Source organism: Rhinolophus sinicus, chromosome 18 (assembly GCF_057876585.1).
Source record: "Rhinolophus sinicus isolate RSI-liver-muscle chromosome 18, RSI-T2T, whole genome shotgun sequence".
NCBI lineage: Eukaryota > Metazoa > Chordata > Mammalia > Chiroptera > Rhinolophidae > Rhinolophus > Rhinolophus sinicus.
The window spans coordinates 80,679,926-80,946,528 of NC_142518.1; the positions used below are offsets into that span (position 1 = coordinate 80,679,926).

Here is a 266,603-nt window from a genome sequence, read left to right on the forward strand (position 1 = left end):
GCACGTCTCAATTCAGACGAGCCCCATTTCAAATGTTCCATAGACACATGTGGCTAGTGGCTACTGTATTAGACAGCACAGATCTATATACTAACAACTTGCAAATTTACTTCTCCAGATCAGATCTCTTCCCTGAACTTCAGACTTACAGGTCTGACAATTAAGTTCTTGAACTTGTTGCAACAATGTTGCTAACCTTTTTTTGATATCACAGGGATTATTCATTATGAATTTGCACCAACTAGACAAACAGTTAACCAAGTTTACTATTTGGAAGTGCTGAAAAGGCTGCGTGAAAAAGTTAAGACGACCTGAACTTTTCACCAACAATTCATGGCTCTTGCATCACAACAATGCGTCAGCTCACACGGCGCTGTCTGTGAGGGAGTTTTTAGCCAGTAAACAAATTGCTGTGTTGGAACACCCTCCCTACTCACCTGATCTGGCCCCCAAGGACTTCTTTCTTTACCTAAAGGTAAAGGCAATATTGAAAGGAAGACATTTTGATGACATCCAGAACATCAAGGGTAATATGACGACAGCTCTGATGACCATTCCAGAAAGAGTTCCAAAATTGCTTTGAAGGGTGGACTAGGTGCTGGTGTTTGTGCATGGCTTCCCAAGGGGAGTAGTTGGAAGGTGACTGTAGTGATATTCAGTAATGAGGTATGTAGCACTTTCTCTAGGATAAATTTGCAAACTTAATTGTCTGACCTCATAGTGTCTGTAGTTGTAAGTATGCTTTAGGCTTAAAGTAACAGAATATTCAAGTAAAAGTCGCATAAACCAAAAGGGTTTACTTGTATCACACAAAAAGGAACTCAGAGGCAGGTAGTGCTAGGGTAGGTTCAATAGTTCAATACCGTCCAGATTCTGGATTGGCTTCTCTGAGATGATCTTGGCCTTCCCTCGTGTTTGCAAAATTGCTGCCAAGGGCAGATGCCTCACAAAAAAACATCCCTCTCAGGAAGACAGGGGGAGCTGAGGTCTCCTGCCTATCCATTTTTATCATGGTGGAAACTCTCTCAGGAACCGTCCTCCCACACTTCCTTTTTATATTCCATTGGCCCACACTGAGTGGGAGTGAGAGTATCATGATTTTTTTTAACCAATCATCATTCATCACGTTGAGCTGGGCCTGCCTTCCCTAAGCCCTATGGCTCTGTGCTATACCTGAAGCATATTTGGGCTCTTATCAAGGAAAAAGTGTTATGGCTGCTGTGGAGGTTAACCAACAGCGTAAGCCACACAAGCATTCATGAAATGGAAGGCATGAATTCATGGTGATCCACACATCCAACAATTAACAAATTTTACACACACACACACACACACACACACACACACACACACACAGTAAAGCAAAGACTGGTGATACAAGGCCTCTGCCTTTAGAAGACTTCCAGTCCCAGGCCCTCTAAGATCCTCCATCTGTGCTGTATCAGGACTAATGTGATGGCTGCTGAAATAGACCTGCTTCCTGCTAAGATACTTGGCCTTTGCTGGGTTTTCATAACAAAGTGCCACATGTAGGTGCGACTGTTTGGCTTTTGAAATTAGGAAAAGTGAAGTGCCCTCTGGCTGTGGTAGGAATTCTCTTATAAAGGCTGCATGGTTCCCCAGAAATTATTTTCAAACTCTCAAAAAATGTAGTAACCAGACAGAAATTGCCACCACCAGTGAAGCCTCTCCCACTTTGCACTTAGGAGGTTTTACAGAGTCACTAGTACTTCAAGATTCTCATCCTTATTTGTGCCTTAAGAATGTTTATTTTACATGTAGTCAGAAGTTCTTTGATTCTTGGAAAACAATTTCTTGGAAGGTGATGAGGATCAAGAAAGGAGTAGGAAATGGAGAAGTGATAGCAGGGCACATGTAAAAGCTTCTAGAACACTGGTTAAGTCCTCCAGAACCCAGACAATGGCCTTCCTAATGCCACTCCTAACTCATCCTCTGGCGCGCAGTCCCTGTTAACTAGACAACCTGCCACAGGCTCAGGCCCCGCCATCAGCTCTCCCGCCCGTGGTGGTGGCGGTGGGGTTCTGCCACAGCAAGTTCCACTTCTTACAGCCTGCTGCCTCCCGGGGTGGCCTCCGTGAGGAGGACCAACTGAGTAAGAAAACGCTACGGGTGAGGACAGGACTCAGACGAGCCGCTCCCGCCAGAAACGCGCTCTTCATCCTTCGACAAGGGCGCGACCCCTCCTCCGCGGAGCACACAATAGGCGTAGCTGCACGTTGTTTCCCAGCCCCTGGAAGCCTGGGTCCTGGGGGCTTGCGGGGTGCTGACACGCGAGTCTCCAGCCCTCCTGAGGGCACCACAGACTGGCGGCAAAGGAGTACTGGGGTGGAACGCACTCCACACTTGGAGACTTTTCTTTATCCCGCCCCTCTCCCCGACGAGAAATATGCTGCAGCCAGCTCTCCCCTCCCGGATGCGGCTGCACCAGCACCATCAGCTGCGGGCGGAGCCCGAGCAGTTGCCACTTCCCCCCTGTTCCCTCGTGACCTCGCCCTCCCACCCACTTCTCCCTCCTGGTTCACACACCCTTCCTCCCAGACACGCCCTCCTCCTTGGGCTGGTATCGCGCAAGGCTCGGGCTCTGTAGTGGAGGGAGCGGCCGCCGCCGCCGCGGTGGGGCAGGACAGCGGGCGAGAGCAGGAGGGAAGGAGGGGACGAGGGAGGAGCCGCGGGAGGGAGGGAGGGGCAGCGGGCGCCGCGCAGCTTTGTGGCTGGCAGGCCGGCGGGTAAACAGGGAGTAGCAGCGGCCGCTGCCGGCTCGGCCCGGGGCACTGAGCACGCCCGCCGAGACCTGCGCCCGCGGCCATGGCCGAAGTGCGCAAGTTCACCAAGCGGCTCAGCAAGCCTGGCACGGCGGCTGAGCTCCGGCAGAGCGTGTCCGAGGCCGTGCGGGGCTCCGTGGTGCTGGTGAGTGGCCGGGGCACGGGACATCTCGGGGGACGCGTTCGGGGCGAGAGAGACGGGGTGGCTTCCCGTGCAAGGGGGCCGGGACAGGGACGGCGCTCGAGGCGGCTGCCCGTGCGCTCTCGGGTTCAGTTAAGTTTGCGCGCTGACCGCCGCGGGCCGGGGTCGGAGTGCCAGCTGACAGCGCTGCGGCTGCGGGGCGCGGCGGGGCGTGCGCTTGGCTGGACGACGGCAGGCCCTTGGGGACTCGGACCCCCAGCACGAGCCAGGGGTGTGAACTGGGGAGCGGACTCTGAGGTGTCCGAGACCCAGCACAAAGCCAGGGGACCAGGCACAACGAGATCCTTATTCCCTCCTGCCGGCACCTGAGGCAGCCTGGGCGGAAGGATGAGATGAGCGTTTTGCACATACATACTCATGCGCGCACACACACACCGTGTACACAAAAAAGAACCCCACCCAAAAACCCCGGGCGCCCAAGCTCTGGCGGGCGGTGAGAACAGAGGAAGTAGAGCGACTTCCTCCTGCTACTGGGGAGAGAGAGGGTGGTGATGGGTGTTGAAGGGGTGCTGCTGCTGCTGCTGCTGCCGCGGAGGAAAGGGATTGGAAACAACGAGGTTCCGGGGAGAGTGGGCGCGGGGTTGGCCGCGGCAGGGCGAGGGTGTCCCCTGGGACCCGGGAGCTCTCCAGAGGCAAGGAATGGGGAGCCCTGTAGGTTTTTCGGGGAAGGTGGGGGTGTACCAGTCCAGGTATGGAGGACCTGTAGTGAGTGCCCCACCATTCGGGGCTAGGGAACGAGCATTTGAAAGCGCGCTGACCCCTTGGGAACCCTCCCATCATTCCCTTAGCCTCATCCGAATTGTCTGACTGCGGACCGGTGCTGACTGGCACTTGCCCCTTCTATTTTCATGACACTCGTTGCCAATTTCCTGGCAATAGACTGGTTGACGAGTGTTTGTTGTTACTTTTGTTTTTTGTTTGTTCGTGTTTTGTCTCTCTCCACTCCCTTTACCTTACCTTGTCGCCTGCTGTGTTTAAATTTCACCACTTAAGAGCGGGCAATCTTTTTGTTAAAACAACTTATCATCAGAAGGGAATTTTACAGCTTTTCCTTGTAATTTTTCTGTTGGTCTTGTAGAATCTATGATAAAAGCAACATTAAAGGGAGGCCAGAGGCCTGATCCCAACAGTGGAGAAAGTTGACATTAGTGTGAGTTCTGGAGGCGGATCAAAGGTAATATATGTACCTTTGCGATAAAGATCTGATCCCTGAAAGCTACAACTATGCTAAGCCAAGTGACAAAAAAAAAAATCTCTCTATGTTGGCCAGACCCTTGGAAGTTTAATTCTGCTCTTCAGCAGAGCAAAACCCAGACCTTCAGTGTTCTTTTAGTGGACTTGGTTTATTGTCTGTCTCTCCAATTTTAGAATGAAGTCCTGTTAGGTCAGATTGGAACCTCCATTGTCATCACAGCCAGTTACGACAGGAAGACAAGCTGTGTGTAGGGTATATATACCAGGGCTCTCTCTTGGGTGTTTGTTAGCAAGTGATTCCATCTGCCTAGCCCAAGAAACACTTTCCTAAATTCAGGAAGGAAGAAAGAAAACCTTGCTTCAGCAGGGGTGGCTGGTTTACCACATCGTGTGTAGGGAACCTATAAAGTGGATAGACGGTTTCAAGAGAATAAAGGGGACTCAGCAAACCTCCACTGGGATTTCACCAGCGTTTGACCCGCCACCCTCAGCAGCAAAAAGTTAACATTAGCATTCTTGCCCAGGTCTTTAGGTTTTAAAAAGAATTTTGTGTAGCACAGGTGCATCTGCCCCTTCCTAACCATTGAGTCTGGCAAAGCTGGAAAAACTGTTAGTGGGAGGAGAGTCTTCTGGGAGATGCTACCAGCCTAGCTTACTTGGGACCAAGGCCACAGATTTTCACTAGGCAAGGCACAGGCATGATACTTATTACTACTCTGGTATGTGATCCACACTGAAATTTTGGGGGTGGAGAACTGATTCTAGGAATCTCAAATCAACCAGTATCTGTTGAGCCCCTACTGCATGCAAGACACAATGCTAGACAGCCTGTAATTGTAAGTGAATGCGGATGACTTTTCCTCCATTTGTTTTCATTAGTTGCAACCTGGGTTGGGTCTGTGTGTATGTGTTTGTCAATAAAACACCCAGATTATATACACAAGTCAATTTTAGATTGTTCTTAGCACCTTGGTGAATGCTATTTTTAAGCAGTTCCGTCAATTAAGAAATAAGGAAACAGTCTTAAATTGAGTGGATTCTCCTCTTAAATGGCTCTTAGTCCTGCTTTTCTGACACAAATTGCTGTTAATCAATAGCAAAGCGATGGGTTGCTGGAGAACCAGTGGACCACATTGCAGCTGCCTCTGTAACTTCTGATTCTTTTCGGATTTAAGCCCTAAACTATTTCTAAGGGACATCTGAAGTAGGATTTACACTTGCTGCTGTAAACCTGTGACACTCGCACTAGGGCTTCAAGATGGAGTCATTACCACAGTAGGTCAAGCTTTCCTCTGCTGTACGAGTATCTCTCACTAGAACTTGGAAAACCCACCAAGCTGGGCAAATATTCAATATTTCCTTTTTAGGTTTAAAAAAAAACAAACCATATATATATATATATATATATATATATATATATATATATAATTATACCTTTGTTAGCATGTTGCTAATGTGGGGGCTAAAAAAAAATTTTTTTCTCCTACCTTCTAAGTTCTTTTGGCTGTTCATCAAATTAACAGAGACAGATTAACAGGAGATAATCACATTTTAGTACATGCTCATAGGGAATTCACATACCCATGAAAATTCCAAAGATAGTGAGGCAACAGTAGGTATATATGACATTTTGGGCAAAGGATAAAAGGGTGGGGTAGGGTGTTAGATTTCAGGAGTGAGAATGGGTGATTTACAGGTACTTGAGGAAGAGCAGAACATACATGGCAGGAAAATTATTGCTAACAGGCGCCTGCCTGGAACCCTGATATTTGCCATACTTAATTCAAATCAGGCTAAGGTGAACATTCTAAGATTTCCTTCCAGAAGCAGATTTTTCTGTCTGCATCTCTTGGGCAGGAAAGGGGGGACAGTCAAAGTTTCTTTCTGAGTCTTGTTTCTTAAAATCAATATACCCAAAAGGCAGCTTCAGGGTGGCAAAACTTTAATTCCCTTCACTAACATTATTTCGTTTTGCTTGCTGTTTGAAAAATTCAGAAGGCGTGAGCTATATACCGGGGGTGCCAGAAAAATGTATAACATTTTAAGAGATGTTAATACTTTGGTCAACGTTGCTCAAGCAGTAGTTCACCATAATCTGAAGTGTCTGCCACTTTGAGCACCTCTTGTAATTACAGAAGTCAAAAGTGACTTGTAGTCATCTTTTGTTATTGGTATATATTAATGCAGTTTTTTCCTTTCTTAAAATGTGTATACATTTTTTTTTTGGTATCCTCTGTGTAGCATAGAGTTGTGTACTCAGACCTTCATTCAGTTGTTAGTACTTCTACAAATCTATTAGCCTGTATAATGAAGCAGATATAGACTGTTTTCGTTGCTTCATTTTCCTGGAAGTTTGGCATTTTTATGAAGGTCAGTTTTAACCCAGGGAAAGGGATAATTACTAGAGAATTAACCGTTGGCAGAGATTTCTCAAGAGAGGCTGCTTGGGGAGGAATATTATAACCTGAGTATATGTGATTAACTGAGAAATGTTTACATACATGCATGTTTTAAATGCAGAGTTTTAATGCTGTTTTAATTATAATTCAGGATATATCGTGTTTTTCCCAAAAATAAGACCTAGCCAGACAATCAGCTCTAATGCGTCTTTTGGAGCAAAAATTAATATAAGACTCAGTCTTATTTTACTATAAGACTGGGTCTTTATAATTAATATAATATAATATACTATAATATAATATAATATAACATAATACAATATAATATAATATAATACCGGGTCTTATATTAATTTTTGTGCCAAAAGACGCATTAGAGCTGATCGTCTGGCTAGGTCTTATTTTCGGGGAAACACAGTAGGTATTTGTGTCTCAGGGAGAACAAAGGCATTTGATAAACCTGTTGTATTCTGGCTCTCCTTAAGAGGAGTCACTGTGCCTGGGCAAAGTGTTTAAATACTGTTTGCTTGCTGCTGCTGAATTTACCCTCAACTCCGTGTGCACCAAAGGATCAGGAAAGACTTGATAGATGTTACAGGTTGTAGCCCTTTGAGGCAGGGTAATGAGTGCAGTGTCCCCTGACTGGCAGCAGCCAGATTTCATCTAACTCCAAGTAGAGGAAAAACTCCCCCAAAGCTGAAAAGGCTGCAAAGCTTCTGCAACTGTTGACTCCTCCCACCCAGCACACACAACTACCTTTGCATAGAATGTTTGTTAGGCTGGAATTTAGGAAAGGCTTGGAAATCAATCAGCGCCCCTGATCCCTCTTCCCTGGGGAATTTGTGGAAAGTACTTAATACAGAACAAAACAACGGACACAGCGGAATAAAGCCAGTTTCAATGGGCCAAGCGTTTCCAGTTCAGAGACTTAGCTTGGATCTGAATGAACTGAGTCAGGCGATTTGCCCTGAGTTTTAGTGCCTAAACATGGAGTAGTCTCACTATTCCTGTCGGCTTTTCCAGGTTGGGAGGGCCTGCCGCAAGCCACTCCTGGAGGATCTGTCCAAAAGTTCAGTGGAGAGTGCTGTGAAACCACAGGTCTCACTGGACCCTTTTTGAAGCACCAAATAGAATTTTTTTCATGTTGTATTCTCTGAATTGTTTCTTTTCCTAGTCTAAATATCAGTAAGCCTTCTTTTGGAAACGTTTATTGCTTTGTTATGTAATACACACGTTTATTGTAGAAGAGTTAGAAAAACAAAAGAATAATCACCTATCACTCAGGGAACTTTTAATATTCTAATGTGTGTATATATATATATATATATATATATATATATATATATTAAAACTGTCTCTTTTGTGTGTGCTTATATATGAAAATATGGATTGAATAAATATATGAACTTAATTTTTTCACTTACCAATATCTTATGAACATTTCTTCACATCAATAAATATAAATCTACACAATCATGTTTCATGACTGCCAAAATTCCACTATGGGTGTACCATAGGTAATCATTCTTTATTTGATATTTTGGTCATTTTTAATTTTGTAGTGTTATAAACATGAGCTGTCCAATACATTAGCTACTAGCCACCTGTGGCTGTTTACATTTAAATTTGAATGAATTAAAAAATTTAAAAAATCAACTCCTAAATTAACTAGCCACAGTTCAAGTGCTTGATGGCCTCATGTGGCTGCTGGCTACCATATGGGACACCACGGACAGAACATTTCTATCATTGCAGAAAGTTCTTTTGGATAGTGCGGCTAGAAACATTAAGTGAATGACATCTCTAGGCAGGCATTTTCAAACTTGCTAGATTGTCCCTTTCAGATAAGTTTCCGGCATTGGAATTGCTTGCTTAGACATTACATACATTTTTAGTGTGAAAAATTCTTCTTAAGCATACTGTTAAATTGCTCTGCAGAAAGTTGTTGCCATTTACTCTTTCACCAGCAGAATATACAAGTGTTCGTTTTTCCTCTCCCATGCTAACACTGGATAGTAATATTTTTTTAATCTGTGCAATCTGATACAAGATAAATAGTGCATCGTGGTTCTAACTTGCATTTCTGTGAGAACTCTTGAAGTTGAAAACATACAGGTTTTTTGTATGTTGATTAGCCATTCTTATTTCTTCTTTTGAGGATTTGAGTGAACCGTCTTACGGACTTGCCTTGTTTGTAATTCTTGCAATAACGGTCTCCACCCCCAAGATTCTGTTTCGATAAGTCTGGGGTTGGGCCAGGCATCTGTATTTTTTAAAAATACCCAAAGTGATTCTGATGTGCACAGAAATGCTGATTAGACCCCTTGCCCACTCGAGACAGGAATGTCCCCTACACGTACTCCCTGCTTTTTAGAGGGCTACGCTAGAAAGGCATCTTGAGCTGAAATTTACTCTTAAGTTCCACAAATGGCTAGCCTACCTCTGCTGTTTGCAGCCACACACAATATGTGTGCTTCCTCTTTCACATGACAACCCTTCAAATATTTGGAGACAGCCACCATGTATGTCATTTTTAAATTCACCCTTCACAAAGCCAAAGAGCCTTCATTTCTTTCCTTTATTCCTAATGTGACTTGGTTCCAAGATTCTTCACCATTCTGGTCACCCTGTTTGGGCTCTTTTCCAAGGTCTCAATGTCCTATTTAAAAGGTGGGAGTCCGAGCACAGGCTCAAGAGTCAGACCTGGGCTTGAATCTGATCTCTGTCGCATGCTTGCATTGTGAAATGAGGCAAGTAACCAGATCTCATTTTCCTCATCTCTGCAATGGGGATAAATAGTTGTACCTACCTCTGGAGTTCTTGTGAGGATTAAAGAAGGTAATGATGGAAAGTGTCTGATGTATAAGTGAAGCATAAAGGTTAAAAAAAGAGATCTGCTGGGGAGAGGAAGTATTCTGGAAGGGACTATCAGAATACAATGGGGGATGGGACAATATTTCTTACTCATTTTGTATATGAGTTGAGAAGTCAGGAGCTGTGTATTCATCTCTATTCCCAGTGCCTCACCCAGTACCTGGGATGCACGAGGTACTCAGCGGGAAGTGCACTGGCAACAATATATAGCATGGATGGGATGTTGGGTGACTGGAGGCCAGGTACATAACTAGTTAAAATATATAGTTCCAGACAGAGAGAGAACAAAGGCTTTAACTGAGGCAGTGAGAATGGTGATAAGGGGTAAGATGTAAGAGATGTTTCAGTGATCAAAGCAGCAGGATTTGGTGACTCTTGAAGAGGGAGGAGAAGGGGGAAGGAAGAAGTGGGAGGAAGAGAAGAAGAGAGGAGGTGGGGTCAAGATGACAGGTTTCTCAGCTTGGGTGAACTGGAGGAAGAGCATGTTTGGTGCTAGAGGAAGGGAAAAGAAAATGAGCATCCTCAACTTGTGAGGGTTGTCAGTGCAAAACCAGGTTTCAGTTAGGCAAGGCAGTGGAGAGAACATTTCAGGGGAAGGCTGAGCATGTAGGGTTGTGTTTTGGCAAAAGACTAAGGTTCTTGAGGGGAGAGAAGAAAGTGTTCCAAGTGGGATCAGGAAGGGGAGGAACAGCCAGGGCTGAGTCGACAAAGGTGAAAATTGTAGGTGAAATTAGCTGATTGAAGGAGTTTGTACCTTTGCGGGTAATTAGGGAAGTGGGAGGCAGGGCATGGAGCAATGGTGTGGAGGCCAGCCCCAGACTTCCACTTAGAGAGCTGATGGTAAATTAGGTCACCCCTGGGCAGCTCCCCTGCCAGGGTTTGAGCAGTGGAGATGAGTAGTGCCCCGCACTCCCCCGCTGTGCCGAAATAAGCTGAATAGGATGTTTATGCATTTGAACTCACAAGCCAGGAAAGGAAATTAGATGTGTGCAAAGAACAAACAGAAGATAGAAGCACAGGAGGAGGCTGGTGCTTCTGCCTTCTAGGCTTAGTTAGTTACAACATCTCTGTCGCCCAATATCAAGCTCTTTTGTGATCCTTAATGTTTTTCAAGAGTTAGGTCCTTTCTGGGTTCAACAGTGTTCAGTAGGCCTTTGCTAACTGTTGCTAACGAACAGTGTTAATCTGTGGCATTTTCCCCACATTTATTTGACTACAGTGCCCCCCCCCTTTTAAATGGGAAACTAAATGGTAGGTATAACACTGAGAAATTCATATATAGTGTACACATGAGTCACCTTGGCATTCCTTTACTTGATCTCTGTGGACTACAAAGTGCTTATTACCATCCCAAATCCCCAGATCTCCACTTCAGGACCCCTTCTGTACCTTGCTTGTTGGAATTCAGAGGAGTCATTTATTTACCTACCTGGTTTTGCTTTCTTCTGAGATACAGAATTGTCAGTAAGGCATGTTGAAAAAGTATTTATTTGTTTGTTTGTTTATTTATTTTAAACACAGAAAGGAAGGCCAGAAACCACAGGAGGGAAAAGTAACGAGAGCTGTTTCCCCTTTTCTGTGAATCCTAATGGTAATTTTATGATACATATCTCTTTGGGATTTAGATCTTGGTTTCCTTTAGCTTTTGTCAGGAGTGCATAAGGATTCATGGCTAACATTGGCCTGCTGCTTATACTATCAACTTAGAGCCAGACGCCTTGTTGATTCTTGCAGGGCCCCACCCTGGAGACTCCCAGAGCTGTCTCATTTGGAAAGGGACAGTCTTATTTGGCTGGAATTTGCTTGGAAGCTCCTGCTTTTTAGAGCAGAGTGCTTAGGAGTAGGCTCTGGAAGCACACTGCCCAGGTTCAAAGTTCAGCTTAGCTACTTACTAGCTGGGTGAACTTGGGCCAGTTATTTAACCTTCCTGTGCCTTGATAAACCCTCTTGTGGGCTTGTTGAAAAAGGCTTAAAGGAATTGTTGCATGCGAAGCACTTAGAGCAAGGGTTGGCACATGGGAAGCACTCGGTGACTATTAGCTCTCATTATTATTCCCAGGCTTTATGGTGGGCAGGAGACGTCTTTTGTGTACCTTACAAGTCAACAGATGAAAGTAAACTTGTGGAAGGGAAGCAGATACCCTTGCTTTTTAATTTTATTTCCTTGCTCCAAATCCTGCGCCAAAGGATTAGCTACATGGCTGAGCCAAGAGTCATACCCTTCCTGGAAAAAGAAGCTGGCAGACCCCTCTCCATTAGGTTCTTGGTAGTATCCATTTTCAGTTGGGCTTGGTCATATTGAAGAGCCCAGGGGATGTGAGCTAGGGCTCTGGGTCTTTGGCAATTCTCGTCTTCAGATTAATCTGAGGAATACTCAAGTGGGAAGTCTAATCCTCAAGTGGGGAGGAACACCCAGTCCTATGACTGCGAAGCAGGTCCTCCGGTCTGGGGAACTTGCATGTGTGGCCTCTGGCAGAAGCAGTCACCTTTCTGACAGTCTATTCAGTGTGGTTTATGCAAAAGGGTGGATAAAGGAGAATTGGGTTCTGTGTGGAAAAATAGAATTGTTATGCGGGATCTCTGGTCCCGCTCCCCACACAAGAACACAGGATATGATGAGGCTGTAAAGGAACACCCACGGAGCCATAGATAGGGGAGTCATACCACTATATTCTCGCTGGCAGCTGGGTTGGAGACACAAGAAGCAGGAGATACCTGATGCGCAATCCGCCGTCCTCTTCTCTGCCAACCAACCTACCCCCTAGTGTAGCCACAGCAGTTATATTAGTGGCTAATGGCTAACCCATAACAGCTGATGGCCACCCTGCCACAGCAGATGGCCATCTGATTACCGCTGATGGCCATCTAATAACCGAGCCAGCACCTTTCCATGTGAGGCCGAGAGCCTGGAAACTGCTCTCTGGGACTCTGTCCCCACACTCCACCCCTCCAGGGTCTTGCCTCACAATCTATGCAACAAGTGTCTTCCACAAGAGGCCCTATGCGAGGAACCTAGAGATGGATGAAATATCCTGGGTACAGCCAGGCTTTCTGGGCACAGCTAGGGTTTCTCAGTGCTGGAACAATAGTGGCTCACAGCCAAGGTGTGCACACACTCTTGATGGCAGCCGGGCAAGACACAGGTAGCAAACATCTGCCTGCACCCCAACAAGGGGTCTTCCTGCACCACAGTCTCGCTGGCGGCTGGGCGAGACACAGGAAGTAAACATCCACCAGTTCCACTACATGGTGGTACGTTCCCAAGCAAACAGTCAAGCGGTCCATCAAATTAGGGATGGAGCCCATTCCCCATAGTTCACAGTCATTCACCAGGGCTGTGCATTGGCCTCACAATGTGTGTCCTCTCCACAGGGCGAGGGCTCCAAGTCCTCCCCAACCTGGGGGTGAGGGACGACTTTGACCTCACCCGCATCCTCCACTGAGGACTCAGCAAGTGTTTCCTCCTGGGACTACAAGTCCCACACCTGAGCTGCCTCAGCAAGCACTTCCCAGCCCACACAGCTGCAACGACCTTTGCTTTCTCCTGTCTATGCTGGTCGGAAAGCCATCCACGTCCTCCCACCCCTCCACGGGGGTCGAACTCCTGAGAACAGTGGCCACTGAGCACCACACACTGTGTGGGGGCCACATGTCCTCTTGCCCAGAGTCAGACATCATTCTTACCTAGCTGGAATCTTGCTAGCCGTGCCAAGTGTCTGAGTGGGTGATGGCCCCCGTGTAAGATGTCCACAACTCGAGGAGCCCATGGCAGCAGCAGACCACCAAAAGGCAGGCGATGCCCACCATGGTCAAGAGGATGGTATGCCATCCGGAGGCTCGAGAGAATGACCAATTTACTGAGGGGTCATGTTTCTCCAGGCAGATTGCGTTTCCTGTTCCCCATGCTGGTTGAGACCCTGCTTGCTGCGCCATGTGTCATGCAGGGACTCTGGTCCCTCTTCCTGCACAAGAACGCAGGACATGGCTAGGCCAAAAAGGAACAGCCTCGGAGCCATAGATAGGGGAGTCATACCACTGTTCTCGCAGGCGGCTGGGTTGGTTGGCAGAGAAGCGGATGGCAGATTGCGGATCATGTGGAGCCTGCCTGTGTCTCCAACCCAGCCACCAGCGAGACTATAGTGGTATGACTCCCCTATCTATGGCTCCGTGGGTGTTCCTTTTTGGCCTCACCGTATCCTGCGTTCTTGTGTGGGGAGCAGGAGCTAAGTCTCTGCATGACTAGAACTTCAGCACTCTTTCCTTTCCTTCTCAAAACTTTATTGACATCCCTTCCACTCATTAATCCTCACTTCAAAAAATCAAGTGACTATTGAAATTCGAATGACTTTTTAAAGTTCTATTTTGGAAACATGTATTTTAGTGGGAAAATTTTCAAGCCTAAAGGTCTCCTAAGAAATTAATGTACTTTTTATATTTGGTTATTCTGGTTTTGTGGCAGCAGGACAAGTTATGTTAGGAATGGTGTGTACGGCTAAGTCGATACTGCAGAAAATATGCCAACTGTTCCAGCGACGTGGTTTACCTGTTGTCTGTGCGGAATTCACACGATCACACCTAAATTTGCTATTAATGATTTCCTGCAATTCTTCTCCACTTTTTTTATTGCCCATTGAGTTTATCATTCACAGGAAGCTGTATTTTTGCCTTTCCTGACAGCTTATGTCAGATTGTATATGTTTCAAGCTGCTGAGAAATGTTTGAAGATATTCTGGTACTTTAGCTTTTCCATCATGTTGCTTTCCCTAATGATTGAAATATTCTACTGGCTGAGACTTGACTAAGAAGTCAAGTGTTCTTCCAAGCCTCTGAGACAGAAACATCTTTATTTGAAGTGTTTCAGTGAAGTGTGTCAGGAAGCTGGGGAATGCCTTTGTAGGAAATGTTTTTTAGATGATGACAAGAACTTGTATTTTTATAGCCCCAGTCTTATGAACAGTTAAAAAAATGCTGTTATGCCTGTGGCCTTGAATGTTCTTACAAGTCACTATTAAACACATACTGCATTGCTGTCACCTCTCTTCTATAACTGGGGAAACAGGCATGGTTTCAAGTAAGGCAAGCTGTAGGTTATCCATATTTTCTAAATGACAAAACAGGTAATGAACTCCAGGTGTCTCAATTCCTTTGGAGTAATTAGGTAAAGAAGCACTGGCTCCTGGGCCAGATTCCACAGTAAATCAGGTGGAGGAAGCTCTTTTTGTGTGGTTTTGGTGATGACGTCTTTCTATTGGGAAATAGTGTTTATTTCTGAACAAACTTAGGTCTTTTAGTGGGAAATTAGGAAGTGAGAGGAAAAAAAAGAGGGATGAGATTGTTATTGAGAAATGTGGGCAATATCAGTATAGATTTTTCCTTGCCAAAGTAAACCTAAGGATTTTGAGAACTGTTTGCAATTGGCCATTCTTCCTTTCTTTGTTATTTGAATATCTATATGGAAAAAAAATTCTCCAGAATACTGACTCTGCAGAGGTACCTGGGATCATGTTCATGGAATTGTTTTTATCATTTTTTTTCAAGTGGGTTAATACTGTCCAAACATAACAACATACATATTTCTCTCCATGCCTTTTATATTAGTAGTTCAGTTTCCCACTTGAGAAACTGACAGCTTTATGCCTTGCAGAACCTGTTGTCAGTGTTCATGGTGTGAGTGGAAGAGTGCTGTTGGAACAACCAGTTTATTTTCATAGGTGAAAAAGTTCCTAATGGTTTGGTGTATCAAATGGTTTCCTAGAGACCTGAAGGAGGGAATACCACCTTCTAAGATACCTAATTTACCTCAGAGAAATAACAAGTTCAGTAGGGCTCGGAATCAACTGTTACAAAAATTGAACTAAATCGTTATTTAAAAGCTCACAGGGGCCAGTAGCGTTCCTTTTGTCCTACAGAGTGTTATTTACATCATGCTCTATTGCTTGTAGAGCAGTGAGGCTCTCTCTGCTAACCTGCTTCCCAGGGGAGAACTGCTCCTCCACTACCAGTGACCGACATGACTGCTTGCTGAGGAACTTGGCCTCTGTCGGCCCCTTCCAAACAAAATGGTCTGGCAGAATTCTCATCAGAAGAGAATTGTATAAGGCTCAGGTCTTTAATTGAAACCCCATTCCCTCTCCCTGCCTATCTCCCTCTCTCTTCATGTAGCTGGAACTACTCTGATGTCCAGAGCCAGCTCTGTATCGCCCCAGGTCCACCCCGGGTCAAGAGACCAGCCCAGGTCTATGCAGGTGACATCAGAGCACTCTCACATTCAGAGCTCAGGTTCTGGGCCCCAAGTCCTAGAGGCTGCTGGTTCTGCCCTGTCTTTAAAACCCATTTCTGGTCACTGGGTTTTATCTTCTCTTTTGTCCCTTTGTGTCGCTGTCCCAGTCACTGTATCCTAGTTTTGACCCCTTACCCTGTATCTAACGCTATGCCTCGGTTTTCTGGCCAGTGGCCCAGTTCCTCTAAGAGTGAGGTCTGGCCTTGTTGCTGGTCCTGAGGATGGCTGTCGTACCCTCACCTGATCTTATAACAGCTTGAGCTCAGCATGGGTGGGATTGTGGACTGAAGGAGTTGAGTGTCTGCTTAGAGAACTCAGAGGAGGCAGAATGCCTGGGATGACGAGTTCAGCCAGTGGCCTAGTTGAGGATTAGACTAGATGCATGGCCTATTAGCTTCCTGTGGCCGCTGAAACAAATTGCTACAAACTTAGTATTTCAGAACACACAGATTTGTTATCTCATAGTTCTGGAGGTGACAAGTCTGACATGGGTTTCACTGGGCCAACACCAAGGTGTCTGCAAGGCCTCACTCCCTGCAGAAGCTCTAGGGGAGAATCTGTTTCCTGGCCTTTTCCAGCTTCTAGAGGCTGCCTTCATTCCTTGGCTCATGGCCCCTTCCTCCATCTTCAAGGCAGAAATGGCTGGTCAAGTTTTTCTCGTTTTCAAGTTTATCATGCTGGTCAAGTGTCATCGTATCATACTGACACTGCTGCTGTCATCATATCTCCTCTGTTTCTGACTCTTCTGCCTCTCTCTCATGTACAAGGACCCTTATGATTACATTAGCCCTACTTGGATAATGTAGGATAATCTCACCTCAGAATACTTAACTCAGTGACGTCTACGAAGTCGCCTTTGCCGTTTAATGTAGCATAGTCAAAGATGTGGACATCTTTGGGAAACCATTATTCTGCCTACTTGCTCAGGCATTGCTGGAGATTGAAGAATGGTAAAATCCTAGAGTCAGATGGGTTCCCAACATGGATGCTGACCTGGTGGAGGAGGGACAGGGATCTGGTAGACTGGCAAACTGTTAGCCAGGTGCAGAAGTCTTCACAGAATTATGAGTAAGCACAATCCCTTTTGAGAATTTTGGCTGAAAGAAAGCAGTACAGGTTTGTAGTCTGCAATTTCAATTTGGATGTTTTCTTAAATTCTTCATAATTAATTTTTTTCCCCCACACAAAACTCCCTCGGCCTAGAGTTCTTGTAAGTAGGCACTGCTTTCAGACTTGAGGTGTTTCAGGATACAAGCTGGCCAGACATTTAGCAGGCACTTAGCCAGCTCAGGCCTATGGAATTTTCCAGCCTCAGTTAAAGAAAAAAGAGGTAGGGGTGTGTGTGTATGTGTATTTAAAAGAGAAAGGGATGGTTTCACATCACAGAGAATAACTCTTTGGCTGACAAGCCCCAAGACACCTCTCATGTATCCTGTGTGAAAGATACTTCACCCATTCTGAATGTCAAGCTATACCGGGCATGGCCCCCCTGCATTTCCAAGGTAATTGTAGGATCCTTTCCCAGAAATGGGTTTCTAAAACACATGATTGGTGAAGCAGAGAGAAGGAATGGAAAATCTCTCTGATTACTTCTGGCTTCATGGTGATTTCAACTGAGAGATAAATTGAAACTTCCTCTCTTCACCAAATCCAGCCACTGCCATCTTAGAGACACCACAAAAGCTTCCTGGCTGATCACATTTGCACCAGCCCTCCTCACACTGGCCAGTAAAATACGCAGGATGAGCTGATGGCAGAGAACTTTACTGCCCCGAAGAAGTACTCTATCACAGATGTGGATTGCATTTTCTATTTTTACATCAATTCTAATTGGTCATGGCTATATTTCTCTGAGGCCTGGCCTATCTTTTTTTTCAGGCCCTTAGATGACTGACCCAGTTTTGATGCACTGAAAATCATGTAAAAAGTTAGGAAGCCCCCAGATTTTGTTTCAAACTCTGTACAGACAAAATATACATTACTCATCTTCAGTTTCTACTGTTCCATTTTTCATTTTTTCACCTCAATAGGAAAACAATTTCAATTCTGCTTATAAGCCATCTCAGTTTAACAAATTCAGATGTTTTAAGTGGGATTATGCTAAAATTTTTTCTAATGGATTTATATACTGCTAATTTCTAAAATGTGGAAGTATTTATTAACTGTAATCCCATTATATTTAAGTCTGTTTTAGAAACTGGTGTTCATTTTCTTCAAATGATAGGTAGGCTCTTTCCCTTCAACCTGGTTTATTTTATTATATTTTATTTCATATTATTTTACTGATTTACTGTTGCGACCTGCACAACACAAACCGTGGGAAGGCGAGGGAGGCGGCGAGGGTTAAACTATCATAAAGAGACAGAGACTCAAATACAGTTAAATCACAGAGGACCGAGGGACTCGCAGCCTCAAGGGACTGGAGCCCCGAATCTGGTCGTCGTGGGTATTTATTGATTTCTTACAATAAGCATCACAAGATTAAAGGCAGGGTCCGTGAAATTCTCATACCACACCTTAAAATTCTTCCAATTCCCAGATATCTGTCCCAAAGCAACCGATGTTTATTGTCCCCAGGCGACTAGGTGGGTGTGTTCACCCCCCTGGGGGAGCAAGTCTCACAAGGTAAAACCATCCCATGAGCTAAGCAGGAAGAGCGATATCTTAACACTCTAAGAAGTCCTTTGCATAGCAGAGTGCAGGACAATTGGGGCATGCATTAGCAGCTTCCCATAATGGTGAGGAGGAGGGGTATGGCTACCTCCTGACTTTTATTATGTTAACTCATGGGGGTCCCAATGGGGTCCCGTCTGGCTTAAGTCGTTCCTCCCATGAGGAATCATTACTCGTCTTTGACTGCAGACCCAGCTTACAAGGACCAAATAGAGAGACTTAGGATAAATGAACTCAACCCCAAAGAGGGACAGTCCCACAAAGTTTTCTTTCCCTAAGGAAAGATTGGAGGGGACAAACGGCTAGGCTGCTGTGTGACCACAATTTACTACTTTTCTGTTTGGGTTTTTTACTTTTTTACTGGCCCTCATCTGCACTTCGTGGCTTCTGGGTGGTATGCATTTGATTGATGAGCTTTATGACAGAGTTGATGACTTTCAACTCGAACATCTGGGGCTGTGGTGTATACCAGCAGGAACTAGAAAGCAAGTGTTGTTGGAGAGTGAGCTAGAGACAGAAAGGTGTGCTGAGCGGTGGACGAGAGCTGCCTTGGCTGGAGGAAGAAATAGATACTTTATTCAGTTCGTGCTCAAATCCTAATGGAAATACTTTTAGAACTTGCTTGAATTGAAAAGCAGAGAATCTATTTCCACTGATTTCTTTTTAATGGATTAAATCTATTTAGAGAAAGGTTGCGCGTGGGGGAGGAGGGATAGGGGAAGGCAAGACAAGGACTTAAACTGAGGAAACTAAAGGATAAAAAAGGTAAGATGGAAGGAAGTATTTTTTTTTTCATTGTAACATACTAAGAAACCAGAGATTAAAATATTAACAATATTTAATGAAGGTAGCAGTATATTTTTAGATTCAGACAGGAAGAAATCAAACTCTTTAAAAATTATACTAGGTAAATGGAACAGTTTTGTCTGGGACCGAAGGGGTGACTAGACATTTATTTAGTGGAAGGAGGCAGTGCACTGTCAACTTGAGTAATTTTAAGATCCCAAATGAATTAGGTAGGGAACGTAGAGAGTACTAGCATGCAGTTCTCCACTGTATATGATAGTTGGACCTCAATTCTCCTATTTAGACGGAGAACGGAGACTTGCGACCACCCCAAAACTGTAAAGGCCAGATTTCTTTTGGGGAGAATAGGGTGGAGGGACTCATGTGTCACATCAGCCTGCCCTCGCTTCCTCCATCCTCAAGTGGAAGGGGGCAACAGCTCACACCTAATCCAGACCCACATTTCTCAAGGCAACAAACCCTGCTGGACAGGAATGATAGCAATAGAGGCTTCCCCTCTGAGCCCTTGAGACTCCCTCTGCGAGTGGCCCCCACTAGTGCTGGCTTCTTAGTGTGTCCTCTCCCTATTAAGTTGCTTTCTTCCCTTTTCCACTTTCTACTATCCCTTACTGTTTCCCCCTGATTCTCCTCAATGGCTGATCTTGGTGTTTACCTCTCTGCACTGTCACCTTTCAGGAAAATCTGTATATCTGTCTACCTGGTCCAATCTCACCTCCATAGCTTTCCTATAGCCAGCCCCTTTGCTTGCTCATTCCACTGTGGGCACATTCTCACTATCCCCTTCTCCTTTTCTCAACTCTTCCTTCCCTCTCATTTCAGTGTGTGGCCAAAAAGTGTTCTCCATGGGACAGGGCCATCACTGTGTTTATTTTTTTTAACCTTTTCTTTAGCCAAGGATGGAAAATTCCAAAGGCCTGAGCTAGTGATGGTTGGGTGTCTTTTCTGAAAGTCCAATGGCCTAGATGCTAAGGGCATGTTGTGGAGCTACACATCTGGCAAGGCTGTTCCCTATGTCGTGGCTTTGGATTTAGTTCCAACTCAAAGATGTGGAGGTTCTATCTGTGGAGTCATAGCCTAAGAATGAAGAGTTTAAGAAGTGATATAATTACAACTACAGAGCCCAGTTTTTGTCACTTTGTTTTTTCTGCTGGAATTAGGTGGGAAAGAGTGGCCTTTGGCTTAGTAGACCTTTCAAAAGTTAAACCTTCCGCGTGAGAGACAAATGAAGTTTCCGCGGCTCAATTCAATGGAGGATTTTGCTTTGTTGAGGTAATTATTTGGCAGAGGCCATGCCCAGTTCAGAGCAGCCAGGTACATTTCAGAATTGGTCTTCCGAGGAGGAGGGAGAGGGGGTGGACAGGAGCATCCTCCCAGTTAACACCAGGTGGAATTGGGCAGGTCTATTCCACTGCCTTTTTTTTTTTTTTTTTTTGCCCCTTCCCTGGATAAATCATTCAGGTACGATTTTGTCCACATGTCCCTAGGAGTTTGACAAATCAGAGTGGATCATTTTGACAGCAAGCAAAAATGTTACTGTCATTATAGCTAGAGACTGACCATCATTCTGCTGTCTCTTAGGAGAGGATGAGGGAAAATACCCAAATCTCCAAACCCATAAGGATGCCAACTCTATCTGCATTGACTCTACAGTACCATGAATAAGCACCTGGATTTCTTAGCAGGCCTTCCTGTTCCTTCCTTCCACCAGGAAGGCGTGTCCCATCTTTTAATTCTCTTCTCCCACTACATGTCTTCCTGTGGCCTGTACTCTAGTCAACACCAGCCCTTTGCTGCTCCCCAAACACACTGTACACTTTCTAACCTCCATGCCTTTGCTTATGCTGACCTCTCTTTCCTGAATGCCCCTCCAACCCTTTCCCTGCTAAAGGGAATCCTATCTGTCTTTCAGGGCTTAGGTTAAATGCCCCCTCCACCTCAGTTGGGAGCAAATTACTCCTTTTGCAGGATTATAGCCTCCTCCTAGTTGTGTTGGTTTCCTGTGGCTCCTGTAACAAATGACCACAAACTGGGTGGTTTAAAACAACAAATTTAATTCTCTTACAGATTTGGAGGCCAGAAATCTGAAATTGGTATCACTGGGCTACACTTCCTCTGGAGAATTTAGGGAAAGATCCGTTCCTTGCCTCTCCCAGCTCTGGTAGCTGCCAGCATTCCTTGGCTTGTAGCTGCATCACTCCAGTCTCTGCCTCTGTGGTCACATTGTCTTGTCCCCTTCAGTTGTAACAAATTTCCTGCCTCTTTCTTACAAGGACATTTGTGATGCCATTTAGGGCCCACCCTGATCATCCAGGATGACCTTTTTATCTCAGGACCTATGACTGAATCACCTGTGTAAAGACCCTTTTGCCATAAGGGAACATTTCTGGGTTCCAGGGATTAGGATGGGGACATATCTTTGTGGGGGTGTTTTTCAGCCTATCATGCTAGTTCTTCAGTGTTAGAGAGGATTGATTTCACTAGTCTCATAACTGTAGTTGTTGACAACTTCTCTTGGCCATTAGTGAGTGAATGCCTTAAGAAGCTGGCAGGAGAGTGGAAGGAGCTAATGCATAGTAGTCAGCATATCAGGGGTCCCAGCATTTCCCCTGCCAACCTTGAGCAGGCTATTTAACTTTGTGGAACCTCCTTGTGCTCATTTGTAAAATGGAAATAATAATACTGACTTCAGTCAACCTTGCAGATTTGTTTATAATAGTAAAACAACAACAAAACTCCCAAACTTAAGCTAAATGTTCAAAAGTAAGGGACTGGGCAAATCTAAATCCATACACCAGAAAACTATGCAGTCATTAAAATGGCATCTATATTTATTATTAACATAGAGAAAAGCTTAGGTTATGAAACAGCATGCTGAGTATGATCATATTTTAGTAAAATAATGCACATGTGATATATGCTAATTTAGTTACTTAACCACTCTGTGCCTCAGTTTCCTCATCTGTAAAATATAGATAATGATAGTACTGACCTCACAGGGTTGTTGTAAGGATTGAATAAAATAATACAGTAAGGCACTTAGAACAATGCCTGGAACATAGGAAGCACTGAATAAATATTAGCTATTGGTATTTTTGTTACATTCAAAGAAAACATTCTCAAAGAGTGTGTGTGCGTGTGTGTACACATTGTATGTGTGTATATACAGTGTGTATCTGGATGGTGGGATTATGAGTAAATTTTATAATTTATATTTTCTATTTTAAAATGTTCATTTATTTTACATTGAGCATGCATTATTTTTATAATTGGAAAAAGTAGCATTCAAGGCATGTTCCATACTTTTTAGGTTGGCTATATTTATGTGAGATATATACCATGTTTTGCCATGTATAAGGTATACTCTTTTTGCCCAAATTTGTGAGGGAAAGATAAGGATGCACATTATAGTTGGGTACTACTAATTCCATATCTATATAAATATTTTTAATTCTTTCATTTATGCTTATGAGTTAAAAGTGTAACTCTAGAAATGAATAACAATATCTGTATGCAAAATAATATGCTGGAAAACGATAATTGGTTTTGTTGAACTTAAGATGAACTTGTAGCAACGAAGAGTTCTTGGCCTTCTGTGATGCTTAAATAACGTAAATTTGTTAACCAGAACATAAAATTTCTTGTACCTTGTATCTGTTCTAACATTTTGTAATTATTTGTTACATAAAATTTCTTGTATGATAATATGTTAAAAAATAAATGCTAAAATTCCTTTCTAACACAAAAAACACGTACCTAAATGTAAACAAATACAAATTTGAATTTAAAAAATTACAATGAAAGATTCTTTCCCCTGAAAGTTTGGGCCAAAAACATGGGTGCACATTATACATGGCAAAATACAGTGTGTGTACATACACACACGTATATGACATACAGTATCTATATGGTAATTAGCATGGTGCTATTAAGATAATTTACCCTGTAGTCCTGTAGCTTCTTGCCCATTGCTTTGCACATCTCACATTTTGTCTGCTTAATCAGTAAAATTAGGATAGTCTAGAAATTAGAGATTTCAATTGCCATTTGCTCTTCATTCCTATCTGCTTAAGTATTCCCCAAATTTTGATCACAATGCGTTCTCTATAAAATGAAGTTTCAAAGGGTACATGTATATGTATATACACTCACTGTCATGCAGGGTGTCATGCGGGGTCTCAGCTCCCGCTCCCCACACGAGAACACAGGATATGGCGAGGCCAACAAGGAACACCCACGGAGCCATAGACAGGGGAGTCACACCACTATAGTCTCGCTGGCTGGGTTGGAGACACAGGAAGCAGGAGCCACATGATCCACAACCTGCCGTCCACTTCTCTCTGCCAACCAACCTCGCATGCTAGCTGCAATCCGTCGTGCTAACTGCAATCCGCTCTTGCTATCTCAGCCACCATCTTCTTGCTAGCCCCCATTTGCTGCTAGCATAGCCACGACAGTTATATTAGTGGCCAATGGCTCACTGGTTACAGTTGACAGCCAACTAGCCACAGCTGATGGCCATCCAATCACATTTACTACTTGAACCAGCACATTTCCACATGAGGGCAAGAGCCTGGAAACTGCACTCCTGGCTCTGTCCCCATACTCACATACACACTGTATATGCCTGTATGTCTACATTTATCTACTGTGTTTCCCTGAAAATAAGACCAGGTCTTATGTTAAGTTTTGCTCCCAAAGATGCACTAGGGCTTATGTTCAGGGGATGTCATCCTGAAAAATCATGCTAGGGCTTATTTTCTGGTTAGGTCATATTTTTCAGGGAAACATGGTATGTAATTAGTGTTTCATATTATGTTTACAATTTTTGAGAGTTAGAAATGCCTATCTTGAATTTTCTGAAATGTAAATTAGAATTGCTCTCATCTTTCTTGCATGTGAAATGTGTCTCATGTTGTTGCTACTGTAGTCATCCTTTGCTGCCATTACTGTGTTTACCCAAAAATAAAACCTAACCAGAAAATTAGCCCAACATGATTTTTCAGGATGACATCCCCTGAACATAAGCCCTAATAAATCTTTTGGAGCAAAAATTAGTATACGACCCGGTCTTATTTTTGGGGAAACACGGTAATAATATAAATCACTAGAGGGACTTAAATTTCAAGTAAAGTTAATTAATAGATGACATGGGTTGATATTGTAAGGATTTCTGGTCACAATTTTCCTGAATTTGCTGTAGTTTTTCTTTTATTTAAAAATAATCTTAGACTTCTTGTGGATTTAAAAACAAATGCATGGGAGAATTATTGATGAATTAGGAGCTTTGAAATGGAAATTCTTGCCTCTGACATTTAAGATAATTAGATTCTGGTGCAGTTCTTGGTAAGCAGGGTCTCATTTATTCCCTTTCTGCTGTGTGCCTTTATTTTTGTGTCAGCATGCACATCCTTGAGTTTGTTTCTTTTTTGTTGCTTCTGTTCTTGTTTGTCTTCTCCCCACTACATTTCTCCATCCTTTTCTTTCCAAACCCCACTCTGATTATAGTATAAAACTGATATATAAAAATAGATTTATTGTGTTTAAACTGATTTTTGGGTATTTTCTCTTGATAACTTAAAAAATAGGGGCCAGGGAGGTACAAATAGGCAGTGTACAGGGGCTTTTTACGTAAGTGAAACTACTCTGTATGAGACTAATGGTAGGTACACGTCCTTATACATTTATCCAAACCTGTAGAATGTACAACACCAAGAGTGAACCCTAGTTTGAACTATGGACTTGGGTGATGATAATGTGTCATTGCAGGTTCATCGATGGTAACAAACACCAAAAAATCTTAAATGTAGTTCTTTTGTGCTTACACAGACCTTTAATTTTTCAGCCTGTCCGTGGTCCTAATTTTTGTCCCCATACCTGGTAGTTTGGAAGGTTACATTCCTGCTCTCTGGCCAACTTGTTTGGCATAATTATGAAGACTAGCAAATGTGCATTGAACACTTTGAAGGCTTTGATGAAAAGTGCTAGGTAAAAGCAAAGCAATTTTATTGTTAGAGGGGGGGAGTGAGTCAGAAATTTTTTTTTAATTTTAATTTATTTTTCAAATTTAAATGATACGATTTGCACATGGGTGTCATAGAGCAAGCACAACTGTACTAAAGCCTGAATGTGATCAGCAGGTACCTCTACACCTTGTTTTCAGTGGTTCACATACCCATTTCATCAGTGGGGTGTATTGCCTCCAGAGCCATACAGTGAGGAGCCTATCTTGTGAGTCAGAAATTTTAAGATAGGCTCCTCACTGTATGGCTCTGGAGGCAATGCACCCCACTGATGAAATGGGTATGTGAACCACTGAAAACAAGGTGTAGAGGTACCTGCTGATCACATTCAGGCTTTAGTACAGTTGTGCTTGCTCTATGACACCCATGTGCAAATCGTATCATTTATTGTAATTAGGGGAATCTGATTTTTTAATAAATTTGGTTGGAATCCTTTGGCAAGGCAAATAATCCTTTGTAATGTAAATGACCACCCACTAATTTGTATCTTTTATAAAGTAGGATTTAATATTAGTTTTTTTATAACTCCTGTGCCATTTTAAATCCATTGTTTTAGGGCCAGCAGAGAAGAATCTCTGGGGAAGTTGCATTAACTCCTTGAACCCCGAGGAACCCATTTAGTCAATTATTGTTTCTGGGAACTAAATAACACCCTTGTCACCTGAAAGATTTAAAATATCTCTGTAAGTGGCTCCTCAGCCTCTGAAAGAACATGACTCATTCTTTCATTGTAATCTGAAAGAAATCCAAGTGTCAGAAGACACTGGGAAATGGCCTTAACTTATACTTCTAGACATCAATACTAGAGGTTTGAAGTATTCAGAAACCAATATGATATTGGTTAAAAGTTGATAGATGGAGTCACTATATTAGGATGTGGCTGAAAGGGCAAGGGATGCATTGGCAATCCTTTCTAGAATATTCCTTGGGGAAATTTTTGCTGCCAGCTTTAAGGGTCTTGAACTCTGGCCATACTCTGTGTACCATAGGTTGCCTTACTCTTTTGTTCAGGAAGGCCCTCTGCCCGCCCCCCAGCCCCTGCATTTCTGACTGCCCCATGTTTACATATGGCCCCGTAATGTTTCTTCTGCCAGATTTACTTAGGGTTGCTGACCCCTCAAGCACCTTTAAATCCATCTTATGCACATGGCCAGTGAAAGGAAACTGAGTGTATTAGAACAACTCTTGCATTAGTGATGGATAGATTGCATTCCTGTACCTCTTAAAAGTCATATTCTTCACAGTATAAAATGGGGCCATCGACGGTGAGGTTCTCCATGTCTGGGTCGGCTTTTGCCTTTCCTTGACCTCAGTGGTTGCCACTTAATGGAAAAATATGATCAGGGTTCACCCTATGGAATCATTGCTTAATATTGTAGATGACTCATTGGAACTGGTGTGTTAGAAAATCACTTCCAGATGTGTAGCAGTAACTTTTCCAAAAGGAAGAAATAAACTCTGGAAAACTGGATTCGTTTTCTTTTTTTCTTTTTATGATATTAGGGCCAGAATCAAATATTCCTGTATATGGTTAGTCAACATATATTTGGAGTTCTCAGTAGTATGATACTATTGACTTACTTTTAGATTGGCACCCACATAAGTGGGAGGGACACTACCTTCAGCCTGCTCCTTATCCCATAATAACTTCTGCCCTCTCCATGCCTTCTCTCTTCTCACAATGATAAATGGCCTGGAAGCCTTACCTACGCTCAGGCCCAGGCCTCATTCTTTATCCTTATCAGCAGACATTCTTTGAGCATTCCTATGTGAAGGCACGTTGCTAGGTACTGTGAAAAATGGCAGAACTATCTAGTTGGAGAGCAGCAGAAGTAGGGCTGATACAACAAAGTGACTGAGAATGTGAATTCTGATGTCAGCATCTGGGTTGAAATGCCACTTTCTGGTTGTGGAATATTGGGAAAGTTACTTAACCTTTTTAAGTCCCAGTTTCTTTGCCTATAAAATGGGAGTATGGTGCTAATAATAGGTACTTCGTAAGGTAAATGTGAGGTCTAAATGAGTAATCTGTGGTAAACACCTGGCATCAGCTCAGTAAGTGTTAGCTATTATTAGTCATCCAATTTGCTGCCATGTCTAGTTTGTGTGTGTGTTTGTATGTGAAAGGAGAATGTGAAACATGAGTTGACTGCCGCCCTCCAAGAAGCAACTGCATGGTTTGATTTTGGCAGATTCTCTTTTAAGTTGATTTCACTTAAGCAGAGAATTCATTGGTTTCTATTCAGTGAGTTTTCACTCAGGCCCTGTTAAAAGAGGTGATGAGTTGTCATCTCCGTGGAGGCACCAGATGATGGATCGTGTAGGTCCCGCAATAGTCCAGGAGTATTCTTAAGTAGCACAGCCTGAGCCTGGAGCCCGTCCCAAAGTCATGCCTGCTTTAACAAGGTGTTTTTGGTAAATAAAATCTTATGTTTTCCATCTTACTGATTTTTTTCCACTACTTACCCCTTATCACATTGTATTTGAGCAGTTTTCTTTTGAATCAATAAATATGTTTCTATACTGGAATGTGATGAAAACATTTCTGAAACTTGAAAACTGCATCAGAAAAGGAAAAGACCATAACCATCACTGTTCAATAGAAATTCATTTCTATTCTTTTTGAAGAGTTAAAAATGGTTAGGAATTTGTGAAACTGCTACACAAACTAGTGAAGTGGTTGAGATGCACACCAGAGTTAAACAGCCCTGGTCTGAATCCTGACTATTAGTTTTCTGTTGCTGTGTAGCAAATCACAAACTTGGCAGCCTTTTATTTCACAGTTTCTCTGGGTCCAAAGTATGGGCAGGGCTCAGCGGGAGTCTCTACTTAGGGTTTCACAGGTGTTGGCAGGACTGTGTTCTCATCTGGAGATTCAGGGGCCTTTTCCAAACTTCTTCAAGTTGACACAGTTCAGTTCCTTGTGGTTATAAGATTGTCTGGTCAGCTTTCTTTTTCTTCCTTCCTTCCTTCCTTCCTTCCTTCCTTCCTTCCTTCCTTCCTTCCTTCCTTCCTTCCTTCCTTCCTTTTAATTGGGGATATTGGAGAACAGTGTGTTTCTCCAGGGCCCATCAGCTCCAAGTCAAGTCGTTGTCCTTCAATCTAGTTGTGGAGGGTGCAGCTCAGCTCCAAGTCCAGTTGTCATTTTTAATCTTTAGTTGTAGGGAGTGCAGCCCACCATCCCATGCGGGAATTGAACCAGCAACCTTGTTGTTAAGAGCTCGCGCTCTAACCAGTTGAGCCATCCGGTCGCCCCAACTGGTCGGTGTTCTTGCTGGCTCTCAGCTGGGGGTGGCTGTCAACTCCTAGTGGACACCCTCAGGTCCTAGCCCTGTGGGCCTCCCATAACATGGCAGTCAGCTACTGCAAAGCCAGCAAGTGAATCTCTCCAGGAAGGGCCCAGTTCTTCTTCTAGGGATCACCTGATTAGGCCAGGATAATCTCCCTTTTGATGAACTCAGAGGCGATTTATTAGTAATGTAATGAGAATGACATCTCATAATATTCAGAGGTCCTACTTACAGTCACAGGGAGGGGATTATACAGGGTGAGTAGACTGGGGGTAGGAATTTTAGGATTCTGCCTACCACACTGACTATATCACTCACTTAGGCAAGTTGCCTACCCTCTTTTAGTCTTTGTTTTCTTATTGATAAAATCTGAGTAATGATAGTATTTTCTATCTCGTAGGATTATTGTGAAATTAAATGAGATAACACATGTAATGTATTTACCACAGCACCTAGTGCTTAGCAATAAATGTTTTCAATAAATGTTCACTTTCAATAAAGGCTTTTACTAAATGTTAGACCTGTGGTAGAGAAGAGCTACTTTTCTTTTTTTCTTTCTCTCCTCTTTCCTTTCACTGGCTCTCACTCCAATAATGAAATGGCTTTGAAGGTGGAGCACGTGAGCATATGTTAAAGGAGTTGAGGTTTTTTTTTCTTAATCATTGAAGTACAAAGAAAGGATTTCCTAAGAATAAAGGCTATTTAACACTAACAGTTTTAAGCCAGTTGCTTTGGAATATGTAGATGAAGCCTTCCTACAGATATCCTTCTAACTTGACTCTTTGTAAATGAATGTATGTGCAGGATTCAGTTCATGCCCCTCCCTGCCCTGGGTTTGAGGTATGTTTCCCAGTTAAGGGAAAAATTGCAGTTATTAGTCTACTTATGAAGGAAAAAAAGCAGTCTGGTAGATCAGTGATCTGTAATTGAGAATACCTTTGATGACAAATGCTTACTTTTGTAGAGGAGGAAATATCAATTTATAGGACCTGCAGTGGGTTTCTAACGTTCAGTCTAAAAGATATTTGACAGTTCAGCCTCACAATAGTCCTGAAATTTAGATTCCTTGTTCGCATAGGCTAAGGCACAGCCATTTCAAGGGATTTGATGTCTAGCCCCTGATACTTCCAGGGCCATCCCTAGAAGAAAATGAGTATATGTTGCTTCTTCCCATTGCCTGTAGAAATTGATCATACTTCAAAAATACTTGGAAAATAAATTCCCACATGACAAGTGGTTGTTTAGAAGCCCCATTTTGCTGGTGGGAGGGGGGAGGGGTGATGGGAGGGGGAAAGCAAAGAAACAAAGGGCAGAGACACAAAAAAGGCAATGCCTCCAGTTTTCAAACAAAGGGAATCACTTCTGGAGAGTTTGATTATTCAGGGTGGAACTGAACTTGGGGGTCACTTTTCACAATAATAACATAACGGTCTGTTCCATTCAGTAATAACAAGTTTATCTTCCCTGTGAGAAGTTTGGAAGTTTTAATGTGTGTAGTCAAGACCCAGCCAGAGAAAGGGTAGCTTATGAAATGTCTGTCTGATGAAACTGGGGCACCTTAAAAGACTACAGGATCCCATGTCCCCACCATCTTGCCTACTCCCACTGGGCTAACCTACCACACCCAGCATGAGTTCCCTTTTTGTGACTCTCACCAGCACACAAGCGTCCTATAGCAGTAGCTGCCTAGGGAGGAGCCAAGTGGGGGGTAGGAGTTATGGGTTGTTACCTCATTGAGAAGACCTCAGTTCTTCTTCCTTTATCCATGGAAGGGAAGCTTAAAAAGAGGTATAAGGATTCCCTTCTTTATTTATACTTTAGGCTGTTTGCCTGCTCCCTGAAAATATTACCTGTATCTTCTTTTAAAAAATAAGAGTTGCTTAAAAACTTTTGTGTAGCAGAGGTCACTGTCAAGAGAGTGAAAAGGCAACCCACAGAATGGGAGAAATATTTGCAAAACATATATCTGATAAAGGATTAATATCCAGAATATATAAAGAACTCCTGCAACTCAACAAACAACCTCATTTAAAAATGGGCAAAGAACTTGAAGAAAAGAAGATATGTAAATGACCAATAAGATACTCAACATCACTAGTCATTAGGTAAATGGAAATCGAAACCACAGTGAGATACATCTTCACACCAATTAGGATGACTGTTACAAAAAAAAAAAGGAAATAAGAATTAGAAAATATGTAAAGAAATTGGAACCCTTGTGCATTGCTGGGGGGAATGTAAAATAGTGCAGCCCTGGGGGAAAAGAGCTTGGCAAGTTCCTCAAAAAATAAATACAGAATTACCATATGATCCAGCAACTCCAATTGTAGGTATGCAGTGTGATCAAAAACTACAGTGAATGCTGCTGCCGAGTGCCATACAATGGAAAGGCAGGGATCTTCGATATGGAAAGTGGCATGGAAAGTGGCGTGTCAAACCTTATAACAGTGTGACAAATTTCAGCTTGTTCAGTGCAGTGATTCGGGTGTGAGCTACGGTTGAGAGAAGGTGTGTTTTAGAGTGTGCCGTAATCATCCTCCATCATGACAATGCACTGTGTCACACATTGCTTCTGGTATGACAATTTCTGACAAATAAAAACATTAGAATGTGTCCTCATCCACCTTATTCACTGGATCTGGCACCGTGCGACTTCTGGCTCTTCCCTAACGTCAAGATGACCATGAAAGGTAAACGTTTTGAATTGATTCAGGACATTGAGGCAGCCACGACAGTGCAACTAAAGTGGACTTCCAGAACTGCTTCAGAAAGAATGATGGGATAAGTGTGTTTGAAAGTGAGGGAGATTTTGAGGGAGATTAATGGCAATGTGTCTTTTACTGTAATAATTTTTTTAAAATTTTGATCACACCTCATATATACCCAAAAGAACAGAGAGCAGGGACTCATACAGATACTTGCTCACAGGAGTTCATCTCAGCATTATTCATAATAGTTAAAAGGTTGAAACAAATGAAATATCCATCAGCAGATAAAGAAAACATGTTATATACTACAATGGAATATTATTCAGCCTTTGAAAGGAATGAAATTCTGACACATGCTACAACATGGATGAACCTTAAAAACATCATGCAAGTGAAAGAAGCCAGACACAAAAGGGCAAATATTGTATGATTCGTATGAGAATCATACAATACCTAGAATAGGCAAATTCACAGAGACAAAGTAGATTAGAGATTATCAGGGTTGTGGGGAGGTGGGATGGGGGAATTAGTGTTTAATGGGTACAGAGTTTCTGTCTGTGATGATGAAAGGGTTTGGAAATGAGTAATGGTGATGGTTGCAGAACAGTGTAAGTATACTTAATGCCACTGAAGTATACACTTAAAAATGGTTACAATGGTAGGTTTTATGTACATTACCATAATAAAAAAGTGATTATGTTTTTTTTGCATTATAACAACAATACTTGTGCTAGAAAAACAGAAAAGGAAAAAGAAAGAAAAAGTCACCCATAATTCCACCACTCAGAATACATAATGTTTTCACTTGACCACATTTACTTCCAACTACTCTCCCCTTGTCAATAAAAATGACAGTCTCTTTCTACCACTTCCTGTATAGCTGGTACAGTAGCACCCACACATTCCTCGGTGAAATTTGGTGCCTTAAACAATCCATAAACAAGTAAAGGCCTCAGAGTAGTGAAAACCATAGCTGCCATGGCAGGCCTTCTGTTGCAAAGTCTTTCCTCAGCCATGCAGTGGTTCTCAGGCCATGACCACATCGTGGAAACAGCTGCTGGCAAGAGCACAGGGGCCTAGGGTCAGCAGGTCTGGCTTCTAGTTACAGTTTTATGAAAAGTATATAAAGGGGCTTGAAAGTCTTTGGTCATTCTCTTGTTACGCGTTGACCACTGGAGCAGCATCCCATTTAGCCATCATTTAAGTCCCTCTTACACCGAGTGTGGCTCTTATCTCTTGTGTCCACTCTCAGCCCTTCTGTCTACTTCCAAAAGGAGCTCTGGCCACGGGTCCCTGAGGGAGAGAAAGATGCTCAGGCATCACAAGGGGGCTGCCTCTGCCTATTTACCTAATGACCATCTTGCTTACAGTCTGAATGCAGTTGCTCTTAGGTTGTGGTGTTTATGGGAAAGCAGAGCATGCCTTTAATGTGGCCAGAGACTGTGGCTTCCACAGAACATGCTGGTACATTCCCAAATTCCAGGAAACTCTTACTGGGCTAGGCCTGGATTGCTCTGTCCGAGAAACCTCCAGTGATCAGAAGAAAGAAGAAAAGGCTCAATGGTTTAGCAAGGAATACATAAAGCTCTTAAGCATTTCACTGCACTCTGCCTTGAATTCTAGAAAGAGATTCATTTGCTTTCCTGCTTGAAAATGGGATATTATTTAACGGTTGGATGAAAATTGCATTGGAGAGAGTGGATTTATATGGCAAGAAATCCTTTAGTTGGCCCATCCTCTGCTATAAGTATTGTTTATTTAAAGCAGAGAAGCAATAATCCTGTTTTGCCAGAATTATCTTGAAATATGTAAGCAGTGGCAGTGCAGTAATTACACCGATCTTCCTCAAACACAGTGGAATTCCACATTCAAACAAGTGCTGTCCTTTGAACAGTCACCACCATAGGAGGCCACAACTCCTCCCTAATGTCATTGCTCAAAATATAGGGAATTCACCCTAGAGTAAGTTTATGGGGTCATGTGAGATGACCAGAGCCTTTACTATATAGTCCTATCTCATGTATTTATTTTTATCATGTATGTTTTTTTATCATTAGATGAGAGTCTGCATTTTGGTAATAAAGGGAAACTATCATTTTTTTAAACCTGACTTCTGGTGGTTTAATTGCATTTCTCCAAGTCTACAGTGACATCATTGCCATCTGCCTTCCCCCCCCCCCCTTCAGTTGATAGGGGTCCAGCCATTTTAAGCTAAAAGATTCTCTTTCTTAGGCTGTAGCTTCACATAACCTATTGAAATCCCTAGAATTTTTAAACACCTTGTGTGAGATCTTGGATAAGGATTTCTCTCTTTTATTTTTGGAGTAGTACATCTTTTTTTTTTTAATTTTTATTGGGGAATATTGGGGAACAGTGTGTTTTTTCCAGGACCCATCAGTTCCAAGTCAAGTCGTTGTCCTTCAATCTAGTTGTGGAGGTGGGGATGGGGAGGGGGGCGCAGCCCACCATCCCATGTGGGAATTGAATCGGCAACCCTGTTAAGAGCTTGTGCTCTAACCAACTGAGCCATCCAGCTACCCCTGGAGTAGTACATCTTGCACATAGCACGTGTTCAATAAATACTTGTTGGTGAATGTGTTTTGGAAATTAAGGGGATTTTTGAACACTAATCCCAAATTCTTTGTACCATGAAGTTTCTCTTATATTATTTGGAACACTAACTACCAGAAATTGACAATATGAATCCAATGTGGAAGGAGAAAAAAAAATAGAAGAGATGTAGGAACATCAAAATGGTAACAGTGGTCATCTGTGGATGGTGGGATTCTAAATGACTTCTCTTTTTGGATTCTAAGTGACTTTTATTTTCTTCTTTCAATTTTGGATTAAAATTTTTTCCCCCCACATTGGAGTAGAAGTGTTATTTTTTCCAGTTCTTCCAGTTTTTCTTTTTTTTAATCAAATAAATTTGATGTTTAACATTGTGTAAGTTTAAGGTATACAATGCCTTACTTTGATACTTTTTTTATTTATTTATTTTATTTATTTATTTTTTTATTTTATTAAATTTATTGGGGTGACAATTGTTAGATACATTTATATGTTGAAATATGATTGCTGATATAGTGGTATTTATCATATTAATTATATAATTATAGCACAATATTGTTGTCTGTATTCATTATACTATATATTAGATCTCTGTGGCTTATTTACTGTTCACTATATGTTTCTACCCTTAAACACCATCACTCTTATCCCCCCAGATTAAAATTTTTTCAGTGAACATATATTGCTTTTATAGTTATACAAACCAATAAATGTTATATAAAAATAATACAACCTGTTTATATGAAGTTAGTAAGGCAGTAGATCTTAAACTTGCATCACAGAGTCCTTTGAGATTCTGGAAAGCTCTGGAGCATTTTCCTACAAAGATGTACACAGAACACTTTCCATATAATTTTAGAGTTTCATGTCCCATGTAGGCCATCCAAGGATCACTTAAGACCCCAGATTAGGAACCACTTTAGGAATGGAGAAGGTGACACCCAAAAAGGGGTTGGCCGCCAAATAAATGTGGAAGGATGAAGAGTTATATGTATGTTGTTAACATCAATGTGGGGACATCTGATTCAGTAGCACAGCCCTTACGTAAGACTATGCAAATCAATCAGTGCCATTGTAAGAGATTTTCCATTTGTGAAACCTCAAGTGTCCTGTTTTTCTGTAGGCCACAGGGAGCTAATCAAGAGTAAGTAAAGCTTTGGGACTGAGAACCTAGCTCAGCATAGGATTTGTGTCTGTGTAAATGAAGCCCCTGAACACCCAGTCAGGATTTTCTCCAGAAACAGCAAAGGAAAACAAGCAGGGGGTTTGATCCAGGGCTGGGGAGTGGCGTGGATGTGGTTCAGAATAACGGAGTTAGTTGAGAGGGTTATCTGCTATGGAATCCAGGTTAAATTGAGAATGAAAGCAAGACAGGAATACACTGTCATATTGAGAGAATGGCTTATGTTAGTATAGTTGGAGAATGTACTGGGGAGAAAGTGTAGAGATTCTTTTCTGGGAAAGGAATACTTTTGTTATTGTTTCAGTGGTTCAGCCACATGCTCTAGGAAGAGACCTGTACAGACCTGTAAGTCTAAGGTCTCTTGGTGGCATTTGCAAGGGATGAGGGTTAGCATTGCAAAATGCTTAGATTAGGGTGTGGGGAGCGTGCTTCTTGCTAGTGCTTCTGGGCATGTGTAACAGGGAGACACTTTGGATTACTTTTAGGGGAAGAAGCAAGAAAATGTACCTGTGGCCACATTCAGCACAGAGAGTAAATGTGAGCTGGAAGGAGTGAGGGATCGAGACAGAGTGCCTATTTAGGAGGAAGTTTGGCAATGGGTAAACTATTACCAGCACAAATGGAGTTTTGCTTGAGTCATCAACTTTCTCTCTGCTTTAATTTGAATGCCTAACGAACACGATTTTCTACCTCCTGATACTTGACATTTCTTGGTGTGGGTGTGCCTGGTTCTATAAAAGTTTCATATATAACATTGTGAATTTACCAAAAGAGAAACTAATGGATGATGATTCATGTCATTAAAGTGTTCAATAGCAGGGCTCCTTTGGACAGCTACCCAGATGTGTGCATTTCAGGATTTTGTAGATTGTGGTTATCTTGAAAAATTGGGAGAGGCAGAAAGTCTTAATGCTGAGGGCTAGAAAGATATTGACAGTGGGTTTGTAGTTTGTTTATTCAGTCATTCAAGATAGAATTTTGGGGAGCTGGGCACACAGCAATGAATAAGACAAAGACTGTGTAATCATAGATCTTTCATTCTAGTTGAGGGGGAAACAGAAAAGGAAATGGACAGGCACTCCACCTCAGCAACTCATGACAGGTCTAGAATGGGGAAGCAAGTACAGGTACTAGTTCTGGGTCTGAGGAAGTGGGGAGCACTGGGAAGGCAGGAGTGGCCATTTGTATCTAGATGAAGTGTTAGCTTCATGGAATCTTGCGGTGGAGTTGGGGGGAGAACTGGGTGAAGCGGTCAGAATCAGCAAAGGTGGGATAACAGGGCCCTATTAGGAGATCTGCCCACTGTGCTTGGAGGGCACAGGCTGGAGGCTAGGAGTGGCGGCCAGATCAAAAAAGCCTTGAACAGTTTGAGCTTTTTTTCTTCAGGCTATGGGGAGCCATTGGAGAGGTTTAAATAAAGGAATACTGTGGTCCAACGTATGTTTCATCAAAAGTTTAACCGTGTTGGGTCAAATTAGCCATTGAAAAGGTGTTGGAAACAAGTGCAGATTGGCAGCTGATCTTTTCACAATGAAATGTTCAGGCCAATTTAATCTTTGTCACACAAAGAAGATGCAAACATTCTGCTCTCAATGAAAGGCCCTTCACAGACACTTTATTTTCCTCAATAGTTTTGTATGCAACTCTAATGAGTAGTTTTCCATAATTCAGTGTATTGCTCCTGGAAAATATAGACAGTGGGGCAAATTTTCAGCCTATGCTGTCATTTTATGGATTAATTTCCATTAATGCTGACCTTTTGGCTTTCAGTGCATAATAAATATGAGTAAAACATCTGTTCATGTCGTTTCCCTGCTTTAAAACCTCTGCCGGCTCCCCATCGCTTACACTAGGAAACAGTCCAAACTCATTGCCTTGGCATACGGGACCCTCCATAAACATGCCTTTCCAGCTCATCTTGGTCATTTCTCCCTATTCTGTTCATTTTCAGACTCCCTGAGCACATGCTGTTATTCCTCCACGCTGATACTTATGTTCTCTTTGCCTGGATGCCTTTATTCACCTTGCCTGCCATGGGTATTTTTATTCAGTCCTTCAAGGCTCAGCACACTTGCCACCTTCTCTCTGACCCTCCTTCATGAGTGGCATTAATCTCTCCCTTACCTGCATCCCCATAGCACTCTCTGTGTCCCCTGTGCTAGCCCTAACTTCATCATATTTTAACTCTTAGGGGTCTTTCTTCCCCTCAAGCCCATGAGTTAGTGAAGGGCAGGGCCCACATCTTGTCCATCTTTGTTTTCCTGGCTTTGTAGCCCACTGCCTGGCACATGGCTGATGCTCTGTGACTGTGTGGAACTAAGTCGTATGTTTTGGATTTCTGTTTATAAGAGCTCCATCAACAAACAACAAGTATTGGCAAGGATGTGGCGAAAAGGGAACCCTCATGCACTGTTGGTGGGATTGCAAATTGGTGCAGCCACTGTGGAAAACACTATGCAGTTTCCTTAAAAAATAAAACATAGACGTACCTTATGACCCACCAATTCCACTTCTGGGTATTTATCCAAAACATCAATTCAAAAAAATATATGCACCCCTATGTTTACTGCAGCACTATTCACAATAGCCAAGATGTGGAATCTACCAAAATGCCCATCAGTAGACAATTGGATAAAAACAATTGTGGTACATTTATACAATGGAGTATTACTCTGCCATAAAAATGTGTGAAATCTTACCATTTGCAGCAACATGGATGGACCTAGAGTATACAATGCTAAATGAAATAAGTCAGACAGAGAAAGACAAATACCATATGATCTCACTTATATGTGGAATCTAAAGAACAGAACAAGCGAACAAACAAAACAGGAGACTCATAGTTACAGAGAACCAACTGGTGGTTGCTAGATGGGAGGGAGGGTTGGGGGATGGGAGAGAAAGGTGAAGGGATTAGGAAGCACAAATTGGTGGTCACAAAATAGTCATGGGGATGTAAAGCATAGGGAATATAGTCAATAATATTGTAACAGCTGTGTATAGTACCGGGTGGGTACTAGACTAGTCAGGGGGATCAGTTCATAAATTATATAAATGCCTAACTACTGCACTGTACACCTGAAACAAGTATAAAATAATATTGAATGTCAACTATAACGAAAAAAAAAATATAGTCACGGGATGTAAACTACAGCACAGGAAATATAGTCAGTGGTATTTTAATAGCTATGTATGGTACCAGATGGGTAGTAGACTTGTTGGGTTATCACTTTGTGAGGTGTGTAAATGTCTAATCATCTTGTTTTGAAACTTAAAAAAGAAAAAAACAAAAACAACACTCCAGAAGAGCACTCAGGGAATGATGGCAGAGCAAGTGTCACTTTTGTAACCAGCCAGTCAGTGGGATCTAATGCTAGAGTGTAGGATTCTTAGACATTGACACCTAAGGATTCTAGTGAGGAGCCCTTTTGGTGTTTTTTGTTTGTTTGTTTTTTACTGGGAACTCATCTCTTACTAAATATTGGAGGGATTTTTTTTTAGCCATAAGGAAGTGAAACTGGGTAGGTTATTTTTTTCTCTTTTAGTTTCCTTAGTAGCTTTGTTGAGATACAATTCACATACCATACAACTCACTTATTTAAAGTGTATATTTCAATGGTTTTTAGTATATTCACAGATATGAGCAATTATCACCACAGTCAATTTTGGAACATTTTCATCACGGTTATTTACTTGAGACTTTCAAAAAACTTTCATAAGGGTCAACACCTGTGACTCTCCTTTCAAATGGTATCTCTGGTGACAGGAGGTTTGTCATAGGGAGGAAACTGGCTTTAAAAAGAAAACGAAAGAGTATAGATAGGGTAGGCATTTTTTTTTTTTTTTTTTAGAGACAAATGTGTAAAAAAGCTGAATAGCCAAGGGATGGTTACCCAGCGATGCTGGTCTAACACCCTTTCCTAAGAGTTGAGAAAGGCCAAACTACAGGAGCTGTACCACAGAGAAACCCCATAATGCTGGATAATGTGGGAAGGAAAGCGAGATGAGTTTCTGGATGAACAAGAGCTGGGGAAATGATTGAAACTCATTAATAGGAGAATAAGTTCTGAACTTGATTATACTCAGCTAAAGGGAACATAAGAGTGATCGTAGACTGGACACTGAGGGCAGTCTGCACAGGATGTATTAGGGCCAACAGGACAGTAAAATGGGGTTGCCAATAGGACTTTGGCAACCATCTATAGACTCCTGTCTCACCTCACCAAAAGACAGAACCTAGCCAAAGAGGGTATGTATACTTGTTTAATCCTGAGTGGGTAGATGGGATGTACATGAATCAGGTCCCCATATACTGGAATATTTTACCAAAAACTGCGGCATCTCCTGACATTTTAAAGAGGCAATCTTAAGAAAAATCAAAGGAGCTATCACTTATTTGCTTTAAATAGCTTTTAGAATACTCATATATTATCTCATGAAACGGTGTAGACTGAAAGTATTGGTAGGTTCAAAAAAGGCAGAGAGAATTTAGATGAATGGAAAGATGCAATACGACCAATTATGGAAAATGAAAATATTTTTAAAAGATGCATTTTTGCCCTTGTAAAGGTTGATTTTCAAAATGGGGCCCATCAATTTTCATTGCTCCATTATCAGGAGCAGATTAATGGGATGGGTACACCAATGGTTGGATCCAGTGTAGGAAATGATGTGTGGCTGCTTTATAGATTACTGAGATTTTGTAACTAAATAGGCTTGTATTGCTTTGTATTCAAATGGACACACACAGGACCTTTAGGTTTTTATATTTTCATTGAGTGCAAGTAAACCAGCTTGGTAAATCCACATACCTATAGAACACCAGTGCACTTTATGTTTTGCTTTGCTTAAGAATGCAAGGTATGTTATGGTTCTGTTGATAAAATTCAGGAAAAAATCAATGAGGTTCAGGTTATAAATCAGTTGGTGGGCACATAATGAATACCGTCTAATTTCTCCTTGTATGAACGAATTATCTGCAGTAATCTTGTACGAGCATACATCTACGTGAACTTGTTCTTTGGTTTGTTAGAAAGCCATTGTGTATAACCAAGGCACATTTTTTTCATTTTGTTAATAAGGGTTTGCTAAAGACTAGAAACAATGTTCTTCTAGTTTTAAAAAGGTACTTTGCCATTCTCTCAATTTATTCAAGCCTTTCTTTTCATTTTTATTTCTTTTTGTCTTATCTTTGAGTCATATAAATGCTTATTAGCACAAAGGGAACATAAAAGGTCAGGAGTGATTGAATTCAAATCAGAGTTCCTACCTGTCAGAAAGCATATTGAATACAATTGTAATTATTGGTTAAAATGAAATTTTGGGGTATAGCATTCATTGAAATTTATTCATTTGTAGATAACCTAGATTATTTGCATAATATTTGAGTTGGCTGTAATGAAAAGCGCTTGTTAACCCAGTTGGAACTAATCATATAATGTGCATGTAGACTTATTTCATGACTTTAAAAAAATAATATAAATTCGCTGTAGGTTTTTAAAAATAGTTCTTCAGTTTATATAAGTTGCTAAATAGACTTGGGATAGGGAAGTAATATGGCATTTAAAAAGATTCCCTTCCTGTGCGAAAACTCTAGAAGACAAAAATGCATTTTATTTTCCTCAATGTTTCTATGTTAGATTGAAATACCTTTCAAATCTCATTTTGTTGATTCTTAGAACAGTAAGTTCTTCCTAAATTAAAGCTGGGATCTGAAAATTAATTCTGAAAGCCTTAGCAATGACTTATACCTCTCTCTTTGTGTGCTGCCATTTGGGCTTGGCAGGCATACATGTCAGATCAGTCTCCATGTATTATTCAGATAGTTATCCCTCATGAATCACAAGAGCTTCTGGCTTTGTAGTTCTCATGGCTGTCTTCTAGGTTCTGTGGAGGATACTGAGATGAATTAGACAGGGTCACTTGACAATATCTTACTGTTGTTTTTTTTTCGTGTGTGTGTGTGTAATTTGATTTTTTACCCACTTGAAATTGAATCTGCCAACTCCTTGTGTGTGTGTGTGTGTGTGTGTGTAATTTGATTTTTTACCCACTTGAAATTGAATCTGCCAACTCCTTTTCCCAAAGTAAAAGACCTAATGTGCTAATTCCTACTCATTGATGACAAATGCTAAGGTGGAAGCAACAGCTTAGAAATGCAAAACTCCTTGTGCAATTACAACAGGGTGATGAGAAGGCAAGATCTCACTTTGGTTGAAATGATAGCATAGTTTGAGGAAGCTTTAACAAATACCAAAATGCAAAATCCATCCAAGGAAATGAAATATGGTAGGAGCAAGGGTGGGGAAATGTTTTGTTTTTGTTAAGTTCACTGTACATAGGTTTATATATACCATGGTTAAGAGCACTGGCTCTGGAGTCCATCAAATACACTGTGTGACACTGGACCTGCCTAATTCTCAATTTCCTCATCTGTAAAATGGGCATAATAAAAGCTCCCTTGCAGGGTTTTGAAAGAATTAAATGAAATAATAGATATAAAAATGCTTAACTTGTTATATAGTAATGTTCAGTGTAAGTGGCAGAGAAAGTATGAGTGTAGTCCTCCTAAGGAGACTAATAAGCAAGCTACCCACAAAGCAGTTCCGTGCTATATATGAGTAAATGCCACAGTGGTCGGTGAAGACAGTGAGGGCCGTAGGTGAGAGAGGTTGGAGGTCGGGCTGTCAGAGGAATAGCAGAAGCCAAGGTATGGATTGGGGATAAGCATAACCCAACAGTATCATGAAAAGTGTGATTTTTCCCTTAGTTAGATTTAAGAAAGGTTAGTGTCTTGAATGAAGTTTGTAGGTGGGTTTTTGTGCCAAGATTTGGCCCAAAAAACAATCTTTATTGAAATATGTTCACGTCTATTTTGCCAAGTTGGATTGTGCTAATTAAAAAGATGGCCTTCTCTCCCCTAGCATCATCACCAGATTATATCAATTCAGAGGTGCTTCAGTACTTGGAGTTCCTAACTGGGAAAGAAGGAAAGAAATTAGTTGGTGAAGGTAATCACATGATTTAGAAAAGAAAGGGTCAGAACCAAGTGAAATACTGTTCATTTGAACCTTATGAAAAAGGTCCTTAGTTATGGTTTGTTGCCAAGCTGTGTAGGGTCTTCCTCTAGAAATCTCCAGTCTGCAGTAGTGACATTTCTCACTTCTGTTAGTTACAGCACAACTTTTGCTGCTCCTCATCCTCACACACCACTCTTCAACAGTTACCTGGTCTCTGATCTTAAAGGAGTTTTTCAACAAAAGTAGAAGACAAGATGAAATGATTGGGGACCACACATACCCATACAGGGAAATCCTTCTAATAAATGTGAATAGATGGGCTCACACACTTTAGCATGCAAAAACACTTGTTCACTTGCTTTGTTGGAACAAGATGTGGCTATCAGAGGTTGTGTCAGATGCAGGGAAGCCAAATGGGGTTTAATTTACAACAGCTTCAGTGGTCAACTTAATGGCTTGGTGTGGGTTTATCTGCCCCCCCCCCCCATTAGACTGAGCTTCTCAAGGGCAGGGTCTGGTTCTTTTTCATCTCGATATTACCATGCACTAGCAGAGAGCCTGGACCTTCGCAGGGACTTGATAAATGTGCCTTATAACAAACTCACTTTCTTGTCTGCCTTCCCAGAAATTGCATGTCCCCAGTGGCCATTTTGAATGCAAAGTGTTAATTTTAAGATATTCTGTGGCGAAAGCACTTCAAACTCTGCTACAAATGCCTGAAACAAAAGGGGAGCTGAATGCCCAGGGTGTCTGAAGAAATACCCAAGGGAGGGAGGTGGAGGAATGATGGGAAGGAGAGACTCATCGAGTAACCCTCTCTTTTTGGGTATGTTACTTCTCTCCTAAGAGTGTTTTATCTTCAGTAAGAATATGTTCAGATGCCATTGAAACAGTAGTGTGACAGCAATATTGTGAAAATGCGCTTCTCATTTTTGGGTTAAATCATTCTCTTTCTTAAACCAGTTGTTGCCATGCTTTTTTTTGCACTGAAAATTAATTTGGAGAATGAGGTGGTGGTGGTGGTGGTGTAGGGAGAGTTTTGGGATGGCCCTGTGCCCCACTGCCAAGCTTTCTGTCTGCCTCTGGTCTCCCTCCGATTGTGCTTCAGGAGGGATTGTGTGAAGTCAGTGTTCACTTTAGTCTTACAGAAGAGACATTCTTAGAATTCTTAAGGAGAACTCGTTTCTAAAGGAAAAGATTCACCGGTAAACTCATGACCTTTGGTCTGATATGTAAGCAGAAGTGACCCAGGCTGATTTCTTGTTGACAAAGAAATATTTTGTGATTGTTATTGTGTTTTAAATGAAATTGAAATTATATGGTTAAGTTTCTAATGATAGCATAAATAGGCTTGCTAGTCATGTGTGCTTTTAAATACATAAGTGGTTGATGGGTGAATGTCTACATATTTCTTCTAGGATTGCCAGCTTGGTTTTATATTTATACAGATACAGTTATGATTAAGGATCAGTCATCCTGTACAGGATGCACAGGAACCCCCACAAAATCCTAAATCTAAGGATTTGATGCTGTTAGTGACTACTTAGGATTCTTGTTTCCTTCTCCTTGGACCAAGAAGCAGACTGTAACGAAATCTGTACTGATAAGTTTCCTGTTTCATTCTCTGTCCTTTCACTCTATGTTAAAAATCAGACAGTTATCTCAGTCTGTGGAATTGAGCATTTCTTCACAGTTTTAGGGTTTACACATGGAAGCTCATTTAGATTTGGTCCTTAGCGACCGGAGTAAGCCTAGAAGAGTGCACTGTGCCCCGAACCATGGCATAAAGATGATGTTTTCTATTTTATTTTATTAGAGATAAGGAAAATACTGATTTATTTTATGGGGATGATGTAAGCTTACTGTTTCAGTAAATGTATTTCAATAAAGAGATTTGATTTGAAGAAAAAAATGAAGTGTATGATAATACAGAAGTTGTGCCAAAAATCTTGAATATTGCATGTGAATAAGTCAAGTCTTGGGAACACTGATAAGAAAAGAAAAAGGATCAGCACTGGAAGACCTAGATTTGAATTCTGGTTCTGCTACTAAATATAGACAGTTGATCTTAAGCCTTGAGCCAGTTTCTTCATGTATAAAGTTGAAATGACAGTATTTTCCTTGTCTACTGGAAAGGTTTTAGTGTGAAATAGGTAGAATGTATATTGAAAGTTCAACAACAGAAAATGAATAATATGACTAGCAAGTATGTCAAGAGACATTAGGAATCAATGAATGAGAACTTTTAAAGGTAAACCTTTTTTAAAAAATTTTCCTTCATGGTGAAAACTAAGTAGGTTCCAAATTTCAGTTGACAGTTTTCCTGTCACTACTTAGGAAGGGAAGTCTGAAACATATGCTTCCTTCAGTCCAGATTGTATAAATGTTTTTGCCTTTTACTTAACACTGCTACAGAACTGTATAGCAGTGCACAGTGGGACTTTGCTATTATTTGAGTGTTTATAAAGTACCATTTATTACAAGACAGTTTTCTTGATTATGAAAAAGCACCTTTCAGGCTAGTCAGTGCACAAACTAGCAGGAAGAGAAAATTACAGACCTGAGATATGACCCTTTTTGTGTGTGATAGAAGCTTTATTTAAAGTATAAGTCTAATAATAAAAGATAGATAGGAAGGTTCGATAAGGGATATGTTCTAGACTGCAGGGCAGAACCACCATTAAATCATGATAATTCAAGAAGTCAAAGGTTTCCTTGTCTCTAATGCCAACAGAATTACAAGATTCCTACTGGAAGGGAAATGTAGGGTGCAGTTTTTTGGGACTGACTCCTCTCCCACTTCTAGTTTAAATTGTGCTTATTTATTTATTTATTTATTTATTTATTTTTAATTAAAGTTTATTGGGGTGGCAATTGTTAGTAAAGTTACATAGGTTTCAGGTGTACAATTCTGTAATACATCATCTACATATCACATTGTGTGTTCACCCAGAGTCAGTTCTCCTTCCATCACCATATATTTGAATTGTACTTTTATTCCCTGGGATGGGGTGGAGAAATAAATGGGGATTGGAATCAGGGGTGCGATAGGCTAGTGGCTCAGGCCTAGATCTTCTATTAGGGGAAGCTTTGTGAGACCCAGAGAGCCACCCCAACCTTTCCTGTAATTGAGTTACCCCTGACAAAGGAAGTAGGAATGAAGACCCAGAATGCTTAGTTTTTTCAGTTTAAAATGAAAAGTGAAACGTTGTTTTATATAACATGAATATATGGCCTTCAAAAGACAAGGGGAGCTGTGAGTTTCATTTTTAGAGGGTATATACTGTGCATTTAAATAAGTGATTCATTTTGATATATGCTTTTCCATATTAATTTGTCAACTACATTACAAAGCTGAAGGAGCATTTTTTTTTTTCTTTCTCAAAGTTACTTGGAGCAGGTGCTTGTGAAATTATTGTACAGAGAGGTTAATAGATGCTAATTTAACAGGTTAAACATTGAAATTTGAGGACTGTTTTGCAATCTGTATTGCGGGGATAGTTGGCAACAACGGCAAGACTTTGGAATTATTTTCAGTGCCTAAAGCTTGCCTTCTTAGATGGGGCTTAAATAATTTAACTGCTCTGAGAAATTGATCACAGACTTTGAGTGTTAGAGCTGGAAGCTGCAGTCACAGTTTCTTTTTACTTGGGTCCACGAGAACATGTTACATATGGGACAAGGGGGTCCAATTTTCTTATCAGAAACTCTCTGAGTTCCCCACATAGGATTTCATTTTCCTATTTTGACTCATTTTGCACAAGTATTCACAAACATGATGGGGATGATCTGCTTGATTTGATCTCATGGTTCTACAAATCCAAATTTAGGACTTGAAATGAAGTATATCTTTGTTAGGATATTTCCCCCAGCTTTATTGAGGTATAATTGAAAAATAAAAGTGTATATATTTAAAGTGTACAGTGTGATGATTTAATATATGTATGGATTGCAAAGTGATTACCACAATCAAGTTGCTTAACACATCTATCACTTCACATAGTTACCTTTTTTGTGTGTGCAGTGACAGTTTTTAAGGTCTACTCTTTCAGCAGCTTTCAAGTACACAAAACAGTGTTGTTAATTCTAGTCACGATGCTGTACGTTGGATCCTCAGAATTTACTCATAACCGAAAGTCTTTGATCAACATCTCCCCATTTTCCTTCATTCTTCTGCCCTTGGCAGCCATCATTCTACTTTTCTGTAGATTTTATGTATCAGTGAGCTCATACAGTATTTGTCTTTGTCTGGCTTATTTCACTTAGCATGATGCCCTCCTGATTTACCCAGGTTGTCACAAATGACAAAATTTTCTTCTTTCTCATGGCTGAATAATATTTCATTATATATAGAAAACACATTTTTCTTTATCCATTCATCTGTAGATGGTCACTTAAGTTGTTTCTATATCATGATTGTTTCTGTATCTTAGGTTGTTTCTATATCTTGGGTTGTTTCTATATTTTGAATAATGCTGCAGTGAACATGTGAGTGCACATATCTCTTCGAGAAAGTGATTTTGTTTCCTTTAAATATATGCCCAGAAGTGGGATTGCTACATGATATAGTAGTTCTATTTTTAATTTTTAGAGAAACCTCCATACCATTTTTGTTTCGATCTTTTAGACCTGTTGACCATTGATTCTTATTGGTCATGTGGTTTACTCTAATTTTTTTAAGTAATCTTATGGAGGAAGATCTGAGATGCCCTTCAGATATGGACCTGCACTATCACTGTAACCTATTGGGCACTGTGTATTGTAAAAACCATCCTCAAAGGATTGTGTGGATACAGTGTACTGGAGACTGCCTCAAGTACTGTGTACAGGAATATTAATATAACCCCTATTCCATTATGATACTAAGTTTTAATGTATCTTAAATTCATCCATTGTGATAAGTTTTAATATATCTAAAATTCAAGTTATCTTTCTACAGTTTTTATTATAAATTTTTTAAGAAAAAATAGTTTAGTTTGATTTAAGTAAAATGTTATTATTAGAAATCATATATATATATATATATATATACACACACACACACATACACACACCTTGATTTAGAATAGTGTGTTGAGACATGGCTCTGGTTCAATTTGAATATCTCAAAGTTCATTCAACAATTAATGAATGTTTTAGGTACTGGGGTTAGAGCAGTGAACTAATTAATAAAGGAAAATCCCTGCCCTTAGATAGACAGAGAGGTGAAATAGATGGCGTATCAGATCGTGGTTAAGTTCAGTGAGGGAAAAGACGATAGGAAGGTAGGTGATGGTACCTTATTCCAAGTTCTGTATCTTGAACATTAGTATCTTCTTGTATTTCTGAGGGGAGGAAAGGCTGCATGAGCTAGAAAGAACAGAACTTTTGTAGTCATAGACCCAGGTTTGAATTCCAGCTCTGAAGGTGGCCAAGTTACTTAACCTGAATTGAGTCCAGGATTTCCTCATCTGTAAAATGAGGACAAAAATTAAACTCATTTCATAGAGTTGCTATGAGTATTACATGAACAAATGTAGAGAAAGCACTTGGCATGGTGCCTGGCATATAGAAAGTGCTCAGTAAACACTATTACTCTTATTAATAAATCATATCCTAGATTTTTCAGAGTCACTGACTGAGCTCTTTATAACTTTAGCCTGTCAGTGGTCAGGTCTTCTGGAAGTCCAACAGAGATCCGCTGACTTTGCCACCTGGAACCTCACCCTTTTATGTCCTGACCACTGGATCAAACATCTCCAGTATGCCATACGGGTGCTTGCCTCCACTGTGCTGGAACTTGATACATCCTTTGGACAGCATGCCTGGTACAGAGTAGGCATATGAATGTTGATACTTTCTCCCCTTCAGTTACCCAGTGAATAGCACATGTACAGTCAGTATCAACTGACAGGCTTCCAATATACCACTTTTCGCTTTACTTTAAATTCAGTATATTTTTGGAAGGCACATGGATAAGCAGAATTCAGTGCTCTTTCATCAGAACTCTTGTCTTTAGCAGAGAAGTCTGTGCATGTATGTATGTGTTTGGTGTGTGCATCTAGTTATGGGGACTATTTCTTTTGTAAAAAGTGTCTCCATTAAGTGCTTATTATCATCTGTAATCCCTTCTTTTGTGAAATAATGTATCTTTAGCACGTGGAGAGACTCATGGGCATTAGCCCACATTAACTTTTCTTTTTGTCTCTTATTAAGGAGAAGACCAAAGTGGTCGAGCCCTTGGATTATGAGAATGTCATCAACCAAAGAAAAACCCAGATTTTCAGTGACCCCCTGAGAGACCTGCTTATGTTTCCAATGGAAGATATATCCGTGAGTTCACAAGAACTTTTTAAAAGAAAAAAACCCTGCATTTGCCAAGCCAATTCTTACAGCAAGAATGCTCCTTGTCTTGTAGATCTCGGTGATAAGTCGTCAGCGCAGAACGGTACAGTCCACTGTACCAGAAGACGCTGAGAAAAGGGCCCAGAGTTTGTTTGTCAAAGAGGTAAGAGGCTCAAAGTCCACAGAGGAATATTCATCATATATCTAAACTATTCTTCCTTTACTGTAAATGAAAAATAAAAATTGCTGTATCTTAACTGACCTACATAACAAGTCTCTATGATGTGATACAGAGGATACAGCTTGAACACTTTCACAGGTATAGCATGTGTTCTTAGTCTTTTTCTTTTGGATTTGAATACGGTCTGCACTTGGAGTCAGTACTTCAGTGCTGCCATTTGGTTTAGGGAGACACAGTTAATCCCCAGAGGAAGATCCCAGTACCAACATTTCCCAAATGATTAAAAAGTGGATATATGTGTACTTTTCTACGTATCAAATTACGATTCCTCTTTTCTTTCAGTGTATTAAAACCTACAGCACAGATTGGCATGTGATAAACTACAAGTATGAAGATTTCTCTGGGGACTTTCGAATGTTGCCATGGTAAGTTCAGAATTCAAGGGAAACCTTCAAAAGGAGAATTATGAAACATTTTAGTTTTTTTTTAACCACTTGTGAAACTTGTTAGTTATAATTTATGGTAAAGCAAAACGTAAACCAACCAGCATATTTCATAAATGCAGTATTTTGGGTAATTGAATATGTTTTAACTCTGCTCGCTGAAACTTTTTCCAAAATGCGTGAGTTCACTTTTTGGCTTTGGTGTATCTATATTGATATATAAAATCATCTTTATTTGATTCTGGGTAACTTAGTGAGCATTTCCGTGGTGTCAATGAGAAAGCTATTTGGCTCGATTTGATGACTCCAGACAGCTCTTGACAAAAGGGCATCTCTTTCAGTTGAGTTGAAGAACTGCTGTGAGCACACTAGCCCAGGAGCCAGACTGTCAGGGTTCAGATCTTATTTCTACCACATACTACCTAGATGACATTGGGCCAGTCACTCAAATTGTTTGAGCCCTCACTTTTCTCCCTTTTCTTGTCCATAATGCTACCAGCCTCAAAGGATATGCTTTGGAGAAATAAGACTTTGTGTAGGCTTTTGTGGTTTTCAAAGCACTTTCACAGAGGAGAAACCTGAGTCTTAAAGATGTCCTTTAAAACTGAATCCTAAGATGATCAGCCCAAGGTCATACAGCAAACAGATGGAAGAGCCAGAATTACATACACTATGTTGCTTTTCGACCTGGTGAAAGTTAAGGTTCTGCCACCACTAACAGCTCTGGCACACATCCTTTGGCAATTTCTGCCCTCCCCTGACAAAGTATCTGGGCTTAGTTATGTCTTTGCTGCTGGCTGCACATGTGGGAGTTTTTATATAAAAAGTAATATAAGTTTAGTCAGAGGGGAGAATCTGAGTTTGGAAGGGAGCAAAGAATTTTTCCTCCTCATGTCTTGGCATTTTCTTGGTTGTGAAAGAAAGAAGTCTGCTCATCTTGTTTTGTTTGTTCTGTTCAGTGTCTAAGACAATTCTCTTGCATTTTCAGCAAGTCTCTGAGACCAGAAAAGATTCCCAATCATGTATTTGAAATTGATGAGGACTGTGAGAAAGATGAGGTAAAGATGGGGGCGACTATACTGGTTTTTTCAAAATCATTTCTGCTATGAGAGATTTCCTTGAGAAAAGATGAGGGAAAGACATGTTTTTGAATGATCTGTGGCCAGCTTTCAAACTAATGAGTGTTTCTCAAAATTAAAAAAAAAATTATATATATATATATATATATATATATATATATATATATATATATATATATATATATATTTGTGTTTCCAAATGGAATTGAGAAAAAAATCAAGTGAAATGGGCTGTGATTTTTATATAAACATGTTTTCCCACCTGTGGGACATGGTTGTGGAGTTGCTTTTCCCGCAGTAGGCATGTGGTGTGGTGATTCATCTGGACTCTCCTGCCTGATAGATCCCTCATAGGACAGATGGCCTGGATGTGACATTTTTGAGATGCAGTTTGCCTGTTTACATAATGCAGAAGACTTTCCCAGAAAATGGGTCATACATTTTAGTAAATATCGAGTGCCTACTGTTTGTGCAGCAAAAAGCCTGTCATTCTATAGTCAAAAATTTCAAGTTTAATCAGACATCTTCACGGAGGAAAAGGGAACTTTATGCTTTAATTAGAAAATGGGGTGGGGCCTAGTTCGTGTCCCACCAAATATTTAATTAGATGGCTGGCTGCTGTTTCACTGATGGTTTTTGCTTTATTTCAGGATTCATCTTCCTTATGTTCTCAGAAGGGTGGTGTGATAAAACAGGGCTGGTTGCATAAAGCAAATGTAAATAGCACCATCACAGTTACCATGAAGGTAAGAAGTAGTTATGTTGTTTTATCATTTTAAGGATAGTCTCATGAGTAGCCTGTCTAGAAACATGTCTTCTAAAAAATCGTAGATGAGCGCTAGCAAAAAAAAAACACACAAAAAAAACCCCACACACAAAAAAACAAAAAACAAAACTTTAATGAGAGGATTCTCACAGATGCGTGGAACTGTAAAAATCTGAAACCTCAGGATGAATTTAGAAGTGCAACTTTTTAAAGAAATGTAATTATTATCTTCTGAATCAATGAGTTTAAAAAGGAGGCTGTCAGTTGAATGAATAAAAGAGCTTTGAAAGAAAACGGCATCAAAGGTTCCTATGTGGAAATGAATGCAATTACTAGAAGGATAGCATAATCCATTTGTCTAGCAAAAATTAATTAGAGCTTCTTACATGCTGGTCACTGTGGGGAAAAAAATGGTTATGTAAGATGGGGTCCCGGTCCTTCCATAGCCTCTAGACTGGATAAGAAACATGGCAGATTAACTGCTATATAAAGCAGTACGTTAATACTATCAGAGCTAGAGAGCTTTGTAGTTTGGCCAGAATAGTGAGTTTGTGTAAGGGGTTTGTGTCAGACAAAGGTAGAAACAGAGAGATAAAGTTGTACAGAGCTTTGAATACCTCAGACATGAGGTTGGCTTTGTTTGGAAAGCTGTGAAGAGCTATTAAAATTGGAAGTAAGACTAACAAGCTACTTGAAGATTCTGAGCAGAGAAACAAATTATTCCCTGATACCAAATATAACCGTTCTTTCAGATATTCAATGTAAGATCATGTGGTTTGCTGAGGGTGATTCATACTTCCATTACATTTTGAAGGTCATTCTATCTTTCCCATTGCCTGCAAGCAGAAACCATGGGTGTCTACCAAGGGAAGACTCAAATTTTATCTTAATTTAATATTTTGCCTGCTGCTTTCCGTTTAGTGGTTATGTCCTGTTCTCACTTTCATTTTCAAGCTCTGAAAATAACGAATCAAAGTTGTAGGATGATTCTTGTGTGTCTCCTGTACCTAATCAAGGACCTCCACACATGGTGATGATAAGAGAATCAATTTGTTGAGGACTTAATAAGTGCCAGGCATCATACTGTATGTTTTATATTCTATGTCTCATTTGATCCTCATGGCAGCCCCATGTTACAGGTACTGTATTATTCTTAGTTTATAGATGTGGAAAGTGAGGGACAAAGAAATTCAGTGATTAATCCCAGGTCCGACAGCTCCAAGTTTTCAGAGGTGGGATTTGAACCTAGGCAGGCTGATGCCTGACCCTATGCTCTTAACCAGCACACCATTGGTGCTCACTAGCTGAGGGAGTGAGACTCAAATCTTTATTATATCTCCTATATCAGAGTTGTCAGGTTCAGAAATGCGTGTGTGAGGGTGGTAATTCTGTGCAGGTTGTCATAAAATGGTTCTGTAGTTTTTGACTGCACTCCCTTCCCCTAACGTTCTCAAAATATTTAGGTGTTTTATCCATACCTGAACTTTAGCCCAACATTAAGTAAATATAATGTATGGAAATCTGGATTCATAAAATAAGACGTTATGGAATTAATATCTGTACAAAACAATTCACCACAGGATTCCTTTCAATGGTGAGTTATTCTAATGCCTGTAAATTATAATTTGCTATACATATCTTTTGTGGGAGCTCATATATTGAAAATAAAAATACAGTTGCCTATAAAAAGTGCATGCTTTAAATTTTCTTTCATAATTTGTTAAATACAGATTGGTTGATATGGTAGGCGCAGAATACTGTGTTTCCCTGAAAGTAAGACCTTGCTGGATCATCAGCTCAAATGCATCTTTTGGAGCAAAAATTAATATAAGACCTGGTCTTATTTTAATATAAGACCGGGTATAATATAATATAATATAATATAATATAATATAATATCATACCGGATCTTACATTAACTTTTGCTCCAAAAGACACATTAGAGCTGATGGTCTGGCTAGGAATTATTTTTGGGGAAACACAGGAATAACCTCTCCCCCAAAGATGTCCATGTCCTAATCCCTGGAATCTATAAATGTTCCCTTACATGACAAAGGGGAGTTAAAATTGCTAATCAGCGGATAGGGAGATTATCCAGGTGTGCCCAGTATAGTCACAAAGGTCCTTACAATGGAAGAGGGAGGCTGAAGAGAGTTAGGGAAAGAGAGGGGAGGACAGAAGCAGGGTCAAAGAGAGGTGCTATGTTGCTGGTGTTGACAGTGGAGGAAGAAGCCATGGGCTGAGAAATGTGGACAACCTCTGGAAGCTGAAAAAGGCCAGGAAATGGATTCTCCCCTAGAGCCACCAAAAGGGAACACAGCTGTGGGGACAGAGCCAGGAGTGCAGTTTCCAGGCTCTCGTCCTCACGCTAAAAGGTGCTGGCTCAGGTAGTAAATGGCCATCAACTGTGGTTGGATGGCCATCAGCTGTGGCTCCTTGGCCGTCAGCTGTAACCAGTGAGCCATTGGCCACTAATGTAACTGCTGTGGCTATGCTAGCAGCAAATGGGGGCTAGCAAGAAGATGGTGGCTGGCAAGCGCGGACTGCAGTTAGCACGGCAGAGTGCAGTTAGCAAGGGATTGGTTGGTTGGCAGAGAAGTAGATAGCAGGTTGCAGAACGTGTGGCTCCTGCTTCCTGTTTCTCCAGCCCAGCCACCAGTGAGACTATAGTGGTATGACTCCCCTATCTATGGCTCCGTGGATGTTCCTTTTTGGCCTCACCATGTCCTGCGTTCTTATGTGGGGAGCGGGACCAGAGACCCCGCATGACACCCTGCATGACAAATGGCGCAGCGAGCAGGGTATGGTGCTGGCCAAAGCTCTCCAAAGGGCAGTGGAGCAGTTTGTGCGTATGAACACTCAGTCTCAGGAAGACCAGGAGGAGCAGCTACTGGAGAGCTGGACCCCCGTGGAGGAGTGGAAAAACGTGGACGGTTATCTGACCAGCATAGGTCGAAGAAAGCGAAGGTTATTGCTGCTCTGTGAGCTGGGAAGTGCTTGCTGAGGCCCTCACCCCCAGGTTGGGGAGGACTTGGAGCCCTCGCCCTGCGGAGGGGGCACAGATTGTGAGGCTCACAGCCCTGGTGAACGACTGTGGACTATGGGGAGTGGGCTCCATCCCTAATTTAATGGACTGCTTGACTGTTTGCTTGGGAACGTATCACCATGTAGTGGAACTGGCAGATGTTTGCTTTTGTGTCTTGACCAGCCGCTGTCGAGAATATGTGAGAGGCCCTGGCTGTGCCCAGGAAGTTGGGCTGTGCCCAGAGAGAGTGGCAGTGCCCTGAGAACCCTGGCTGAGTCCAGGAAGTCTGGCTGTGCCCAGAGAGAGTGCCAGTGCCCTGAGAGCCCTGGCAGTGCCCGGGGAGACTGGTGGTACCCTGAGAAACCCTGTGTCGTGCAGGGAGGCCTGCGAGGTCTCTGCTCCCACTCCCCACACAAGAACGCAGGATATGGTGAGGCCAAAAAGGAACACCCACAGAGCCATAGGTAGGGGAGTCATACCACTATATTCTCACTGGCGGCATTATACTCTCACTGGAGGCTGGATTCACACTGTCCGCAAACCGCCATCCACACTTGCCAGCCCAGCCACCATCTTCTTGCTAGCCCCCATTCTTCTCTCCTCTCTCCTCTGCTAGCATAGCCACAGCAGTTACATTAGTGGCCAATGGCTCACTGGTTACAGCTGATGGCCAACTAGCCACAGCTGATGGCCATCCCATCATAGTTGATGGCCATTTACTACCTGAGCCAGCACCTGTCTATGTGAGGGCGAGAGCCTGGAAACTACTTTCTGGGGCTCTGCCCCCACACCCTGGCTGTGTCCAGAGAGCCTGGCTATGTCCGGGATATTGCATTCACCTCCAGGCTCCTCACACAGGGCCCCTTGCGGAAGACAACTTGTTGCGTAGATTGTGAGGCGAGACCATGTAGGGGTGGAGTGTGGGGGCAGAGCCAGGAGTGCAGTTCTCGGCCTCACACTAAAGGGTGCTGGCTCAGGTAGCAAATAGCCATCAACTGTGATTGGATGGCCATCAGCTGTGGCTAGTTGGCCGTCAGCTGTAACCAGTGAGCCATTGGCCACTAATATAACTGCTGTGGCTATATGCTAGCAGCAAATGGGGGCTAGCAAGAAGATGGTGGCTGGCAAGCGCAGATTGCAGTTAGCACGGCAGAGTGCAGTTAGTAAGGGGTTGGTTGGTTGACAGTGAAGCAGACGGCAGGTTGCGGATCGTGTGGCTCCTGCTTCCTGTGTCTCCAACCCAGCCACCAGCGAGACTATAGTGGTATGACTCCCCTATCTATGGCTCTGTGGGTGTTCCTTTTTGGCCTCACCATGTCCTGCGTTCTTATGTGGGGAGCTCTCATGTGGGGAGCGGGACTAGAGACCCCGCATGACACCCTGCATGACAACAGCTCTGCTTTCAATGTTGATTTTAGCCCAGTGAGACCCATATCAGATTTCTAACCAACAGAACTGTGAGGTAATATATTTGTGTTGTTTTCAGCCAGTTTGTGGTAATTTGTTACAATGGCAGTAGAAAACAAATTCAGTTAGTTAAAGGTTGATTGTTCAGCTTGTGTATTAGCTATCCCTGAGGTTGCAAACTCCATCACTTACAGGGGCCAGCCAGGAACTGTGCATGAAGTGGGTGGTGAGTCTGAAGCACCCTGGTGATCACGTGGCCTGGCTGAAGGGCACAACTGCTGCTTTTCTCCAGCTAATTGTTGCTCTGCTGCTGCTGAGCTAGACTCTTTGCTTTTCCTCTTTTTATCCCTAGCTGTTCATATTTTGGTGAGTTGATGTTTTTAGTGAGATATAATTCACATACCAGAAAAACTCTTATTGCTTTTTAAAACCTCTACCAAACAGTAGGCAACAGAAGGAAAGGAAGGCTAAACCAAATTGTTGATATGTGCTACACACCTCTTTAAAAAAGTGAATAGAGAATAATTTGAGATATGTAGGCTATAATGAGACTTGGGGATTATCTCTGGTTATGGGTTTCACTTATCCCAGCTATTCTCCATTATGGATTATGGGTCTCCATTGTGGATTTCTGGGAGCTGAATATATATCCTATATCTTCTGGTTTCACCTCCTAAGCCATAGCAGTAGTATTGTATTTCAGGATTTATTACAGCTAGAAGGAGCATAAGAGGAAAGTTCAGCCAGATTTCTTTAAGGTATCTGAGGGATTTTGCCAATATATTTTTTTCTTGTAAGAATTGCGTTTTATATATAGGTGATGTATTATAGAAATGTACACTTGAAACCTCTAATTTTACTAACCAATATCACCCCAATAAATTTACTAAGGACAATAGTTAAAACACAAATCTTGGGCTGGCCAGGTAGCTCAGGTGGTTGGAGCAACATGCTCCCAAAGTCAAGGTCACCCGTTCGATTCCCACATGGGCCAGTGAGCTGGGCCATCTACAGCTAAGATTGTGAACAATGGCTCTCCCTGGACCTGGGCTGCTGTGAGCAGCTGGAGGTCAGCGTGGGCTGCTGTGTGCTGCCAGGAGTGGCCGGTGGCCAGCGTGAGTGGCCAGGAGAGCTGTCGTGATCTGCTGTGAGCAGCCAACTGATGACCGGCAACCGACTGCCTCCGGGGGCGGGGGTGGGGGCTGCAAGGCTCATAATACCAGCGAGCGGTGTCCTACACAATTAGACTGAGAAACAGTGGCTTGAACTGGAGTTGGTTGGGGGAGGCAAAAGAAGGAGGGAGAAAGAAACACAATTCTTTTTTTTTTTAAATCTAGTTCAGCATTGTCTAACTTAGTTGAAACTTACAGTATTTACTGTACTCTTTCTGTATATAAATAGAGGGCATGTGAATGTGTGGAGCAGACAGGGAGAGGATTGGGTGTGGGTAGCAGTTTTATAGTCGCCTAGTTGGAATTTGGAGTGAGGGCCAAAGCAGAAGTCCAGGCCTATGAACTAAGGTGCATTGTGGGACTCTGGCTTGTACCCTTAGGTGTCCTATTACTGGGTGATGGGTCATATACCCTCCTCCGCCTTTGGCCAGGATTGGCTCAGGCCTAGGAGAAAGGCTAAACCTAAAGGTGGGGTGAGTGGCTGACCTACCTCTTGGAGAGTTGGGAAAGGGACAGGCAAAAGCACTGAGGCAAAGGGCTGACAGAGTTTATGAGACATTCTGAAAGGAACTATGTTGTCTTTGAAGTGAAGAATATTAATGAGTCTCACAAGCAAATGGGAAGATGATTCAGGTATGCCATTACCTGAGTCATTTTCCTGATACTGGTGGCAGTTTTACCCTTGCATCTGGAGTCCCCTGCCTGCTAAGACCTTCAGCCCACACTGGTGAGGCGCTTTGGTAGCCTTAGCAACGGGCACCGCAGTGCTAGCATTCACAGAGTTGAGAGCAGAGAACCTTTTCCATCAGAAAGTTCAAGCTTTGATAGCCCTGCAAAGTCACAGAAGACTAACCAGGAAGCTACAGCAGAAGGATTTGGATGTTCATCATGATTCATTGGCAAATAACAGCCTGCAGGAGCTATCTTCCGTCCTATTTTATCTCTGCTTCCTTGATATGCTATGGCTTGACATTGGCCTGTATATCTCTCTGGGGCTGACAGGGATTAAAGTAGTGCAGCTTGGTGCCTTTTAGAGTGAGGTGCATGTTTAAGGTTCTTTATTCATCTAAAAATTTCTGGATTTTTAAAATTATGTACAATCAGACCTTTGGCAAATTTGAAATGATGCACAACCAGTTTAAACTGTGTTTTATAAACAAGTCCAAGTTCTTTCCCTGGACATTTTGACTGTCAGAAATAAGGGAATGTAATAGCAAGGAAGGGGAAAACTAAAATTATGAGAGAAGGTAGGGAGAAAAGAATGAAGGAAAGAGGGTTAGAAGAGGTTCAGCAAAATCCAATAGATAAAAGGGAATCAGAAGACTCCTACTTTATAAGATCTTTTGAGAAAGCAGCCATGTGAACTGTAATGGGATGTGAATAATGTAGCCAAAGTAATTCATATATGGGCTGCTTTAGAAAGTGAAACCTCCCTAGCTAGCTGCCAGAAAGCTTTCAAGAAAAGTCAGTGATGATGGGCTCTAGGAAAAAGAGACTGGTGAAAGAACTAAGCTGAGTTCTTCATATTGGAAGATTATACAACCCAATAGTTAGGGAATAAATTTGCATTTTCCCCAGTATATACCTTCCCCCCAGCTCTAATCTGTTGTTAGGGTAGAGTGTTCACCACTTTCTGCAGTTGTCATTATTTCCCCAGAAGTGCTTGCCGAGCATCCCTGTTATTGGCTGAGAACTGAGGACAGTGGCTAATGATGTGTATCACTCCACAAGTCACAGTCTCAGTGCCTGAGCAGGTCCTTTCACTGAGGAGGATGCTGGTAGTATCATGTACCTCTTGCAGAAGCCCTGTTGGTTGTCTGGGCGCAGTGACCACTTCACCCAAAGCTTATAATTTGCTTTGTTCTTGGTGTTCATGTTAAAACAAGACAAGCTTTGTCATAGGTGATTAATTTCCTCAATTTGTACTTTCTAGTTAATGAGAACACACCCCATTGCCACTCTTCAATTCCTAGAAAATTTTTGGAGATAAATTTAAGATATCATTAGAAAGCAATGATCCCCTTTGACAGAAACTCCAGTCCTCACAGAAACCTATTCATTCACATTCTCTATTTCTCAAGTAGCTGCTAGAAACATCTCTTTTTTTCCAACTTCTTTCCATATCAGTGAAGGAATTTGATGTGGACTAGATAGCTTTGATACTGGACATGACCTTCCCCTATTATTTAGAACTGTTTTTCCTAAGGGATTTAGTGATACATGGAATAAGGAAGAATCTGCTCTCGAGGGTGGTTTTTCATTATTAAAAAAAAAAATCTGTTGCAGATTCTTGGCCAACCGTTGGGACACCCACCTTTATACATCTTCTTAGTTCAGTTTGGTCACGTTCCTCTAGCTCTCTTCTCCCCATTCTCAGCAATTCAACATTGAAGTATCCGGGTATGTTATCAGGTTGCAAGTTCAACTGTTTGATGTATGACTCACTTTTAGTGCCCTTTCTCTTTCTTTCCTTTCTTTCACTAAAGAGAGTCATTTGTTATATACGCAGAGGCTAAAAGTCCTCACTTACTCTTTGACTGTTAGGGGAGGGTTTTTTCCCCCCTCTTCTGCAGTGGGAGAATAACAAATCAAAAGAGGATTTTACCTAAAAAACACATGCTATTAAAATAATTGTTGGGAGGTCAAGGTCACTGTGTTGTTTGGAACTAAAAGAAGAGAAAATCTTTTATCTTTGATGTGTTACTGCATTGTATTCCCAAGTCTACCACACTGTCTCTCACAGCTAACAAATGGATTACACTCATTTTATGGGAAAGAGATTTCTCATGAATTTGTTTTTTTATGTTTTGTTTTCCCTTATTCATTGATGACTGTTTCAAACCATTTATTAGAGGCTTCTCATGTGCCAGATACTATCAGGAATCACTGAATTCATCACCAAATATATATTGAATGCTAGTACAAGGTGTTAGCATTGTGGAGATTAAAGAGAAGTGTAATAGTATGTAGAGCTTAAAACGTATTTGGGAAGATGAGACACAATAAAAATAATGAATTGTTTAAAGGTAGTACAGAGACCAAGTGTTATATGAGTTCAGATCACTGGGATCTGGGATCAGGGAAGGCTTCTTGAAGGAGGTGGGGCCTCAAAGGAAGGGACTCAGAAAGGAGATGAGTGTGGCAGGCAATATGTGTAGGACAGGTGTTAGGAGAAGTTGGGTAGTCGTGAGAGTTGGTCTGGAGCTTGGTATCTCCCTGTGCCTCAGTTTGTCCTCTATAACATGGAGATGATATTAGTAATTACCATACAAGGTCGTTAAGAGAATTAAATGATATAATATGAGGAAAGCACTTAGCCAGAGTGTAAAGGGGTAAGCATTCCACAGATGACAGTAATTATTATTTTATATTATTAGTAGAATTGTGGGAGTGCCTTGAATGCCAGATCAGGCATGTGAGCCTTACCATGTGGGTAATTGAGAGTCACTGAAAATTTGAGCAGGGTCTTGATATGCTGAAAATAAAGCTGATAAAACAATTTGTCTGTAATGAGAAGGATGGATCATAGACCCTCCTACTAGACTTTGCCTCTAGCTAAATAGTTTAAAAATCTCCAGTGCCCAGATATGGTTGGTAGAATTATTTACGAAAAGCTTAACCAGTTTTTGTAAACCAGTTTCCCAGAGGGTAGACCTATGTGATATATTAAAACTTGGTGGTCTGTAAAATGATATGGTGGAGAGAGGTGAGTGATATATTAGATTGCCAACCTACTGGTAGAGGTTCATCAGCAGGATGAAGTTTCTGACATTCATCTATAATAAACCGCAACTCAGTTTTCTGGTAAGTTGTGGGGTTTTCTTCTCTATTGTTTCTTTCATCTTTGCTCAGAACATCTCTGAGACAAGTGTGTCTCTTGTTCTCCAGCTTTCTCCCTTTCCTTGCTGCCTCTTCGTTCTGTTCTGTCTGAGACATTAGTCAAATAAGTTTCCCTGGCCCCATTTCTACATTGCTCTTGGCCTACCTACTTTGCCTGTCTACTTTGCTGAAAGCCTTTACAGCATCCTTTCTCAGGGCTCCTGATTCATTAATTTTGAGCCGAACATAATTAACTTCTAGGTAACACACATAGGGAAACACTCTTGAGATTTGTTGTATAAAATAATAAAAGGCTTTCTAATTTGAGGATACTAAGTGCTTAAACTTCTTGCCTTCCATCTTTGATTCATCTGAGTGACAGAAGACCTTTGTTTCTGCTCCAGAAAGGGTCATGTGGTAAATGTTCAAAAAGTAGTCATCCAGACAGCTCAGGGCCTTCAGAATGATCTCTGGCTTCCTCTCTGTTTAATTCTCCTGGTGGTCTGAGTGGGCCCCTCATCAGGATTCATGCTTCTCATTGAGTAAGGTGGGGAATTTTCAGCTGGGTTCACCATCTAGGAAAAATAATAAAGGAGAAAAGAAGGAGGAGGAGGAAGAATATGGGCATTACAATTAAACACCATTCTATTGGATGAAACTGCTAGAGAATCTACACTGGAGAATGGATTATTCATTCATTCATCATTTATTTTGCAAACGTTTGATTCCAGCCTGTCATATGTTATAGATACTGGTCTAAAAGAGACAGACAGCAAATAGATAAATTAATAAAATTTATTTGGATGGTGATCATTCTAGAAAAAATAAAATAGGGTGCTACGATGAGGGTAGGTCGTCCTAGAAGGCCGCTCAGAGGCGGTAAGATTCAAGCAAAGACCTGAAAGAAGAGAGTGAAGAATATGGATAGGTGGGGAAGAGGATTCCAGGCTGAGGGAATAGAAGATGTAAAGGCCTGAAGGAGCTTGCTTGGGGTGTTTGAGGAATACCTGGTAAGCCAGTGTAGCTGAAGCAGCGTAATTCAAGTCCAAGAGCTAGTTCGAGGCCAGATCATGTACATCATCCTAGGCTATGGTGAGGATTTGGGGTCTTATTTTAACTTTGATGGGAGGACATTTGAGGGTGTGGGCAAGATGCTCTGTGTCTCTGTCACATGATTCTGATTCCAGTTCCACCATTGACTTGCCTGTGTGAACTTGAGTGAGCTCTTGGTCTCTCAGTTTGCTGTTAGGTAAAATGTGGATTATGGTCCTGATTCCCAAGCGACATTAAAAGAATTAGTAATTGGTTACAAAGGCCTTGAGGCCTTCAGATGTAAGGTATGATATAGAGTAGTTACCACTGTTCTATATAGTCATTATTTTGAAATGGAAAAAACAATGTAGGTCTGTACCCAAAGTAACAACATCCCTTAAAAAATGTCAAGGAAGTCATGTTTCTGATTTTCATTTTGGTTCCATATGAGAGTTTTAGGTTACTCCTTTCTTTGAAAGGCACCTTAAAAGGTCCCCAGAAGTTGAAACCTAACATACATCATGAGAAGAGATCTTAGAGACCTCTTTTTGGGGCAGAGTCTGATTTCTATAGAAATGACTTAAGAGGGAAAAACAACAACAGTTTCCTTACTGTACAAACTGTGTGCTTCTAGCCTGTAGGAAATCTCTTGGGGAGGGTAGCCTCCAGTCTAGGAAAGCTGCTGTGTTCTTCATTCAGTTTCACTAAAATTATTTGTAGATCATGTGATCTACAAATAGATCACCTGGTCTGGTCCCATCATTTTACGACTGAGGAAACTGAGAGAAGCAGAGTCTTGAGGAAAATTTCACTACTGGTGAGCAGGAGTGCTAGAAGAGAGTTAAGATCATATGACTTTCAGGCATCTCCTCTCTCCCAAGATTCATGAGCTACCTACCTCAGTGTCACATTTAGACATAATTACAATGTTATAGGAAATGATTTACTGTAATTTCAGATCCCTTTCCATCGCTTTTGTAATGATGTGCTTGGCTAATATTGGAAGTGGCAGCTACCACAAATATCTTTGCTTGGTGAGGCAGCTGTACATGAAAAAAATTTCCCAGACTATAATTTGTCTGTGTGCCACAAATGTTTGCTCTGTATTTTCCCCTCCTCTGCTCCTCTCTTTGTTGCAGGCTATGGACTGTGCAAGTGGATTTTACAGACTGTACCACTGAATCTATAGACTTTAAGTTTTAGATTTGATCATAGTTCAGATTCTAATCTGTTTGTAATTTTTTCATATTAATTTTTGCCTGGAAAACATATTTTAATTTTTTGATACATAATTATTGTAATAACTTTTTAAAAAGTGGTGTTTTGTTCATTTTTAATTAGGTTCAGTATGTAACTTTAGGTCTTCTGTTTGCATCATTTTAATAACATGTGAACCATTGTCATGAAAATAAGCAAACATATACATACACGTATGTATGTTTACACACACACACACACACACACACACTCACTCACACTCACTCACCATTATGGTTAACATTTCTTTGTGCATGAATTTAGATTTCTTCAATTTATAGCTCCAATAAACTTGAACGTAGGTAAGTCAAATACGAGACTATGTGACTCTTCCTCCCTCTCTCCCTTCCTCCCTCTTTTTTTCCCTCCCTCCCTCCCTTTGTATCCTAATGCAGTAATATTTACATGATTGCCAATGAAAAACAAAGTGATATTTTCTGCTTGAACTTCTTTCTATTGATACCACATAGCCCATATGGTCACTCCCTGAAAAAGAAGCTGTAGCATTTACCAGTCTAACCTGTTAGGGTGTTCCTCACATTGGTATATTTTTGTCATTAATTGCAAAATCAATGATATTTAAACAAGTCAAAAATAACTGCAAGCATATTATTTCTTTCTACTGGTTTTTCTAAAAAGAAATGCCTCTTAACAGGTGTCTATATTTTGTTTACTCATGCTGTAGAGAAATAAATTGTTGATATTTCAGGTACTTTGCCAGGTATGAAGTAGTTTTTAAGAATGATCTTGCTAAATGGTAATCTTTCCATAATTAAAGTTTTTAAAATAGTCAGACATCATACTGGATCATTGTATGTGTGATTGAAAATGACAAGCTTAAATCTTAAAGTGAATGTCTGAGAGTAAGACAAGATGCATTGGAATGCATTTATTTCCTCAATAATCACCAACAGTCTACTTCCTAGTCTATCTTCCCATTCCCTGAAATGATTTTATATACAGCATCCTGGAGAATTTTACTATAACAAATGCTTGGCTTGACACAGCTTGCAGTTGGCAGCTTATTGAAAGAAGCATCATTTCATTAGAGAGCTGTGAGTCTTCTTTTCTCACCTTCTTTATCAGGTCCAAGATTCTTTTTAGGGAAGACCGGAGGGGCAGCATGAATGAATCAGGCTATCTTCCTCTTTTTCCCCATTCCTGTGAGTTGTGCTGTGAGTTGTAGTAACAGGCTCCTCCTTAACTGTTGTGAATCCCTAATTTCAAATGAGTGGCAGAATCCCATTGGGCCTATTGTCTCAAATCTCAGCATTCAGGGCACTCAACAATAACTGGTAGATACCTAATGACTCAGTGTTTCCCTGTGAGTGTGTTATAAGCTGGGCTTTCAGAAGTGGGGACACTGGAACAGCATAGGTGAGTGCAGTAAGATGTGCGGGTGAGATGTAAATATATGATAGAGGTGTGTGTGTGTGTGTGTGTGTGTTTATGTTTATACGTGGATTTGTGATGATGTGATGGAAATTATAGGAATTGAGTCATGGTTTGCAATTAAATCGGAAAAGATGCTATAGTGAAATGGATAGTTGGATTCAAATACAAAAATATTTTATAAAGTTTAAAGTGTTAAAACTTCTTCTCTAGATATTTGACTAATTGAGAGTGAATCACTTGACTTCAAATTTTCCACTAAAAAAATGAAGATAATTATAATTCCTAATGAATTTCAGAGTTGTCTGAAGATTGTCCGGGTATAATGCCTGTGGCTAGGTTTTCAAGGTTTTTAGTTCAAAGAAGCTCTTCAAATGAAATGTATATGTAACAAAGGTGTCATTCATTGCTGGTTTTTCACCCTATAGGTATTCAAGAGACGGTATTTTTACTTAACTCAACTTCCTGATGGTTCATATATTCTCAATTCCTATAAAGATGAGAAAAATTCGAAAGAATCTAAAGGTTGCATCTACTTGGACGCCTGCATTGACGTTGTTCAGGTAGGGCTATAGAGGTAATCTTTCTTTCTTGAGGAGGGTTATTGATCAACTCTTCAGAACCTCAGCCCTTTTCTCTCTTGGTTAACAGCATCTTATCCACCAAAATATTCATACTAGACACCTCAGAATCCTATGTAGTTGCCCCACTCTTGCTCTGTGCCAGTATTCAAGTGTTTACCCAGTCCTTTGGAGTCTGACTCCCAAAGCCCTCTTAAATCTCTTACCATTTTTCCATTCTCGCAGCCCTTCCTCTGGTTTTCCCTTTTCTCCTCTCTGGCCTAGAGTCTTGCCTTCCTGCTTTATGATTTCTCTTGCCCCACTCCATCTTCCTAAGACATAGATGGGGTCCTTCACTTGTCTATTCAAAACCATTTGGCTCTTGATTTACGACTTGCAGAGTGAGATCTGAAGCTCTTATCATGGCATAGTAGGCCCACAGTGATTGGGCCTTACCCAGCTTTCTAACCTCATCCCGCCTGCATCTCCTTACACATTCTGCGCTCTAGTCATACATACCAGGTTAAGCCCTCCACAGAGTTTCACACGTATGTGCCTTTCTTACGTTTGTTTCTCTGCTTGACATATACGTTCACCTTCTGTTCCTGTATAAACCTTATCTTTTAAGACTTGGTTCTAATAGCACTTCTACCATGAAATGTTTTCTATTTTCTTCCTCAGCCTTATGCCCTTAATTTCACTAAGTGAAAATAAGCTCCCTCTCCCTTGTGTGACTGCTTTGCATTTTCTTCTATCATACTCTAATTTGTGAATCATACTCTAATTTGTGGGTAATTCTGCACATTCATTTTTGGATTACGTATGTCTATGTCCTCTATAATAATGAGCAGTGTTCTGCACACAGTAGTGGCTTAACATATATTTGTTGATTTGAATTACTGAGGGGACATGGACAAACATGGGGTGGGAAACAGGGCAGAGAGATGATCTACTAAATAGGATGTTGATTGACCAAGGGATAGGAGCCATAACTACAGAGCCAGTGTGCCATGGTCGACAAGAGGGAGCACTGGGGTTTCAACACCTGAATCTTAATTTTCAAAACTGTAAAGTGGGATTAATAATGTCTATTTCCCTGATCAAACAAGATTATCATGCGGATCAAATGAAAAAACACTTGGAAGAATATGAAAATCTATGTGACTGCCAGATGTCTTTGCTTTCTTACCTTACTGGAAGAAAGAGAATATACGCAAGTCCCAGATTTTCTCAGTTAGCTCTAGTCTGGATTGACCTTTCTTGATAGTATTCCCAGGGTCTGCTTTCCTCATCTGTTTATGATCCCTCCTCTCAAATATTTTCAAATATATAAATCTTTATGACTTTATGACTTGCAACAGCAGTTTAATGTTATCCTTTGTTTTCCTACACATTGAAAATTAGGAGGATATTTCTTGGTTCCTTCTTGAATAATGATTGTACAGTGAAAATTATTGATTCATAAGCATTTCTTAAAATTAATGCTGAGGTATTCAGGAGAGGGAGAGTGTCATGTCTTTTGTCATGACAGAGAAGGTGGTAATATAAAAGACAGTGTCGTCATATTTGAGGAAAGGAGGAGCGTTTTATTTGCCTTGTGTGCTAGTATTCAGCATAGGCCATTTCCATGTTTTTTGCTGAGAACCACATGGAATGTAAACCAACTACAGTCTTCTTTAAAGCTACCATGATGCGTATTATGTGTGATAAAGTGAATTAGGTATTGTAACTGTATTTTATGGTATGATACAAAGCAAATACCAGATTTATTTTAGGTCACGTTGAAACTTGTTTTTAATGGCTGATTTTGAAAACCTATATAAATGTGCAAAGAAAACTTTAAGGAGATTGGAAATTTTAACATTTGCTTACTTTTGTGGTGGTGGTTTATGTAAATGTGAAGGATGTCAAATGGCCCTAAACAAGTAGTATTTTATGCCAAATTTGTGTATATATCACTGTGCTCAGTACTGAGGGAACATAAAAGATATGTTTGACATGGTCATTGATTGTCTTGGGGTTTCTATTTCCTGTTGAAAGAAGCAATTCTTTAATAAAATTATTGACATACATATGTGGTACGCTGAGGTAAAAAAATAAACTAATGAAATCTAACATTAAAAGAGCAGTTAAACTGTTGTCTGTGTCTATGAGTTTATGTTTCTTTGTTCATTTGTCTTATTCATTTGTTTAGTGGTTATCAGAGGGTAAAGGGGGTAGAGGGGATGGTAGAAGAAGGTAAAGGGAGTCAAGTATATGGTGATGGAAGGAGAACTGACTGGATGGTGAGCACACAATGCAATATATAGATAATGTGTTATAGAAATGTACACTTGAAACCTATATAATTTTACTAACCATTGTCACCCCAATAAATTTAATATTTAAAAAAGACAGAAAAAGGCAACTAAACTAACTGAACATGTGCTTTTTTTTTCCCCCTCTAGTGCCCCAAAATGCGCCGTCATGCTTTTGAACTCAAGATGTTAGATAAGTATAGCCATTATCTGGCTGCTGAAACTGAGCAGGAGATGGAGGAATGGTTGATAACTTTGAAAAAGATTATTCAAATCAACACTGACAGTTTAGTGCAAGAGAAAAAGGACACGGTAGAAACAGCACAAGGTCAGAATTTTAAAATGATTCATTATTGAGGTAAAGCCTTTGTCTTTAATCCATGGGAATGTCTGTTGTGCAGGGTGAATATAGGACTCTTAATCTTGAAGGTTGACTTACTTCTTCGTTAAAAGTGACTAAGGAGGTCGATAGATTTTATTTTTAAGAGTTGATGTTATAATACATGGGCTCTGAAATATAACCAGACTAAAACTGATAGGGAATTCATGGCAGATTGTCAAAAGTCCATTAAAGTTTTCCCTATGCTTTCATAATCAAAATTCTTCCCAATACATCTAGTAGGAGAGGATGGGGTGGGAGAGATAGTTAGGATATTCCTCTTAGGTGATTAGTAGTGGTCTGTGTGCTTAGGAACATTTACTTTTAATGAATTTGCAGATGATGAAACTAGCAGCCAAGGAAAAGCTGAGAACATTATGGCCAGTTTGGAAAGGAGCATGCATCCGGAACTGATGAAGGTACTTCTTTCCTATGGCAACTTGCCTTCAGCTGAGACAATGCAGGATTACCTATTAATGGTTTAATACTGGATTCCATTTGGCAATGTCATTTCTAAGTTAAAAACCCCAGCAAATGAGTGAAGTAGGTAGAGATTTTAAAAGAAAAGTTACACTCTTAAAGTTGGACTTATAAGTGCCAACTAACAGTTTGGTAAAATCTTATTTTTTTCCTAGATGCCAGGAAGGTATTTCTAGATCCTGGTGACTTTATTAATTTTATCTGTTACTACTTGTTCAGTTTGATTACAGTATCTTAGGAGGATTAGTTCTAGGACCCCCGGGGATACCAAAATCTGAGGATGCTCTAGTTCCTTATATAAGATAGCATAGTATTTGCATATAACCTATGCACATCCTCCTGTATACTTGAAATCATCTCTAGATTGTTATAATATCTAATACAATGTAAATGCTATGTAAATAGTTGTTATACTGTATTGTTTAGGGAGTAATGACCAGAAGGTCTGTGCATGTTCAGTACAGACACAACCACTGAAGGACTAATTACATGGAACACCTCCACAAAAATGTAACATTTTAAGAAATATATATTTTTGATTTGTGGTTGATTGAATCCACGAATGCAGAACCTGCAGATATGGAGGGTCGACTGTATTGTATCTCATTCATAAAAATACATGTTCTTCTTTCAAGAGGCTACTGGTATAGATTGAACATGATTTTCAATCTAATGATTTGTATATGTTAATTTCCTATGCAAATCATATGTTCTCTCTATATGTAAATACATATGTATATGACATACATGAATAATTTCATTACATAAAAGATTTGGTGAACGGATATCATTGGTGTTAATTACTCTGCTCTTTAGAGTCTTAGGTGAGCCAATTTGGAAAGTATAAAGGTGATTATCACACTTAACTCTGTGGTCTCTGTACTATAATAGATTAGTAGGTTTAATAACCCATTCATTTATTTAAATACTTGTCAAACCTACTTATTTTTACTTTATTCCTCTACCTGGACTACTAAGTTACACAGATTTAGAAGTTACTATTTTCTGTTTTAAAATTATCTTTCTCTTAAGCTTCAAAGCTATTTTCCAAAATTTAGGAATATATTCATGATCCCCTGATCTAGGCTTTCTATGATTTTATAGATTTTAATGTATCCCCTCTGGCTCTTTGTCATTCCAGACTGTACAGCCCATTATGTGTTTCCTAAAGTGACAGAATCAGAATTGTGTATAATATCCTATGGCTAACACCATGGATATGTAAAAGATAGTGTTTTCTCTCTTATTTATTTATCTTTTACATCCAGAGTCTCTTGGATTCCTTTTTTGTACTACTATGGGTTGAACAACATTCTTGATGTTATGAGAGGAACACAGAGAGTCTAAGAACCTGATCCATAGCTCGTGGGTCACAGTGACATTGACTTTTTGCCATCTTAAGTACATGGAAATGGAGAGTGGTATATTTTTGAAGCTGTGTCAGATTGCTAGTTTCACATAAACCATATATTTAAATGATAATTTAATACTGGTTTGAAGGAAATAATGTTTGGTGTGTATGAGCATATATAAATATATATTTTTAAATGTTTAGTATGGAAGAGAAACTGAACAGCTAAACAAGCTCAGTAGAGGAGACGGAAGACAGAACCTCTTTTCTTTTGATTCGGAAGTTCAGGTATTAATAACATATTTTTTAAATAATCTTAAAATTGTTACTTACTCGGAAAAAAACACCTGTGAAATGTTGAAATCATTGATTTTTGCACACTGGGCATTACTGATTGCTTTGTATTTGTCTGGTTCACTTTGAACAGGTAACTTAACTAACTTCACTCAAGAGAACTGTCACATATGCAGATAGTTTGAGACTGAATATGTATGCTTTTCTTTCTCAGTTCTCTATTTTCACTTCATCTCATGCCTCAAAATGGATGAATTAAAGAATCCTTAAAATGGTGCCAGTGGTCTTTTCACACATATTAAGTACAACTGTGGTCTAGTAGCAGTGAGTATCTGCAGTGTAAAAGAACACCAGGTCATATAAGACAGATGATTTATTTTCCAGTTTTGATGTAAGCCTGTAGAACTTGGATAATTCTCATGTTTGGCTTAATCCCGCTTTAAATGGAAAGTTGGTGTAGGAAAGTGCAGGTGTATATGCATGTGTATTTAACCTTTTTCGTGAGAGTTAGGCACTTTTCATACTAAGAGACAGGCAGTTAATATTTAATTTCATGGTATTTTCTAATTAAATTGGTGATTTGGTTAAGTGAAAAATTCTACAGTGTTTGAGTATTACAAATATTTTTTCTAACAGAAAAAAATTTATGAGAAATGAAATTATTTGAGGGAAGAGCACTTTTTTGTTTTCTTTTTACTTTTTGTACATGAGATTTCTAATTAAAATCTTTGGGATTTGTTTTTTTTTTGGGGGGTAATAGAAAACTATTCATTAGATAAGCATTACAGTTTTTTCTTCAGTGAAAATATATCATGAAAATATAAAATAATTTGGGGAAGACTGATTTTGTGTGGTTTTTTTTGCTTCATACTTTTCCTAATTACCTAGGAAAGTTTCCTAATTACATTTTTTGTTTGAAATGGAAAAAGTTTATAGTCTGTAAATAACACAGAAATTTTTCCCTAAGAAAAATATCACATGAGAAAATAAAATTATTTGGGGAAAATTTGTTTCAAATGTATCCTCTTTCCTTCCCCCCATATCATTATTACGTTATGTGTGTAAGTTATGATTTTAAAAAATTATAGCAGACCTCAGGAATGTTAGTTCTAAGATATTCAGAAATTTCTTTGTTCCATATTTGTCTGAGCCTTTGATTTCCACTTCGCCCCTAACTCACCACCCCACGATTGGGCTTTAATTAGACATGGCAACCCCTTTCATGGTATGCAAAGAAGCCAATTGACTGTGGTTGGAACTCAATCCAGTATCTTTAAAAATTTGTGGTGTGGTGTTTTTGTGGTCACGAAACTGAACTGATTTTATGTTTAAATTGTTTATCAGTGAGCTATAAGTGAGAGAAAATACATAGTTGCAATGAAAGTTTAAGGACAAAAAATTGAATTTAATGTTGATTATGGAAGGCAGTCTCACCACAGAGAAATCCATGTTGTATATATTGAGTACCTTTTCTAGGGGAAGTGCCAGGTATCCTAAAATACCAGCCTTCTCTTAGGCCACATTTCAGTGTTTAGAAATATGCTAGATGATTGACCTTAGAGAGTAAAGAAGCACTGACTGAAGGGGGTGGCTCCAACTTTGAACTACTGGGAAAGGCTGTATGTCCCAACATTTGCATTCACGGACCTCAGAAGGAAAAAAACTTGGGGGCAGGAGTGGTTTAGTCTAGTTTTTCTTCACATTCCACTGTCAGAGTAAGAGAAAGGAGAGCAGATAAATGGGCGGAAATTAGAATTGATTTCCATGGCAATGATTTGCCTCCTCTGGCTCCACAGATAAGTATTAAAGGGGGAGCTATCTAGTCCCACACATTTGTATTATTTCTGTAGATAAATAGACTCAGGGAGGAAATTGTGCTTTCGGGTACAAGTATTATATTTCAGGCCCTTTTAAGGAGGATTTTGTTAGTGATACAGGTTAGGTTAGAATGGCTATAATTATCCAAGATGCTTCAGGCACAATACCTGTTTTGGCTTGAATTACTTAGGCAATTGAGAAAAATTCTTATGTTTCTTGGCTTGCGTTTTCCATATTGACAGTATTTTTTGCTCAGATTCACCCAATCATTTCCTATCTACCATGTCTCTGGTCTTAATGAAAGTATAGTAAGTTATCCCACAATCTATACTCTTCCTCTCATTTGTGAACAGAATATTAGTCTGTTCAGACATTCAGAATGAACAGTTGAACTTAGGTTGCCTGAGCTGTGTGAGCCCAGGAGGAGGGTTCTATGAGTTTCTTTGGGGAAGGACAGATTCCTTCCCTGCTAAGAGGAATTCCTCCACTCAAAATATCTTTTTAAAAAACTTAAAAATTTTTTGAAAGACCAAAAAGTGAACACACACACACGTCTTTTACAGCCAGGGTACATCCCCCAGCTCTGTTAGAAGCTGAGCTCAGTGTTTATCAGTTTCCTAAGCAGACGCCTCTCCTCTCCCTCTGTTCATCGTTTAAATGTAGGTGGTCACCAGAGTTCTAGCCTTGTCCTCCCTCCTTCTCAACCTATAGTTGCCACCAACTCCCAAATCCAGGTCTCCAATCCAGACCTCTCCTATTTTTCCAACCACTTACTAACATCACCTCAAATTCAGCACATCCCAAACTGAACTCATCATCCATACTCATTCTTCCCCCATATTTGCTATTCATTTTTATTTCACAATTAAGTTCATAACATCACAATTTACCGAATCTTCCAAGTTAGAGACCATTGTGTCATTTTCGATGCTCCCCCCCCCATATCCATTCATGTCAGTTTTGCCTCCTGCACAGCTCATAAAGGAAACAAAAACTTCTGCCATCCTGGAGCATATATTTTGTGGGGAAGATAAACAGTAAGCAACTAAGTAAATATAAAAATGTAATGTTAGAATACTAAATCAAGGAAAGCGAGTATAGACTTTCAGTGTGCGGATTTTTTGTTGTTGTTGTTTGTTTTTAAATTGAGTTAAGGAAGGTCTAGAAGTGCCAATTGAATGAAATGAGGGAGTAAGCCATGTGTCTATCTGTCGAAGAAGAGTTCCTGGCAGAACAGCAAGTGCAAAGGCCCTGAGGTGGGAGTGTACTTGGTTTGCGGGAGAAATAACTGATGATGCCAGTGTGGCTGGAACAGAGGGTGGGGAGGAAAGGCAAGAGTTGTAGGAGATGAGGTCAGAGGAATGGGGGGAGGTAGGAAGTCATGTCATATATGAGTAGGGCTTTGTAGGTCAAGGTACAGACTTGTGATTTTTCCATTGCCTTAGATCAGAGTCATCTCCCTCCAGAACTTCTTTATCAGTGTGTGAACCTTAGTCTAAGAGCGCTACAAAGGCTTGTTGAATGAAAAATAAAAAGGATTCAAATGAAGAATGGACAGAAGACTGTTGGATTCTGCAATTTTTGCTTGTGGATCTGTTAATATGAATCACATTTTCTTTTGGAAATGATTCATATCATTTGTTTTGTAGAGGTTGGACTTTTCAGGAATTGAACCTGATATAAAGCCATTTGAAGAAAAGTGCAATAAACGTTTCCTGGTAAATTGCCATGATTTAACTTTCAATATCTTGGGTCAAGTTGGAGACAATGCAAAAGGACCACCCACAAATGTATGTATAACTTTTCCTTTTACCTCCCTTAAACCAGTGTATTATGGAAACTCCTTTCTTTGTTATCGCTGAGAACTAACTTACAGGGTGAAAATTCCATTACTATATGTTTTAATAAATTTGACATGGAAGAATTTCATACATGCCTTTCTTTTGCCAAAATATGAATGTATAGTCCTCTTGAGAAGATTCATGAAAGTCTTACCTATTCAAAATAGAAAGAGTAGGCTCTTCGCATTCAAGAGGGATCTGTCCCCAGAACCTGGATAATCCTCAAATTGGTGAATTGTACTAGAGAATATGACTTCTGTGAAATTGGCTCATAGCCATGAGTAATGAACACCAAAGCCATGCAGAGGTACAGATGCTGTGCAGTCAGCTAGCCTCACTCACTGTTCTCAGAGTGAATTCGTTTTGTGCTGCACAGAAAATTCTAATTATTAGCTATCACAGATCATTTGAGTTGCTCAGAAACACTTGAAACTATAAATGTAATATCGCTAGAGAGACTACATTTTATGTTCATCTTGATTTTTTGGTTCAAGTTTTATCTTTGGAAAACATCCACAATGATTTATTCCCTTACAAAGTAGCTTAAATGCACTAGGAGACTTTCTGTGTGTAAAGAGTTAATCTTTATGCCATCTGGCATGAAATTTCTCTTTGTGACCAGCTTTCAAATGCCATCTGTAGAGAGAAATCACGTCTTCCAAAACTGCTGATGGGGCAACAGAGCTTTTGTCAAGTAATTTGATGTTGACTGATATTAGCTCTTATGAAATGTATAATCCAGTAAGCTGTAACATAACAAAAGGGAAGATTTATTTCTTCTACTCTATAATAATGGCATTATTTTGGGGTAATTTCAGTAAACCAATAGAGAATTAAATTTTATTCGTAGAACAGTTGGTGTTGTTCTTTAAATTTGGCTTCTGATTTCTACTCATCATTTAAAAAAATTTATAACTTGTGACATTATTTATACCTGACAAAAGTTAAAATTTGATAGCCTGTTATTTAGAATATTCTTTCTTCTATGCAAATAAGCTATAATGCAATTTTAGCTAAATGTTGAACTCAGCATGGAACTGAATCACAGAAACTTGATGGATGAAAAAAATATTATTTTGTAATTTGTGTCCCTCCTGCAACTCCACCTAAAAAAGTTTTCTTTTAAAAATGGAATTGTCTTCATTCCCAGGTTGAACCTTTTTTTATCAGTCTTGCTTTATTTGATGTAAAGAACAATTGTAAGATTTCAGCTGACTTCCACGTAGACCTGAATCCCCCATGTGTCCGTGAAATGCTGTGGGGCACTTCAACCCAACTGGCCAGTGATGGAAACGCAAAGAGCTCGTCACCCGAATCTTTCATTCACGGAATTGCTGAATCTCAGTTATGCTACATAAAGCAGGTAAAGAATGATCTCAGTTTTGGTAGTGCCTTCAGAATGAAAAACAGAGAAACCCTTGGGTTATTTCATCATGTAGGTCAGTATTTTCATGGGCATTCCGTCTCTTGTAAGATCTGTATGTAGGTGTTTTTCTAGTGACAGAAGTTGAAGGGAAAAAAATGGAAAACAGCAAATATGCTAGTAATACACTGGCGAAGTAACATTTTCATTGGGACCATGATGTGAATCTCAAAGGAAGTATTTTCTGAGATGGAATGCAGATAACAAACAGACACACAGAAACGGATACACAAACAGATACAGACACAGAGACAGACACTCTCTCACACACACACAGCCATAGACACACACATGGCCACAGACACACAGGCTCACGCAGAGACAACAGATCCAGACACACACCAGACACACAAACACAGACACACACATAGACAGACACACAGAGACATACACACATACACACATGAGGCCTGACAGTTAAATTCGTGAACTCATCCTAGAGAAAGTGCTACATACCTCATTGCTGAATATCACTATGGTCACCTTCGAAGTACTCCCCTTGGGAAGCTATGCACTGACACCAACACCTAGTCCATCCTTCAAAGCAACTTTGGAACTCTTTCTGGAATGGCCATCAGAACTGTCCTCGTATTAGCTCTGATGTCCTGAATGTCATCAAAATATCTTCCTTTCAATATTTCCTTTACCTTTAGGTAAAGAAAGAAGTCATTGGGGGCCAGATCAGGTGAGTAGGGAGGGTGTTCCAATACAGTTATTTGTTTACTGGCTAAAAACTTCCTCACAGACAGCACCGTGTGAGCTGGTAAAAAGTTCAGGTTGTTTTCATCTTTTTCATGCAACCTTCCAAATAGCAAACTTGATTAACTGTTTGTCCAGTTGGTACAAATTCATAATGAATAATCCCTCTGATATCAAAAAAGGTTAGCAACATTGTTTTGACTCTTGATTTGGACTGATGGAACATTTTTGGTTATGGAGAATTGGCTGACTTACATTGTGCAATTTGACGCTTTGTTTCAGGGTTATACTGGTACACCCATGTTTCATCACCAGTGATAACACAGCCCAAAACATCATCTTGCCTCTCCAAAAGGTCTTGGCAAACTTTGACTCTCCCTTGCTTTTGTTCATCAGTGAGCTCCTTCAGGACCATTTTTGCACAGTCCTTTCTCATGCCAAGATTTTCAGTTAAGATTTTCCTAACTGTTTCTCTATCGATGTTTACTTGGTCTGTTATGCTTCTCACAGTCAGCCGGTGATTTTGACGCACAATTCAATGAAGTTTTGCAATGTTTTCGTCGGTTCTGCTCGTTACTGGCCGCCTTGACCTCTCTTCATCAGTGACCTGTTCTCTCCCCTCAAAAAAAACGTTTCATCCGTTTGTACACTGCTGTTTTCTTCATGGCATTACCCCCATAAACTTGGACTAACGTGTCCCTGATTTCACTTCCTCTCTTTCCAAGTTTAACAAGAAATTTAATGTTTGTTCATTGTTCTAATTCAAGCTCAGACATTCTCGCGACGGCACACAAAAACACACAGCAACAATAATGAATGCCACTCAGCAAGACACCGCCACACGTCAACAGGAACACAGCTGTGAGACACTGATATACCAAAGTTGTGAAACCTTACCAAGCTGTTTGTACAGTGCTGCCAAAGTTAGTGCATGGTGGCAAGTTCGCAAACCTAATTGTCAGACCTCGTACACCCATTCTTCTGAGCAAGGCAATAGGTGCTTGAAAGACTGATTCTTTGAGGAAAAAAATTGACCCTACAATAACCTCCCGTTCCTAATTTCCATTTCCACCATGAGAATGTAATTTTAATGAAGCATAAAAGCTCTTCAGACACAGTTCTGGTTGAAAAGCAGTGGAGGGAACTGCTTGTGTCACAGGTGTAATACTGCTCTGTGCTGTCCTACCTGGTGCAGAGAACCCCTGTAGAAAGAGCCTAATAGTTCTGGCATTTTGACCTCTGACCAGACCTGCGGCAAAGAGGTGAGGCAGATCACTACTGATTGTCTTCCAGACGTTTGCAACTGAAAGGAAACTAGAGTGTGGATACAATTAAAGTAGGAAGAGGCATAAGAACAAAGCAGCTCGAGTTGTAAGGAGATTTAGTTTTCAAAAAATAAAAATGTTTCTTTTTTTCTGATTATAAAGATAAATACATTATTATGTAGAAAATTCAATCAATACAAAAAGTATAAAGAAGAAAGTAAAAACCATCACCCGTAGATGACAACTATTAGCATTTTGGTGAACATCTTTCTAGACATTTCTGTTTTGCACATATAAAGACATACAGTTTGTGTAAGGGTATACCTAATGTGTATCATATTCATGCTGTTTTATACCTACTATATTTATTTAATATAGTTATCATTCTATATCAATTTTTCTGGATCAGTTACATTCTTATTGAAGGCTAATATGGTATTCCATTGATTTAGATAGCATATTTCTAATTTTTAGATGTAATGAATAATGCTGCATTGAACATCCATGTGTGTACATGTTAGCTCATTTGTTGAATTATCTCCTTAGAATAAATTCCAAGCACTGAGGTTTTCAGGGTCAAAGATTATACTTACCGTGGATCCCCCAAAATAAGACCTAGCCGGACAATTAGCTCTAATGCTTCTTTATATTAAATTAATATAAGACCCAGTCATATTTTACTATAAGACCCAGCCTCATTTTACTATAATATCAGACCCAGTCTTATTTTACTATAAAATATAAGACCGGGTCTAATATAATATGATGTGATGTAATACCAGGTCTTATATTAATTTTTGCTCCAAAAGATGCATTAGAGCTGATTATCTGGCTAGGTGTTATTTTCGGGGAAACACAGTATTGATACAGATTGCCAAATGGTAGGGGAAGACTTTGCACGTGCTGTCACTACCCTCTTTGGACTATAGGTCTGTGGTAGCTTTTTCCCACATTGTCCCTTGTTCCCTTATGGCCCCTTAGTTTGTTACTCACATGGTAGTTGTCACATATGTGAACATTCCACTACAGTGTCCTATGCTTTTATTTTATTTTATTATTTTTTTAATTTATTTTTTAAATTTATTGGGGTGAAAATTGTTAGTAAAATTACATAGATTGCAGGTGTACAATTCTGTATTACATCATCTATAAATCCCATTGTGTGTTCATCACCCAGAGTCAGTTCTCCTTCCATCACCATAGATTTGATCCCCCTTACCCTCTTCTCCCATCCTATGCTTTTAAAAGAGAGATTGAGGTGGTATCTCATGTGGTACATTTATACAATGGAATATTACTCAGCCACAAAGAAGAATGAAATCTTAATCATTTGCAACAGTATGGATGAATCTAGAGAACATTATGCTAAGTGAAATAAGTCAGACAGAGAAAGACAAATACCATATGATCTAACTTATATGTGGACTCTAAAGAAAAGAATAAATGAACGAACTAATCAGCAACAGTATCAGAGACATATGGGAAAAACTGAGGGTTGTTAGATGGGAGGGGAGTTGGGGATGAGGGAGAAGTTGAGGGGATTAGAAAGCACAGTCAGTAACCACAAGATTGCCCTGGGTATACGAAGGACAGTTTGGAGAATATAATCAATAATGTACAGATATTTTAAGGTACCTGATGGACACTTGTCTTATTAGGGAGACCACCTCAGGGATTGTGTAGATGCCTGATCGCTGTGCTGTACACCTGAATAATAATAAATGTCAACTATAATTTTACATATATATATATATATATATATATATATATATATATATATATGGTCAAAAGAAGTGGAGTACAGCATTAGGAATAGAGACAGTAGAAATATAACGGCTGTATGGGATGTCAGAGGGGTAATAGATGGGGGAGGGGTGTTATCACTGTGTGAGGTGTATAAATGATAAATGTCTATTACATTGTTTTGTACACCTGAAACTAATAAAACATGAAAAATAGATTAAAAGTGAAAGAGAGATCGAGCATGTTCAGTGTTACAAATTTTTGTGAATCTGCTTTTGAATCATATGTTTAAAATTTCCCACGTAGTTATCAAATAAGTCCTTTTAAGCCAATGTATTTACTATATTACTTCAATGTACTCAGCTGTAGGTTCAGTGCAAAAAGTTTAAATTGTGGTTTCAGGTATCATCCCACTTGTAATCTAAGTCAGGAAGAAAATCAACATTTTTTGAGTATCTCGTGTGCCAGAATTTTCCTCTGATGTCTCATGGAATCATCATGGGAAATATGTATAATCATTGTGAAATAGTATAATCATTGCTGTTTTGCAGATGAGGAAACTGCAGTTCAGGGAGGTTAAGTAAGTTGTTCACCATTACATACCCAGTAGTGGTGCTGGCAGGATTTGAACCTAGGTCTGTTTAAAAGACCTCAGTCAACAATATTAGTCAAAATGTAATTAAGTGCTGAAGTATATAACATAATGGTAGTAGAAGAGTTTGGAATGTGAGGCGTGGTCAGTGGTCGGGAGTTAACTTAGAAGACGCCACAAAAAAATGTGGGACTTATGAGAGGCCTCAAAGGAATAGCTGAGAACTGGACAGGTGAGAATGATGGGCAGTGGCCTTTACTGGCTTTATCATTTTGCACCCTTTTTCAAATCAGCTAAAGATACCAGGAAGTGGTCATTTACTTCAAAGAGTCGAACATTTCATTTTGAAGGAGTCTTTTTCTCAACTTCTTCCTGTTTAGGACTAGGAAACAGTACTGTGTAGGAGACAGACTGAAAATAGGTAGGTACTATTACTATCCCCATTTTACATATGAGGAAACTGAGGCACAAAAGCAGTCAAGTGGCTTGCCCAAGGTCACAGAGCTAATAAGATGAGGAATAGGACCTGAACTTAGGTCTAGCAGGTTCCCTAAAAGACACAGGTTTTTACCCCTGTACTGTACTCCTTTCATGTCACCCTAGAGAGAGGGAAGAACCCTGTTCCCCAGCACTGCTGGAAAGGGCTGTCTGGCAGTCCCATCCCTTCCAGCAAGGCTATTCAAGTGGCAGCATTATCTATACGAAGAGGCAGCTTCCAGGGCTTGGTTGACGGTGAGTGTTTTGGGGCCATTCTAGGCCCTCCCCATTTGCTCCTCAGAGTCTTTCTCTCAGTGGTTTCCTGAGGAGCAACAGCGTGACCACAGAAAATTGAGGAAGTTGGGTCCATTGAATAGTTTTGCCTCCCTGACACCAAAAGGTCCCTGTGACAGTCACTTCACTCTCAGCCTCCTGGCATTTCCTTCCCAGATGCCCTGTTCCCCAAGGTTGGGTTGGGAGCTGCTGACTCTTGGGGGTGTGCCTCTCTGTGACCCTGTGGGCGACTTGCTGGAGGGGAGCAGTTGTTGGGCTGGTGAAAGGGTGCAGAGCCCCCCACCACATGCCTTGCCATGCCCTACGGGGCTATATAAGTGCTGGGAACTGGGAGGGGGTGAGCCATTCTTTTGAGGGAGGGTGCATTGAAGTGGGTAAGAGTCACCCTGTGGGGGGCAGGTATATCCATGCCTCCTTGGTGAGGAAGAAGGGCTCGGCTAGAGGCCTTGTCCTAAAGGGCCAGATTCCCAGCCCTCAGGAGTGGGCCTCCTTGGCTTTCTCTGGCTACCCTTCTGTGTTTTGGGGACAGGGCAAGGCTAGAAATTGATTGGAAAAAAAGCAAAACAACTCCAAAGAGTATCTTCCTACACTGTAATCTCTGGTCAGTTAAAAAATAAACATCTGCATGCCTCGGCATCCTCGTCTATAAACTGGAGGCAATGCTAGGACCCTTGTCCCAGGGCTGTTGAGAGACTCAGACAAGGGGTGCTGGAAACCACTGGGCACTGGACCAGGCCCACCATGTTTGCTCTATACTGTGTGGCTGCTAGTAGGGGCAGCAGTAATAGTGATCACAGATAAACAAGTGAAAGCAGCTTGCTTTTATCAATTGTCAAATTGTTTTAAATTATAATACTCATTGCTGGCATCGGTGTATGGAAATGCCGAGAGTCTGGGACTGGGGAGCCATAGGTGCTCAGTGGACAGTAGCTATAGCAGTAATCAGTATTACTCTTCTCATCCAGCCTCATTGTGTGAGATGTTGGCTGCACGGGCCTCAAGGCTGAGAAGCAGCATAGCATGGGCTATAGAGTCTGGGAGCCCTGGCCACAATCTTCTTCACCCACTTACTTGCTGCATAAACCCCTTCATCCCTCAGTTTCTTGACTTTTAAAATGTGTGTATCTTGGTACCTGCTTTTGAGGGTTTTTATGAAGACTAAGTGAGGCAATGCACGAAAACCACCTAGCACAGTTATGTGACAATCGGTAAGCCTGAGGTTACACTCAAGGCAGTCTGCCAGCTGCATCTCACAGCCCGAGCACGTTCCTGGCAGTACCAGAAATCCAGTTTTGTGACCTTGAGATGCTTTGGGCCACTGTAGTAATAACCAGGTACCTAATGGGTATGACTTCATTTAATCCACATGGGAAGTTTATGCAGTAGTTAGTAGTATCATCATCCCCATTTCATAGATGAGAAACCTGAGACGTAGAGATGTGACTTGCCTGAACTCATAAATGGTGGAGCCAGAAATTGAACCCAGGAAATTTGGCTCCTGAGAGTTTTTAACCACTTTGTTTCATGCTTGCTGCTTGAGAATTCAAACTCAGATCAGCCGTTACCTGGGATCCTTGCAAGCTGTTGGTTTGTGGAAGGAATTACTTCGTGTCTTATAGTCAGTTTTCTCTTCTGCCCTGTCTACCACAGAGGGTTTTATCTGGAACAATGAGATCATGTGTCTGAAATGGTTTGAAAACTGGAAAGACTATATTAACACAGTTGGTAGTACACCAAATGGAAAAACAAAACTTGGTAGCTAGTGTCCCAGTCATGGATTGTTCCTCTTGCATTCCTTTGTGTGGTGCTCCTTTAAACAACGGACACAATCAACTCACAGGCTATTTGGAAGGAGCTGAGCTAGACGGGGTGGCATGGTTGTTCCACATACATTCAAAGAAAACTTCTGTAACTTTGGTTGCATCTGCATTAGTACCCTTAAATAAAGCGACCAGGAACAAAATAAGGTTTGGATCCTCTCTCCCCTACCTTTACATTGAAAGCCCCACAGCTCTTTATCTGCCACAAAGGAATGCTTTCTACTATAGGATGATTTAGTTTTTATGTTACGCAATTTGAAAACGGTTACACAGAGCAACAACGTATTTTCTTCCTCTTAGCTGCGATTAGTATTAATTGTGAGTGAATGCCTCTCCAGCTCCACTTGAGAAAAGCATACTATTTTAGTACATGCCAGTTAAGCCAAACAGTACACGTTGTGTTAATTAGGTCCAAGAATGCAACTTGCAAACACAGCCAGACACAAGAGGCTAAGTAGCAAGGATGACACCTGCACTTTGGGGACTAATAGATGTGAAGTTGGTGACAAAAGAAAAACAACCAAAAAAACATCCCGTTTTGAAAGGAACGTCTGGATTTTGGAAAACTGTATGAAATCAAATGCTATCTACTTCTTAGGGTCCTGGACATGATCTTTTGTTGACTATCAACAGTCTATGCTAAACACTACTAGGAATCATTAATCAAACACTTGTCTGTATGAGGTTATATAAAACAGTCTAATGGAAGTCATTTTTTTCCCCAGGGAATTTTCTCAGTGACGAACCCACATCCTGAAATTTTCCTAGTTGCGCGAATTGAAAAGGTGCTCCAGGGAAACATTGCACACTGTGCGGAGCCCTACATCAAAAATTCAGACCCAGCAAAGGTATTTATAAAGATCATTTATGAGCATTTCAGCTTAATGTAGAATTTGCCTTTTACTGATATCCTAAATGGGATTGTCAATGACCCCTCAAAAACAAACAAACAAAAACCAAAACCTAAAACTTACTGTCTTACCACAGAGTATATCATGAAAATACTGTGTACTAGGTGAGTGTGCATGCTAATGATTGAACATGACTTTTTATGGTCTGTTGACATGATAATCTGATTTCTGCTGCCTTATGAAAATGAGAACTAAAGGTTTTTCAGTAACATCGGCTCATTGACACTGTCTCATTGGCGGTGGCGACCCTGTTTTACAGACAGCCCTAGAACGTCGGAGCTGGCAGGGGAAAGATGATCCAGGCCTGTAGTTCCCAAGTGCCAGTCTGTACTCAAATTTATTCCTGTAAGATGATGAAGTGAGAAAAGACAAGATAGTGAGCTTTCATGAAGCTAAACATATTCAGGTCGAAGGGTGCCCTTTATTCTGAAATTTTTGCCCTTCCTGCTTGGTGAATGTCACTCCTATCTAACTTTCATGAAATGTTGGTAGATCAAGTGGTAGGTATTGTTTTCACTGGTTCATGTTTTCAAATAGTAACATTAAAAGTCTGCAACCCATATAATCATCCAAGTTTCTGGACCCTGAAATCTAAACTTACAGAAATTGTTGATTGAATCTTCTGCTCTCATTTTATAAATGAGAAAACTGAGACTTGCCCGGAGAGGGAAAGTGTTTGTGGCACAGTTCATTAGCTCTCCTGCTCCTGCGTATTTATGAAGAGTCCATCTGCTCTATGTGACATTTAGTTGTGAATCTGAATAGCATTTATGAAGTGGAAGGTGCTGAGGAGACATGTGACTAATTTTGAAGAAAAGAAATGTCTCAACGATATTGATAAAAGCCTCGAGCATTCTTTATCCCTAGGGATAATTGTGCAGCCAGCATTTCACAGCCTGTTGAGATTCTCTAGGCATTGTCACCTCCCAGTGCTTGTGCATACAGAGGCCCCTGCCCACACTGAACTAATGGCATTGATTCTTGGTCACTTGGCTTTTACCTTAGGAGTAAAAAGGTCAACTGTATTGAGAACAAACTTCTCCCAAGCATGATGAGAGTCTGCTTGCTCATATGTAAAAGGAAATACACGTTAAAACTGTTTAAGATTTTCCCAGTAGGGTATTTAGTCCAAAACGTGCCCTACATCTATATTGTCTGTCTTTACATATCTTGATGAAGGCTCTGTTAATGGGAAAACACAAAACCTTTAAGAAATACTACTTTGGTCTTGGAATTTGGGTAGCCATTGTGTGTTGTGCTTTATTTGTAGGTGTTTCTGTATATTTTTTATATATTTTGATGTTTTATATCAGTCAGTAAGTTGGGGAAATTATTTTTCTGGGTGAGTCCCTGGTAGTTTGAACAAATATGAGCCTATCTTCTTATTTCTGACCTTAGACGGCCCAGAAGGTACACAGGACAGCCAAGCAAGTGTGCAGCCGCCTTGGACAATACAGAATGCCCTTTGCCTGGGCTGCCAGGTTTGTACATATACAATCCTGACCCTACCCATACTCATGTGTGAAGTTGAAGGCTGTCGCCCTTGCCAGCAGTATTCAGCAGTCTGTTTCTGACAAGCCAGTTATATCTTGGAGCATCTGGGATGTGTCTTAATTCCTTCAGGCTGCTCTAACAAATTACCATAGACAGCAGACATGTGGCTTAAACAACAAACATTTATTTCTCACAATTCTGGAAGCTGGAAATCCTGAGATCAAGATGCCAGTATGGTCGGGTTCTGGTCAGGACTCTCTTCAAGGTCGGAGTTAGCTGACTTCCCTTTGTGTCTTCACATGGCAGAAAGAGGGCTGACAAGCTTTCTGGCCTCTTCTTTTGAGGGCTCTCATCCCATTCGCGAGGGCTCCACCTTCATGACCCAATCACCTGCCAGAGGCCCCACCTCCTAATGTAATCATCTTGGGGATTGGATTCCAACATATGAACTTTGAAGGGGGGTATGGGATACAACATTAATGAACATTTAGTTCATAACAGGATATAAGAATTCTTTCTCTTAGAATTTGCTGTGCATTAAAGACCCTTTCATGTCTTCATATGTGTTGCTTGAGGGAAGTTTACTTTGGCTTGGGTTTCTGATCTGACCGACACACTTGATTTTATTGCGTTTGAAAGCAGAGCTTATTTGCTAAAGTGATGGAAATTTTTTCTAAAAAAACAGAAATTGTAGTGAATTATGTAGTTATTGAGTGCTAACTCTGTACTATTTCAGAGCTGGCTGGGTTTATGCTTTGAAAAGCTATCATAGAATAATTCTGGAAAACATGCAAAGAATGCAGTTGTTAAGTGCAAGTGTGTAATTAATTAATAGATTTTCTTGCTTTCTGATGACAGATTTGGCAAACTCTTCAAAGGTTGTGTATTTGGAAGCATGTTATCTATACCACATATCTTATGGTAGATTATGGGATTTTTTTCCAAATCTTGCAAGTCTACATACAGTAATGACTTAAAATGTTTTTCTTGCTTATCCCACCTTTGCAGTATGGGTTCATCACCTGTTTGTGGTACAACCAGTACAGCTCACTAGAACTTCTGGGGAAAGAAGGGCACTGTGTTCTGAATAATTCAATCAATTAAGTTCAGCGGGTGTTGGGGAGTAGTAGGAGGGTAGGAGATTCTAAGTTAATTGATTCTTCTGTCACTATTTATAATCATTTAATTTTTTGGAAGGTCTCAAAATGCATTGTATGTTGGTAGATAAAAAGGCACATTGTCCTTGTTATACAGAATGGTAAAAAAAAAGATAACCAAGGATAGGTGAATGGCAAAGAGTAGCGGAGGGTGGTATGTTTAGGCATTACAGAGACAGAGAGTGAGATGTGGCTTGTAAATATAAGCTTACTTAGTGATGCTCCAGCCTGAAAAGTCAGTTGCTGCTGCTGCTGCTGCTGTTATTAATATTTATAGTAATTGAGTGCTAACTCTGTACAAGGCAGTGGTCTCAGTGCTTAATGTATACTTTCTTAAGAGGTAGGTACTGTTATCCCCATCTTGGAGATGAGAAAACTGAGGCACAGAAGTAAAAAAAAAAATCTCGCCCAAGTTTACACGGCATGTGTATGAGCAGGGATCAGAACCCATGGCTGGTGACTCTAGACCACGGGGCCACACTGTCCCTTTCAGGCCATAGTAGTAGCTGCTTGATGCTGTTTTGCCAGTAGAAAAATTAATCTTAAAATCTTCAAAGTTAGAAGCTTTGATCCCCAGTTCTGATGAGGAATTATACTGTGTTTTTTTTCCCTTCCTGAATTATTTTGGTTGTCAGCAGTGGCAGGAACTCACTCTAGAGGCTTGGATGGGGTATTTAAAAGGTAAATGATAAACCCCTGTTTACCGAAAATAAAGGAGGTATGCTTAGAAGTAGGGACAGTGCTTGATGCCTATAACTACATCTTCAGAGGCTCTGCCAGGGGAATTATGTTTCTGGCTAGAGCTGCTTCTGCTGTGTTGGATACTTGCACATTACTTCCCATTTTTGCAGTAAAATAGCTGCTTACAAATGGGAGAAGGGGAGGGTGAGGGAGAATTCAGATTCATATTAGAAACTCTACATATGTATTATAAACTCTGTATAAATTGATATTAAAGATCTAATTTAAGTTTTATCAACTTTGAGATGTACTTTACCTTTGATGAAAATATACACATTTTGTATGTCCAATTTGATGAATTTTTCCAAATGTCCATAGTCATGTAACTACCACCCCAACCAAGACAGAGAACATCAATCACTCCAGAAAGTTTCTACATGTTCCTGTCCAAGTCAGCCATCCCACCTCCACTCCATCTATTGTTATCACTGTAGATGACTGTGATCTATTCTAGACCTTCATAATAAGTAGAATCATGTAGTACATACCGTTGCATTTAGTTTCTTCTGTTCAGTCTGTTTTTGAGATTCATCCATATTGTATGTATCAGTTGTTCATTTAGAGTAGTATTCCATTGTATGAATATACCATGGTTTGTTTATCCATTCACTTGTTGATGAATATCTGTTGTTCCCAGTTTGGGGCTATAACAAATATGCTATCAACGTTTATGTACCATGTGGAAATATGCTTAGGGGTGGAATTATAGGATCATAGGGTAGGTGTATGCTTAACTTCCTGAGAAACTGCCAAACTATTTTCTGAAGTAGTCTCACCATTTTATACTCCCACTAGCACTAATTTTATTGGTATTTATCAATCTGATATTTAAAAAAAACCAAAAAAAAAAAACAACCCTTCTGTTGCTGTTTTAGACCCATTTTCAAAGATATTCAAGGCTCTCTGGATCTGGATGGGAGATTTTCTCCTTTGTATAAACAAGACAGTAGCAAACTTTCAAATGAAGACATTCTCAAGTTGCTCTCAGAATACAAGAAGTAAGTATGTGGAGTTACTGAAGGAAAGCAATATCATAGTTGAATTATAATTTCTTAAAATGATGAATGTGAGTCCTATATGGGAGAAACTGAATGATTAAGATTTTAAGTTTGCATACAGGGTAAACATTGTATTTAGTAATCACAATTTTTAAGTATAAAATATTCTTATTTTACACCTAGGCCAGAGAAGACCAAATTGCAGATTATTCCTGGACAGCTAAACATCACAGTAGAATGTGTTCCTGTGGATTTGTCAAGTAAGAACTCTCTTACTGCAAACAAACCTTAAAAGCTGTGTTTGAATCTGAAATTTTTATCTTTCCAATATTTTTCTTGAGGTTTACATGGTGCATTAGTTTCCTAGAGCTGCTGTAGGAAAATGTTACAAAATGGGTGGCTTAAGATGACAGAAGTTTATTTTCTCATGCTTCTGGAGGCTAGAATCAAAATCTAAGTGTCACCAGGGCTAGGCTCCCTCTGAATGCGTCAAAGAAAAATGATTCCTTGCCTCTTCCTAGCTTCTCCTGGCTCCCGGCAGTCCTTGGCAGCCCTTGGCTTGTAGCTGCATCTCTCCAGTCTATGCCTTTATCATCACATGCCATCTTCCCTTTTCTAAGAGCACCAGTCATTAGATTTAGGTCCTCCCAATCCAGTATGACCGCATCTTAACTAATTACATCAGCAAAGACCCTATTTCCAAATAAGGTCACATTCTGAGGTTCTGGTGGACATGAATTTTGGGGGGACACTAATTCAACCCAGTACACATGGTGAATAGTTACAGGAAGTTTATTTTATCAGATGCGGTTTCATATATATGATGTTGTGAGTGTTCCCCAGTTACTTTCTGCTACCTTTTCGCTTGGATAAGTTTCAACAATTAAGTAGTCAAAAAGGAGAAGTTCTTTCTTGTCTGCAGATAAGAATCTAAGATCCTAGGAGAAAAATGAGCAGAAGACGCAAAAGACACTTTGCAGGAAATACAATGAAGTGGCTAATAAATATTTGAAAAATGTTCAATCTTACTAATAGTGCCACTAATGCAAGTTAAAATAGCAACATGCTTTTGCTCATCTATCAAATTTACGAAAATGTTTTAAAGTGTAGCTGTGTAATTCTGGCTACGTTTTGGCTAGGCACCATCACCTATCATGAGTAGTACAATTAGGCATTCTATTTATCCATTTATTCGCTGAATAAGCACTTTGAGTAAACATTTATTGAATATACTAGGAGCTTTATGGAGATTAAAGTCAAGAAGATCTGACAAACAATAAACAAGAAAACAAATAAGTGACTAATTTCAGTTTGTGATTGGGGTGGGCTACTTTAAAAAGGTGGGCCAAACAGCACACAGTGGTTGGGACTATACAGTCCCCACTGAGGGTCTCGCATATATAAAGATCTTGAGGTGGGAGAAAGCTTGGTTTTTATGAACAGAAAGGGAGCCAGTATGGCTCGCATATGGCAGGTGATGGGAACAATGGGGATAGAAGTTAAAGTAGGAGAAGTAGAAAAGGGTCACATCTTGCAGGGAATTGTATAGACCATGGTAACTGTACAAGATTGGATTTTATTCCAAGTGCAATGAGAAGTCACTAAAGGATTGTAAGCAGCAGAGTAGCAATTTCTGTTTTAAAACATTTGAGTACAATGGATTATTTTTTCCTAAAAAAATAATTTGAAATAGACAGATCATGCATAAAGATGTTCTTTGCAGCATTGTTTACATTGAGACAAATTGGAAACAACCAGAGTCCAACGCTGTCAGAGTGGTTAACGCAATTATGGTACAACAATGCCATGAAACTTTATGCAGCCATGAAAAATGATGTTTATAAAGAGTTTGTGGAATAACACATAAAATGCCAACAAAACGAGGATAATCTGATGGACACTTGTCTTATTAGGGAGACCACATCATGGATGGCGTAGGTGCCTGACCACTGCAGTGTATACCTGAAGCTGAAGCCGAATAATAATGAATGTCAACTATAATTTTATATATATATATATATATATATATGCACACACACACACGTATATATATGTGTGTATATATATATATATATATATACATATATATTCATTCACAGGATGTGGAGTACAGCTTAAAGAATAGTCATTGGAACTGTAACAGCTATATACGATGTCAGAGGGGTAGTAGATTGGGGGAGGAGGGTTATCACTTTGTGAGGGGTGTAAATGTCTAACTATTACATTGTTTTGTACACCTGAAAATAACTAAAAAAACAAGGATAAAGTTTGATACATATAGTAGGATTTTTGTGTTTTTATATAAAACATACATAGAAAAAAAACAGAAGAAAATATACCAAAATATTAACAGTAGTTATCTCTTGGTAATGGAATCATCACTTGTGTCTGTGTACCTTTACTCCAGATATTTTATTGTAAGTATCACTATAATAATCAGCGAAAACCAAACCCAACAAAAAATGTTGTGTCCTCAGGTCTGACTCTCCCTGGGTCTTCCTTCTCCATCATTATGGCTCTGCAACAAGGACAAGCAGTCTTAGAGCCCCTTAAGTATATGAATAACCTTTACTACAGTGGCCACTTCAATAATGTATACTGCTACACTTCTCAAAGGCTTTGTTTTTCATGCTTGGAAGTATTGAAATTATTCTTTTTTATTAAATTTATTGGGGTGACATTGGTTAGTAAAACTACATAGGTTTCAAGTGTACAATTCTGTAATACATCATCTATATATTGCATTATGTGTTCACCACCCAGAGTCAGTTCTCCTTCCATCACCATATATTTGATCCCCTTTACCCTCATCTACCACCCCCTTCCCCCCTTACCCTCTGGTAACCATTAAACTGTTGTCTGTGTCCATGAGTTCTTATTTTTATTTTGTCTTGTACCTTTATTGCTTTCAGGATGTGTGTGTGTGTGTGTGTGTGTGTGTGTGTGTATGTATATAATTTCAGGTGTACAAAACAATGTAATAGTTGGACATTTATAGCCATCACAAAGTGATAACCACCCTCCCCAAATCTACTACCCCTCTGACATCAAATATAGCTGTTAAAATGCCATTGACTCTATTCCCTATGTTGTACTTCACATCACGTGACTATATATATATATATATATATATATGTATATATATATATATACACACACACACACACATATATATATATATATAATTATAGTTGGCTTTGAATATTATTCAACTTCAGTTTCAGGTGTATAGCGCAATGGTCAGGCATCTACCCAGTCTATGAAGTGTTCTCCCTAATAAGTCCAGTGTCCATCTGACACCTTACATAATCTTTACAACAGTATTGATCATATTCCCCAAACTGTATTTCATATCTCCGTGGCAATATTGTGAATACTAATTTGTACTTTCTAATCCATTTACCTTCTCCCCAACTCCCCTCCATCTTGAAATCCTCACTTTTTCCCCCCTATATCTCTGAGTCTGTTTCTGTTTTGTAAATTCCACATATAAGTGAGATCATATGGTATTTGTCTTTCTCTGTCTGACTTATTTCACTTAACATAATATTCTCCAGGTCCATCCATGTTGTTGCAAATGGTAAGAATTCATTCTTCTTTATGGCTGAGTAATACTCCTTTGTATAAATGTATCACAGTTTCTTTTTTTCTTTTTTTTTTTTTTTTTAAATTAGTTTCAGGTGCACAAGACAAAGCAAAACTTAGACATTTATCATTTATATCCCTCACACTGTTGTATCACAGTTTCTTAATCCAGTCATCTACCAATGGGCAGTTTGGCTGTTTCCATGTGTTGTCTATTGTGAATAGTGCTGCAATAAACATATGGGTACATATATTATTTTGATTAGTGTTTTGGATTTCTTTGGATAGATACCCAGGAGTGGAATTGCTGGATCATAAGGTAGTTCCATTTTCAATTTTTTGAGGTACCTCCATACAGTTTTCCATAGCGGCTGCACCAATCTGCAATCCCACCAACAGTGCACAAGGGTTCCCTTTTCTCCACCTCCTCGCCAGCACTTGTTGTTTGTTGATCTATTGATGATGGCCATTCTGATCAGAGTGAGGTGGTATCTCATTCTGGTTTTTATTTGCATTTCTCTAATGATTAGTGAGGTTGAGAAGTTTTTCATATGTCTGTTGGCCATCTGTGTGTCCTCTTTAAAGAAATGTCTCTTCAGGTCCTCTGCCCATTTTGTAATTGGGTTCTTTGTTTTTATGGTGTTGAATTGTATGAGTTTTTAAATAAATTTTGGATAGTAACCCCTTATCAGATGTATCATTGGCAAATATCTTCTCCCATTAAGTAGGATGCCTTTTTTTGTTTTATTGATGGTTCCCTTTGCTGTGAAAAAACATTTTAGTTTGATGTAAAACCACATATAAGTGAAAAAGCCTTTGTTTTATTGATGGTTTCCTTTGCTGTGGAAAAACTTTTTGGTTTGATGTGATTCCACATAACTTTTTTCTTTTGCTTCCCTTGTCTGAGGAGATATATCAGTAAAAATATTACTAAGGGTAATGTCTGCAAAGTTACTTTCTATGTTTTCATGTAGGAGTTGTGTGATTTTGGGTCTTACATTTAACTCTTTAATCCATTTTGAATTTATTCTTGTATATGGTGTAAGGAGGTGGTCTAGCTTCGTTGTTTTGGATGTGTCCGTCCAGTTTCCTAGCACCATTTATTAAATAGACTGTCTTTACCGCAGTGTAGATTCTTGCTTCCATTGTCATAGATTAAATGACCATATACGCATCGATTTATTTCTCTGCTCTCTATTCTGTTCCATTGATTTATGTGTCTGTTTTTATGCCAATACTGTTCTGTTTTGATTACTATGGCCTTGTAGTATGATTTGATGTCAGGTAGTGTGATACTTCCCACTTTGTTCTTATTTCTCAAGATTGCTGTTGCCTTAAGGCATATGGTTCTTGACTTTGTCTGACTTACTTTGATTAGCATGGTAATCTCAAGATCCATCTATGTTGTCGCAAATGGCAGTATTTCATCTTTTCTTATTGCAGAGTAGTAGTTCATTGTGTATATATACCACAACTTCTTTATCCATTCGTCTATCGAAGGATTCTTTGGTTGTTTCCATGTCTTGGTCACTGTGAATGCTGCAGTGAACATCGGGGTACATACATCTTTACAGAAAAATGTTTTCAGATTTTTGGGGTAGATACCTAGAAGAGGGATTGCTGGGTCATATGGTAATTCTATTCTTTATTTTTTGAGGAACCTCCATACTGTTTTCCATAGTGACTGTACCAGTTCACATCTCCATGAGCAGTGTATAAGGGTTCCTTTTTCTCTACAGCCTCTTCAACACTTGTTGTCACTTGTCTTATTGATAATAGTCATTTTAACAGGTGTGAGGTGATATCCCATTGTGGTTTTGATTTGCATTTCCCTAATAGCTAGTGAAGTTGAGCATTTTTTCATATATCTGTTGGCCATTTGTGTGTCTTCTTGGGAGAAGTGTCTATTCAGGTCCTCTGCCAGATTTGTATGGAATCACAAAAGACCCCAAAGAGCCAAAGCAATCCTAAGAAAAAAGAACAAGGCTGGGGGTATCACGCTCCCTGACTTCAGTTTATACTACAAAGTGACAGTAATCAAAACAGCATGGTATTGGCAGAAAAAAACACAGAGACCAATGGAATGGAATTGAAAACCCAGAAATAAACCCACACATATATGGACAGATAATTTTCGACAAAGAAGCTAAAAACATACAATGGTGGAAAGACAGCCTCTTCAATAAATGGTGCTGGGAAAACTGGAAAGCCATGTGCAAAAGAATGAAACTAGACTGCTATCTATGACCATGTAGCAAAATTAATTCAAAATGGATCAAAGACCTAAACATAAGACCTGAAACAATAAACTGCATGGAAGAAAACATAGGTACTAAACTTATGGACCTTGGGTTCAGAGAGGATTTTATGAATTTGACCTCAAAGTCAAGGGAAGTAAAAGCAAAAATAAATCAATGGGACTATATCAAACTGAAAAAGCTTCTGCACAGCCAAAGAAACCATCAACAAAATAGTCAGCCAACCGAATGGGAGAAGATATTTGCAAACAAACCTCTGAAAAGGGGCTAATATCCAGAATATATGAAGAACTTGTACCGCTCAACAATAAAAAAAAAAAATCCAATTAAAAAATGGGCAGAGGACCTGAACAGACACTTCTCCCATGAAATTATTGTTGGTAACACATCATCAGATCTGTAGTTTCAAAAGGCTTCAATTACTTCTTAGGTGAAAATTTGCATGTGCACCAAGTTAATTCTTTAAAAGTGGCTAGACCTGAGCTAATTGGAGGCATAAATTTACTGTTACTTCCCTGATACCAATAAAAATTTGCAGTGAAAACGAAATTGCAGGCATAGGAGAAAAAATGTAATGGATTTCTTTGCAGAGTTTAAATAGTCAAAATTATGATGTGTTATATTTGGCAAATCACTGTAATCTTAACTGAGAATGAAATCGAAATCCATGTCTTGTTTGAGAGGTTCCACTGAAACTGGCATCTGTTTACCCTACTTGTCCTTTTGGGTTCTTAAAGGGGTTGTGTGACTTTTTGTCAATCACTAAGAATTATGTTTTTTAATCACTCTTTGAGAACACAATCAATGTATATTTTTATAAATGTAGGAATGTGTTAATGGTTGTTAAATTTATTATCTTTGCCTGTTTTCTGTTGTTGTACTTTTTTTGGCTATAGATTGTATTACTTCTTCATATGTGCCCCTGAAGCCTTTTGAAAAGAATTGTCAAAATATTACTGTGGAGGTTGAAGAGTTTGTTCCAGAAATGACAAAATATTGTTATCCATTTACTATTTACAAAAACCATCTGTATGTGTATCCGTTGCAGTTAAAATACGATAGCCAGAAAACATTTGCCAAGGTAAACAATGTAAACTGTACATTTGGGGGTATAAAATGTTACTTAATGTTATTTATAATCTTCTCATTCTATGACTCATTTTGAATGATTAATCATTTTAGGCGAGGAACATCGCGGTCTGTGTGGAATTCCGAGATTCAGATGAAAGTGATGCTAGAGCTCTAAAGGTTTGTTTACGACACTGATAAGCATTTTTAGTAGAGCTAGAGATTCTGGTACTTGGTAGTTTCATATGCTAAGTTTAATTTGGTTAAACGTCCAAAAGAAAATGTACTGAAGTGAAAAATGTAACATTGCCTTCTCTATTCTCACACATTAACTTGAAGGATTAGTTAAATATTAAGAAATAACAAAATGAGGGAGGAGCTTTAAAAATGAGTAAGCTTCACATACCAGATTTTTGCCTTTGCTCCACTTTGATTTTGCATTCACGGATTCCCAAGCACAAGGTCATTTTCTCCTATGACCTGACAGTTTATAATGGTACCATCAGGGGAGTATAAACTCCCTTCTTTTTGAAACCTGAACGGGCTTTGAGCTGACAGAAGCACAGCGTGATTGCTTTGATCTGAGATATGACTTGTACTCTCTGACTGGCCAAATGGTGCCTCCAGACTTGGACTAGTGATATGTGAAAAGCAGCATCTTAGTATTATAGAGCAATCCTTAAATACCTGTGACTTCACAGTGCTTTTACATTCTCACTCTTTATAGCTGCTTTTTACTTTTTGCTCTTTAGCCCATTGATCATAGGCCTGAAAGAGAAATCGGAACATTTAGTCATCACAGAGTGTTCATCTGGCTTGCCACTTCTCTAGCTTGAGCCTCAGTCAGACAGATGGATGGCTAGTCTTTCACTCAAACCGCCTAGGGAAAGAGGCTAGAATGCCCCTGACTAAATTGTTGAATGTTTAATAGCCCCTACCATTTAAAAGAGATTTTTATTTTTTTTTCACAGAGAAACCTAAGTTAAATTAAGGATTAGCTTGCTCAAATTAAATTTGTTTTCTCTGATTCTCCCTTCAGTGGAAATGAGAATAACGGCTCATTTTCCCCTATGCAGTATCCTTTTGTATACTTAAAGAGTCTTAGGTTACCTCTCAGCAGTTTCTGCAAATTGCCTTTGTAACCATATTTAAGAAGAGCTGGCTCTGTACTCACATGGAGTCTTAATTTCATTTCTTAGCTGGTCTGGAGGCTGGCTCTGAACTCACAGAGTGAGGCAATTAGTACCTTGGCATGCCGGCTCCATATTCATCCTTGAGCTTATTAGGCCTATGGAAGTGAAAAACTCATACTAGAAATGAAATTGGATCTTTCCACGGAACCATAAAAAGCCTTACATTTATTTTTATTGGTATTACAGAAAGCCAGTGACTTTTAAAATGTGGCTTATAAAGTGAGAGAACAGTAAATTGTCTGTAGCTTAATTTTTAATTCCTTTAGGCTAGGAATGTATCTGCTGGTTTTTTCGGTGTGGGTTTTGTTGTTGTGTTTTTTTTTGTTGTTGTTGTTGCTTTTTAAACTCCTCACCTTTCCCACTGCACAACAAGCTTTCAGCATAAGGTGCTGACTGGCTGAGTGAGAGCTTCTTATACTAAGAAACGTAAATAGCATGAGAGAAGTAAGCTTTCCAGGCCAGGTTTGAGAGTGTTTCCCTTCCAAATGATAAGCTGTGTTCGACTTCTTACTGTCAGCTAGTTTGGAATTGCATTTCTTGGATGGCTGGAAATTCAGAAGCATCTATTCAGCCAAGTTAGGTGATGTCTGTGGTGAGGTCGAGTGACTGTAAATGTCTTGGAATTTATAAGCTCATGGGGAGAGCCAGGTGGGCTTGGCCATGGCCTTGTGCTCACAGATGCCTGTAACTGTATGTGGTTCCATAGCATCACATTTGAAGACCTGCACTGAGAGTGGTGACTCTGTTTCCTTCTTTTGCAGTGCGTTTATGGAAAACCTGCAGGGTCTGTTTTTACCGCAAATGCATTCGCTGTTGTTTCACATCACAATCAGAATCCAGAGTTCTACGATGAGGTAAAAATACATTATTCTGATGTGTATAAAACACAGTGGTTATTCTTTTTCTTTTGGAGTCATTTCCTTCATTTTATCTGCACTTTCAATCCCTGAATGTTTTATGCCTTGAAAATAGAAACTGTCACATCAAAACAAAGGTCACTGCCGGCTTGGTGCCCTTTGATGACTGTGGAAGATTTGCCTACAAATGGAAGGGCTCTGGGGTGAGGTAACAATACAGGAAACAATCAGACTGGGACTGGGATTGAAGCCTTAGCTTTGACAACTGGCTCTGTGACTTTGATCAAGTCACTTCCCCTTTCTGAGTCTCCATTTCCTCAGCTTTAAAATAAGAAATTCGGAAGAGGTTTCCTGAAGGCTCTTATAGCTCTTTCCTCCTGCAGTTCTGTGTGGGAGGGTGCAGCCTCTCTGAGTGAAATGCTTTTCGAGAGACAGCAGCACAGCTGAGACACCAGAATTCCACTGGCTGCACTAAATGCTTCTGTGCAGTGTTGAGTAGCATGGTCTCCCAGTCTCTGTGCTCCCTTCCTCAGACCCTGTATCTGCCTCTCTTTCCTTCTTCCTGCTTCTCTGAGTCTGTGTCTCTGTGTACTTCCTGGTAGCTTTCTTAGTGTCTCTGTCATAGCCTCCTCTAGTCTGTATGTACCTGGTTTATCCAAATCTGCACACTGCTTTTGATTCCCATGTCTCCATGGCACCTGGATGTGCATCCAAGGCCACAAGCTCTGCTGTTTCTGCTTCTCGGGCCTCATGTCTTCGTTCCTGGCTTGATCTGATACCATCACCCCTGCTGTCAACGATGTCCCCAGGCCCGCCTGCTGTCATGTGGACGCCTTCTACCCCAACCTTAGACCTTGCTTATCTCTTTCTTAATCCAATGCCCCTAGTTTCATGGGAGACAGGAGGATAGTGGCCTTGTGTTTTTGCCACCTAGGGAGGGAGTATGGCTGTACTTACATACAGCAGAGCATTAGATACCCAGGTGGTTTGGATACTGTGACTAGTCATGTTCTGTGGTGAAATATACCTACAACAGAAATTAGTTATGACACCAGAGCAATGCCTTGAGTGAATGGTAATTAGGCCAGATGTCCCTCACCAAAGCTGTTCAACGTGTCCCTATATATAACCAATGCCAGTCACTACAGAAAACTTGATCCTGTAGTAAGTAATCCATATTATCTTTAGGATGTCAGAAATAAACAGGCTTTTCACTCATTCACTATGTGTTGACCAGGAGAGTGTGTGTGTGTGTGTGTGTGTGTCTGTTCCTGTGCATGTACATGCGTGTGCACTAAATCAATTAAATCTGTACTTTGTCTCTCACATACTTCTAAAAAGCATTGCAAACATTCCGTTAAGTTCTGATTGGAAAATTACTTGAGATGCTTTATTAAAGTATTAATTTTTAGGATTAAATTCATGTGTCAGCAGTGACAATTTTTATATCTTTATTCAAGGTTAAAGTTGTGGTTTTGTTCTGAAGACATCTGTGTGAACTGTAATTTATGGATACCATAATACCATAGTGACTTTTTGCACATTTATTTGCAAAGCTTTTTTTTTTTTTCATGCAAAGGAGGACAACAACTTAGAAAAAAGTAGCCTTTCAAATTCAGTGTCCATTTTAGACAGATTGCATTCACTAATTCAGAATGAGTTACATAGCATCCTGGGGCTGTGAGTATGTAGTTTTGATCCAGTGTTTTAGAAAATCCTGAAGCAAAGTTGAAGCCAGGAGAATCCACTGAACTTTCCCACAAAAGTAATCAATTGGCTCTTACAACCCAGGAGAATATTGTTGTCAAACTGAAACTGACCAGGAAAACATTTGGAAAACATTTAAATCATATCTATTTGACCACTTGGACTGTCATTTAGAAAAGTATGTCATTGGAAAAGTATGATGAAACTGAACTAAAGGACTGACAGTCCAGCTTGACCATTAAAACAAAATTCTATGTGTAATCTTGCTGTCATTTCAGATTAAAATTGAACTTCCCATTCACCTGCATCAGAAACATCATTTGCTTTTCACTTTTTATCATGTAAGTTGTGAAATTAACACAAAGGGAACAACCAAAAAGCAGGACACAGTCGAAACTCCAGGTACGTGTGTGCTTTCAATGTCTCTCTCTCTAGCTATTTGAGATGGAACTGTCTAGAACATAAACTCTTTTTATCAAGCTACAGACCACTTACTACTTCCCCTCACCATAAAGTCAATTTCTGAGTTTAAAAGTTCATTAGTAAAAGATGAATTATATGTTCATTTTTTCATCATTTCAACCAAATGTCCAAATGCTTGCCAATGTTCTTGGACCACCATAAGAAACATAAGTAATATTGCCATTCTCAGAGAGAAATACATACTGTGGTATAATATTTGTATTATTTCTTTTATGAAGAAGAGCCCAGCAACCAGAATTTTCCTGTTCTGCTCACTAAGGAAGAGGGAAGTGAGCCCAGAGCTAGGGGCAATTTTGAGCCTGAGGGAGATTGGGGGCTGCCTGGTTCTAATAGAACAGATTTAATGAATTTGAGTAAGTCCCAGTCCTGATCCTATTCTGCAAGGCTTTAGATAAATCAATGAGAAACATCCTTGGAGAACATAGAAGTCCCTATAAACATGGCCTGTGTCACACCCACTGTATAAATGTCAGCATGCCCTAAGAGTCATATCCAAACTGGCTAAATCTTAAATTCATTCATTTTACATATTGTGAGCAAGATGTTGTACTGTGGAGAATACAGCAGAGAGTCAAACATAATCTCATCTTCAGCGAGCATATGATCTGGTAGGGGGCATAAATCCTGTGTAGACAACTATGATACATGATACAAAGTAGTAGTTACCCCGAAAGTGGTGCTATGTGATCTCAGAGAAGAGCAAGTTACTACTTCAGCCGGAGGAGGGACAAGTGGCTGGGAATCAGGAAAGTCTACCAGGAGGAGATGATGTTTTGAGTGAGGCTTTGAGTATTGAGGGGTAGGGACAGGAAACCACAAGTAGTTCAATATGACCGAAGCACAAGGTGCTGGGAGGGGAATCATAGGATGCCAGTTTGGAAAGGAGGCGTCAGTTTGTGGAAAGCCCTGAATGCCAGGCTGTGGATTTGATTTTATTCTGTCACCAATATGGAAGTATTGAAGGATTATAAATACCAGTAAGGGCTATTTTATATGAATTCCAATCGGGCAGCAATATTATGGGTGAGGTAAGCTAGAGCAGGAAGGAAGAAACACCAGTTAGGGGGTATTTCAAAAGACCAGGAAAGAAAGGGGGTGCACTATGGCAGTAGCAGGGGAATGGAGAAAACGAGAATTGCAGAATAAGAATATATTGGACCTGGCAAATGATTGGCTACTAGAGAGTTGATTCAGAGTTAGCACTGAAGTTTCAAAAGTGGGAAGAAGGTACAGTTGACCGTTGAATATCATGGATTTGAACTGCACGGGTCCACTTACACTGGAGTTTTATCAGTTGACCCGCTTAGTTCAAACCTGTGTTGTTCAAAGGTCAACTGGTTGTTGGGAATCCGTGTATGCAGAGGACCAATTTAAATTATCCGCAGATTTTCAACTGCCTGGGCCATCGGTGCCCCTAATCCCTACGTTGTTCAAGGGTCAACTGTGTTGCCAAATAACAGAATTGTGGGTGGGAATGGCAGGTTTTGGACAGATGTTGAGTTTAAGGTGCTAGTGAGACATCTGAGTGATGCCTGGGAGGAATATTAGTAAGTTCCCTTTGTGGATAGTGTGGTCCTGTTCTGTATCCCCATAGAAACTGCAGTGTGGTCAGGGCAGGGACCTTGAGGGTTGAGAAGAAATCTGGCAGAGTAATGAAAACCCATGACAGTATACCTCTGAAAAGACAACTTTTTATACTATTTCCTTATCCAAATTGTAGACAGTAGTGGGCAAGATGCTCAGTGGAGCATGAGACATTTATTCTATGTGCCACTCATCATTTTTAACTGTCCATCCTTTAAGTGGCTTCACACCTTTGAGTCAGATGGAATGTGTTTGACATTGTACCTGTACAGCTTCCAGGTGCTCTGTGTGATTTTTGACTGAGAGAGACACATTGGCCATGCTGTGATGAATTCACAGTGCAGGAATGTTGCCTGAGCAACTCCATAGAGACAGAAAGTAGGTTAGTGGTTGCCAGGGACTGGGGGAAGAGGGACATAAGGAGTGACTTTTAAGGGGTATGGAGTCTCTTTTGGGGTGATGAAAAAGTTCTGGAATTAGGTAGTGGCAATGGATGCACAACTTTGTGAATATAGTAAAAAAACCATTGTATATTTTAAATAAATGAATTGTATGGTATCTGAATTATATCTCAATAAAAATTTCTATGAGGAAAAAAATGTTGCCCAAAATGAGAAATATATTTTCCTTTAATTTTCCTATGTTCTGGGCTAGAAACCTTTTGTCATTTGTCTAATTTTCAGTTTAACGACTTTGACAGAGTCTTTTTGAATGGTTCTTTTGCTCATGTTACTTTCCTGTGCCTTTTATAAAAGAGCTCTGGGTAAAGCATTTCTGAAGTTGTACTAGTACACATGCCCTTCAGGCGTGTTTCAGAATCTGAGAAAACCATTTAGTTTACTTAGAGAAAGCAACATATTATCTTCTTTTAAGAATTGAAGCATTTGCCAAATTTAATATGCGAATGAAAACATTCTAACTAGATTTGTGTTGACTTCTGTGTTCACAGTATAAACACACGCATACACACACACACTCACGCAAAGAATTTTAAAGAATCAGAAAGCAATGGCTTTTAAAAGTGCTCTCCAGCCAGCACCCCCTCTCGTATGCCAACACTTGGTCCAGAGCAAGCTTTTTTTTCTTTTTTTTTAACTGAGTTATAAACACTTGAAGCCCAGAGTAATCTCTATAATGGAAATACTGACACAGATGGTTCTGGCTTTTTTAGCTAGAACATGAAGAGTTTTCTAATAGAAAGCCAAGAGGCTCTTTTGGGTAGAACTGTAAAGAGACTGGGGGAAATCTCAGTGGATTCAAGTTGTAAACACTGTACCCTTACCGCATTCTCCTACAACACCTCTTCCTTCTGTAATCAGGAAAACTGCCCAGCTAAGTACTGCCTTGTGTAAATATGGAATGCAACCTTGACTTGTGACTAGTCTTCCATAGTCCCTTACCTTAGGGTTGCTATAAGAAATGTTGGACCCTGGTGATTGCTGTCTGAGGTATTCTCAGATATAAGACTGCAGTCTTAATAAGGATTGATGAGAGAGAGCTGAATCTTTAAAAAATAAGTGTACCCAAAGTTATCCCCCAAAGTAAAGGTAATAATATCGACGCACTTTTTTTTCAAGTTTTAAAGTGTTTTCATACATTATCTCACTTTGGTCTTTCAATAACTCTGTTAGATGGAGAGACTGTGTATTGTTGTACCCATTTTTATAGTCAAGGAAATAGAGTAAAAAACTTGTTAGTGGCCAGGCTGGGATTAAGAAGCAACCCAAAGTCATTGTTCCTTCCCCAGTACTCAGATGGCCAGTAAGGACTCCCGCATGCAGACCCACAGAAACATTACCACCGTGCCCCACTCCTCAGCAGTCAGATATTCATGTAGCTAATGGTATTTGCAGTTTCATTTATCATGGTTGATTCTTGTCTTGGCAGTTGGCTTTGCCTGGGTACCTTTGCTGAAGGATGGAAGAATCATCACATTTGAGCAGCAGCTGCCAGTTTCAGCCAATCTTCCCCCAGGCTACTTGAACCTGAATGAAGCAGAATTAAGAAGGGTAGGATATTTATCTGCATTTGTTCACGTAATCATGTGAAATGTTGAAAAAGTAGAATTCTTTCAGCCTTGTTGATAGTTTGGTCTAGTTGATAGTGACTCAAAGTGTGGTCTGAGGACTGGTGCTGGTTCACAACAAAGGTAAGTATGGAAAATGAGTGATTAGACGCCTTTATAATAGTCTGACAAAGTAACCTCATGTCTCTTGATTGTAATAATCATTTAAAAAACTGGGGTTTGGATTTTGTGCATTATTTTAAAAAATTCACTTATTTTGCGATTCATTTTTATTGATTGATCTGCAAAGGATTGGAAATTCAAAATGATCTAGGATACATTTATTCTAAAGGCAGGTTATTTTCTCCAATAATTCCCTCTGTGTGAAACTGACACATTCATTTCTGGGGGAAGAAAAAAGTTTGAAATGATAGAGGTGTGCTATGTTGCTTATCTGTCCATCGCTATGTTACAGAAATTCACATGTATTTTCTGTTCACAGCAATCTAATGTAGATATTAAGTGGGTAGATGGTGCAAAGCCTTTGTTGAAGATTAAAAGCCACTTAGAGTCTACCATCTACACTCAAGTAAGTTGTATCAATTGAATTTTGTCATTTTTAATACTCAAGTATATTTCTTGATTAAAATAGACTATGTTTGATTTCCTATAGCCTTAGAGAAGCATCCTGAAGGACTTTCTCATTAGTAGTAATGGCATTCTTAATAATAATCATAAATTATAAAATCCTTTTATTCCCATTAACTAATTTGAGCCTCACAAAACTCTGAAAGGAATGTGGAGGCTTTTGTCACCATTTTTTAAAGTTTTTTTTTTTTTTTTTTACCAGTTTTAAATTTACAGAAAAATTGTGAGACGAGTACAGAGAGTTCCTTTATATCCTGTACCTGGTTTCCCCTGTTACAAACCTCTTACATCAGTCTGGCACATTTGTTACAATTAATGAACCAATATTGATACATAATTATTAACTAAAATCTGTACTTTATTCAGATTTCCTTACTTTTTACCTATTAATGCCCTTTTTCTGTTCCAGGATCCTATCCAGGATAGCACATTACATTTCGTTGTCATATCTCCTCAGGCTTCTCTTGGCTGTGACAAGTTCTCAGACTTTCCTTATTTTTTATGACCTTGTCAATTTTCAGGAGTTACTAGTATCTTGTAGGTATTTTGTAGGCTGCTCCTTTATTGGAATTTGTCTGATGATTTTCTCCTGGCTAGACTAGAGTTGAACACAGAAATTTGAAGTCAGTGGATCATGGGTGGCTAGCTGCTAACAGTCGACTCTTAGCCTCAGCACCCATGAAATTGCAATCAAACATCTGTGGGAAGCCTGAAGCCCAGTGTGGAAAATCAGGGATGGAGAAGATGAAGTCCACGCTCCTTGGTGTGGCCTCCAAGGTCCTCTTCACTCCCCGCTGCCCACACAACCATTTTATAGATGAAGAAACTGTGGCTCAGTCAGGTTAGATGATTTACCCAAGGTTACACAAGTCATAATTAGAGGAAGCAGATCAAAATCCAAATTTCGTTTTTCGAATTCCTGATATAGTCTACGATGTCCACAAAATCAGTGTATATAGATACCATAGAGGACCTCTGGACTCACCGGTGAAGTGCTGTGGGAAATTGGGCACTGAATGCCTGAGACTATTGTTCTGGTAACCCCTGCTTGCTATCTTTTCTTCAGTTGTCAGTTCTGACCTCTGTTCCTGCTCATTTCATTAAAATGTAGAAGCAGCCCAACTTCACAGACTACACTACCAGGCAAAAAAGGAATTAAATGAATGTTGACTAGTTGGGCATAAATTGTGGCCTACCTGCTGTGCGCAGGTCCATGCTGAATTTACCTGGTCTTGCTGCTTTGTGTGATGGTCAGGAGGCCCCTTGGACATGGACACACATGTTGGTAGCTGCAGCTGCCGAGTCTGGGCATTAGAATACCCAGATAAAGAGGTTTGCAAGATGCGGGAGGAGGAAGAGGGAGAGAGCCAGCATCTGTGGGTAATGAATCAAATTTCATATGGCTGTGTCCATCTGTTTTTCAGGATCTACATGTGCACAAATTCTTCCATCATTGCCAGCTGATTCAATCAGGCTCAAAAGAAGTTCCAGGGGAGCTCATTAAATTTTTAAAGGTAAATGAACAGCAGCTTTCGGCAAAAGTTTGTTTTTTATGTCTTTCTGTTGCCACATTTTGATGTGGGGTAGGAGGGGGAATCAAACTAATACTTTAAAATACTTTTGGCTGTGTATCCTCGAGACAATACTTTTTATTATGTACTTTTCCATCAAGTGGCTGTTTAGAAGCAGGCAGCAGAGTTGCTATATTAGGAAGAAAATGTTATGGCCAGAATTCGATGACATGTTTTGGAAAATCTCCTGACAGTGTTTATTTCAGTTCCACAAATTGATTTTTCAGGTCTTTTCTCTTCCTGCTGACTGCCCAGGAAGGGTGGAGAATGCAATAGGGAAAAGGGCCAGGAGAAACAGAATCACTTTTGTTTGGGATAAAATGTAAAATGGTTCCTGTGTCTGTGCATGAGAGACTATCAAAAGGGTCAACTAAAGAAACCTAGTTTCTGCATGTTGCATAGGAGAGAGTCTTAAGAACTACCATATCTTATCAAATGTATTGAGAACCCAAGGCTACAGTTAGTCCCTAGTGTGCTAGGACTGAAGTGCACAGCATAAGACCTAGCTGATAGTGACTCTCTTCTTTTGGTTGCTCCTTTAGTAGGTCAGACATGGCAAGTCTAAGGAATTTTGATTTCTTTTTATTAGTTTCACGTGTACAAAACAATGTAATAGACATTTACACCACTAGGAATTTTGATTTTTAAATGACACCTCTATAGGATTTCCCTTTGGACCTGTTATTGCTTATTATTCTCAGGAAACAAAACTGTTCATTTCTTTTAGAGAGGTAGTATGACATGAGATGACATGTATGGGTTCTGGACTCACAGACTGAGTTTGTGTCCCAGATCTGTCACTTAGTAACTTGGTGATTGACCTTGGCCAAGTTACTTTACTTCTCCAAGCCTTTGTGTCTTCATCGGTCTCATAGGGATAACAATAATGTCAATTTTTAGGGTGGTCATGAGGCCGAAGTGAGATAATATATCTGCTGTATAGTAATTGTTCATTCCATACTTATTTCTGAAGTGCTTTCCTATGGGCCAGGCATCATTCTAAGCATTGGGAATGTAAGTGAAGAAAACAATGTCCCTGTGGTCAAGGAGCTTGCTTTCTTGTGGAGGCAGATGGACGGGAAAAAAAAAAAAAAAAAAAAATATATATATATATATATATATATATATATATATATATATATATATAGAGAGAGAGAGAGAGAGAGAGAGAGAGAGAGAGAGAGAGAGGGGGAGAGAGAGAGAGAGAGAGCGCGAGAGCGAGAGAGAGAGAGGTATACGGATATAGATAGATATGTGTAGATATAGATATATCGATACCAATATAGATGCATCATGTCAGGTGGTAATAAGTTCTATAAGGAAAACCAAAACATAGTGAAGGGAGATAAGGGGTGATAAGAGTTCGCTCTTTAGGATCAAATGCCAGAGGAGATCTCTTTGGTAAAGTGACATTTGACAGAGACCTAAAGGAAATGAGGGCACCAACTCTGGATTTCTGACGGAGAGCTGGGAATAGCAAGTACAAAGACTCTGAGGAGCTTGCTTGCTGCGTCCAAGGGACAGCAGGAATTCCATTGTGGTTGTTGCAGAGTGATAAGACATCACATTGGAAAGGTAGCTGGGGAGCTGTTTGGGTAAGGCCTCATAAGCCATGGTGAGGAGTTTGGATTGTATTCTGAACGAGATGGGAAACCTTGTAGGGCTTTGAAAAAAGGCATGACATCTGTGACTTTGGTTTTTAAAGTATCATTCTGCTTATCATAGAAATACATTGTCAGAAGGGTAGAAGCAGGGAGATAGTTGATAAATGGTGGCTATCATTCTTAATTATCACTAAGAAGTATAACAGTCATCTAACTTTCAAATCCTTCCCTCGGGTAATGTCTAGAACTCCAGCTCTATATATGAATGCTTAGCCTGTTAAGATCCTTGGCTTTTCATCCAGTGAGGAAGCTTTGTAAAGGTTTTAATAGAATGAAATGGAACAAGACATCCTTTTTATATACTGGTATTCTTAACACGTTGCGTACGGATCACGAGAATCTTCGTTTTTTTCTGAGCCATGCATTAAGGACGGATAATGAGAATTCTCGTTTTTACTGTTGACTCTTTTTACTTTGCACATTTTATTGAATTATTTGTGTTTCGTTAATAACAAAGGAAGCTGCTTTCTGCAGTATCACACCAGGAGGGATTACTAACATCATAGGTGAGTAAATCCTAAAAAATTCCATAGAAAAATAATAAATGACATAGAAGCATTTACGCTTTAAAGAGAAGAGTGCATTTTAAAGTAGTTTCTTTTAAAAACCTGCCAGAACAGAGGGGTATGAGGGATTTAAACCCCGCCGTACGCAACGTGTTAAAACAGAAAAAAAGAAAATACTCATGTTTGTGCTTTTAAGGGTGTAGGAATTTCTGACATTTGCGACCCACTCTCTCCCTCTAGTGACAGTGAGTGAAATGCCAATATGGTTACAGAAAGCCGACCAGCTCTGTGGAATGCTAGCGCTGAAGGAGATTCTAGAGGTTTTCTTTTTTTACAGATGAGAAAACTGGAGCCCGAGTAGAGGTGACTTGCCTGTAGTCATTCAGCTGGTTAGTAGCAGAGCTGAGCCGAGCCTGTGACACGTGTCTTGACTCCTAGTTCCGTATTCTTTCTACCAAACCTTGCTATCTGTTGTCCCTGTAAATGACATTGTTTTTCAATTCATTTAACAACTACTTGTGGAGCTCTTTTTATGTATTTAATATTTTCCTAGATGCTGTGAGGCTTGCAGAGACGAATAACTCAGGGCCGTTCTCCATAGAGATCTTATTTCCTAATTGGAGACACAGAATGCGTAGAAGTTAAATGGCAATATAGGTCATCAGTACAAATGACAGTTCAAAGCAATATGTGATTAAATGTCAAATGCAGGATACAGGGTATGAGTGCAAAGGGTTCAGTGAACTGAGGAACCACCAAGACTAGAGGCTCCCATCTTTATCTTATGGTTCCCGATTTTATTCATTTATTCAGTTGTTCACCAAATATTGAGCACTTACTGTGGGTGCTGGAAATATAATGGGGAACAGTTCTGACAACATACCTGCTCTAGTTGGGGTAAAGAGGTTATTACTGAGAAAGTAATTTTAGATAGAGATGAGTGCTATGAAGAAAGTAGAACAGGTTAATGGGATCTCACATAAGCAGGAGTGTATTCTAGATAGAGCTGTCAGGGAGGGCCTGTCTGAAGAGATGATGTGTTAAGCTGAAAAGAGACTGACTAGAGTAAGACGTGCATCAGTAATAAAGCTGTGTAAAAGGATAACAATATTGCAGCAGGTGTAAAGCCCTTGCAATGGCATGTTTGAAGGACTGTGAAAAAGAAAAGATAGTGTGACTAGAGCACAGTGAGCAGCGAGGGGAGACGATGGCATGAAATGAGTTTGGAGAGATGGGCAGGGTTCCTGTAGGCATGGGAAGCCCTTGAAAGCTTTTTGTTCATGGTGGTTTGATTTGTTTTTTTCACTAGGGGAAAATGACATTATCGAATTTGCTTTCATAAAGAACACTCTGGCTGCTATGTTGAGAATAAATGAGAGAGGAGCAAGACTGGTGCAGGGAGATGAGTTCTGCATGCAATGCCCACCTCTCTTTTCTCTTGGACATTATCATGCTTATGTTTTAATGTTCCTCCTCTCTGAAGCCTTATCGAACATTCCATGCCCACTTGCAGACTCAGTTGCTTCTTCCTTTGTATATTTTGTATATACCACTATTGTACTGTTTGCAGTTTGTATTGCAGTGATTTAGTTCTGTGTCTTTTTCCCCCATAGACTGGGAATGGATTGATGGCGGGAACCATGTTTTTTTAGATGTGCTTGGCAACTGGTAGTTCATTCAGTGCGCCTTTCTTCATTGAGTGAATGAGTAGCTTCATTGAAGTGGGGCTTTGAACGTGACTTGGAAGTGTGGCTAGGATTTGGCTAAAAACTGTGAACAAGCGCACAAAAGTAGGAGTACATATGATACATTCAAGGATCACTCAAGACACCAGTTTGGTCTTGTGAAGAATAATGAGTATTAAGGCTAAAAATGTAGGTTGGCTCTTAAGTAACTTGGACTTAATATCCTAGGTCCTAGTTTCTCAAACTTGGTACCACTGACATTTTGGGCATGCTAATTCTTTGTTGTAAGAAGCTGGATTATGTATTGTGTGATGTTTAGCAGCATCCCTGGCCTCTACCCAATAGATGTCAGTAGCACCCCCCAGATGTGACAACTCAAAATATCTTCACATGTTCTCAGATGTCCTGTGTGTGTGTGTGTGTGTGTGTGTGTGTGTGTGTGTTGGGGGGGGCAGGGAAGGATTAAAGTGGCTCCTGGTTGAGACCCACTGCCCTAGATAATGGGGAGGCATCAAAAAAAATCTTGACAGGAGGTGGTCTGATGTAACCAGTAATTTAGGAAGATTAATTAGGAAATGAGAGACATACTGGGAATAAAGATAAACTGTACAGAGATTTCCTAGAAAATTATTAGACTGTTTTGGCTATAGGTTAGAGGGTCATGAAAAGGGATGATGGTAATAAGGATAGAAAAGAGGGGGCAAAAGTAAGGAAAAACTTGAAGGATCGCCTATGATTTCCTTGAGCTCAGTATCTTCCCTTATGCATTTGATTGAAGAGAAGCTGCACAGAGATCTAAGAGGTCCCTGTTGAAATGACTCAGATATAAATGGTAGTGTTGAGAGTGATGTCATAGGAATGGCAGTAGCGAGGTGGTCTTCTAGAGTTTTCATCTGGAACTTACCACAAATTGAACATCTATAACCCATCAAAGGACTCTCTGCTCACCACACAGAACAGCTAAGAGACTCTTATAAGGATTACTTGAAAGTGGGCAAACTGGGCGCGCAGGAGAAGAGGGAAGGGAGCAGAGTGGAGACGTAGCCCACATCTGCAGCTGTGGAGACGCAGGGGGTCCCAGGACAGAACAGAGAACACAAGAGCCAGGAGGTGGGCTCTTTCTCTGCCTCCCACAGCTGATCTCTCCTGCTGAGAGCAGCATATCCATCATTGGAGGCAGTAACCTCAGCTGAGACCTCCAGCTGGGCCCTAGGTCAGACAAAGGACATAAACTCCATACCTGGGCCCCTCCCCCTCCCCTCCCAATCCTACCCCCGCCCTTCCAGAGACTCAAGCTGGCCCCTGAACTGAGGAGTAGTGTCCAATTACACAGGAGCAATAGCCCTCAGGATCTGGGAGAACCCAGTTTGCAGCTGCTGTGACCAAGGGATGAGGCTGGGAAGAGTGTGACACTGATGGGCTAGGAGACAGAAGACTCCTCTATCCTCAGCCCCCACCATTTCTGGCCTGCCTAGACAACTGCAGAGACACACCCAGGGGTCAGCAGCAGGTGGCAGAGGCAGCTCTGGGCTTTCAGCAGCTCAGAAATCTGGCATCATCCACATACACACACACACATACACAACACACACATACACACACACACACACACACACACACACACACACACACACACGGAAGAAGTACCCTAAGACTCAGGAGACCTGAGCACAGGGCTGGATGTGTTACTCTCAGTGCGCATATGTGCAGGCAAGAGCAGAAACTGCACTGACTTTGTAAAAACTACCATCCAGACCCCTTAGCCAACCATCTAGAACTGCAGTCCCAGGTTCACTCTGGGCACCAGGTGGCCGGCTCTGCCTCCACAATACGCAGAGGACTCTTTGGTACAACAGAGAACAACCTGGAGATTACTTGGTGGGCTTAAGCCAAGATTGGCACTGCTTTTTTTGTTTTGTTTTGTTTTGTTTTTGTATTTTTGATATTTTTGCCTGTGTTGAGTGTGGGTTATTGGTTATTTTTACATGTGAGTGAATTTGTTTTTTTCTTTGTTGTTGTTGTTGTGCTTGGTGATTTGCTTTGTTCTCCAATAGCCCTACACCAGGGCCCAGCCCAAGAGGCACAAGATTCAATACACCCAGAGGCCAACTCCAGACCAAAGCAGAGTATTACTGGGTTTGACCTACAAGTGACACAATCAGAGGGAATTCTCTACAGGCACAAGAGCCCATAGGGGCCAAGCCTCATTTAAGAGGTCAACCCTCACGCAGCAGAACATCCACTGTGGGCGGAGCCAAGTCTCACACTAGTCAGCCTAAGAGTCAATCCTACCTACTCACAAGACAAAAGCAATTAAAGATCAACTTTAACAGGACAATATACACAAAACAAGGGTCACCTGTGAAGCACACGTACAGGAGAATAGGAAAGTGGTGCAAGTCAAATATAAAGGACACATACTACATAACGTAACCCAGCAAGAACTAAGAACTCTAGGGGATCTACCTAATACATCGAAGCAAACACAGAGAATCAGCCAGAATGGGGAAACAAAGAAACATGTCCCAAATAAAAGAACAGAAGAAACCTCCTGAATTGGAACCAAATGAAATAGAGGTCACCATCCTATGAGAGACAGAGTTCAGAACACTGATGATAAGAATGTTTAAGGAGCTTAGTGATGACAGAGAAATCATAATGAATAACCAATTAGAACTGAAGAATACAATAACTGAAATAAAGAACACACTTGAAGGAATTACCAATAGGTTAAATGAGGCAGAGGATTGAATTAGCAACTTAGAAGACAAGTTAGCAGAGATCACCCAAGCGGAACAACAAAAAGAAAAAAGAATAAAAAACAATGAAAATGGTTTAAGAGACCACTGGGATAACATCAAGCGCAACAACATGTGCATCATAGGAGTACCAGAAGGAGAAGAGAGGGAGTAAGGGATTGAGAACATAATTGAAGTAATAATGACCGAAAACTTCCCTAACCTGGTGAAGGACACTGACATACAAGCCCAGGAAGTGCAGAGAGTTCCAACCAGGATAAACCGAAACAGGTCCACACCAAGACACATTATAGTTAAAATGGTAAAGTTTAAAGACAAAGAGAAATGCTAAAAGCAGCAAGAGAAAGACAGCAGGTTACATACAAGGGAACTCCCATAAGACCATCAAATAACTTTTCTACAGAAAATTTGCAGGCCAGGAGCAAGTGGCAGGAGGTACTCAAAGTGATGAAAAACAAAGGCCTACAACCTAGATTGCTTTATCCAGCAAGGCAAGCATTTAAAATTGACAGAGAGATAAAGAGCTTCCCAGAAAAGAATAAGCTAAAGGAATTTATTACCACCACGCCAGCATTGCAGGAAATATTAAAAGGGCTTCAATAAGCAGAAGAAAGATGAAAATAATCTAACTACAAATAAAAAAATGGCAATAACTATGTACCTATCAATAATCACTTTAAATGTAAACGGGTTAAATGCTCCAATAAAGAGACATAGGGTGGCTGAGTGGATAAGAAAGCAAGACCCTTGTATATGCTGTATACAACAGACTCACCTCAGATCAAAAGACACACACAGGCTGAAAGTGAAGGGTTGGAGTAAGATATTTCATGCAAATGGAAATGAGAAAAAAGCTGGAGTTGAAATACTTACATCTGACAAAATAGACTTCAAAATGAAGAACATATTAAAAGACAAAGATGGGCACTATATAATAATAAAGGGATCGATCCAACAAGAGGACATAACCCTAGTAAACATCCATGCACCCAACATAGGAGCACCTAAATATATAAAACTGATATTGACTGACATAAAGACAGAGATGAACAGTAACACTGTCATAGTAGGGGACTTCAACACACCTCTGACAACAAGGGACAGGTCTTCCAGACAGAAAATCAATATGGAAACAACGGCCTTAAATGACACATTGGACCACTTGGATTTAATCGATATTTTCATAGCATTTCACCCCAAAGTTGCAGGATACATGTTCTTTTCAAGTGCACATGGAACATTTTCAGAGATAGACCACATGTTAGGCCACAAAAAAGTCCTGATAAATGTAAGAAAATTGACATCATACCAGTTGTCTTCTCTGACCACAGTGCTATGAAATTAGAAATCAACTACAGGAAACAAACTGGAAGACACACAAATACATGGAGGCGGAATAACATGCTACTAAATCATGAATGGGTCAACCAGGAGATCAAGGAAGAAATCAAAAGACATCTCAAGACAAACGAAAATGAAAGCACAACAACCAAAATCTATGCGATGCAGTGAAAGGAGTTCAAAGAGGGAAATTCATAGCATTGCAGGCCTACCCAAAGAAACAAGAAAAATTGCAAATCAACAGTTTATCTTCACACTTAGGGAATCCGGAAAAAGAATAGCAAAATAAGCCCAAAGGGAGTACAAAGAAGGAGATAGTAAAGATCAGAGTGAAAATAAATGAAATAGAGAGAAAAAAAAAAAAAAACAGTACAAAGATCAATGAATCCAAGACCTGGTTTTCCAAGAAGATAAATAAAATCTACAAACCTTTAGCCAGACTCATCAATAAAAAGAGAGAGAGGACCCAAATTAATAAAATCAGAAATGAAAGAGGAGAAGTGACAACAGACACCACAGAAATACAAAAAAAAAAAATTAAGAAATTACTATGAGTAGCTATATGCCAACAAATAAGACAATCTGGAAGAAATGGACAATTTTCTAGAAGCATATAACCTTCCAAAGCGAACTCAAGAAGTAACAGAAAACCTGAATAGACTGATTACCACCAGGGAAATTGAATCAGTAATCAACAATCTCCCAACAAACTAAAGCCCTGGACCAGATGGCTTTACAGGTGACTTTCACAAAACAATCAAAAAAGAATTATCACCTATTCTCCTGAAGCTATTCCAAAAATTCCAGAAGGAGGGAAGGCTCCCAATCACTTTTTACGAGGCCACTATCACCCTGATCCCCAAATCAGCCAAAGACATTACAAAAAAAGAAAACTGCAGGCCGATATCCCTAGTGAACATAGATGCAAAAATCCTCAACAAAATATTAATGAACAGAATTCAGCAATACATTAAAAAGATACACCATGATCAAGTGGGATTCATTCCTGGTATGCAAGGGTGGTTCAAACCCACAAATCAATTAATGTGATACACCACATTAACAAAATGCAAAATGAAAATCATGTGATCATATCAATAGATGCAGGAAAAGCATTTCACAAAATCCAGCAGCCATTTATGATGAAAACTCTTAGGAAAGTGGGAATAGAGGGACCATATCTCAACCTAGTAGAGGTCATATACGATAAACCCACAGCTAACATCATACTCAATGGGGGGAAAGCTAAAACCATTCCCCTTAAGATCAGGAACAAGGCAAGGTTGTCCACTTTCTCCACTTCTATTCAACATAGTGCTGGAAGTTCTAGCCACAGCAATTAGATAAGAAAAAGAAATAAAAGGCATCCAAATTGGTAAGGAGGGAGTAAAATTGTCATTATATGCAGCTGGCATGATACTATATATAGAATACCCTAAAAACTCTGCCAGAAAACTATTAGAACTGATAATTGAAATTAGTAAAATAGCAGGATACAAAATTAATATTCAGAAATCAGTTGCATTTGTATATACCAATAATGAAACATCAGGAGACATTAAGAAAACAATCCCATTTACAATTGCTTCAAAGACTTTAAAATACCTAGCAATAAATTTAGCCAAAGAAGTAAAAGATCTGTACTCAGAAAATTGTAAGACACTGAAGAGAGAAATTAAAGAAGATGCAAATAGATGGTAACACATACCATGCTCATGGATAGGAAGAATTAATATAGTCAAAATGTCCATAGTGCCTAAGGCAACATACAGATTCAGTGCAATTCCTATCAAACTACCAAGGACATTTTTCACAGAAATAGAACATATAATCCTAAAATTTATATGGAACCATAAAAGACCCCGGTTGGCCTTGGCAATCTTGAGAAATAAGAACAAAGTGGGAGGTAGCACGATACCTGACATCAAATTATACTACAGTCTACAGTAATCAAAACAGCTTGGTCCTGGCATAAAAACAGACACATGGATCAATGGAACAGAATAGAGAGCCCAGAAATAAATCCATGTCTATATGGTCATTTAAGGTACGACAATGGAAGCAAGAATTTACGGTGGGGTAAAGACAGTCTATGCAATAAATGGTGCTGGGAGACCTGGACAGACACGTGTAAAAAAATGAAGCTGGACCACCTCCTTACACCATATACAAGAATAAATTCAAAATGGATTAAAGACTTAAATGTCCATGAAACTCCAGAAGAAATTATAGGAAGAAATTTTACAGACATTACCCAGAGTAAGATTTTACTGATATATCCCCTCGGGCAAGGGAAGTAACAGAAAAAATAAACATGGGATTACATCAAACTAAAAAGTTTTTTTCACAGCAAAGGAAACCATCAATAAAACAAAAAGGGATCCTACTGAATGGGAGAAGATATTTTCCTATGACATACCCTATAAGGGGTTAATATCCCAAATTTATAAAAAACTCACTCAATTCAACTCCAAAAAAAACCACACAATCCAATTGAAAAATGGGCAGAGGACATGAAGAACCGTTTTTCTAAAGAGGACATACAGATGGCAAACAGACATGAAAAAAATGCTCAACCTCACTATTTAGAGAAATACAAATAAAAACCACAATGTGATACCACCTCACCCAGTCAAAATGGCTATCATCAAGAAATCAATAGGCAACAAGTGCTGGCGAGGATGTGGAGAAAAGGAACCCTCGTGCACTGTTGGTGGGATTGCAGATTGGTGCAGCCACTATGGAAAACAGTATGGAGGTATCTCAAAAACCTGAAAATGGAACTACCTTATGACCCAGGAATTCTACTCCTAGGTATCTATCTGGAGAAATCCAAAAACTCTAATTCAAAACAATGTATGCACCCCTTTGTTTATTGCAGCACTGTACACAATAGCCAAGACATGGACACAACTGAAATGCCCATTGGCAGAAGACTGGATTAAGAAACTGTGGTACATTTATACAGTGGTGTATTACGCAGCTATAAAGAATGAAATCTTACCATTTGCAACAATATGGATGAACCTAGAGAACATTATGTTAAGTGAAATAAGTCAGACAGAGAAAGACAATTACCTTATGATCTCACTTATATGTGGAATCTAAAGAAGAGAGTAAATGAATGAACTAATCAGAAACAGTCTCAGAGACATAGAGGAAAACCTGAGGGTTGCTATGGGAGGGGGGTAGGGATAAGGGGGAAGGTGAGGGGATTAGAAAGCACAGTCAGTAACCACAATTTTGCCACGGGGATACAAAAGTCAATTTGGGGAATGTAATCAATAATGTTGTAAAAATTTTGTAGGGTATCCAATGGACACTTGTCTCATTAGGGAGACCACCTCAGGGATGGTGTAGATGTCTGATCACTGCACTGTACGCCTGAAGCTGAAGCTGAACAATAATGAATGTCAACTATAATTATATATATATATATATATATATATATATATATATATATATATGATATATGTATGTACATATATACATATATGTGTGTGTGTGTGTGTGTGTGTGTGTATATATATATATATATGGTTACAAGAAGAGTACAGCATTAGGAATAGAGACAGTGGAAATGTAATGGCTGTGTGCGATGTCACAGAGGTAGTAGATGGGGTAGGGATATTATGACTGTGTGAGGGATCTAAATGATTAATGTCTAGCTATTGCATTGTTTTGTAAACCTGAGCCTAATAAAAAAAATAAATGGTAGTGTCTTGCAAAGGGATAGCGAGTGTAAGAATGGCAAGATAGAGCAAAAGTCAGGGAGATTAAAAGATAAATATTGAGTTCCTTAGGCACAGAGGCTTTTCTCATCCATTTCTGTATTTCCCGTAGCATCAAACATTGAAGTGATGTAGAAGGTGCTTAGGAAGCTTTGTTTTCATTTTGTGGTTGGCCGGTTGATTAAATGAGTGTGTGAATGAATGAATGTGGAGAGAAAGGCTGGAAGAAGAAGGAAATTTTACAAATTTTATTCCATGTATCATTTCTATGTGTATATGAACACATTTCTTCTTTTTGATGTTAATACACCTATCACTAGAGGCAGAGTGTTAGCACTTTGAAGAAGTTTATTATGAGGTTATTAAAATGCAGAAACTACCACAGTTTTGCAGATGGTGCCAGTGTAAAACCAATTATATATAGAAACATACTTTACTGAGTCCCACTTCTCACCAGATTAGCTGATGGGACATATTCCCTTCTATAATACACTGAGTGCTGTGGTTGTAGGCCTGTCTCCAGTACCTCCAAATACATCCACACTCTCCTTAATTGTTTGTTTACTGAGAGTCGGTCGTCTTTATTCCAAAACCTGTTTATCCCAGTTATACTTGTTTTCTTCAGTAAAGCACTTAATATTAAGTAAACTAACAAAATCTGAGTGATTAAATGCAGATTTGGATAAGTAATTCACAGAGTCCCCTATTCCATGAAGTTCACATTTAAGTGAGCTTATATTCTAGTGAATATATTTCTCATTACTTAATTTTTTGTTGTTTCACATTTGCAAGTTATATCATATTTCTGTTTGTTTTCATAACTAATAATGACTTATTTTAGTGTTTGCATGCCATGGAGATCCAAGTCATGATACAGTTTCTACCTGTAATTCTTATGCAACTCTTCCGAGTTCTCACAAATATGACCCACGAAGATGACGTTCCTATCAACTGCACCATGTGAGTTCTGGTGTTGTAATACAAAGAAGCAAGTTTTGTTTTCTTTTGCGTTTCTTCATTTTAAATATAAATTCGTCTTCCAAATGAGCACCCAAAAGTCAAATTTAATACCAATTTTCTCTAGTTACATGTGTCTCAGACTGGGGGACTTGTATCCCCAGGGTTAGATGGTACCAGGAGCCATAGGAGAAACTTAATGTTTTTCTTGACCAGGAGTTCTAACAGTTTACTGCATGTAAGTGTCACCGAGGGAGCTTTTAAAATTTTCTATTCTAGACCACACTTCATACCAATTAAACCAGAATCTCTGTAGGTAGAACTCAGCATTAGTATTTTTTTTTTAAGTTTCCCAGGTGATTCCATAATGCAACAGAGTTTGAGAACCATTGCCCTTGACCAGCGCTGTCCAAAAGAACTTTCTGCAATCATGGAAATGTACTACACTTATGCTGTCCAACATGGTAACCATTAGCCACATTTAGCTATTGAGCACTTGAAATGTGGCTAGTGTAACTGAGAAACTAAATTTTTAATTGTATTTCATTTAAATTTATATAGCCGCTTGTAGCTAGTGGCTCTAACACTGGACAGAGTAGCCCTAAGCCATTATTTTTTAATTGAAAGAGTAAGGGAGTGTAATTTTTATATGAAACAAATATGGATATATTATAGAGTAGAACACAGAATGCACCAGAATTTTGAAATTAAAACAGGAAACTTCAAAAAAAATCATGAGCTCAGTGCTGGATGTTTCTGGCTTTGCTGCTTCTGCTGTTGCCACAACCTTTCCCATCATGACTCAAGCTTCGTACACCTGCATAGAGTTTGCTCTTCTCTGTTGTTGGAGATAGTCTGATTGAAAATTTAAGAAGCATTACTGTAGTCCTGGGGTTCTCAACATGTGGTTCTCAAACCAGCAGCATCAGTATCACCTGGGAGCTTATTAAAAAATGCTAATCATTGAACTTCACCCCACACCTAAAAAATCAGAAATTCTGGAGGAGAGGCTGAGCAGTCTGCCCTCGAGGTGATTCTGGTGCATACTAATGTTAGAGAAGCACTGCTACTCTCTTAACTTTAAAACTTTCTATGACTTTTATATTTACTTCCAATTTTAGGTCATGTCATTATACCTGTCCTGTCTCTCCCTTCCCTTTCCCCCATCTGTTGACATGCTTTTCATTTTATTTTTCTGTGCTTTTCCTTTTATTCTCACTTGAGGGGATCCCAATATTTATCTTATTTGAGGTCTTTTACTACATCGTAGCTATGACTATACTTCAAATGTATACAGAGATTCAGAAAGGAGATGAATCATCTGGGTTGCCAAAATAAAATATCTTTCTTTTGAACTAGGAAGTGTATTTTATAAGGCCCTGAGCCTGCTAGATGCCAAAATCTTTGTTCGACTCGAACTACCATTATATCTTCTGCAATCATCTCACCTTTAATTATTCGGGCAATGATAGGTATTTTTAGGGTTAGACATGGTTGTCTTAGCCTAACAGTCAAACTATGGTAATAACTTATAGCCTGATACGCTGACTTTTGTGAATGTTGTTTCAGGGTTCTCTTACATATCGTGTCCAAGTGCCATGAAGAAGGCTTGGAGAGTTATTTAAGATCATTCATAAAGGTTTGTGGAGTGAGGTTGCTTTCTGAGCAGTTGTTTTGTGTAAGAATTTGTCTTACAGTTCATTTTCTTTGTTTGTAGTATAGCTTCCGACCTGAAAAACCAAGTGCTCCTCATGCCCAGCTCATACACGAAACTCTGGCTACCACGATGATAGCAATATTGAAACAGTCTGCAGACTTTTTAGCAATAAACAAACTGCTAAAGGTAAGGAAACAGGACAGACCAGGGAACAAAAGCAGCAAGAGATATACTTGTTTGATATGCTCCCATTTGAGTTCTAGTCTTTCATCATTTTCTCACATGGCCCTCCCTTTCCTTGTCACTTTGCCTATGCATCCTTTTTCCTCAAGTTCTCCAAAGAACATTTTCCATTTGCTTCACCCTTCCCACCCACCTGCCCTCAGTCGAATGTGTAACAGAAAGAATTTTGGATCAGGTGGACTTGGGTTAGAATCCTGTATCCACCACATAATAGTTCTGTGACCTGAGGCCTGTTATTTAGCATCTCTGAGCCTCCAATTCCTCATTTCTGAAATACAAGTAAAACATTTAAGACAGTGTTTCTGGCTGATGGTAGGCACTCAAATGGTGGCTCTTATTATTGTCATTATTTTCACAATTTCCATAATTAATGGTAGAATTTCGATTTCAGGTATCTTAGGATATGTCTGTTTGAAGCGTCTCTGTGTCCTTTAAATTACAATATGTAGGCCACCATCTATGCTACTTGAGCTGACCCCAGTGTACCAAGGGCAGGGTTGTGTCTCCTATTGGGTGCAGGCAGTAATGAGATTTATTGTCTGTAGAGAATTTAAAAGCAATGATAAAATTAACTAAAAGTTGTTTTGCTCTTACTACCACGTGTAGGCAATTCAAAACAATGTCAGAGATAAAACACCCCTTTCCACTGAGGCAAACATTCTCACTAAAAGCCCTTTGTACATCACAGTCGGCTGTGAGGTACATTATCTTTCTGCCAACACCATTTGAAGTTATTCTGCGGGACTTTGATAGTGAATTGGGAACACTTTAAAATGTTATTAAAGTTAGAGATAAGACATGGATTTGTTAAATTTTGCTAAACTTCAAAGATTTGGGTAACTATTAAAGATTTATTTTGTTTGTTTATTTTAGTACTCATGGTTTTTCTTTGAAATTATTGCGAAATCTATGGCCACGTACTTGTTGGAAGAGAATAAAATTAAGGTAAGTAGGCTCAAGAGTACTAGTTAAGACAGATAGAGACCACTAATCATATTCACAGATAGCCATGACATGCAAAGCCTTATATATAAGAGCTCTTAGGTCTTAGCTTTTTCAATTTTCCTTAAAAAATGGGTGTAGTACATAAATCTGAGTGCTGACATTGACAGTTCTTTTTGTTTAAAGTCTAATCTTCAGAGACTCTTCCACCTAGATTCTTTCATATTAGTTATTTGCCATGTAAAATGTATTATCTTTGAAAAGGGAAAATGCTTTCCTTTTGTCTTGTGGTTTAAAAATGTCTATGTTGAAAACATTCATTTGGAAGATGAACAAATATCAAATAAGTAATAAAATAAAAACACTTTATGCAATAGATGTGTTCCTGGAATATGGTGTATACACTTAGTTATGTTTTCAAACTGTTTTGAGGTACAAATAAATTTTCTTAGTTATAGAAACTGTAACCAAGACTTGTGAAATAAAAAATATTCATCTCATATGCATCATTTTTATCACAATTTTCATAGAATGGGTTGACTGAAATTGCAATGAACGGATGCATCTATGTTTTGTGTGTCGGGAAAAAAATGGAATGAAAAATTGGGCTGTGTCTGCATCTCAGGGACATGATTCTAAAGTTAGGTCAGAATGACCTACTCTTGTTGATGATTTCAGCTGCTTATATTAGAAGTCCAGATAGTTCCTATAATGATCGAAAATGTGTCACTTTTAAGTTGGGAGAAAAATTATACTCCAATTAAAAACACATTTATGTATAGAATATATTTGAAAATAAATATGGCAATTTGTTTTGACCTTTTGCAACTCTGACTTTTTTCTATACTTGTTTAATTTAAGCTTCCCAGAGGTCAGAGATTTCCTGAGTCATATCATCATGTCTTACATTCCTTGCTTCTTGCAATAATTCCCCATGTGACTATTCGCTATGCGGAGATTCCTGATGAGTCCAGAAATGTCAATTATAGTTTGGCTAGCTTCCTGAAGGTGAGTAAAGGCTGCCAGAACATGATAAGGAATTACTCTTCACCAATATCGTCTTTAAAGCCAAAGGAAAATAACCCACTTTCTAAAGACTCAGCTAGGTCTTTATAAGGCTGCTAGAGAAAGTTGTGAGTGAATTGATTTATCAGTTTAGTTAAACAGCCAAGTTTGATTTTTTTCCTCCCACTGAAATGGCTAATTAATTAAATCAGCGATCCCACACAGGTGGCTTAGCTAGAAGGCATGTTTTGCTTGTTTCACATGATGTTTTTTCAAATACATTAATTCGAGTGCCTTTAGATGGGGCCTGTACTTTATAGGTTAACACTATCCTCACCACTCCTTAGTGTACCCGACTCTCTATGCATTTAAATTGCTTCTCTGACTCCTGCTGGCCCTTGAGTTTGCAACTCTTCAATTAAAGCAACCTGTTTGCTGATGTAATTACAGTCTACATGTTGCTAATATATGTAAGTGAAAATTGTTAATTTTGGCCAGTGAGATTATTTTGAGAGATACCAGAAACTCCTATAGTTATGAAAGACAGTTCATTTATAACTGTTATATTTTGTTATTATCAGTATGTAAGCGGCAATGTTACAATGTAGTTCTATAAAGTGGGTGACAACGATATTTGATTTGTTGCAGAGAAGGGGCATAGGTTTGTAATACACTTAGTTTTGTTTTTTGCTTCTTTTCACTCCCACTCTTCATCATGTATCAACTTTCCATTAAAAACCTGATGGTCAATAATCCATTCAAACAGTTTTAATGTCTAGTACCCTCATTTTTGTATTAAAAATTCACAGCCAGATTTCGGATCTCCAGAGTATGACTTTCTGATATAAGACCTCTCTTTGCCAGAATTAAAATAAAGTTTGAACACTATTGTGTAAGCCTTTCTGTGTATTAAAAATCAAACATTCACAGATCTTTTTAAGTAAACTAAGGATGAGACTGTCTGAAATCTAAAATCTCACTTTCTTCCATGGAGTTTAAACTTGAAGTATACTATTTAAAGGACTAGAACATAGTCAATTTAATAGCAGTATTTCCTTAAGTCAACAAATATTTGTCCATCTTCTATGTGAGGATTTAAAGATGCAACAGGCTGTCTCTGTAATCATATTCAAATGTGTATACACGATAAATGTTATACGGTTACACTGAAAGTACCAACAAAATAAAATAGGAAAACAAGAAAGGGAGGGATTATGACCAGGGAGTATGAACAGAGATTAGACGTTCCCCAAGACAAGAGATGAGGGTGTTGCAGATAGAGGATCCATGGGCAAACATGAGATAAGCACATTCAGGAATTGTTTAGGGATGAGTATAACAGAGAGTTTAGGATGTGTGGAGGTCGAGCTGGAAAGGTCATCTGGTACCAGATGATGGAAGGCCTTGAGTGTCAGGCAAAGAAATTTACATTTCGATCCATAAGCAATGGAGAAACACCAAAGATTTTTGAGGATAATTTTATTGCTGGTATGATGGAAGAAGTGAGGAAAACACCAGCATCAGAGCAGCCAATTAAATCAATCCCTTCCCCTTATCTACCTGGCAGAGGCCATTCATCTGTTAGGTTCAACCTTCCCATGCAGTGTTGATCACCCCTTCTGTTGTTTACTTGTTACATACTTGTTTGGGACTTCTTATTGCGCTGTATTTTAATTTTTTGCTTATTTGTCTTTATCATTGGACAAGAGTAGAAATCATGTCTTATTCACTAGAATGTAATACATTGTCTCAAATACAGTAGGTCATCAAATTGTTGGATGAATGAATAAATATAAGCCTGCATCATTAATCCAGGTGAGAGGTGATGGGGGTCTGCCCTAGAGTAGTGGTAGTGGCAGTGGAAGTTGAAAGGAGAGGTGAGAAGTGAGAGACAAGTAGTTCCTTCTATTTCACAGGAATATTCTGGGTACTCTGAAGAACACAAAGAAAAAGAGATCGTTTCTATTATCTAGGTGAAAACACAGGAAAATAATAAGTACAATACAAGCTAGTATAGAATAAAGTGTTTAGAGGGAGCTGTGGACCAAGGTGGTTAAGGAAGATGGAACTTCATCAGAATAGTGAAGAATGGGCAGGATTAGGTAGAAGTAATCATGGAATTGCTAGCTATCCTGACATGAGCAAAGACCCAGAAGTGGGACTACACAGTGCATCTTGAGAGGGTAATAAATAGAGGAACTATGCTATGTTGGGAGATGCAACTGGAAAAGTAGGTTGGGACAAGATTGTGAGTGTCCTTGAATGTGGCCATCACAGAGGAAGAATGTTTTAATAGACAAGACTTCACGGCACAAAGAAAAACTTACCTTTTTGTCTGAAATGTTTACATAGGCAAGCCCCACTTTCATTAGCTAACTGACCACGTTACACTCCACTTTGAGCTTTGAGAATTGACCAAAATGAGACAGTGTAGCTGAATACACTGTATATGTATATATAAACATATATACACACACACACATATGTGTATATATATATATATACACACACATGTATATACATATATGTGTATGTATATATAGATACACATGTGTATTTGAATATGTGCATACATATACATAATCTTAAAAATTGTACAGTTGAGTCCCAGTTCCAAAGATACGTCACTTGCCCTTTGTCTCTTTCTTTAAGGTTACCTAAAGCTCTGAAAGCTATTATTCTATTCCCTGTAAAAGAGAGAATGTCATCTGCTAGATGTGGAACAAATTAAAAAATTTAAAAGAAACTTATACTTGAAAGACTTTTAGAATTATGCAACTAACTATTCATTTTTATTTGATTTCTATAGCGCTGTTTGACACTAATGGACAGAGGATTTGTATTCAATTTAATAAATGACTACATATCTGGATTCAGCCCCAAAGATCCTAAGGTAAAGTGTGAGGATGTGACTGTAGTGGATGTCAGACATTTGAATGGGAGACCAAGGGTGACATTTATTGTCCTCTAGAGGATTTGGAACTGCTGTTTTCATTTAGATACTTTGAGTATAGTTTTACCACAAAAAAAGAAATACTGCGTAGTGTTTTGCGTTTGGGGGGGATCCCCCAAGACCACCCACGTATTTGGCGGTTCACTAGAAAGACCCATAGGACTCAACATATAGTCGTACTCATGGCTAGGATCCATTATAGTGATGCAGCAGGGATGCTCAGCTGGATTAGTAAGGGGAAAAGACTCAAATGGAGTCTTTAGAAGTCCTTGTCTCGGCTTCCTGAATGCTCTCTTCCTGTGAAGGGTCACACAGAGCACACCTTCTCTCTAGCAGTGCATATGCAGCCACACATATGCGATATTTCTGTTCAGTGAAGCCCACTTGAGACTGGGATTTAGAGTTGTTATTGGGGCTGGTCAAGTATTGGAGGCTGGTCCAAATTCCAGTGTCTTGGTAAGGAAAGGGAAGCAGATGTTCACCATAAATTGCATTGTTTGTGCAAATAGTCTGAGCAGGCTGGCACAGAAGGTATATCCTTATCATGTAGGGAACATTTCAAAATCCAATTTCCCAAATGTCAACCAGTGACCAACCTTGCAAACCGGCCTTTTTAAGGAAAGTAATGTTGGGCCCTGCTATGTTAACTGTTTCCTGCACAGGTCACATCTGCAGGTGTCCTTCAAATACTAAACACTTCTGGTTTGAAAATTAATGCTCTGTATTTAATTATTAAAATGGTAAATGCCAAAAGTCGAGAACCATGACTTCACTCATATGTGGGATATAAAACTGAAAGCAACAAAGGAACAAGCCAAAGAAACAAAAACTCATAGACACAAACAATAGTTTAGTGGTTACCAGAGGGTAAGGGGGAAAGGGAGGTGGTAGATGAGGGTAAAGGGGATCAAATATATGGTGATGGAAGGAGAACTGACTCTGGGTGGTAAACACACAATGTGATATATAGATGATGTATTACAGAATTGTGCACTTGAAACCTATGTAATTATACTAACAACTGTCACCCGAATAAATTTAATTTAAACATAAAATGCTAAATGCCTACTAAATATGAGTTCATGTATAATTTCTTTTCACTTAGGTTCTAGCTGAATATAAGTTTGAATTCCTGCAGACAATTTGTAGTCATGAACATTACATTCCTCTGAATTTGCCAATGGCATTTGCAAAACCTAAACTTCAGCGAGTTCAAGGTATGTATTTGTGTTTTGCATCATTTGGAATTGTATCCTCTCTCTCTCTCTCTCTCTCTCTCTCTCTCTCTCTCTCTCTCTCTCTCTCTCTCTCTCTCTCTCTCTTTTGCTAGTGCTAGTGTAGTATAATGTTTTCTAGTTAAACCAGCCAATTTAAAGGTAACCTCAGAACTGTTACTATCTGAAGATAGGTTCATTAATAATATTCTGCATTTTCTTCATAGTGTCAGTGATAGTATTCATAGTATGAAGAAATTGGGTGTGTTACAAAGGTTACTGCTTAAACACAGATGTCAGATACTTGTAAAATTGTTCTCTCTAGTAGTGTTTGGAGTTTTGTATGAGACCGAATTGAAAAAACACACATATAGATGCATTTCTGCTCAAAGGAGCATCAAAAGAAAAGTATAGGGGCCAGCCCGGTGGCTCAGGCGGTTAGAGCTGCATGCTCCTAACTCCAAAGGCTGCCGGTTCTATTCCCACATGGGCCAGTGGGCTCTCAACCACAAGGTTGCCAGTTCAACTCCTCGAGTCCTGCAAGGGATGGCGGGCTCCGCCCCCTGCAACTAAGATTGAACACGGCACCTTGAGCTGAGCTGCCGCTGAGCTCCGGGATGGCTCAGTTGGTTGGAGTGCGTCCTCTCAACCACAAGGTTGCTGGTTGGAGTCCCGCAAGGGATGGTGGGCTATGCTCCCTGTAACTAGAAATGGGAACTGAACTTGGAGATGAGCTGTGCCCTCCACAACTAAGACTGAAAAGACAACAACTTGACTTGGAAAAAAGGCCTGGAAGTACACACTGTTCCCCAATAAAGTCCTGTTCCCCTCCCCCAATAAGATCTTTAAAAAATAAAGAGCAATATTATAAAAAAAAAAGTATAGAGGCAGAGTAAAATAGTCGCATGCATGTATTAAATTTGTGAAATGCCTTCAGTTATCTCCATTGCTAGTTTTATTGAATGCTTTGTTGTGTAGCACTATTCTTATGTTACTGTGTTTTTTATTTGTCCCTTTTCTTTTCATATATTAATTAGATTTTTTTTCATTTGCGGTGGACCGTTTGACTTCAGTAGGTAGGTTTAACTCGGTTCACTATAAAGTAGTTTGCTGTTCTTAATAATAATTGACTTGATGAATGGCTAAGGTGGACTGGGACTATGTTTACTTTTCAAATCCTCTCTAGTCAAAATGAGGCTTTAGTTAATGTACCCAGAAAACATAGGAGGCGGTGTATTTCTTTGCTTTTACAATAAGCTTGAGCATTGATTGCTAGAGGAATCAACTTTAAAACACTGTCTTCAGGAAACAAGTTCCAGCTCAAGCCAGCATGGGGCTGGAGAGTAGCTGTTCTTTAAGTGTGTATCCTCTCCCATGCTTGTCTCACTTCTCTCTATCTCTGTCATGACTGCTTGGCCACAGTTTTGAAGGTGTGGGTGAAACCATCTGCTTGGATTTATTTAAATCACTAAAGTAAAAAACTTGACTACCATTGCAAAATCTCCCCAGTTAAGGCCACCTGGATTAGTCAGTACTGGCTCCTGTCCATAGACAGTGACTGGGATTCACAAAAGAACATGACCAATGACAGGAAGAAAAGCACCTGCCCTGGTCTCTGGGAGAGTAGCTGCTGAGCAGTGGTTTTAGTGATTGAATTACAGCCAGTGAAAATGGAGGAAAAATCTTTAAAAACTCAAGCACCCTTATTCAACCATCCCTTATTAGATTCTGAACATACAGATCAAATACTTCCCCCGTATTTATTGATAGCTATGAGGAAGTCAGGGAAAAGAAGCTGTGGACAGATCATCAGGATTTAGGATTATATCTGACTACTCACAACATTTATGAAATCCTAACTGAATACGTAGCATTATCTTAAGTGCTATAGAGGCCAAAAAGGAAATAGAAAACATATCCTTTGGCTTTATGATCGAACTAAATTAAAGGGTAGACAAGAGGAAATACAGTAGAAGTTTACAGTAGAAGTTACTGAACTTGTTTGCAATCCCTGCTGAGTAGTTAGTTATAAGGGAGGTCCCAACTAGGATGTTAGCAGCTGGGAATTAAAATGGACGGAGGATCTAAAAGGGAGTGAAAAACATAGTTTGAAGTGGTGATTTTATGAAATAAGAGATTTGTGTTTGTGTAATAATTGGAGTGAGGTGAGGCTGTTTTTCCTACTGTTCTCATATCCCATTTTGTTCAGGCCAATATGTAACGTTTACTAGAACAGTCAATAGTTAGTACTGCTAGAATAATTCAGTTGTCTAGTTTCTCCCCTACTTTACAGGATAATTAGAAAAGTGAATCAAGTATTGTTATATAGAATTACTCCAATTTGTAGTTATAACTAAATCTCTTCAGATGATAAAGAAATGTGTTGACACATTGCTAAATTTAGTATTCTTTCATTCTAGGTTCTATCCTAATATTTCCAAGAGTTAAAAAAGAATCTAGGAATAAAAAATCTAGGGAATATCCTACCCACTGAAATAATCATTAAGGCTATGATCTAGCCCTAATTATGAGTGCTTCTGTCTTGTGAAATTTTGCATGCTCATTCTGTATGATAAAAAATTGTTCTCGTTCATTAATAATAAAAGTATACCTCTTGCTAGCATGATTATATATTACCAAATAATAAATACAGTATTTAATGTTAAAGTAAATTTTGAATATTTTTATTAATGGGTTTTAAATTTCATTGTACTACAGATTCAAATCTTGAATACAGTTTATCAGATGAGTATTGCAAGCATCATTTCCTGGTTGGTCTACTTCTGAGGGAAACCTCCATTGCTCTTCAAGACAATTATGAAATCAGATATACAGCTATCTCTGTCATAAAGAATCTTTTGATAAAACATGCGTTTGACACTAGATATCAGCACAAGGTAAGGATGTCCATATAATCATCAATGTCACATTAGTAACTAAGATTTTACATTAAAGATGGAGATTTCAGTAAGGCATATAATATGAGCATTGAAAACTAATTTTTGCAAATAAGGTTTTTTTGTTTCAAATAATTAGGTTTCAAAAATACTGTTAAGTTAACTGTTAAAGAAAAACACTGGTTTCTCAGATCACGTTTAAAGAACAACAAGCGGAAAAAAACAAGATAAAAAGAAAGAAACAAAAATAAAGAACAACATAACTGCTTCATGATTTGTTACATGAACAGATTAAAATTTTTAAAAATCACATACAGCTGTAGCCATGTGTACTCTTTCAAACATATACCTTAATATATATCCTTAAATATGTATATATCCCTAAACAAATTCTATTAAGTGATTAATAAAAAGACATGTTAATATGTCAAATATAAAAACATGTAATATGAGGAGTGACGTCATAGGAATGGCGGCAGCAGGGTGCACTTTTTGAGTTCTCCTCCGGATCTTATCACAAACGGGACATCTATAACCCATCAAAGGACTCTCTGCTCATCACGCAGAACAGCTAAGAGACTCGTGCAAGGATTACTTGAAGATGGGAAATTGGGCGAGCAGGGCAAGAGGGAAGGGAGCAGAGTGGAGATGCGGCCGCACCTGCAGCGGTGGAAATGCGGCCAGCATCCGCAGCTGCAGAGACGCAGGGGATCCCAGGATGGAACAGAGAACACAAAAGCCAGGAGGTGGGCTGTTTCCCTGGGTCCCACAGCTGATCTCTCCCGCCGAGGGGGCAGCATATCCAGAATTTGAGGCAATAATCTCAGCTGAGACCGCCAGTTGGGCTCTAGGTTGGACAAAGGACACAAACTCCATATCTGGGCCCCTCCCCCCTCCCCGCTTCCAATCCTATCTCCGCCCTTCCAGAGACTTAAACTGGCCCCTGAACTGAGGAGTAGTGTCAGGTTACAGAGGAGCCTTAATGCTCAGGCTCTGGGAAGACTGGCGGGCGTCTCTGACCCAGGGAAGAGGCTGGGAAGAGTGTGATTTTTGCTGCACTAGGAGAGAAGAGACTCCTCCACCCCCAGCCACCACCTTTCCTGGCCTGCGGGAAGAGTGTAACATGGATGGGCTGAGAGAGAGAAGACCCCTCTATCCCCAGCCCCCACCCTTTCTGGCCTGCCTAGGGCAGGGCAATTACAACTGCAGAGGCACCCCAGGGATTAGCAGTAGGCCGCAGACCCAGCTCTGGACTTTCAGCAACTCAGAAATCTCCCACACGCCACACACACACACACACACACACACACACACGGAAGAAGTGCCCTAAGACTCAGGAGAACTGGACACAGGGCTGGTGGTGCTACTCTCAGTGCTCATATATGCAGGCAAGGGCAGAAACTGCACTGACTTTGTAGAAACTACCATCCAGACCCCTCAGCCCCACGCGTCTAAATCTGCAGTCCCAGCATCGCTCTGGGCACCAGGTGACTGGCTCTGCCTGCACAATACACAGAGGACTCTTTGGTACAGCAGAGGGCAACCTGGAGATTACTTGGCGGGCTTAAGCCAAGACTGGCGTTGCTTTTGTTTTGTTTTGGTTTGTCTTTATAGCTTTGATATCTTTGCCTGTGTTGAGTGGGGGTTGTTGGTTGTTTTTACATGTGAATGTATTTGATTTTTTCTTTGTTGTTGTTGTTGTGCTTGGTGATTTGCTTTGTTCTGAAATTGCCCTACCAGGGCCCAGCTTAAGAGGCACAAGATTCAACATACCCAGAGGGCAACTCCACACCAAACCAGAGTGCTACCGGGTTTGACCTAAAAGTGACACACCCAGAGGGGATTCTTTACAGGCACATAGAGGCCAAACCACATCTAAGCGGTCAACCCTCACGCAGCAGAACACCCTGCGTGGGCAGAGCCAAGTCTCACAACTAGTCAGCCTAGGAGTTATCCCCACCTACTCACAGGCGAAAAGCAATTAAAGATCTTCTTTAACAGGACAATATACACAACACAAGAGTCACTTTTGGAGCACATGCAGGGGAGAAGAACGAAGTAGTGCAAGTGAAATATAAAGGACATTTATTACATACTAATCCAGCAAGAACTAAGAACTCCAGGGGATCTACCTAATACATCGAAGCAAACACAGAGAGTCAACCAGAATGAGGAAACAAAGAAACATATCCCAAATAAAAGAACAGAAGAAACCTCCAGAAATGGAACTAAATGAAGCAGAGGTAACCAAACTATCAGAGACAGAGTTCAGAATACTGATGATAAGAATGTTTAAGGAGCTTAGAGAGGACATCAAGAAGGATGTAGAAATCATAACGAACAACCAGTTAGAACTAAAGAACACAGTTACCGAAATAAAGAACTCACTTGAAGGAATTAACAGCAGGTTAGATGAAGCAGAGGATCGAATCAGCGTCTTAGAAGACAAGTTAGCAGAGATCACCCAAACAGAACAACAGAAAGAAAAAAGAATAAAAAACAACGAAGATGGTTTAAAAGACCTATGGGATAACATCAAGCGCAACAACATGTACATCATAGGAATACCAGAAGGTGAAGAGAGGAAGCAAGGAATTGAGAACATATTTGAAGTAATAATGTCCGAAAACTTCCCTAACCTGAAGAAGGAAACCAACATACAAGCCCAGGAAGTGCAGAGAGTTCCAACAAGGATAAACCCAAACATGTCCACACCAAGACACGTTATAGTTAAAATGGCAAAGGTTAAAGACAAAGAGAGAATCCTAAAAGCAGCAAGAGAAAGACAGAGGGTTACATACAAGGGAACTCCCATAAGACTATCAAATGACTTTTCTACAGAAAAATTGAAGGCCAGGAGGGAGTGGCAGGAGATACTCAAAGTGATGGAAAACAAAGGCTTACAACCTAGATTGCTTTATACAACAATGGTATCATTTAAAGTTGATGAAGAGATGAAGAGCTTACCAGAAAAGAATATGCTAAAGGAATTTATTACCACCAAGCCAGCATTGCAAGAAATATTAAAAGGACTTCTGTAAATAGAAGAAAGATGAAAACAATCTAACTACAAATTTAAAAATGGCAATAAGTATGTACCTATCAATAATCACTTTAAATGTAAACGGATTAAATGCTCCAATAAAGAGACATAGGGTGGCTGAGTGGATAAGAAAGCAAGACCCTTGTATATGCTGTATACAAGAGACTCACCTCAGATCAAAAGACACACACAGGCTGAAAGTGAAGGGTTGGAGTAAGATATTTCATGCAAATGGAAATGAGAAAAAAGCTGGAGTTGAAATACTTACATCTGACAAAATAGACTTCAAAATGAAGAACATATTAAAAGACAAAGATGGGCACTATATAATAATAAAGGGATCGATCCAACAAGAGGACATAACCCTAGTAAACATTTATGCACCCAACATAGGAGCACCTAAATATATAAAACAGATATTACCTGACATAGAGACAGAGATCAACAGTAACACTCTCATATTAGGGGACTTAAACACACCTCTGACAACAAGGGACAGGACTTCCGGACAGAAAATCAATATGGAAACAACAGTCTGAAATGAAACATTGGACCACTTGGATTTAATCGATATTTTCAGAGCATATCACCCCAAAGCTGCAGAATACACATTCTTCTCAAGCACATATGGAACATTTTCCAAAATAAACCATATGTTAGGCCACAAAACAAGTCTTGATAAATTTAAGAAAACTGAAATCATACCAGTTGTCTTCTCTGACCACAGTGCTATGAAATTAGAAATGAACTACAGGAACAAAACTGGAAGACACACCAATTCATGGAGGCTGAATAACATGTTACTAAATAATGAATGGGTCAAGCAGGAAATCAAGGAAGAAATCAAAAGATATCTCGATACAAACGAAAATGAAAACATGACGACCCAAAATCTATGGGAGGCCATGAAAGCAGTCCTAAGAGGGAAGTTTATAGCATTGCAGGCCTACCTAAAGAAACAAGAAAAATCACTAATCAACAGTTTATCTTCACACTTAAGGGATCTGGAAAAAGAACAGCAAAATAAGCCCAAAGGGAGTACAAAGAAGGAGATAATAAAGATCAGAGTGGAAATAAATGAAATAGAAACCAGAAAAACAATACAAAAGATCAGTGAATCCGAGAGTTGGTTCTTAGAGAAGATAAACAAAAGTGACAAACCTTTAGCCAGACTCATTAAAAAAAAGAGAGAGGACCCAAATTAATAAAATCAGAAACGAAAGAGAAGTGACAGCAGACACCGCAGAAATACAAAAAAATTTAAGAAATTACTATGAGCAAGTATATGCCAACAAATCTGAGAATATGTAAAAAATGAACAATTTTCTAGAGGCATGCAACCCTCCACGGCTAACTCAAGAAGAAACAGAAAACCTGAATAGACTGATTACCACCAGGGAAATTGAATCAGTAATCAACAATCTCCCAACAAACAAAAGCCCTGGACCAGATGGCTTTACAGGTGAATTTTACAAAACGTTCAAAAAAGAATGATCACCTATTCTCCTCAAACTCTTCCAAAAAATGCAGAAGGAGGGAAGGCTCCCAAACACTTTTTATGAAGCCACTATCACCCTGATCCCAAAATCAGACAAAGACACTACAAAAAAAGAAAACTACAGGCCGATATCCCTAGTGAACGTAGATGCAAAAATCCTCAACAAAATATTAGCGAACAGATTCAGCAATACATTAAAAATATCATACACCATGATCAAGTGGGATTCATCCCTGGTATGCAAGGGTGGTTCAACTTCCGCAAATCAATTAATGTGATACACCACATTAACAAAATGAAAAATAAAAATCACCTGATCATTTCAATAGATGCAGAAAAAGCATTTGACAAAATCCAGCAGCCATTTATGATAAAAACTCTTAAGAAAGTGGGAATAGAGGGACCATATCTCAACATGATAAAGGCCATATATGATAAACCCACAGCTAACATTATAGTCAATGGGGAAAAGCTAAAACCATTCCCCTTAAGATCAGGAACAAGGCAAGGTTGCCCACTTTCTCCACTTCTATTCAACATAGTCCTGGAAGTTCTAGCCACAGCAGTCAGACAAGAAAAAGAAATAAAAGGCATCCAAATCAGTAAGGAGGAAGTAAAATTGTCATTATATGCAGATGACATGATACTATATATAGAGAACCCTAAAGACTCCACCAAGAAGCTATTAGAGCTGATAGATGAATTTAGTAAAGTAGCAGGATACAAAATTAATCTTCAGAAATTAGTTGCGTTTGTATATACCAATAATATAACATCAGAAGGAGAAATTTTTTTTTAAATTTATTGGGGTGACAATTGTTAGTAAAATTACATAGATTTCAGTTGTACAATTCTGTATTACATCATCTATCAATCCCATTAGAAGGAGAAATTTAAAAACAATCCCGTTTACAATTGCGTCAAAGACTATTAAATACCTGCGAATAAATTTAACGAAAGTAGTAAGTGATCTGTACTCAGAAAATTATAAGACGCTGAAGAAAGAAATGAAAGAAAATACATATAGATGGAAATACATACCATGCTCATGGATAGGAAGAATTAATATAATTAAAATGTCCATGCTGCCTAAGGCAATATACATATTCAATGCAATTCCTGTCAAATTACCAACGATGTTTTTCACAGAAATAGAGCATATAATCCTAAAATTTATATGGGACCATAAAAAATCCCGAATAGCCTCAGCAATCTTGAGAAATAAGAACAAAGTGGGAGGTATAACAATACCTGACATCAAATTATACTACAAGCCTTCAGTAATCAACACAGCATGGTACTGGCATAAAAATAGACACATAGATCAATGGAACAGAATAGAGAGTCCAGAAATAAATCCATGCCTATATGGCCGTTTAATCTATGACAATGGAAGCAAGAATGTACGGTGGGGTAAAGACAATCTATTCAATAAATGGTGCTGGGAAACCTGGACAGACACATGCAAAAAAATGAAGCTGGACCACCTCCTTACACCATATACAAAAATAAATTCAAAATGGCTTAAAAACTTAAATATGAGATCTGAAACCATAAAATTCCTAGAAGAAAATATAGGGAGAAACTTGACAGACATTACCCGGAGTAAGATTTTTACTGATATATCCCCTCATGCGAGGGAAGTAAGAGAAAAAATAAACGTGTGGGATTACATCAAACTAAATAGTTTTTTCACAGCAAAGGAAACCATCAATGAAACAAAAAGGGATCCTACTGAATGGGAAAAGATATTTGCCAATGATATATCTGATAAGGGGTTAATATCACAAATTTATAAAAAAGTCACTCAACTCCAAAAAAACAAACAACCCAATTAAAAAAGTGGGCAGAGGACATGAACAACCATTTTTCTAAAAAGGACATACAGGTGGTAAACAGACATATGAAAAAATGTTCAACGTCACTAACTATCAGAGAAATGCAAATAAAAACCACAATGAGATACCACCTCACCCCAGTCAAAATGGCTATCATCAATAAATCAACAAACAACAAGTGCTGTCGAGGATGTGGAGAAAAGGGAACGCTTGTGCACTCTTGGTGGGATTGCAGATTGGTGCAGCCACTATGGAAAACAGTATGGAGGTATCTCAAAAACCTGAAAATGGAACTACCTTATGACCCAGCAATTCCACTCCTAGGTATCTATCCGGAGAAATCCAAAACTCTAATTCAGAAAACTTTATGCACTCCTATGTTTATTGCAGCTCTATACACAATAGCCAAGACATGGAAACAACCAAAATGCCCATCGGTAGATGACTGGATTAAGAAACTGTGGTACATTTGTACAATGGAGTATTACGCAGCCATAAAGAAGAAAGAAATCTTACCATTTGCAACAACATGGATGGACCTAGAGAACATTATCTTAAGTGAAATAAGTCATACAGAGAAAGACAAATACCATATGATCTCACTTATATGTGGAATCTAAAGAAAAGAATAAGTGAATGAACTAATCAGAAAACTGAGGAAAAACTGAGGGTTGCTAGATGGGAGGCGGGTTGGGGATAAGAGGGAAGGTGAGGGGATTAGAAAACAGTCAGTAACCACAAGATAGCCACGGGGTTTTGAAAGTTAATTTGGGGAATGTAATTAATAATGTTGTAAAGATTTTGTAGGGTATCCGATGGACACTTGTCTCATTAGGGAAACCACCTCAGGGATGATGTAGATGCCTGATCACTGCACTGTACGCCTGAAGCTGAAGCTGAACAATAATGAATGCCAACTATAATTTTACACACACACACACACACACACACACACACACACACACACACACACACACATATATATGTATGTATATGTATGTATGTATGTATATGTATATATATGTATGTATATACTTACAAGAATCGGAGTACAGCATTAGGAATAAAGACAGTGGAAATGTAATGGCTCTGTGCGATATCAGAGGGATTATGAATGGGGGGAGGGGGGTTCACACAGTGTGAGGGATATAAATGATAAACGTCCAAGTGTTACTTTGTCTTGTGCACCTGAAACTAATAAAAATATATGTAATATGAAGTTTTGCTTCTTGTTGAGAAAAGGTTAGGTGTGATTGTAAACCTTACATATATTACACATGGTCTGTGTGTGAAGACCACAGTTTTAGTTGCTGTTTGGGCATCTCTAACATATAGTAACATATTGTTTTATAATTAATAATTCATCCCTTTATTTTTACATTCAAATTAAATAAAATTATGCTGTTTATACTAATCACTTGGAAAGCTGACTTGAAGACGGATCTTATTATTTTTCTTAGTATTCCCACTTGTCTTTAATAAATAGAAAATGTGTACCAGCTACATCTAGTTATATTTCTTTAATTACAATTTTTTCTTACAAATTTTGCTAAACTCCTTAGCTTTCAGATGTATTTATTACTTTCTGCAATTTGCATTGCTTTTGTCACATTATAACTATAATAACATACTCCCACTTAGTGTAGTTTTTTATGTGCCTTTTTAGATGAATGTTGATATTGACTTAAACGCAAGAAATAAATTACATGTTACCACATTAGTTAAGACTGCTAGTGGCTGGCTTTATTTACATATTTATAAATATATCAATCTCCCTATAAGTCTCCCAAGTCTTATAATTGATTTAGGGGGCCAAGATCACATTATTTTAATTGAAGCTTTAATCAAAGCAAAAAATGGTTTTGAATGAATAGAGTAATTTATTGTTTTTTCACTTCTTCCATTCATTCAGCTAATGTATATTGGCCATCTGCTCTGTGTCGTGGCACTGGGGATGAAGCAGTGACTAAGATAGACACTATCCCCACTGTCATGAAACTTAACCCTCACTGGAGTTAAAGAATGGGACTAATGTGATCTGCTTTATAGGTCTACTGCTATTTAAAAAACTAAACTTTTGCTTTTTCCTTGATGTAGTTATGTTTGAGGGATGGGATTTGACTCCATATTGTATATAAATCCAAATACCAAGAACGTTCTGTGGTAATTAGTTTTGAGAATATAAGTATAAATAGACTCATGTTTCACTAATTTGTTATGGGTATTTGCTCGCTTTTAGTCTTTAAACTGATAGATGGAGCCAACTTGATTTGTAATAGATACATATTTTATACCTATTAAGCTTTTGATAATTATTTTTCAGAACCAGCAAGCCAAGATAGCACAATTGTACCTCCCATTTGTTGGACTGCTTTTGGAAAATATACAGCGATTAGCAGGACGTGATAACTTGTATTCTTGTGCAGCCATACCTAATTCTGTAAGTAGTCATGTATTTCTATGGGCGTTTTATCAAATGTATTTGAAATTGGGATCATATGCTGTATGGTCTCAATCTTAATGGTTCACTCTTTTTTTTTTTCTTCTTTCTTTTTACGAGTACATTTACACTTTTTCCTAGAACAGTGCTTCTCAGACTTTAATGTACATATGAATCCTCTGGGGAAATTTTTAAAACAAAGATGCTAATTCAGCAGGCCTGGGTGGAGCTTAAGATGATGCGTTTCTGACAAGCTCTGAGCTGCTTCTGGTCCAAGGACCACACTTTGAATGACAAAGTCCAAGAGAAGACCCAGAGTCCTTTGCACCCAGTGTTTTAAGATTTGCTGTTGTTCTGTGTCTTCATATATTTATTTAACTTGGAAACTGAACAACAGATTCTTCACCTCCAAAATGTTAGGCACCAGGGATTGAACTGTATGCCTCTGCTTCTCCCCTCCCTTGGCAACCTCCTTTCAGACTTCTTGATGACTTGCTTTTAGCACATCACAAGCAGTCTGTGCCTTCTTCTCCGCTTAGAATCTTAGAGTTGAGAGGAACTTTGTAGGTGATCAGTCTCCCATTTGGCAAAACAAACAAACAAACAAACAAAACAAAACAAAAAAAAACAAAAAGCTTTTGCCATTGTAATAATGAAAACGTTCCTTCTCACATTAGACCTAAAAGGTTTTCTATCTACTTGTCCTAGTTTTGCCTTCTAGAGAGGGTACACAGAACAATCTATTCCCACGTCCACATGATACCCCTTACACATGTGCCATCTAAATTTTTCTCCAGACCAGCCATGTCCTCTTCATCATTTGTCATTCCAAACCCTTTCCATTCTTGGTTTTACTCTTCTGGATTGGCTCCATTTTCCCAGTCACCATATTAAAATGTGGTGCTCAGAACTGTACACTTTATAGTCTGCCCAGTGGGACTATTAACATTTGCCCCACCTCCCCTCCATTCTGTATGGCCCAGAACCACCTTCACACTTTAAATAGCCATGTCACCTCGTTGGGTGGCAGGTTAAACTGTGTTCCTTACAACTTTCTTTGGAAATCCCCCCATCTCGATTTGTCAAGCCTACCCCGATTTATGTTTTCTCAGGTTCCTGAGAAAGATACTTTTAAGCCTCCCTGATGACTTGACTGCCTGTAGCTCCTGATTATATCACCTGCTTGGGTATCAGGCTGATCTTTCTTCACACAGTAACTCATGCATATACTTGTTCCACGACATTTGACAGTGATATTTGGAAATATTTTGCTTCTCTGGTTTTTCTTTTGCAGCTCAAGTTCACCTAGGGCTTCTGGTCACACCCCTCCTTCTAGCATTGCCCCTGGTTCCAAGCAGGAGAACTGAACCAGACTGCACCAGTTGCAGCTTTCACCAGCCATCTAGAGTTATATGTCTTAGCCAGAGGTCATGGTTACAAGGCTTTGCTAGTACCTATTTTATAAAGATTTGTGTTAGGCCATACTTAGGCCAGGAACAGGGATCTTCTTATCTTAAAAGCAATCTTGTCTTGCTTTGTACCTGCTGGCTTGTGTTTGCCTTAGGCCTGGAGAAGCCACCTGGAATGTAGAAACCATCGTATCCTGTCTTGCTTTGTACTTTGTCTCCTAGGGGCTTGTGATCAGTGGGTCTGGGCAAGCCTTGGCATCCGGAAGGAGGCCTGGGGGTCAGGGTGTGGAGCCGGAGGGCTTGGTCATGCCCTGAAACCCTTGGTTGCTAGAGACAATGCAACGAGAACCCCCTGAAACATTGAAGGGGGAACAACCTCGTTTACCCCCTCCTATAAAATTCCATATCCCTTTTTGCTCGGGGAGGTTATGGTCTTTTCTAGTCTGACCTCCCGCAGCTCAAACATGCCAAATAAATTCTAATTGACCAATTTTTGGTCTCCTGCGATTCATTCCTCCGGCTGTGCCTAACAATTTGTCACCTAAATACCAGTACTAATACCTGATTTAGACTTTCACAGTGAACTTTGTGTAAAGTCAGAATAACATCTTATTCTGTTAATTCCAATTTCTTACCCTAGTGCACAAGTTCGTTTAAATCACAGAGGTATCACATTGTGTTACAGGCATCCAGGGATGAATTTGCATGTGGCTTCACTTCACCTACAAATAGAGGGAGTCTGAGCACTGACAAAGACACAGGTAATTAAGTCCTGTGAAGATATGTTGCATGGCTGTTTAGAAATGTACCCTTTCCTCTGTAGTTTTTGAAATATTTCATAATAGAAACTACATAGCATGATCTCTACTAAAGTCCAATTAAAATCTAACTCACACTTACAGCCACATTTCTTTGCTTAGGTTTTCTTGTCTAAGCTTGTTAAAAATGTAGTTTAGTATACTAAGATTGTAGAGGATAATGAGACAAACACTGGCTTGTAATCCTTTTATCTGTCTCCAGTCTTGGACAAGACACCTCCCTTTTCTGGGCCAAAGTTTGCTTATCTGTAAAGTTACCTCTCAAATTGTGTGGCTTTATTTGATGACTTTCCAGAGATTTCTTGTAGTGTCATACAAAGTGTTTCAAGAGGTAAAAAGAAAAGAAAAAAAATAAAAAAAAAATGCTTACTCTTCATTTGGTTTCTTATACATGTTTTGATATAATATATAAACTTCACAATTTTAGATGACCAAGATTTAATCCCTAAAATATAGCTTCACTTCAGTTGACCCAGTACTTATTTAAAAGATACTTTTGACAGTTCCTCCTATTGCTAACAAGGACTTGGCTTTTTTTCCCCAGCTTATGGGTCTTTTCAAAATGGACATCATGGAATTAAAAGAGAAGATTCAAGAGGTTCCCTCATCCCAGAAGGAGCAACAGGATTTCCAGATCAGGGCAGCACTGGTGAAAATGTGAGAACCTAAGTAAATATGATAACCCTAGGGATGTGTTAGGCTACCACACTCTTTCTGTTCATGTAAATAAGAGGCTCTCTGCTCTGGATTTGTAAAGACCATTCCATAATTTTTGGATATTTTAGCAGTTGCTTCCTATCCTGGCAACTGCTACCTGAATGTCTTAAACTGTTTATAGGGCAAAAGACATTCATCTGTAAGAGCTCTAACTCAATACCTCCTTTAACCCTAGCACACTGCACTGCAACCTATTCTAGAGAGGAAAAGTTTTAAATATCTGATGTACCTTTTCACTTAAAACACATAACTTTCTGGGAGGACTGATTCAGCCTTTCATTCTTTTGTAATAAAGTAATGACATTAACTTGGGAGAAAGAAACTTAGGTCCTCAAATTGAGGATCTCAGCATCACTTCATCAGAATATATTCTTCAACTCTTCCATCATTTTTTCAAGCCTAACATTAAAGTTTGTGGGATAGGCCTGCCTTGAGTCAGAGAAACCTCATTTTAGACCAGTAAAGCCTTGTCATGCTGCTACGTACAAGTAAAATCATAGAGTCATATAAAATTAGTTAGAAGGGTACATAAAAATAATAAATTTCAACTCTCAGTTTCCAAATGAAACTAAGATTGTGACTTAGGAGAATCACACAGCTCTGGCGGGGCCAGACCTGAACCCAGATTTTCTAATTCCAGCACTATTCCTCCAATATTATGGTACTCTTAGTATGCATCCGAGTCACCTGGGGGTCTTAATAAAAATAGACACTGGGCCTCGGCCCCCAAGTTTCTGATTCAGTGAGTCTGGAATGAGGCCTGCTAATTTGTATTTCTAAGGTCCCAGGTGATGTTGATGCTGCTGGTTGGGAACCACCCCTTGCGAACCCCTGGACTATACATCCTTGAGCCTTTGGATAAATAGTAATTTATTCACAAAGGTTTCTGTTTCACACCATTTAGAATTAAGACAACAGACATTCATAGGTGACACAAGTAAAGGACAGAGGTTAAATGACTTGCTAGTACCTTGTTTCCCCGGAAATAAGACCGGGTCTTATATTAATTTTTGCTTGAAAAGACACATTAGGGCATATTTTCAGGGGATGTCTTATTTTTTCATGTACAACAATCTACATTTATTCAAATGCAGTCATGTCATCTTCTTCTGGAACATCATCATAATGTACTAAATGCGTCCGTTTGGCTGACGATCTTAACTGGGGCTTATTTTCGGGGTAGGTCTTATTTTCAGGGAAATACGGTAGTCACACAGCTAGCAGGCATTCAAAACCTACATGTTTTGCTCCAAGTGAAAGTTCTTTCTTAGTAAATACTACTTTAGTAAACGTAGATCCCCAGCCCAGTTTAGCTCAACTCAGAGGACTAGTTTTTAACAAGCGTGAATTCTTTAGGAGGTTATTCTTCTATTCATATAAATCCCCAAATAGGTCAGATCTTGTCATGCTTAACAACTGATTAACAAAAATAATCAAATAATAGGAACATCACTACTTGTACACGCTCTAGTCATGAAGTGTTACTAGTTCCTCCTTAGTGTAATGATCTTGTAATAGCCTTAGCCTTTTTTTTTATTAAAGATTATTGGGGTGACAATTGTTAGTAAAGTTACATAGATTTCAGGTGCACAATTCTGTGTTACATCATCTATATATCACATTGTGTGTTCACCACCCAGAGTTAGTTCTGTTTCCATCACTGTATATTTGATTCTCTTTACCCTCCTCTACCACGCCCCCCTCCTTCCTTAGCCTTTTTAAGGATAGATTTTCTGACCTGTTATTTGGAGTTTGGATTTTAATAAACTCCAAGGAAAGATTCAAATTAAAGAGTTTAAAATGTTTCTTATGCTTCCACGTAATTTAGTTAAGTTCCTCCTCAAACATTTTTTCCCTGGAATAGTCATATGTTAGTTAAAATTTTTACTACAAAAATACAGGACGTATGGGAATGAAACACAGTATTCATGGCTATATCTTGATGAAGACCCAAGGTAATTTCCAGTAATATTACTAGGTTCCGTAGCAACAAATTGCCTTAGAAGTGTAATATAAAGTTTGGATTTATGCTTAGAATTTTCCCAAACAGGACTAATCATAAAAATAGTTATTGAGTTAAAGGCTATGGGAAACTACAGTGATAATATTGTTTACAAAACTTCTGTATTTATATTACAGACCCGACAGAGTTCTACAAGGAGCAGTATATCCCAGTATAACCGATTGGATCAGTATGAAATCAGAAGCCTCTTGATGTGCTACCTGTATATAGTAAAAATGATTTCTGAAGGTGAGTTACCAGCACATTAAGCCTGGACTCTACTAGATATCCACCCTCACAGGCTCATATGTTCATGCAATAAATATTTCACCATCGTCTGTATATAGAACACATACTCATTAGAAATAGATCTTTGAAGAATCTGACCTTAAAAATGTTCCTGTATTTTAACTTAAAATGGGTTCATTTTGGTCATATAGGTTTGATTTTTTGAAATAACCTTTTTTAAAAAATTTAAAAGTTAATTCCCAAAATGAGCCAATAGTTTTAGAAGTGCTAAACATTTTTTCGAGCAGAGCATATAATGCATTAAATGACCAATGTAAACAGAAAGAAATAACAATAACCAGAAGTAATATTTAATACTTTAGCTTTTATTTAACCCAGGATTTGGAAAAACAGAAGCAAACAAAAAGACAGGAAGAGTTCTTTGAGGGTAAGGAATGTCGTTGTTATCTTCGCTGTACCACTGTATGGCGTCAGGTTCTTCTTCAAGCTCTTTTCCCTTGGTATGTGATTATATTTACTAGTAGTATTACCAGTCCCTCTTTACATTATATGATAGAATATAACCGTACTAGTATTACCAGTTCCTCTTCACAGTATATGATAGAATAAAACCAAAGGATTTCATAAACTACATGTCCTCTGGAAGTAAAATCAGAAAGTTATCTTATTCCCAAATACCACATTTACTTACACAATTCCCTCCCTTTTCCTCCTTTTCTGAATATTTTCACTCAAAAAAAAAAATATATATATATATATGCAGGAATAAAGAACATAAAAGCACCTGGGTTCTGATCGTTATCTTTTACTTATTTTCTATTTTTAGTGAATATTACTTTAAATCTTTTTTGTAATAATGCAAGATATAAAAACAAGTTGCTAGCTAGAGAGACATTAAGACAAATCAATAGCTAGATAGGAATAAATTCTAAAGCACATTAATAAACAGTAACAAAATAAGTATAATCTTTAAGTTCTAAGAATGTATGATTTAGAGCAAAAGTCAAAGAGTATACTAAGGCTATGTGATGGGCCTCCAAGTTTTGGGAAAGAAATGAGTAAAGGGGAGATTATTTTCAGCTCAGTGGTATTTTGTTCCAGGAGATAATGGATTAGTTAGCAACTATAGCCGCAACTCACTGTTTTTGTCTTCCCACAAGGTGAAAAGTGGGGAAAGTGGAAAGTGACTGCTAATGGGTATGGGGTTTCTTCTTAGGGTGATGAAGATACTCTAAAACTGTGGTGATGGTTTTACAACTCTTTGAATATACTACAAACTGTTGTACCGTTTAAATGGGTGAGTTTTATGGTACATACATTTTCTCAATAAATTTGTTTAAAACAAAGAAGCCTCAATAGCCACATGAAAATAAAATAGTTGAATACTACCACAGCTCAGAGAAAGTAAGATTGAGGTGTGGGAAGAGAAGAAAGTAGGAAGGGGAGATGCATTGCTGACAGGTTCTCCGGTCTTCCACTCCAGTACACATGCATACATGTGTGTACACACACACACACACAACCTTCCTTATACTGTGATAACCAATGGCAAGCCTCTGGCTGCCAGGGAAAGTAAGATTGGGGTGGGAGGGAGAGAAGAAAGGAGGAAGGGGAGATGCATTGCTGACTAGTTCTGTCTTCCACTCCAGTACACGTAAATATATGTGTACACACACACAAGCACACACACACATACCATATCCTGTGATAACCAGTGACCTCTGGCTGCTTCTTTAATGTCACGGGTAAAACCATGACTGCTTTGTTTCTTGTAATCTTCATAGTTCCTCCTTGTCTTCTAAACGTTGACCTTGGTTGTTAAATATTTGGTCTTTGTTAATTAGGTTTTTCTTTCTTTTGCTTTTGCTTTTTAAAAGCACATTTTAAATAACTAGTATACAGTCTATGTCACATCTCTTTTTTATCTTTTGTACATATAAAGTCATGCTGTATGGTATCTGTAAAGTCATATTCATTTTATTCTGAAGAATGTCGGCTTCTGGATCCTTGTCAATGGATGTATTCTAATTGTCTTGTCCAGTAAATATTTTATTTTAGTCACTGTATATGCATTTAAATGTTGAACTCTTACAAGTTCACCCCTTTCAGGTCTTATCTTGGCTTTCTTTTTTATTGGTTCAAAAACAGTAGCAACTTAATTTCAGCAAAAAGATGGTAGACCTCTACACTTTTATTTGGAAGTAGAGGGATTTTGAAGAATGAATTTCCTTTTCTCTTTATAGCTGTGTTTTATTAACTGGCAGTAGTTCACTGTTTCAAAGTCTTATACACGTGCCAAGCTTTTTTTTTTTAAGGTCTTAGCATCTTGTTTATCATGTCCAGTGAAATGGAATCAGTCAGGGGTTATCAGTTACGTAGTGTCAAAACATAGTGTCAGTTGGCAGGAAGGCTGCCCTCTTGTGGAAGAAAAGCAGTTTCCTTAAGAAAGAGGGTGAGGGAAAGCTACTTCCTCCTTCTTTCTGACTGCATCCTGGCTTTTCTCTTTATCCTACACCCAAAAACAGGACTCTGGTGGGGATCACCTTGAGGCTTATCAGTACCATACCCTGCTGCACCTGTATATTCATTAGTAGTCTTCCTCAGAGTCGATTGTTCATTGGAAGGTATCTGGATATTGCCATCTCTCAACCCAGTGTTGTAACGAGGAATACCAATTGAAGATCTTCTTTTCCCACTTAAAGTATAGTCAAAAGGAAATACATTTGAAGAGAGTGTTTCCTTTCTCTCTGTATGAAAGGGAAATGAGCTAGTATAATCAGGCATATTTTCCTCTGAAGTTTCAGATACTACTTGAATAGTTGGGTTTTTTCCTGTAGAAATACTGGAAAGGCTCCAGGAGAAGTCCTTCTGACTTCCGGACTTTTGTGAGGAGGTCTTCTGTGTGATGGTCTGTTTCCTTTTTGGCTGGCCAGGCTTGTCTTCTGAAAGGTTTGATACAACTTGAAATTCATGCTCCCTTTGAGGACTTTGTGCAGATATTAAGGGAAAACTTGCAGATGCCTTTGTGTCGGAAATGCCTCCTGGGGTAGGCTTACTGCTATTAGGAGAAATCTTCTCAAAAGAGGTCTGCGGCACATCAAAGAGGTCCTGACTGTGAAATGGAATTGGAAACTTTGGACTTTCTTGCTGTTCCTTTTCTCCTCCAGATTTCATCTGTTCAGTATTTGATTGCTTTGTCAATTGCACAGGCAGATATGCCGGATATCCTTGCTCGGGCTCCATGATTGAAAAAACTGGCATAGTCCTTTGAGAACAAGGAATGAAGACATCATCACTATCAGAAAAATGATGAAACTGTTGCTGATTCAATTTCAGTTTTGCAGAAAGCATTTTATTTTCTTCTTTTAATTTATTCCTTTCTGCAGTGAGCTCGGCAATTAACTTAAGATTTTGTTGTTGAATATCATAAAATTCTTGCTGTAGTGTACTCCTGTATGTTTTATTCACTGTACACTGCTCACATGTTTTTGAGCGTAACTTATCTTGCAATTCAGTAATGGTGGCACTGAGGACTTTTAGTTGCTCAGTCAACTCTTTAATTTTGGCTGTGGAGCCTGTCCACCTTCCATCTGCCAATCGCTGTTTCCTCAAACTGGTTAATTTTGCCTGTAAATGGTGTAGCTCTTTGTCGTGGAGCTCCTTTAGTGTTAGCCAGGCATTTTGAAAATCATTAGTGGGTGTGTCACATGCACTTAACTGCAGTTTATCTCTTCTTGGAGGTTTCTTATCACCTCCCTTGTCTCCACCAACGCTCCCTGCGTGCATCATGTCTCACTGGAGATTTGGACAAGGTTGAGTGAGGCCAGCGGCTTGACAACACCACTGCCGTGAAAAAGTCAGAAGAACTGCTGACTAGAATTGTGCTGCGGCAGGGATGTGCCCTTTAGCCCTTTTACAGACTTCTGTGAAGCTGCCTCACGGCACTGGGCTGGTGTTGGACGGCTCACAGATGGCTGACGAATGGATAGAAGATACTGGATTTGGGGTGGAAAGGAGGCTCCAACCTTTTGGCGGGAGGAGCCCATGTGCGGGAGGGAAGATGGCACCTTCAAGCTCCCGTTTGACGAGAGGCCGGAAACCCACTGACTTCTGGGAGACCCGGCCTCTCTAAGTAGAAAAGCACCCGAAGGCGGGGGGAGACCAGAAGTCACTGCTAGCTTTATTTTTGTTTAAACAAATTTAATTTGACTCAATTCTAGCGTTTTCTATTCTTGATGATCAGTATTTTATAATCATTGTAAACCATCATACTCATAGTCTTAAAAACAATTGGAAGTAAAGTCGAAACTCTCACACACACCCCTCCTACGGACCCCCTCCATGTGGGCCACATTGCCTTGTCCTCCATTGGTATCTTCAGGAGGTTCTCACTAGGCTAGCAATTTGGGAATTTTCCTACTTACGTGATACCTACAAAGTTAAGTGGTCGCAATATCCTTTTTTTCCCCTTTAATCTTCATAGGTAGGTATGTTGGAAATAAAGAAATAGGTAAAAAAGAATGTGCCTGTGCGGTGTGAGTCCTGCCAGGCAATTTGAATCTCGCTCCCGGAGTCGCGTCTCACATGGAGGGCTTCCAGGGTTTGTGTGGCTTGCAACTCAGCTCTGAATGGGCTGTTTGCTCCCAGACCTTCACAAGGTCAGGAACCTACCCTGAATACTATGTTGAATAAAAGAGGAGATGAGATCACTGTAGTAAATGAACTTCTAAATAAATTGGAATTGGAAATTCAGTATCAAGAACAAACTAGGAATTGGAAATTTAGTATATAGAACAAACTAACAAAGAGGGAAGGGGGTTGGGGCAGGGTGAAAAAGGTGAACTAATTAAGAAATACAAATTGGTAGTTACAAAATAGTCATGGGGGTGTAAAGTACAGCATAGGGAATACATTCAATGTTGCAACAACTAGGTATCCCGTGAAGGGTGTACTAGAATAATCCAGGGAGACTCACTGCATAAATTATATAAAGGTCTAAACACTATGCTGTACACCTAACACTAATATAAAATAATACTAAATCTCACCTGTAACTGAAATAAACAAACTAACTACCAGTTCACTCAAGTATAAAGGACTCCAGAGCTCCTCAGGTATTTCTTTGTACATGCTGGTGAGCAATAGAATTGAACCTTACTAAAAATAAGGATTTCCCAAATAATTCTTGGAATTCTGTGAATGTCTTGGAGATTGTAAAGATGTGGAACATTTCAAAATACTTCTCCCCATTTGCCTCAAGTAACAGTAACCAGAACTTTGTTAATGTATCAGCTCTTGACCCTGAAGACACAGTCAAAGCTGAGGAACCTGTGTGCACAAAGAAGCCTGCTAAAAAACAAAGAAATATTAAAGAAATGCATTTTATAACTTCAGATAAGTTTAATGGCATTCCTGCATACATGAAATTTCACTTAACCTATTGTCAAATTGATGATGTTATTAAAGAAATCTACAAGGCAGTACTTAGTAATTATTAGATCCTACTACATGAACCAAAAAAGTCTATTACAAGTTCTGTGGCCAGAAATCTCTATCACAGATTTATTGATGAAGAAACAAAGGACACCAAAGCTCATTAATTTTTAGTGGAAGCTGACATAAAGGAGTTCACACTTTTGAAAGTTGACAAGAGGTTTCATGTGATACTGAGTATCTTGTGACACTGCAGGAGGCTGTCAGAGATCCAAGGAGGAGGACTCACCCGATACATTATGATCTGAGGCCCTTGGGAGCTTTTGAACCAGCCAACAGTAGGGTATAGAGTAGGGGTGTCCAAACTGCGGCCCACGGGCCAACTGTGGCCCGCAATCCATTTTTAATTGGCCCGCAGCAAATTCCAAAAATATATTTAGTTTACTTAAACAAACCAGATGAGGCGATACGTACTTCACCTCAAGCGACTGGCCCGGCTGTTTGTGTATTTTACCACATATGGCCCTTGGTGAAAAACATTGAAAAAAGTTTGGACACCCCTGGTATAGAGGCTATTTGTATAGTTCCCTTATATGTAGTTTTTTATATGTGATTTCTTTAGCTTTGTTGTCATTGTTTCTTGTAAAAATAAAACTTCTTTAAAATAAGGCACATATATTTTACAAGAAAGAAAGAAATAGGTAGAAAGAGAAGTACATGTGATAGATTTAAAGGACTTTTGTATCTGAAATGGTGTGTGTGCATGTGTGTGTGTGTGTTACCAGGACGTCAGAGTTTACAATCCAAATATAAAGAGTGGAAAAAATTATTTGTTTCTTCCGCTAAAGTTTACAGTTCTCAAACTTTTTGGTTCAGAGAGCCCTTTGAGTAGCAGGTAAAGGCACTTGAGCCCCCCAAAAAATCACATAAATGCATCATCTTGCATAAAATTTTAGGAAGTTCAGATTCCCGGTCATGATGGCAGAGTAGGTAAATGCTATGCTTACCTTCTCTCACAACCACATCAAAATTACAACTGAATTACAAAACAGCCATCATTGAGAATCACCTGAAGTCTAGGTGAACCAAAACCCTACAACTAAGGACATACAGAAGCCACATCAAGACTGGTGGGAGGGGCAGAGATGTGGAATGGGTTGTTCCCACACCCACATGTGACAATTGAAAATCAGGAGGGATATCTCAGATGTGGAGATCCCCTAACCCCCGTGGAGCGAGGGGTCCCAGTCTCACACCAGGGTTTCAGTGCCTTGGAGAGAAGTCCCCAGAAATTTATGTCTGTGAAAACCAGTGGAGATTGTGGCTGAGTGAGACAAAGGGCTGCTAGAGTCCCAGGCGCTCCTCTTACAGGGCCCGCACATGGACTTACTCATTGATGGACTCACTTGTGCTGAGCTCTAGCACGGGGGCAGCAACTTGGAAAGTGCCAGGACCGTAAGGAGAGGAACAGAATTGTCTGGCTTCAGCGTAAAGGCTGAAGGGGCAGCTTTTTTCCAAACAGAAGTGCTGGCAGGCACCATTGTTCCTTTGTTGAGCCCTCCCCCCACCTAGCGTGGAGACACATGCGGGAGCCATATCTGAGTCTCCAACAACCTGTGTAACACTGTTCTTTGGCCCTGACTCCCTGAGACCCCACCCAACTTTTGGGCACACGCAAGCTGCTCCCCCTGGCTTTTCCATAAAAATTGTCTGCCTTGGCTCCTGCTGCAGACTTGCCTACAATCTCTCAAAGGTTCACAAAGCTGAAACAAGCAGCATCTGGCTCCAGCATGTCCCATACCTCTGGCTGAGCAGCTGTAAACCCGGCACTAGCAGCACCCAGCCTTGGTTCGCAGCTTGGCTTCTTTGAGTCACCTCCAAGTCCAGCGTGGGTGGTGGCCATCTGCAGATTGCTTTGTGGCTCATACTAGTGGCCCTGGGCAGGGGACAGGCTGGGGCTGAACTTGCCCTGCAGCAGGTACGTTCCCAGGATGCCCTAGAGCTGGCACGCCTGGTGGCCAGTTTTGGACCAAGCTGGAGCATCACCCGGCTGCCTCCAAGGACATCACACCCAAAGGGCAAACTGGGCAGGCACCAGAGCCCTGCTAAAGGAAATCCTGCTACTCCACTTTAGTCACAGCCACTCCTCACAACCAATCAGCCTAAGGGTCAGTCACTCCCATTGACATGCAAACAGCAACCACGGCTCAGCTACAACAGAAGGACTCACTTGGAGCACCCAGCTCAGGTGACCAGGGAGACTATGCCACTGGGCCCCACAGCACACCTACTACATAAGTCCGCTCTACTAAGACTGGGAGGCATAGCAGCCCTACATAATACAGAGAAACAAACTCAGGGACACAGCCAAAATATGGAGACAAAGATAAAGGTCCCAAATAAAAGAAGAAAACAAAGCTCCAGAGAAGTGAACAAAAGGGAGACAAGCAATCTACCAGCCTCAGAGTTCCAACACTGGTTATAAGGATGCTCAGTAATTTCAGGGAGAACTTCAGCAAAGAGATATGAAACATAAAAATGGAGAGAGAAAACATTAAAAAAAAAGAACCAGTCAGAAATGAAGAATACAATAACTGAAATGAAGAATACATTAGAGGGAATCAACAGTAGATTAGATGAAGCAGAAGACTGAATCAGCCATTTAGAAGATACGGTAGCAGAAAACACCCAGTTAGAACAGCAAAAAGAAAGAATCCAAAAGAATGAGGACAGATTAAGGGTCCTCTAGGACAACATCAGGTGTATCAACATTTACATCATAGGGGTACTAGAAGAGGAGAGAGAGCAAGGAATTGAAAACCTATTTGAAGAAATAATGACAGAAAACTTCCCTATATTCAAGCCCAGGAAACACAGAGAGTCCCAAACAAGATGCACCCAAAGAGGCCCCACACCAAGACACATCATAATGAAAATGCCAAAGGTTAAAGACAAAGACAACCTTAAAAGCAGCAAGAGAGAAGCAGTTACCTACAAGGGAGCTCCCATAAGACTGTGAGCTGATTTCTCAACAGAAACTTTGAAAGCAAGAAGGGGTTGGCATGAAATATTCAAAGTGATGAAAAGAAAGGACCTACAGCCAAGGTTATTCAACCCAGCAAAGCTATCATTTAGAATAGAAGGACAGATAAAGAGCTTCCCACACAAGAAAAACCTAAAGGAGTTCATTGCCACCAATCCAATAGTAAAAAAAAAAATCTTAAGACAGACTGCTTTAAGATTAAAAAAAGATAAAAATATGAATAATAAAGTGGCAATAAGTACATATCTGTCAACAATTATTTTAAGTATAAATGGATTAAATGCTCCAATCAAAAGACATAGGGTGGCTGAATGGATAAGAAAACAAGACTCACATATGTTGCCTACAAGAGACTCACTTCAGATTGAAAGACACTTAGACCGACAGGAAAGGGATGGAAAAAGATATTTCATGAAAATAGAAACAAGCAAAAAAAAATATTTATACCATACAAAATAGACATCAAAACAAAGGCTTTAACAAGAGACAAAGAAGGACCTACTAATTCCACTTCTGTGTATTTATCTTAAAAAAACCCCAAAACGCTACTTCAAGGGGACATATGCATCCATATGTTCATTGCAGAATTATTTACAATAGCCAAGATATGAAAGTGTCCCTGCTGTCCCTGAATGGATGAATGGATAAAGAAGAGGTACTACATATATGCAATGGAATATTACCCAGTCATAGAAAAAGAATGAAATCTTGCCATCTGCAACAACATGGATGGACTTCGCGGGTATTGCATTGAATGTGTAGTAAGGCAGACTTGGTGTACATGGTGATAACTATGTAGTGCCAGGTGGGTACTAGACTAGTCAGGGAGATCACTTCTTAAATTATATAAATGTCTAACCAGTATGCTGTACACCTAAAACTAATGCAATGTTGAATGTCAACTGTAATTGAAAAATTAAAAAAGAGGGGGAAAAGGTAAAGGGGAATAAAGGTTCAAATTTCCAGGTATAAAACAAATGAGTCATGGTGATATAATGTACAGCATGAGGAATAAAGTCAATAATATTGTAATAGTGTGGTATTGTGTCAGATCGTTGCTGGACTATGGTGATCACTTCTTTAGGTATATAAGTGTTGAATAACTATGGTGTACACCTGAAGCTAATACAGCATTTTATGTGAGCTATATTTGAATAAATATCTGCAAAAATTAAAAAAAAAGGAATTTCATTAAAAACTCCAGGTCTGCTTCCCTTCCTTCATCTTCAGGGATGATATGAAATTGGGATAAGCTATACAGAAGAACATTTACAAAATAAATAAAAATAATTGTTGAAGTTGAAATAATTACAGATTGAAGGATATGTTTGGGATTAATTCAGAAGAATACAATGTGTGTACTGGGCAGTGAGAGGGGAGAGGAGAATATAAATGAAACAGAATTGGATATGAGTTGATGATTGTTGAAGCTAAGTTATTTGTGCTTAAAGTTCACAGTGCTATTTGCTATAATTATTTTCAAGATCTAACACTTTATTTTTCTATTTTCAGATACTCTCTTAACTTACTGGAATAAAGTTTCTCCTCAGGAGCTCATAAACATTCTCATACTTCTGGAGTAAGTTATATTAATTTATTTTTTTAATTGTCCCCTTATTTGGGGGAGCTTAATTTTTATACATAATAAAATATTACCTTTTGTCCTGGTTTCAACAGCTTATTTGCTAATAATGTAGGAAATGTTAAACTCTTTTGGTAATGTAGAGGCTGAAATACAGGTTCTTCACACATACAAGGAAAACATGGAGATGGAATACTTGTGAAAACACTAGCTACCATGTTTCCATGAAAATAAGACCTAGCCAGACCATCAGCTCTAATGTGTCTTTTGGAGCAAAAATTAATATATGACCCAGTCTTAATATTTTACTATAAGACCGGGTATAATATAATATAATATAATATAATATAATACTGGCTCTAATGTAATATAATATCGGGTCTTATATTAATGTTTGCTCCAAAAGATGCATTAGAGCTGATGGTCCGGCTAGGTCTTGTTTTCACGGAAACACGGTAATAATAGACCATCTTTACAGCCCAGCAGGAGTCTTTCTATGATCCTGGAAAACGAGAAGTAGCATCAGCTATCCTAAATCATTCATTTTGATCAGATGCTGGCTTAATGGGACAGCTTAAATTATTGGAACTTAGAATTAGCTCTTATGCAGAGCTAATTCTACCCACTTAAGTGCATATATATCTATATACCTGTATCTGTATCTAATAGATACAGATACAGGTATACAGATACAGGTATATAGATAGAGATACAGATAATAGATAATGTCCAAGGCACTGGGGGGAAAATCTTGTCTGTTTTCCTAAGTAGAGGTGGGAAGTTCTATATTGTATGCTGAACTATTTTTACATTATTAAAAACAAAGAAAAATTAGAATGAAATCTACGAAAATTTCAAATAAATTGTATATATATATGATATTGTATGTGCATGTCTACCAAAACACAGAGGATAATCAATGCATAAATATTAAAGTCTTTCAAAACTTTGCAGAAAGTGTCTGCAAACAAAACAACAGTTAAGATTAAAAAGAAAGTAAACTAATTATATTGAAATATTTACTAATGAAAATGTATTACGTATGTTGGGGATTTACTTCGAAAAATATAGGAGGTATGGGAGGTGGAGGGAGAGAAGGGGACCTGTTCAGGGAAGCGGTTAAACAAGAATGGCCACGAGTTGATAATTGTTGAAGCTGGTGTGTGCTGGGTCCGTGGGAGTTTAGTATGCTATCCTATCTACTTTTGTATGTGTCCCAATTTTTAGGCTTAAGAACCTTTTTTAGGTATTAATGTCTAAACTAGAGACCTTTCCTATGATAAATTAAAGAGCACAAAGGATGATTTTCATTGACATGTTTTATTTTAACATGTTAAAATTGTATATGAAGACACGGGGCTTTTTGATGTTGATGTAATTGTAGCAGACATAGAAAGGTACATGATAAGCCTGCAAGTAGTTGTGTGTATATTTATTTCTGTCTACCAAAACGTATGTTGTAATATGATTTAAATAGGTATTCTTTGTAAAACATGACTTTTCAAAATCACTTGTGAAATTGCAGAGAATGGCAATACTTTACTAACATGCTGTTGTTCTGTTTTTTGTTTTTTTTTCTAGAGTATGTTTGTTTCACTTTAGATATATGGGGAAAAGAAACATAGCAAGGTAATTCCCATAGCACTGCAATTTCCACTTTTTCCCTTTTCCTCCAACAGAGGGCAGTCTTGATCATGCCATGTAAAATCTAGATTATTCATTTTGAATTAACGTTAAGACAACCCATGATTTATTATGTCTCACCTCAAAGTTTAAACTAATGTGAATTGATATATTTAAGTTTTCGAAAGGGTGATGGTTAGCCTGATACACAGAGCTTCTGTTCCAATCCTAGAACAGATGCTATCTTTTCTGAAGGATGTGAGAAAGGGCTAGATCCAGGTGAAGGCAGGAAACCATAAAGTGAGGATAACGATAAGGTCTGTACTTTTATCTATAACCTGCCAATACACATCTCAGTTATTAAGGTAAACAGAAGTCCCCAACAGTGATTGGGATATGTATTATATATTATCTGTCTTTTCTTTTTGCTATTTAAATCTTAGTGAAATAAATACTTTAAAAAATGTTTGCGGGTTCCTAAGGAAAAGATTACTTGCTTATTTCAATGAGATATATTTTAGGGGTAGAGTTAGTCATTAAAGGAACTCAAATAGAGTTCTCTTTTTTAAAAGTTAAATTCCATGTCACTTCCAAAAACTAAAGAGGCTTGTTCAGAAGGTGTTTATAATTGCTGAGTCTCAGGAACATCCCTAATATTAGGTAATTCAGGTGACGATTTACACTGTCTTTCCCCATGACTTGAAGCTGGCATGGTAACTGCCACTATGATCCTTAACCTCTTAAGATTCTGCTGACCCTCCCACTATGTTTCCTAGAGAATAGACAAGACTCTTTTTCTTCCTTTGTTCCTGTATGACCCAGTTGTAATTTTTTTTAGTGGAACCTTAAAATTAAATGAAAACAAAGAAAAATTTGTAAATCCTAACATAGACATGTTTACAGAGTAAAAATTTATGGTCCCAAGTTTAGCTCAAGTCCAGAAACATTTGATTGGCACTCATTCTTGAACATCTGGGAATTCTCCCCCAACCCCATTTCAACTCTGATTAGCCCTCTCACTGTTTTCTGAGTCTTGCCTTTCCTCACCTCCTGAGAAAAGACTGAATATTTATTAGAGTGTTGTTCACTTTACTCTGATGTTTTTGAGGAAAAGGAGGGAAATAAACTCTATATTCCTTAATTATATTCTTATAGCATCAGCTTTTTAAAATACACATTAAAACTCTATGTAATATCCAGTGATGTCTCATTTAAGCCAAGTAATAGTTGGAAGAATCTTGAGCATAGTATAGTGTTTATGTGCAAACCTAATCATTTTTTTAGTGAAAAAACATCTAACATTGAGATGTTATTAGAGCACTCCAATTCCTAACTTTAAAATTTATTTTAGGGTACATGATGTCTGGCTGTCAAAACACTTTGGAGTAGACCGAAAATCGCAAACCATGCCAGCTCTTCGAAACAGATCAGGAGTAATGCAGGCCCGGCTTCAACATCTTAGTAGCCTGGAAAGTTCGTTTACCCTTAATCACAGTAAGTGAAAAATGTGTGTAGGGTACCCATTTGAAACAGATATGTAATGCTAAGCTAAAAGACCTGGCTAAAATAAGCAAAACGATTGAAAATGATTTTGCATACATAGATCTATATATGTGTCTGTGTTTGTATACAATCATTTCATCATACATTATCATATAACATGCATGGATTTTTCAGCAATTTCAGGTAATGGTGGTTTTTTCTTAGTTCAGTATTAAAGAAATTAATTTTTCCCACTGAATTGTTCTCATCATATTTATGTTAGATATCCTTCATTGCTACTGTTAAACTTTAATGCAAATAACAGCATCTTAATAAAACTGTATACATTTGTTTAGAGTTATTATTCAGTGATTTTAAGGACTGACACATGCTGAACTGACTGCAAAAAATAAAGAACTGTCAATACTATTTTGACAAAGGTATATTTCACACAGGTTGAAGTATTAACAAGGCAAATAGGACAAGGAGAGAAATCTTGCCCAGCTAGGGAACCTAGAGTTATATAAATGGAAGCTATCCTCTAAAAAGCAAATATTAATAAAAAGTCAAAGAGTAAGAAAACTTTCATTTCCATGCAGTCCTCTGGAGGTTGCACAGGAGAGGGCCAGCAAAAGTGGCCTTGTGATAAGAAGTAATAATAAAAACACGTCTTGAGCAGATGGGCTCTGAGCATATATACTCAAGACCTTTAAAAAATATGCAAATCTTAACAGCCTTCAGCGTTGCTCTTCTCACTTGTAAAAATTTAATAAACCTACTTCCTTCAGTTGACTCATGCTTTGTTTTCCTTCTGATTTAGAAACAAGTCGTATATCATTGGCATCATTGAAAATATCTGGCCATAGGGCACCACCTTGTATAATGTAGCCGAATTTCTAGGAGTTTCTCATTTTTGCACACGTAATTAGTAGCACGGCCTAAAATGCCTCACATGTTATTTCCTAGTTACATTACCATATTCCATCACTGAAATCTTGTCTCTAAAGAGGTGGGCACCTAATTATGTGTTGTAGAGCTGTTGATACAGAGTTGAAGTAAAAATTAGTAGACTTCATTAACCAAGACCATAGTTGATTAAGGAATAAGTACAGTGAAATTCACTAGGTCTGCAAGTATTGAGAGCCTCCTTGCTTCTTGCTTGTCTCTGGATTTTTTGGGGAAAAATCATTCAAAACTTACATGAATTGCTGTGTTAGGCAGTTTTAATTTACCTTTTTTTAAAATCCTAGGTTCTACAACAACTGAAGCAGACATTTTCCATCAGGCACTGCTTGAAGGCAATATTGCTACTGAAGTTTCTCTAACAGTACTAGATACCATATCGTTTTTCACCCAGTGCTTCAAGGTAAAAATGAACACTTAGAATTCACTTGACCTCATTGCAAAGAAAATATTATACAAAAGGTAACTAATCAGATGAAGCTTAGTGTAGTGAAAAAGCCCCAAATTAGCAGTGAGGAAGCTTGGATGGTGGACTGAGTTTGGCTACTGTGTGTCCTTGGGAATTTACTGAGCCTCACTTGCGATAACCAGGAAGTGAGGGGATTGGACTAATTTTCCCTTAAGCTCCCTTCTACCTCTTACATTCTGTTGTTTTATTTTTGTGTTTAAAAACAGTTCTCTTTCATACTTTTATTAAAATATCCAGAAATTTTTAGCCCAAATTATGATTGAATCATTGTTCCCAAATGGCTGTTATGATGAGGTGTCTTTTCAGGCTGGATGAAGTCCAGACAGGCTGGCTGTCTTCCCCAGTCAGGCACTTAGTGTTTTTTCCTTAGATGTTTGCTTCTCAGTACAAATCATCATTGCTGTTATTAAAAAGGATAAGGCAAAAAGCAGTGATCTTGCAGGGTTGCTGAGAGAGTAACTGGGTAATGGACCTAAGAGTGCTTTGAAAAGTACAAACTGTATCACTGTAGTGTAACATTAGTGGGACAGCTCAAAAGTGAAAAATCTTGCTTGCTTTCACCTGAGTTACACACATAATCTCCTCCCTTTGTGCTTTTTCAGAGAGGCTCACAAGGGAAAACTGAATTAGATACTAATAAGAAATAGGCTTCAGAATTCCTTTATGAAGTATTAAGTTCTCATTAAAATGTAACCCAAATTCATTTCTCATTGTGCCAATAAATAAGAAGGATATTTGTTCTCAAGGCTTGCATCGTATTTCTTCCTTCTATTCAGATACTTCTTATTTATTTAACAAACATACCTATCGGTAGATGTCAGGCACTATCCTTAGTACTTTACAAATATTAACTCAGTTTTTTCATTGTTGGGGTGAGGGAGAGAAACGGAAGTGACTGCAAATGGGCACCAAGGATGTTTTTGAGGTAATGGAAATGCTCTAAAATTGGATTGTGATGATTGCACAACTCTGTAAATTTATTTTAAAAATATTGAATAGTACACTTAAAATAGGTAAAATTTATGGCATGTTAATTATACCTCAGTAAACTTAAAAATACAAATATGAACTCAGTTTTAGTCCTATTATTCCCATTTTAACATGAGGAAACAGGGAGGTTAATGTCACATAGCTGGTCAGTGCAGAATCAGGATTCAGATCTAGGCCAGTTATCACAAGAGTCCATGCTTCTAACCACTGCACCATGCTTGGAAGTAGACTAAGGAAAGAGCCATAAAAATCTGAAACCATTCAGGGATTCTGGTTGTTGATGTTACTATTAGATCTGTTACAACTTTGCATATTATTTTGGGGTATTTTTTGTTGTTGGTTTTGGTTAAGCAGTGGTAACCTGCTAGTGTCTTGAGGGATAGGAAAAGTTAACCAGTGCTTTAAAAAAAAGGTTGACAAACCAATAGATATTTCTCTACAATTTGTTATTTCTGTTATGTCTCTCTCTCTTTTTATTATTTTTATTATTTTTTAATTAAAATTTATTGGGATGACAATGGTCAACAAAACTACATAGATTTCAAGTGTACAATTCTGTATTATATCATCTATATATCACATTGTGTGTTCACCACCCAGAGTCAGTTCTTCATTGCAGCTTTATTTATGGTGGCCAAGACATGGAAACAACCAAAGTGTCCTTCAATAGATGATTGTATAAAGGAGATGTGGTATATATACACAATGGAATACTATTCGGTGGTAAGAAAGGATGATATAGGAACATTTGTGACAACATGGATGGATCTTGAGATTATTGTGCCGAGCAAAGTAAGTCAGACAAAAAGTCGAGAACCATATGACTTCACTCATATGTGGGATATAAAACTGAAGGCAACAAAGGAACAAGACAAGCAGATAAAGAACAAAAACTCATGGACACAGACCACAATTTAGTGGTTACCAGCGGGGAAAGGGGGAAGGGGAGATGGTAGAAGAGGGCAAGGGGAATCAAATATATGGTAATGGAAGGAGAACTGACTCTTTTTAAATGTCAGTCTAAAGTTTATTTAAACAGCTTTTCCTGACGGATAATGTTTTCTTCTCTAAAATATTTTTTTTTAATTTTTCAATTACAGTTGACATACAATGTTATATTAGTTTCAGGTGTACAACATAGTGATTAGAGGTTTATATAACTTACGAACTAATCACCCCAATAAATCTAGTACCATACATAGTTGTTATACCAAGAATCCCCTAAAATCAGAACATGCTTTTTATTTCACCTTGTCATTCCTTCCTTTTTCAGTTGGCTCCTATGAAGAGTACCATTTTCAAATTACCAACTTTGTCAGTTTTTCTTCTGTTTTGCTTCTTTTTAAAATACTGCCGTGTTTCCCCAAAAATAAGACCTAGCCGGACAATCAGCTTTAATGTGTCTTTTGGAGCAAAAATTAATATAAGACGCACCATAGTTGATTGTCCAGCTAGGTGTTATTTTCAGGGAAACACGGTATCATGTCGAGGATATATAATCTGTTAGTGTACTAATGCATAAGCACTTTGAAAGAAGAGACCAAGTTTTATAATTCCAGGGTCTTGTGTAATATCTTGCAAATGATAGACACTCAATACAGAGTCAAATAAATGAACCCTTTCAATGCTAATTGTTATCTGTGGGCTGTAAATTTTCAGGCCATTTACCTCATCTAATCAAAAACCTCAGGCTAGTCTGACACCATACATAGTTTTATTACAATATTATTGACTGTATTCCTTACCTATACCCTACATCCCCACAACTACTTTGTAACAACCAGTTTGTACTCCTTAATCCCTTCCCTCTTTTTCACCCATCCCCCAACCTTGCTCACATTTGGGAACCATCAAAATGTTCTCTGTATCTGTGAGTTTGTTTCTGTTTTGTTTGTTCATTAATTTTGTTCTTTAGATTCCACATGTAAGTGAAATCGCATGACGTTTGTCTTTCTCTGTCCAACTTAATCCACTCGGCACAGTACCCTCTAGGTCCATCCATGTTATTGCAGGTGGCAAGATTTCATTTTTTTTAAAGGCTGAGTAATATTGCATTGTACATATGTACCACCTCTTTTTTATACAGTCATCCATTGATGGACAGCCAGGCTGCCTCCACATCTTGGGCATTGTATGCTTTAGCAGGTTCTGGTGCCTGCCCAGTCTGCCCTTTGGGTATGTTGTCCTTGGAGGCAGCTGGGTGATGCTCCACCTTACTCCTGGGAGGGGCCCCACAGCAAGCCAAGTTCAGCCGCAGCCTGTGTCCTGCCCAAGGCCACTGGGCATGAGCCACAAAGGAATCAGCAGATGGCCGAGCTGGGCTTGGAGGTGCCTCAAGAGGCCAAGCTGAGAACCAAGGCTCGCTGCTACTAGTGCTGGTCTTGGGGCTGCTCAGCAAGAGGTACAGGCATGCCAAGGCCAGATGCTGCTTGTGTGGGTTTTGTGAACCTTTGAGAGGTTTTAGGAAAATCTGCAGCATGAGCCAAGGCAGGCCATTTGTAAGGAAAAACCAGTGGAAGCGACACTGGTCAGACCACAAGTTGGGTGGGTTGGGGAATTACCATGGCAACGTGAATGAACCTGAAGTTAGTCAGGTTGATGGAGACTCAGATATGGTGGCCACTTGTTTCTGCACACCTGGAAGGGGGAGGGCTCAACAAAGAAACAATGGATTCTGCAAACATTTCTGTCTGGGAGAAAGCTGCCCCTCCAGCCCTCACTCTGAAGCCAAATAACTCAGACAATTCAGAGAGTCCCTGTAAGACCCTGGCATCTTTCAAGCTGCTGCCCCAGCACTGGAGCTCAGAGCAAGTGAGTCCATCAGTGAGTATGCCTGTGCGTGGTCCCTTTAAGATGAACAGCTGGGACTGCAGTCCCCTCATCTCACTCAGCCACAATCTTTGCTGGTTTGCACGACCAGAAGCTGTGGAGACTTCTCTTCCCAGCACTGGAAACCTGGGCTGGGGACCCTGGTGTGGGGCTGGGACCCCTCGCTCGTCTGGGGGGAACCTCCACAGCTGAGATAACCCTGCCAATTTTTAATGGTCACACGTGGGTGCGGGACCAGCCCATTCCACGTCTCTGCCCCTCCTACCAGTCTTGACGTTGCTTCTTCTGTATGCCATTAGTTGTAGGACTTCTGTTCAGCCAGACTTAAGGTAATTCTCAATGATGAGTTTTCTGTAGTTTAGTTGTAATTTTGATGTGGTTGTGAGAAGAGGTGAGCACAGCATTTACCTACTCTGCCATCTTGACTGGAAATCTTTTATGTCTATCTTTACAAGAAGCATTTAAATAATTTATATGGTCTGTTCAATTGTGATAACTGTTATTGTGTCTACTCATAGTGGGTTTAATTTGTCCCCAGTGGCTAAACATACACTAACTAAACATACTTTAAAAAGTAAATTAGATAATAGCCTTTTAATATAGGATTGGATTTTCCTTAATTCTTACATTATTTAGTCTCCCTCAGGTAAATACAAAGTCTGGTTACCTTGTATCCATTTTAAATGTACTGATTTCTTAGTAGAGAAGTAATATGGTTAGATTAGAAGAAAATACTCTTTCCATACTAGTTCTATATTGGTATGTTACATTGGAAAAATAATTTTTTTCATGTGTTTAAAATGATATAATGATGTATAGATGTAGTTTATGTAGCATTTTGAGATTTCCAAGTTGAAAGATGGCACAGATGTTTTAAAATTAAACTTTTTATTTTTATGAAACTTTCAAACAGTAGGTTTGACAAACAGGCATTGGTAAATTCAGTTCTCTCATTCTGGGGGATGGGTGGCATAAACTATTTCTATAAAATGTTTTTTTTTTCCACGTTTTGTAGAGCCAACTTTTAAATAACGATGGCCACAACCCATTAATGAAAAAAGTATTCGACATTCATCTTGCTTTTCTTAAGAATGGACAATCTGAAGTGTCGCTGAAACATGTATTTGCCTCACTGAGAGCTTTCATTAGTAAGGTAAGGAAAAAAGCTGTATAACTGCTAGTGGGCTCACTTCATGGCAAGAAGTAAAGATGGGAAGGAGGATCATTGTGATGATATCTACAAACCTCAGATATTGATGCCATTAAGTTAGTACTACTTTTGAAATAGACATACAGAATATCCAAATACATAAAGAGGATCTGACCAAGCATCCCCTAAAATCAGAACGTGCTTTTTATTTCACCTTGTCGTTCCTTCCTTTTTCAGTTGGCTCCTTTGAAGAGTCCCATTTTCAAATTACCAACGTTGCCAGTTTTTCTTCTGTTTTGCTTCTTTTTAAAGTACTATCATTTTGGAGATACGTAATCTGTTAGTGCACTCATGTATAAGTACTTTGAAAGAAGAGACCAAGTTTTATAATTCCAGAGTCTTGTGTAATATCTTGCAAATGGTAGACACTCAATAGAGAGTCAAGTAAATGAACCCTTTCTTTCAATGCTAATTGTATCTGTGGGCTGTAAATTTTCAGGGCACTTACCTCATCTAATCAAACACCTCAGGCTAGACTTCTAGGAATAAATATGACTAAAACAGATAGCAAAGATTTCTTTCTGGTCTGCTTTTGATAACTTTTAAACATAATAAAACGTTTAATAAACCAAGATGTTTTGTTCATCAATTCACTGATTGGATGGTGGGGTATGGTGGCTGATGAGAAATGTAGGAAAAAGACATCAATGAGTTCTGTTTTGTGGCTCTGTTGAATTTAAGGTGCCTAAAGGACATCCAGTTAGAGCTGCTGGGATTAGCAGTTCAATATAGAGATCTTTGCTCTGGAGAGAGATAGGGGTTATAGAGCTAGATTTGAGATCAGGTTTAGAGAACTAGATGTGGAGTCATCATCTATCCATTCATACATACTACATTCATTGAACACCTTCTCTGTCCAGTACTGTCCTAGAGATACAATGGTACAGCTACAAAAAAAGCATAGTTTCTGCCCTCATGAAGCTTTCAGTCTAGTAGGGGGGAGAGAGAAAATAAACAAGTAAATAAAACAGTAATTATGACAAGTTCTAGGAAGAAACCAAGGTGCTAAGATAGAGAATGATTTGTGGGAGATTCCTTACTTTAGATAGGTTTGTCAATTTTAAAATGAGAACCTGAAATATGAAAAGGGGCCAGCCATTTGAAAAGCCCAAGGACAAACACTCTGGGGAGAAGAAGCACAGGCATATGGAAAGACCTGGAGTGGGAGAGAGCTTGAAATTCTGGGGACTAAAAGGCCCAGTCTAGCTGGAGCATAGTGAACTAGGGAGATCATCAGCACATGAGTGGTAGTTGAAGCCGTGAAAGTGGTTTAATTTTCCCTGCAGAGTATGTAGAGGAAGAACAATAACAACAAAAAGGTCAAGAGCAGTATGTTGGAGGAAAACAACGTGGATGGGGTTGGAAGAGGAATCTGTAGAGATGAGAGAGAACAGTCACAGAAGTAGGAAGAAAGACAAAAAAGAAGGATATCATGGACACCAAAGGAGAAAAGAGTGTCAACATTATGAGATACAGAGTAGTCGAATAAGATAAGGGGGAAAGGGAGTCCATTGGAATTGACAGGAGGTCATTGATGATTTTGGCCATTGCCCACACAGAGAAGTGATGTAGGTAGAAGACTTATTATAGTGGATTAACTACATTACAGCTATGTCCTCCCACGTACTTTTACTTTCATACTAGAACATCTTGCCCAGCAAGATTTGGTTTAATCCGGAGAAACTGTTGATGAAATTTCCTGATTGCCAATCAGAACACATTTAGTAAACATTCATTATCTGTATAACATTGCACTGGTGTTAAGATGATAAAAGGAAGATAGCTTCCTATAACATGTGTTTAAATTCAAGATTCCCAAGAAATTATTTTGAAAAGGTTGGCCCTCTAGCTTCACACTCCCTGGGGGGAAAAAAATCTATTGTGTACCCCGAAGCAGCTTACTACTTGCTTGCCTAGACAAGCAAGCAATGCATGGGACATTGTAGTAAAGCTGAATACATTTTGAAAGTAACAGCTACTTAGCTGTTTTGAGGATTAGGTAGTCACTTTGTATTGTTTTTCTATGCCAAAATGTGTCTTTAAAAAAAAATTACAGTTGACATACAATATTATATTAGTTTCAGGTGTGCAACATGGTGTTTGATATTTACATTCCTTAGGTATGATCACCACAGTAAGTCTATTAATTATCTGTTACCATACAAAGTTATCACGATAATATTGACTATTTCCCCCATATCAAATATATCTTAATACTATTTTATGAGGATGCAGGTGTGTATGTTTGTGTCTGTGCACTTCATCTATACCCCATTTTGTTAAAAGATCAAGTTTACTTGCTTAATAGATTCCCATTATAATTTTTTAATCAGAATTTGTAAGTTAATAATATAAGGAACTGTTTAAATATAAAGCAGAAGAGTAAGTAATGCAGATTATCCTTCCCATTTTTAAGGCCCAAATTGAGACCTGTCTTATCATTTATCATTTCAGCCATTCATTAACTTAATATATATTATGGAGAACCTACTTATCATCTTTTCCAGACCATCATCAGTTCTTCTCAGATCTATGGCTTTTATAGTCAGTACCTCACATTTTTGTAGTGATTTGTATACTGACTTGAATTGTTCTGTCATTGACACATGCTTGCCTTTACATTTTTAACTAGTTCAGATTCTGTAGAGCAGAGCCCTAGTCTTATGTTCATTACGTATCCTCAAAGCACCTAGTATAGTTTAGGTGAGAATGTAGTAGGCATTTGATAGTTGATTGATTTTTATGATTGGGTTTTCAGATACTTATTTATGTTTTTCCTGTTCTTTAGTTTCCTTCAGCCTTTTTCAAAGGAAGGGTAAACATGTGTGCTGCATTTTGCTATGAGGTTTTAAAGTGCTGCACCTCGAAGATTAGCTCAACCAGGAATGAAGCATCTGCACTTTTGTATCTTCTGATGAGAAACAACTTTGAATATACCAAAAGGAAAACCTTTTTGAGGACACATCTGCAGGTCAGTGAAAATCAAAGCTCTCCTTTCTTCTACTCAATCTTTAGCCTCTAGTTCAAGATTCAGAACTACTCAGTCCAATACAATAGCTATTAGCCACATGTGGCCATTTAGCACTTGAAATGTATGTAGCTAGTCTAAATTGAGATATGCCATAAATATGGAATACACATTGGCTTTTAAAGCCTAAGTACCAAAAAAAGTAAAATATCTCAATTGTGTTATGTTGACTATATGTTGAAATGACATTTTGGATATATTGGGTTAAGTAAAATATATTAAAATTCACCTGTGTCTTTTTAATGTGGCTACTAGACAATTTAAAATTACATACATGGCTCACATCATATTTCTATTGGACAGTGCTGCTCTAGCATATAGGTATTAAGAACATAGACTCTAGTTCAGATTCCAGAAGTACCGCACAGTGTGTGACCTTGAGCAAGTTACTTCCTTAGTCTGTCAGTGATTCAGTTTATTTATATGTAAAATAGTTTACATTTATATGTAAAATAGTGGTAAATATTTGTACCTACTTCATAGGATTGTTGCGAGGATTAAATGAGATGATTAAATAACAAATAAAACCCTTGTTAAATATTCCATAACAGGTAATAATACAGTTTGTGTTTCTCGTGTTCTAGCATGCCCAGTAAGTGAAAAATGAGAGAAGCCTCAAGGTGTAGTGGAAAGCATGAACTTTAGAATCAGACATGCTTAAGCTGAATTATAGCTCAGCTAGTTATTTACTGTGTGACTCTAGGCAAAACCCTAAATCTGTCTTAACCATTTGCCTCATCTGTAAAATGAGGCCAAGCATATTTTACCTTGCAGCGTTATCATGAGGGATAAAAATAAAGTGTGTGCAGTGTGAGGCAAAATGCCTAGCACATAATAGACACTTAGTACATGACAGTTGTTATTCAGCATCTGCATATTTTTCTGCTTATTTGATGAAATATCTCTGAACCATAGTTGGGACCTCTTGGCTCAAAAGACCTCTTTGTAATATGGGAAATCCTTGGTCATATTTATATCTTCACTGCCATGGTCTGTCCCATTGGAGTTGTTTATTGGAGATTGGATTATAAATGAGGAAACAGCCATAAGCAGATTTTTAGAAATGTCAACAGTAATGTGGAATTCCGATAAAAGTATATTCTTCCTGTAAAAATCTGCAATATAATTACTTCGGATGTGAGGGCCAGCATTACATGTTAGGGCTTTTATATCACTTCACCTTTACATGAGGTGTCGCTTGACTACCATCTTCCTCCAAAACATTTCTGCAATTGTGCCAGTATGCCTGAGATTTCCTATTAGGGTCAGTTCTCTCAAGTCCTTTATTAAAATATAAATGAATTAATAAATGTGAAGACTTAGAACCATGTCTGGCACATAGTAAGAGCTTGATAAAGGATTAACTAGTATTGCTATGATTATAATCTCTTTGATCCTCAGCACAGCTCTATAAAACAGGTATTATCATTCCCATATAACAATGAAGTACAGAAGGGTCAATGAAATAACTTTTCCAAAGCCACACAGTGAGGAATTGATAAAATCAAGATTTGAATCTGAGGCAGTTTGATTCTAGAGCCTGTACTTATAGCTCCTACAGTATCCTGCTTCCCAAGGACTCTGGTAAAGCATCCAACCATTAGCACCTTAGCATGAATCATTTAGGCATTCCTCCAAGGGATCCTGAGAGATGAAAAAGAACTGTCAAAGTCCATTATGTATACTGTCTAAACCGGTAGGTCCTAGTCAGAAACAAAGAAGGGAGCTGAGGTACTAGAGTTGGGAGTCTGGCACACTGAAGTAGACTAGTGAAAAGGAATGAGAAACCATCAAAGAAAATGTCATTTGTTCCCAACATTACTATAGCTACTACCTAGCAGCATATTCAGAATGGAGAGCTGACCACTGTTGTTTCAGTTCATTATTATGAGACAGTTTTGGATCTAGCTGTACTGTGAGTTTTGAAAAAACTTCCACATCTATCCAGGAAATGTCCCAATGAAATTTGAAATTGGGACCTTAGAAGTTATTTCAGTAGAATAATTTAAACCCCTCATGTCTGAAGAAAATAGATTATGATTGAACTCTGTAGAATCTTTAAAAGACTCATTTCATGTGAGTGCTTATGGGGTTATACAATGATGAAAACGAACAGCATTTGTTCAAAAGACATTTGAAAAACAATGTTTGCTTCTTTCCACAGATAATAATTGCTGTAAGCCAGCTAATCGCTGATGTAGCGCTGAGTGGAGGCTCGAGATTTCAGGAGTCTTTATTCATTATCAATAATTTTGCAAATAGTGACAGACCTATGAAGGTATGTTTTCACTTCAAATAATAAACTACAACTACCTCCACTGTCAGGGAAGTTTACACTCCTAAAATTAAACTATCATTGGATTCACAACTTTTGATAGAATAGCGTGTATAGAATGTAAGCTTCATGAGCCAAGACTTTGTCTTATTATAGAGCACTGTATCTCTTAGCACCTAGAGCACTGCCCTGGTACATAGCAGATATTTAATATTAGATGATTGACTCTACTGTGTATCCACAGTTATGGCTAGTAGGATTTGAAGTTTTTTTCTGGGCTTGATTTCTAAACTTACTCAGAAAATAAATGGATCCTTTCTTAGCAGTTGTTACCATTTTATAATATTGGTTAATTAAGCACTGAATTTGAAATTTCACAAAATTTCACTTCTTAGAGCAGCTAAGAGCTGCCTGCTCTATTGCCAACAGATGAGGAATGGTCCAGAAGGGATTCATTATTTGATGGCTTTCTGAGTTTGAAGAATCATCTGTTAACTAATTGTGGGTTGCCATAGATCAGGGGTGTTCAAACTGCGGCCCATGGGCCAACTGCGGCCCGCAATCCATTTCTAATTGGCCCGCAGCAAATTCCAAAAATATATTTAGTTTACTTAAATAAACCAGGTGAGGCAATACGTACTTCACCTTGAGTGAGTGGCCCGGCTGTTTGTGTATTTTACCGCATATGGCCCTTGGTGAAAAACGTTGAAAAAAGTTTGGACACCCCTGCTCTAGATACTTACTGGCACACCCAAAGATCACCATTCTTCTTTCTTACCTCTCTGCTTAAAACCTCTAACATTGTCAAAATTCATTTGTTGTTTTGTTGCATGGAGAGCAGGTTCTGATCTTCAGTGCTACATGTGTACAAAAGAAGAGGAATCCTTTGCCAATAGTGGACTTTTCCTCCCAGAGGAATTATCCCCATTCTTGGGAAAGGTCAACTTCCAGCATAATTTGACAATATTGTATAAAATCTGAAAAAAAAGCTCACAGTCATAGCATACTTGATGTTTGGAATGTGTAGACTCCATGTAGCAAAAACAAAAACAAAGAAATTCCCACAGGAACATTGCTTGGACTGAAAAAAACATGAGTAGTGCCAGCCGTCCTCAGGCTGGGAAAGTTTGCTTTCCAGCCAGTTCTGCTGGTTCCCCAGGAGATCAGTATATGTTCCAACTAATCCCATGAGTACAAAAGCAACCTCTGTCATTTAGGATCTTTTATTCATATTCTAAGAGTTTATTTTGCCAGTTATTATCATCCTTAATCCCATGTTATATAAAAGTTGGAGTAGTAACTTTTTCAAAATAAATGGAGTCTGTTTTGGCTCTCCTTGATAAGAAAATCATTTTCATGACTCATTTCTGAAATGACAGTTTTATTCTGACAAGGCAGTTACTACCAATAAACCCTGCTACAACATATGCCTTTCCCTCAATAAACAGAATCTCTCAATGTATAAGAAGGGGCTTTATGTATATAATTATTCTTTTTAAAGGGATCAAGAAGGCACTTCTGTAAACCATTTTCTCCACATTTGGTTATAGTCACATTGAAAAGCTCTGTCAACCCCTACACTTGTCTCTTATTCACCTTCTTTGAATCATACAGGTAATTGTGATTACTCCAGTGGGGTTAAGAGGAAGTGATAGGACTATCTTAATGGCCAGAATAAAGAGGAAACTGTAACTTAGGGATTTTGGAGGACATAAACCAACACTTTGGGAGAGGTTAATAACCTCTTTAGAGTGTTCTGTGATTCATAACCTCTTTTATTTGTATAAGTGGACACTTTTGCAGTATGGTTTTCACTTCTGTATATGGTAGTCAGTGGGTGGGATAGGTCTGCTTGTCGGTATGGAAGAGTGGCTAAGATCATTAGCTCTGGAGCCATACTACCTGTGCATAAATCCTGTCTCTCCCACTTACCAACTGTGAGACTTTGGCCAAGCTACTTAACTGCTATGTGCCTCACTATTCCGTTGGTAAAATGAATTATGATATACTTAATTCACAGGGTTGTTGTAAAAATTAAAACATGTAAAGCACCCAGACCACTGCTTGGTACATATTATGCTGTCAATTTTTAGTTACTGTTGTAACTAAAGTTACACAATAAGGTGAATATAGATGACTCTCATGGCTATAGAATTCACAGTGGAGGAGCTGAGGCTCAAAGCCAGGTAGTCTGGCTCCAGAGTCTGTGCTTATCTATATTGTGAATATACTGCCATCAAGTTTAGAGCCTTTGAAGTCTGAGCTAGTAGTATATTTTAAAAACAATTAAATCTCTTTAGACATGCCACATTCCAAGAACTAAGAACCAAATACCAAGAACAGTAACAAGGAGGAAAAAATCATATGTTACCGTGTTTCCCTGAAAATAAGACCTAGCCAGACAATCAGCTCTAATGCGTCTTTTGGAGCAAAAATTAATACAAGACCCGGTCTTATTTTACTATAATATAGAACTGGGTCTTATATAATATAATGTAATATAATATAATATAATATAATATCCAGTCTTATTTTGCTATAAGACTGGGACTTAAATAATAGAACATAATATGTAGTATAGTATAATATAACATAATACTGGGGCTTATATTAATTTTTGCTCCAAAAGACAGATTAGAGCTGATTGTCCAGCTAGGTCTTATTTTCGGGGGAAACAGGGTATTCCCAGGATTGAATGCCAAGGCTTAGAGCACTTTGATGATACTGATAAATATGTCTTTTGTTTGTTTTGAAATTAGGCAACTGCTTTTCCCACAGAAGTCAAAGACTTGACCAAGAGAATCCGTACCGTTCTTATGGCCACTGCACAAATGAAGGAGCATGAGAAAGACCCTGAGATGCTAATTGATCTCCAGTATAGCTTAGCCAAGTCCTATGCAAGTACCCCAGAGCTCAGGAAAACCTGGCTTGATAGCATGGCCAAGATTCATGTAAAAAATGGAGATTTTTCAGAGGTGATTACTTAAAGCTTTGTTCTAAATACAACCCTACCAAACTGCTGGAACACATCCTTATAGTTCTTTGTCATCCTTTTTCAGGTGGCAATGTGTTATGTCCATGTAGCAGCTTTGGTTGCCGAGTTTCTTCATCGAAAAAGTAAGATATTTCTGTTGTTAGAGATGGGGAGAATTTCAGTTAGCACAATAGTTTTTATCTTTGTAGTATGCAACTGCAAATGTGATATAATTGAGCTTTGAAAAATATGTTCACCTTTAGCCGCATTCAGTGTTAAACAGAAGCTGTTACTAAAAAAACTGGATAGTTCATTTTGCCTTCTGCTTTCGTTAAGAGTACAAGAATAATTTAAATAGCACAGGGCCAGGCCTGATGTCCAGTGTTTATTTTCCAAGACTGTCTCCCTGGAAGACTGCCACAGATTAAATTCTTCTCAGAGCTCATGAGAAGTTCTGGATAATACCAGTCACTTACTTTCCTGTCATCTGCCTCAAGTTCACCAGCAGCTGCCCACAGATTATATCTCCACAGCCATTTTAGTGCAATGGTACCTTGGTATTAAAGGGAGTCAGCACATCAGGAAGGTGGCCAAATAAGACAGCCCTTGTTCGTATCCCACCCCCAACAACAATTTGGCATCTATCCATGGACAAAAATACCTTTTTGGGGGCTGTGAAATCCAGCACCACATTCCAAGGGACCTGGGAGGAATGTCATCCACCTGTGCATCAGATAAGAGGCAGACAGACCTCGGTCCTGGCTGTGGACTCTGCAGTGGCCTATGAACTGGCTCCAGCCCCTCTCAGCTGCAGTCCAGGAATCCCTGAAGAACAGTCTTAGATAATCACCTGTGGGCAAGAGAACCTTGATGGGAGTCCAGGAGTCCAGTGGAGAAATTCCAGAATGCTGATGCAGAAAAAAATACAAGTTTAGATGCATTGGAGAGGGCAAGAGGAACCGTTTGACTTTACTCATGTCACCTCTTCCCCAAGGTGGCATACATAGCTCAGAGCCAAGAGAGAATTTCTCACTCATGATTTCTTCTGCAAGGAAAGTGAGACCATATGAATGGGCACCTGGCTTCCCCAGCTGTACAGGATGTTGCCAAAAAGGCCCATTGCTCTCTTGCCCCATCCAGAGTACTGAGTCGTGAGCTTCCTGACTGGGGGGCGGAAAGAGGCTGGGAAAGTGGCAGGTAGGACTCTCAGAAGGCATTAAACAGACATGGATCCTACTATTAATGGCATTGTAGACTCCGTCAAGAAGCCTGCCAACGAGGTGCTAGGGACACTTAGCCCACAGATCCCTCCAACTGGCCCATAAACACCCCTAGTGCTCCACACACCTCAGCCACACTCCCCCATCCTGTAGCTGGCTTCCTGTGCATGTTCCTGATGGTTGTGAGAGCAAGCTTTGTTAGATGGTTAGTGAGCATGTGCAGAAATTCACCTGCCAGAATCTGTGGGCCAGGAAGAGAACACAAACTTGAGCTTTAGCATCACCCTTGGGAAAGCAAGAAAGGGAGGCTGTTAGCTTATGGTCTGGTGTGTTGCATAATAGAGAGAAGGCATAGAGGCGTAAGAATTCTGCCACAAGAGAGAACAAGAAGTGTGGAGCAGATGTATCCCTGGAAGGCCTATGAAAGCTTCAGAATCCCTAACAGGGCACATGGAAGGTATTTTTCTCCCAAAGTCAGTGAGTAGGGATGGTTGGAAGAGATTGCTACTTCAAATGTGAAGACAGCAATGCAAGACTTCAAGGAATGTGAAAAATGAAGGCAACCTGACACCACCAAAGGATCACAATAACCTTCCAGTAATCAACCTCAGACACATGGAGATCTGTAATTTACCTAATAAAGAATTCAAAATAACTATTTTTAAGGAAGTTCAATGAGTTACAATAAAATAGAAAGACAATTTAATGAAACCAGGGAAGCTATACACGAGCAAAATGAAGTTAAAGAAAAAGAAATCATAGAAAAAAACAAATACTTGAGCTGAAGAATACAATGAATAAGTGAAAATTGCAATGGAGGGCATTACCAGCAGAATGGATCAAGCAGAAGAGATCATCTGTGCATTAGAAGAAAGGACCTTTGAAATTATCCAGAGAACACAGAAAAGACTGAAAAAGAGTGAAGAATGCCTACGAGGTATGACAATTAAATTTGCGAACTTGTTGCAATGATGTTGCTAACATTTTTTGATATCGGAGGGATTATTCATTATGAATTTGTACCAACTGGACAAATAGTTAACCAGCTTTACTATTTGGAAGTGCTGAAAGGGCTGCGTGAAAAAGTTAGACGAAAATGACCTAAACTTTTCGCCAACAATTCATGGCTCTTGCATCACAACAATGCACTAGCTCACATGTCACTGTCTGTGAGGGAGTTTTTAGCCAGTAAACAAATAACTATTGGAACACCCTCCCTACTCACCTGATCTAGCCCCCAATGACTTCTTTCTTTACCCAAAGATAAAGGAAATATTGAAAGGAAGACATTTTGATGACATTCAGGACATCAAGGGTAATATGACGACAGCTCTGATGGCCATTCCAGAAAAAGAGTTCCAAAATTGCTTTGAAGGGTGGTCTAGGTGCTGGCATCGGTGCATAGCTTCCCAAGGGGAGTACTTCAAAGGTGACCATAGTAATATTCAGCAATGAGGTATGTAGCACTTTTTCTAGGATGAGTTTGCAAATTTAATTGTCCGACCCCGTATGTGACTTATGTGATGCTATTGAAACAATGTACAAATTATTCTAGTCCCAAAAGAGAGTGAGAGAAACAGAAAGCATATTTAAATAAATAATGGCTTGTGAACCTCCCAAATCTGGGGAATGGTTTGGATATCCAAGTTCATGAAGCTCAGAGATCCCCAAACAGACTCAACATAAAGAGATCTCCTCTAAGACACATTATAATGAAACTGTCAACAATCAAAGACAAAGAATCCTAAGGGCAGTAAGAGAAAAGAAGCTGTAACTTACAAGCAAACCCCGTAAGGCTATCAGCAGATTTCTCAGCAGAAACCTTATAGGCCAGGAGAGAGTGGGATGATGCATTCAAAGAGCTGAAAGAAAAAAAAAAAACTGCCAGCCAAGAATACTCTATCCAGAAATGAAGGACAGATAAAAATTTTCCCAGCCCCTCCCCCCCCAAAAAAAAGCTGAAGGAGTTCATTACCACTAGATCTGCCTCATAGGAAATGCTGAAAAAAGTTCTTCAAGCTGAGATAAGAGGATGCTAATTAGTAACATGAGAACATGTGAAAATGATCTGTATGACTGGATAAAGAAGACATGGTGCATATATACAACAGAATATCATTCAGCCACGAAAAAGGAGGAAATCTGCCATTTGTGACAATATGAATGGACCTTGAGGGCATTATGCTAAGTAAGTCAGACAGAGAAGGACACATACTGTATGATCTCACTTACATGTTTGGAATTGAAGAAAGCAAAACATGTAAAAACAAAGTAGAACGGTGGTTACCAGGGGCTGGGGGAAATAAGATGTTATTCAAAGGGCACAAACTTCCACTTAAAAGATTAAAAAGTTCTAGAGACGTAATATATAGCACAGTGATTATAGTTAACAATACTGTATTACATACTTGAAAGTTGCTAGGAGAGTAGATCTTAAATGTTCTCAACCCCCCCAAATGGTAATCATGTGTAGTGAGAAACACTACTATATTAATTTTGCCATATATAAATATAAATATATATATATGTATGTATGTGTGTGTGTGTGTGTGTGTGTATATATATATATATATATATATATATATACATACATATATATATGTTCAAATCAACACCTTAAACTTATAGTGTTATATATCAAAAATTGATTGGCAATGGACATTGCAAGGAAATCTCCCACTATCTATCATAATGGCCAAGTTACTTCCTTTAAGGTGGTTGAATGAGTAATGTTAGGTCAAAATGAAGCCATCTAGTAGGAGTCATATCACTCTGGTTTTGGCTATGAGAACACAACCCTGTTTGTATTATTTTGTTTTTTAATTCCAGAATTCCTACAATTAAGTTATATCTTTTATTTCACATCTAAGACCCAGTGTCTGATTGCCTCGTATAATTCCACCCATGTGAAGAATCTTTTTCTAACCCAAACATGGTATCATGACTAAAATGTAGATTCATTTTACTTATGTTTTAAATTAACACTTTCTGTTTGATACTGAAATTCTTTTGAACCATCCATTTGTTTGAAATTGGTATACTCTAGTTTTCTCCTTTTAGTACTTATGTGGTTTTAAAAGGGAGAAAAAGATTAATTATCAAAAGAAGGCCCCATTTGAGGTTTTTTTGTACGTTACTGGCTTGCCTCTGATATTACAGTAAAACTAAATATTGAACACCTGCAATTCCAAATAAACTGAAAAATACCAGAACCCAAAATACGGTTAAATAAATTTTTACTGTTATCTTTCAGATAAATTAGGTTAATATTTTCTAATCTAATTAATTAATGGAAATCTGAAATATGAGTTTTATGTCCACAGTACCCTTTAGATATTGAACTTAGTTAAAAATATTAAAATATTTCCCTAGAATTTTTCCACAAGTGCAAAGACCCTAAAGCTAAGCAAAAGTCAAGAATTATTTATCTCCATTATCAATCTTTAAGCTTTAGATATATGACTACAGGATTAGACAAAATAACAACTAAAATAGAATTTACATATTGCTGTGGTTTTTTGGATGTTAGCTTGAGGCAGCTAGCCTGAACACCAAATAATGTAACGTGTTTCAACAAGTGGAAATAGTGATTTAAACTAATTATTTACATATTTATCTCATAATGCCTTTGAGATTTTTTAGACTTTATCCTTCATAGAAATCAAAGAGGCTTTCTCTGGTTAGGAAAAATTGACATTTTGCATTTTAAACAAAAATTAATGTTAAATTTAAGAGAAGTTTACATATTTATTTATAAGTTCCATTTATTTTTAAACCTGGAAAATTGTACTTGGTTAAAGTAGAAAACCTTATTCTAAACTGGTGGCAGTAGGAAAATCCTCAGGGTTTTTCCCCCTTGGATTCAATCATTCAGATAATCCAAAATACCTTCTTTTGAGAAGGAGAAAGAGAAAGGCAGAAAGTAGAAACCGAAGAGGCAGGAGTAGTGTGACAGCAACAGCATCTGTTAATCTAAAAGTGAGTCCTAAAAGAGGCTGACCGGCAACTACAGAAGTAAGGATTCCAAAATCAAGAGACAGACTCCAAATGGTAAAACAGACTTGTCCTTCAGAGAGTGACACAGTAACTGAGGAAGACAAAAGGTAAGAAAAAGGGGCAAGAGGGGGGAAAAAACTGGAAAAAAAAAAAAAAAAAACAGCTTAAAAATGATGAAGAAGGCCAGAAGGAAGAAGATAAGCCAAGAAAAGAGCCAGACAAAAAAGGGGAAGAAAGAGGTTGAACTGAAAATTTTTTTTAGCTAAAACAAGCGTTACATCACCCTCTGATTCTGAAGAGGAAGGAGATGGTCAAGAAGTTGAAAAGAAAAGAAAAAGTGGAAGAAATGTTCAGACTGTTTATAGAAGGACTATACTAAGAGGCCAACATGAGAAAGAAGCAGCAGATAGAAAATGGAAGCGAGAGGGACAAATGGAAACTGAGCAGCAGAATAAGATGATGGAAGGAAGCCAGAAGTTAAGAAAGTAAAGAAGCGAGAGAGAGAAAAAAAAAAAAAAGAAGCGAGAAACATCAATGGATTCTCGAATACATGCTGAAATTAAAAATTCACTTAAAATTGATAATCTTGATGTGAACAGATGTATTGAGGCGTTGGATGAACTTGCTTCACTTCAGGTCACATGGTAACAAGCTCAGAAACACACAGAGATGATTACAACACTGAAAAAAATACAGCAATTCAAAGTGAGTCAGATTATCATGGAGAAGTCTACAATGTTGTATAACAAGTTTAAGAACATGTTTTTGGTTGGTGAAGGAAATTTCTGTAATCACATAAATGCTAAATAAATATCTTATGGAACAAAGATGGCATGGCATGACAAAGCAAATAAAACCAAAGATTAAGGGAAGAGAGGGTCAAACAAAAAGCTGAAAAAGGAACAGACAGGTTCAAAGACTCTAAATGGAGGACCTGATGCTCAAGACAGTAATCAACCACAACATAATGGAGATGGCAGTGAGGAAAGCACAGGTGAGGCCAGTGGTAAGAAAAAGCCATCCAGTGAAGAGAGAGACTGAAGGATCTCTGAAGGACTCTATGCTAGATGAGTAGGTTGACATACCTGGAATATAAGGAACATTTGAGAAGTTTGTAATGGTTTTCATTTGCAAGTTTTAAATTTTATAAGCATAAGTTTTGATATTTAAAACTTGTTTTGTGGGAGAAAATTCCTTTATTTTTGTTTAAAAGTAATTAAACAGTGCTTATGCAGTATTAACAACTATATTATACAGTAAATATGAAAGAATATCCATTTAGGAAATGTTCAACTGCTTTTGCAGACATTGGTTGCAATATATTTTCGATTAGTGTGTGTATATTAATGCGTAATTGATTCTAGGAAAAAAGTTACATTTTTAGAACTGTTACGTGTACAAACGTTTCCTCTTTTCCCAAATACCATGGGTTTTATGCATAGTTTTTACAAATCTTGGATTTACCAGACTGTCTTTTCACTGTTTTTAGGTTTTGTGGAAGTTAGCATTTTTACAGTAGGTAAAATGTTACTTCTATACAAGTATTCGCTCCTTCTATGTAAAGTCACTCTCACAGTCTATATTGTGCTACATTGTCCTACTGATTTGCAACAATGTGTGGTCTGTATGCCTTTTTGTATGGCATAGATGTCCAACTGCCACTGAACTATTAATAACAATTCTACAAGGTACGAAACTCATGTTAACTTTTGAAGGTAATTTAATTTTGTGGCTGGGAATTCAGTGCAGAGAGCAGAATGGGTGTATATAGAAATGATCTGTCTTTAGGGTTCAGCTATCTAAGATCCTTTACAGACACTAGTAGCTGAAACTGAAAATGATAAAAGCTTATTTTTGAGACATTTCTGAAAATTTTAAAAAGTCACACCCATTAAGAAAGTCACTAAATAGTATTTTTTTAAAATTGGAAAACAATCCATTATGCTTATGCAGTAAATAAAAGAAAATGCTATGTAAGGAAATTAGTCTATTTGAAAATATGGCTGTATTAGAAAGGAATTTATATTTCTGTATCACACACATGACAGGATTATAAAAAGTGGAAACAGTGCTCTGAGGCAGTCGACAAAGTAAAGAAGTACTTTTTGATAGTCTGTATGTTCATGTATATGGACTAAATTAGGGTGAACCAAGGTTAACACAAAATTTAAGAGTACCTTAACAGATACCATTTCTAAGATATTTTGATTAGGTCAGTTGGTAGTTTTTAGTAGCTAGAAGGTACTTGTCATGTTTTGAAACTATGAATATGGGAAAAAGGATTTTAATACTTCAGTGTTTGCATGTGATGTGTAGTATGCGTATATGTCGTGACCTCTCAGGTAATTGTTTTCATCTATAGATGAAAAGTTCGAATGATTTAAATAACTGGAGTTTTGCTTTTGAAAGGCCTTATAATTGAACCTAGGACCCACTATTTCTTTGTTTTGCTTTGTTTTTTTTTTATGTGGTATAGGACTCACTATTTTGAGGGAACTCTTGCTGTTGTTTCTGTTTGGTCTTTAATACAATTAAAATTTGGACAGTTATTCTAGTTAAGCCGTAAGTTTCAACATGTAAACTTGTTTTGATTAAATAATATTTCTATCAAAATACCTTCTTTTGTTAATTAGCTGATTAAACTATAATTGTTATACTAAAGTAGACTACTAATTTAAAACAAGTTAAAAACTCAATCTGTTAACCTGTCATCCAATCTGAGAACTCCATGATCTAGATAAGACAATATTCACAGAGTAAATAGAAATACCTTTGATGCCTGACTATTGTGCTGTACACCTGAAGCTGAAGCTGAATAATATTGAATATCAACTATAATTTTGTCTATATATATATATATATAGTCACAGGATGTGGAGTACAGCATAGGGAATAGAGTCAGTGGAACTGTAACAGCTATATACAATGTCAGAGGGGTAGAACATTGGGGAGGGGATTATCACTTTGTGAGGGGTGTAAATGTCTAACTATTACATTGTTTTTGTACACCTGAAACTAATTTAAAAAATTAAAAAGAAAAGAATGAGAAAAATTTTTTTTAGGTACATTTGAGTGCAGAACTGAAAAACTTATTTAACACAAGACAAACTTATTTAACAAAAATAATTCAATTCTGGAACCCTTTGTTTTCTATTATTAAGTGTCCTTTGGTAATGAATACAAAAGGGAAGAAGAGTTAATTAAGATATGTTATAAATCTCTTGCATATCAATTGCCAAAAATTTTGTTTTCTTAAAGTCCTATGCCATTTCTCTTAAAGCTATAATATAGCATTTTAAAAAATCATGATGTAATGAAATATGACTGACTTACTAGTTCACACATCGGAGACAGCTGTTCTTTTGTGTGCAGTTTTTAAGAAAAAAAATGGTTAGTTCCATTGGGTGGGGGTTTGGTCCTCTGCCCCCAAGGGTGGCTATAGAACACCAGTGAGGGGCCATTTCTAGATCCCTTTTATCGTGTTTCAGGCACTGAACTGAAAGGGAAAGGGGAGTGAGGTGTACAGTTCTCCCTGCCCTCTACCCTAGCCTCAAACTTCTATCAAGCAGTCAGAGCTCTTGCTATTTCTACCAGAGAGACCTTAAAGGATTATTATTCTCTTCCTTCTACCTAAGTTACCTCGAAGTGCTGATACTGGGTGTTAGTTACTCCCACCCCCCAAATTATAAAATAAACATCTAAATTTTCTGTATTTATCTTTTGTCTGAGAACCTCACAGTGTTCTAGATCTCATTCTCCGGAGGCTACACTTTATGTACCTCTCCCTCTTCTCTTCCTGAGAGAGGGCACAGCTGTTTTCCCCCAGGGATGACACGAGTCACTTTTTGCATTCTTCTACCACCACACAGCGCCTGAGGTTCAGCAAAGCTTCAGGCCTGTAGGGCGCCCTCATCAACCCTGAAAAAGAAATTTCCTTTCTCAGAGAGTTCGTTCTTTTCATTCCTTGTAGGGTAATGATGATCCCATTCCCTAGTCTTTGTACTCAGGATCTGATAGCTTAAGTTCTACAAAGATTTTTATCCCCCAGTTCCTTTCCAATCACACCTTGCTTCCTTTTTGCCCTCCCCTCAGGATTCTTACCTCTTAACCCTTCTTCTGACTAGCAGTGTTATTTTATGAAGGTTGGATTGCTTCCCCATACTCCAAAGTCCTCCCCACTTTTCTCATGGGATAATTTGTGCTCAACGTAGTGATCTCTACTTAGACAGTTTGCATGTTGCTTTCCCTAGGACAGCAGTCAGGAATACAGAAGCTACAGCTATGAAAGGTGAGGTCAGGAATCCAGGTCACATACCAGAAAGGTTGATAGCAGACTCTCAAGACCACCTTATGTAATGTTACATAGGATTATGTGAGACCCCTCAAATATATGTCTCCCTCTGTTGGGATATATACACTTGCCACTTCTAGATTCAGTAACTTGTTTCATTTGAAAATCTTTCCAGGACAAAGGGGAATCAGAATTTTCCCCAAAGTATTTTAAAGACTCCAACAAACAAAATGTTCCTCATATCATTGGATAGTTTGGTGGGTGTTGATAAACAAGAGGATATAGACTTCTCAGGTAAAGAGATGTCATCAGGCATAGGAACCAAGATAACATACTGCAGCAAAAATAGTGGACTCTGAAGCTGAAAGTCCACACTAGAAGTCAGTACCAGGTGATGCAGATACAACTTCCGAAAGTAGGTGTTGACCTTTCTGAGAAGAAACATAGTTACCCTACTTCTACTTAAAATGCCCCCCAGAAGACTCCCAAGATGCTTTAGCCTCATCTGATCACAGGCATAGGAGCGTAGGTGCCTCTTTTTGTCCTCCCCTAAATCACAGCAATCTGCATACATCACTGAATAAAGAATAATGAAAAATCCTAGATTTGGGAATCACTTAAAATTCCTCACAGCAGACAGGAATTTGTTTCCCCAGTCATTTACCTAGAGGCCTAGGCCTTCAGGAATTGATCCTTTTCTCTGTTAAGGGATACATTCTTTATCTCTTCACTCAAGTTAGCTCTTGACTTCATAGAGATGTTTTCTACTAATTTTTGAAAAGTTCTCCTAATGCACTATTACTCAAGAGTGGCCCGTGTATCAGCTGCCAATCGGAGAACTGTTTACTTGTCCACAAGATAAGGAGTATTATCCTGAATGTAAATCAACTGTGTCACTGAGCACAATGTTTTGTTCAGCTGACTTTAAAAAAAAAAAAAAAAAAAAAAAAACTTTGTTGAAGAAGGAACTGACGAATTGATTTACATTCTGGTGCAGCTTCCTTATCTTATCATGGCCCAGTACTTTGAATAGAACTGTCAGAAGTCTATAACAGACCCTTTTAGGCATGTTTATCTTTGGAAATGAAGTGTGTCATGCTCTCTCTTCAGTGTTCTTTATTACCTAATTTCCTTGATCAAAAACAGTTCTAAAGTCCAGTGGGTCAATGTGAATCTCATTTGCATTTCTGCCTCTCCTTCTGCCTTAAGGGAAATCCATTGACCACTCCCTATGTGTTTCTCTGTTCTTGACAAAATACTTCAAAATAACCCCGTCTTTCCTCACCACAATTCAATCTCTCTTATTAAAATGTGGTGCTTATTTGATAACTCATGTTCTGTCAAGCGTCTTACCAGAATATGAATTTCTAGTTAGCTTTCATTTAGACAAGAAGAATTGGCAAAATCTAAGCCCTGATACATGAACTTTTTCCACCAGAATTCTGAGAAATCTCCTCAATATGCAGTTTGGCTTTCTTGAACTTTTCTTCTTCCTTCCCCACCTTCTAACTCCAGGGAGCTTACCAGATATTTAGTTGTGAGTAGGTCATTATTTGTAAGCATCACTATTAGAGATACTGTAGAACAATAGATTGCAAAAGCTATTTGTTCCCTTGTAACCAGCCACTTTCGCTGACTAGCAGATTCTTATAAGGAGGCTGAATTTTCCTTAACTCTAAAATTATAGCCTACTTACATAAGGGTAAAGGTAGCTACAACAGAAGTAGTTGGACATGTTCCCCTGTCCAGAACCTGTAGGGCAGCTATGTGGTCTTCTATACCCAGTCTCTTGCTTCACGGTAACAATTTGGTCCAGAGTCCTACAGCAGCCGTTCTCAGCTTGAGTTCACTTCCTACCTCCCAGGGGTCCAGCTTCAGAGTCACTTACTGCACCAGCTAGCAGCAATTATCTTAGTCTATCTTGGGAAAGCTAGTTTATTTATTGGTAGCTTTGTTTGGTAATAATAATTCATTGCACACTTATTATGTGCTAGGTTCTGTAAAGAGTTTACATTTCATTTAATTCTCATAAGGTAGCTATTATCTCCATTTTACAGATAATGAAGATTTTTACAGTGCTAGAGAGATAAACATGTCTAAAAATCACATAATAAGTGATAGAGCTGGGTACATCTAACTCCAAAAGCTCTGGTTCCTCCAGTGCCCCATCCTGTTTCTCCAAGGGTGCTACATGCCTACCATCTGTTTTATTTTTTTGCCTGTCTTACAAGTCCTAGGCTATGCTTACCCCAACAACCCACTTTTTCACCCTAATTCTTCAGGAACTAGAGATGGTAACAAAAGCTCATTCAGTGGTTACCTGAAAAGTATGTGCCCCCCTTGTCTAGGTGAGAGACCATAAACATACGTAGGATCAAAGTGTTTGTAACAATTTTTAGATCACACTAGGGAAACATTTACTGTACTAGCTATTAAAGATGATGCTTATTTGAATGAGAATGAGACTTATTTGTAAATAAGTTGAGCTCATTTTGGGGGAAAAAGACGGGTAGAATATCTAGTAGATGGAAATAATTTGTTAAATTCTTTTTTTATAACTGTAAATTTATAACTGCAATTTATGACTTTGATTCTTACAAATATATGTGTTTATTTTTATAAGTAACCTATCCCTGTAAGGCTATCTGTTGTATACGAAACACTTAAAAAAAATAAATTTACATCACTGCTTTTTATTCACACAGAATTATTCCCTAATGGATGTTCAGCCTTCAAGAAAATTACTCCCAATATAGATGAAGAAGGAGCAATGAAAGAAGATGCTGGAATGATGGATGTCCATTATAGTGAAGTAAGATTCCAGGGCCTCCATTGCCAGTTACATAAATTTAACTTCTTAAAATTTATTTATATTAAAAAATATATTACAGCTAACCTAATTTGGAAGGTAACTTATGGGTTGATGATATGTAAGCATTAAAGCTACCTTGGGTAAAGATGTTCCTATTTGGAATGTGGAACCCTATCTCTGGAACTGTTGTATGATTTTAGAAATGCAACATTTATCATTCTCAAATCATCATCCCAGTAATCAGATTAGGGTCAACATAATTTGGGAAAATATCCATAAAAAATACAGTTAACAAGTAACAGCTAAGCAGAGTATGCATACAAATATTTTAAAAATGGAAAATTTCTACTCTAAACTTCATATGGATAGCGAACAGCTTCAGTTGTCACTCAGTCAACAAATATTTACTGAGCACTGACTTATGAACAAGTGGTGATATAGGAGCTATCAAATAGATATAGCTGATCTCTGACCTCCAATGTCTACCTGAAGAGATAAGATACCTACACGAAATGGAAATAAGCAAGGCAGTGCCATGTCAATAATATAGACAGTATGTTCCATGTAAAGTCAAAGGTGACAGAGATGCCTTTGAGCTGAGGTAGAACAGAGAAGGTATGATTAGAGAGAGATTTGAAGAATGAGGACACCCTGAACGCATTCTAACAGAAGGAGAATAGCAGGGACAAAAGTTAAGAGGTGGGAAAGTAATAAGGCACATTTGGGGCACAAGTGAGTGGATCCTTTTGACTAGACCAGTGAGTTCACATAGAGAAGAGTAGTAGTTGAGGTCTGATTTTGAGAAACTATGAATGTTTGGGCTTTATTCAGTAGAATGTTGATTTGCTGTCAAAGGTTTTTGAGCAGAATAATGACAAGATGAAAGCAAGGAAGAGGACAGGTTAATTTGGTGGTAATGTAGGATATTTATTGGAGGTAGATGGATAGGGGCTGTAGGCAGATTCTAGAGAGGGGGCTTCCCTAAGAGTCCAGATATGAGGCAGTCCGGGCCTAAAACCCAGATAGTAACAGATTCAGGAAACGTTATGAAGAAAAGAGGAAGACTTGCTGGCTATGAGAGGGGAAGAGTCAAAAGGAACTCTTGAGATTTGGGGTGTGGATATTACAGAAAAATGACAGATGATTTTACAGGGAAGATAATGAATTCAGTTTTTAATGTGTGTTGAATTTGAAGTAAAAGGTTATTGAAATGGAAATAACTATCAGGCCATTAGAAATTCAGAACTGAACCTAAGCAGAGAGATCAGTGTTGGAGATGCCACATCTGGAAGTCATATCTGTGTGAGAATCAAGGCAGAGTGAGGATGGGAGATAATACAGCAAGTGAAAACCAAGGACTGAACCATAGAGAAATTCCCAATTAAAGAATGGGAAGATGAAAAAAAGAAACAAACAAACATCAAAAGCAGAGAGATTTAAGGGGTCCCACAGAAATACGTTCTTTTAAAGTTGTATTAAAAAACACAAGAATCAGTCAGATATAAACCAAAAACAACAAAAGAACAAGACAAACAAATGAGAAACAGAAACTCATAGACACAGACAATAGTTTAGTGGTTACCAGAGGGTAAGGGGGGCGGGGGGTGGGGGGTGGGAGATGAGGGTAAGGGGGATCAAATATATGGTGATGGAAGGAGAACTGACTCTGGGTGGAGAACACACAATGGGATTTATAGATGATGTAATACAGAATTGTACACCTGAAATCTATGTAATTTTACTAACAATTGTCACCCCAATAAATTTTTTAAAAAAGATAGAGACACACTTTATAAATACTTTATGAATTGTTTTTTTAAAATACAAGCAAATCTCAAGTTAGCTCTAGTTCATTTAGCTAACATGATACATGCCTCGAAGCTTTACCTACTATTTCTATATGGGTCTCTCTCCTCATCAGTAAAATGAAGACATACTGTCCTGGTCACTTCACAATAAATATAAAAAGGCTCTTTATCAGTCATTCAGTACTACATAAATGTCAGGCTTTATCACAGACCTACTTGACAGTAAGGTTTTCTTTTAGCCCTAGAACCTAGAAGAGTAGATATTTAAAACATGTTTGCTGAGTTAATCATAACAGAGAATCAAGGTATTTGAATTTTAATCCCAATTCATTGTTTGTGAAATCTTCATTAATTCACGTTTTGGATCTTAGATGATTTCCCATTGACTTCCAGTTTTTATGTTTGGCAGTGGAAAGATTCATGGGAGTTCATGGGAGATAAATGGATCAGCACAACCGAAGTTACATCTTGCCTTCCAAAAAGCCACTTCAACTCATTCATAGAAATGGCCTTAAGCCTGACCCTTATTAAGATTCTCAGGGAGAGTGGTAATGTTTCTTATTAGTCAAGAACTGTAAGCAGTGTTCTTTGTAAACACATTTGTTAGAACTCTTTTGTGTTCCACAGTAATAATTCATACATCCTTTTTATTTGACATATACAGATGGAGTCATGTTCTACAAAGTACCATTTTATGTTTTAGTTTACTTAATAAGGCTTCTTCCTTATGCCCTAACTAATGGTAAAATAAATGACATTGATTTCCAAAGTTTATTGAAATGAACAATACAAATGGTTGGCCATTTAGTGATTGTATTTAAATACATTAGTTAAACCAATAATGAAATTTAGTTTGTTTTTAAAACTGTATTTTTGACTTTTGATTTGTAGGAGTTTTTAAAAGTAAAATTAACATACAATAATATGCACACATCTTAACTGAAACAATTTGATGACGTTTGACAATTGTATGCTCCCATGTAACTTACCACTAGAAACAAGAAATAGAACACGTCCATTCCCCCAGAAGGTTTCCTTGTGACCATTGCCAGTCAGTCTCTACACCCCTACTATCTGATTTCTATCATCACAGATTGGTTTTGCCTGTATTTTGGTGTCATAAAAATGGAATCATTCATTACGTACCCTTTTGTGTCTGGCTTCTTTTCCTTAACCCAATGTTTTTGAGATACATCTATGTTGAGTATATCAAAAGTTTGTTCTTTTTAATTATTAGATAATATTCCATTGTATTGATATATGATTTTTAATTCATTTTCCTGTTGATGGATTTTGAATTGTTTCCAGTTTGGGGCTGTTATGAATAAGGCTGCTTTATACATTCTTATCTATGACCTTTTGTAGACATATGCTTTTATTTTTCTTGGGTAAATCCCTAGGAGTGACATTGCTGGATCCTAGGGAAGTTATATATTTAACTTTATAAGAAATTGTCAAAGAATTTTTCAATGTGGTTGGACCATTTTATACTCCCACCAGCAGTGGATGAGTTTCAGTTGCTCCACATCTTCACCAACATATGATGTTGCTAGTCTTTTTAAATTTTTGCCATTCTGTTAGGTATGAATTAGTATCCCATTGTGTTTTTTATTTATATTTCACTAATGACGTTGAGTACTTTTTTATGTGCTCCTTTGCCTTTCATGTATCTTCCTTTATGAAATGTTTGTTCAAGTCTTTTGCCCATTTTTAAAAATTGCATTGTTTATTTTTCTTAATTGTTAATTTGTGGAAGTTCTTCCTATATTGTGGATAAATGTCCTTTGTCAGATAAATGTGCTGCAAATTTATTTACCAGTCTTTGATTTGTTTATTCATTTTCTTAATTGAGTCTGATTGAGAAGAAAGTTTTGGTTTTGATGAAGTCCAATTTACCATTTAATAGTTTGTTCTTTTTTGTGTCTGGTCCAAGAACTTTTTGCTTACCTCACAATGGTGAAGCTATCGTCTTATATTTTCTTCTATAAACTTTGTTTCTGAGTTTTACGTTTAGTTTTATAATCTATTAAAATTAATTTGTGAGCATGGAATGTGATAGAGGTCAAGGTTTATGTTTTTCTGACAGATATTTAGATGATCCATACCATTTGGTGAAAAATCTGACTTTCCTTTTGCCCCAATGACTTACTTTGGCACCTTGGCTTCAAATGTCAGTTCTTCATATATGTGTGGGCTATTTCTGGACTCAGTTCTGTGCTACTGATTTATTTGTCCATCTGGATGCCAGTACTACATTGTCTTAATTACTATATCTTTATAAGTCTTTTTTTTTTTTCCTCTTTATAAGTCTTAAAATCAGGTAGTGTTAGCCCTCCAACTTTGTTTTTCTCAAAGTCATTTTGGCTATTCTACATCCTTTGAATTTCCATATAATTTTAGTCATCTTTTCTATTTCCTCAAAATAGCCTGCTGGAAGTTTTTTAGGGATTTTGTTAAATTTATATATCACTATATGGAGAATGAAGCACTTAACATCCTTGAGCCTTTCAATAAATGAACATTTATTGGGGTCTTCTTTAATTTCTCCCAGTCATATTTCGAGATTTTCAGGATATAAGTCTTTTGCTGTATTTATTGTTAGATAATTGATGTTTTGATGCTACTGTAAAAAGTACTGCTTGATTTATTATTTTATTTTTAAGTTTGTTGTTACTAGTGTATACAAATACAATTGATTTGTGTATGTTGATCTTATAATCTGCAACCTTGCTAAATCTGCTTATTAGTCTTTCTGTGCGGATGACACAATCATGTCATCCGCACAGAAAGACAGTTTTGTGTTTGCCAATCTGTATGCCTTTTCTGTCTTTGTCTTGCCGTATTGCACTTGCTAGGACCTTCAACAAAAATTGAATAGAACTGGTAAAAGCAGACATTCTTGACTTTTTTCCAAACTTAGGAGAAGAGTGTTCATTCAGCCTGTAGGTTTTTAGTAGATGACCTTTATCAGATTGAGGAAGGTCTCTTCTATTCCTTGTTTCCTGAGAATTCTTTTTTAATATTATGAAGGGATGTTGAGTTTTTTCAAATGCTTTTTCTGCATCTATAGCTGGAGATATCATTTTTCTCTTTTATTCTATTTATGTGGTGTATTACATTGAATTTTTCCCAATTGTAAACCAAGTTTATATTCCTGGGACAAACCTCACTATTTTGTAACAGATTTTTAATTCCTTGGAAGTTCTTTCTTCTCACTGTTGGTGGAAATTTTAATTTAGCTATTAAACATTAATATAAGATCATTTGTTCAAGTAGCAACATGTAATCAATATCTACTATGCACTGCCACTGCACAAGTGAAGACACCAATATAAAGATATTGTTCCCTACTCTTGAAGTTACACCTTATTTAGAAAGTCAGATACATAATGGGCAAGTATAGTGATAAACATCCATTCAGTGAATTATCAGAGTAGGAAATAAGGTGTCTAGTATTTTGCTGCTCTGTGCTGATCAGGAGAAGGAGCCTGGAAGAGGTGATACCTAAGCTGTTTAAAAGGGGTTAACCAAATGAAAGGGATTAAAAGACAAGAGGGTACAGCATGAACAAAGGCACAAGTTAACACAACATCATGGTGCTTCAGGGGACCTATTAATGCTAGTCATTCACTGCTATTGGAGCATAAAGTGAAAGGCTGGGTGTGATGAGACAGAAGTATTGACCAGATTATTGCAAGCTTCACATGCCAAATGAAAGAACCTGTCATTTGTTCTATGAATGATGGGCAGCCATCGTGAGATTTTAAGAGAGGGAGAGGGACATGGTCTGGTTTGCATTTTAATCAGAACTCTTTGGCAGCTTTGTGGAGAATAGATTGGAAAGTGCCAAGGCTGGAGGCAGGAAGATCAATTAGGAAAAATAACAAGGTCTTGAACTTTAGCAATGTGAGTAGAGATGGAGAGGAAGGCCCAGACTTAAGAAATTTTAAGAAGTAAAACTGTTAGAACTTGGTGATGAACTGATTAAAGGATGAGTAAAGAAAGAGAGTGTGTTAGTTTCCTATGGCTGCCATAACAAAGTACACAAATTGGGTGGCATAAAACAATAGAAATTTATTATCTCACAGTTTTACAGTCTAGAGGCCTGAAATCAAGGTGTCATCAGGACCATGCTCTCTCTGAGACTCTGGGTGGAATCCTTCCTTGCCTCTTCCTTTCTTCTGATGATTGTGGCTGTTGCTCTTTGGCATTCCTTGGCTTGTAGTTGCATTATTCCCATCTCTGCTTCTGTAGTCACATGGTATTATCCCTGTATGACTCTGTCTTCTAAGGATACCAGTCTTGGTGGATTACGAACCCACTCTACTCCAGTATGACTTCACTTTAACTAATTACATCTGCAATGACCCTATTTCCAAATAAGGTCACATTCTGAGGTCCTGGGGGTTAGGCTTCAACTTTTTGAGGGACAGTTCAACCCATAAGAGAGTCAAAATTGTTCTTAGTTTTCTAGCTAAGGATTTGTAGGGTATTGCCACTGGCCAGATAGGAAACATAAGAAAGAGCTAGTTTAGAAAGAAGATGAGTTCAAAATTGCCTACAGAACATATAGGAAGAGCCATTTAACAATCAGTTCTACAGCTCAGAAGTGTTTCTCTTTAAGGTAGAAATAAACTCTTAAGACTTACAGATTGCATTAGTAATTGGCTTCATCTTTTCATTGTTGAGAATATGAGATGATGGTTCACAACATAGTTTGTTTTATAGCAGCTGTTAATCATTCTGGCAAGGTCAGAGATCTCTATCTTGAGCTATTATCCTATCATTGTCACTAATTTTAGAACCAACAGTCAGGAAGGAAGCATTATTTACCAAAATCACATCCATTTAATAAACACCTAATCACTAATGCAACAGCTTAAAAGTTGTCAAATGTTCTTAAGATTCTTATTATGTATATACTATAATTTCAATGTAAAGAAAAAATAATGAACATTTATGGGCTTAGTGAAATTTACTGGTAGACATTCAAACATTCTCAGTTTGGAACAAACAACTTATTCCCTTTTAAAGGTAATCCTCGATATATTACCATTTGTAAGTATAGTTAACATCCTCATTATATGAATAAACAAAATAAATGGATGTAGTTTATTATTGTGAGCATTAATTTCATATATTTTTTTAAATTTCTTTATTGGGGAATATTGGGGAAGTGTGTTTTTCCAGGATCCATCCGCTCCATGTCAAGTCTTTGTTTTCAATCTAGTTGTGGAGGGCGCAGCTCACTGGGCCCATGTGGGACTCGAACCAGTGACCTTGGTGTTATGAGCACTGCGCTCCAACCATTGAACCAACTGACTGCCCTAATTTCATATTTTTAAGAATGGTTTCCGTTTCAAATATTTCAAGTATTTGATTTAGAAACTGTAGTTACACAAGAATACTCCTGTGCATTTCTTTAAAATTAGTACATTCTGTTTATTCTTTATTAGTTTGAAATGGTTCACAATTTATTTGCCCAGAGCTCTAAAATGATTTCTAATTGCTGGTTGCATTTTTCTCTTAATGCAGGAAGTTTTGCTGGAGTTGCTAGAACAATGTGTGGATGGCTTATGGAAAGCAGAACGTTACGAAGTAATTTCTGAGATTTCCAAGTTGATCATTCCAATTTACGAGAAACGTCGTGAGTTTGAGGTAGGTAATTTAAACATTTGTATCATTGCCTATTTGTTGTTGAATTGTGAGAGTTCTTTATATTTTCTGGATACTAAGCCTTTATCATATCTGTGATTTAATACTTTATTTTTGTCTTAGTAAAAGTAGTAATATGGTTATGTTACTATCACTCTACTGTGTGACCTCTGAAGAATAGATGGTTAATTATATGACATTGGTATTTTATCATATAATATAAATACCTCATATATCATTTTGACACATTTGTCCAGTTGGAAAGTTACAATCCTTAAAAATGCTGTTCAATCCTTAGAATCCTACTTTATATTCATATAATTTCTCAATAGAAATTAAGGGTGAAACATCCAAAATATAAATTGAAATTTAGATCATACCAGTGGTTTTCTCTAGTCTAGTCATGTCCTCAGTTTCCCTCAGGGCACACAGAAAAAAATCAATGCTGTCTTCTTTAAACCTTCCCTAAAAAATGCTATTGAATTTCCATGTAGAAGAGGTATAGACTTCATTCTATTCTTTGCAGTTCGATGTGGGAGACTAAAAGTGCTGGCAGCTGACAGTGGGGGAAGTAATAAGGCACTAGTAATAGCCCTATTATGAGGTTTTCCAGTTTAGTTTGCCAGAGAAAACTGTTGATAAAAGGTAGTTAATAAATAATAATGATAGTATAATGAACAGTTGTCAAAAGCACTGAACATGAATTTTTTATATTTGAGTCTCTGAGTCCATGTTATAATTTCTACCCCTACTGTGCTGGGAAGGGTTGATTTAGGCTTTAAGCCATTTTTTTTAAAAAAAGCAAAGCAATTTATACTTAAATATAGCGGATAGTTAGGAAAAATAAATGGCACGTAGTCTTTCATTGTTGAAGAAGTTTCCAAGAGTGAAAACACAGGTACTTAAAATCATCTGGATGTATTCTAATCTCTGCTCCAAACTGGCTCAGATCACTCACTTTTCCTTCCTACGTTCTGGGTCTTTCTCTCTTTGCCATACTTTTGGTGTATATAGGGCATGCCTGAAAAATCATAGTGGAGTTTAAGTGATTATATTAATAAGCAAGAGTTAAATACATAACTCTAGGTCATATAGATGGCAAAGAATAGCCTGTGAGCCAAGAATGGGCATTACCCCTCCTAGTAAAGCACTATATTCGAAGAACCTTTGTAAAAGATTTCAAAATATCCACTTTCTTACTCTTTTCTCTTTAAATTTATTTTTTAAATTTATTGCGGTGACAATTGTTAGTAAAATTACATAGATTTCAGGTGTACAATTCTGTATTACATCATCTATAAATCCCATTGTGGGTTCACCACCCAGAGTCAGTTCTGCTTCCATCACCATATATTTGATCCCCCTTAACCTCATCTCCCACCCCCCACTCACCTTACCCTCTGGTAACCACTAAACTATTGTCTGTGTCTATGAGTTTCTGTTTCTCATTTTTTTGTCTTGTTCTTTTACTGTTTTTGGTTTATATACCACGTATCAGTGAAATCACATGGTTCTGTGCTTTTTCTGTCTGACTTATTTCGCTCAGCATTACACTCTCAAGATCCATCCATGTTGTCACACATGTTCCTATATCATCTTTTCTTACCACCGAATAGTATTCCATTGTGTATATATACCACAACTTCTTCATCCATTCATCTATCGAAGGACATTTTGGTTGTTTCCATGTCTTGGCCACTGTAAACAAAGCTGCAATGAACATTGGAGCACATGTGTCTTTATCTCTAAATGTTTTCAGATTTTGGGGGTAGATACCCAGGAGAAGGATTGCTGGGTCATATGGCAATTCTATTCGTAATTTTTTGAGGAACCTCCACACTGCCTTCCATAACGGCTGCACCCGTCTGCATTCCCACCAACAGTGGATGAGGGTTCCTTTATCTCCACAGCCTCTCCAACATTTGTTACTGTTTGTCTTGTTGATGACAGCCATTCTGACTGGGGTGAGGTGATATCTCATTGTGGGTTTGCTTTGCGTTTCTCTGATGATTAGCGATGTTGAGCATTTTTTCATGTCTATTTGCCATTTGTATGTCCTCTTTGGAGAAATGTCTCTTCAAGTCCTCTGCCCATTTTTCAATTGGGTTGTTTGTTTTTTTGTTGTTGAGTTGCATGAGTTCCTTGTATTTTCTGGATATTAGCTCCTTTTTGGAGGCACTGTTTGCAAAAATCTTCTCCCATTCAGTTGGTGGCCTCTTTATTTTGTCGATGGTTTCTATGCTGTGCAGAAGCTTTTAAGTTTCATATAGTCCCATTCATTAATTTTAGCTTTTACTTCCATTGCCTTTGGAGTCAAATTCATAAAATGCTCTTTGAACCCAAGGTCCATAAGTTTAGTACCTATGTTTTCTTCTATGCAGTTTATTGTGTCAGGTCTTATGCTTAAGTCTTTGATCCATTTTGAATTAACTTTGGTACATGGTGACAAATAGCAGTCCAGTTTCATGTTTTGCACGAGGCTATCCAATTCTCCCAGCACCATTTATTGAAGAGGCTGTCTTTCCTCCATTGTATGTTTTTAGCTTCTTTGTCAAAAATCATCTGTCCATATTTATGTGGTTTTATTTCTGGGTTCTCAATTCTATTCCATTGGTCTATGTGTCTGTTTTTCTGCCAATACCATGCTGTTTTGATTATTGTAGCTCTGTAGTACAAGCCAAAGTCAGGAAGTGTGATACCTCCATTATTGTTCTTTTTTCTTAAGATTGCTTTGGCTATTCGGGGTCTTTTGTGGTTCCAAACAAATCTCATGATATTTTGTTCTATTTCTTTAAAATGTACCATTGGGATTTTGATGGGGATTGCATTGAATCTGTATATTGCTTTGGGTAATATGGGCATTTTAACTATGTTGATTCTTCCAATCCATAAGCACATAATGTCTTTCAATTTCTTTGTGTCTTCTTCAATTTCTTTCAAAAATGTCTTATCGTTTTCAGCATATAGGTCTTTCACATCTTTGGTTAAGTTTATTCCTAGGTATTTTATTCTTTTTGCTGCAATTGCAAAAGGAATTGTTTTTTGTGTTTCTTTTTCTGAGATTTCATTGTTAGTATATAGGAAAGGAATGGACTTTTGTACGTTGATTTTGTAGCCAGCGACTTTACTGTATTCGTTGATTGTTTCTAATAGCTTTTTGGTGGAGTCTTTAGGGTTTTCTATATATAGCATCATGTCATCTGCAAAGAGTGATAATTTAACTACTTCATTCCCAATTTGGATGCCTTTTATTTCTTTCTCTTGCCTGATTGCTTTGGCAAGGACTTCCAACACTATGTTGAAAAGCAGAGGTGATAGGGGACAGCCCTGTCGTGTTCATGAACGTAGAGCAAAGGGCTTCAGTTTTTCACCATTAATTATGATATTAGCAGAGGGCTTTTCATATATGGCCTTTATTATGTTAAGGTATTTTCCTTCTATATGTATTTTATTAAGTGTTTTAGTCATAAATGGATGTTGTATCTTGTCAAATGCTTTTTCTGCATCAATTGATATAATCATATGATTTTTGTCCTTTACTTTGTTTATGTGATGTATCACATTGATGGATTTGCGGATGTTGAACCATCCTTGTGCCCCGGGGATGAACCCCACTTGGTCGTGATGAATAATCTTTTTAATGCATTGTTGTATTTGATTTGCTAGAATTTTATTTAGGATTTTTGCATCGGTATTCATCGAGATACTGGTCTGTAGTTTTCTTTTTTTGTGCTGTCCTTACCGGGTTTTGGTATCAGGGTAATGTTGGCCTCATAAAATGAGTTAGGGAGTACTGTCTCTTCTTCAATTTTTTGGAAGAGTTTGTGCAGGATTGTTATTAGATCCTCTTTGAAGGTTTGGTAGAATTCACTAGTGAAGCCATCTGGTCCTGGACTTTTGCTTTTGGGAAGGTTTTGGATGACTGATTCAATTTCCTTAGTGGTGATCGCTTTGTTTAGATTTTCCAGTTCTTCATGGTTCAGCCTTGGAAGGCTATATGTTTCTAAGAACTTGTCCATTTCTTCTAGGTTATTGAATTTGGTGACATATAGTCCTTCATAGTATTCTTGGATGATCCTTTGTATTTCTGTGGTGTCCGTGATAACTTCCTCTTTTTCCTTTCTGATTTTGTTAATTAGTGTCTTCTCTCTTTTTATCTTAGTGAGTCTAGCCAACGGTTTGTCAATTTTGTGAATCTTTTCAAATAACCAGCTCTTTGCCACATTAATTTTTTTCTATTCTCTTTTTGTTCTCTATTTCATTTAGTTCTGCTCTAATTTTTGTTATTTCCTTTCTTCTGCTGACCTTGGGTTTTACTTGTTCTTCTTTTTCTAGTTCTTTAAGGTGTAACATGAGGTTATTTATTTGGGAGTTTTCTTGTTTCTTGAGATAGGCCTGTAATGAGGTAAATTTCCCTCTTAAAACTGCTTTCGCTGCATCCCAAAAATTTTGGTAGGATGTATTTTCATTGTCATTTGTTTCTATGTATCTTTTGCTCTCTCTTCTAACTTCTTCTTTGACCCAATCTTTCTTTAAAAGTATGTTGTTTAACCTCCATGTGTTTGTGTTTCTTCCCGCTTTCTTTTTGCAGTTGATATCCAATTTCAAAGCCTTGTAATCAGAGAATATGCTTGGTATGATTTCAATCTTCTTAAATTTGCTGAGACTGATTTTATGTCCCAATATATGGTCTATCCTTGAGAATGTTCTGTGTACACTAGAAAAGAATGTATAGTCTGATGTTTTAGGATGAAGTGCTCTATAAATGTCAATTATGTCCATTTCATCTAATGTGTCATTTAGGGCTGCTATTTCATTATTTATTTTCTGTTTGGATGATCTATCCATAGCTGTCAACGATGTATTAAGTCCCCTAGTATTATTGTGTTTTGGTCAATTTCTCCCTTTAGTTGTGTTAGTAGTTGCTTGGTATATTTCGGAGCTCCCTGATTGGGGGCATAAATGTTGATGACTGTTATGTCTTCTTGTTGTATAGTCCCCTTCACCATTATGAAATGTCCATCTTTGTCTCTTGTTATCTTTTTCACCTTGAAGTCTGTTTCATCTGATATCATTATGGCTACACCTGATTTTGTCTGGGTACCATTTGCTTGGAGTGTCAATTTCCACCCTTTCACTTTGAGTCTATGCTTGTCCTTGTAGTTGAGATATGTCTCTTGGAGACAGCATATGGTTGGGTTTAATTTTTTCATCCAATCTGCTACTCTGTGCCTTTTTATTGGTGAGTTCAGTCCATTTACATTTAGGGTGATTATTGATATGTGAGGATTTCCTGTCATTCTATCTTTAGTTTTCTGGTAACGCTGTGTCTCCATTGTTTCTTGGCCTTTTTGTTGTTGTCTATTATTTCTGTGTGGTGGTATTCTATGATGTTTCCCTCTGTTTCTTCTTTTATTACAGTATATATTTCAGTTCTGGATTTTTTTTGAGTGTTTACCCTGAAGTTTATGTAAAAGAAAGTTTGATATTTAGAGCATTCTGTTTTCTTTAGCACGCTTACTTTCTCCATTCCCATACTCTGGTTCAGGCCTTTACTCTCCCCCTTTTTATGTTTTGGTTGCCACAAATTGTCCCTGTTGATGGTGGTCGAATAGCCTCCTTTAGTATTTCTTGTAGTGCAGGTCATGTATTAGAAAATTCTCTCAGCTTCTGTATGTCTGCAAAGGTCTTTATTCCTCCTTCATATCTAAAGGATATCTTTGCTGGATACATTATTCTTGGCTCATAATTTCTCTCTTTCAATAGTTTGAATATTTGGTTCCATGCCCTCCTGGCTTGTACAGTTTCAGCTGAAAAATCTGATGATAATCTCATGGGCTTTCCTTTGTAGGTTACCATCTTCTTTTCCCTGGCTGCTTTGAGGATTCTTTCTTTGTCGTTGGTTTTAGACAGCTTCAATACAATGTGCCTTGGAGAAGGCCTGTTGGGATTGAGGTAACTAGGTGTTCTATTTTCTTCTTGGATTCCAGGGGCCAGTTCTGTCCACAAGTTTGGGAAGTTCTCATCGACAATTTGTTTGAATATATTCTCTGTTCCCTTCTCTCTTTCTTCTCTTTCTGGTATGCCCATTATTCTTATATTGCTCTTTCTGATGGAGTCAGAAAGTTCTTGTAGAGTTCTTTCATTTCTTTGAAGTCTCAAGTCTCTTTCTTCTTCCATCTGTGTCATTTCCAGGTTTTTATCTTCGATGTCTCTGATTCTTTCCTCCATCTGGTCAACTCTACTACCTAAGCTGGTTATTTCATTCTTAATTTCTTCTATTTAGTTCTTAATCTCCAGAAATTCTATTTGTTTCTTTTTTAAAATTTCAATCTCCTTCGTAAAATGCTCATGCTGTTCTTTGATTGTCTGTCTGAGTTCATTTAACTGCCTATCTGTGTTTTCTTGCGTCTCGTTGAGTTTTTTCAGAACTGCAATCTTGAATTCTCTGTCATTTAAGTCACATATTTCTGTATCTTTAATTGCCTTCTCTGGAGATTTTTTACTTTCTTTCTGAGCTATCTTGTTTCCTTGGTTATTCATGGCAATTACTGATTTACTATTTCTCTTCCTAGACATCTACAGGAGTGGCTTCTGCAACAGGTTGATATGAAGCAGTCTTTCTTTTGTTTTGCAGTACTTGTTGGTAGAATGTTTTATTTTTTCTCCAACTGCAGCTTATTTTTCTTTTCCCACATGGTAATGCTATGTTTTCTCTGCACTGTTCCAGCTTCTCACCCAATGGGGGGATTCCCTGGGAGATGGGTTTGTCCTCTGTTAGTAGTTCGTCTAGGTCACAGGGCGCAGTGTCCCGGTGGGTATGCGGAGAGCTTTTGATGTTCCAAAGCTCTTCCAGCTCCAGATTCAGAGCCCTTATGTTTCAGCAGTTCTGTTTACTCCTGCAGGGATACGCCCAGATAGGTGGGGTCAGGGGCGAGGTGAGTTGTGAGAGGTGGCCCAGAGCAATGGCGGTGACCACCACCATAGCCGGTCCTGCTTCCACGGCTCCCTCCCCTTTGCCGGAACTAGTTGGGCTGCGAATCTGTGTCTGCGGCCCACAGTTCTCAGAACAGCAAATTTTCTGTTGTTTTGATCTGACACTGCTACTGTTTCTCTTCTAGCACCGGGCAGGTGGGGGCTGTGCGAGCTCTGGGAGGGGAGGGAGGGGGCGGCTAGTCTCAGTGCCTAAGGCTTCTGTTCTCTGCTCGGCAGTGAGGGCTTAAACCATCATTTTCAGCCTTCTTCCCTCAGTCCTTTCTCCGAGGTCTCCGCGTGAGCGTTGGGTTCAGCCGTGGTATATGGCGCCCCCTCAGCCCTGTGGGCCATAAGCGGAGCCCTAGCAGTTCGAGTTCTTCCCTCTCCCGCAGCTGCGGTAGTTCCGGGAAGCAGCGAGCTCGGAGCACTGAGCTAGGTCTGCGTCCTGCGCCTGCGTGGCTCCGTCTCCGCGCACTTCTCCCTTCCCTCCTCCTCCCCTGGTCGTGCGATTCTCCCACCTGTAGGTGACTTCGGTAGTGGGCCTCTTCGTCTTGCCTGTCTGCTGTGCAAGGAGTCCTTTGTGGAGTTTTTGTTGTTTGATTCATGGTAAAAATTCCAGGGGAGCTTTACAGAGGCTCACCTCACGCTGCCATTTTTCCTCCTTCACTTTCTTACTCTTAGGTTGCAGATCATGCTATTAGAAACCCAAGGAGCATTTTTTTAAGTAAAGTTTATTGGGGTGACAATTGTTAGTAAAGTTACATAGATTTCAGGTGTACAATTCTGTGTTACATCCTCTATAAATCACGTTGTGTGTTCACCACTCAGAGTCAGTTCTCTTTCCATCACCATATATTCGATCTCCCACCCCCCACTCCCCGCCCCCCTTACCCTCTGGTAACCACGAAACTATTGTGTCTATGAGTTTTTGTTTCTCATTTGTTTGTCTTGTTCTTGTGTTTTTTTTGTTTTTTATACCACATATAGGATAAAGAAGTTGTGGTATATATACACAATGGAATAATATTTGGCGGTAAAAAAAGATGATACAGGAACATTTGTGACAACATGGATGGATCTTGAGATTATAGTGCTAAGTGAAATAAGTCAGACTGAAAAAGCAGAGAACCATATGATTTCACTGATAAGTGGTATATAAACCAAGGAGCATTTTGCTACTCAGTCAACTATTAGGGAACAAAGGAAAATATATCTTCCCTACACATTAAAGGAAACAAAATTTTCTATAGGGGAATTACTCCTATTTCCTTATAGGGGTGTAGGGTCTGCATAGATCTCCTAGCATTCTGCATGAGATGAAGTAATTGTTTCTAGGATGCCGATGTATAATTTTTCAATGGATCTTTATCGGATGGGCTGAAAAGTGTCAGAAATGGCTGCCATAAAGGTAAGGAAAATTTCCCTGAAATGCAGTTCAACTGCAGGAAATAATACGGAAAGATTTTAGTGAAAGAACTTCCTCTATGCCCCCCCTTTTTGAACTGAGGAGAAATTCACATAACATACAGTTAACCATTTTAAAGTGCACAATTCAGTGGCATTTAGTGCATCCATGACATTGTGCACCCACCTCCTTTCTCTAGTTTCAAAATGTTTTTATCAACTGGTAAAAATACCCCATACCCATTAAGCAATCACTCTCCACCCCACCCACCATCTCCCAGTAACTACTAATGTGCTTTCTGTCTCTATGGATTTGTCTATTCTAGATATGTCATAAAAAAGGATTAATACAAGGTGTGAACTTTTGTGTCTGGCTTTTTTCAATTATTATAATGTTTACAGGTTCATCTAAGTTGTAGCATGTATCAGTACTTCATTCCTTTTTGTCGCTGAATGATATTCCATTGTGTGGATATGCCACAATTTGTTTATCCATTTATCCAGTGACAGACATTTGGGTTGTTTTCACCTTTTGGCTATTATGAATGGTGCTGTTGTATGCATTTGTGTGTAAGTTTCTGTGTGGACATATGTATTCATTTCTCTTGGGGATATATCTACGAGTGGAATTGCTGGGCCATATGGTAACTCTGTGTTTAACTTTTTGAGTAACCACCAAACTGTTTTTCTTTTAGCTTCCTGCCAGCAATGTACACATTCCACATCCTGACCAACACTTGTTTTTGGTTTCGTATTGAAGCCATCCTAGTGGATGTGAAGTGGTATCACATTGTGGTTTTGACTTGTATTTCCTTAATGACCAATGATTTTGAACATCTTGTCATGTACTAGTTGGCCATTTGTATATTTGCCAATATTTTTTCTGTTATATATATTTTTTATTTGTTGAGGTAAAATCGACATAACATCATGTTAATTTCAGATGTACAACATAATGATTCGATGTTTGTGTTGGAAAATGATCACCATAATAAGTCCAGTTAACATCCATCATCATACATAGTTACAAAATTCTTTTTCTTATCATAAGAATTTTCAAGATCCACTCTTCTAGCTACTTTCAAATATGCAATACAGTATTAATGATAGTCACCCTGCTGTACATTACATCTCCATGACTTACTCATGTTATAACTTGGAATTTGTACCTTTTGACCCCTTCACCCATTTTGCCTACCACCCACCCCCTGCTTCAGGCAACCACCAATCTGGTCTCTATATCCATAAGCTCAGGTTTTTTGTTTTTTAGATTCCACATGTAAATGAGACCATATGGTATTTATCTTTATCTTTCTGACTTATTTCACTTAGCATAATGCCCTCAAGGTCAATCCATGTTGTTACAAATGGCAAGATTTCATTCTTTTTTATGGCTGAATAATATTCCATTGTATATATGTACCACCTCTTTATCCATTCATCCATCGATGGACATTTAGGTTTCCATGTCTTGGCTATTGTAAATGGTGCTGCAGTGAACATGGGAGTGCATATTACTTTTCAAATTAGTGTTCTTTTGTATTCTTCAGATAAATACCAAGAAGTGGAATTGCTGCATCAGTTGGTAGTTCTACTTTTAATTTTTTGAGGACTCTATACTGTTTTCTATAGTGACTGCATCAATTTATACTTCTGCACAGGAGTTCCCTTTCTCTAAATCCTTGCCAACAGTGTTTCTGTCTTTTTGATAATAGCCATTCTAACAGGTGTGAGGTGATATCTCATTGTGGATTTGATTTGCATTTCCTTGATAATTAGTGATGTTGAGCATCTTTTCATGTACCTGTTGATTTGCCCATTTTTCAAATTGGGTTGTTTGAACACCTCTGCTAAGGGCTAATTATCCAAAATATATAAAGAACTCATACAACTCAACAACCACAACAAAAGAAACAATCCAGTTAAAAAATAGGCAGAGGACTTGAACAGAAACCTCTCCCAAGAAGACATACTTGTACAAATGGCCAACAGATACATGAAAAGATACTCAATTTCACTACCTATTAGGGAAATGCTAACCCAAGCCACAATAAGATATTACCTCACACGTGTCAGAATGGCTGTCATCAACACGATAGATAATAACAGGTGTTGGAGAGGCTGTGGAGGACAAGGAACACTCATACACTGTTGGTAGGCATGTAAATTGGTATACCCACTATGGAAAACAGTATGGAGGTTCCTTGAAATACTAACAATAGGATTGCTCCGTGACCTAGCAATCCCTCTCCTGGGTATCTACCCAAAAAATCTGAAAACATTTACCTGTAAAGATACATGTACCCCTGTGTTCACTGCATCATTATTCATAGTGGCCAAGACATGGACACAACCAAAGTCACCTTTGATAGATGATTAGATTAAAAAAGATGTGGTATATATACACAGTGGAATACTACTCTACCATAAGAAAAGATGAAATAGTGCCATTTCCGACAACATGGATGGATCTTGAGATTGTTATGCTAAGTGAAATAAGTCAGACAGAAAAAGTCAAGAACCATATGACTTCACTTACATGTGGGATATAAAACTGAAAACAACAAAGGAACAAGACAAACAAAAACTCATAGACATAGCAATAGTTTAGTGGTTACCAGAGAGTAAGGAAGTAGGGGGAATGAATGGTAGAAGAGGGCAAAAGGGGTCAAATATATGGTGATGGAAGGAGAACTGACTCTGGGTGGTGAACACACAATGTGATATATAGATGATGTATTACAGAATTGTACACCTGAAACCTATGTAACTTTACGAACATTTGTTACCCCAATAAACTTTAATAATTTTTTTAAATAATAAAATAAAATTGGGCGTTTGTCTTTTTGTTGAATTGTGAAAGTTCTAAGTATTTTCTGTATATGAAACCTTTATCAGATCTGTGATTTGCAATTATTTTTCTCCCATTCTTTATGTTGCCATTTCACATTCTTGATAATGTTATTTGCACAATGTGCCTCTCCTTTTCTGGGTGAGCAGAAGAATCTATTCTTTGAACACGTCTGTGAACTTGTATAAAAGCAGTCCTCACTGAGGCTCATACTATTACTTACTTTTGTATCTGCATTTTATTTTCATCTCCAAAAGTTTTTGCATGAATTGTTTATTCTCATCTCCACCTAAGAGCTCAAGCAAAGCATTTTGTTTCTGTTCAGTTAAAGTAATTCAGGCATATCAAAAATAGTAGTCAATAATATAGTATTTTCAAAGTCTGTACTACCATTGCGATATTCATGAAATAAAGCATGATACTTAGAAGTACAGCATTTTTTAACAATTTCAACTCTATCCTTAGACCTAAAGTTGTTGAGGACTTTTCGGGAGGGGAGCGTGAATGACCCCCACCAAAATCATTATGAAAAGGAAATATTGTTGCTTTTTTTCCTCTGTGCTTTTACCTTAAAGACATTTAATAACGAGCTAATAGACAAAGCTGATTTGTATATTCTCATTTTTCAGAAACTTACTCAAGTTTATAGAACTCTTCATGGAGCTTACACAAAAATTCTGGAGGTTATGCACACAAAAAAAAGACTTTTAGGCACTTTCTTCAGAGTTGCTTTTTATGGCCAAGTAAGTATACTTTAGTTCATAAAGTTATTTTTCTTTTTAAGCATTCACCTTTGAATTATTAGATTACTATAGCAGCAGTTACTGGTTCTAAGATTCTGTCTAGAGTGCCTATCACAACAGCAGGAGGCCTCTTTTGTAAGTGTAAAGTTCACTGATTCTCATATCTAAATCCATTAGGTCAGAGTACAATATAGAAGATTTGAAATTTTCCCTCACTTTCACTTTCTGTTAAACTTCTAAAGGTATACATTTAATATCTAGTAGTCCAAGCTTTCAAATAAAAAAAAACAGGTAAGTGTGTAGGGAATGAGAAAAATCTAGTGTGGAAATCTTCAGGCCAATAATATGTTCATATGACTGAATTTGAAAATTCTCATTTATCTGAAGTTAAAATGTGGCTCTTAGTACTATTATTTAAAATGTATTTCAAATGCATTATTACTAGCTACTGAGATTTTCTTTAAATGCTATTTGGTCATACTATTTATAAATTATTGTATGTTTAACTTTACAATAGGCTTTTTTTGAAGAAGAGGATGGAAAGGAGTACATCTACAAAGAGCCAAAGCTCACCGGCCTCTCGGAGATTTCCCTGAGACTTGTTAAACTTTATGGTGAAAAATTTGGTACAGAGAATGTCAAAATAATTCAGGATTCAGACAAGGTAACTATAGCCTTCATTGTGAAATCATTACTTATTAGTTCCAAGCATGGTACATTGTTCCTGAATTTTTTCCTTATTAGCTCGTGGAGGAGAAGCATGGAAATAGAGCTTTTCCAGATAGTGAGAGAAAGGACAGGGGCTTTGGAGTCAGAGAGAGTAGGATTCACATCTCCATTCTCTGTCACTTGCTAGCTTTGTGATCATGGGGGAAGTTACTGAACCTCCCTCTGCCTCCTGTTTTCTCATTAGTTAAATGGAGATAATAATAGTGCCTTCCTCACGGAGTTTATATGGATTAGATGAGTTAATATATGGAAAGTGATAGGGTTCCTGGTACGTAAAAAACATTAATAATAATATAAGCCATCATGCTTAATAAAGGTTAGCTGCTATTGTGAATGCTGTTGTTCATCACGATTCTCAGTTTTATACTGTATGATTAAAATCACCTTGGGGCACACATTTTATTCTAAGATATTCTTAGTTCAGTATTTACATTTGCAATGAAGTGGGTGTAGGAGAGATGCCTTGGGCCTTACTCTAAAGGTTATCTATCCCACCAGGCCCTGCCAAGGCAGGATAAAAAAGTTTCCAGTAAGAGAGGCCCTTTGCTAGGAAATAATTCCCTACAGGCAGAATTTGGGGAAAGCACAGTAGGAATGCCTGACCATCCTTAGTTGCCATGGAAGCACCCAGGATGAGAACTGATTTTTAAGGTCGAAAGGACCTATACACTTACGATCTATAGGCCACAGCAGTATTTCCTGTGCACCATGATGTGCATGGTGCTGTGCAAAGCACTGAACAGCTTTGCCCGAGGGAAAGGCTTCTGGCAATGGTGAAGACTCTGTTGTTTACTGTGAAAATGATCTCTTCATTGTAGACTGACATACGTCTCTTGGAGATAGTTTTATCTTGAACGTATGTATATGTTAGACATTTAAAAACAGATTTGCTGATCGGTCCAAAATTTATCAATTTTTGGCACAACCTTCCTAACTTCTACTACCAGTTTTACTATTTTGTGTTCTTTTATTGAATCAAGACCCCAGAAGATTTTATCTCCTTGTACCCAGGTAGTCTTAGGCTTGCTGCCACACTACTGATACTGTAAATGGAAACTTAATGGAAAGCCAGGCTTGCTGAACAACATACAGTTTTCTACTTTATTCTATCTCTGAAATCTTGGCCAACATGTACTAGTGACAAACCACCACCAGGCAGCTAGACTCCTGACATTATTTGTGTGCACAATATTTTAGTCTTTCCCCAGGCGCAACAGATGTAATAAGCAGTTGCTACTTTTCACATCCTTATTTCTTAATGTGTGAAAGTAAAAAATAAAAACAGTCTTTTACCTTGCCAAAGAACAAAATCTGCTTAAGGGCACAGACAATGTAAAAAGCATTTCGATAATATATTCCAATATTTTAAACTGTGTGTGTCCTTGGACATAACAGTTTCAGATTTAAGATTTTATCTTGTACATGTACACACATAGAGATGTATGTTTACAGGTGTTTATTGTTGCAAAGTTTATATAGCAAAAACCTGAAAGCAGTCTAAATTTCCATATGACTAAAGAAATGGTGATGTTACCCATACTCATATTATAATGGATATAGTAACCTAGGTGTTAAAAACACTGAGATAGGTACATATTGACACAAATCTAACAAGATATAGTATTGAGAGAAAAAGAGTAGGTGTGGGACAGTATGGCTGAATGATCACATTTGTGTAAAAACTGATATTCACATATACTCACTTGTACATGTGTAGGAAATTCCTGGAATGATACATACAAAATTATTATCCATGCTTACCCTTGATGAGAGGGACTTACATGGGAAAAAAGAAACTTTTTACTTTTCATAAATACCCTTGTCTACTGTTTGAATGATTTACCACATACATATTTTACGTTTATAAAGCTAAAATCAGGCTTGACTTTTATTTTTCTATCGTATGTATCTCGCCAGATAATTACCTCCTATCTCCTGAGTGCTCTCTGGAGAAATCTAGCTTTTCTGATGGGAGAGAAAAGAAGGTTAAGGTTTCTGTAGATAGGCTTTTAGGTTTTTATATAAGAACAAATAGGATGGATTTGGAGACATTAAAAGATGCTAAGAAACTTTATCTCTTTCTGTCTTCCTGTATACGTGGAGAAACATAAAGGATACAGGGACTGTTTCTTAAGAAGATTTTGTTTTGTTTTGTTTTTTTCACTTTTTTTGTTTCCTACACTAAACACAAAAGGGTTTGACTATCATAAGTTGCAAAGATACTGACAAAGTCACCAACATCCAAGGTACAACTTTAGTTGACTTAAACAGTGAAAGAGTGCCCTGGACATCATCTGGAGTTAATGGACAGATTGCTGGAGAGGAATGTGTTAGAGCCCACAAACTGAAACTCTAATAAGGACAATTCTGTGATTTCCCTCCAGCAGCATAGCTTCTTAACACGGAATTTAGGCTCTTCATGTAATGAGGTCCCCTTTCTCCATAATGCAGTCAAGAGTACCCACGCTTACAGTGTCAAACACAGCTTGTGGATATACAAATTGGTTAGCTTTTCTGTACAGTAATTGGGTAATATATATCAAAATCCTTAAGACCATGTAAATATCTTAACTAAGAAACTTCTAACAATTTATCCTAAGAAATAAATCATAAAAAAATTGCACAGTTTTAAATGCAAGGATGTTCATCGCAGCATTATTTGCAAGAGCAAAAAGTTAGAAAATTTTTCGAGGCACCTCCACACTGTGTACCATAGCGGCTGCACCAGTCTGCATTCCCACCAACAGTGTATGAGGGTTCCTCTTTCTCCACAGCCTCTCCAACACTTGTTATTATTTGTCTTGTTGATGATAGCCATTCTGACTGGGGTGAGGTGATATCTCACTGTGGTTTGTATTTGCGTTTCTCTGATGATTAGTGATGTTGAGCATTTTTTCATACGTATGATGGATCTTGAGACTATAATGCTAAGGGAAACAGGACAGGAAAAGTCAAGAACCATATAACCTCACTGATATGTGGTATATAAAACTGAAAACAACAAAGGAACAAGACAAACGAAGAAACAAAAACATATAGACACAGACAATAGTTTAGTGGTTACTAGAGGATGGCGGGGAGAGGGGTGGTAAATGAGGGTAAAAGGGGTCAAATAATATGGTGATGGAAGGAGAACTGACTCTGGGTGGTGAACACACAATGTGATATATAGATGATGTATTACAGAATTGTATATCTGAAATCTATGTAACTTTACTAACACTTGTCACTCCAATAAACTTTAATTTAAAAAAAAGTTAGAAAACAACCTGAGTCTATTAATGAGATATTGGTCCAATAAATAATGTTTATGCACATAGCCATTAAATTCATGTTGATGACTACAATATAGAACTATAGTAACCACATTTTTATGGTGGTAAAATACATAAAAAATTTACTATATTAACTATTTTAAGTGTACATTGCAGTGATATTAACTTCATATGGTTGTGCAGTCATTACCAATGCCCATCTTAAGAACTTATTTGTCTTGTAAAATCGAAGCTTTATAGCCATTAAGAAGGAAAATACCTTAACATAATAAGGGCCATATATGACAAACCCTCAGCTAATCTCATAATTGTTGGTGAAAAACTGAAGCCCTTTGCTCTATGTTCGGGAACATGACATGGCTGTAGCCTATCACCTCTGCTTTTCAACACAGTGTTGGAAGTCCTCGCCAGAGCAATCAGGCAAGAGAAAGAAATAAAAGGCATCCAAATTGGGAATGAAGAAATTAAATTGTCACTCTTTGCAGATGACATGATGCTATCCATAGAAAACCTTAAAGGCTTCACCATAAAGCTATTAGAAACAGTTTACGCATACAGTAAAGTTGCCAGCTACAAAACCAACGTACAAAAGTCCATTGCATTCCTATATACTAACAATGAAAACTCAGAAAAAGAAATACAAAAACAATTCCTTTTGCAAATGCAGCAAAAAGAATAAAATACCTAGGAATAAACTTAACCAAGTATGTGAAAGACCTATATGCTGAAAACTATAAGACATTTTAAAAAGAAATTGAAGAAGACACAAAGAAATGGAAAGACATTCCGTGCTCATGGATTGGAGAATCAACATAGTTAAAATGGCCATATTACCCAAAGCAATATACAGATTTGATGCAATCCCCATTAAAATCTCAATGGCATATTTTAAAGAAATAGAACAAAAAATCATCAGATTTGTTTGGAACCACAAAAGATCCCGAATGGCCAAAGCAATCTTAAAAAAAAGAACAATGGTGGAGGTATCTCACTCTGACTCTAGCTTGTACTACAGGGCAACAATAATCAAAACAGCATGGTATTCGCAGAAAAACAGACACATAGATCAATGGAATAGAATTGGGAACCAGAAATAAAACCACATAAATATGGACAGATAATTTTTGACAAAGAAGCAAAAAACATACAATGGAGAAAAGACAGCCCCTTCAATAAATGGTGCTGGGAGAATTGGATAGCCACGTGCAAAAGAATGAAACTGGACTGCTATCTGTCACCATGTACCAAAGTTAATTCAAAATGGATCAAAGACCTGACACAAATTCATAGAAGAAAACATAGGTACTAAACTTATGGATCTTGGGTTCGAAGAGCATTTCATGAATTTGACCCCAAAGGCAAGGGAAGTAAAAACTAAAATAAATGAATGGGACTATATGAAACTTAAAAGCTTCTGCACAGCAAAAGAAACCATCGACAAAATAAAGAGGCAACCAACTGAATGGGAGAAGATTTTTGCAAACAGTGCCTCAGAGAAGGGGCTGATATCCAAAATATACAAGGAACTCATGCAACTCAACAACAAAAAAGCAAACAACCCCATTGAAAAATGGGCAGAGGACCTGAAGAGACATTTCTCCAAAGAGGACATACAAATGGCAAATAGACATATGAAAAAATGCTCAACATCACTAATCATCAGAGAAATGCAAATAAAAAGCACAATGAGATATCACCTCACCCCAGTCAGAATGGCTATCGTCAACAAGACAAATGGTAACGAGTGTTGGAGAGGCTGTGGAGAAAAAGGAACCCTCATACAGTGTTGGTGGGAATGCAGACTGGTGCAGCCGTTATGGAAGGCAGTGTGGAGGTTCGTCAAACAATTACGAATAAAATTGCCATATGACCCAGCAATCCCTCTCCTGGTAGCTACCCAAAAAATCTGAAAACATTTATACATATAGACACATGTGCTCCAATGTTCATTGCCGCTTTGTTTACGGTGGCCAAGACATGGAAACAACCAAAATGTCCTTCGATAGATGAATGGATGAAGAAGTTGTGGTATATATACACAATGGAATACTATTCGGTGGTAAGAAAAGATGATATAGGAACATGTGTGACAACATGGATGGATCTTCAGAGTATAATGCTAAGCGAAATAAGTCAGACAGAAAAAGCAGAGAACCATGTGATTTCACTGATATGTGGTATATAAACCAAAAACAACAAAAGAACAAGACAAACAAATGAGAAACAGAAACTCATAGACACGGACAATAGTTTAGTGGTTGCCAGAGGGTAAGGGGAGGGGGAGGTGAGGGTAGGGGAGATCGAATATATGGTGATGGAAGGAGAACTGACTCTGGGTGGTGAACACACAATGGGATTTATAGATGATGTAATACAGAATCGTACACCTGAAATCTATGTAACTTTACTAACAATTGTCACCGCAATAAAGTTTATTAAAACAAACAAACGAAAACAATAATTCATTCCCCCGTCCCCTCATCCCCTGGCAACCATCATTCTACTTTGTCTCTATGATTTTGACTTCTCTAAATAACTCATATAAATGTAATCATACAGGATTTGTCTTTTTGTGGCTGGCTTATTTCACTTAGCAGAATGTCTTCAGGGGTCATTGATGTTGTAGCACACTGCAGAATATTCTTCCTTTCTAAGGCTGAGTAATATCCCATTGTATGTATACACCACATTTTGCTTATCCATCTGTCAGTGGGCACTTTGGTTGCTTCCACGTTTTCACTATTGTGAGTAATGCTTTCCTGGGTACATGTGCACAGCTGCCTGATATGGGGCTGAAGGGTAGGGTATGGGTAGCTGCCATTGTGCCAAGGGCTAAAACTGACCAAAATGGAAATTAAGTGCAATTTTCTGCCCAAGCCTTCCTCTGAAAGTTGCAAGCCTTCAATAGACTCTTCACTTCCAAAATAGTTACATCAGACAGATTCTGCCAGTGTAACTGTTGTATAGGTAGGAAGGTAGATTTCTGGTGCTTGCTATCTTCTCAGAATCCTCTCTATTTTGGTGGAATTCAAATGTACAATTAACCGTTTTAATATATTAAGATTTTTATTGGGGAAGGGGAACAGGACTTTATTGGGGAACAGTGTGTACTTCTGGGACTTTTCCAAGTCAAGTTGTTGTCCTTTCATTTAATATATTTTTAAGTATTCAGATTGCAAATCCGTGTTCAGTATGATGTCAGTTTTGTAAATATATGTGCATAGAAAAAAGATTGGAAGGAAATATATGAAAATGTGAGTAATGATCACTGCTGACTGTTAGGATTACATTTAATAGGATTTTTATTCCTACTTTTCTGTAATCTCCAAATAAGTTTCTATAACTTCTTTATAATAGAAGGAAATGATCCTTTTAAAAAAAAGAACAGAGACCTCCTCCGGTCTCTGTTCCATTGGGAACATAATCATGATGCCAGTGTTACTCAGTTGATCTCAAAAGACCAGCTTACTTGTACGCCCTTCTCCATTCCTCTGAATAAAAAACAAAACTTCCTTACTTCATAGGTAAATGCCAAAGAGCTTGATCCAAAATATGCTCATATCCAAGTCACATATGTGAAGCCTTATTTTGATGACAAAGAACTCACAGAAAGAAAGACCGAGTTTGAAAGAAACCATAATATCAACAAATTTGTTTTTGAGGCTCCTTATACATTATCAGGCAAAAAGCAAGGCTGTATAGAAGAACAGTGCAAACGCCGTACAATCTTGACTAGTAAGTAGGACTTTGTATGATAACTTCTTGTTTGACTTGATCTTTTTTGATAAACACAAATAGCAGCTGACCAGCTCGAAAATGTAACTGAAATTTTAATCATTCATTGTTCTGCTGTTCAGTCACTAGCTTCCATAAACATGGCTGTGTTATAAACCATAGTTTTCCCATATGTAATTCGTGATTGCTCCAAGATGTTTCATAGAGAATTTCTCCTTCAATCCTGAAGTCATAAGGTGCAATACGGTGCCCTAAATTATTATCTAGAGAAACCATGGGGAGAATTAAGCACAATGGATTTTTTTTGTTAATTTGGCTGTTTGAACAAATGATTTTTTAAGATAATAAATCAATCTTAACATTTTAATAGCTTCGAACTCGTTTCCATATGTGAAGAAGAGGATCCCTATAAACTATGAACAGCAGATTAATTTAAAGCCAATTGATGTTGCTACGGATGAAATAAAAGATAAAACTGCAGAGCTGCAAAAGCTTTGCTCTTCTGCTGATGTGGACATGATTCAGCTCCAACTTAAATTGCAGGGCTGTGTTTCAGTGCAGGTATGTTGATTGCCGTACATGTATTAAATGCTTCTTGATGTTCCTCTTGCTTTCCTAAGGACACAGCATTAATTATAATTGTGTGATACTCTTATTGACTGCAAAAACCTGTGCATTATTTTTTATTAACTCAATAAAGAAATTCTGTTCAGTTTCTATATACTTTGTGTTATGTCAGAGGACTTGAACATAAATCCCTCTGACTAGCCAAGCTCCATATTTACATATCAGAAATCATTGTTATTAGAATATCATTTTTGCTGATTATTTGCTTTAGTTAATCATTTTTCAAATAAACTTACAGTAAGAATTGTAAATATGTTTCTCAGATGCAGATTTTTAACCTATTTGGTTTTTTTTTTTAAAGAGAAATGCAAAAATTACTTTTTGATTATATTCTGCCAACTCTCATTTTTCTCCTTTTGTAATTTAGGTAAATGCTGGTCCATTGGCATATGCAAGGACTTTCTTAAATGACAGTCAAGCTAGCAAGTATCCACCTAAAAAAGTCAATGAGTTGAAAGACATGTTCAGGTAAGTGCTTTGTCATTTTCAGATCAGACCGAGTATGTCCTTTCACTCCATTTTTTTCTTAAAAGAAACCAAAATATTCACCAAATATCCCTCCAAAAAAGGATATTCTCTGTTTTCTTTTACAATATTTAAGTGCCCTCCTAATAGTACTTTAGTGAGGAAACATCGAATCTCTTTCTTGCTGCAGGGCATTCATTGACAATGTCCTAGTGACCCAAGGGATGAAATATACCAGTTTACTTCATTGCTTTGGATGTTGTGACACAAACACAAGCCTAAATTCGTGACGAGATTTCCTCCTTTGCCCAACTGACCTCACGTTACAGCATTTCAGACCGTTTAGGGTAGGAATAAAGGTGGAACTGGAAGGGTTGGAGAGATTTGCTCCTGTCCTGTGTCCTTAGTTCCACTTGGGTTCTGCCAGCCTAGGCAGCTTGTCTTGAGTGAGCATCCCTGTAACTAAAGGCACGTCTGAATGGTCTTGCATTAAAGAAAAAAATCTGTTTAATATATAAAAAGAGTTTACATTCAGAATGAGAGACAGTCGAGTAAAATAGACTAAAGAGAAAGATTATAATTTATCCACTCATTTGCTCCTGACTTATTTCATTTACTTTTCCTGTCTAAGTGTTAATCAGCTCTTCCAGGTTACAGAGTAACCAGTAGTCATTCATTCACCAATATTTATTAGGGCCTGGCACGTACGAAAAGATTCTACCAGTTGCTATGATGGGGATACAAAACAAATGGGCCATGAGGTACTTTGTCTCCTAAGACCTACATTCTAATTATGGACATTAAACATAAACACATGAAATAATGGAAAAAATACTTTTACGATAAGTCATCAACTTTCTGTCCCTACTCTTACCAATCCAGGACATATACTTCACTGTGCTGGGTACATAGTAAGCCCCAAATAAATTATTTTTGAATGAATGACTCATTATCTACAGGCACAAATTAATGTTAGCACAAATTTAGCTGATACAATATCAAGTAAATGACTGAGCAAGTAGGCTTCCTAGGGGGTGTATGTTTTGAGCCAGGTTTTAAAGGTGGTAAGAAAATGAGAGAAAAGAAAAAGTATTTCAGACTTACGGAGTAGCATTAGCAAAGGCACAGTGAGAAAATACAGGATTCTAATCTTCCTTCTAGGTAAGCCATGGTTAAAGTGAATATCAAATTGATTGTCAGTGAGACTTTCTGGGAGTAAATAACAGAAACTTTATCTTTGATCTTCATCAACAGGAAATTCATACAAGCATGCAGCATTGCACTTGAACTAAATGAGCGACTAATTAAAGAGGATCAAATTGAGTACCATGAAGGGCTAAAGTCAAACTTCAGAGAAATGGTGAAAGAATTGTCTGACATTATCCATGAGCAGGCAAGTATTAGGGTGGTTGAAAATGAAAATCTGATCTGGGGTCCCTAAAGTGTCACTTAGCAAAATCTATTAGTTCGAAGTGCATTACCTTAAAATTATTCAGTCTGTATTTTAAAATTTGTTTGTATTATCTTTAATCATTTAAGTGACATAATGCAAATCAAATTTGAAGCAATCATCTGAGGCAATTGCTAAAGCAATTATCAGCAATAAATCATAATCCTCTTTGTGCCACAATGCCATTAGAAGAGACTAGCTGAGCAAGTCTGAGTTGATCGGTGAACGTGGATAAAAGTATCTCAAGAAGGGTCCTAAAGAAGTGGAATGATTGGCTCAATAGCCAAATCCCTAAGAAACTAGATACTGTCATTTTGGTGAGATCCCGAGTGAGTTATAAAATTTGGGACTTGTTTTACTACCCATACGGCCTGCAAAACTTCCCATTCTCATAAAACTCCTTAGTATTTTAATCTATAACTGAGTGGTAATAACAATTACACCTAACTTAGTGAAACACAACCTGAAAAACATAGAAGTGAAGACTGAAGACCTGTTCACCACTTATGGCCAAATTATGTCATTATTAAGTAGTTATGACTTTTATATACCTGCTTACCTTAAAACTGCTGTACTCCTGGATTATCCTGGTAAACTTCATTCCTATATTGGTGGTCTTGAAATTTGTGTTTACAGCCACGCTATACATGGAGTGTCACTTAAGTATTTTAACATCTTAAACACGTTTGTAAAAGTCACAGCATGATGGTCAGGTCCCTCAGTGACTGAGCGTATTAAGCTTATGATAAAATCTCCTTCATTTCCTTACTCAGGAAAATACCCAATAAGATAAATATTTGCTTCAGAAACTCTTCAAACTCTCAATTTTTAAGAAATTAAGTTTCCTTAAAAGAAACGAGGATAACTACAACCCTTTATAGAACACATTCTTATTCTTAAATCTGGCTCCAGAAATGAGACCCTCATCTGTCCTGCTGTGTTTCAGGGATTGCTTGAAGGCACTTGCCTGTGTGAGGCTGTCACACAAAGGGTATACTTACAAACAGGTCAACAGTGGTTAGCATCCAAAGAACTGCAGTGTAATGATGGGGAAAAGAAGTGAAGAGTTTTTCTAGAGAAATAAGAACTAGTTGACTTTGAATCAAATTCTACCTCTCTGAATTTATTTTGTCTGCTTTTTCTAAGAAAGAGCTATGGCAAATTTAGTTACAATTAGCTCAGGGCTGCATTGAGTGATCAGGAGTCAAATTTTCTAACTGTTGTCCTCTTAGTATGGAGAATCCAGTCAGCCAGACCAGTCTCCTACTCACCCATTCTCTGTGGCTGGGATTCTTGTTGGCTTGAAGAGTCTGGAATCAGAGTTCTGTTTCTTCTTTTTGCCGTCTTTATTTCTATTAGCCCATTCAGGAGTGAGCCCATTCAAACTGTTCCAAGGCCTCCCTTTGCTGCTCAGTTTTCAGAGGCCCTTTTTGTTTCCTCATAGCAGTCAGGTGGTTGAGACTAGGAAGGTGGGGAACCATTCCACTTCCTTTATTGTCTATCTCAAGCTTAGTACAGTGGGGTGTACCTTTCTGGACCATCACTGTTCTGAGGTATACTTTTATCAAGTAGATGACATAATTCGTTCCTAGAAACTGGCAAGTTTATGGGTTTCTGTTTTTCCATAGAAAAAAACAGCAAAAGCTCCTCCTTCACAAAAGATATAAAATAATTACACGTTTCATTTAATCCAATGAGTACTATATTAAAATTATTTAATTTGCATGCAGCTGCATGACCCAGCTGCATGAACTCTAAATCATTCAAATTGAAAACAGATTATTCAATTTACTGCTATTACTGTGATTAGGATATTTAGAGCAGTCATTTTTATAAAGTTCTTTTTCTCTGAAGCATAGATTTTACAAATCTGCTCTCATATATCCCACCTGTCTCATTTAATTCCCATAAACCATGGCTATTTTATTTAGTTGTGGAGACCAGTATTTTAGACCATTGGTATTATATATTGTTAGCTAACCAAAAAAAATTAGTTTCTACTGGTTTATATTTATGCAACCTCTCCTGTCATAATGTATCATTTTCAGATGTGCCTTACTTTGGGCAAATGTTGACTTTATAGTGAATTTTTATATATCAATATTTCCCATTAGATTCTCATATAAAAAAGAATGCTTTTGTGGCCATACACATTGAGACACATTGTTTCCCAAAGGAAAATATAATAATACAAAATAAAATAAACTGTATGTACTAGAATATGGATTATTCTGTTGAGCTCCATAAATGATTATTTAACAAAAATATATGGCCTGGATATTTCTTTTCAATGTAATCTGTTACAGTATACCAAAATATACACTCCTTTTTAAAACTTCTTCAAGCTTTTGACTTTTTGCGTGTCATTCTTGTACAGGGGCCATGCTAATCTTCTCTGTATCCTTCTAATTTTAGTATATGTGCTGCCGAAGCGAGCACAAGCTTTTGACTTTTCAACAGGGATTTATATTGTCTTACAACTATTGATTACAGGTTTCTTAGATTTGGTGGTGGCCATTGTGTCTCTTTGATATGTTTTATTTTCTTCACAATGATTTACCCTATTCATTTGTCACATCTGACAGGTGTGAATAATCAATCAGTCATCTCTTAAACCTACTACTGTGTTTTCCCCGAAAATAAGACCTAGCGAGACAATCAGCTCTAATGCGTCTTTTGGAGCAAAAATTAATATAAGACCCGGTCTTATTTTACTATAATATAAGAATGGGCCTTACGTAATGTAATATAATATAATATAATATAATATAATATAATATAATATAATATAATATAATATAATATAATATAATATAATAATAAATATAATATAATACCAGTCTTATATTAATTTTTGCTCCAAAAGACGCATTAGAGCTGATTACCTGGCTAGGTCTTATTTTCGGGGAAACATCGTATGCTTTCAGATTCGTGCATGAGTGATGTTTTTGTAAGAGGAAATTTATTATGTACTTTATGTAAAACATGATTTATAGGAACATAAATGATATGATGCATTACTGCCACCATAGACCAATTCGCAGGCTTAATACTGAAATTTCAGAGCTAACTTGAGAACCAAGTATTGAAAGCTTGAGACCTAAGTTGGAACTATATAATGAAGAGGTTAGATGTGATTTATATGCTGTTCTTTTCTTCCATCTAATCCAAACATAAGATCTCTGTTGCTTTTGATCACACAAAATGGATAATTTAAAAATATCTATACTAATATGAATGTATTAATATGTTTATATACTTATGAGATATAAAATATATTTTTTGAAGTTCTTCATTTCCATAAAAATCTTCTGTATCAATTAGCTTATATAATTATAGTGCATCTTTAGAAATATGCACTTATGACTTTTCTGTTCATTTAATATTATTTCCCAAGTCTCCAGAGAAGGCACATAAGTATCTGCATGTTTGAAAAGCCCCACAGGTGATCCTGAGAACCACTGTGTTAGAAGATGGTCCATAAACTCAAAGAGTCCACTGTTTAGAGCTCTTGTTATGACCATGTGTTAAAAAGTGTTAAAAAATATTTTAAAGATTGCATTACCTGTCACTTTTTATTGAATTTTGCATTTTACCGTCTTTCATTTTTCTTAATGAGTAACCAGATCTTTTCTGCTTTTTTGCTATGCTGCCTTTGTAATACAGCTTTGAAGACCTAAGTCGGTAATGTTATTCTTTGCTCTTTCTGCTTTATGTCATTTTACATAGCTAAGTGTCAGTGGTGAATTGAAATATGCCTGTAATTCCATATACACATACTTTTTTGGCAGTGGCTATTTTGCTTCATGATAAACATGCAGATTTTCTATTTGTTTGTTTTAGATATTACAAGAAGACACAATGCATTCTCCCTGGATGAGCAACACATTACATGTATTTTGTGCAATTAGTGGTACATCAAGTGACAGAGGTTATGGTTCCCCAAGATATTCTGCTGAAATATGAGGACATGCAGATGTGAAGTGACGAGACTGACCTTTCTCAGGAATATTTGGAGCTGTGCAAATGTTAAAATTCAAAGATTTGATATACATGGAGTGTTTCCTCCTGACACCAAAATTTTAATGCTTTCAAAAAGGGTGCTTATGTATTTGTAAATATTTAAGCAACTTGGAAGTGCCTGTAAAATTGCACCACTGTCCTTGGTTTATACTTTTTTAGGTAAATCTATATACTGAGAAGTAGAGATAAAAAACATTGCTTAATTATTGCTTAAAATAATAATGGTACTATGTAAAATTGTTTAATGGAACACAATAAAAGGTAAAACTTATTTGTAATTAGAAGTGAAGGAAATAATACTTTGAACTTAGCATTTTTCTTGACAGAAAGCTCAATTCATTATCATACTAATCCTTGGAGTAAAAATGATCAAATTTCATAAAACATGGATATTTCAGATTGAGGAGATAGTTTGAAATCTTTAGTCAAGGCTGGGCTAAAGGAAACAAAAGTATTATTTTAAAAGGAAAATTTCACAAAGAAAGGTTATACGTAGAAATACCAAGCCTACCGTTCCTTCATGTTTTGATCTGATGATGTCAGGTAATCAAGTCGGTCTCCTCTGACATACAAGACAAAGGATTCACATGTGGCATAGGTTTCCCTAGCAAGCAGCATCTATTGCCAGAGCTTTATCATCTGAGGCGACCCATAAAGCCAAACAGAACGTTTCTGAGAATTTGCAGTCAGTATATACTATGCAACTTGAAAGCTATAGGAACAGAGTCTGAGGTAGGCGCCTATGCGTAATGATTATTTTCTTCAGTTTCCAAGGTTAACAAGCATTTTGATAGAACTTGATGGTTGCAGTATTTCTTGGGTCACTATAGATAATCACCACAGGCTTAGCAACTGCAAGCTAGGGATTACATTTCTAACAATGAAGAAATCTCAGACTGCCTAAATAATTCAAGAGAAACCCAAGATGTGAAAACCTTTTTTAGCTTGGATTATCCAGATAATTTTGGCTGCCTTTCATGTAAACTTTTAAGTTTCACTTATTTTTCTTATGTATTTTAGCTTATTTTACAGACCAAAAACAAAAACAAAAAACCAAACAAACACTGAAATATAAATGGATTGCATGGAACCCTGGCTTTTTAAATACTTTGTAATCAACTAAATCTTAGAGATTACACTCCTGGCTTGGCCATTTTTCTTTGCATGTCATCTTTGAGCTTTCAGGGGAGCGTGAAATTATTTGTTGAAGGTTAATTTTGTCTTTTAATAGGGGATTCAGAAATTTCAGAGGCAGTTTGTAATTCCTTAATATCTTGGAGTAACCTATAGAGTTAGTTTCACCTTTAAAGTGATTATATTTGGCATGGATGTGTAAGGAACCATCACATAGAGTGAGTGCTGCCATATGAAAATGAGGCATCTTGGGGAAAATGTAGTGCTCTTTTATCAATAATTAGTCCCTGTCATATCCCCAAGCATAGTGTTGTACACTGTGGGTAATTATTTAAAGTATAGTAAATGGCCCCTGCCCTCAAGGAACTTGCAATCTAGTTGAGGAGGCAAGATATACACAAAATGAAATAGTACAAGAATTGACAATATAAGACAAGAAAAGTTGCATATGAGCATTGCCAAATGAGTAACGCTGTCCGTAACTCTTACTCACATTCAAGGAATGAGAGGTCACTGTGAATTGCAATGTTCAAGGATGGTTTCATGGGCAAAAGTAAGCCTTGAACAGGCTTTCAAAATGAGAAGGGATTCCACACAGGAAGAACATCATGAGCAAAGGTACAAAAAGAATTAGCAGAAGTTCAGGGGATGGTGAGAAAACTAGTGTTGTTCAAGGGAATGGTGGATAAATCTAGAAAGAAAACGTGGCCCTAGATTTTGGAAGACCTTGAATGCCAGGCTAAGTATTTGGACTTTACTCAGTAAACATGGGGGAGCCAGTCAAGGTTTTTAAATAAAGATTACTTGATTAAATGTTAGTTTTAGAGATTTAGTCCTTTATATTGCTACCAAACGTATTTGAGGCAGAGAGATGGAAATATGGAAACCAATCAGTTACTGCAGTATTCTAGTTATGCATCCACAAAACCCTACATGTGAGTGAGAATGGAGAAGAAGGACAAATATAAGAGATATTAGGTGATTTGAGCATTGAACTGGATATGTATTGCAGTAGTGTCAAATGAAAACGTAAGACTGAGATTTACTACTGCTAAATAAAATACAGCTAAAAATGAAAACAAAAAAGATACTATGTGGAAAGACTGGACATGACTTACTGATGGCTATGAAGAAAAAGGGAAAAGATAATTTTGTGTCCTGTGGCCAGTGACGTCTCCAGGTCATGGGACAATTTCTCTAGATTTATTTCACCAACTTTCAGAGTGACAGCAGAAAGCTATAGAGAACAAGGTGGGCTAGACTAGAGAATGGTAAATGTGTTTTGAAACAATGTATATATTAGGTATATATTGCTGTTTATACAGTTTGATTTCATGAAGTGACTTGGCCTCCACAAATTAATTCACATCAGAGAATATACTTCTGCTATACTGATTATTTTGCAGTTAAGCTTGAATCCAGTTTCCCCTGGAAGCTATTGTTTTGGTAGTCTTTGAACATAGTAAAATGAATAAGTCACCACTGGTAGTCTTAGTTTATCACTACAGTGATAACCCGTAGAGAAAATAATTCCATGCAAATTTTCCTAGTAAACACTTGCACCACTGCATCATGTCTATCAATGGAATTGTTATCATTACCTATATTTATATGATTTGATTGCCTATATAAATAATGTAAACATATTTTTAAAAAATGAAATAGCAAGCGGCAGTGGTAGCAACAGCCTTGGAACCTTGACCAACGTATCATAGAACGACAGATGGACCCACTGCTTAATTAAAAAACTAAATAAGCCAGCATAATTAAAACCCAAGCTTTTTATTATAAATACTAGTTTTATCTGAGATGAAGAACCTAAGCAATGCATTGGAATAATAGGAATTTCCAAACTCTTCAAAATATTAATAATCAGAGATATATTTCAGGCTTCTGGTCCACAAAATGGTGGGCTAGCTTCAGTCTCAGTCTTCTAACAGTACACTACTTCAGTTACCAAAACACATTTTAAAACTTTTTCCAACATGCTTTTTTTCTCTTGTTTTGCATTTTTATTGAGATAATTCACACCCCATACAATTTACCCATTTAAAATGCACAATTCAGTGGTTTATAGTATATTCACAGAGTTGTGTAACCATTACCACAATTAATTTTACAATATTTTTATCACCCCCAAAAGTAACCCCATACATATTAGCAGTCACGCCCCATTCCCCACCAACTACCTCCTAGCCCCTGACAACCATTAATCTACTTTCCTGTATCTGTGAATCTGCCTATTGTAGACATTTCATGTAAATGGAATCATACATTTTGTGGCCTTTTGTGACTGGCTTCTTTCATTTAGCATATTTTCAATGTTTATCCATATTGTAGCATGTATCAGTACTTCATTCCTTTTTACAACTGAATAATATTCCTTTGTATAATACACCCCATTTTATCAATTCATCAGTTGATGGATATTTGGGTTATTTCCACTTTGTGGCTATTATTAAAGTTGCTATGAACACTTGGGTACAAGTTTTTCTGTAGACATATTTTCAGTTCTCTTGGGCATTACCTAGGAGTAGAATTACTGGGTCACATGGTAACTATGTTTAACTTTTTGAAGAACTGCCAGGCTATTTTCCACAGCAACTGCACCACTTTACATTCCCAGCAGTAGTATATAAGGATTCCAATTTCTCAATATTCTCCACAACACTTGCTATCTGCCTTTTTGATTATTACCTTCCTAGTGGGTGTGAAGTATCATTGTGGTTTTCATTTGCATCTCGCTGATGGCTAATGATACTGAGCATCCTTTCATGTGCTTCATTGACCATTTTTATATCTTCTTTGGAGATACGTTTATTCAGATTTTTTAAGAATTGGGTTATCTTTTCATGGTTCTTTATCTGTTCTAGATGCAAGTCTCTTATCAGATATATGATTTCCATATATTTCTGTTCCATGGGTTGCCGTTTCAGTTTGTAAGTGTCCTTTGAAACACAAGTTTTTGTTGTTGTTGTTGTTGTTATTTTCCCCTTCCGCCTACCCCCACACTCCGGTTTAAGCTATTGTTTCTCAGTCTAGCTATGTAGGACACAGATCCCTGGCCCATGCTGGTATTATGAGCCTTGTGCTCCCCCCAGCTGAGGCAGTCGGTTGCTGGTTGGACCTGTCGGCCACTCACAGCACTTCACGGCAGTTCTCGCCAGCTGCCAGCCGCTCACGCTGGCCACCGGCCGCTCACGCTGGCCACCGGCCGCTCCTGGCAGCACATGGTAGCCCCTGGCAGCCCATGGCAGCCCAGTTCCAGGGAGAGCCATTGTTCACAGTCTTAGCTGTAGAGGGTGCAGCGCACTGGCCCACATGGGAATCGAACCAGCATGGTGCTCCAACCACCTGAGCCACCAGGTAGGCTCACAAAAGTTTTCAATTTTGATGAAATCCAATTGTTTTTTTTTGTTGCTTGTGCTTTGATGTTGTATTTAAGAAGACATTGCTTAATCCAAGGTCATGGAGATTTACACCTATGTTTTCTTCAAGTTTTATAGTTGTAACTCTTATTTGTACATCTGTGATCCATTTCAAGCTAATTTTTATATATGGTGTGAGGTAGGGTTTCAAAATTCATCCTTTTGCATGTGGATATCCAGTTGTCTTAGCACCATTTGTTGAAAAGATTATTTTCTTCCATTGAATTGTCTTGGCACATTTATCAAAAATCAATTGACCATGGATTTTTTCTGGACTCTTAGTCTATTCCATTGATTTAAATGTCTGTCTTTATGCCAATACCTCATAGTCTTGATTACTGTAGCTTTGTAGTCAGTTTTTAAATTAGGAAGTATGAGTCTTCCAACTTTGTTCCTCTTTTTCAAGATTGTTTTGGATATTCTGGGTTCCTTGCATTTCCATGTAAAATTTAGACTCAGCTTGTCAATTTCTGCAGGAAAAAAGGTAGCTGAGATTTTTGTAGCATTTGCTGTGAATAATTCAAATTGAGGAGTACTGCCATTTTAACAAAACTAAGTGTTCTAACCCACAAATGCAGGATTTTAAAAATTTTATTTAGGTCTTTGATTTCTTTCAACAATGTTTTATTGTTTTCCATGTGCAAGTCTTATACTTCTTTGCTAAATTTATTCCTTAATTTCTTTTTAATGCTATCATAAATGGTGTTGTTTTTTAATTTTATTTTCAGATTGTCCATTGTTAGTTTATAGAAATACAACTTTTTTTTTCTTATTGACCTTGTATCCTGAAATCTTGCTGAATTCACTTATTAGCTTTAGTAGTTTTGTTGGGGCGGGGGGTAGGGGTGGATTCTTTAGCATTTTCTAAGTAAGGTCATGTCATCTGAAAATAGATAGTTTTAGTACTTCTTCATTTCCAACCTTGATACTTTTTATTTCATTTTCTTACTTAGAACCTGGCTAGAACTTCCGGTAGAATGTTGAATAGCAGTGGTAAGAGCAGACATCCTTGTCTTGTTACTGATCTTCGGAAGAAGGCTTCCAGTCTTTCACCTTTAAGTATGGTGTTAGCTGTGGGTTTTTCATAGATGCTTTTTATCAGGTTGAGAAAGTTCCCTCCAACATGATTTGCATCTGTTTTCTGATTCAGTTTTCCCAGTAACCATATGATTCCTATATGGCATACAGGGAAACAGATGACAAATGTTTAAGAAATGTGCTCAAGATACACATCAAATTAGAGATGAGATCAAGGTATCCTGACTCACACTCCACAGTGCTTTCAACTATTTTATACTATTTCCTATGGTCTCCTGCTGCAACTTTCTAGAGAGACCAAAAAAAGGTTCATCCCTTCCATGTTTTAATTAAAAAGGTAAGCTCCATAACGGTAGGGTTTGTGTCTATTTTTGCACCTCTTTTTCCCTGGAACCTAAAAGTGCCTGACACAGAATAAGTGCTTGTAGTCTCAAGGAAATAAAGCCAGTTTAGACAGATACTTCTGGAGCCTTTATTATGTGCAAGGGAATGTGCACAATATTCCAGCCCTCAGAGAGATTGTGGTTGAGGGGGAGATAAGACCTAGTTATATAAGAAGATAATACGAAGAGGTCTGATAATAGGAAATTGGTGGTAATAACAACTGCCTGAGTAGGCAGAGCCTTTCTAGGTGTAGAACAAAAAAGTCTTTGTGGAGGAGACGGGCATGAACAGAGCCTTGAAGGACGGGTAGCAAGTAACGTGTGTGTCTTGAGGAAGTACCTTAGGCAGAATTTTTGACATGGAGTTAAAAATGTACTTCTTCATTTTAATTTTTATATGAGCTGATCATTAAAACCAATCACTATTACAAGGGACATGCAAAGCAAAAATAATCATAGCGTGCATATAAGATCAGGTAACATCTTGTTTTTCTCAGACTTATTCTTTGGTCTTAGACTCAAACTGAGTAAATCAGCCTTTTCTTTTTGTCCAGAAAACTTAGGTTCAATTTGCTTCATTCCCCCAATAGAAAACTTTTTCAGACAACTTCAGTTTCTGATGTACAAGTTTTGTTCTTTGTGTATTATAGCATTTTGTAATAACTGCTTCAGTAGGTCTTCTAGAGTTGAGTTTTAAGGGCTTGACTCATCCTGCACACTGACCACATGTGGCTTTGATAGAAGACTACTGGGAGCTATCATGAGCAGGTTAGGGCTGCAATCTGGGAATTGTAGACCATTCATCACACATTTGTTGATTACCCATTGTGAGCCAGATATATGAATGATTGAGGCAGTATTCAGTGAGCAGATATGCAGATAAACTATTATAATCTCATAGATAATCCAAGGGAAGTCTTTTTCTGTCACTCACTGGACTGAGTCTTCTGAATGCTGCATCCTTGAAGAGAAATATGTTTCTGAGGGATATAAATAATAGTGCCTAGCACTGACATATTTGAACATTTAATATTGAGAAGCAAAGCAGAGCCAATATAGATGTGGAGTTATGTTCAATGCAAAGCTGACCAAGTCCTATAGTATTCCTGCAGTGAATTATTTCAGAATTCTTGTGTGTCATAGTCAGGATTTGCGAGGCCTCCAGAGCCACTGTAATTTCATAATAATAGTACTTGGTCCTCCCTCATCCCAAACTAAAGCTAGACACAGAAAATAAAAGGATGAGAGAGGAAAATGTGCTCAACTGACAAAAATATCTCCATCAGAATAAGTACAAGGTGTGATTAAACAATACAGTGAATGTTGCTGCTAAGTGCCATCCAATGGAAAGGCAGGGATATTCAACACAGGAAGCTGCGTGTCAAACCTTAGTAATGATGTGTGACAAGTTTCAACTTGTTTGGTGCAGTCAGTTGGGTGTGAGCTACACTTGAGAGAAGGTGTGTTTTACAGTGTGCCGTAAATCATCCTCCATCATGACAATGCTCCAACATCGCTTCTGGTATACACCAATTTCTGTCAACTAAAGACATTATGGTGTGTCCTCATTCACCTTATTGACCGGATCTGGCACCGTGCGACTGCTGGCTCTTCCCTAAAGTCAAAATGACCACAAAAGGTAAACTTTTTGAATTGATTCAGGACATCAAAGCAGCCACTGCAGTACAATTAAAGACACTCATGAAAGAGGACTTCCAGAACTGCTTCAGAAAGTGGCAAAAACAAGGGGATACGTGTGTTCAAAGCAAGGGGGAGTATTTTGAGGGGAATTAATGGTAATGTGTCTTTTACTGTAATAAATTTTTTATTTAAACATTCACTGTATTTTTTATCACACCTCATACAATGAAAATGAAAGACTTCCAGGAGGAAACTTGGTTGCACTTTGTTCCACCAGAACTCCAAGTAGTCACAGGGTCAGCTGAGTACAATTGAGGTCACATGTAAGAGAAACAATTTTCATGGAAATAATTTTGGATGTTTACAAAGAACGTTTTTGAAAATAAGGTAATCTACCACCACCACCACCACTTTTGTTATAGAAACAAAACTCAGTCAGACTTTTAGCCCTGGAAAGAATCTTCAGGATGGAAAATTCCAAAGCTATCCCCATTGATTTAAACATCTTGTGATGTTTCTCATTTCTCTTTGAATTGCCACCCCCATGATGCCCCCTCCCCCAGAGTATTTCATGATAACTCTGTGCTTCTAGATGAGGCTTTTTGGTAGGGGTGAGCTAGTTAAGGGTCCCCATCGCGTGTGTGTGTCCTGACTATATTCTTCATAAGAACAGTTCTATAGGATGTGGAGATGATAAAGACATGGCCAATCAACCCAAAGAGAATGCTGATCATTGATAATGAATTATGTCAAGAACATGTCTCCTTAGGGTCCAGTTATAATGGTCCCATACGATGTTCATTCATAAACATTCATGAATATAGAAGCACATCTCTTCCTCTAAATGTAGAAGATTAGGAAATTAGGGGAATTAAAAAACGAACCTAACATAGCCTAACCTAAGCTAACAAATATTGGCATGATGGCTTTGGCTTTTCTCTAATGACTCTGATTTTGAGAGTTTTGGCATTAATTCTATATAGCATCTAGTAGTTAAGTGCACAGATTCTGAAGCTGACTGGATGGGTGAGAATCCCAGCTGTTATTTATCAAAGTGTGGTACCTTGGGCACATTATTTAACCTCTCTGCCTTCATTTTCTCATCTGAAAGTGGAGGTATTAATTGTACCTGCTTCTTAACATTATTGTGAAAATTCAATATGTAATACATAGTGAACAATGCCTGGCACATCTGTATAGTAGTTAACATCTATATACAAGTAACCCCAAAATATGGCAGAATTTTGCCAGCCACCACACCTATGTCTCTGGACCCATCCAACCATTCCAGGTATAAGTGGAGGAGGGAAAATGGATGGGTCGAGGTCAGGCCATTTTTATCATTTGATATTCCACAGATAACCTCTGGCTTCACTGTATCTCGCCATATGATGGAGATCTTTGGCCTCATGGAGCAACAGTATTTTCTTTATGGTATGAGCACCAGCCAATATACATAGATACTAGCTGTTAAGAACCGGTGCTGCCATACTGGTGCATCCTGGCTAAATATTAGCCCTGCTTCTGTGTCTGTCTTCCTGAACAGAAGCCAGTTATTTATCTTCATAGGTTCCATACACATCTGAGCATTGACCAGTGGTCCCTTATGCCCCTCCCCTCAACTGTAGGGTCTGTCTGCTTACTGGCACCTCCTCCGACTTCCTTCCACTATCAAAATTACACAGTGGTTTTGGATTTGAGATTGAAATGGTGGGACTTGCTCCATCTGTATTCCCTCTATAGAGTCTCTGATATACACAGCCTCCTTCAACCGAGTTTAATTTATACCTCTCATTTGGATTTCTGCTGTCAGCACTCACAGATAACTATTTTATAGCTGTCATGCAGGGTGACAGGCAGGATCTCTTCTGGGGTCTCTAGTCCCACTCCCCACATAAGAACGCAGGACATGGTGAGGCCAAAAAGGAACACCCATGGAGCCATAGGTAGGGGAATCATACCACTATATTCTCACTGGCGGCTGGGTTGGAGACATAGGAAGCAGGAGCCACACGATCCGCAACCTGCCATCCACGTGTCTCTGCCAACCAAACTCACTTGCTAGCTGCAATCCGCCTCTCTGCAATCCACAATCCACACTCGGCCACAACTACGCCACGCCAGGACACCACACCACCACGCCACAGTTTGTTAGCTTAGCCACGGCAGTTTTGTCAGTGGCTAATGGCTAACTGGTAACAGCCGATGTCCAACTAGTCACAGCTGATGACTATCTACTACCTGAGCCAACACCTTTCTATGTGAGGCCGAGAGCCTGGAAACAGCTCTCTGGGGCTCTGTCCCCACAATAGCTCTGTCGTGCGGGAGACCCTGCTCGCTGCGCCATTTGTCGTGCAGGGTGACCTGCGGGGTCTCTGCTCCCGCTCCCCATACAAGAACACAGGATATGGTGAGGCCAAAAAGGAACACACAAGGAGCCATAGATAGGGGAGTCATACCACTATATTCTCTCTGGCGGCACTATACTCTCACTGGAGGCTGGATTCACACTGTCCGCAAACCGCCATCCATGTTTGCCAGCCCAGCCGCCATCTTCTTGCTAGCCTCCATTCTTCTCCCTTCCTCCTCTCTCCTAGCGTAGCCACAGCAGTTATATTAGTGACCAATGGCTCACTGGTTACAGCTGACGGCCAACTAGCCACAGCTGATGGCCATGCAATCACAGTTGGCCATTTACTACCTGAGCCAGGCACCTGTCTATGTGAGGCCGAGAGCCTGGAAACTACTCTCTGGGGCTCCGCCCCCACACTCCACCCCTACAGGCTCTCGCCTCACAATCTACGCGACAAGCGTCTTCCGCGAGGGGACCTGTGCGAGGAGCCTGGGGGTGAATGCAATATCCTGGACACAGCCAGGCTCTCTGGGTACAGCCAGGGTTTCTCAGGGCACCACCAGTGCTTCTGGGCACTGCCAGACTTCCTGGACTTCTTAGGGTACCACCTGTCTTCCCGGACACAGCCAGGGTTTCTCAGGGCACCACCAGTACTCCTGGGCACTGCCAGACTTCCTGGACTTCTTAGGGTACCACCTGTCTTCCCGGACACAGCCAGGGTTTCTCAGGGCACCACCAGTACTCCTGGGCACAGCCAGACTTCCTGGACTTCTTAGGGTACCACCTGTCTTCCCGGACACAGCCAGGGTTTCTCAGGGCACCACCAGTACTCCTGGGCACTGCCAGACTTCCTGGACTTCTTAGGGTACCACCTGTCTTCCCGGACACAGCCAGGGTTTCTCAGGGCACCACCAGTACTCCTGGGCACTGCCAGACTTCCTGGACTTCTTAGGGTACCACCTGTCTTCCCGGACACAGCCAGGGTTTCTCAGGGCACCACCAGTACTCCTGGGCACAGCCAGACTTCCTGGACTTCTTAGGGTACCACTAGTTTCCCCGGGCACAGCTAGGATTTCTCAGGGCACTGCCACTCTCTCTAGGAACAGCCACACTTCCTGGACACAGCCAGGGCTCTCAGGGCACTGCCACTCTCTCTGGGAACAGCCCGACTTCCTGGGCACAGCCAGGGTACCTTCAGGGCTCAGCCAGACTTCCTGGACTCAGCCAGGGCTCTCAGGGCACTGCCACTCTCTCTGGGAACAGCCCGACTTCCTGGGCACAGCCAGGGTATCTTCAGGGCTCAGCCAAACTTCCTGGACACAGCCAGGGCTCTCAGGGCACTGCCACTCTCTCTGGGAACAGCCCGACTTCCTGGGCACAGCCAGGGTATCTTCAGGGCTCAGCCAGACTTCCTGGACACAGCCAGACCTCTCAGCGCACTGCCACTCTCTCTGTGCCTCTCAGGGTACCCTGCTGGAACAACAGCGACTCACAATCAAGGTGCTTACATATTCTCAATGGTGGCCAGTCAAGAGACAAAAGCAAATATCCCCCAGTTCCACTAACAACAGTTCCCAAACACACAGTCAAGTGGTCCATTAAATTAGGGATGGAAGGCAATTCCCCATAGTCCATAGTCATTCACCAGGGCTGTCCTGGGGGTGAGGGACGACCTTGACCTCACCCTCATCTCCCACAGAGGACTCAGCAAGCGTTACCTCCTGGGACTACAAGTCCTGCATCCGGGCTGCCTGAGCAGGATCTTCCCCGGCCCACAGGGCTGCAACGACCTTCGCTTTCTCCGGCCTGTGCTGGTTGGGAAACCGTCCACATCTTTCCACCTCTCCACGGGGCTCCATCTCTCCAGCAGCTGCATGGCTTTTCCTGTGCTGGTGGGAGAACCGTCCACATCCTCCCACCCCTCCACGGGGGTCCACCTCTCCGGCAGCTGCTCCTCCTGGTCTTCCAGAGACTCAGTGTTCATATGCACAAACTGCTCCACCGTCCTTTGGAGAGCTTTGGCCGGCACCATACCCTGCTCGCTGCGCCATTTGTAATGCGGGAGACCCTGCTCGCTGCGCCATTTGTCGTGCGGGAGACCCTGCTCGCTGCGCCATTTGTCGTGCAGGGTGACCTGCGGGGTCTCTGCTCCCGCTCCCCATACAAGAACGCAGGATATGGTGAGGCCAAAAAGGAACACACAAGGAGCCATAGATAGGGGAGTCATACCACTATATTCTCTCTGGCGGCACTATACTCTCACTGGAGGCTGGATTCACACTGTCCGCAAACCGCCATCCACGTTTGCCAGCCCAGCCGCCATCTTCTTGCTAGCCTCCATTCTTCTCCCTTCCTCCTCTCTCCTAGCGTAGCCACAACAGTTATATTAGTGGCCAATGGCTCACTGGTTACAGCTGACGGCCAACTAGCCACAGCTGCTGGCCATGCAATCACAGTTGGCCATTTACTACCTGAGCCAGGCACCTGTCTATGTGAGGCCGAGAGCCTGGAAATTACTCTCTGGGGCTCCGCCCCCACAAGCTCTCTTACAATAGATCAGAAAGCTTTTCAGAGTTCCCCTTCCCCATCTCCTGCCCATATCTCTGTAGCTATAGAACCCTTTAGGGGAAACTTTGCCCAACCAATCTTGTTTACAGACATTTCATTCTCACTTTAGGTGATGGGGCTTAGAGTTGTCTTTCTCCTCCTTGCAGTCTAGTAAAGCACTGGCCCCTACCTCCCAATGCCCTCCCCCACTCAGTCCTTTTATCTCTCCAGGAGCGCCTCCATACTCCTGTGCTGTGCATTCTGTTAACAACAAGGGTCCCAATGCCCACTGTGGATAAATCGATTTCCACCACCACAACGCATATCTCTAGCCCATCTCACCTAAGGGCATTTCAACAAGTCTCTTCAGCTGCTGCAACTCAAAGAAACTGACATTTAGTCAGGCTATGGCAAGCCTCCTAGTAAAAGTATTGAAGTGGAATTAACTAGAATTTCCCCCTCTCCACTCAAAATCTGGTATATTTCTCAGAGACGGATACCTCTCTGCCCTCAGTCTCCCTCCTTCAGATGGCCATGAGCCAATCAGTCTCTGGCCCTGCTCTGCTTCTTCCACCTCCTGCTGAGGCTGGGATGGCCCTAGGAAGTCAGCTACCCTACCATCCTGCCTCCTCTCCCAGGATGTGGTACAGTGGGAGTGGGTATCTTGTACTTCCTCTTTCCAAGAGGCCAATTGCCCAAGACTCTGAATTGCCTAGACCCTAACCTTCACCGCTGGTACCCTGCTAGCTGATCTCACATGCTCACTTTGGTTATTTGTAAGCTCCATGGTCCCTGAGAGCAGTGGTTCTTCACTGAGAATGATTTTGCTCCCCCAGGGGACATTTGCCAATGTCTGGAGACATTTTTGGTCATCACAACTGGGAAGTGGTGAAGCTACTGGCATCTAGTGGGTAGAGACCAGGGATGCTGCTAAAATACCCTACTATGCACAGGCAGCCCCCCACAACAAAAATTTACCTGACCCCTAATGTTAGTAGTGCAGAAGTTGAGACATGCTGTGGAAGGACTGTCTGCCTCACTGGACTCCCGGATGGCTACTCCATAAGATGGTTAGATGGTTTGTCCTCAAGGACCCTTTTGATGTTCATCCCATCAATAAGTCCACTGGAACATGTCTCTTTCCTACTAATGGATGTTTCAATTGCAACTATCTGCCCCTTGCATGCTTGCATACCACAAGCAGTAGTGGTCTGCCTGACCTTCATTTCTAACTCAGCACTTAGTCTGCAGGTTGGTTATACCTGAGGATGCTCAAGGTCTGCTTCATGATTTCTTTAGCTATCACTTCCACTTTCTCGTAAATTCTTTCTCACTACTAGCAATCTTCCAATTTGCTAACTGGGCCAGACTATTCCAATTCTATTGCTGGTACCACCTAATACCTTTACTAAAACAAAATCCAAGACCTCTAAGATATTAGCCCTGAAGGAAAAGCAGTAGGTCAAGAAAACAATCTATTAAAGGACATAAAAATAAAGTCCTGAATCAATGAAGAAACATACCTTATTACAATTATAAAGATGTGACTTCTAAATATCTGCAAATTTAGTGCCACCCCAATCAAAACCCCAAAGTGATTTTTTTTTTAAATTAAATTTATTGGGATGACAATTGTTAGTAAAATTACATAGATTTCAGGTGCACAACTCTGCATTACATCATCTATAAATCCCACCGTGTGTTCATCACCCAGAGTCAGTTCTCCTTCCATCACCGTATATGCGATCTCCCCTACCCTCACCTCCCCCCCCCCTTTACCCTCTGGCAACCACTAAACTATTGTCCGTGTCTATGAGTTTCTGTTTCTCATTTGTTTGTCTTGTTCTTTTGTTGTTTTTGGTTTATATACCACATATCAGTGAAATCACATGGTTCTCTGCTTTTTCTGTCTGACTTGTTTCGCTCAGCATTACTCTCTCAAGATCCATCCATGTTGTCACAAATGTTCCTATATCATCTTTTCTCACTGCCGAATAGTATTCCATTGTGTATATGTACCACAACTTCTTTATCCATTCATCTATCGAAGGACATTTTGGTTGTTTCCATGTCTTGGCCACCGTAAACAAAGCTGCAATGAACATTGGAGCACACGTGTCTTTATCTCTAAATGTTTTCAGATTTTTTGGGTAGATACCCAGGAGAGGGATTGCTGGGTCACTTGACAAAATGATCCTAAAGTTTAGAAAGCATAATGATGTCAAAATAGCTAATGCCCAAAAAGGAGGTGTCGTGCGGGGAGGCCTGCAGGGTCTCTGGTCCCGCTCCTCACATAACGCAGGATATGGTGAGGCCAAAAAGGAACACCCACGGAGCCATCGGTAGGGGAGTCATACCACTACGGTCTCACTGGAGGCTGGGTTCACTGGACGTGCGACCTGCTGTCCGTTTTGTCTGCAACCCACCGACGACTCTCTTTCACTCTCCTCCACTCTCCTCGGCTCTCCTCCGTAGCCGCAGCAGTTATATTAGCAGCTAATTGGCTAACTGGCTACAGCTGACGGCCAATCAGCCACAGCTGACGGCCATCTACTACCCGAGCCAGCACTCCTCCACGTGAGGCCGAGAGCCTGTAAACTACTTTCTGGGGCTCTGTCCCCACACTCCACCCCTACAGGTTCTCGCCTCACAATCTAGGTGACAAGCATCTTCCACGAGGGTCCCTGTGCCATATTAGCCTACTGACACCTACGGACGAAAAGAAACGGTAGTCTTAGGAACCAACAATGGCAAATCCCTTCCATCTGGGAGGATACATGCCAGCTTCTTGTCCTGGGAAAGGAGGGTTGCTGCCACTGGCACCTTTCCCGGTTTGTGGTACCAAACCTTTATGGCAGTGCTTGGGGTCCCTTGCATAGTTTCAACATGTAACAGAACAGGGGACCCCATAATAGGCCATAGTGAGAGCACATAGTTTCCTCGCAAAATCATCCCGGTATCGGGACCTCTGTATACTACAGTCACTTGAGGTGGCCACTCAGCCACCACCCCTGGCGTCACTTGCAAATCATGAGTCAAACCGGCCCCCCATGGGGCTATCAGACCCAACCACCGACAGTGGGGGCTTTTGACCTGCCAGGGCCAAGTCCATTGCTGCCGTTTCCCTGCTTTCAAGCATGTGGGTGCTGGCAGCAATATGTTCCCATTTCTGCCGTAGCCTGGCTTTAACAGAGTCTCACTGGTGGTAACTTGTAATTGAATGGGAGCGGCCGTTCGATGTAGCAGAGCTTCTACTGGCGCGGGCCCTCCCTTCCGTGGTCTCTCATTCAGGACTCTCAGGACGTCCCATAGACGCGAGGCCCAGTCACGCATCGTGGGAGGGTGTTTTGACACCCGGAGACCTTGCTTCAAAAGACCATTATAACGTTCAATCATGCCAGCTGCTTGCGGATTGTACGGGGTGTGAAACAACCATTGCACGTCCATCCTGGCAGCCCAGCGCTGCACTTCTTGCCCCGTAAAATGGGTACCCCTGTCACTTTCAATGACTTGGGGGCACCCATAGAGGGCGCACAGTCGTGTAAGGGCGACCACTGTATGCCGCTGATCCGCAGCCGGACAGGGCCAAGCAAACATCAACCCCGTAGCAGTGTCCACTGCTGTAAATGCATATATCGCATTGCGGGCCTTAGGCAGGGGTCCAATGTAATCCACTTGCCAGCGAGTGAGGGGCACCCTCCCTCGCATAATCTGCTGTGTCTCCCAGGGGAGCCTCTGCCTTTGGGGGCTGTCCTGGGCACCGACGGCACAGTCATAGCAGGCATCTGCTATCTCCTGCCATTTCAAAGGCAGGCCCCAGCGTCTGCTCACCTGCCACATGGTTCGGCTTCCAGCGTGCTGTAATTTCCTATGCAGCCAATGGGCCACATCAGTGGCAGGAGCCCGCTCTAACCATCGTACCCGTGCTAGGGCGTCTACTTCATCATTACCTGGGGACACTAAGGGGGAGTGACCTGTGACATGCATTAAGGTCACCTCCTTTTTCTGCCCTAGGTCCCAGAGGTCCTGCCACATGGCTTGACCCCACAGTGGACGGTGTCCCACCAACCAGTTTTGTTGTTTCCATGTAGGCAGCCACAGCGTTAGGCCCCGGAACACCGCCCAGCTGTCAGTGCAAATAACTAGGGGCCCAGGCTCGTGGCTGATCACCATCCACACAGCCCGTAATTCAGCCCACTGGCTACTCTGGCCCATCCCAGTATCAAACCAAATGGTGTCTGTTTTGGGCTGCACACCAATAGCCGTCCAAACAGCTGCAGCCCCTCAGCTAGAACCATCGGTAAACCAGGCATCCTCAGGTACTGGGGACTGTCCTTCTTTGTAGGGCGAGGGCTCCAAGTCCTCCCCTCTAGGCAGAGCGCTTGGCTCAGCCTGGGCTACAAGCTCCACAGGCCCCAGGACCTGTTGTAGCTCTGTGCTCAAAGGGCTTGAACTAAGGGTGCTACGTTGCTCCAAGTAGGCACCCCACTTGGCGAGGGTGGTGGTCTGTGCCACCCCCGTTTTGGGTCCCTGGGTCCATGTACGGACCCACCCCTGGACAGGATAGGTTGTTCGAACCAATACGCGTGCCGTTCCTGTGATGGCTTCTGTGGCCACTAGGGCTGCATACACAGCAGCCAGCTGTTTCTCTATTAGAGAGTAGCGGACCTTCCCTCCTTTCCATAATTGGGACCAAAATCCCACTGGCAACCGGAGATGCTCCTGCCGTTGCCAGAGGCCCCATCCATACCCCTCTTGGGTTACATGAACATCAAGTTCAAATGGGCGGCCTGGGTCCACTACTTGCAGAGCCTGTGCCTGCTGCACTGCCCGTTTTGTGGCAATGAAGGCTTGCTCTATAGCTTCAGTCCAATCCCATGAGGCCCCCTTTTTTATCATATTTTACAAGGGCCTTGCCATTTGTGCTAAATGGGGTACAAACGCCCGCCAATATCCTAGCAGACCCAAATACGTCTGCAGTTGGGAGACCTTGGTCGGCCGGGGAAAGGCTTGTATTTTGTCAATGATTGTCTCAGGTATAACCTTTGTCTTACCCGACCACACAACACCCAAAAACTTGATGGATAAGCCAGGGCCTTGGACTTTTTCCTCATTCACCGCCCAGCCGTGTGACTTCAGGTGGCGGAGAAGAGAGGGAGCTGCTTGCTCTAAATCAGAAAGAGAATCTGAGGTTAACAGAATGTCATCAACATAATGAAACAAGGCCACAGAGGATGGGTGATCCCACTGTACCAAATCCTGGGCCACAAGCCCGTGGCAGATAGTGGGGCTGTGCAAGTATCCTTGCAGAAGGACTTGAAAAGTCCACTGACGCCCATCCCAAGTAAAAGCAAACTGCTCTTGACACTCGGGTGCAATGTCAATGGAGAAAAAAGCATTGGCCAAGTCCACTACATAGTGATATGTCCCTAGGCGGACAGTCAGACGATCCATTAAATCATGAATTGAAGGAACTACAGCGTGCAAGGGTGGCGTCACCTTATTTAACTCCCTATAGTCCACAGTCATTCGCCAGGTCCCATCTGGCTTCTTGACAGGCCATACTGGGGAGTTAAAGGGACTGTGCGTTGGCCGCACAATATGTGCCTTCTCCAATTCCAATATTGTACGACCAATCTCCTCCTGTCCTCCTAGCAGGCGATACTGTCGCACTGTAACCACGCGCCAGGGCTGTGGCAACGCTTGAGGAGGGTGGTGAGCATGCCCGCGTGTCACCGCTTTCACCACCCGGATCCGGAGACGGAACTCTCCTACCGACGTCTGTAAGCTGAGGCCATGTAGCACGTCCACCCCTAGAATATACTCCGGAACGGGGGAGACATAAACCTTGTAGGTACGAGGAGGGAGCCTTCCTATACCCAGTGGTAAGGAAACGGCTTTCACAGTCACAGTTTTTCCCCCCATAGCCATCAATGCAGACTGCTGGTCCGGGGAACAGCTCTGGGTTCCCATAAACGAGACTGCAGTCAGCGCCAGTGTCAACTAGAGCCAAAACCCTCTGCACATTAGAATGGGACCAATGTATGGAGAGTTCCACGTGGGGCCTCCGGTCCCTGCTCGTCCCCTCTGACCGGGTACCTTGGCCCCACCCCTAATCAAGCTGCAAGGAGTCGGCCTCAAGCGGCTGCATGAAGTCCTGGAGGGACACGGGTCGCGCTTTCCCAGACTCCTCCTTTATGTTTCTCCGGAATTGTTGTTCCGGACGCAACTGTTTCCAAAGTTCAAGCAGGAGTGTGTTGGGTTGCTGGTCTATTTTCTTCCTATCGACCCCTGCTGCCACGAGATCACGCCACATCTGTGCGCGTGTTACTCTCTGAGGCCCGCGACCTCGCCCCTTTACCTTTGGTTTGGGCTTCCAGGTCTCAACTGTGCGGACCTCCTGTCTTAACTTCCTTCGCCTCCGGCTTTCAACATCCCCTAGGGTGGCCATGGCAGTTGTAACTTCATGGATCCGTCGCCCTACATACGGTGTAAGAATAGCAACCAAGGATCCAAAAGCACTTGCAGGTGCAGTATCCAAAACCAGATCTCTCATGCTGGCAGTAAAAAGCTCGTCATCTGGACCCTGCATGTTGAGGTGAAAAATAGCATGTCTCATACCCATTTCACGGATTATTTGCATAAGTTCTGTATATGACTGCCATTGACTCACAGTGTCTGGCAGCTCGCCAGCCTGTTCCCATACGGTGCGTACCGCAGCCGTGAGACACTCCATTAGAGAGTGGTTGCCTTGGTTGTTGGCCAACCTATGGCAGTTTTGTAACCTTTGTCGCAGGGACGGATGCACTGTCATGAAGGCTAGCTTTTCCATCTCGCCTGGGGAGCAGAGAATGTTGTCTGCTCCCTCATCCCATAAACGTAACAGCCAAGCCGAGACTGGCTCTCCAGGGCGTTGTCTGTACCACCTCCCCAGCTCCTGCAACTCAGTGGGAGTGTAAGGGGTGTAGGTTGTGACTCAGTCACAGCTGGGTTGCCGGCAGCAATGCCCCCGGGGCCCAAAGGTTGCTCACGTTTTACCCTTTGCTTCAAGATGGGTTGGGCTTGGGGGTTGGGAGCTACATTGTCTCCACTTGCTTCCTCCGCCTCTGCCTCAGAGTCTCCACTGTGGGGCCCCTGTTCTAACAGGCGGACCCGGGCTTCCAGCGCTTCCAACCGGGACACCTGGTCAGGCACCCGGGCCACTTCATTAAGCACATTTTCCATGTTAAGACTCAAGGCCTTGAGGAACACCCAGCCCACACGGCCGGCTGTAGCCTTCTCCTCCTCTGGTAACTGCTCAGCCAGAGCCTGCAGGGCCCTCTCCACGCTGGCTGGAGAGCCGTCCATGTCCTCCCACCCCTCCTTGGGGGTCCAACCCTTGAGAACAGTGGCCACCGGGCACTACACACTGTGTGGGGGCCATACATCCTCCTGCCCAGAGTCAGACGCCATTAGTACCTGGTTGGAATCTTGCTCACCGTGCCAGGTGTCTGAGTGGGTGGAGGCCTCGATGTAAGATGTCCACAGCCCTCGGAGCCTACAGCAGCAGCCCACCAAAAAGCCGGTAATGCCTGCTATGGCCAACAGGGCGGCATGCCATCCGGAGGCTCGAGAGGACCACCAATTCACCGAGGGGTCACGTCTCTCCCAGGCAGACTGTGCTCCCCCTCTCTGGTGCGGCTCCTCATGGACTTCCTGAGACTGCGTTTTCACACGCACAAACTGCTCTACCATCCCTCGGAGAGCCTTGGCCGCCGCCATACCCTGCTCGCTGCGCCATTTGTCGTGCGGGGGACCCTGCTCGCTGCGCCATTTGTCGTGCGGGGAGGCCTGCAGGGTCTCTGCTCCCGCTCCCCATACAAGAACGCAGGATATGGTGAGGCCAAAAAGGAGCACCCACGGAGCCATCGGTAGGGGAGTCATACCACTACGGTCTCACTGGAGGCTGGGTTCACTGGACGTGCGACCTGCTGTCCGTTTTGTCTGCAACCCACCGACGACTCTCTTTCACTCTCCTCCACTCTCCTCGGCTCTCCTTCGTAGCCGCAGCAGTTATATTAGCGGCTAATTGGCTAACTGGCTACAGCTGACGGCCAATCAGCCACAGCTGACGGCCATCTACTACCCAAGCCAGCACCCCTCCACGTGAGGCCGAGAGCCTGTAAACTACTTTCTGGGGCTCTGTCCCCACAGGAGGATTAAGAAACAAAGGCTTGCCCTAGCAGACATTAAAATGACTGATACAGCTACTTAAGAAAGGGCATTTACAGAAGAACAAAGTTGGAGGACTGACACTACCCAACTTCCAGGCTTACTACGAAGCTACGGTAACCAAGACAGTGTGGTATTGGTGAAAAAAGAGACAAATAGATCAATGGAACAGAATAGAGGACCCAGAAATAGACCCACATAAATATACTCAACTGACCTTTGACAAATGAGCAATGACAATACAATGGAGCAAAGATATGAGGTATGATCCAAAAATATGGTGAATGTTTAAATAAAAAAAAAGTTATTACTGTAAAAGACACATTGCCATTAATCCTCCTCAAAATACTCCTCTTCATATTGAACACATTTATCCCATCGTTCTTGGCACTTTTTGAAGCAGTTCTGGAAGTCCTCTTTCATGAGTGTCTTTAGTTGTGCTGTTGTGGCTGCCTCGATGTCCTGAATCATTTCAAAAAGTTTACCTTTCACAGTCATTTTGACTTTGGGGAAGAGCCAGAAGTCGCACGGTGCCAGATCTAGTGAATAAAGTGGTTGAGGACACACTATAATGTCTTTATTTGACAGAAATTGCCATATGTGATGTGTGACACAGAACCTTTCCATTGTGATCACAAAATACAGTGAATGCTGCTGCTGAGTGACATCCAATGAAAAGGGAGGGATCTTCAATATGGGCAGAAGCACGTGAACCTTAGTAACAGTGTGTGACAAGTTTCAACTTGTTTGGTGCAGTCAGTCAGATGTGAGCTACGCTTGAGAGAAAGTGTGTTTTAAAATGTACCATAAATCATCCTCCATCATGACAACGCTCCGTGTCACATATCACTTCTGGTATACTGCAATTTCTGTCAAACAAAAATATTACGGTGTGTCCTCATCCACCTTATTCATGGGATTTGGCACCGTGTGACTTCTGGCTCTTCCCCAAAGTCAAAATGACCATGAAAGGTAAATGTATTGAATGGACTCAGGACATTGAAGCAGCCATGACAGCACAACTAAAGACACTCATGAAAGAGAATTTCCAGAGCTGCTTCAGAAAGTGGCAAAAATGATGGGATAAGCATGTTCGAATTGAAGGGGAGTATTTTGAAGTGGATTAATGGCAATGTCTTTTACTGTAATAATTTTTTTTTAAATTTAAACATTCACCATGTCATTTGATCACACCCTGTAGTCTCTTCAACAAGTGATGCTGGAAAACTGGACATCCACATGCAAAAAAATAAATCTAGACTCATACCTTACACTCTTCACAAAAATTAACTCAAAATGTATCACAAATCTAAATGTAAACTGCAAAACTGTGAAACTCTTAGAAGATAACAGGAGCAAACCTAGATGACTTTGGATATAGTGATGCCTTTTTAGATACAACACCCAAAACAGATCCCTGAAAGAAATAATAAGTTAAACTTCATTAAAATTTAAAACTTCTGTGAAAGACAATGTCAAGAGAATGAGAAGACAAGGTACAGACTAAGAGAAAATATTTGCAAATAAAGAAAACAGCATTTACAAGTATGTTCCACATCATATGTCATCAGGAAAATGCAAATGAAAACAACCATGAGATACCAGTACACAGCTATTAGAATGGCCAAAATCTGGAACACAGACACCACCAAATGCTGGAAAGGATGTTGAGCAACAGAAACTCTCATTCATTGCTGGTCAGAATGCAAAATGGCACAGACACTTTGGAAGACAGACTGGCACTTTCTCGGCATACTCTCACCATGTGATCCAGTGATTGCACTCCTTGGTATTTACCCAAAGGAGTTGAAAACATATGTCCATACAAAAACCTGCACAAGGATGTTTATAACGGCTTTATTCAACATTGCCAAACTTTGGCAGCAACCAAGATGTCCTTCCATAGGTGAATGGGGAAACTGTGGTACATCCAGACAACGGAATATTGATACTCAGTGCTAAAAACAAATGAGCTGTCAAGCTATGAAAAAACATGAAAGAACCTTAAATGCATAGTACTAAGTGAAAAAAGCCATTCTGAAAGGCTGCATACTGTCTGATTTCAACTATATGACATTCTTGAAAAGTCAAAACTATGGTGACATGAAAAAGATCAGTGGTTTCCAAGAGTTGGGGGTGGGAAGGGAGGATTATGTAGGGCACAAAGGATTTTTAGGGCAGTGAAAATGCTCTGTATGATACCATACTGATGGATACATGTCATTATAGATTTCTCCAAACCCCTAGAATGTAAAACACCAAGAGTGAACCATAATATAAATTATGGACTTTGGGTGATTACAATGTGTCAATGTAGGTTCATCAGTCATAACAAATGCACCCCTGTGGTGGGAGATGTTGGTAGTGGGGGAGGCTGTGCGTATGTGTGAGGAAATTTCTGTACTGTACCCCTCAATTTTGCTGTGAACCATAAACTGCTCTAAACAAATTAAGTCTTGGTTGTTTCCATGCCTTGGCCACCGTAAGTAAAGCTGCAATGAACATTGGAGCACACGTGTCTTTATGGATAAATGTTTTCAGATTTTTTGGGTAGATACCCAGGAGAGGGATTGCTGGGTCATACGGTAATTCTATTCATAATTTTTTGAGGAACCTCCACACTGCCTTCCAGAGCAGCTGCACCAGTCTGCATTCCCACCAACACTGTGTGAAGGTTCCTTTAAAATAAATTTTTTAAAAAACCTGGGCATTTACTAATATACAAATAGGCAGAAGAATGTAACAGAATAGATCCATGTGTATATAAAAATCTATATGAGAATCTGGTGTAAAAATGCATGCTCTTAACCACCACACAGAGGAATCAAGGGGGAAAGAAGAGAGATCCAGGAAAATAAGAGGAAGAAAGAAGGAAGGAGGAGGGAAAATTCAGTTCACCAACACTGGAAGGCAGTTGCTGGATGGTACCCAGCCTCCTCCAGCCATACCTAGTCCCTTGCAATCCCCACTCTGTCTCTGTTACCGTGTTACCCCGGAAATAAGACCTAACTGGAAAATAAGCCCTAGCATGATTTTTCAGGATGACATCCCCTGAACATAAGCCCTAATGTGTCTTTTGGAGCAATACTTAATATAAAACCCAGTCTTATTTTCGGGGAAACACGGTATCAGAGCTTCCTAAGATCATTTGACTTGGGCAAAAGGGTTCAAACCAATGAAATAAGTGGTGTCCAGAGGAATAAATGTTATTTTTGTATTGTGAAAAACAACTGTTTTCAGAAGGAATCCATGTGAATTCAGGAATAAAAAATACTGCCTTTTTGGTTTTGTTTTTCTCCTCTCTGTCTAAGCACAACCTAGAGCAACAAAATCAAAAGATTCCCTTATGCCCTTTCCCCACCGTTTAGCTGTAATCTAAACAAGAAAAGGCCTTACATTCTGGTAAGACTAGAGACTAAACTGAACATAACTCCAGTTTCTCAAATAAATTCTTAGAAGCCTCTCTCTAGTCTTCATCTATTTTGTGCCACAACTTTAGGGTTCTATAAGAAATTAAAGCTTTACATAGAGCAAACACTATTCACCAACACGTTCTCTAGCCCAGCCTCTTTCCTGAGCTCTAGAGCTTCTTGCTGGGCTTCTCCCTTTGGGGACCCACAGGCACCTCACGATCACCATGCCCCCCATCTCTTCCCTAGGAACGTGCTTCTCTTCCTGTGTTCTCTGTCTCTGTCGCAACTACTCAAGTCTGCCTTTACTATAGACAATATGTAGCAAATGGATGGGACTGTGTTTATATGTTACCAAATATTCTTTCAACTGTTTACGTGAGCTATGATAGCTAACTGCTCATTGCATAATGCAAAAATCCTTCCCATACAAACACCTAGAAATATTTTATAAAATATTATATCACAAATAGGTTATTTCATACCATTCCCCTTTCCTCAAGCCTCCAGTTTCCTCACCACCATGTCACTGTCAGCAAATGGTCTTTCTTCTGATTTCACTGAAGAAACAAAAACAAAAAACAAAAAACAGGGGGACTCAGAAGAGAATGCCCTCATCCTCCAGGTTGCCAAGTCTACCAGCCTCCTTGCTGCCTTTCCTGGTGAATTCATCCAACCTATTGGCCATGGATATGCTGATGGCATCCAAATTTGTATCTCCAACCAGATTTCTCTACTCAAAAATCCTATGCCCAATTGTACAATGACCTCTCCCCTTGCGTATCTCAAATTTAACCTGGTCAAAGAGGACTCTTAATTTCCATCCCCCAAACTTGCTCTTTTCCCAGACCCTCTTTCTCTCCACACCTTACATCTAATCCTTCAGCAATTGTTTTTGGCTGTTACCTTCAAAATATGCCTCTAATCTTACCCTTTCTCACCATCTCCATTACTACTATCCTAGTCCAAATAACTTGGGATGAAAACTGCCTGGCCAACCACAATAGCTTTGTAACTTATCTCCCTTCATCCACAGTTTACTACTTTAGAGTCTATTCTCAACTCAACAGCAGAATTGATCCTTTTAAAACATAAGGCAAATCATGCCATGCCTCTATGCAAACCTCCCAATGGCTTCTCTTCTCACTCCAATAAAAGCAAAAGCCTACAAAGCCCTGGCTGATCTGGCACTTTGTTACCTGTGGAGTACGGCTACAATTCCTCTCCACTTCCCGCTCTGCTCCAGTCCACACAGGCCTCCTTGCTGTTCCTTGAACACACCGTGTCCACTTCCACCTCAGGGCATTTGTACTTGCTCTTACCTCTGCTCTTGTAATGCTCTTGTGGAATGCTCTTGTCCAAAATAACACCATAGTTTTCTTCCTCATTTCATTCAAGTTTCTATTCAATGTCACCTTATCACAGAGGCCTTCCCTGAAATAATAACTGCTCACCTCACTCCCAGCACTCCCCATCCCCTTATACCCTGCTTAATTTTTCTCTATACCAATTAACACCCTCTGACATTATAGTATTGCATTTTCTGGTTTGTTTATGGTTTGTCTCCCTCAACTAGAATGTAAGTTTCATGAGGGCAGGGTCTTTGTCTTGTTCATCACTATAACCCCAGCTCCAAAAACAGTTCTTGGCCCATAGAAGATGCTCAATAAAAATACACTAAATGAATGGCTAAAAGGCACAGTTGAAAGTGCAAAAAAATAAAGTGTCAGAAAGGATGTGAGAACTAAGATCTATAGTGGTATTCGAATAACCTGTGTTCTACTGATTTGAGATTTAATCACTGCAGCCAAGAATACTCGTCACCCCCAATATCCATTCTCCTCTATATCCATAGCAACAGAACTGCTATATTTTAGTTGGAAAAATAGCCAGCCACCCAAAATAAAGACCACCGTGACTAACTTGTGACCAATGGGATATAAAAGCAAATGTCGTATGGAAGCTACTGAGAATCCTCCTTCAAATTCAGCAGTTATGCCCCTTCTTACTCTTTCCTGCTGGCTGGAATATAAAAATGAAGGTAAGAGCTGGAGCATCCGTCTTGGACCATGAGGTGACTTGAGAAACAGGGATCACATAGAGAGGAGCAACAAGATAGAAAGAGCCTGAGTGCCTGAGAGCGTGGTGGGGACAAACACTCCATACCAGCCTGAACTGCCTTCCTCTGGACGGTTATGTGCAACAATTTTTTCCTCTTGTTTATGCCACTATTAGTTTGGAGCCCTGTTGCACTCAGCTGAACCTAATAATAATTAGGACAATGTACATACATAGAGGGGAGCCAAGGCCTTGGGGACAAAAACCTCCTGTAAGTCCCAGACCCTTAATTAGATATTCCCTCAGTGAAACGGCAAATTAGAAAAAAAAAAAAAAAAGCCTCTCCACTGGCAGAGGAGACTAAATGAAAGGTTGCCTACCGCATTTTCAAAACGAGGAAACTGAGGCCCAGAGAAGTAACTTGCACAAGGTCACACAGCTAGGGAATGATGGAGCCAGGATTCAAACCAGGCAGTCTGGCTTCAGAGCCCTTGCTCTTAACCACTATGAAATCTTATTTTCAGTATTATTAATGTTACAATAATAGTACTTTTGGTTGGTTGTGTGTGGCAAGTGGAATCATTAACACAAGTTGATAATTGACCTCCAACATGGCATTGCCTTAATTAATCTAATTTCATGTGTGTATGGCTTGTCTCCTTAATCAGAGAGCAAGCTTCTGAAAGGCAGACTCTGTATTTTAAGACAATATTTTTTGTAGGTTGCTACATAACTTCAACACTGTTATTTGCCCACGGAAAGTTTTCAATAAGTATATACTGAATGATTGAAAGGAAATGCAAGAAAACCCATGAACCTTTCCACACGAAGGCATAAAAGTTAAATTTCCTAGGTCAATCAGGAAGGATATTCCTCAAGAGAGTCTTTTATTTTGGTTTTCATTAACCTTTTGGTCAACAACAGCTTTACTGAGATATAATTCACTCATTTCGAGTGATTCAATGATTTTCAGTATATCCATTGAGTTGTATGACCATCACCACAATCGATTTAAAATATTTCCATCACCCGCCCTTGCCGCCTCCAAAAAAGACCGTGTCCATTAGCACCATTAGCAGTCATTCCTCTTTTCATACCAGCCCTAAGGAACCATTAAATCAGTTTCACTCTCTGTAGACTTGCCTCTTCTGAGCATCTCACATAAATGCAATCAGACAATATTTGGTCTCTGATGACCAGCTTCTTTCATTTAGCATAGTATTTTCAAGGTGGTATACCCGTACAATGAACTATTCCTTGGCAATAAAAAGGAATGATTCATTAACTATTTTGTGCAACCAATTTATTAATGTATTGCAATATTTCAGACATATTTATACTTTAAAAAAAGTTTTACTCTTTTGTGGTGGCAAAATATACATAACATAAAAATTTTCCATTTTAACCATTTTTAAGTGTACAGTTCAGTGGCATTAAGTACATTCACATTGCTGTGCAACTATTGCCACCATCCATGTCCAGAAATATTTCATCATTCCTAAATGAAACTCTGTATGCATGAAGCAATAACTCCCCATTTCCCACTCTCCCCATCCGTTGGTGACCGCCATTGTACTTCTTGTCTCTATGAATCTGACTATTCCAGACACCTCACATAAGAGGAATAATACAGTATTTGTCTTTTGGTCTTGCTTATTTCACTTTCATAATGTCTTCAAAGTTCATCCATGTTGTAGCATGTGATAGGATTTCCTTCCTTTTTAAGGCTGAATAGTATTCCATTGTATGTAAATACAATATTTTGTTTATCCATTTATTAATGGACACTTCGGCTGCTTCTGCAGTTTAGCTATTCTGAATAATGCTACTATGAACAAGGATGCACAAATATCTATTCAAGTCATTGCTTTCACTTTTTTTGAATATATACCTAGAAGTAGAATTGCTGGATCATATGATAATTTTGTTTTCAATTAAAGTTCATTGGGGTGACAATTCTTAGTAAAGTTACATAGATTTCAGGTGTACAATTCTGTATAACATCATCTATAAATCACATTGTGTATTCACCACCCAGAGTCAGTTCTCCTTCCATCACCTTATCTTTGATCCCCTTTAACCTCATCTACCAACACCGCCCCCCTTACCCTCAGATAACCACTAAACTATTGTCTGTGTCTATGAGTTTTTGTTTCTCATTTGATTGTCTTGTTCTTTTGTGGATTTTGGTTTATATAACACAAATCAGTGAAATCATATGGTTCTCTGATTTTTCAGTCTGACTTTTTCGCTTAGCACTACAATCTCAAGATCCATCCATGTTGTCAAAAATGGTCCTATGTCACCTTTTCTTACCACCGAATAGTATTCCATTGTGTATACATACAACAAGTTCTTTATCCATTCATCTATTGAAGGACATTTTGGTTGTTCCCATGTCTTGGCCACCGCAAATAAAGCTGCAATGAATATTGGAGCACATATGTCTTTATGGATAAATGTTTTCAGATTTTTTGGGTATATACCCAGGAGAAACATTGCTGGGTCATATGGTAATTCTATCGTAATTTTTGGAGGAACCTACACACTGCCTTTCATAGCGGCTGCACCAGTCTGCATTCCCACCAACAGTGTATGAGGGTTCCTTTTTCTCCACAGCCTCTCCAACACTTGTTCCTATTTGTCTCGTTGATCATAGCCATTCTGACTGGAGTGAGGTGATACCTCATTGTGGCGTTTATTTGCATTTTTCTGATGATTAGTGATGTTGAGCATTTTTTCATATCTCTATTGGCCATTTGTATGTCCACTTTGGAGAAATGTCTCTTCAGGTCCTCTGCGTATTTTTCAATTGGGTTGTTTGTTTTTTTTGTTGTTGAGTTTCATGAGTTCCTTGCATATGTTGGATGTTAGCCCCTTATAGGAGGCACTGTTTGCAAAAACCTTCTCCAATTCAGTTGGTTGCCTCTTTATTTTGTCGATGGTTTCTTTTGCTGTGCAGAAGCTTTTAAGTTTCATATAGCCCCATTCGTTTATTTTAGCTTTTCCTTCCCTTGCCTTTGGAGTCAAATTCACAAAATGCTCTTTGAACCCAAGGTCCATAAGTTTAGTACCTACGTTTTCTACTATTCAGTTTATTGTGTCAGGTCTTATGCTTATGTCTTTCATCCATTTTGAATTAATTTTGGTACATGTGACAGATAGCAGTCCAGTTTCATTCTTTTGCACGTGGCTATCCAATTCTCCCAGCAGCATTTATTGAAGAGGCTGTCTTTCCTTCATTGTATGTTTTTAAGTTCTTTGTCAAAAATTATCTGTCCATATTTATGTGGTTTTATTTCTGGGTTCTCAATTCTATTCCATTGGTCTATGTGTCTGATTTTCTGCCAATACCATGCGGTTTTGATTATTGTAGCCCTGTAGTAAAAGCTAAAGTCAGGGAGTGTGATACCTCCAATATTGTTCTTTTTTCTTAAGATTGCTTTGGCTATTCGGGGTCTTTTGTGGTTGCAACAAATCTGATGATTTTTTCTTCTATTTCTTAAAAAAAAAAACCATTGGGATTTTGATGGGCATTGCAATAAATCTGTATATTGGTTTGGGTAATATGGCCATTTTGACTATGTTGATTCTTCCAACCCACGAGCACGGAATCTCTTTCCATTTCTTTGTCTTCTTCAATTTCTCTCAAAAACGTCTTATAGTTTTCAGCATATAGGTCCTACAAATCCTTGGTTAAGTTTATTCCTAGGTATTTTATTGTTTTTGCTGTAATTGCAAAAGGAACAGTTTTTTGTATTTCTTTTTCTGAGATTTTATTGTTAGTGTATAGGAATACAGTGGACTTTTGTACATGGATTTTGTAGCCATTAACTTTACTGTATACGTTGATTGTTTCTCATGACTTTTTGGTGGAGTCTTTAGGGTTTTCTATACACAGCATCATGTCATCTGTAAAGAGTGATAATTTAACTTCTTCATTCCCAGTTTGGATGCCTTTTATTTCTTTCCCTTGCCTGATTGCTTTGGCAAGGACTTCCAACACTATGTTGAAAAGCAGAGGTGATAGGGGACAGCCCTGTTGTGTTCCTGAATGTAGAACATAGGGCTTCAGTTTTCCACCATTAATTATGAGATTAGCTGAGGGCTTGTCATATATAGTCTTTATTATGTTAAGGTATTTTCCTTCTATACCTATTTTATTAAGTGTTTTAATCATAAATGGATGTTGTATCTTCTCAAATGCTTTTTCTGCATCAATTGATATAATGATATGATTTTGTCCTTTATTTTGTTTATGTGATGTATCACATTGATGGATTTGCGGATGTTGAACCATCCTTGTGCCCCGGGGATGAACCCCACTGGTCATGATGAATAATCTTCTTAATGCATTGTTGCATTCGATTTGCTAGAATTTTGTTTGGGATTTTTGCATCGGTATTCATCAGAGATATTGGTCTGCAGTTTTCTTTTTTTGTGTTGCCATTACCAGGTTTTGGTATCAGGGTAATGTTGGCCTCATAAAATGAGTTAGAGAGTACTGTCTCTTGTTCAATTTTTTGGAAGAGTTTGTGCAGGATTGGTATTAGATCCTCTTTGAAGGTTTGGTAGAATTCACTAGTGAAGCCATCTGATCCCGGACTTTTGCTTTTGGGAAGGTTTTGGATGACTGATTCAATTTCGTTACTGGTGATCGGTCTCTTTAGATTTTCCAGTTCTTCATGGCTCAGCCTAGGAAGGGTATATGTTTCTACGAACTTGTCCATTTCTTCTAGGTTATTGAATTTGGTGGTATATACTCCGTCATAGTATTCTTGGACGATCCTTTGTATTTCTGTGGTGTCCGTGATAACTTCCCCTTTTTCATTTCTCATTTTGTTAACTAGTTTCTTCTCTCTTTTTATCTTAGTGAGTCTAGCCAAGGGTTTGTCAATTTTGTTAATCTTTTCAAAGAACCAGCTCTTTGTCACATTAATTTTTCCTATTGTCTTTTTGTTCTCTATTTCATTTAGTTCTGCTCTAATTTTTATTTCCTTTCTTATGCTGACTTTAGATTTCACTTGTTCTTCTTTTTCTAGGTTTTTTAAGGTGTAACGTGAGGTTACTTATATGGGATTTTTCTTGTTTCTTGAGATAGGCCTATAATGATATAAATTTCCCTCTTAAAACTGCTTTCTCTGCATCCCAAAAATTTTGGTAGGATGTATTTTCATTGTCATTTGTTTCTATGTATCTTTTGATCTCTCCTCTAATTTCTTCTTTAACCCTGTTGTTCTTTAAAAGTATGTTGTTTAATCTCCATGTATTTGTGGTTTTTTTCCTCCTTTCTTTTTGCAGTTGATATCCAATTTCAAAGCCTTGTGGTCAGAGAATATGCTTGGTATGATTTCAATCTTCTTGAATTTGCTGAGGCTGACTTTATGTGCCAATTTATGGTCTATCCTTGAGAATGTTACATGTACATTAGAAAAGAATGTATAGTTTGATGTTTTAGGATGAAGTGCTCTGTAAATGTCAATTATATCCATTTCATCTAATGTGTCATTTAGGGCTGCTATTTCGTTATTTATTTTCTGTTTGGATGATCTATCCTTAGCTGTCACTGATGTATTTAATTCCCCTAGTGTAATTGTATTAGATCAATTTCTCCCATTATTTCTGTTAGTAGTTGCTTGGTATATTTCGGTGCTCCCTGATTGGGGGCATAAATATTGATGACTGTTATGTCTTCTTGTTGTATAGTCCCCTTTACAATTATGAAATGTCCATCTTTGTCTCTTGTTATCTTTTTCACTCTGAAGTCTGTTTCATCTGATATCATCATGGCTACAGCTGATTTTCTCTGGGTAACATTTGCTTGGAGTGTCAATTTCCCCCCTTCACTATGAGTCTGTGCTTGCCCTTGTCGCTGAGATGTGTCTCTTGGAGACAGCATATGGTTGGGTTTAGTTCTTTTTATCCAATCTGCTACTCTGTGCCTTTTTATTGGTGAGTTCAGTACAGTTACATTTAGGGTGATTATTGATATGTGAGGATTTCCTGTCATTCTATCTTTAGTTTTCTGATAGGGCTGTGTCTCCATTGTTTCTTTAACTTTTTGTTGTTGTCTATTATTTCTGTGTGGTGGTATTCTACGATGTTTCTGTTTCTTCTTTTATTACAGTATATATTCCAGTTCTGGATGTTTTTTTGAGAGGTTACACTTAAGTTTATGTAAAACAAAGTTTGACATTTAGAGTATTCCATTTTCTTCAACACACTTACTTTCTCCATTCCCATATACCGGTTCAGGTCTTTACTCTACCCCTTTTTATGTTTTGGTTGCCACAAAATGTCCCCGTTGATGGTGGTCGAATAGCCGCCTTTAGCATTCCTTGTAGCGCAGGTTGTGTATTAGAAAATTTCCTCAGCTTCTGTAGGCCTGGAAAGGTCTTTATTCCTCCTTCATACCTAAAGGATATCTTTGCTGCATATATTATTCTTGGCTCATAATTTCCCTCTTTCAATAGTTTGAATATTTGGTTCCACTCTCTCCTGGATTGTAGAGTTTCTGCTGAAAAATCTGATATTCTAATGGGCTTTCCTTTGTAGGTTCCATCTTCTTTTCCCTCGCTGCCTTGAGAATTCTTTCATTGTTATTGATTTTTGACAGCTTCATTACAATGTACCTTGGTGAAGGCCTGTTCGGGTTCACATAATTAGGTGGTCTATTTACATCTTCGATTCGAGGATGCAGTTCTTTCCACAAGTTTGGGAAATTCTCGTCGAATATTTGTTTGAAAATACTCTCTGTTCCCTTCTCTCTTTCTTCTCCTTCTGGTATGCCCATTATTCTTATATTGCTCTTGCTGATGGAGTCAGAAAGTTCTTGTAGAGTTCTTTCATTTCTTTTAAGTCTCCAGTCTCTTCTTTCTTCCATCTGTTTCATTTTAAGATTTCTATCTTTGATCACCTCACCCCAGTCAGAATGGCTATCATCAACAAGACAAATAGTAACAAGTGTTGGAGAGGCTGTGGAGAAAAAGGAACCCTCATACACTGTTGGTGGGAATGCAAACTGGTGCAGCCATTATGGAAGGCAGTGTGGAGATTCCTCAAAAAATTACGAATAGAATTACCATATTACCCAGCAATCCCTCTCCTGGGTATCTACCCAAAGAATACGAAAACATTTATCCATAAAGACACGTGTGCTCCAATGTTCACTGCAGCTTTGTTTACGGTGGCCAAGACATGGAAACAACCAAAATGTCCTTCGATAGATGAATGGATAAAGAAGTTGTGGTATATATACACAATGGAATACTATTCGGCTGTAAGAAAAGATGATATAGGAACATTTGTGACAACATGGATGGATCCTGAGAGTGTAATGCTGAGCGAAATAAGTCAGACAGAAAAAGCAGAGAACCATGTCATTTCACTGATATGTGATACATAAACCAAAAACAACAAAAGATCAAGACAAACAAATGAGAAAGAGAAACTCATAGACACAGACAATAGTTTAGTGGTTATCAGAGGGGAAGGGGGGTGGGGGGTGGGAGATGAGGGTAAGGGGGATCAAATATATGGTGATGGAAGGAGAAATGACTCTGGGTGGTGAACACACAATGGGATTTATAGATGATGTAATACAGAATTGTACACCTGAAATCTATGTAATTTTACTAACAATTGTCACCCTAATATATTAAAAAAAATAAATTAAAAAAAAGATTTCTATCTTTAATGTCACTGACTCTTTCCTCTATCTGGTCAACTTTACTACCTAAGCATGCTATTTCATTGTTCGTTTCTTCTATTGAGGTCTCAATTCCCAGAAATTCGATTTCGTTCTTTTTTAAAATTTCAATCTCTTTGGTAAAATGTTCATGTTGTTGTTTGATTGTGTTTCTGAGTTCATTAAACTGCCTGTCTGTGTTTTCTTGCATCTTGTTGAGTTTTTTTTAGAACTGCAATCTTGAATTCTCTGTCATTTAAGTCACATATTTCCATATCTTTAATTTCCTTTTCTGGAGACTTTTCACTTCCTTTCTGAGCTGTCTTGTTGCCTTGGTTATTCATGGGAATTAATGGTTTATTATTCTTCTTCCTAGACATCTAAAGGAGTGCGTTCTGCAACAGGTTGATAGGAAGAGGTCTGTCTTTTGTTTCCAGTACATGTTGGTAGAATGTTTTATTTTCTCTCTGACTGCAGCCTTTTTTTCTGTCTCACACTGTAGTGTTATAGTTTATCTGCACTATTCCAGCTTCTCACACATGGGGCAATTCCCTGGAAGGTGGGCTTCTCCTCTGTTAACAGTTTGCCTGGGTCATAGGGCACCGCATCCATGTGGGGAAGCGGAGAGCTTCTGAAGCTCTTCCCTGCACCAGATTCAGAGCCCTTGTGTTTCAATATTCTGTTTACTCCTGCAGGGATCCACCCAGATAGGTGGGGCCAGGGGCGGGGTGGGTTGTGAGAGGTGGCCCAGTGCAATGACGGTGACCACCACCGCAGCCAGTCCTGCTTCCGCAGTTCCTTCCCCTTTGCTGGAACTAGTTGGGCTGCAAATCTGTGTCTGCGGACCACAGTTCTCAGAACTGCAAATATTCTGTTTTTTTTTTTTATCTGAAACTGCTACTGTTCTGCTTCTAGCACTGGGCAGGTGGGGGCGGGGCTAATCTCAGTACCTAAGGCTTACGTTCTCTGTGGCAGTGAGGGCTTAAACCACCATTTTCAGCCTTCTTCCCTCAGTCTTTGCTCCAAGGTCTCTGCATGAGCGTTGGGTTCAGCAGTGTTATATGCTGTCCCCTCAGCCCTGTGGGCCATAAATGGAGCCCTAGGAGTCTGATTTCTTCCCTGTCCCACACCTGCGGTAGTTCTGGGATGTTGCTCAGAGCCCTGAGATATATATGTCTGTGTCCTGCGCCCACGTGGCCCCATCTCTGCACTTCTCCCTTCCCTCCTCCCCTGCTCGTGCAATTTGCCCACCTTTAGGTGAATTCAGTAATGCGCCTGTTCATCTTGCCTCTCTGCTGTGCAGGGAGTCCTTTGTGTAGTTGTAATTGTTCAATTTGTTTTAAATTCCAGGGGAGATTTCAAGAGGCTCACCTCATGCCGCCATTTCTATGACGTCCGATACTTCTACGTTTAAGTTTCTGAGGAACTGCCAAACTGTTTTCCACAGTGGCTGTACCATTTACATTCCTATCATGCTACCAAACCCTTCCACCCTATCATCAAAGCACAAATGTTCCATCTTCTTCACATCCTCAGTAATACTTGTTAGTTTCTGTGTTTTTCAAGATTATAGCCATCCTAGTTGGTGTGAAATGGTATCTCATTGGTTTTGACTTGCATTTCCCTAATGATTATAACTCATTTTAAAATAAATCCTATTATCTGATAAATACCTTAAGAGATTGAAAGAATGTGATTATAAAATCTAGAATCCCGACATGTCTAGAAATTATTAAATTCAGTTTGTGTAAAGTCAATTGTACCTTAAACTGAGGAAACTAGTGCTTCAATGCTTTAAGCGTAACTATGGTGGGCTCTGTGCTAGGCACTTATCACAGGTAAGGTTCCTGGGATGGAAACTCTGAGACAGAGTTTAGAATGCAGGCTGTTAACTAAGGGGTGTCCTTGGGATGAATACCTGTGGGAAAGACGGGAAGAAAGTAGGATTTGGGTCCTCAATAATTTTTAAGAATTTAAAAGGACCTGAAATTAAAAAATAAAATAAAATAAAATTGAGAGCCACTGGTCTAGAGCATACTAGAAGAGGTAAAACCCCCTCAGAGTCACTTCAAATCAAATATTTATCTGACTACTAAACTTGGAAGACCCTGTCTCCCAGTTCCTACCTCTCTCTCTCTCCTCATCCATCTCCCCTCTGTTTCTTTTCCCACTCTTTCCTAAAACTCTCTCCCCTCTTAGATTTGTTTCATTCTGCAACCCTGTATGCAGCATATGTTTATCTTACCTTCTGCTCCATATCCTTTCCATGTATTAAGAAAAATTAAATTGCTCCTGTCTCCATGCTGGCATTCTCTTTAATGAAGACAGATACATTACATATAGTTCAGTTATTTTAGAATTTTTGAATCATGGAAAGTCATTTTGTTATTGTACTATGCAAATAGTCAAGAATGTATTGCATTTTATCTACACTATAAGTTGAAATTGCACTTTTGTAATAAAGAAATTTAAAACAATACCAATAACATCTATTTAAAATTTACTGTGAAGAAAAGTATATGATTAATTGCCATCAAAAGATTAGACACTCATATTCAATTGAGGCTCATTTGAAATATGGAAGTTCAACACCTCTGTTTATTTCAATCCAAGTGTGGAAACCACCAGAGGACAGAAAAACACCCAAAAGTCCACCACATGACAATGTTCCTTCAGTGACACAATCTGTCTTGAAAGAATATCATGCTACAAAGGACACAGAAAAAGCAAAGATCTGAAGTCACTGGACTAAGGAATCGCCATGGTAATCAAATACCAAATTAGAAGAGGACTTATTTTTGTTGTTGTTCTGGGGATTTTTTGCTTTTTGGAAACATATTGTGTTGCTTTCTCCAAGCACCACACACACACACACACACCTTGCTAAATTTAGTTGTAGCTCTGTCACAACAATGATGACAAAATTTTCCTCTAACCACAATGTGTTCAAGCACAAACGGTTCCTCTTTCCGGGCTCTGGTTTCTACATACACAAATTCCTAGTGAGGTGACACCTACTCTCCCACAGCATGATTCCTTCTTGAGAGGGAACAGTGAGTATCCAGCTGTATTCTATAGGCGACGGTGCTAAGGAATTAAACTGTACCATAGCTGGTGAGTTCTCTGGCTTATCACCCATTTCACAAAAACGAATGATCCCAGCTGAATCAATTTCATCAGCCGGGGGTAACATGCAGAGTTGGCCGCATGTTGGGCAGTATCTTTGTCACCTTGTAGAGTGACCCCTGCTATGCCACCAAACCCTTCCACCCTCTCTTCCCCAAGAGGTTTCACCATTGCAGCTTGCACACGTAACTGGCCTGAAGATGAAAGGGTAAGAGGAAACAGGAAATTGAATGGCAGTAAAGGAGAAATGAAAGAAAAAGGACTGTGAACAAATGGGACAATGTCAGCAGAAAAGAGAACAACAGAAGCGGAACTGCGAGAGATGAGGGAACATTAAAGATAAAAGCGTACTAGAACTTCTTTCTTTTTTAAACTTATTGGGGTGACAATTGCTAGTAAAATTACATAGATTTCAGGTGTACAACTTTTTTTACATCATCTATAAATCCCATTGTGTCTTCAGCACCCAGACACAGTTCTTTTTCCATCACCATATATTTGATCCCCTTTACCCTCATCTGCCACCCCCAACACCCCCTTACCCTCTGGTAACCACTCAACTATTGTCTGTGTCTATGAGTTTTTGTTTCTGATTAGTTTGTCTTCTTCTTTTGTTGCTTTTGGTTTATATACCACATATCAGTGAAAACATATGGTTCCCTGCTTTTTCTGTCTGACTTATTTCCCTTAGCATCATACTATCAAGATCCATCCATGTTGTCACAAATGTTCCTATATCATCTTTTCTTACAGCCGAATAGTATTCCATTGTGTATATATACCACAACTTCTTTATCCATTCATCTATCGAAGGACGTTTTGGTTGTTTCCATGTCTTGGCCACCGTAAACAAAGCTGCAATGAACATTGGAGCACACGTGTCTTTATGGATAAGTGTTTTCAGATTTTTGGGGTAGATACCCAGGAGAGGGATTGCTGGGTCATATGGTAATTCTATTCGTAATTTATTGAGGAACCTACACACTGCCTTCCATAGCGGCTGCACCAGTCTGCATTCCCACCAACAGTGTATGAGGGTTGCTTTTTCTCCACAGCCTCTCCAACACTTGTTACTATTTGTCTTGTTGATGATAGCCATTCTGACTGGGGTGAGGTGATATCTCACTGTGGTTTTTATTTGCATTACTCTGATGATTAATGATATTGAGCATTTTTTCATATCTCTATTGGCCATTTGTATGTCCTCTTTGGAGAAATGTATCTTCAGGTCGTCTGCCCATTTTTCAATTGGGTTGTTTGTTTTTTTATTGTTGAGTTTCATGAGTTCCTTGAATATTTTGGATATTAGCCCGTTATCGGAGGCACTGTTTGAAAAAATCTTCTCCCATACAGTCGGTTGCCTCTTTATTTTGTCGATGGTTTCTTTTGCTGTGCAGAAGCTTTTAAGTTTCATATAGTCCCATTCGTTTATTTTAGATTTTACTTCCCTTCCCTTTGCAGTCAAATTCATAAAATCCTCTTTGAACCCAAGGTCCATAAGCTTAGTACCTATGTTTTCTTCTATGCAATTTAGTGTGTCAGGTCTTATGCTTAAGTCTTTGATCCATTTTGAATTAATTTTGGTACATGGTGACAGACAGCAGTCCAGTTTCATTCTTTTGCACGTGGCTATCCAATTCTCCCAGCATCATTTATTGAAGAGGCTGTCTTTTCTCCATTGTATGTTTTTAGATTCTTTGTCAAAAATTGTCTGTCCATATTTATGTGGTTTTATTTCTGGGTTCTCAATTCTATTCCATTGGTCTATGTGCCTGTTTTTCTGCCCATACCAAGCTGTTTTGATTATTGTAGCCCTGTAGTACAAGCTAAAGTCAGGCAGTGTGATACCTGCAGTATTGTTCTTTTTTCTTAAGACTGCTTTGGCTATTTGGGGTCTTTTGTGGTTCCAAACAAATCTGATGATTTTTTTTTCTATTTCTTTAAAAAATGCCGTTGGGATTTTGATGGGGATTGTATTAAATCTGTATATTGCTTTGGGTAATATGGCCATTTTAACTATGTTGATTCTTCCAATTCATGAGCACGGAATCTCTTTCCATTTCTTCGTCTTCTTCAATTTCTTTCAAAAATGTCTTACAGTTTTCAGCATATAGGTCCTACACATCCTTGGTTAAGTTTATTCCTAGGTATTTTATTCTTTTTGCTACAATTGCAAAAGGAATTGTTTTTTGTATTTCTTTTTCTGAGATTTCATTGTTAGTATATACGAATGCAATGGACTTTTGTACGTTGATTTTGTAGCCAGCCACTTTACTGTGTTCGTTGATTGTTTCTAATAGCTTTTTGGTGGAGTCTTTAGGGTTTTCTATGTATAGCATCAGGTCATCTGGAAAGAGTGATAATTTAACTTCTTCATTCCCAATTTGGATGCCTTTTATTTCTTTCCCTTGCCTGATTGCTCTGGCAAGGACTTCCAACACTATGTTGAAAAGCAGAGGTGATAGGGGACAGCCCTGTCATGTTCCTGAACGTAGAGCAAAGGGCTTCAGTTTTTCACCATTAATTATGAGAGTAGCTGAGGGCTTGTCATATACGGCCTTCATTATGTTAAGATATTTTCCTTCTATACCTATTTCATTAAGTGTTTTAATCATCAATGGATGTTGTATCTTATCAAATGCTTTTTCTGCATCAATTGATATAATCATATGATTTTTGTCCTTTATTTTGCTTATGTGATGTATCACATTGATGGATTTGCGGATATTGAACCATCCTTGTGCCATGGGGATGAACCCCACTTGGTCGTGATGAATAATCCTTTTAATGCATTGTTGTATTCGATTTGCTAGAATTTTGTTTAGGATTTTTGCATCTGTATTCATCAGAGATATTGGTCTGTAGTTTCCTTTTTTTGTGTTGTCCATACCAGATTTTGGTACCAGGTAATGTTGCACTCATAAAATGAGTTAGGGAGTACTGACTCTCCTTCAATTTTTTGGAAGAGTTTGAGCAGGATTCGTAGTAGATCCTCTTTGAAGGTTTGGTAGAATTCACCAGTGAAGCCATCTGATCCCGGACTTTTGCTTTTCGGAAGGTTTTGGATGACTGATTCAATTTCGTTACTGGTGATCGGTCTGTTTAGATTTTCCACTTCTTCATGGTGCAGCCTTGGAAGGCTATATGTTTCTAAGAACTTGTCCATTTCTTCTAGGTTATTGAACTTGGTGGCATATAGTCCTTCATAGTATTCTTGGATGATCCTTTGTATTTCTGTGGTGTTGGTGATAACTTCCCCTTTTTCTTTTCTGATTTTGTTAATTAGTGTCTTCTCTGTTTTTGTCTTAGTGAGTGTACCCAAGGGTTTGTCAATTTTGCTAATCTTTTCAAAGAACCAGCTCTTTGTCACATTAATTTTTTCTATTGTCTTTTTGTTCTCTATTTCATTTAGTTCTGCTCTGATTTTTGTTATTTCCTTTCTTCTGCTGACTTTGGGTACACTTGTTCTTCTTTTTCTAGTTCTTTAAGGTGTAACGTGAGGTTATTTGTTTGGGATTTTTCTTGTTTCTTGAGATAGGCCTGTAATGATATAAATTTTCCTCTTAAAACTGCTTTCGCTACATCCCAAAAATTTTGGTAGGATGTATGTTCATTGTCATTTGTTTCTGTGTATCTTTTATGTATTCTCTTTTTTTTTTTTTGACCCAGTCATTCTTTAGAAGTATGTTGTTTAATCTCCATGTGTTTGTGTTTTTTTCCTGGTTTCTTTTTGCAGTTGATATCCAATTTCAAAGACTTGTGATCAGAGAATATGCTTGGTATGATTTCAATCTTCTTAAATTTGCTGAGGCTGATTTTATGTCCCAACATATGGTCTATCCTTGAGAATATTTCATGTACACTAGAAAAGAATGTATAGTCTGATGTTTTAGGAGAAGTGCTCTATATATGTCAATGATGTCCATTTCATCTAATGTGTCATTTAGGGCTGCTATGTCATTATTTATTTTCTGTTTGGATGATCTATCCATAGCTGTCAATGATGTATTTAAGTCCCCTAGTATAATTGTGTTTTGGTCAATTTCTCCCTTTAGTTCTCTTAGTAGTTGCTTGGTATATTTTGGTGCTCCCTGATTGGGGCCCTAAATATTGATGACTGTTATGTCTTCTTGTTGTATAGTCCCGTTTACCATTATAAAATGTCCATCTTTGTCTCTTGTTATCTTTTCACCCTGAAGTCTGTTTCATCTGATATCATCATGGCTACACCTGATTTTCTCTGGGTACCATTTGCTTGGAGTGTCAATTTCCTCCCTTTCACTTTGAGTCTTGTTTGTCCTTGTGTCTCTTAGAGACAGCATATGGTTCGGTTTAGTTTTTTGATCAAATCTGCTACTCTGTGCCTTTTTATTGGTGAGTTCAGTCGATTTACTTTTAGGGTGATTATTGACATGTGAGGATTTCCTGTCATTCTATCTTTAATTTTCTGGTAAGGCTGTGTCGCCATTGTTTCTTTGCCTTTTTGTTGTTGTCTATTATTTTTGTGTGGTGGTATTCTAAGATGTTTCCCTCTGTTTCTTCTTTTATTACATTATATATTTCAGTACTGGATTTTTTTTTTTTTTTTAGTGGTTACCCTTAAATTTATGTAAAAGTAAGTTTGATATTTAGAGGATTCCATTTTCTTCAGCACGCTTATTTTCTCCATTCCTATATTCCGGTTCAGGCCTTTACTCTCCCCCTTTTTGAGTTTTGGTTGCCACAAATTGTCCCTGTAGATGGTGGTCGAATAGCCTCCTTTAGTATTTCTTGTAGTGCAGGTCGTGTACTAGAGAATTCTCTCTTCTTCTGTATGTCTGGAAAGGTCTTTATTCCTCCCTCATATCTAAAGGATATCTTTGCTGGATATATTATTCTTGGCTCATAATTTCTCTCTTTCAATAGTTTGAATATTTGGTTCCATGCCCTCCTAGCTTGTAGAGTTTCTGCTGAAAAATCTGATGATAATCTAATGGGCTTTCCTTTGTAAGTCACCGTCTTCTTTTCCCTGGCTGCCTTGAGAATTCTTTCTTTGTTGTTGATTTTAGACAGCTTCAATACAATGTGCCTTGGAGAAGGCCTGTTGGGATTGAGGTAACTAGGTGTTCTATTTGCTTCTTGGATTCGAGGATCCAGTTATGTCCACAAGTTTGGGAAGTTGTCATCAACAATTTGTTTGAATATGTTCTCTGTTCCCTTCTCTCTTTCTTCTCCTTCTGGTATGCCCATTATTTTTATATTGCTCTTTCTGATGGAATCAGAAAGTTCTCGTAGAGTTCTTTCATTTCTTTTAAGTCTCAAGTCTCCTTCTTCTTCCATCTGTGTAATTTCCAGGTTTCTATCTTCATTGTCACTGATTCTTTCCTCCATCTGGTCAACTCTACTATCTAATCTGGTTATTTTGTTCTTAATTTCTTCTATTGAGTTCTTAATCTCCAGAAATTCTATTTGGTTCTTTTTTAAAATTTCAATCTCTTTCGTAAAATGCTCATGTTGTTCTTTGATTGTGTTTCTGAGTTCATTAAGCTGCCTTTCTGTGTTTTCTTGCATGTCGTTGAGTTTTTCAGAACTGCAATCTTGAATTCTCTGTCATTTAAGTCATATATTTTCATATCTTTAAGTTCGTTTTCTGGAGACTTTTCACTTTCTTTCTGAGCTGTCTTTTTGCCTTGATTAGTCATGGCAATTACTGATTTATTATATCTCTTCCTAGACATCTACAGGATTGGCTTCTGCAATAGGTTGATAGGAAGAGGTCTTTCGTTTTCCAGTACTTGTTGGTAGAGTGTTTTACTTTCTCTCTGACTGCAGCCTTTTTTTTCTCTGTCACACGGTAGTGCTATGTTTTCTCTGCACTATTCCAGCTTCTCACACAGTGGGAGTATTCCCTGTGAGACGGGCTTCTCCTCTCTTAATTGTTCGCCTGGGTCACAGGGCCCAGTGTCCGTGTGGGTATGCGGAGAGCTTTTGAAGTTCCAAAAGTCTTCCTGCACCAGATTCAGAGCTTGTATGTTTCAGCTGTTCTGTTTTCTCCTGCAGGCATCCTCCCAGATAGGTGGGGCCAGGGACGGGGTGAGTTGTGAGAGGTGGCCCAGAGCAATGGCAGCGTCCACCTCCACAGCCAGTCCTTCTTCCACAACTCCCCCCCCCCCCCCCGCTTTGCCGGAACTAGTTGGGCTGCGCATCTCTCTGCGGTCCACAGTTCTCAGAACAGCAAATATTCTGTTCTTTTGATTTGACACTGCTACTGTTCCGTTTCTAGCACCGGGAAGCTGGGTGCGGTGTGAGCTCTGGGAGGGTAGGTAGGGGGCGGCTAGTCTCAGTGCCTGAGGCTTCCATTCTCTGCTCGGCAGCAAGCGCTTAAACCACCGTTTTCAGCCTTCTTCCCTCAGTCTTTTCTCCGAGGTCTCTGCCGTGAGCGTTGGGTTCAGGCGTGTTACATGCTGCCCCCTCAGCCCTGTGGGCCATAAGCGGAGCCCTAGCAGTCCGAGTTCTTCCCTCTCCTGCAGCTGCGGTAGTTCTGGGATGGAGCAAGCTCGAAGCACTGAGCTAGGTCTGCATCCTACGCCAGCACCCCTCCATCTCCGTACTTCTCCCTTCCGTCCTCCCCCCGCTTGCGCAGTTTGCCCACCTTTAGGTGTATTCAATAGTGGGCCTCTTCGTCTTGCCTGTCTGCTGTGCAGGGAGTCCTTTGTGCAGTTACTGTTGTTCGATTCGTTGTAAATTCCAGGGAGCTTTACAGAGGCTCACCTCACGCCACCATTTTGATGACGTCATTCTCCTAGAACTTCTAATAACAGTTCCCATTTATTAGTGCTTAGTATGTCCTAGGCACTGGATACATATTTTATGTGTTTCTTCATCTCATTCAATCCTTAGAACAAACCCTGTGATAGACACTATTGTGATGTCTATTTTACAAAAGACAAAAATGCTCTTGCAATGAAAAGAGACCCCAAAACTCCCCACAACATTTAAAAGAAGTCAAGAGTGGAGAGGATAAAAAAAATAGGACAAGTAGAAAGCACAAAATCAGATGGCAGATATAAGTATAAATATATTAAAACTAAACTCCCCAGTTAAAATATAATGATTGCCTAGCAGCTAGAAAATACAAATTTGTACTATATGTTATTTAGAAGAGCACATCTAAAACATAATGGTAAAGACAGGAAAGTAAGGATGTGGGAAATCACACCAGGCACATACAAATGACAAGAAAGCTTATGAAGTTATAATAATATTAGTTAAAATAGACTTTAAGGCACAAAGCATTACTAGGTTAATGAAAGTTACCTCATAATGACAAATGACTTGGTTCACTATGAAGCTGTAACAATTCTAGATTTGCATGCATCTGATGAAATAGTCTCAAAAATCATATACCTGGGATGCCAAAAAAAATGTATACAAGTGGACACTTTGGTCAACGTTGCTCAAGCAATAGTTCACCATAATCAGAAATGTCTGGATGCTGATGGTAACCACTTTGAGCACCTTTTGTAATTTTAGAAGTCAAACATGACTTGTATTCATCTTTTGTTATTGGTATATATTGAGTATTACAATTTTAATATAGTTTTTTCCTTTCTCAAAATGTGTAGACATTTTTGGCACCAACACACACATATATGAGGTCGGACAATTAAGTTCGCGAACTCATCCTAGAAAAAGTGCTACATACCTCATTGCTGAATATCACTAAGGTCACCTTTGAAGTACTCCCCTTGGGAAGCTATCCACCAACGCCAGCACCTAGTGCACCCTTCAAAGTAATTTTGGAACTCTTTTTCTGGAATGGCCATCACAGTTGTCATCGTATTACCCTTGATGTCCTGAATGTCATCAAAATGTCTCCCTTTCAATATTTCATTTATCTTTGGGCAAAAAAAGAAGTCATTGGGGACCAGATCAGGTGAGTAGGGAGGGTGTTCCATTTCGTTTACTGGCTAAAAATTCCCTCAAAGACAGTGCCATGTGAGCATTGTCGTGATGCAAGAGCCATGAATTGTTGGAGAAAAGTTCAGGTCATCCAACTTTTTCACACATCCTTTTCAGCGCTTTCAAATAGTAAAGTTGGTTAACTGTTTGTCCAGTTGGTTTATCCCTGTGATATCAAAAAAAACGTTAGCAACATTGTTGCAACAAGTTTGTGAACTTAATTATCAGACCTCATATATACATATACCTATGTGTATGTATGTATATATATATATATATATATATATATATATATATATATATGTATGTACATCTATGTATACACACGCACGCGCGCACACACACACACACACACACACACACACACACAGAATTATAAAGAGAACTTGACCAATCCATTATCATTGTATCATAGTGGGAGATTTTAACATGTCTCTCAGCAACTAATAGGTCCAACAGACAACAACAACAAAATAAGCAAGTATACTGATTTGACCAGCACTATCCATAAACTTGATTTAATGGACACATGTAGAATATTGAGCGCAATAATTGGAGAATATACATTTTCCTCAGAGACTCATGGAACATTTACAAAAATCTGTGCCACAAAACAGAGCTCATCCAATTCACGAGGACTGGTACCATCCTGGAAACTGAGGCTGCAGAGAGGTTAAATGACTAGCCTTTGCTGCTGTGGCTGAGAAGTGGTGAGGCTGGCCTCTAGTTCTTAGTCCAGGGCGCACACAGCACAGCACAGCACAGCAGGAGAGATGCTACCAATGAAGTCGGGCTGCAGTTGTCTTGCTCTAAGTAGCACAGAACCAGAAAGGGCAATCCAGGTGAAGGGTTGTGGGAGAGATGAGGTAATTCAGGGACTAAACTGGAGTAGGTTTTGCTGCTTCACTATCCCCCAAGCCCAGTGTTTACCAAGTGAGGCCTCAATTCCTTGCTTGCAGAGGGAACTGTGCAACAGGCAGATAGGCAAAGTGACTTCTGGGGATGTGCAAATTAGAGCTTTGATTCCTGGGGCAAGGTCACAGCTATGCAAAGAGCCCCTTCCTCAGAGAGGCTTTATGGATTGAGGGGCCACCTAAGAGACAAGAGAGACTGACTGGAGGTTTCTATGTTCAGATGTAAATATTAATCACCCTACACATTCAAGACAAACAATGGAGACTTTTCAGGGCAAGGAGGTGTAGGCTACTAACATGCAAATGATACATTTGAATCTTTAAACTGAGGAGTCTTGAGGCTGAGGAAGAAAGAGAGAGAGGGAGAGGGAGAAAAAGAGGGAGAGAGAGGGAGAAAGTGGGGAGAGAGAGAGAGAAAGAAAGAGAGACATGAGGAAGCTGAATGGTGTGGCACTAACAGGGCTGTTAAAAGCTGCCCTTGACAGTGTGCAACTGGGCAGGGAAAGGGAAAAGAGGATAGGGCCTACATATGTAAGGCTGTAGATCCAGGGTGGAGAGGGTGTTGTGAAAAGGTGTCATGGTATCCTGGCTGAGGTGCTGGGGTAGTGGCAGCAATGACAGCACTCCAACCAGAAGCCAAAGAGGGGAGCCCTGACTGATGCACAGAGGCCCTTTCCTCTTTCAGACACCAAAGTGTCAGAAAGCAGAATAGGGCCAATTTTGGAGAGGAAGGTTTTCAGCCTGAAGGGACTGAGGCCACAGAGCAACTGCAGGGGATATTGAATGCTTTCAGGAGAGCAAGAGAGAGTAGGGGTCTCAGGCCGCAGGGGTGTGCTGTTTTATAGAGTAGCACCCTAAGTCCTCGGGCCCAGAGAAGAATCAGCATCACAGCCCTGGGGTCTGATGGTAACAGCAAACCACTGTCTAGGAGGCCGATTGCCAAAACCTCAAAGGGTATTTCCCTAGCCTTCTTGCCACTGGGCAAGAATTAAGGAAGTCTTGGTAATTCATCTTAGAAACCAGATCTCCCAAATACCACTTTTATTATGTCACCACCTTGTTTATAAAAGTCTGCTGTGATTCCTTATTGCTTGAGATCTAGCCATAAACTGACTGCTGCTCACTGCTCACCTCTCTCTGTTTCAGTTTTGGTCGTCCTTCAAGGTCTAGTTTAACTCCATCTACTCCAAGAAGCCTTTAAAAGCAATTCCAACCACACTGGTCTGTCTCACCTTTCTCTGAAACCTGTATCACAAATGAGCATTCTTATTGTTTCTGGGTTTTTTTTGTTTTGTTTTGTTTTTCATTTTCTCTAACTGCTTTATATACCTTTTCACACTTAGATTGGAAGTTTCCCAAGGGAAACAAGAACTGCTGCTTTTGGTTGGTTGGTTGGTATCCCTCATAGCACCTAGCAAAGTATGATTTCTTCATTAATTAAAGTATCTATTGAGTATATACTATGTATCAGGGACAGTTCTGAGTGCTGGGGATACAGCTGGAAACAAATCAGAAAAAAATCCCTGCCCTTATGAAGCTTCCATTCGAATGCTGAGAGATGGAATCACCCGGGAAGGGGGATAATGAGTGAGTGTGGATGGGGCTTGCAATTTTTGATATAGTGGCCAAGACGGCCTCCATGAGAGATCTGAATGATGGGAGGGAGTGAGATCTGTGGCTCTTTTGGAGGGGGGAGCAAGTAGCAAAGGAAATAGGCAGGGCAAGACTGTACTAGGCTGTTGTGACAAATGGCCAGGAGGTCAGTGTAGCTGGAGAACAGAAAGGAGAGATTAGTGAGGTGGAAAGGGGTAGGGCCTTGGGGGGTGTTGGAGAGTTCTGAGCAGAGGAGTGCCTTGTTGAATTTAAGAGTCAATTTAATAACCTCTGTAAAGTTTGGAGACCTAGAGGTCAATAGGGCTCAGAACACTGACCCAGATACCCCAGCACCACGCTACTCTGCCTCAGGCTAAACCCAAAGGGTCCTGTCACAGACCTCTTGAGCAAACAGCACTGCCTTGAGTGACCCTTCCAAACTTGTAGAAACACCACTTGCTGAAGAACAAGAACCTTCAATTAAGTTAATTAAGCCTGCACATTGAAGGCAAGGTATGTCACTGACCATGTGACTTTCATCTTTATCTTCTCTGTGGTGCCACTTGGTATCTTCACTCCAGCTGCCCCAAATGAACTTAGAATCTAAGTAAGAGCAGTGTGCTTGCTATACATGCATGGCTTCAAGACAAGGCCCGTGGTTGTCCCTTCCAATTAGATGACTGCCCCTAAGCTCCTCCTATGTGGAAATCCTAGAGTCACTCTGAACAGAGTCTCTGGCCTCCAGGAGGTTGAATCCAGTGGCAGAAATAGATATGCACACACACCTCTGTATTATTTGCTATGGTAGAGGGATTTGTCAAGTGCCATGAGCACACATGTAGGAAGGAGTAAATAATTTTGCATTTGGGGGTTAAAGAAGCCCAAAACATGTGACACTTGAGGAACAGAAAAGCTTTCTGAGCAAAGAGAACAGCAAGAGGAAAGGTTTGGAGTCAGAAAATATCAGAGGTGATAAACAGGGGCCAGGCAAGTAGTAAGTGTGGGGAGCAGGCCAGGCCAGGGAGCGCGTGCCCTGTAGCTAAGGTGGCCACCCCTGTTTAGCACCTGCTGACTGTTGGTATACTGGAATACAGTTCTAATGTTACCAGAACTTCTGATTTCTTAGGAAAAGCTGGAAATCTGGGGTGTTATGCAAAATCTCCTGATTTTTCTTTTTTTCATTTTTGTCATCTAAATCCAAATAAAGTTAAACTTGATGCGGGCCGAACAAAATTGCCTACAAGGGACATTCAGCTGAAAGGTGGCCATTCGGCTAGGAGTGCGAGAGTTCTGAGTGACTTGGGTAGCCTGGCTGGTGATGAAACTGGGAAGAGTTAGGGAAATCTGTCATGAAGAAGCAATCCTGCAGACAAAGGAGTGGGATTTCCTTTTGTGGCATTTGAGAGGTAAGGGTGTCACTTAAGAAACAAGCTGGGAGTGAAATGATCAGATTTGCACATTGAGAAGATCTGTTTTGGGGAGGGCGGATTTGAAAACCAGTTTGATACTATAAGGGAAAGGTGAAAAGGCCCTGAGTTGAACAGTGGAAGTGAAGAAGGTAGAGAATACATCTGAGAGATGTCTTATGATGTAAGTGACTGCAGGGCTAGATGGTGGGGTGGAGAAACTAGGAGCACTTGATACAAGGAAAAGAGGTGTCAAAGATAAGTACCTTTAGAATTAATGTCTCACAAATTTTTAGTGGGCATTAGAACAATGGGTGGGTAGGGGCAAAGTACAAAAGATAACAAAGAGTACAGTAGCTCAGGATTTCTCAACTTTGGCACTGTTGTCATTTTGAGTTGAATAAGTCTTTGTGGTGGGGGACTATCCTGTGCATAGTAGGATGTTTAGCAGCATTCCTGGCCTCTACACACGAGGTGTCAGTAGCACGCCCACCACCCAAAGTCATGACAAAAGTATCTCCAGACATTGCCCAATGCCCCCTGAGGAGGCAAAATCACCCCATTAGAACCATTGCTCTAGTGTCAGAAGGAGGGAAATTCCCTATTTGCTTCTTCCCTTTTTGTCTTTGCAGTGGCCGTGAGGATCTGTTCAGTTTTTGCATAATAAAAGGTAGGAGACACTTTGTGGGATTCTTACCTAGGAGCCAGAATTCTTAGGGAAGCCTGTGGTTTATGCTGGTGTCTGTGCCCTTTATGAATACAGGAGGGTGTTTCTAACTGATGGAAGAAGACCTGACTTTGGAAAGAGAGACATTATTCTCTCCTCCCAGATATTTTCTTGTTTGTTCCCTTTTCTAACTTCACTTACAGAAAAGAAGAAAGCCTAGTGAGAAAGGGCGGGGAGGGGGTCGGAAAAGCCACCTAGAGTGGCTGAGGTAGACAGATCAGCCCAGAACTCCAGCCACCTCAGGACAAAGTGCAAAGGAACGGGAATTGGTAGTCTCACACCCAAGTTGTCAGGGCTCAATGAATTAAGGGTTAAAGCTAAACTTGATGTTGACTCATCATGACTTCGATTACACAAAGGCAAAATGAGAGCTCTGTGTTTATGGCAGTTCCTGGAAAGCCTTCCATTTATCTTCATCTTCCTGCAGACCAGGACAGTGGTCTAATTCCATCCAAGATGCTCTTTGAATAAAAGTACACAGAAATTACAAATAAAAGTTTGATGTCCAAGAAACAGCATGCCTAACCTTCACCCCCCTTCACATTTTTAAAAAAATGTTGCTTTATGTTTAGCGTTGAGAGGAAGTGGAACTGACTATAACAGTCTTACTCACAGACAGCAGGCCAGAACTATCATGGCCACAATGCCGTCCTTTGTCCTTTTGTTCACAATGTTCAAATTCTCAGGGTCCGTGCTGGAAGCTAACGACAACCTGTGACCCTTGTTTTCCTAATCATTTGCTGCCATTACTGTTCTTTCATTAAGCACTTGCTCAGTCTATGCAGACAGTGCCCCCAATGGCAGTCAGCCAGTCCCCAAGGACTCTTGTTCCAACTGGAGACTTCTTAAAGGCAGATGACATAATCATTTTGGAAACATTATTATAAACTTATTATATGTTTATGGCAAATGTCAACAAGTGCGTGTGTGTGGTGATGGGGGAGGGAGGCCTTAAGTTACAGAGTGGCGGCTGTCCTGTTTGCAGGGGGATTTAGAAATTACAGTATAAGAAACGATAACTGAGAAATAATCTGTCAGTTCGATAGGCTTTGACAGTTTACAAAGTGTTTTCATAAACATTATTTTGTTCAATAATATATGCAGGCAAGGATTTATGCTGAACCTTGAACTGCAGGATTCAATGTCCGAAGATTCAGCACAGGCAGGCCTGCTTCCTGGAAGCCTGCCTTGCTCCTCCATTCCCAGAATGTGCCCCTTCCTTGTGTCCCAGAGTTCCTTGTTCTTGCTTTTATGATAGCCCCTCACACTGGTTGCAGCTTTTAACGACTGTCTACCACAGTTCGTGGAAGGACAATAACTATTTATTGAATTTGAGGGCCTTAATTCCAAGAGCAAGTTCTGGATAGGTTAAACATCCCCATGCCCTTTGGGGAAGGTCTAGACAAGGTGTATTATCAGCATTTTAATTGCTATATTCTTTGCAACATATTTCAGGAGTATACACTGGTTTCATTCAACCAAAATACACTTCAGTTATTGGGTGTCATCATTCATCCAGACAGACTCTTTTTTGGGGGTAGTGACAGAATGATGCCCCACCCACCCACGATGTCCATGCCCTAATCCCAGACAACTGTGAATGTTCTCTTACGTGGCAAAAGGGACTTTGCAGATGTGATTAATCAAGGGTTTTGAGATGAGGAGATTATCATGGATTATCTGGTAGGTCCAATCTAATGACAGGGTTTTTATAAATTAAATGGGAAGACAGTAGGGTCAGAGTCAGAGGAGACGTGACCAGGGAAGTATAAGTCTAAGTGTTATAGCAACAAGCCAAGGGATGTGGGCAGTCTCTAGAAATTGGAAAGGCAAGGAAACAGATTCTCCCTTAGAACCTCCAGAAGAAAAGCAGCTCTGCCCACACCTTGATTTTAGCCCAGTGAGACTTCTGACATCCAGAACTCGAATACTTCAAAACTGTGTTGTTTTAAGTCACTAAATTCGTGGTAATTCATTACAGCAGT

The 266,603-nt window shown here is 39.4% G+C and overlaps 1 protein-coding gene, 1 non-coding gene and 2 pseudogenes across 3 annotated transcripts; 3 read left to right on the plus strand and 1 right to left on the minus strand.

Annotated features, from left to right (window-relative positions):
• The first annotated feature begins 2,700 nt into the window (after positions 1–2,700).
• On the plus strand, positions 2,701–215,292 carry DOCK11 (dedicator of cytokinesis 11). 2 transcript variants are annotated; one of them, XM_074323192.2, is made up of 54 exons: positions 2,701–2,928; positions 48,199–48,315; positions 48,401–48,490; positions 48,851–48,933; positions 49,940–50,009; positions 50,681–50,776; positions 64,329–64,463; positions 66,908–67,085; positions 67,476–67,555; positions 69,172–69,255; positions 72,729–72,869; positions 74,071–74,283; positions 81,959–82,081; positions 83,543–83,625; positions 86,412–86,534; positions 86,718–86,794; positions 93,274–93,458; positions 93,560–93,625; positions 95,400–95,492; positions 97,481–97,604; positions 101,157–101,278; positions 101,777–101,863; positions 103,347–103,436; positions 116,021–116,139; positions 117,706–117,775; positions 117,854–117,979; positions 118,910–118,981; positions 119,840–119,986; positions 122,793–122,876; positions 124,042–124,153; positions 126,869–127,047; positions 135,750–135,866; positions 137,961–138,036; positions 138,638–138,750; positions 140,950–141,061; positions 151,050–151,116; positions 152,701–152,748; positions 154,094–154,236; positions 155,475–155,590; positions 160,491–160,628; positions 163,474–163,656; positions 165,878–165,991; positions 168,748–168,963; positions 169,048–169,105; positions 181,175–181,281; positions 188,625–188,747; positions 200,604–200,717; positions 201,235–201,381; positions 208,246–208,456; positions 208,827–209,017; positions 209,451–209,551; positions 210,803–210,941; positions 214,665–214,682; positions 214,842–214,981. In XM_074323192.2, exons 1-53 carry the CDS (start codon positions 2,827–2,829, stop codon positions 214,668–214,670), a joined length of 6,111 nt encoding a protein of 2,036 aa, XP_074179293.1. In that variant the 5' UTR covers positions 2,701–2,826; the 3' UTR covers positions 214,671–214,682; positions 214,842–214,981. The 2 variants fall into 2 exon arrangements, with proteins under 2 accessions (XP_074179293.1, XP_019572594.2); XM_019717035.3 differs by lacking the exon at positions 214,665–214,682 and having other exon boundaries at positions 214,842–215,292.
• On the plus strand, positions 144,957–146,903 carry LOC109437657 (SKA complex subunit 1 pseudogene; annotated as a pseudogene).
• LOC109437658 (PC4 and SFRS1-interacting protein pseudogene) lies at positions 170,029–174,802 on the plus strand (annotated as a pseudogene).
• LOC141569839 (U6 spliceosomal RNA) lies at positions 213,330–213,437 on the minus strand. Its single transcript, XR_012493619.1, has one exon. It is a non-coding gene; the product is annotated as a U6 spliceosomal RNA (small nuclear RNA).
• Positions 215,293–266,603: the final 51,311 nt, after the last annotated feature.

Coding starts and splice junctions, on each gene's coding strand:
- DOCK11 (XM_019717035.3), top strand. CDS start 2,827: ATGGCCGAAGTGCGCAAGTTCACCAAGCGGCTCAGCAAGCCTGGCACG. Junction 165,992..168,747: donor ATAGTGACAGACCTATGAAG/GTATGTTTTCAC, acceptor TTTTGAAATTAG/GCAACTGCTTTTCCCACAGA. Junction 209,552..210,802: donor GAGTTGAAAGACATGTTCAG/GTAAGTGCTTTG, acceptor CTTCATCAACAG/GAAATTCATACAAGCATGCA.